The 288358-nt window shown below is 37.8% G+C and overlaps 1 protein-coding gene, 1 long non-coding RNA gene and 1 pseudogene across 3 annotated transcripts; 1 reads left to right on the top strand and 2 right to left on the bottom strand.

Moving 5' to 3' along the window:
* Window positions 1–107875: 107875 nt before the first annotated feature.
* On the bottom strand, window positions 107876–112393 carry LOC123479721 (uncharacterized). Its single transcript, XR_008425802.1, has 3 exons — window positions 112320–112393; window positions 108908–109010; window positions 107876–108259 (listed from the first exon to the last, which is right to left on the bottom strand). It is a non-coding gene; the product is annotated as an uncharacterized lncRNA (long non-coding RNA).
* A 65151-nt stretch (window positions 112394–177544) lies between these two features.
* Window positions 177545–186222, bottom strand: LOC139440558 (tigger transposable element-derived protein 1-like; annotated as a pseudogene).
* A 20301-nt stretch (window positions 186223–206523) lies between these two features.
* On the top strand, window positions 206524–259756 carry SMC2 (structural maintenance of chromosomes 2). Of its 2 annotated transcripts, none has more exons than XM_053922119.2 (25): window positions 206524–206695; window positions 207553–207778; window positions 208402–208551; window positions 210333–210455; window positions 212092–212130; window positions 214823–214933; window positions 215099–215143; window positions 216503–216736; window positions 216925–217074; window positions 222323–222556; window positions 223990–224149; window positions 224636–224753; window positions 225572–225710; window positions 226089–226208; window positions 226575–226779; window positions 228633–228768; window positions 231169–231293; window positions 236332–236525; window positions 237551–237694; window positions 239521–239715; window positions 241513–241713; window positions 243146–243262; window positions 246270–246430; window positions 248914–249061; window positions 259501–259756. In XM_053922119.2, exons 2-25 carry the CDS (start codon window positions 207611–207613, stop codon window positions 259510–259512), a joined length of 3429 nt encoding a protein of 1142 aa, XP_053778094.1. In that variant the 5' UTR covers window positions 206524–206695; window positions 207553–207610; the 3' UTR covers window positions 259513–259756. The 2 variants fall into 2 exon arrangements, with proteins under 2 accessions (XP_053778094.1, XP_045051153.2); XM_045195218.2 differs by lacking the exon at window positions 259501–259756 and adding an exon at window positions 250065–251905.
* The last annotated feature ends 28602 nt before the right edge of the window (window positions 259757–288358 follow it).

The following is a 288358-nucleotide window of genomic DNA, read 5'->3' as shown; positions in this document are numbered from 1 at the left end:
CTCCTAGAAGAAAACATAAGTAGGCCGTAAAACCTCTCTCTTAGCAATATTTCTCTTAGCAATATTTTAATGATATATTTCCTTGGTCAAAAGAAACAAAAGAAAAAATAAACAAATGGGACCCATGAAACTAAACTGTTTTGCACAGCAAAGGAAACCATCAGCAAAATGAAAAGACAACAGTGACACATGCTATAAGCAATAATATCCAAAATGTATAAGGAACTCATATAACTGAATACCAAAAACATAAACAATCCAACTAAAAAATGGGCAGAGAATCTGAATAGGCACTTTTTTAAGGACACATACAGATGGACAATAGACATTTGAAAAGATGCTTAACATCACTAATCACCGGAGAAATACAAAGTAAAACCACAGTAAATGAGATATCACCTCACACCTATCAGAATGGCCATCATTAATAAATGAACACACACAAGTGTTGTCGTGATTGTGAAGAAAAAGAAACCCTTATGCACGGTTGGTGAAAATACAGATTGATGCAGCTGCTATAGAAAACAGTAATGAGGGTCCTCCAAACACTAAAAATGGAACTGCCTATGACCTAGTAACTCCATTCCTGGGCATTTATCTAAAGAAATTCAAAACACTAATTCAAAAGAATGTATGTACCCCTATGTTAGTTGCAGCATTATTTACAACAGACAAAACATGGAAGCAACCCAAGTGCTCATCAGTAGAGGAGTGGATAAAAAAAAAAAAAAAAGGTTGTAGATATAAACAATAGAATATTATTCAGCAATAAAAAGAATGAAATCTTAGCAATTGTAACAGCATAGGGAGACCTAGAGGACTTCGTGCTAAGTGAAAGAAGTTAGTCATGGAAAGGTGAATACCCTATGATTTCACTTATATGTGGAATCTAAAGAACAAAATAAATAAACAAACAACATTGAGATAGACCCGTAGATGCAGAAAACAGTATGATGGTTCCCAGAGAAGAGAGGGACTGGGGGCCAGGGTGAAAGAAGGGACAGGATTAAGAAGTGCAGATTGGTTGTTAAAAAATAGCCATGAGGATGCAGTGAAGCATAGGGACTATAATCAGTAATATTGTGGTAACTGTATGTGGTGCCACGTGGGTCCTGGAAATGTCCGGGACTTTGTAAAGTAAAGGATCATTTAATCACTATGTTGCAAGAAGCCTGAAAACCAATACAAAACATTGAAAGTAAACTGTAATTGAAAAAAATATGTATAAAACACACAAAAAAATGTGAAAGTATGGAGGAGGAAACAAAGTTTGAGTTTTGCTGCTACATGAAAGAATACTAAATATTTGTGAAGATAATGAGGAATATGGGTTATTTTTTGAACAGGTCTTCCACACTGAGGAGACTGGTCTATTTATAGAATTCCGTATTAATTATGTATTCATTTGAAGGGGGCAATAGTTTTACGGCAGCAAAACTCAAGCTAACTATTTTTGGAGTCAATCCTTCAGTAGACTTCAAGAAAAAACTAATTCTGTGGAATCTTAAATATTTTTCTTTGGTAGGGAAGGGAAATAAATATTTAGCTTTTTAAGTTAATATTTTTAAGAATGAATGTCTGCTTCGTTGAAGACATAATTAAAATGTTTATCTATCGGAACATGATTTGAAAGAAAAATAGCATCACAAGTTTTGTTAAACCTGCACAATACTGTTATTCACTAATTATCGTCCTCTGCTTATCTTATGGTTGAGATCATATTTTCCTCAAGCAAAATTGTATTCCTTTAATTCATGGGTCAACATGCAGTCAAAGCCTTCAATAGCTATATGCTTAACTATATAGCAGATTTAATTGATAAATAATCCTCAGTTTATGTTGAAAAAATAGTTTTGATTTTACCAAAATGTAAATGATTTATGAATCAATTCATCAATCCACTTTTAATTAAACCTATTAGGAACTATGGACTGAAGCCACATTTAATGTTTAAGCTTTCTCTTCAGTGGCAATAGATTAAAACACTGAAACATCTACATAACTTTGGGGTTGTGATTTAATCAATTCAAGTCCCTTATCTACTAGACACTTGCTCTCTGGAATCATTAGAGAAATTCTTCAGAGCATGGCCGGCATCCTTGAGTGATGATGTGGCATAAAAGAAAGTTATGGGAATAAATATGAGGCTGACTTCAAAACACTTGAGCAATTCCTTATTCCAGGCTTCAAACTTTCCTGATGAAGCAATGGAAATCAATCATTTCCTCAACACAAAGTCTGACCTTCAGAAAAAGGTTGAATGATTTGCTGCAACTTTATAAAGAGGTACAAAGAGACCTTCATTAATAGTCCACTCAGCTTATAAGTCATCTTTTTTTTTTCACTAAAGTGATCTTGAAAGAACCTTCAAAGTAACAGATCAGAATCTGATTAAAATAGCAACTGATTAGCCATCCTTGACTCAGTCTTGCTAAAATGTCCACAAAAATATACCAGTGAAGACACAAAAAGAGATGAAATATCATCAAAACACTGAAAAATAATACTCAGAGGTATTACATTCTTGAAGGAAATTCCACTAAATACATGACCAATAGAGTTGAATATAGGATCATAACTCTTAGAAAATTCATGACTTAATATCTAAAGAGAGCAAAACTGCCCCTCAGAAAGAGTAACCTACTCTTCGAATGACTTGAGTCCTTATTCAAAAACTCAGGACAGCTTTTTCTCTATACATACACCCTGAATTATCGACTGAAGTACAGGTCATAACATACACTCCAGGGCACCTTCCAAGAAGTTTTAAGCAAAAAAATGTAGGGGTTTAGTTCTTAGAAATAAACATTTTTAATAAGTATCCTGGATGATTCTTTGGCACACTAAAGTTTGATATCCTCTGTATCATGAGAATTATGTTTTTAAAAATTAATTTTTTTACAAAATAGTAGTATATAAGTAATATAAACTCTGACCACAGGAATATGACAGTTACAACATTTCTGTTGAATTTTCCCCATGACCATTTAGTCCTCAGATTCTGTTTATATAAAGACTTCTTGAATATTTTCTCTATTAATGTTGACATAGAGATTCCACAAGGAATCTTTGTTTTCAATACTTCTAGGTAAATCCCCATCGATTTGTCATTCAAGTCCCCAAAATAAATTAACTTCACATTAGGTTACAGAGAACAACTAAAAATTAAAAGAAGAAATTGTATACCTTGACAGAAGGTATTTTTTGCAGAGCTCCAACTTAAGACCAGGAGTAGCAATTTCACATTATGCAATCTAGGAAGTGAGTTTATTGCTGGCCCTGCTGAGATGAACAAAATTAGAAGAGCTAGCAGCCCCTTAACTTTGTAAAAAGGGCATTTCCCTCCTGTTAGTCATGGGGAAAAAAATATATAAAAGTTTCTATACAATCAAGTGGTTTTTGCAACAACGATCTGTAGTCGCACAATGTGGAGACGCATCAAGAGAGTTAAAACTCAGGGGTCTTATCTGCAGACCATATCTGGACACTGTCAACTGTAGATGTCGTTTCACTGAAAGCATACATCTGAAATTCATCAAATGTAAAATTCTTAGTTTGACAAAACGTTCGCTGAACTGAAGATCGTGTCTGCATAGCTCACCTGCCTCTTGTCCATGCTGTCCTGGTAAAAGCATATCATCCCGTTCATAGAGGGAGGGCATCCGTGGGACCCTGGGTAAAAGTGTTTACCGAGACAGTCCTCAGGGAGGAATCGCCCCGGTAAGGATGATTATGATGAACTGTTGTATTAATGAGGACATTTCAGCTAGTCAATCATGTGGAGCAGCCAGAATGTCATTATAAAGGTTAGCTAGAGGGAACACCAGCTTGGACAAGAAATGCAGTCAGGATGATTCAGCGTCAGGCTGTGCTCTGCTGGGTGAGGGCTTCACCTTCCCAACCCCATTACTCCTCCAGTTGGCCCTGAAACAAAGTGGATCAGGAGATCTAGAAGATAAATGGATAAATAAATACAAATACCCCCCCAAACACACACAAAACCCCACAAAAACCAAAATCCCTATATCTGGTAACATTTTTGAAGAAGTAAATCAGTTTCATTTTACTTATCGGGATGTGGCTATATTCAGCAAGCATCTCCAAAAGTATCTTTGGGTCAATCCAACTAATCGTTTAGGAATCAGAAGTGGAAATTTTAAAACTGGTTCAGGTTCATGGATAAGAAGATTTGTATTCAGGAAAGACATGTAATTTAGATGAATTATATGTTTTCTCAGACTGGCTCAAGCATTGTCTGAATTTAAAACAGGCTCAAAATTGGTGCCTCTTAAATATAACTTGGGTTCTCTTTACTATAGAAAGACCTCATAAATCTATGTGTGTGTAAGATTAGTAACTGTGAGTGAAAAATAAGTACCTGAATGAATAAAAAGGATCTATCATGGGTAGTAAGCAGAAAGGGCAGGGAATACTTGTAAGGAATTAGGACAATGAATGTGTTTAAATCATCACAACCTTTTCACACCCCTTCAACTACAGTTGCAACCTACAATACCTTTTTAAAGTGGGGTTAAAGGGGGAGCTGTACTATAATTTAAAAGCAGGATTTATCACTATGCATGCTTTGAATGATCTGAAATATAATTTGATCAATGTCGAGCTCTAGAATCTGAGGGAAATACATTACTGTGGATATAAATAAAGACATATGTTCACATGATAGATATTAGCTTAAAGGTTAATTTACCCAATTGAGGAGATAAAGAAAACTTTCCTGGAAGAGGTACAAAATATTAAGAAATGGAAACAACACAAGCAAAGCCATAGATGAGGAAAGAATGGAGCCTAGAAAAGCAGTTCTGAATAGGCGAGAAATGTGAGGTAAGGTTTAAAATACATATTAAGGCCCTCCTGTAAGGTGACGTAACTCAGTGAGGCAAAACAATCAAAGGCTGGGGCCACTGAAGGTGTGCAAGTAACCTTTGCAGGTCACAGCCCGCGTCTCAAAAATCCTAGTGGCACACCAGTTGAAAGTCGTTACTCCGTATCAAAAACACGACAGCTGCCTTCGCCGTGGTTCCTACCTGGTAACTTGTCTTTTGCGTCTCCAGTCCTCATCGGTACAGTTTTGACCTAGAAGATGCCAATACAGGTTATTTCATCAGGAGTCTTGAATAGATGAGGAGTTAGGAAGCTGCTCACACATTAAAGGGTTTACACAAATTATTCCTGACACAATGTCATGAACGCTTGACTCTAACGGACCAGACACACTCACCTAGACTTCAGGGAATTAGTCTGCTGCTCCACTCATTCAGACGTGACACCCGCATGCTCCTATCTTCTCACTCGCTTTCGGAGGCCACTGTTCATTTCAGTACACAGTGTGGAGCAACAGTATGTTCATAGTTGTGAGTATGTGAAACACACGTTATTCTTGTATTGTTATCTATTAATTACTGTATTGCTTTTGCCCCACCCTGGATATTTAGGTAGGCATTGCTACACATAAGGACCTGAAAACACATCTATAGTTTTGGAAATTTACTTTTCTCCTAAAATCTTCCATAGAAACCTTTTATAGCACTAGCTGTTTTACATAATCTGGTACCACATCTGGAGGATAGTAGCAGCTCTGTACTTCACATGTTAAATAATACCAGACATTTGGAGTTTGGTTAAAATTTTGTGCATACTCCAGGGAATAGTCTCATCCTTTATTCTGTGTTCTTAAAGTTAGTATGTCATCCACAGGTATTAAATGTCTCAGAGTTCTATGAGTATTATATAGAAACCTGCTGTTTTTGCTAATTTATGGTCATTGCTTCTCTAGCTGCTGTTCTCTTACATAACTCATACTTACTAGCAACCACATGCACTTGTCATTTGAGTGTTTGATTTGTAGTTAAGTATTTTTTGTATGTTATTGTTACAATAAAAAAAAACCCCAGACCTTTAGAACCGGGTGCATCTGACCTGAGATAGAAGTTACTCATTCCTAGATTGAGCATAATTTTCAAAAGCATGGCAACAGAACGTTACAGGGAACTTTTGGTGAATGAAGGCAAGAGAATTTTAAATTTTTATTTAAATAAATGTCTCATGGCTTCTGCACCCTTATTAAATTAAATCAGATGCCTGTAATACATACTTGCATACTTAGCATTATCAATTTACTTTCTATTTGTCACACTATGAAAGATGTCATATTGAAAATTGGCACATTCCAATTGACATTGGCCCTTGTAAACTGTGGATTAGCAGTTTTGCTTCAGTGATTGCATTATGAGTGGAAAATGCCTAATTGTTACAATTTCATTTTAAAATAGGTTGTAGCTAAAGGAATCCAGCTAAAAACGGCAACCTGGCCTTCGGAATGAGCCCTTATTTGCTCAGCTATTTACGAATTGAGGCTAGGAAACAATGTGGAAAGAGGTAAAGATAACTGGATTCAGTTTCAGAATCAGAACCTATTACTGGATTTTTATGAATTTGCATGGCCTTCATGAGACATTTGAATGCCTCAATTTCCTCATCTTTAAAATAAGGGTTTGACTGAACTATCCTTAAAGTCCGTTATCGCCATAAAATGCCCTGACTTTCAACCATTACTAAGACTGCATTTTAGATTCAATGGAGAAATCGTGATATATTCAATTTCTTAAACGTGGTTTATTTCTGCTGGAAGCCGCACATTTGCTCAAAGATCTGTCATTTTGATCATATTTTTATGCAAATTTTTATGTGCATGTAGTGATTATTTTAATATAAATCGATACTCTGGAGTAAGATTCAAATGGTTTATCAAATAATACTTTTTTTTTTAATTTGACTGTTTGACTGTAATATTCCTAACGTTATTGCTGATCAAATGGCAGCCACTCAAGTGACAAATTTCTAACACCTGATCCAAACATCTGCCAAGGAACTTGTTTTCAGAAGCAGGTTTGATGGGGTTTTTTATTGCTTTTTTTATTTGTTTGTTTTGACAATTTTTGTTGGCATGGTGAAATACCTTTGTTTCAGGGTGGCAGTGACATGAATCTGCTTGTGTGAATTATCACTCCAAAAACACATGGACATTTGGTTGGAATAACAAGTTCATGTGTCAGTATGGACTGACCCAAATAATTTCACTCAAGCCCGTGAAAAATACCAGGTATATTGTCACGTACGCTTGCGACTGAAATGGACCAGTGGCGTGGGGCTGACCTCCGTCGTCCTGCCTCTGTTCTTCTGTCCATTTGTGTGCTGCATATCAACAGCATGGACCACACAGAGCAGAAATGTGGGGAAAGAGGAGGAACAGAAGCTGTGTTTCATTTATGAAGAGATGATTACTGGCACTTTTTCAAAAAGCTACTTTCAATGGAGATTTTACAGGATAAATACAAATCCTTTATTACCTAACCCACAAGACCATGTTCGGACCCTGTTATTTCTTCATTTCTCATTTTCTCTCCCCCCCCCGACCTATGTTATTTATATATTTTTTAGTTTGGCATTACTCTGGGCCAACTGCTGCCTCCTCTGCCTCACGTGTCCTCCCTTTCTCATTTACCCAGCAAAACCCTGCGATTCATCTCAACCTCAGCTACAATATGACTTTAGTCATCCACTGCTTTGCTTAAACAGTATTTACCAAGTATCTTCCGGGACAAAATCTGGTGTCGATTCTGGGAGTGGACCAGAAAGCTTACAGTTAAATGAAATAAGCCAGCAATTACAAACAGTGTAAAAGTTCTGTGAAGGCAAAACATAAGGTAGACAAAGAGGAAGGGAAGGTGCAGTGGGTGCTGTGGCATGTCACCCAGACGCACCCTTCAGGACTGAGACGCTTGTTCACCCATCTTCTGAGAGTGTTGGTAACCCACAGCTCCCAACCGAGACCATTTTGGGGACCTGACCTTTGCCAAAGGGTTCTTCCTTGCCCAAATTTACACCCCCTTTTCTGGGTCAATTTAGTGGGGTAGGGAGGTATAAAGATTTGGCCTCTTTGCATCAATCTCTGGCTGTTGCAACCTTCTGTGAGATGATCTGACCCTGGCATCGCGGTACAATTTGTGCTCATTGCAGCTTTCCCCGCACCCTTTCAGACACTGATCCTACAAGCGTTCGAGCATTCCCCAACAAACCTCCACCTGCAAATTGCCACGTCAGAGCGTGTTTACCCAGAACCGGACCTAAGACAGAGGACAGCGTTATGGGAGAAAATTAACATTTGTAATTAAAGGATGAGTTAACCAGCTGAAGGAAGTGGTGTGGGGGGGAATTCTATATAAAGAGAACAGCATGTGCAAATTCCCAGACAAGGAAGGGAAAGCATGTTTTATTTTAGTTTGCTTGGTTGATCATGAAGCTTTGATTACTTATAGAGTGTAAGGCGAGCAGCAAAGAGAAATGAGGCTGGACATTGTAGCATAGTGAAATCTGAACCATGAAAGACAACCACATAATTCATCTGTAACTTTGACTGACTCTATTTAAGGCTTAAACCCACTATTATGCAGGATTTGGTACATCTTAGCATTTCTCATATAGAATCTAGATACAAAATAATACATATTATGGAATGCATGTCTTGCTAAATACAGAGTTCAAGAAAAATGTAAAATTATTTTTAAATAATGATGTCTCAATGAAGGGCACACCAAAAAGAGACATAATGCACCCTAATTCTCCAGACCCACAAATGAAAGCATAACTCTCTCTAGAAAAGCTAAGTTGAAAGAAAATCTGAGACTATGAAATATATACCTCAGACTTTCAAGGAATTAAAAAAAGGAACTGGTTATATGGGAAATGAACAGGCAGATGTGCAAAATATGTCTAAATTTGAGTGCTTTATAGTTCTTGAGATTAAAAATTCTGGGATGGATTTAAATACCTTGGACATGGCCATCTGTGAACTGGAAAAAGAGGTCAGAGGGCAATACACAGATAAAGAGTGAAACAGAAATGTCCTGGAAGTGAGGTCTGTAAGTTCTGAGCTGGAAGTTACTCTGAGGTAACAACTTCTGTACAACAGGGAAGTTTTTTTCAGTTATAAATACCTGGTAGCTGATATAATTCAAAAGTTCCAAGGCAGTTGGTATAACCCTAACAACTCCCCTACTATAGGGCAGAGTACATCTCTCCAGCAGATGTGTGAAACAAATGAACATACAATGAATAGGCATGAATATTTTTAGGTTTTAGTAAAGAAAGGATTTAATAGCAGCCTCTTAAGTACAATAGTAGCTTGAGTTATAGAAACGCACTAAATGCATTTCTGTACGTAACTAAAATCTGATATTTGAACAATGGTTGCTACTCGCCGTGAAACAAATCCACCTTAATATATCAACCTTCCTCAGAAGAGGCTGTTTGGTACAGAGGAGGGAAGTGAATTAAAATAATCACCATGTTACACAAAAGAATATCACTATACAATGCAACATCAAGAAACATAAAAGTAAACAAAGGATAAGAACAAAAATAGTATCTTTTACTGCACTTACCATTTACCCTCAGATTTTCCTGAATCTTTCTGGGGCACAATAAGAAGTTATTACCACATTGGAAAGCTGTCACTCTAAACAAACATTTTATATATTTATGTAAAATATAAACATATATTAAATTATATGTACTTTATATTCATGATGTTTGTTACACATCCTAGTTATATTAATCAGCATAATTTGTTTTACTGTTACTATTTGCCTTGACTTTAAAATAAGTGCTTCTGCTCTTATTAAAGAAAATAACTAAATGAAGTAGACAAAAATGAAAATTACAAGTTTCTGTTTCTCAGAGAAGGGTGCCAGTTCATATCTTAAAAGAGATCATTAGGAAATAATTAGAATGGCTACATAAACTTTTCTATGAAATAGACTTCTTTGTGAAAATATTAAGAATGACAAGAAATGAAAATCATGGAGGACTTATCCACTAATAAGTTAATGAATATTTCATTTCTCATGGAGACAATCAATTATTCTATACTTATATGAGAAAATACTTTTGGGTCACTACTAATGAACTCATTCAATGTCAGTTAAAGCAAAATGAATGCACAGCATAAAGGATGGAAGAACTACGCTCAATGTCCAGCTCATCCCCGGCTGGGTCTGTGCTCTCCCTGATTCACTCCATGTGCCTGTCACTCTGAAGATGCCGTGTAAGACCTTACAGAATCAGCAAAATAGGTCTCAATAACATTTGTGTCCTCTCCTGGCCATTCCCTTTCCTTATGCAATGATCTATTTTGCTAGTTTTTAAATTTAAAAATAGATATGTTCTTTCTCAATATTTTAAAGTCACCAAAAGTGATATATAAAAATACCATCCGTTACTGCAAATCTGTAGCTATTCCATAAGAGTGATCCTCATATATGTTCATAATTTGGTTCTGGCTGTTTTGGAAGATTGCAAACTATTCCAGGTCCTGGATTTTGCAATTTCATTGCTACCTTGCACTTATAAACTTTATATGTATATATTAAATTATATTAAATATATTAATTCTAGCATTATATTAAATTATGTTCAATGTGTCATATATTAATATTCAACATTATATTAAAACATATATATGGCATATCATGTAAACAATTTTTGTGTATTCTCAATTGTGATACACCAGATTTTTTAAAAATCTATCTAAACTCCAGTATTATATTTACTAAATTTCCCTCTGTAGTCATTCTCCTTCCTTACTTAAGTGTTTGCAAAACTTTTAAGTATGAAATGATAAAGCATTTTGTTATATGGTTGGACTCCATTTGGCAAGTGAGGACATGGGCTTAGGTATTTATTGTAGGTGGAAGAATGGATGAAATATTTTTTAAAATAAAGCATAGATTTTAGGAGCATCTGGACTAGACCTGTGGGTGGTTTATCCAATATTACCCTCAAACTGCTCTCACCGTGAAACTTGTTTTCTATACTTTCTCTACAATTTCTTCCTCACATCCATGATAATTTGTTGAAGTTTTACATCTCCACTTGGTAATATGATTGAGTTTTTTTTCAACAGCTAAAATTTTAGTGTGTATTAGAGAAAATGCACTTTACCCAGTAATCTCAATATTTCTGATATTAAAATAGGACTGAGGATTAAACTCAGGTAGGCAGCACCAGGGAAAACTCACCTTACACAGACCAGGAGGGTGACCATGAGGGATACATATCACTGAATTTTTAGTTGCCCTATGCCACCATGACTATTACCCCAGCCCATCCTCTCCCTGCCCCCCCCCCACAGGATCCATGCTTACCCACCCGCACACATGGGGAGTTACCTAACTACCCTGCAGACTTCAACTGTGTCCTGTTTGCCTTCAGGGGTAAACCCCACACTCTATCCACCTAGACCAGGCCCAGATTTCTTGTTCCTGCTTCAAAGAGCACTAGAAATCCAACATGGAAACCAGTGGACATTAGTGATTGGATCTCTCTGCTGATGGGTAAGTCGTCTAACATCTGTGTACCTCATTTACCTCATATGTAAATGGAGAAAGCAGTGCCTTCTCCACAGGTTCGTTTTAAAAACTAAAAGTGTTCGTTAACATATGCAAAGCTGTGCCTGACACATAGTAAGGTCGAAATAAATACTAAATGTAATTCTCTGGTTTCATCATCAGTAGCTGCAGCAGCAGAAACTGCCATTTATTCCTGAAGGCAAGAAATTATCCATTGCATTTGTGTTGCCAAGTACCTTTGCACATGGACCTGGTTAACACTATTTAATACAATCATTCCTGGTGAGTTTTGCATCTAGGAAACAGGAAAAGTTAAATTGTTTTATAATTTATGCTATTTTTTGAAAAAGGCTCTATGAAAAATAAATCACTACAACAGATGGGTTGAACTTGTTTTCTCTGGAAATCTACAAGGGTGGTTCTTGGAGAGATGAAGATCAGTTTCTTCATCCAGAAACCTAAAACATGCATATGTAGAACTAATTTGTACAATGATCTGTCAAAAAAGTTTTTGTTTCCCTGCCTGGAGATTGAGATTTCTATGTGGCACTACATCATAATGATCTCAGTACAAGGAACCATATTTACATCTTTGATGAATGTCATTCAACCATTGTGTTAGGAAGCTGTAGTCACAGTATGGACAAGGATAAGACACAAAGAATTTTCTAGAATATTGGATATAGATAAGATAGTATAAAAGTATATTTTTCTAATGTTTTAACTTCTTTTTATTTCTTGGATAAACTGATGTTGCTATATAAATTATTTTGCTATAATTTTGTATATAACTTCCTATTGACTTTCTAGAATTTTCTTATTTACTATCATAATTGGCAATGGTCTATGGTGTAATATTGAGGGTTGTTTTCAGGCTTTTTCTTCCATATTTACATTATCATTATAAAACATTAGATAGTTTTCCATGTTTCTTCATGCTCTGGAAGAGAATTATAATATTGAAAATACTATCGGACTGGCCAAAAAGTCTGTTACGTTTTTTCCGTAAAATAAAGAACACATTTTTCATTTTTACCAATAACTTTATTGATTTAGATATTTTGAGTATGTCCGTTATCTCCCACTATTGGCTTCTAGTGGGTAGAGGCCAGGGGTGCTGCTAAACATCTTCTAATGCATAATACAGCCCCACAGCAAAGAATTACTTGGCAAAATGTCAATAATACCAAGAAACTTCACGAACCACTTTTGACAATTTTGATCAGTCATAGCACCTTTTCCATACACCATACAAGTCTTTTTTGTGTGTTTCAGTTGCATTTTTACTTTTCTTAAAATAATGAAGCATAGTACCCTGAAAATGTTGCTTATTTTCTTCCATCTTCAGTATTAAAATGGCTACACAAAAATTCATTAATTTTGATAATTTTTTTTAAATTTACACTGCTATCACAGCCATCACTATACAATCCAACAAAATTGTTTTGAATGAAGTTAAAGACAACTAAGCACTACTAGAGCCATCATACAGAAAAAACTAAATGAACATTTTGGCCAACACAATATATTGAACCTAAAAGTTTAAATTTATCTGTTATCTATGCCACTTGTTCAGAGTTTGAACTATGCCACTTGGTATAGTTTCCTATACTTAACATCTACGTTTCTTTAAGTCAATTTATAGTAGTGTTTTGAATACAGTCCACAATTTTAGGTACTTATTGTATTAGTCAGGGTTCTCAGTACCAGTAGGGGGTGTGTGTGTGTGTGTGTGTGTGTGAAGATTTATTTAAAGAAACTGGCTCATATAGCTGTGAGGGCAGGCTAGTTTAGAATCTGTGCGGTAGGTTGGCAGGGTAGAAACTCAGGCAGGATTTTTATGTTATAATGTTGAGTCACATGTCCTTCTCCAAGAAACCTCAATTTTTGCTTTTAACACTTTCAACTGATTGGTTAAGGCCCACCTACATCATCACAGGTAATTCCCTTTACTTAAAGATAACTGATCCTAGATATTCAACACATCTGCAAAATACAATATCTAGATTACTGGTTGACCAAACATGTGGGCACCAATAAGCTAGCCACGTTAACACATAAAATTTAACCGTCACACTTTACCCTGCTTTTTATAGTTAAATTGATACAACTCTTCTTGAGGAGTGTATTGTTGGGAACTACTTTGTGTGGTATTGGAAATTGTAGCCTCGCACAAACCAGGCCTTGAGTAAGGGCCTGTAAGTCTTGACCAGAACGCTGGGGAAGCTGGGAGGCAGGCATGACCTGATACTAGCACCGAGGGTTTCCGTGGGAAATCAGGCCTAAAGAATGCATTGTACCCCTTGAGGTTCGATTTGCTTTGCATAGCCCTGTTGCCATGAATCAGATCTCTAAATCCAACCGCAGAGGGAGTGAACTCCTAATCTCATGAACCACAGATGCCTCAACAACCATCTGGCATCAGCATGTCTAACAGACCCTGACCTGAGGCAGATCTCTGTGTTTCCTCAATTGTTATCTATAGATAATATGTTTTCTGTAACTATGGCCTTTACACATTGATTGGTGAGATTTGCATGCATGCTGTATACCCTTGCACAAATTATATCGTTCTCAATAAAAGCCTCAGGAGAAAGGACCTCGGGGCTCTCCTCTGAGAGATTAGCCAGCCTTTTCTCCCCAGGCAGATCTTGCATTGGTAGCCTCATCTCATCTGTGACTCTGGGGGTTACTGCGGGATGGGGTCCCCCACACTGTATCTGTTAGCTTAGCCATGGTTATGCTGTGGTATTAAGTGATCTGGAATCTCGAAAATTATGAAACATATTTATTCCTCACATACCCTACCCATCTTTATTGGGTTGACCATAGCTCTGCTTATGATTACCTGTCTTTTGTAGGACCCAGGCTGCTGAAGCAGCCTCTAGTTGGAACACTGCCAGTCTCATGGCAGAAGGAAAAAAGGAGATGATGAGCCCTATGCTGGCTCTTGTAGTTTCTATTTATGTCACTTGTTTTTGCAGTGCATTAGCCACAGCAAGTCACTTTGCCAAGCCTGATGTGGAAGGTTTGAAGAGAGGATGTACATTCCCACAGCCACGCAGACTGTGGCAGGGCACATGGTCAAACTCAACATCAGCAAGACAGTAGTCTTGCTGACTAGTAGTGATGTATCACTAGTCTAGCAGTGATGTATCTTCCTCTTATAGAAGGAGAAGCAAATAATAATGTCATCCATTCTAAGGGTAATTTTCAGTGTGTTATCAAAAAGTATTCTCAAATGTTTAGATAGTTTGAACTTTCTATAAAATTATCCTCAGTGAATATTCACTATTCAAACAAGGACTTACAGGAAACAATGTTAACTTCAATGCATTTATAATAAGATAGTATTTTTTGTTTCTCCCTTTTTTAATTTATTATTATTATTTTTAATTTAATTGTTGCTCAAGTACAGTTGTCTCCATTTTTTAATGTCCCTTTTTTAAGGTGATGTGGTTAGTTTTAAATTAATTCTTCTACTTAATTGTTTACATGCTCTGATTAATTCTATAATTAGCAGGTTTAGTAAATATGGTTTTATGGAATTTAAACTATTCAAGATAAAAAATATCAAATAATTATACATGTTGCATTCTTTCTAGTTCCCCCCCTTCCATCTCCTTCTTAGTAATCATGATGGACATGAGCCTGTTGATGTAAAAATAAAGTAAAATCTGCATTACTGCTGAAAGTTTAGGGAAGTTCCCACTCAAATCCTAAAAAATACACTACATCTAATATGAACATTGTAGGATATGACATGTGGGCAGTTTACTATTCAACTTCCATGTAAACAGTATGGTCTCTTTGGAGATAAGTAATGGGGACCCTGCACCCCAAAGATAATTCTGCAATTTTGGTGGTGTCAGAATTGTAGATAAGGATAAAATATTAGAAATGTAAAGAATATTCTACTTAAAGATCCTTTTGTTTTGTAGAGTATTAAATCTGAGTGTATCTGAGCTGATTGATATGAAGAATGGGCCCATGTCCTCCAACACAAAGCTTGTAATGATGGGTGCGTCAGCATCATCCTTAAGTGACAAGAAAATATGTAGTAATAGCGTGAGAAAAGAAGATAAATAATTTTAGAAATCGGTTACTGTTTTAGGAAGGCTAAAGTCTAAGGGACAGATGACATATTTACAGGGTAGACAAATTCTTCCTCAAGCAGCAAAAAGCAAAATTGAAAAGAAAGAAAATATAAACTTTATGACAGGTAATATATAGAATATAGGTTTCATATACTTCCTACTAAAGAATGTTTACAAGTTAATAGAGAGAAAATGAAGAAATATTATTTTTGCACACACATCATAGTAAACACCTTATGATAGCAATTTCCCTTATCATGGCCTTAAATGAAAATAGGACCATATTACTGAGTTGTCTCAGAGTTCAATCTTGCATCCGATGGTACAATTATGTTTTAAACTGAGTTTCTGTTCTCATAGAACTAAATCTACTTTCACTCTTACCAGAGTGGGTAGCTCATTTCTGGTGTCTGTTCCAGCAGAGGAGATCTTTGGGCCCCATTCAGTGTAATCTTGCTCTCTCCTCCAAGATGCGAGGGAGCCTACTTCTATCCTCAACTTGTATGTGGTCCTTGGCAGAAGACCCTGACCCACATGTGTTTCAGGACCTCTGGCCCAAAGGCCTACTCTTTGTGTTCCTAGCATCCCACATGCTCTGCATCTTTAATTTCCATTTACTACATTGGGTCCTCTTTCTTCGTTACATGGGGATTTCCCTTTCTTGATTTAAAAAATGGTTTCAGTTCTTTACCCAAAAGTATCCAGTACTCTTTAGATACATGGAGATGCCTTTACAGAGCAATGTTATGTTTCTCTCAAGTTTTATTCTCTTTAATAAGTAAACCAAAGGTTGGACACTATATTGTTTATTTCTTCACTGCAGATGAAGATCAATTAGTTCAAATGCCAGCCACTGCCAAACTCAAATTTTTACCCATCCAATTATTTCTAAAATAGTCCAGCAAGCTTATTTTTCCTTTGGAGTTCTCTGACCCAAAGACTCACGGCCATGCTGCAGAGTAAAATCGCCGAGACATGCAAGCCTCTCTGGATAGATCTCCCCGGGAAGTTCTCTCGCCCTCCTCCCCTCTGCATAGCCTGTGCTACGCTGTAGACTCTGGACAGACTCTCTTACATGGGACTTCTCCCTCCTGCAGCCCTATCCAAGGGTCTTCCAATCAAGCTTCCTGTGTATTAATGCCTCCCGTGGTCTTATTGTTTTCCTTGATCATCCCCAAATCATTCAAACCCTACAACTGTACATGAGGGCTCTAATTTTTTTTTGATCTCATGCTTTTACTTCCAAATCCAAGATTTTGTTTTCATTATTAATTCCAGGGTTTTTATGTTGACTCTGTTTGTAAGGCTCTTTCTCATGTTTTTCCAGTTATCCACTTTATATATTTTATGCATGTTCATATGGTTTCATCCAAAACCAAAATAAAATGAAAGTAAATACCTATTGAAAATACGTTATGAAGAAAAAGCATGAAGAAAGCAATCTAGTTTTATTAATAATAAAATATGATTTAAATAGCAATCTCTGATATTAGTTGCTTGCAAATCAAATCAATAAAACAAACTTTATACTGGTGCAATAACTCCACATAGAAACACAAAATTAAATTTCTTCTTTCCGGTATCCATGCAAAACACAAATTGTAATAAGTTACCTGGATAGTAATTTAATTATATGTGCAAACAAATGTATATATTTTTAAAAAAGGAATTCAGGCAGTACCAGATTTCTTTTCCTCCAAATAGCTATTTAATTTGGGGGAATACAAAGCTGCTTCTTTGTTTCCTTCTAGTAAATAAAAGATCTCAAAGAACAACTTTTAAATATTTTTGATCCCAAGATAATCACACCAAGTACAAAGCATGTTGTCAATGCTGTAGTTCCTGTCATAGGCTTTACAAATACTTGTTACCAAGAAACATAATTATTTTATGAAAATTGTATTAAACTGAGGTTTCTACATATTAAAGGAGTGATTACAGTTATTTCTCAGGGTTATTATGGAATTCAAATTTTATATATTATTATCTTTTTATCTTTAGTGTCCTTTTGTGGCAAACACAAAATAAAATTAAGCATTTACCATACATGGAACATTAAATAGCATGCAATCTGATAATAGAACTTCTGATTACATAGAAATAATTTGCATAAACTGTAAACTTACTATTTGGGAAGTATATCTTAGGTTCTATATCATATTGATAATTCAGTTTTAAAGCTTGCATCATGGGATGTTAATTCAAATGCTTTTAGCAGGCAAGCAGGTAATATAAATGCATAAGACATTAGCAATAAATGACAATTGAGTGGGGTGGTTACCAGAGTCAAAGAGAGAGTGCCTGCTCGACCTAAAGGCATTAAAACTCTCTATTTATTATTTAATAGTGTCTTAATCCCCCAGCCATCTATTATTGCTGGCATCAGTTTGCCCCTAAGATTTCCAAAATAAATTATTTCAATTGAATCTTCCAATTTTCCAATATTCAGTTTATCCCCATTATCAACTAACAGATGAGGAATTTTAGGTCTGGACATGTGGATAAAGTTTCTAAGAACTCCCTCTGAAATTACGCACTCAGACCATGTCGCAGACGGTGTAGAGACCGGTCTGAGAGGGGCTAGTCAGCCCTCCTTAGGGCTGTATAACCGCAACAACAGCTCTCAAAGAATCAGCTACCGTTGTCAAACCTCCGTCATTTTCTTCAGGTTGGAAGAGAAGCAGACCTACTCAGAGGAAGGAAGAAATGTAGGATGAATGGAAACTTGCTCTCGGAATTTCTGTTACTTAGGCATATAGTGAGGAAACACTCCTCTGGCAGACATAAATCCTGGATGTGCAGGAAAGAGTAGAGACATTAGTATACTGCTTACCTTGTGAATGAAGTTGGGATTCAGAGGGCCCGAGTTTGACCAAAGAACTCCTCTGATCTAAGCTCCACGGAATTCTATCGAATCCTGTTCAGGTAAATATCTTGCCGTGGAAACAGAGGTCACTACAAAGCTGATCTTACACTGACTCTGGAAAAACTAACCAAGTGCGTAGTTTCCAGCATCTTGGTCGGAAGCAATTCAAAGAGCCACATGGCTCCGCTCCAGTAACCACCTGGCACTTTACAGGAAATCAGTCCCATTACATTAGTTCTTATTTTTCCTCCTAGAGGGTAATGTGAAAAATCCGTAGGTTGTAATGAGAAGTTTTAATGAGAAAGGATTTATTAAAGTGTGCATTCCTCTTATTTCATGTCAGTATGCATATTGCAAAGGCATTCACTGAGTTTGGTGAACATAATTAAGCTAGATGAGAGAAAAAAAACAGTACCACAAACTCATTTATTCAGAAATAAATTATAAAAATAATGTTAATTACTCCTATGTCCACTGAAAGTTCCAAAACATAAGATTCAACCACAATATCTTATAAAATCAAAAACAAAATCAAACACAAGAGAATTCTAATCCCACTGTGTTTTTTATAGGCAATATGTTGATTTGGCTAATAAGCTTATAAACCCCCACAGAGCACAAATTAACACAAACATTAAGAGTTGATGCAATTGCCACAAACCTTTCTGAGCAGGCGTATTCTAAAAGGCAAATGAAGATCTCTCCAGAGTATGCCTTTTGCATTTACTGTGGTTAACTAGTTTGCTTTTTATTTTTATCTATCATAAATGTAGTCAAGAAGAAGTAAAATCAATAAATATAACAACTTCAAATGTTTGGTCAGCAAGTTGTATGCATAGAATGAATCAGGAGGACTTCATTTTCCATTTTAATTTTTTGCTAAATGATGTAGTTTGGTGGTTAATGAATAAAACATATATTTTGATGTTTGCAATAAAAGAATTATATTCAAGAATATAAATTTACTGAGCTGAGTTGGCTGGTGTGCCTCAGTACATTGAGTTCTGGCCTGCAAACTAAAGGGTTGCCAGTTCAATTCCCAGTCAGGGCACAGGCCTGGGTTGCAGGCCAGGCCCCCAGTAGGGGGAACGCAAGAGGTAACCACACATTAATGTTTCTCTCCCTCTCTTTCTCCCTCCCTTCCCCTCTTTCTAAGAATAAATAAATAAAATGTTTTTTAAAAAGAATATAAATTTAACAAATATTTTGCATATACTCCATATAAGTAATATATCAAAATATTCATATGCTCATATAAATATTTTTTTCATAAATTAGTGTGATCATTGAGGAAAAGGTAGAAGGTATTTCTATATGAAATTGTTTTACTAACATATAATTATTTTCAATAGGCAATTCCAAAAAATCTATTAACAATATATAAGTAAATATTCATTTTGAGAAATAAGCATGAGAAATATTTACTAAAAATCTTAATTTGATCCTCTTATTATTTTCAGCCAGAGGTAAAAAAAAAGTGAATATCTCTAAGCAATTTTAATTACATAAAGACAGTTTAACAAAAACAAAAATTTTCCACAAATTCATTATGCCCTATCAGTTCTAAATTTCATGTAAGTCAATGAAATATATGTCTCAAGAAAATTCAGCAAAAATTTTCAAATACTATGTACATATTTAATCATTTTTAAGTCCAGAAAATCTCAGGATTAAAATTATTCTTCTAAAGATTTACTTTTTATGAAAATAAAAAGTTAATATTTACAAAGTAATATTTTCCAAATTGTGCTCCATAAAACTAAGGCTCTAGTGAATACAGTATAACCACATACACACTAAAAAAGGTGAGTTGTGAGAAACATATATGCCAATCCATGTAATCCAGCGAATATTTAGGTTTTTATTATTTATGATGTTGACTGTTTCTTCATGCATTTGTATTTTTTCTTTTACATGTATTTATATCTGCATTCTCCTTCTGGTTTTTCATATTATTAATTCTCTCTGGTATGTCTTAAATGAACTAGCTCCCGGTTATCTTTTTCGGCCAAGGACAAGCTCATATTTAAATTTATGCATGAAATCTTCCTTTTGCACTTTTTTTGCTGTTTGTTATTTTATGCTTCTAGCCAGTTGATTTTTTCCTCTCTCTCTATCTTAGACTAGCATTGCATTTTAAATTGAGAGGCTTTTAAAATGTGTGTGCTGGTTTTTATCATTTTTATTTACATAAAGAATTGAATAATAATCATAAAACAAAAATCAGAGTACAAAAGTATAGAAGATAAAATAAAAATCCACAGCTCTACCCTAATCCCACACCACAAGTGTAAATGTGCTTTGTATCATGTGTATCCTTTCAAAATTTTCCTCCATGATGTTTTGGGGACAAATGTTTACATATTGTGCATGTGTGTAACAAAGAGCATTATAACATGCATATTTGCATATATAGCTTTTAAACTCAACAATATGCATTGGACAGACCTTCATGTTCAGTACACAGTAATCTACCTCATCATCATTTTCATAGCACCGCTGTATCTTTATGCAATTTTTGGGCCTGGAGTAGCATTCTGTGGAAGGTTTTCACAGTATGGAAATCCATTAGTATAAAAAGATTCCCTTGGAAAGGGTTGAAAAAGAATCAGTATGCTGAGCTCTGCAAGAATGTAAGAAGAAATGAAATACATAGTTCAACATAGAGGATGAAGAGCAGGAAATATGAAGGAAGGAATTGTGGGTGGATTTGCATACAGGTGCTTTTGTAGGTGCAATGGCAGGGCATTTTGTCAGTTTTCATCTAATGTCTTCTCTTTATTCTCCGCAATACAAGGTATGTTTTGCTACAAATAGTGATAGAAGAGTGGGTGTGATGGATTTGGATTTGTTATTGTGTTAGTTTAGCTAAACTGGAACTAATTTCCCAGAATTTCTTTCCTTTAAGGTTTTGATTTAAGGTAGGCGTTTTTTAGTTAAGTCATTTTTTTTTATTGTGATTCTATTACAGTTGTCCAATTTTTCTCCCCCTGCCCTCCTCCGTCCATCCCACCCCTTGTTCCCACAGTCACTTCCCACACTGTTGTCTATGTCCAGGGGTCATTCATACATGTTCTTTGTCTAGTCTTTTCCCCTTCTTTCTATCATTATTCCCCTCACCCCTCCCCTCTGGTCACTTTCAGTTTGTTCCATGTTTCCATGTCGGTGGTCCCATTTTGTTCATTAGTTTATTTTGTTCATTAGACTCCTCTTATAGATGAGATCATATGGTATTTGTTTTTCATTGACTGACTTATTTCACTTAGCATAATATTCTCCAGTTCATCCATGCTGTCACAAAAGGTAGGAGTTCCTTCTTTCTTTCTGCTGTGTAGTACTCCATTGTGTAAATGTCCTACAGTTTTTTGACCCACTCATTTACTGATGGGTACTTAAGCTGTCTCCAGCACTTGGCTATTGTAAATAGCCCTGCTGAACGTAGGGGTGCATAAGTTCTTTTAAATTGGTGATTGGGGGATCTTATGGTATATTCCCAGCAGTGGTATCACTGGATCAAAAGGCATTTCCATTTTTAGTTTTTTAAGGAAATTCCATACTGTTTTCCACAGTGGCTGCACCATCTGCATTCCCACTAAAGTGTACTTTTATTCGCATCTTCATCAGCACTTGTTGTTTGTTGATTTATTAATGATGGCCATTCTGACAGGTATGAGATGACAACTCAATGTGGTTTTAATTTACCTCTCTCTGATGGCTAGTGATGTTGAGCATCTTTTCATGTGTCTGTGGGCCATCCGTATGTCCTCTTTAGGAAGTATCTATTCAGATCCTTTTCCTATTTTTTGACTGGATTATTTGCCTTTCTGGTGTTGAGTCATATGAATTCTTTATATATTTTAGAGATCAAAGAGATGAACCCCTTGTCTGATGTATCATTGGCAAATATGTTCTCCCATTCACTTGGTTCTCTTTTCATTTTGTTGATGGTTTCTTTAGCCATGTAGTAGCTTTTTAATTTTGTAGTCCCACTTGTTTATTTTTTCCTTTATTTCCCTTGCCCTAGGAAATATAGCAGCAAAAATATTGCTACATGGGATATCTGAAATTTTCCTGCCTATGTTTTCCTCTAGGACTTTTATGATGTCATGACTTATATTTATGTATATAAAGTGGACTTTAAGAGATATTTGTTTGAGATTTAGAAAGTGCAAAGTAAGTAGCTGCCATTGTGCTCTGCAGGTTGGTGTCAAACATGAGGCTCGGTTGCAGCTTGTATACGTCGTATTTCATTTGCTTACTTTACCTTAGTTGGGCAGCAGCCAGCCTGCAACTCCTTCATCTCCTAGTGGATCTAGGTCTCTTCCTTCAGTTTCTCCGAGTTCTGGGAGAAGTGCAAGTGCAACTCCATGGTGAAGGTATCATTCATTATCATTTCCTGCCAGTCACCATGTGGTTGTTGTTTGTTGTTGGAGATGGTGAGAGACAGATGGGTCCCAGCTTGTGCTCAGGACTTATTCTTGTAACCTCCCACTTCTTCCTGTCCAACTTTACATGCAATTACTGACCTAGAGAAGTACAGTGATTTCAGGCCCTTACCAGATTCAGAAGCAAAACTTGCCATAGAATTTTACCACATAGACAGCAATTGCACATAGGTGCATTCACTATAATAAGTCCATTATTCTATATTACTTACTCACTGTGGCTCTGATTCTTGAATCGAATTCTGTTAATATAGTTGGTATGCTTTGATATTCCAGGAGTGTTTTTGTTTTAACTCTAGCAACTAGTGAGAGAAAACCAATTCAAAGTGGTTTAAAGAAGATACACACTGCTAACTTAACTGGGAGTTACAAAGTTGATATGACTTTAACCACATCTGGCTCAGTGGACACAAAAGATGTTATTAGAGCTCTGTCTCCATTTCTTGTTTCAGATTCCTTTTTGCATTGGCCACATTTCATGTTGCTTTTCTCTGTGAATGATGCTTGGAATCTCTGGTTTTGTTTTGTATTGTATCAGACTAGTAACTGTAGCAAAAAGCAGAAGTATTTCTTTTACATTAGTTTCAGCAAAATTATTAGGGTGACTTTTCACTGGGCCGGCTTGTGTTGTGGGTTCTTCCCTAAATCAATCAGACAATGATATGGAGTGTGTTGACTGGCCATCATGTACCCACCTCTGGAACTAAACTGCGTCAGACCAAAACCAATGATAGAGTATGAATGTGGAAAGAAAGTAGCTTTCTAATGGAAAATCAAAGAATGGCAAGTCCTTGACTAATGTTGTTTTGTTCAATGTCATTTCATTATAATGTTCATGAGATGCCACGGGGATGTAATTCTTTTTATATCAATTAGCTTATAGTAAAATTGGTTTCTTTATACATTATTTTGCTTCAAGTTGCAGAACCTATGGACAGTGTTAAGTGAGGACTTACTGTAATGTTCTCAGAAAACAGAAGAACAGATCCAAGTCAGAAAAAATCCACAGTATCCACTATGAGAAAACTGACAAAACTTGACACACTGGTGTTAAGAATAAACTTAGTCAGTACATGAAGAAGGATTTATAGACAACAATTATGGGCCTGCTACCACTGAAATCTTTAATGTACAGTGGTTTTGATTTTCACAACCTTTGAGATTTTGTTTTTGGGACCTTGGTCAGCAGCCATGCGTTGCCGTATATGAACAGAGAAGGGAGATGGGCTCTGGGGGACAATCAGTCATTGCTTCTGTCAGTTTCCAGGCCATTTGTATTCCTTGGCTCATGCCTCCCTTCCCCGTTTCCAAAGCCAACAATGTGCCATCTCTCTGATCATTCTTATGCAGTTACATCTCTCTGTCTGTCTACAACCCTGAAAAATTGTCCTTCAAGGATTTAATTAGACTGGGCCTACAAAGATGATCCAGGATAATCTTCCTATCTCAAGGTCTATACCCTTAACCATCTGGAAAATCCCCTTTGCCACAGACAGTAATAAATTCACAGTTTCTGGGAACTACAGTGTGGACATCTTTGGGAGGGGCATATTCAGCCTACCGCACCCATTATTTCTCATTTTGTTTCAAGTGGACCTCCGATAAATTACATATATATAATGGAGATTCTTTATTACCCTGTATGTGAGAGTCTTTTTATTTTAATGTATTTTTTTTTTTACATTTACAAGATTGGATCTTATACCTGTCATGTTGTTTTAGGTTTTCTTCTTTAGATAAGGTTATAGATAAGATGATATCTAATAAATAAAAGTAGAATATATCTTTAAATGTTGTGATCTTCAGTGTTGTGATTGATGTGTCCAACATTCTCTCTCTTTCTAAAATACTTAAGCAGGAAAATTGAATGACATACCAATAATTGTGCCCTAGTATATTGAAGAATATATTTCTGTTACCTTCATGTGTGTACTTATGTAACTGTTTGAGAATTCTTATGTCACAATTTTCTCCTCAAAACTTGATACAAATTACATTGTATTCTGACTTCTGATGTTGAAATATTGAAAAGGATACACCTAAAACCTATCCAAATTTATTACATTTGACATTTCTTTTATCCTGATGCTTATATGATTCTTTGTTTTTAAAATGCAATTATTTCCAAAATAAAACATCCACTTGATTGCTTTTCCTTATGTGTTTGCCATAGTGTCATATGTATATATTAGTATCCCTTCAGAAATTTTCTTTCAATTTTAATTTTTCAGATATATTTCTTTCTTTAATTATACTAATTTTTAATGAGTTATATATAACATACTTTTTCCTGATCACTTTCATCTCTTCTCTTTTTCTCTTTATCTGGAACATTTTTATTTAATTATGGGCCGCATCAATTATTATGTTTCTAGCAATTAGGTTCTATATTGATAGTCTCTGTTCTCTTGAATTTATTCCTTAGGCATGAGAGAAACTTTTTAATCTCAATTAATTTTATTATCAGCATATTTTTATTTCTTATTTTACAAAACACATGCTTTAATTTCCTGAAGAATACAAGTTGATGCTTTCTCAAATACAGCCACTTTTTACATTTTTTTAGGATAATAGATAGATTATTAATTCGTGGCATATCAGTAACATGAGTCAGCAAGTAAAATATTTGATACTCTTTTGTCAACCATTGCCCAACATACTAATGATGTCTTTAAATCTTGTAATTTTAATTATGATGTGTCTTGGTATAGGCCTCTTTGGGTCCAACTTGTTTGGGACTCTCTGAGATTCCTGGACTTGTTTGAGTGTTTCCTTCATCCAATTAGGGAAGCTTTTGGTCATTATTTCTTCAAATAGGGTTTCGACCCATTGCTCGCTCTCTTCTTCTGGTATTGCCATGATGCACGTGTTCTTACACTTCATGTTGTCTCAACGTTTTCTTAAGATCCCCTCATTTTTCTGAATCCTTTTTTCTTTTAGCTGCTCTGCCGATGTGTTTTTTCTTTGTCTTCCAAATCACTGATGCAATCTTCTGCTTCATCTAACCTACTGTTTATTCCCTCCAGTGTAGTATTTATTTCAGATATCGCATTCTTTATTTCTGACTGATCCTTTTTATGGTTTCTATGTCTTTTTTCTTGCTTTTGAGCATCCTTATAAACATTACTCTAATCCTTTAGCTGATAGACTGGTGCAGCTGCTGTGGAAAACAGTATGGAATTTCCTCAAAAAACTAAAGATGGAACTGCCTTTTGATCCAGTGATCCCATTGCTGGGACTATACCCTAAGAATTTGGAATCATCAATTCCAAAGAACCTATGCACCCCAATTTCATAGCAGAATTATTTACAATAGCCAAGTACTGGAAAGAGCCTAAGTGCCCATCAGTAAATGAGTGGATCAAAAAACTGTGGTACATTTACACAATGGAATGCTTCACAGCAGAAAGAAAGAAGGAACTCCTACCCTTTGCGACAGCATGGATGGAACTGGAGACCATTATGCTAAGTGAAATAAGCCAGGCAGTGAAAGAAAAATGCCATATGATCTGATCTATAAATGGAACCTAATCAACAAAACAAACAAGCAAGCAAAATAGAACCAGAGACCTGGAAATAAAAAACAAACTGACAGTGACCAGAGGGGAGGGGGGAAGGGGATAACTGGGGAAAGAAGAGGAAGGGTCAAGTCAAGGAACATGTATAAAGGACCCATGGACAAAGACAATGAGGGGGAGGGTTGAAAGTTGAAGTTGGGGGGTGGTAAGACAGGGGAAAGTAATGGGGGGAAATGGGGACAACTGTAATGGAACAACAATAAAGATTTCTTTTTAAAAAAGTAAAATAAACTATCTGATAAATTGCTTGCCTCCATTTTGTCTAGTTCTTCCTCTGGAGAATTCTTTCAGTTGAGTTCTGTTTCTTTGTCTTCCCATTTTGGCTGCTTCTTTGTATTTTCTGCCTTAGCTGTTAAGCTAATCACATTAAACTGATCAGTTGTTAAAATAATCAAGGTATAAGCTGCTCAATTTAAACCCTGCAGGGTGGAGCAGAGTAATTCCTGCAGGCAGGGCTCTTGTTTCCCCCTGGCTGATGCCATTCAGAGAGGAGTGCTCTAGCTATGAGAAATGGCTTGTGCAGTATGAGGAATGACTCACTCAGCACAAGGACCCTGGCAGCTGTTCCTTCAATCCTCTTCCCAGAGCCACCAACCCCAGACTCTCCTCAAGCTGCCTCCCATGAGAACACAACCAGCCCTCTTGTGTCTCCTCCACATTCCCTACCAGTCACATTGTGGTGAAGTGGTTTCTTCTGTCTGTCCATGATTATAAGGCTTCTTTCTGGTTAGTGTTCAGTTGGTTATTCAGGATGATTCTCTACAACTTAGTTGTAATTCCAGATTGGTCCTGGGAGGAGGTTAGTGTAGCTTCCACTTACTCCTCCACCATCTTGGATCTGTGTAACTCTGTTGTGACTATTTTGACTGGGGAGGTGGGAGGGGTGGCAGGAGGGATTGGTAAATTCTCTCTAGTGAATAAGGGTTCTGTTGTTTCTGGATTGTTCATTTGCATTAAAATTGAATGACAACATTGCTGAGGAATTAGGTTAGGAAAAAGTGAGTGCAGTGGCTTTGCATGTATGGTCACCTTACCCATTTCAGTGGCCTTTGATGATGCTGGGCTTTACAACAATGGTTCTTTGTAGGCTGTTTCCCATCTTTTCCATGGTCCAACCTTATTTCTAAATCCCTTCTGCCTATAGAGAAGGATCTCTCTCATATTAGAATAATCTCACATCACTATGAAAACTCTGGGTCAAAGAAAGGAATAACCACACATTTTGTCTCATAGTCGTACCTCATAGTAACATGAGAAATGTTCCTGTGGCCTTTATTTCTCCAAATTAATATATATTTTAGGGTTTCACTGAAAAGTCTTCCCATAATTCTTACAATACTGCACTACTATATAGAAAAGGGAGTGTACATTTTCTCCTGGTGCCTTCCACTGTTTTGGCTCAGTCTAAATTATCTGGTGCATGTGTTGGCACCATTCCATAATTCAGCTTTGGTGAAGGTTTTTTTTTACTTCTTTCTTTTGAGTTATTTAGATCAGTTTCTTCTGTGTTATCTACTTCACCATAATCTTTCTGAGAATTCCCTGATGCATGTTTTTCTATCATTTAAATATTTAAGTAACCTGTCAAGACAACTCTAGGAAAACAAATAGATCTAGAGGAAAGAGATTGGCAAGCTGCCTTAGCAGCAGCATCTGGGACTAGCAGCCAGCTGGGGCTTAGAGTGCTCTAGTAAAGAACACGTCAATACAAAATTCACAAAGCTGAGAGCCCAGTGGTTCCCTCAGCCTGGGCCTATAGCATTTTTGTCTGACTCCCCATGTAACTTTAGTGTCCTCATGACTATAAACTAGAATGCACTGTTTGACCTGGAACAGTTGTGCCTATCACATCACCACACAGAAAAACTGCACGGGCAAGAGTTACCTCTACTCTGGAGAAGAAGAATTTTGGAGAGGTGCATTCATCCTTGGGTGAAGTAATTGTAAAGCTACAGGGGCAATACAAAGCAATAAACTGAGTTCCCAGTCATTCACCATCGCGTTATAATCACTGGTACAGTGATCTATGATAATAAATCAGCAAAGCTGGCTATGGCAGCCACTCCTGGGGTAAGACAAGATTAATACCAGAGCTTCACAAGTGTCCTCTTGCACAGCATGGAGACAACCTATCTCCACACTTGAAAATAATGAGCATGTAAAGAAGAGAGTAATACAAGTTTTGGAGTAGAGCAAGTAGCTGATATTACTGAAAAAATATCTTTTTTTGAAAGAGAAAATCATGTTCAATCTTTATATTCACTTTTCTGAGGGAATATGGTATCTTTCTGGCCCTGGAAAGAGTGACAAAGGCTCCAAAGTAAAACTTCTAAACTAAAGGTTAAACAATTTATGCTTGTAAACTGAAAAAAAAAAAAGGCTTTTGCTAAAAGTCAAGTTTTATACAACTTTTTGTAAATTTATATGAATATATATAGGCCATTGAATGCTTATCATGAAATTAGCTATTGCAATAGACTTTACTATATAGGGAGATAGAGTATAAAATGATCATAGTTTTCTTACACTTTACTTACTGTAAAATTAAATTATGATTTTTGGAACTTCTTAGTCTATTCAGTTAAATCTAGGGTGTAATTTTCTTAATTTATTCATTGAAACTAAAAAAGTATCTGTTGAGTATTACTCTACACTAAGAATTCTCCTAGGAGTTTGGGATAGAGAGTTGAATAGGAAATTGTCACAGCAGACAGAAGTAACTGCCATAAACTAATAATTTCAAGAGAATGGGTTGGGCTTGCAGAGATAACATATGGGCTGGGTATAGAAGGATAATTTGTAGTTCCTGGGCAGAAGGTCATCTCAGTACTATAGCTACAAAGAATAAAATGAGCAAAGGCATGGATATATAAAAGGCTATGATGAGCTCAGAGAACAGTTAAATCTTTAATATTACTGAAGTATGGAGTTCATGACAAGTGCTATAAAATTAAAATGAAAAGGGGGTCTCATGCCTTATAATGAAGGACTTTGTGCATCATTCAGAGGAGTGTTCACTTTTTCTGGCAAGAGGCAAATGGCAAAAAAAAAAGTATTTTTAAGCTAAATACTGGCATGAGCAGATTTTCATTTTATAGTAATATGGACAATGGAGGAGGTCAAGATTGAATTTAGGGAGAAAATTAATCTAATTTAAATCTTTAAACACATATTAAAACATTTTTATCAAGGAAGTCATATTTACTTAAAAGCTTCTGTTTAGTTTTCCAAATTCAGAAAGTAATAACCCAGATTTCTATTCAATCAAGAAGTCTTCAAAATGAGTTAGTCATTCTACATCTAGAGAGAAGTGTGAAACACAGATGTCAATCGTGAGGATCTCATAACATTTCACCATTTTAGCTTAATATTCCTGATTATTGATTCCCATTAGTATTAGAATATTTTATAGTCCCCTTTTATGATTAAGTGTTATGTTAAGTATCTGGGAGAGAGCTCACTTGTTTTGTGGAACCGTTTTCATTTTCTCCTTCAGGTTGAAGCTTGAAGACCTACCAATGGTCCCAAAGACAAAGATAATCATTGCATCAGATGGACTCCCTGAAAACAAATCCCTTACAAATAGTGCATTTGTAGTTCTGCTCTCCTTCTCTGTTAAATAATTTTCTACTAAGTCCATTTGATTTTTGTGTTTTCCCAAAACAATGTTACAAATTGTAAGAAGTAATAATAGTTATCATAATATGGCAAACCAGTTACACAAAGCAAACAATTATAGTCTTGATTTACACTCTGTGAAGTCCACCTCATGTGATGATGTCAACAGTTGATATCTACCCAGTGTTTGATATATTTTCCAATTTTCTCATAACTAACAGCTAAAATGTCAAATTTGAACACAATAGATGGAAACTACTTCCTTTATTAAAAAAAAAGAAAGGGAAGAAAAAGACGACAAGAAAAATAAAAGCTGTGAAGTGGATCTAAGACTAATAATCTGGTCTCTTACCTCATGTAAACATAGCAAGTGCTTAAAGGAAAGTGTTGCTATGAGCAATGAGTTGCTTGTGTTGGAGAGTGCTATAGCATTTCCCCTCACTTCTCCTTGTGAGCAGCCACAGAGCTGCTTCCCTACCCTTCCAGCTAAGTAGAGAGGGCCTTGGAGACATTGAGGGTTTCTGCAAGAAAGGAGGTCGGTGTAAATCTCTGCCTCCTCCCCATTCCCCTTAAACTGAAGAAACATTTAGGCCCTCACTGGTGCACTAGATGGAGCTCAGGGAAAGCCCTGGGTGAACAAAACATGAATCTCCTGACTTCTGAAAGCATCAGTCCCTGAACGTCAAGAAGTGGCCTCTGTCCCTACTGGGCAATTCTTCAGGCCAAGCCTGGCTGGCAGAGTTACATAATGGCAGGACGGGGAAGAGGGCAATAGCGGAAGCAGCTTGACTCCCAACATTTGAAAGTTTACATGGGCCAAGTGGCCTCTGAGAAATGTAGCCAGGCTTGGGCTATCTTTATTGTGTTAAAGTAAAATAAAGTGAAGACCAGGTTTGAAAATCCTCCAAGCAGATAAAACCATTTAAGACACTTAAGCAAAATTAAATCAGCTTATTTCATGAACATAAAGTGAAAATTAACTTAGGTTATTTCTTGTAAATGCCTCTGATAATCACAAAAGAAACTTAAGTCATCTTCCTAAAATGGTGTAAGATGGTTTTAACCAACCCCCTGCTGTCTGGAAATCCCCCTTATAATAACCAGTCATCATATAGGTAAAACAATTTTCTCTTTTTTTACTTCGTAGAACATCCTGTACCGTCATGCCTCTGTGCTTCATATTGGTTTAGGATTTCAAGGTTCTCAGTTTGTGAATGGTTCTTCTGTGCACAATAAATTCATACTCAGTCCTATTTACTAACCTGATTTTAATTTTGACAAAAGCAGCATCCAGGAAGGAGTCTTGCTGATACAGGAGCACCAGAAATATGTAACCATGGATGGCACGATCAAGAACGGACACTGATGCAGAGGTTGTAGGGAGGCCACAAAAGATGAGGCAGTAATTGCCTCGCCCATGTCAGAGAACCGTGTTGTGCTAAGGCAGCCTCAGAACATCCAAAGAAGCTGCACATCTATCTGCTCTGGGCAAAATCACTGCCAAGCTCCATAATACAATGTGAATCAAAAAGCAAGACCCAGAAGATTATATTAATATAAATCCCTGTTATGGAATTCAAAATCAAACAAAATGAAACAACATATTTATTTACCATCATAACTCCTTTTTTAAAAAAAAAAGCAAAAAGATGTCAAACATAAAATTGAATATAGTCATCAGGTCCAGGAGAGAGGCAAGGAGACAAAGCAGAGCAGGAACACGTAGTAAAACTAAGCTAATATTATTGTTTATGTGTTGGCTTGGGCAGTGAGTTTGAGGGTTCTCATTTTATTACCAAAGATAAATAAATACATGTTTAAATGAATAAAAAGCCCTTGCACCGGACAATTATTCAATATACCATAAACCAAGCATTATGATTAATCTATTTCTGTTCCCCAGAGATATGTATTAACAGTTGCCAATTATTCCAGATGTATTATAGCAGATAATATTAATAAAATGTTATATCTATGCCGTTCTGTACATTGAGACCTTCAGATTATGTGCTTCCCACCGGCTGCCCCTGAGTTAGCCTTTACCCTCAGCCTGTGCTGCTGTGAACCCACGGTGGTAGCTGGAATCCACAACTTTCACTTATTTGCCTCATTAATTTTCCATCTGGTGAATCATATGGGTTAAATGACTCTTCCTTCAAATCAGTCTTGACTGCTGTAAGTTTTCCAGAGATTTATTAAAAACCCTTCACTGGTTTCAAGGCTGACATAAATGTCCTCATATTTCTTTGATTACTTATTCAGATTTTGGAAGGTGGAGCAGGTGGAAACCACAGGCTAAAATCACCACGTTTGTAGTAGAAGTCACCTCAATGCAAGTCGTATTCATTTTAAAGTTTTATTTTTAATAACTGCTTCATTGCATATATCCAAGAAGTAAGTTCTCTTCCTTCTTTGAGTTTTCTTTCTTCTTTGGGTAAATTCATTTCGAAGAGGTTTTTGAACTGAAGACACAAAACAGTCCTCTGCTCTCTCCGTTGTTGCCTGTCCCATGGCCCTGTAAGTTACAGGGTTAGCAGGCTTCCGCCAGGCTCTCGTCCAATCACTCGCGCTGCTTTGGGGTGGGGAAGGGAAGCAGTGTTGTCACTCTGTTCTTTTGTTTGCCCTCAATATGAGCCATGGTATTAATAAATGCGAAAACCTTCAAATCACACTCAGTAGGGGTTCATCTAGCTGTTCCCTCTGGCAGCTGTGTACTTGCCCCCAGTTGTGTGTGTGCCTAACTGCCCCTCCTCTTTTAAGTCTCCGCGCCATTTTCATCTTCTCAATGGAATCTACCCTGGCCTCGCTATTAACACCACAAATTGCCTTCTCATTCCCAAGATTCATAACACACCGCTTATCCTGATTTTTTTTTCTTTTGCCAAAAGACAATCACTCTCCAATATTTTTATGTTGACCATTATTTTTTGAATCCTCCAATTAAAGTGTAAACTATATAAAGGCATGTATCTTTGGATCTTTTATTTACTGATATATCGCAAGCATTTAGAGATCTACCTCGCCTCTAGTGAGCACCCAGTAAGTTAGAGCAGAATGAACACACAGTTTCTAACATGTTCATGGCAGATTTCCCACTTCCTAGCATTGCATGTTTTCCTTCTAATATTTTACAGTGACCACTCATTCCCATAGGACTCTGGAGTAGGACATTATATCTCCATAATAGAAGAGTTTTCATTGCCAAGTAGCCAAAATGATGTTCATTGCCATCTTACCAAAATGCCTTGTATTTCTTGCCATCTTACCAAAATGCCTCGAATCATTTTTAAGTAGACCTACATGCCTACATGACCTACCTACCTGATAAGTGCCTTCCCTTCCCACTGGAAAGGCACCAGTTAAGCAAATTTATCATCAAAATAAGATGTCATCTTGTTAACATGGAAACAGAGCAAGAGACGTAAGTTGGAAGACTTTAATTGCCTGTGGCATCAAATAACGTTAGCCAGATACAGCAAGCCTTCCTCAAGGAGAGAGACACAGATAAATATTTGTGCTGGTTCATTAGGGAAGCCTCTTCCAGGCAGAAGAGAGCAAATGTCCTGTGATTTTCTGCTCCTTTGACCCTTACTCTAAATTCCTGGCAGACCCCCTCACTGCATTATCACAGAGCCTTGCCTGGTGAAAATGCCATCGCGGTCACGCATCCCAGGCTGTGCAGACAGCAGATCTTGATTACACTTTCAGTATTTTCTAAAGTCTTTGATAACATGGTGCAGGCAGCCTCATGGATGGTGTCACTTCTACAGCAGGGTAATCTCACACGTTGTATCTGTATTCTCCCCAGTTTCACTTTTAAAGGGTAATTTTAACTTTCACTTTGGGAAAGGCATCATGCCATTACATTCACATTCTTATGACATTTACCTGCCTCGTAGGGCTGGTTTGAGGGTCACATCACCTGCTAGAAAGGGCTCTAAAAAATTGCCATCTAAATATAACGTGGCATTTTACTTTTTGGTTATTGATAGCACGCAACTTCTATGAGAGGGATTTTCTACCCACCATGTAAGCTGGCATATGTTTTGAAAGTATTAATCTATTTGGCCACACCAAATGTCATGTCATCTATTTGAATACCTTCAGTAAACAAAATTGAATAACAGTGTGTATCACTTTGAACAAACTATTAAATTTAAACCGTAAAATAGATAGATGCTCCTCAACTTACGAGGGGGATATGTCCTAATAAACCTATTGCAAGTTGAAAGTGTCATAATTAAAAAATGCATGTACTGCACCTACCCCACCGAACATCATAGCCTAACCTCCCTTAAACATGCTCGGAACACGCATTAATCAACCGTCAGGCAAAGCACCTCACTCCCGCTGCCCAGCATCGTGAGGGAGCATCTATCTCCAGGCCACGCATCTCTAGGCCAGGAAAAGATCAAATTCAACGTCTGAAGTATGGTTTCTAATGAAGGTGTAGGGCTTCCACACCTTTGTAAAGTCAAAAAATCTTAAGTGGAATGATTGCAAGTCAGGTACCATCTGTGCTTTACGTTGAACAAGATTTTTATCTTACGACAGTCCATGTATCTTATATTAAACTAGAATTTTTCTGAGCAGAAGAATTAACATTAACAGCCCTTAAGCTTTCCACCTTTGTAACCCAAGAGCTGTACAAATTATTTTAAATTTCTTGTTACTAATAAGTTCAAATAAATATTCCTATAGTTTTACACATTTTTTACAGCATTTACTGTTTCCCATTGTGCTTGTTGTGGCATTCAGATCTCAGCTAACTGAAATATAAGAATTAGGCATGGGGTAAAAGTATAACTAGGTACATGTATAAATTTATGGATCAACTTTTCATGGATAATAGTGGCTTAAAGTAATGGAAACTGCAATTGCAAAATGAAATATTTTATTCTTGGTTAGGGAACTGAAACCCCCAAGGCTTTCTGAAGTAAGAACATTAAAAGTTCTCCAAATAGTTAAAAAGTACCTTGAGAAATTACGAATCATTTATAAAATCGAGTGGTAAGATATTTATCTAAACTGGAAGAAATGTTGAAAGTATGATATTTCTCCAAAACTGGGAATATATAACAAAATGATCAAAATATTTAACAAATTATTTTTGCAACATGAACTTGGGACCTCAGTAACATAACCTGAGGTACGAAAAGTGCCAGGAGCAATGTTACCTGTAGCGCAGTCAATGTGCTCACAGCAGGGATGCCTCTAAGGGTTAGCCGCTGCGCCGTGCTGCCGCTTTAGGTCGGAAAGATTGAACTTTGCACTTTCAGATGCTCTAAAGTGTGGAGACACTAATAAAAATGTAGAAAGTTATTCTCATGGTGTTCCCTATCAAACCTCATGAGCACTATTATGCACGAATATGAACGCTTCCTGCTAATAAAGTGAAGTTGTGGATGCAACTTTCCCTATTATCGTAATGTGTTCCGGCTGGCTTCGCAGGGAAGATTATGCGCCCACGGGCACATCTGTGCGCAGGGTCGGGAGAGTCCCACTCGGGTTCTGAGAGCGGCATAAGGCCATTATTTCTAACCTGAGTGGAGTGCAAGGAGGCAAAGCATGCCCAAGGAAAAACCAATTTACACCTTTTGTTGTTTTTCAGATAAATACAAAATTTAGGTTGCCGAGACTGAACGTCTTATAAGTACCTTCTAAAAATTGTAAATAACATTCTGTACTTTTAACAAGACGTCCCCAGAAGATACAGTTGCCTTTATGAAATGTTTAACTTTAGACATTTATGAATAAATCATATGTGATTATGTGTGATGGGGAGTGGGGATTATTTAAACTCAAATTTCCTAGAAAAATACATCTTTTAAGTTATAACACTGAATAATTTGTCTTGGTCTGTTTGGCCTTGTATGCTTCCATATAATTCTAGCATTACATTTAAAGTGAAGAAGTAAGGTTCTCTGTTGACATAAAGAAAAATTAAGCCAAGGAATTAGAAATAAGAAATATCTGGTCCTGATAGAACATAAGGCTAAAAGTCTGGAGAAATGGACTTAATCCCACTTCTACAATAATTAGTTGTTTGAAAAATAGGTTACTGAAATGAACTTTGCCAATCCACACATATGCTAAAACAAGATAAAGTATGAAAGACTCTGAAACTCTAAATACAAGATTATTTTTTTAATTCTTCAAACTCTTTACACTTCAATACTGATACACTTTTCTCTTAACTTTTTCCTGATAGCCCACAAAGGCACATTGATATAGAATTCATTATTTTATATCATGAATCGTTTAGAAAGAAGGCTAGCAACCCAAAAAGTAAAATTAAAATGTGTTTCTCTTGAAGGGTAAGATGGTGACAGAAGGAAGTTTTTAGAAAATGAATCTCCTTTTGCTCACCCAGGCTTGACTCATTGCTTTTAAGTTGCTCCAGAACTTCTGAGCAAATGTGAGGAGTGAGGGGAAGAAGGAGGGACTCCAATGAGAAGGAGCTGGCAGGAACAAAGCGGGGCAGTCACTCTCTGCAGCGTCCTAACATGCTGGGGAGTGAAACCGAAGCTGTGAAAAGAGACCCATTTGCCAATGACCCTCCAGCCCTGCTGCCTAAAGATATGGCCAAGAGACATGCCAGGCATATTTCCTGTGACAGAATACAGGATGAGGCACGGGTTACAGATAACCTCCTGTCTTTGTTATCCGGAACACACTAACGTGCCAAAGCAGCACACTTCCATTTCCTACTTGCACTTCGGATGCTCGGCTTCAACAATCTTGCTGGGATAATTGATTTTATCCGGTACTCCTGAGTTCTATTATGCTACTACAGACAGCCCGCACTTCCACATTTCTTTCTTTTGCCATCAATTTTTTAAAAGCATTTATATAAGCCACTTCCATCATTCCTTTGTCAATTCAGCTACTTTTAAACTTAACATTCAGGACAGAAAATCTCTTTTCTACTTATGACAGGAAGCACTGAATTATTTTGTATTGATTGAAAGTGTGTTCTATTCTTCCATGGAGCCATTGTACTTGAAGCTACATTCTGTTTAACAATGTCTAGTCAACTTTTTAAGGAGTCATCATCGCACAGCAGAAGAAGTGCATGGAGGGGCAGAGCTGGAAGCCCTTGTGTTTGTGTCCCAGGTGTGTCTCTCAGTAGTTGTTACTTTTTATTCTGCTTCCATAACCTCATCATTAAACTGGAGATATCAATCCAAATGATTTCAAGCTTGTGAGTACCTCAAGTGAGGGCAGATGAAAAGGTTTTGTAAATAAATGGAAATATTGTTCGGAAATATAACTTATTTAATTATATCTAGTTCATCTTTAAGATAATTCTTATTGATTCACTGATACTGTATAATATTACATGTGAAATATATCATTCTTAACTTTCAAGACTTATCTACATGCAGCCAACTAAAATACATGCCCATAATTTCAAATTATGTGAAGAAGGTGTTTTCTGCATCTCACCCCTGCTGGAGACAGACCTTGTACCCAGGTCTTCCAAAGCCAAGGTGATTTTTGTTTTTGCTTTTGTTTTGTTGTTGCTGCTGTTGCTATTGTTATTGTATTTTTTTTTCCACTTAGCACATGGCTCTTGACCAGAGGTGCTGTTTTACTGGCTCTTTTATACAGATGTGGAACAGAAGCAAAGCCAATGTTGAGGGCAAAGACCTGCCAATCTCCAGGTCCAGAAGCAGGACAAAGAAATCAGAATGTCTAACTTTGTTTAATGATAAGGATGGACAATGCCCCGCATCTGGTGGGAAACTACAAAGTCTCTTTACGTTAAGCAGAGGAAAGAGGCAAAATTCTCTTGAGTGAGCCTACAGAAAACTAGGAAGAAGGAGGAATGGCCTTGCCTCTGTAACCGAGGCAGTAAAACCAGGTTTTGGTTTAGTGGTGTTAGGGGGTGATATCAAAACTCAAAAATCATTGGATAGTATAGTTCCACTTCCACTAAACAGTATAGAAAATTAAAAGTAGCGTTGGTCCCACCCTAACAACAAGAAAATCTCAATAATGTACAAAATAATATCTAGTCTTAAACTTCTGATATAGATGAAGTCTCAAGACAACCAAGTGGCCTGAGATCTAGAAAGAGACCAGTTCTTCCAAAGACACAGAAAGCAGTGGCTTCTCCTGCTGCAAACCATAAAGAGGAGAAGTCAAGTGCCATACATGCCGATAAGAATGTTCTGGCTAAAATATTTAACAAATTGCTAAGGTCTGATGCTTGACATAGACATTGAGAAATTAAAGTTAGTGCTGTCTTGAAGGTATTGATAGTAACAATACAAATTTAAAAAGCAGTTCAGCTTCTAACTAGATTGACTCTTTCTGAATTCAAAAGATGTATCAAAAGAAGTGTGCCCATATCCACACATAATACTATGCATTTCAAAATCTTCGGTTCTGCATTCAATGACATGTGTTCAATAAAAACCATGAGGAAAGAAACAAGAAAAACAGCTCACTGTCAAAAGACAAAGCAATTAATAAAACCAGACTCAAAAAATGACCCAGTTACAGGAACTATCAGAGAGGAAATTCAAATTAGCTCTGGTTAGTATGGTAAAAGTTTTTGTGGAAAAGGTGAATGTCATTGTCATTACATGCACATATGGGGAGTTTCAGCAGAGATAGGGGGCACATTGGAAAGAAACAAATGGATATCCTAAAGATACAGAGCGTAGTAATAGAGGTGAAAAATGTTGTTCAAGGACTCCTCAGGGGAGTAGACGTAAGGGGAAAAAATAGTGAATATAAAGAGAAGGTGTAGAAATAACCAATTCTGAAACACAAAGAGAGTTAAAAATAAATAGAGAATCCAAGAGCCATGGAACAACATCAGATAGTTTAACAAACATTTACTTGGAGTCCCAAAAAGAGAAGAGAGCAAGAACAAGTAAGTACACATTTGAATTAGGAAAAAAAAGAAATGAAAATACAGATCCAAAGAGCTCAGAGAATCACCAAACAATATAAATACTCCCCCCAAAAAACACAGCTAGGCATATCATATTCTTTATCTGTTGAAACCAAAAATAAAGAGAAAATCTTGAAGGCAGCCAAAAAAAGGCACATTACCTGCAGAAGGACAAGAACGAGAATTATTGTGCCAGAAATGATGTGTGCCAGAAGACAGCGCAATGACACATCTAAAGGTTTGTAAAAAGAAAATAACTTACCAACCCAGAAGAATCCTATGCAGAGCAAAATATCATTTAAAAATGAAGGTTAAATAAAGACATTTTTAGACCAAAAGAAGCAAAGAAAATTTATTACTAACACACTTCCAACACAAAATACATTAAAGGGAATTCCTTAACAGAAAATAAATATATTACACAGAAACTAAGATGTAAATAAAATGAGTAGCTCCAGAAATAATAAAATGAAGATACATTAAAGTATATTTATCTTTTATTGAAATAGTACAAAGCAAAAACAATACCAATATAGTTTAGTTTTATAGCATATGTTAAAGCAAAATGTGAATAACAAGAGAAGACAAGCTGGGAGAGAGGATTGGAAATATATTGTGTGAGCTTTTTATACTATTTATTAAGTAGTTTAATATTATTTGACAATAGATGGTGTTTAATTAGAGATAAACATTATAAACCCTAGTTTTTAAAGAGACCACACAATTCAGAATAACGAAGTTAATGTAATCCCATTGTTTTCAGCTCCACCCTTTGACTCTGCTTCTTGTCACGCATACGTTTCCTTAGGTGCAGCTCCTTCCATCAAAATCTCCCTAGGAAAGAAGCAGCAGCAACATAGGGGAGTTATTAAGGGAGCAGGGACAGACTGACTGGGTTGAATCATAGTGCATCACTATGTGGGCAACCCTGACCAAGTTCATCTTTCTGGGCCTCAGTTTCCCCGTTATCCACAAAGATAATTTTAACACTCTTAGGTTTGTGATAGTAATAAAAATATTTATTTTGTAAGGCACGAAGAGTAGGGCCTAGCAATAGTGAGTGCTGTATAAGTACCATAATCAGTGCTATATAACTCACTCTCCAGATAAACTTCCGAGTCGTCCCCCAATTTTCTGGCCCATGGTCACACTTCCCTCCCAAAGCCAGGGTGCTGTCATGAGCAGTACTTACTAGAAATGCTTATTTTCATTGTTTGTTTTTAATATTTTATTTATTTATTTTTAGAGAGGAGAAGGGAGGGAGAAAGGAAGGGAGAGAGATATCAATGTGGCTGCTTCTCACGCACCCCCTTCTGGGGACCTGGCATGCAACCCAGGCCTGTGCCCTAGACTGGAAATCGAACCAGCGACCCTTGAGTTCACAGGTCGCCATGCAAGCCACTGAGCCACACCCGCCATGGGTGTTTTTTCTTTAAGGCTGGTATTTGTTCACCCAATCCATGTTCAACATCAATTTACTGATCAGAGCCCATGCTGTACAGATTGTTGAATTTCGAATGTCATTCTCAGGTAAAACCCCTCTTCAGGCTCTTAAGTTACAGCTTTTATTCCTTTTTTTCTTAGATTTCTAAGGCTCAGCTACCACTTCTCTATCTGGTTTTTGTCTTTCAAAAATGTGCCGAAGTACTTTGTCTGCAGGTGTCTCTCCCATTCTAATTATCCATTATAAATCAACAAAATTTTTATTCATGGGCTTTCAATTTAGTAGTGATTTTTCAATTTAGTATTAGTAATTAAATATTTAATAAGGAATCATCATGTTTTATGTTTTCTTCCTTTTCAAAAGCTTCTCAATATCAACTAGGAGCAATGTGTTTTTTTGTGTGGTTTTTTTTTAATGCCTGTGGTATGTGTGTGCTCACAGTAGGTGTTTGTGGGTTTTATGTCTGCTGCAAAGTCTCAGGACTTTAGGGGACGGGAAACATATCAGGGATGCTGTGGCTATAGCAATGAGTTCACTAGGCTCCAAAACTCTTTCCTCTCCTCAAACATCAATGCTCCTCTTTTATTGGGTTTATATATTGCTTTTCCACTTAAGATTAAATGTAAGAGAAAGCTATTTGATGAAATCAATAGTTTTAACCTTCATGGTTACCAAAAGAGCAAAAATAATATAAAAATATGATTGTGAGTAAAGATAGTAATGGTACATTTCCTGAGGATATAGGAAATATATAGAGCGCTCAGTCATGTGGGAAATACACTGATGGTCCCCAGGAGTACAAACTACTTGCTTGATGTAGTGGGACACTTGAATGGGTACAAGATCAAATCTATTCATCCCTTACCGTAGATATTTCAGGTTAAATAAATAAAAAATAGGGAGTGATCGATCTGGAAAAGAGCCCAGATGTAAGGGGGGAGAAGGTTGGGTGTATTCTACCCTTCAAAAGAGAAAGGAAGACCAGAAGCCCATTTGAAAACATCCTGTTCCCATTAAGAAACCTAGAATAACGACAAGAAGAACTGGGAAACGTCCTTAAACTCTTGTCCTGGTGACACATTTGCATTTTTGATGCGTTACACCCAGCCAGTTTGGAGAATGTTGCGTGACGCAGTGGGTGATGGTGCACAATAAGGAAGAGAAGGAAACAGACTTAGGCACTGACGTTCGTAGCAGGAGGGAAAAGGAGAGAACTTCACACTGGTCTCAGTGCGCTCTGAGAAACGCATCAAGTTCAGGAACAGAGTTGTTCAATTCCTCAGCAGTAACATACTTTCCAAGGATAAGGTACTCCTGTCTCTACAATGTCAGCAAAAATAAAACATGTGCTAGGGCACATAGTAGATGTTATTAAAATACTTAAACACACAAATTTTTATTCCACTCTCTTCCTGAAAATATTGAGTCATCACGTGCACGAGTCAGCAGGTGCACCTTGATTTCAGTGGATTCACCTGAGAGAGGAAAGTGCACTCTGTCTGAAACTAGCTTAGACTATAACTTTCCTTCTACTGCGTTACTGCGACTTTCCTAGAGGAAAAGGAGAAATAAACCATACCTTGGACCTCCTAGTCCTGATTCAATCCAAATTTTCAAGACCCTTTCTCATGGTTTATCAAGTGGCTGCTTCTATCATTTTGTTTTATTTTATTTTTCTATTGTTGTTCAATTACAGTTGTCTGCATTTTCCCCTCATTACTCTCCCTCTGCCCTATCCAACCCCACCTTCCACATTCAATCCTCCCCACCAACTGTTGTCTTCATCCATGGGTCCTTTATACATGGTCCTTGATTCTCCTTCTTTCCCCCGTTACCCCCCTCCCCCCACCCCTCTGGTTACTGTCAGTTTGTTCTTTATTTCCATATCTCTGGTTCCATTTTGCTCACTTGTTTGTCTTGTTGGTTAGGTTCCAACTACAGTTGAGATCATATGGTATTTGTCTTTCACCACCTGGCTTATTTCACTTAGCATAATACTCTCCAGCTCCATCCATGCTGTTACAAAGGGTAGGAGTTCCTTCTTTATTTCTACTGTGTGGTATTCCATTGTGTAAATGTACCATAGTTTTTTGATATGCTCATTTACTGATAAGCATTTAGGCTGTTTCCAACACTTGGCTATTGTAAATTGTGCTGCTATGAACATTGAGGTGCATAGGTTCTTTTGGATTGGTGTTTCAGGGTTTTTAGGGCATAATCCCAGAGTGGAATTGCCAGGTCAAAAGGCAGTTCCATTTTTAGTTTTTTGAGGAAATTCCATACTGTCTTCCACAGTGACTGCACCAGTCTGCATTCCCAGCAACAGTGCACTAGGGTTCCCTTTTCTCCACAACCTCGCCAGCACTGTTGTTTGTTGATTTGGTTATGATGGCCATTCTGACCAGTGTGAAATGGTATCTCATTGTGGTTTTAATTTGCATCTTTCTGATGGCTAGTGATGCAGAGCATCCTTTTATATGTCTCTGGGCCCTCTGTGTCCTCCTTGGAGAAGTGTCTGTTCAGGTCCTTTGTCCATTTTTAAATTGCATTGTTTGTCTTCCTGGAGTGGAGTCATGTGAGTTCTTTATATATTTTGGAGATCAAGCCTTTGTCTGAGGTATCATTGGCAAATATATTTCCCCATGCAGTTGGTTTCCTTTTCATTTTTCTAGTGACTTCTTTAGCTGTGCAGAAGCTGTTTATTTTAATGAAGTCCCGTTTGTTTATTCTTTCCTTCATGTCCCTTGCTCTAGGGGACATATTGGTGAAAATATTGCTGCTTGGCATATCTGAAATTTTTCTGCCTATGATCTCCTCTAAGACTTTTATGGTGTCACAACTTATATTTAAGTCTTTTATCCATCTTGACATATTTCACAGATATAGAACAAACATTTCAAAAATTTATATAGAACCATAAATGACCCTGAATAGCCTCAGCAATTTTGAGAAAGAAGAACAAAGTAGGAGGGATCACAATACCTGATATGAAACTATATTACAAGGCCACTGTAATCAAAACAGTCTGGTACTGGCATAAGAACAGACACACAGATCAATGGAACAGAATAGAGAGCCTATAAATAAACCCATGACCTTATGGGTTTATTATTAATTTGTCAAATTGATATTTGACAAAGAGGGCAGGAGCACAAAATGGAGTAAAAACAGCCTCTCCAACAAATGGTGTTGGGAGATCTGGACAGCTACATGCAAAAAAAAGAAACTCGACCACCAACTTACACCATACACAAAGATAATATCACTCTTGTTTTAATTGTTGACGTTATTACAGATATCCCCCATTTTCTCCCTCTTTGCCCCCGCTCTACTGAGCCCCTATCCCCCCCCACCACAGCCTTCACCACGCTGATGTCTGTGTCCATTGACCGTGCATATATCACTCTTTTATTAATAGCAAAGACAAGACAGATCACAGATAATGTCACTGACTGGTTCCTGATATACTCTCCCACATTTTCACTCTAAAAAAAAAATCAAAACAAAGCAAATATGAAAATTTGTATGGCAGGAAGAGGTAAGATTATAATTAAAAATTCTTTTAGTGAAGTGTCTTTGAAACTGGCATTCACAACCCAACAGTGAATTATAAAATCAATTTAGTGGCTCAACTGGAATTTTTATTTTAATAAAATACAATTAAATTGAGTCAAGCCAAATAGTGTCTAGAATGGACTAGAATAATAATACATCTTATATGTATAGAGTTGTATCATTTGTAAAAACATGTGTTTCCTTGTGAGTGTGTTTTATAAATGTGTGTGTTGCATCGAAATGTAAAATGTGTTGTGAATCATAAAGTTGTTTGAAAAAACTCTCTAGAGTAATTACTACTAAATAAAGTGCAGCTGAGGTGGATTAGCAAAATATAGAGACTAATTCCTGTACAGATCTCTGAAATAACAATATGATCAGAAAGGAAAGGGATTAGCAAAAATTTCTGTTTTTTCCTTGAACAAGTAGAAAGTTTTCCACTATATTGTAATACCCACAGGAACAAACCTAATTGTTTCCAACATCTCTCTTTCTGAAGTTAAAAAATAATAATAAAATCAAATTTGTGGTTTTCCAGAAGCTCTCTGGGAAATCACAAAGATATTTTTGTAGGGAATAGATATCCTAAAAATCTTAATTTTATTTTTTTCTAAACTTAGAATTTTATTTTTGGAGTGCAAAATCAAAAGCACGGTCACAGATATGTTCACTTGGCTGAATGGTAGGTGACTGAGAAACTACTTGTTACCTATTTAATCCAACTGATAGAAAACATTTAAAAATAAACATAAAAGGCAATGCTATTGTAAAGTATCAACTCTTCCATAAGTGAAGAAACTTAGTTCTTTGTGTGTGTTTTTTGTCCTTCCTTGACTACAAGGACATAATAACAATGATATAAAGCACAGAAAATTATTCTTATAGGAAGCAGACTCTCTCTTATCTAAGCAGATTACACAGAAGGTAAAGAGCAACTATCCATAATACAGGCTAAGGCTTTGATTAGCATAGGAGGGAAGCCAGCCCACCAAAAGTTAAGCAAATGTTGCTAAAATTTTATTATGTTTTATGGCTTACTTGCATACTCAGGTATTTTGAATCAAAGCAAATAAAATTCACTTGCAAATTGTCCTTCACTTTGCTCTTTTGTCTGGAACACACTGGCATTTCATTTTAGAGCAGAGACTCCCTTTCAGTGGGTCTGCAAGATCAAAGTTATTTTCATGATAACACTGGGATGGTATTTGCCTTCTTTGTACTCTTCTTTTCTGCAGTGTATGGCAGAGGTTCCTAGAGGCTACATAACATGTGGTATCCCAGAAGACTCAGCACAGAAGCAGGTGTAAGAACCCAGCTGTCTTCCGTTAAGTAAGACATTTAAGAGATTTGTAAAAATGTCATATTTTTTTTGCTTTGGAAAAAGAGTCATTTCTTAATGAAAATGTTACTTTGTTAACACAAATGAGTTCATTATGTTTTTTTTTAAGTGAGTTGATAAATGTTTTTCAAAGTTTCTCTCAATTTTAATTTCTGGTGGTATAATTTTGATGGTTGTTATTTACGCTATACCCGACATAAAACAAAAATTTTAGGGATTCTTTTTCTCAATAATATTCAAGTATGTAAAGGAGCCCAGAGACCAAAAGGTTTGCAAGCTGCTGCTTTTGGGGGAAAAAAAACCTCTTTTCCTCCCGGGGGGAAAAGAAACTGCAGGCACAGTTGAATCTTTCTGTCATGAATGGTCATTGTCTCAACTGTTCGCATTCAGTGTAACCTTCACCCTGAGTCCCTGACTTCTATTTCGCAGTGAAAATTGGATGGTGGGTAATTGAGAATTGTCTATCAAACACAAGCATTTTAAGACTTGGGAAGCTCATGAAAACAACACACTTTCTGTACCTCCACATTTTTTTTATACCTTCTTCAGTGGAAAAAAATGAACATTGGGTCAAATTATATGATCCAAAAAGTAGCTTTCTTGCAGCATATAAAAATAAGAAGTAGAAGCATGTAATGTACAAACTAATAATCAATGTTTACTTATTCTGTTTTACTTAGAGAGTATCTGGGTATCCAATCTTATTTGTTGTTTTTAGAGAGATAAGTCAAAAAGAGAGGTTTCCACTGAAGAATCCAATTAATAAATTAAAGAAAGTGTGAATTAAATATTTTTATTTACCTGGGCTTTTATTCATCCTACAAAGGAAAAATCTTTACCTCAGATAATATTAATATCTCCTTTATAATATCATTTTCTTCTATGTCTTCCTAAATGATTTTGACTATAAAACAGGGCTTTGGGGGTTTTTTGTAATCTGTATCATATGCATAATCTTTCCTCCTGTATTCTTAATTCCAGTTGTCTGTTTAGGCAAACACAATCTTTTGATTTTCTTGAAACTCTAATTCACAGGTGGCAAACACAAGGCCTGTGGTCCGAATCCAGCCCTCCACATTGTTTTATCCAGCCCGGCACCTTGTTTCTACCCAGCGGCAGCGCCCAGCTCATTGCCCCTAGTTAAGGAGCAGTTACATTTATGCAGTCCTAAAATTCCATACAGCCCTTTGAAGGCAAGGAGGCTGATGTGGCTCCTGGTGCAAATGAGTTTGACACCCCTGCTCTAATTCGTATGCAGCACCTCTTACATTTATTTATTGATCACCTGCTCTGTGAAACACTCTTTTAGGCTTTGGAGATACAATGGGGAACAACACTAAACAAAGATCCTGCCCATCTGAAGCTCATAGTCTCATCAGAAGTCATAAAATTAACCAAATCATCCCACAAATAAATGCTGCGTTAGAACTCACACTTTCTATAGGTCAGAGGCACATCATGCTGTGTAAGGAGAGAGGTTGATTTTAGGTTAGAGGTTTAGGGAAATGACCAAAAAGTATTTGCTTGAGCTTTAGCTGGTGTGGCTCAGTATATTGAGTGCTGGCCTGCAAACCAAAGGGTCGCCAGTTCAATTCCCAGTCAAGGCACATGCTTAGGTTGCAGGCCAGGCCCCGAGAGGGGACATGTAAGAGGCAACCACACAGTGATATTTCTCTCCCTCTCTTTCTCTCATCCTTCTCCTCTCTTTGAAAATAAATAAATAATATCTTTTTAAAAATGTGCTTGATGCACCAGCAGTTGGATATATAGTTGAATGAAAATAAGAAAAAAATACATTCCCTTAAGTTAGAAAACAAAGGAAGTTTTAAAAAATATGTAATGAAATTCTAATACTATGTAACATGACTTTTTTGCTTATTTGATTGAAGGACATGAATTCATTAAACTGAGCATGGTAACCTGGTGGATCTTATATAGCCATTAATATGTAAAAGGAAGATCTTGCTTTTTAGTTCCGTTTAGTTCCTTCCAGATCAAATTTATATTGCTTCCTTATTTTATGAAAACTACTATCATATATCACCAGCCTTCGATAATAATTCCATCCCTTTACTGTGAATTTCTGATTGCAGCTAATTGATTCACAACCTTAATTTGTCAAGGTCAGTAAACAGCACAAGAAATTATAAACATCTGGATAGAAAGTCCAAGACATTTAAATTAAAGTGTTTGGTTTTCACTTGATATAAATCTTAACAAATAAAACACTAAGCTATTTGCATAAGTGACATGTCTCAGAACAAATTGATGGCATATGTATGATAAACCATTTGTATGCATAAAAGTCCCTGATATTTACTGGAATTAGGTACAGCAGATGTCACATTAACATTTGGCAAGAAAGAGCCCAAATGAGTGATTGGAGAAAGTAAATTGGCTACAGGTTTTCAATAGAATGTGTATATATACTAGACACTTTGGAAAACTATTAAATATTGAAATATATCAAGTGACATTGTATGTGGTAGATGTATTTGGAATGAATGGGCCAAAGTAAAAGTCAATGATTCATTGAGGTGGGGTTCCTCTCCTCCTTTATAAATTTTGGAAATATGTTCTTCATCAAAAAGGTATCGATCAACGTTTTTGGGGGGGATTTGTAGAAGATGTTAGAAAAACAGTAGGACTATCCTAATGGAGAAATGACTTCATTAAAAATCTGATTTAAAAGACCCCAAATACACACAAATGTTTCTTTCTCTTAATCATTAGAAAACTCAAAATTTACTGAGCATATCCACAACGTTCTCCATATGGCTAAAGTAAGTTCATGTCAATATTTGGATCACAAAGAAAGATTAGATTAGATGCATGGTCCTTATGCAGTAGTTGGAAGACGGTAAAATATGGAGTAGAGAAAATAAAGGGTTATATCCAAATATCAACTATTCAGTAGAGCATACTTGGGCAAACCCCTTAACTTTCTGATATTTGTTTAGTTTAAAATGACTGTCTTACAGGAGTTATTTTAATTTATTTTTAAATACTCAAATTACATATATGATGATTATTTGTAACAATTGTCATAAAATTTGGAGGGGTAATGATTAGAAATAAATGGAACTGAGAAGAGAAACTACAGGTAAACTGACAATAGAATATTACAGTAAAATTTTGTATTTTGTCTTGAATAGATATGAGGTGTGGGTCAAAGGTGTAATAAATATAGTACCTTTTTCAGCTCCTTGAAGTAACTACCATATGTATAAGCAATACTTTCCCCAATAGCTTGATTTATTTGCCAGAAATGAAACCTAGGAAAATCAATCTATTTGGTAAAATATAGCACCCTCTGGTGCGGTGGTAAGAATTAACCTGAACTAAGTGGATTTTCTTTTTAAATTTTTCATTGAATTTACTGGAGTGACATTGGTTTCAGGTGTACTTGGCTTTAGGAAATGTGGATTAAAGCCCAAAAGTTATTGTTGGCAGAGGAAACTGAAGCAAGCTGCAAAAACACTATGTAAATTCCATATTCCCAGCTTTATTAGATAACAAGCAAGGTACATAATCAAAGGGAATAAAAAAAGATAGAAAACAAAGAATTACTTTAGAAAAGAAGAAGAACATGTAGTCTATATGAGAGAAAAATCTCTTACATTGCTGGTGGGAAATGTAAAATGATAAAACCATTTTGAAAACTGGCAGTTTCTCTTTCAGCTGAATATGTTTGTCTTTCCCACAACTCGGCAATTTCACCACTGGTGAATAATGAATAAAAAAACACACAAAACATTCACAGAAGGTTGATGGATGCCCATCAAGAAGAGAATGGGTAAATCATGGTATATTCGTACACATAAATAAAGTTTTCTACTAGTATATACAAAAACATACATAAATATGATACTGTGTTCACTTAAAAATAAGCCAGACACATAAATGCACCTTCAGTTTGATTCATTTATATGAAGTTTAAAAACAGACATAATTAATTAATGAGAAAAGTCAGAATGGTCATCTCATAGGAGATATAATCTGGGGAACAGAACCTGAACATGTAATAGCATGCTAGAAATATTCCATATATTCTGTAATAACTGCACAGGCACAAATATGTATAAAAATCATAATAACATTCAAGATTATTATACATTACATAACTATTGAAAAGAGAGCATTCTGTTTCCTATAAAGGCAGACAGATAACTCAAACACTCTCTTTGATAATAACCAGAAAAACTGGGGAAAATATGAAAAGAACTCCCATTTGAAAGTGTGGGAGAGCTAACAAGCCTGTACACAATTCAGGAACCAAGGAGTAAGAGGAAAGGGAAACCAAGATGTGACCTCAGAAATTGGGACAGTTTTTTTTCCCCTAGATGTATCTACTGATTCAGGCAGAGGCTAATATATGCTGCATGAATTCTTATGGAAACAGCTGAAAGCGTGTGACACTACACAGGGTTTTGACAGACTGAGTCGACAAAAACTGGAGTTCAGAATTTAGGTGTCAAAGGGCTACATTTTAGAAAAAGACTACATGCACAGTACTGTGGAATTGGAGGCGCCCAAACAAAGAGAGAAAGAGAATCAAGATTTAGATATGTAATTACCAATTACTTTCCAAAATGGACGACATGAAGTTACAACTTCAGGGGACACTATAAAGTAAAAGAGAAAATGTTAAAAGGAGCTACGTGTAGTGACAATAAAACCCAGAACTCACTGGAATAACATTTTGAAAGTTCTAGGGCAAAAATAACTGCCAACTTAGAACATCTCCCCTTAAAGGAAAGGCAAGTAAGACATATTTAGGCAAAGAGAAATTGAGATTATCTGTCATAACCAGACTTGCACTAAAGAAAAGGTAAAAGTTACATTCTAGAGCCAGAAGATCAATGAACACAGATGGCTTAGAGATTCAAAAAAGAACATAGAGTAACAGTAAACATAAATATGTAGTTAAATATTTAATAATTGAAAGTGACAAAAATATTGTTTATATATGTTTATAACTAAACTATATGACACTATGTGACCAAATAAGACAATAGCATATAAGTCAGGAGAGCAAACAATAGAGCTAAAATGTTCTGAGGACCTTGCCTTGTTCAGGCGAGGTGAAGTGTTACTGTATATCAAACTTTGACAAATCAGACATGCATGTTGCAATCTATGGTCACCTCAAAAATAGATAATTAAAAAGTATATCAACTATGAGGCTAAGATGGGGCAAATATTGAAAGAAATACATATATTATAACCCATACATCAAACAAAAGATCACGATGGAAATTTAAAAATATTTTTTAAATATGTGCAAATGTTGCAAATAAATTTTCTGGAATGTAGTTAAATTTGTGTTTAAATGAAGAACTTATAGCCTTCAACTCACGCATTACAAAGAGCAAAGTCTGAAAATAAATTTTCTAAGTATCAATAAAAGAAAGGAAAGCAAACATAAAATTAAGGTCAAAGAATGAAAATCATAGATAAGAGCAGAAAATAGTAAAAGAAAAAATGGATCAAGAAAGTCATTTTATGCTTTTATATCCTTAACCATAGAAGTAATATAAAGTTTTCCTGTAGGTGGCAGCAATCTTGAATCCAGGGAAAATAAAGACTGAGCAAGCATTGCCCTGAGGCTGCTAAAAGAGACTTGCAGAACGCCCTTTTGGTTTAAGATGTTACAAGTTCATCAGAGTTCTAGTGCGAGAGAAAGGAAAAGGGAAAAGAAAGTAAGTAACTGACCCAAGCAAAAAAATTTAAAAAGGGGAAGAAAAGCACACAATACAACCCAAAACCAGTAAGGTAGGCCTAAATTTTAGCTGCATACAAGGTCTGTCCAGAAAAAGTCCAACCATTGTTAATATAACAAGAATGATTTGCACAACATCGATGTAACATGGAAGCCAAGGAGAGCGGACTGGAATGTGCATGCAGGGACAATGGTGACTTCAAAGTCCTACTCAGTGGGGCCAGTAGATGCCATTGAGTGAGCATGTGACTTTGTGACTATCGCATTAAAAATGACTGAGCGAGTAAAGCAATGAATCTGCATCAAATTTTGCATTAAGCTTGAACATTCCCCTGTGGAAACTATCTGGATGACTCAGAAGGCCACAGCTATGGGCAATAGGTAATTGGCAGCTACATCACGAAAGCACACCCACTCATGCATCACGTCTCATGCAGAGTTTTCTGGTGAAACATTAAAGCACCCAGGTGACTTAGCCTCTCTACACCCCAGATTTGGCACCCTGTGACTTCTGGCTTTTCCCAAAACTAAAATCACTCTTGAATGGGAAGAGATTTCAGACCATCGATGAGTTCAGGAAAATATGTTGGGGCAGCTGATGGTGACTGGGAGAACTGTGTGAGGTCCCAAGGGGCCTACTATGAAGGGGACTGAGGCGTCATTGTCCTATGTACAATGTTTCTTATATCTTGTATCTTCTTCAATAATTGTCTCTATTTTTTGTAGCATGTGGCTGGATACTTTATGGACAGACCTCCTTTGTGTATTTTATAAATAAATATTATTTCCATTAGCTCTTATTAAGAATATTCCTATGGATCTAAAGAAAACATCTGTCATAAATATACTCAAATGCTAGCTACATTGTAGAACTGCTATGGCTATATTAATTTTAAAATTGAGCCACTTGCAAGCATAATAAGCATGAAATAAAGCAAGGTGAATTTTTTTTATCTCATCATGTCCTGCAGCCTTAAAACTACCTAATCAGCCCTGGCCAGCGGGGCTCAGATGGCTGAAGCGCCACCCAGTGCACCAAAGGTCGGCGGTTTGATTTCCAGTCAGGGCACATACTGAGGTTGTAGTTTCAATCCCTGGTCGGGGTGTGTGTGGGAGGCAACCAATCAGTGTTTCTCTCTCACAGAGATGTTTCTCTATCTTTCTCTCTCCCCTCCTGTCTCTCTAAAATCAATAAACACATTAAAAAAAAAACCAAAGTAATACCTAACCAGAATTTCTTGAGAGGAAGATTTGAAGGATAAACTGGGGATTATGAAACCTAAATATCACATATGACATGTCACAAGAGAAAGACACAATAGAAAATTTTAGAGCTAACTAACTTTTCTGATAGATCATGGGGGATGTACCTGTTTTATTGTATTTAGACCTACAAGTTAAATTAGGTCCTGTTTTTTTATTTTCACCTTTTCTGTATTTCCATGAGGAATATCTGGCATTTCATTTCTTTTTTCTCATTAATAGTAATAAATCAATGAGAAAAAAAGTGAATTTTCTGTTGTTCATTACTATTATTAGTAACATCGAGGCAGGGCATTTTCCATGTTTAATGATGTGAGCTTACTTATATTTGCAAAGCATGATTTCCAGTGTTTATATGAAGAAAACTCGGAAGAATAATTTTGTCAGAATTAATCACTGTGTGCTCTATAGTATTTGGCCATAATTCTCTCAGGGCACTTTTTGCTCTAACTTTATAATATTTTTTCAAGAACATGAATACCTCGCTGATTAGAGTACAAACTACTACCACACTGCAGTACGTAGATGAAATAAATATTTTAAAAATGAATGGAAAATAAGCTTAATAAGAAATATGTATTATTTTACAAATACCTATGGGGAAAATGCAGTAATATATAGAGACTACTTGTCGAACCATCCTAACATATGCACATATTTAGCTGGAGCATAAAGGGATTCTGTACACTGTGGAATTAGGAGACAATATCAACCCTAAGAGACATGTTAAAAAATTAATGCACAACTGGAATATTAAATACTGGGTCATAAATATTGCTTTCCCTAAGCAGATATGAACCAGACCACAAAGGGAAGATAACAGAAACACTAAACCTTAATGATGTTCAGTAAGAAGACCATATGGAACCAAGTTATGACTAATTGCTTTAGACCAGGAGCTATGCAGTCTTTCTAAACTGATTATCAGCAAAGGAGTACCCAGGGGAGAAGACTTTGGAGACACAGGGCAGATAACTGCTGGGAGGGCTGGGCACCCATTGCCAAATCAGTCACCAAGATCTGAGCCACTGTGATCATAGTGCAGCAGAGAATGAATGAATCTAATCTCCCTAGGAAATGGGGCCAGGATATGGGGAGGGAGCAGAACACGGTGATACATATGGATGGGAAGACAGCCTCCATTGCCTCCTAGGGTCTCTAAATCACAAGGACTTTCCAAAACCATTTTAGTTCTCCCTTAATATATGGTATGAAAATTAAAGATCATGTGTTTGAGAATAATCCCAAAACTTCGAACTGAGGGTTCTAGTCTTTTTCCACAAGTGCACATACATGGAAGATCAAGGCCCGTTTGCTATCAAGATCACATGGAAGCCCCGTGTGTTGCACATGTGGGCATGATGTGGCTACACTGCAAACTTGGGTTGATATTACCCGATACTTTCCAAAAGAACAAATTAGCAACAATAACCTCATTAATTAGCCCAATTAAGGAATGATTCTTCAAGTTTGAAGTTTTATCTTCTGTCACTGGATAAAATTGGAAAACTGTTTTTTATGCAATTAATATTAGCTGGATGATTCTTGCAGTGCTTTTGTTATCAGGGAGTATTTGCAGTTGTAACTGATGAATAAGGTCTCTCCCCTCCCCTACTCCACCCTCCAGGAATGTGGAAGTGCAGTTTTCCCCTAAGAATAAAGTGAATTATCAAAGCAATCAGAGTACAACTATGCCACCTTGGAACCTGGCAGCCTATTGAATGATTCGTGTTGGAGGTAGAGGCAGTTACCACGGATGGCATAAATGAGGAAGGGTTATGGAGACAGACTTTGACGTTGCCCATCCATGTTTTTCCTCCAAGTTCCTGTGCTAACATCCTGAGCAACCCTCCAATCTGTTACAGTGGTGAGATGGACAATTTGGATAGCAAGTGTGATGTCATTAAACCAAACATCTCAGACAGAGAGATAGCCTTATTGGGCCTGAAAAATGTGTTGTATTTGGTTGATGCAGTTTTAAAAATTGAACTTTGGTTTACAAGATAGGATTTTCCCCTAAATCTAGATTTTGGGCTTCTCTTGAAAAAGCAGATCTGGCAACACTAGGACAGCTCTTGCCCGTGATATGACACCATTCTTCGGGGCATCTGCAGAGCAGCTAACTCCTTGAAATGGCGCGTACATTTCCAGTTTGCAAGCCCCCAGCATTCATGCACAAGGCCAAGTTTACTCATTTACATTATCTGCTTGGCAGTTAAACATTGAATTTCCATCCCTTGAACCAATCTGAACTCCCAGAGGCTTTTTTATAGTTCCCGTGAACAATAACAAATTAGCAGCATTATTTCCATTTAAGTTTTCATTTTAATTCAGGTGCGTAAAATGGATAATCATTGTCAGTAATCTTTTTGTGGGCCAATACATAATTTATGAGAAATCCAACTGACACATAATTGTGTGTTCAAACATAGTGTCCTTTAAATGAGAAATTTAATCTTTGTGATAATGATAATTTAAGGATGTTGAAAGTAGAAAATAGTTGATGAACAATAATCCTAAGTTATTAGTCTTCTAATAATTTCTTACTTTGGATAGCACAGTCTTTCACTGTAATAGATGTGTTTAAGAAAGTGGTATCTAAAGGAAATAAAGATTTTTTCATACTCTTTACAGTCATAATAGGTTTTCCATTGAGAATCATATTAAAAGTTAATTTTGACTCAAGTATGAAAGCATTCAACAGAAGTATTATTCTACTAATGAGTACAGAGAGACAAAGGACAGACATATTTTCCTTTTGTGGGGAGTGGAGTGGAGAGGGATATGAGGTTCGCGAGAGGCCATCTCTCATCTCTTCTCTCATCTCTTCCACCTTCATTTCCTGAAGACTTGGGGAGTTGCATTACACTTCTTTCTCTGACACTTTATGATTAGTAACATTTAATAATGTTATTTTCTCAGGCTTCTCAGAATTAACAAATTGTTCCAAATCTCTATGTACTCCCAAATTTAAACATCCACATATCAAAATAATAAATACAATAAGTTGTACATTCCAAGGGAACAGAGCCATACACTTGTAGAATTTTAGGAAAGGTGACCCGAGGAAATGTAGAAACACAGTTCACTGAACAAGTAATCACTCTCACAAAATTGAGACATTGCTCAGATGCTAAGGTCCAAAGATTTGCACTTACTTTGACCTGAAGCCCCCATTCCCCAAATGGTCAAACTGAACACAGACTTGTATCCCAAATATCACAGTTTGCCTCAGAACAAGAACTGCTGGAAATATAATAGAACAGAAATGTATGAGTATTTCTAAAAGAAACTCATGTTCACCGCAACTTAAATACAAAACTTCCAATTTATGCCTGAAATATTCCTGGTAAAATTATTATCGAATAAAATTTATTTGGGGAAAAGGTTAACTGGCTTGTTTTTTGTTTCTATGTTTAATGGTACTGCGGAGCACTTACCTATGATAACTTAAAGACCACTCCAGAGCTGGTATGTTCGGTTATTTGAAAACTCATCCTTATCTTTTGAGCGGAATAAGCCAGTCCTGCAGCCTATTGCGCACGTATCCCGTGGAACCGTACTGGCTGAAGCGAGCGGCCGTGTGCTCTGCACCAGCCTGCCTCCGTGTCACATGCAAGTCCCACCGAGGGACAACCCCTGTCTCTCACGTGGACGAGCCCCTTTAATCTGTAGTTTGACAAAATCCAAATGTGAGAGGGGTGAGCTAGCCCAGAGCAAAACTGTTCCCAAAATTTATAGTACTGCTAAAGCTGTCTGACCTGATGCTCTTTTTCTAGAGTGCAAAATACAAGTACAGATACAAAGAGAACCAGAGAAACTTTCGGTGGAGAAAAGATGGAAAAGGTTTCGAAGAAGCAGTGTGGAGGACTGCAAGGGCCCATGGGTTAGTTTTCACTAACCCCTTTGTGCTTGTTTCTTCATCTATGAAAAAAATTGATTTGATCACAGTATGCCCACTTGATGGATCTTTTTCGGTCATCGATGAGGTAATACTTGTAAAGCTCTTAGCAGAATCTGGCATAATTGCTCGCTAGAGTTAAATGCTGCTCACATCATATTATAGTATAATAATTGTTTTAACTTTCTGTCTCTGCCACTAGGCTCCAAGCTTTTCAAGAGCTGGGCCTCTCTTATTAATCTCGGTATCCTCGGTCACTAGCACAGCACCAAGCACACTGCAAGGACTACAGTAAATGTCCGTTAGACAAGTGAAAGAAAGATTTTTTTCTCCCTTCACCCATTTACCTCACTGTTCTCTTTATACCACCCTATTCACCTCATCATTTTTGTGGACTCTAGGCAAATCAATGTATTCACACAGCAAACTGAGGTTTAGTTGACTATTTAAAATTTTATTTATTTATATATTTTTTATCCTCGCCTGAGGGCATGTTTATTGATTTTAGAGAGAAGGGAAGGGAGGGAGAGAGAGAGAAATATCCATGTGGGAGAGAAACATCAATCAGTTGCCTCTTGTACATGCCCCCACCGGGGACCAAACTCATAACCCAGGCATGTGCCCTCACCAGGAATCGAACCCACAACTCTTTGGTTTACAGGACAATGCTCTAATCAACTAAGCCATACAAGCCAGGGCTTAGTTTACTTTCTGATGGTGTAAGAGTCAATCTGACTTTGCCTTATTTTCTATGCTAAAGTTATATATACTTCAGGTAGTCCCAGCCTGATCTCACAATTAATATAGTTGAGTCAGATACTCAAGGTATGAAGGACAGATGGGGTGTAGGCAAGGCTTAGTGTTAATAAGATGAGACAGCATAATCACTACTTTCCAGAACCCTTGAAAAGACTTAACAGAACACAAAGTTTTAGGACTTTGAGGACTTTTAGAGTTTATGTACTTCATAACTTTGGCTTTGTAGGTGAGAAAACTAAGATCCAGATAGGAGAAATGATTTGCAAGACATCAGAGGGTGTGGGACTTAAATATATGACTCCTCTGGCTATAACAGTCCTTCCTCAGTACCACGCTACATAGCGATATAATATGCATGTTCATAATACAAAGTAACATGAGCCATTTAGAGTATTAGAATAGTAGGACAAGGTATAAACTCATGGCCTTGGATTTAACTTTATTAGAGGTAAGCAGCTGCCTAGTATATCTTTTGGGAGAAAATAATCCCAGAAGTAATGATGCTCTCTTCATCATTGTCTATAAATATACTAAATTATTTATTAATGAGTATCACAGATGTCAACCAGAACAGGAAACTAATAGATTATGGTGCTTTAATTTATTTGATTTACTCATATTGTCAGAAACAACCTTTGTGGAGGAACAATAATAATTAAACACTTGTCAGAATGGCTACATGTTACTACAAAATAAACTAGCAATCCAAATCTCTTGGGGTAGTTTTGATGTGTCACCCGTTCTCCTGGGAAGGGAAACTTTTGAAGCACCATGTTTGCAAAATGTAGCCAATGTGGCAAGTTAACAGAATCAATGCATCTCACTTAGGAAGCTAAGATTAATGGCCTAGGCAAAAATCCAAGCTAGTTATGAGAAAGAACAGGTAGCTGAATTTTAGCAAGAATATAGATAAGAATGGGTTATTTTAGTGAAGGGTCAAAGTCGTAGTTAAAGAGATGACCTTTAAAAAAAAAGTTTTCTTCCCCTCCTCTGATTTTCCTCTCTCACCCCTTTTTCCCTTTTTTTTCCTTTATTTTTCACAAGAACTGCGAGGATTAGCTAACCCTTCGTGCTGCTTTATGCATTGTGTAGTGTCTCTTCACTTTCTGTGTCGCACAATCAACTCTATTAGAGAATCATTGAGTTTATAAAAGAAAAATGTTTCTTTGTAATATTTTCATCATTTTATCATTCGTATCATATTTTAGCCCACTTGAGAGCTTCGCTAAAGGAGATTCAGTGGTTAATTTTCTTTAGTTCCAGGGCTATTCATGAATTTTCAGAGAGATTGATCCTTAGATGGAACTTCTCAGAGACAAAAAGTCTGGAGCCTTCTTGTGGCTGTCTGTATTAAGCTATGACCGTGACGTAACGCTGCTGTATTTCACACTGAGATTAACTGTTTCTTTTTCAGTGTATGAGGTTTAATAATCTGCTTCATTCTCTCCTCCCTGCTGTTTGTTACATAACTGTATAAAATAAGTTAACAGAGGAGTTAAAGGGACTCTGCTTCTAACCATGATGGAGTTAACGGGCAGTTATAACCCCTCGTTCCCAAAACAACTGTAAAATTGGACAAAATATATGAGGCAATGAATGATTCTTAAACACTGGACAACAGATGTGGTAGGATAGCTATTCTGGAAAGAAAGGAAACTCAGGAAGTAAACCTCAGGTTTATCTTCTTTTTCTGTGTGAGGTAACTTTCCAAATTATGATCCAGGGAGTGAAGTCAGACTGAAACCCTGTATCTTACTGAAGACACAGACATTGAAATGGCTGGGATTTGCAGGTCATGAAGCCAGAAACAAGGGGCTTACCTGGATTTGCAAGGAGTACAAGAATCAGAATGGGTGGCTTCTAAACATTCATGGCCATGGCTGGGCTGCCCAGGTACTGAGTGAGGCTCCATGAGGCCTATTGCACAACTCCCTGGGGGGCTGTGAGGAAAATGGAGATACCAGAGATTGTGGGCTCTGAGGCATGTTGGAGCTGCAGTCCAGTCATAGTAAAGTAACCTCTCACCGAGGACCTCAGGCTTTCAGTTGCAACAGAAGAAAGTACTTTGGAAATGAGATGCAAGCTCATTTTCATGAAGAAGCTAAATATACAATGTAATCAATGAATGCCATTAGATGGATACAGATAGGCAACTAAAGGCAACAGGCCAAGCCAGGGCAGTCTTTTGTAACATATTTAAATAGTGCCGAGTAGAAAATGACACACGTAGTAAGGAAGCCTGTTTCAACAAAAGGACCAAGAAGAATGAGCCACTGCCCCTGACTTTTCCTACTAAGCTGTGGTATTTTTCTGCCTGAGTGGACAATGCCAGCCAGAAGTATAACCAGGGGCATACTTGTCGCTGGTGCCCCTGACAGCCTACCTCAAAAACGCCTTTGCGTTTCCTGACTGTAGATGTATTCTATGGCTTAGTCTTCATCACACAAGGTGGCGGTCAAAAGGTGGATTTTGGACCCTCTACCTATTCACACAGTAGCTGATGCTCTGGGCTATTAATCTCAAACATTCCCATTTATTCTTAATCATACCCAATTTCAAGAAAGAAATTGCCTTCCTGCAGAGGTAAAATAGGATATTTAAAATGAAAACATCCTGAGCAGCATTTCACAATGCAATTGCAACAGTCATTTGTAGTAATAAATCCTGTGGAAAGCGAGGCACTATAATAAATTCCAGATATTAGAGATATCGCTGTCACAATTAGAAAATTAAGAGGTAAAGGGTATGTTGTGTTACCTGAAGAAAAATTGTTCATGTGCAAATAACAGCACCTGTGCAAACTTCTGTGCTGCTAAAATCCTTAAGCCACAGCTCACCATTCTTTTTATGAATATGCCTTTTGTTTTAATGATTATTTTTTCTGCATGGCTGACAGTAGACTTCACTTACAAGATTAGGAACACAAACGACCAGAACTGATAAAGCTTATATTGCAGAGGAAGAAGCCAAGAAATACTTCATTAAACTTCAAAATAGAGCTCTGAAGAAGCAGGATAAACAGGCCTAAACTTTGGTCCTCATGCCGTCTGCAGAAAGAGCTGCAATAAACATGTTTTGCACAAATCCTATGGGCATGGCATGCTTACAAACCAAGTTACCTGTCTTTGTGCAAATAATATCGTTGTAGGCCCTGGGATTGTGCCAAATTTACTGTGTACTGACAATGTGCCATTTCATCTGAAAAGCAGTTATTTGGAGATTGGGTGGCCTTACTAATAATAGCACATCCTTTGGTTTGAAGCTAGTTAGCATTCTGGTGATAATTCTACTTCCTCTGGATGGAGAGCTCAGTCTTAGAGCCAAATAAATAATCATTGAAATAATGGAAGAATGGTTTGCTGTTGCCGTTCTAGCACCCTTGGTGCTCTCAACCTGCTGCATATTTATCAGAGAGGCTACCACCAGCTCCCGTCAGAGCTTGGCCAACTGCTCTTCAAGAAAAATGTTCATTCTACATATTTAGCTTGGAGAAGGAAAAGAAAAACATTTTTTTCTGTATCATCTTCCAATCCCGCCATAAAAACATTTGACTTTAATACACTTACTACTCTATAAAATTGCTATTGCCAGAGCTTTTAACTAGATAGACTGTGAAAGCCGTGAGAAGGAAAGAGAAGTTCTCACGGACCAGAGGACACTGGGAAAACTTGTAATGGGGAGCCGTGGACTGGATCCTGCACCATGAAGTGGACGTTAATGGAATAGCTGGTAAAACCTAAATCAAATCTGAAGTTTAATTAATATTCATGCACCAATTCTGGTCATTTCAGCTGGGGAAAGAAGGCTCAGTGGTTTCAGTCCATATATTTCAATAGATTATTTTCTAGTCCCAATGGCGCCTGAACAGAACAAGGGAAACAAGCCCCTTGATATTATCCTCTCCTCATTTCCTTGCTTTTCTGCACCATTTTCACCAGTTCTTTCATAGTGCTCTCTGTGACTCGTTCCTCTAGATGTGATGGAATGAGCAGTCAGGTCAGGGCTGGTCAGAGGGGGCAGTTCTGACTCTCTGAGTGAAAAATAACTGAAGGAGGAAAACATTTAACCTCATCCAATGTGAAAATTTGTTTCTTCATCATTAGCTCCTTCCTTGGGGCACCTACTCGTGGATAGATAGGCATTTATATACAGATAAAATCAGGCATGAGAAAGCTGGAAAATGTCCAAAGTGTACTTTTAAAAAAACAGGTCACACCTATAACTATTTCTGTAGGAATCACAGAGGTAAAAGAAATAATGTAATATATGTTAAAAAATAGATCAATAAAGAGCCCAAACCAGAAAGCCAAGGAGGAGTTTCTACTTTGGGGAAGTTAGTTCTTTTGTAAGAGAATTAGTGAAGTACATTCGGTTCATGTTATGCGTTGAAAGCAATCTCTGGCACCCCTAATCTGCTGTTAAAGATAAACCTAATGAAATTTTCATTTGAGGTTTAGCTGTATTGTGCTTGAAATATACTTTCCTCAACTTTAATAGGCCATCTATGAAAAAGTAGATTAAAACACCTCAGTCTGCAGATATATTTTATATAATCTTTTTCTTGCATTATTTTTCATGTCTTTAAAAGCGTAATTATAGCCAGCTTAATATAACCAAACTACATATAATACTTTGCTAATATTTTTGCTTACTTTAAATAACTTGGACTTGTTAGTGACTCTAAGTGTAACGCTGCCATAAACGTTTGCCTGAATGGAATTTGTACTTCCAACAAATCAGTCATACACACATATAGTCAATATGCTGCCATCTTTATGCATAAATGGTTTCTTAAAAGATATTTTTTTCTTCCTTTCCCTCAGAATTTTACTCTAAAATTTAGTCATGGTTGATAAGATGGCAGCAAATGTTTTTGTTTTTGTTTTTTCTCCTCTGAAAACAAATAATCAAGCTGCCTCAGAAAACGAGAGGTGAGTTGATGGATGTGAAAAACTGAGAAAAAAGAAGAAAAATAATAGAACAATCTCTGACACCTGACAACTGTTAGCTGGCCTGGCAGCCAGCAGTGTTTCATCCTGAGCATAAACAATTTCACAGAATATCACCCTCAGATGAGGTTATTTTGAGACTCTGATGGCACAGCACAGAAACGAGGACACCATGCCACCATATTCTCCTTTCAAAATTAACACAAGCAACCAATGTTTCTTTATCAGTGATAGCCCTACTTTATTCTTCCTACCTCCTAAATTAAAATTACTGATATACACAGTGACCAGATACTCTCTATCTTCTGAAAATCCAATCAGAAACAAGTCCAACCACATCATCAAGTGTAAAGCCAAACACTGTACAGTACCATCCTGATGCCATCTCACTGAGATGGCTCTCCCCGTAGGATGCAGCTTTCCTTACTGCAGCAAGCTAAAAAACTTTAATGTTTGACCACAAGTGTGTTCCTGGTGGTCTTTGGGCATCAGGCTATAATAAAACAAACAAACACTGAGGGAAACATTGTGGGTAGACAGGAGGTCTGGTTGCCGTTGTTTGGCGGGGTGGGGATTGGGTGGACGGTGACATGTATGTGTGTGGATAAAGGACAGGTGATGTGATACTGAGCTATAATTTACAAATAATAAAACACGAACGGTAAGTGTATAATTTGATGCCAATCTTCTTTCTATTGCTACGGTTTTGCCTATTCTAGAGTTTTGTACGTATTGAATTATGCATTATAAAGTCTTTCTCTCTGGCTTCTTTCACTTTGCATAATGCTTTTGAGATTCATCCATCTTCTTGCATGTCCCAGTATGTCTTCATTTCTTTTTATTATTAAATAGTATTTCATGGTATAGATGTACCAATCATTTTAACTTCATTAAAAAGGGAAAATGATAGATTTTCTCAGGCAATTGGGATAAAAGGACAAAATTACTAAATTCTTTGTAGCTGTTCTGACAGCTGAGGAGATCAATATCTTGTCATACCTGTAACCCTTTTGTGAAGATAACTATCTTGTGTATAACATCTACATTTCCGTCTGCATTAAAATGCGCCCTGATCCTGTACTGCATGCCCATCTTCTACCACTTACTCAGAAGGAGTCTGCATTGATTCCTCACAGAGCCAACTGCAGGCGCTCCAGACATACTTGTTTCTCCAGATGTAGTTTCCTTTGTCAGGAATTCCCTCCCTTCCATTGTCAATCTATCAGATTCCTTCCTGCTTATCCTTTGGAGCTCAGCTGAGATGGTACTTTCCCTGCCACATCTTTCCCGATCACTCCAAGCAGAATTAATTCTTTCTTGGTGTCCCCAAAGCACTGTGTCACTCATTTACCGATAATTTATAACCAAATTCAGGTATGTCTCTGTTTAGAAAAAAGGTGGTGGTGTTCAACTTTGTTTCCTCAACTGTACGTTCAGCGCCGGACACCAGATAGTCCATAAATGTTTGTTTAGTGAAAGGAAGAAAATTAATAAATGAATGCATGAAAGTGCCCTCCCATTGATAAACATCCATCACAGTTAATGCAAGTACTTGAACACAACTCACTGCTCCACTTGCCTGGAAGTCTTTGCACCCCGTTGGTTTGGGGTAGGACGGATATCTGTTAATGCTCTGATAAATCTTGCTAAATTTAAGGAAACAACTGCCTCCCACTGAAAAGTGCATTTAATTATTCAGAGTACATAGAGGTTCCTGTGACAGGACTAGCAACAAGCTCCTGGCCCTGCAGACTGGAAGAATGCATTCATAATTAACGTGTGACCCGTGCTGTCTCCTGCTGCCAGATTGTCTTGAGTAGTCATTGGAGATGAAATTATAATTATGACATTTGAAGAAAGAAAGTTCTCTAGGGAAAGCAGCCTCCAAAGACAGACTGTATGTCGACAGCTGTTGTGGAAATTACTTATTTTAACCTTTGCTGTAAAAATTGTAAAAGTGATCCCGTTCCTACTCTGTGGCAGACATGTTGGGAGATGAGTCTGTAGGTGTATTTGGGGGATTAGCCTAAAGCCAAGACAGCATCATTTTGCAACAGAAGTTCCATTAAAGCTTCTTACATTTCAGTGAATTTCTGTTCAGGAAGTCCTTTTAAATTCTGACGAGCTGACATTTGAATGTTTCTGTGGCAGATGGCTATCAGTTAAGAGAAGTACACACTATTTTATTTGCGCTAGCTGAAAGAAACCAAATTTGAAGGATATGATAGATATGAGGGATATGAGTTTAAAAATTAAACTCATGGGCCCTGACCAGTGTGGCTCAGTTGGTTGGGCACCATTCCACAAAATGAAAGGTCACCAGTTGGATTCCTGGTCGGGGCCCACGCCTGGGTTGCGGGTTCAGTCTCTGGTAGGGGTGGGTGCCTGATCCATGTTTCTTGCTTGCATTGATGTTTCTCCCCTTCTCTTCCTCCCTCCCTTCCCCTCTCTCTATAAATAAATAAATAAAATATTTAAAAAATTAAAACTCATGTATTTAAAAAATGGAAATTCAAACTGACTGGGACTTAAGTCTCCAGGTATATATATATTTTTTGGCTTAAAACATGTCAATAGAAGCAAGATTCTCCAAGATACCTATAGTATAGCCATTTAGAACATACTTAAAAACCATTATATTTAATCAAATAGTATATACTAAATGTGTTCATAATAATGACATAATAAACCCTCTCATTTTAATCAAATGGATTGATTTATCTTCTATAAATCTCCATTCAGGGATCTCTTTTTTAAATAGCTAGCTAGTCTGTGCTGAATACCCTACATTCTGAAGGAAATGTAGAAGAACTGGTCAGGGTACCTGACCCACAGGGATTTCACAACCCTGGTAGAAAGATAAAGTTGATGTACACAGAGAATTACATGTAGATAACAGAAAAGAAATATTAAAAAAGAAAACACACCTTGCCCAATCTCAGAGTTTACAGATGATGACTCAGGATGGACACTTTAAGTTCTTCACCCAAACCTGTTTAGTTTCATTACTAGATGTAAAGTTTAAGATGAGCTTCACCAATTCTTCCCATAGTGTTGTAATGATTTGTATATCCCGTTGGCTCTGTTTCTTGGAACCTGACTGATACAGAATCCAAGTTTTTATAATATCACAGCCTACGCTCCTTCTAAAAATGCCTTTTTCCTGTTTTATTGGTATTCTACCATATTACTAAAGGCTAGACTCGGATATACTAAACACCTTAAAAATCTTCCTTTCAAAATGACCTTCTCACCAAAATAGCTAGAGTCGAGATGCCTCATAAGCCTCTGCCTCACTCAACTGTATCATCATCAACTGCTAGTAAATAAGTCCAGACAAGTAAAGTGCTAGCTGCTGCAGGGCTTGACGAATAGCTTTATGGGCCCCTTCCAACACCTGTCATTGTTTGGACAGCGTGATGGAATACAGCTCTTGCCCCATGCCAAGGGAAGCTGCCCACTCAGGGCACTGCATGTTTCGGAGCGTGTCGGGTCACATGCTTCTAGGACAGCACTGTGGTAAAAAAAAACAAAATACAATAATGAAATAAAACAAACAAACAAACAAAACAGCCACCTGTTACTCTAAACCCAGACCTCCTACAACCTAATTCAAGTCTTCTGTAGAAGATTTACAGGTCAAAACTCATCTCATCAAATGGCATGCACCTGTATCCCTATAGAACTAGGCAGTGTTCATCCTCTAAAATCCAATCCCACAAAATGGTTGTTGAACAATGTTTTAATTCATTCCGGTAACGCAGTCAAAAATGTAGGAAGGAAAGTGAAGCCTGAAGCAACAGCCTCCTTTCAGTTCAAAAGGTGTTCTGTCAACCTTGTCTTGTTTTTCCCTGCACGTGTGTTAGGTCTCCGTAGCTCAGTCTGCTGGTGTTCCTACTTGCCTTTTGCAGTTTCTGAGCTAACACTGACGTATGCAAGCATATCAATGTCCTCTATCGCCCGCCATCCCCCTCCAGGCCTGGTCTTTTGTGGCTTAGATCTAACACACGATGAGAGTCAGAATCCTATGTGCCAGCAAGGTGGCTGGCTTACCACTTTGATCTTTGAGATATTTTCACTAACAACAAAATTCAGAATGAATGTTCCCACAGGCAGCCCTTCCAGATCAAAGCTCTCTTCTTTTCTTTTTGTTGCTTGAATTACAAGACTAAAGTTCTTCCCTATTCCTTCCTTCTAATTTCCAGCTAAATACTCTGAACTGAGTAACTTCCAGCCAAATACTGCCTAGTACTCTAGTACCCTCTCCAGAATTATATGCTCTGCCTTGTCCAGGCATATAATTTTCCAAGACCCTGTTCAATCCAATGGTCCAGCCTCCAGATTGGATCATGATGAGAATGTACACATAGGCATAAAATTCTAAACCTTAAGTCCTGATTCTACTCTTCCCCCATGCTATAGTGCTTCCCGCCATGACCACAGGTGCTGGATTTGTGCCTGCGGCTTTTATGGCACTTTAGACATCCTTGCTCAGCTAACCAATGCCCCGGTCACTCCTCCTGCAGACAGCTAGATAGCCCATAAACATACAAAGTCCATATTTTCCAGCCCATAGTGACCTATAAAGTATAAATACGGGCATCTTCCCAAAACTGTTCCTCTCTCTTCATCCCCATTTGCTGTATAGAAATCCAATCCACACTCACACACCTCCCCTGATTCAAGCAGTCCCCGGTAACCTTGTTTGCTGCAATAGCATGTACTGTTTTCCTCCTGCCCTGCCCGAGCTCACTACGGTGCGATGCCATGTCGATACCAAGACCAGCAGAAGTGTCAGGTGTTTGTCCTGATGTAGCCCGCGGCAGAGGTTAAGAGCGTGCGTGCTGAGGATGAAATGTCATGGCCTACGCTGTGCTTGCTCTAGTAGTTCTCCCGTTTGCCCAGGACCCTTTCTTTTTCTTTTGGAAACATCGTCTCTCTTATGCAGTGAAATGCTCCTTCTTTAGAATTAAACATGAGTTTTGAAAGGGTACATGTTGGTTTTTTTACATGTAATCTTTATTGTATATTTTTCCATTCCCATTTAGTTCCCCTATACTTTCCTCCCCTACAGTAATAATGGACTATTGTCCATGTCCATGAGTCCTTTTTCCTTATCGCTCAATCCATCCACCCCCTAACTGTCCTCCCCCCGACTAGCTGTCATCTGTTCTCCATCTGTGAGTCCATCTCTGTTTTGCTTGTTAGTTCAGTTTGTTCATTAGAATCCACACATGAGTGAAATCATATGGTACTTGTCTTTCTCTGACTGGCTAATTTCACTTAGCATAATGTTCCATCCATACTGTTGCAAAGGGTAAAATTTTCTTCTTTTTTATGGCCAAGTAGAATTTCATTGTGTAAATGTCCCATAGCTGTTTTATTCACTCATCTACTGATGGATACTTGGGCTGCTTCCATATCTTGGCAATCATAAATAATGCTGCAATGAACAGAGGGGTGCTTAAAGCACCCCTATTTCCCCATTTCCCTCTTCTGCCCCCAACTAGCTACATGATTAGCTTAGTCCTACGTAACTGACTCAGATTAACAGTGCTCAGATTTTATAACTTGACACTAGATTAAACAAGGGTCCGCTTTTCCCAAGGAATAGGTAGTAAGGCCCTGAAAATGTCAACAGCATGTCATCTGCCATGTGGAAGACTCTCATTTTGCTGCAGGAGAGAGTGCGGTCCAAATGGAGATGGGGGAGGGGAGCAGAGATCCACAGAAGTCTCTGGCCTCATTAACTTTCCTGGCAAGTGTTGTACCCAAGGTCGAACTTTACTTATGCCTTTCCTGAAATGACTTAATCCTTCACTGAAATACCTTGATTAACTTTCCTGATAATTCCAGCTGGGTTTCTGTCACTTTGATTAGGAAAGAGAGAGAAAAGAATGGTCACAGGCAAAGGGTTCCACGTTTCTGCTGATGTCAGGAGAAGGCATTCCCACCTCTCAGTGTCAACTCGGAGCCCCTCGTTGTTGAACGTAGAGCACACTAGCATCTGAATTATGGGTTTTATTTCCTGAATCTTTTTCTCATGATTGAAACCTTGTTATCAATAGCGTTAAACACTGGGCTTTCATTTCCCAAATACTTTTTCCCTCCTCAGTGTTCTCACTGAGGTATTTCAATTCTCCTCACCCTAGGGTTCCTTTACGACTCCATGAAATCTATGACGTATTCAGAATTGTGCGTTTTGTTATATACTATCCAAAACTGGTCCAATTACTCAAACTGAGTTTTTGTGCCTTCATTCTCTCTTACCTTGGGATACGTTTGTCTCTCAGGAGGCTTTTCAGATTCTAATAAAAATTTGTAATATCTCTGTCCTGTCAACAAAAGCTGGATTACCTGGTCAGCAATATAGGACTAGAAGGAAATAAGACAGAATCAGGTAGGGCTTCATAGAAGAGGTGATAATGCAGATGGGTCATGAAGAATGAATTTGATTTTCTCTGCAGAGAAAATCTGGGATTTGCTAGTTGAAAAAAATATTAAGAATGTGTGCATACCTTCAGTATATGTCAGAATCACTTCCTCGAAGAATAAAAAATATATTTTAAACCTGGCTAGCTAGATAAAATTCAATAAAACTTCTTGCATTGTTTCATTCATTTTTTGAGGTTTGTCCTAGTTTTACAATAAATAAGTTTTACCAGGAGAAAATAATAACAAAATAAAAACTCTCAATTGTCTGATTTCTACTAAACCTATAGGTTTTTATCAGCATTATAGATTTTCTGTAACGTTCTCCTCATCTGCTGTCTCCCTGCATCTTTATTTCATTTGCTAGAACAGAGAGCAAAATACAGATCACCTGAGTCTCCAGATATGGATGGACAAGTGAAAATAATCTGTCATTGTGTCTTTTGTGAACGAAACATTGATATGAAACAGGCAAAGCCCTGAAAAGAAATGTGCAAATTGGGTCAGATTACAAAATGCATTGCCAAAGATGCGTCCAATGCCTTTTCAGGAAAAAGAACCAAGAAATGGAAATAAAAGGAATCCATTTTTTCAGCTGACTACAGACAATTGTAATTAATCATTTCTCCAAAGTCTTTGTCTTCTTCGTGATGGCATGCCATACTCTAAGTGTTTAATTTGCTTTTCCCTAAGGAAAGTCTCAAAAGCGTGTTAGTGAAACAAAACAGACAAATCTTGAGGTATATGTCACTTCTGCGATTGACAAACTGAAACGGAATACCCTTGTTTACAGGATTAAATTCCTGCCTCCTCAGAAGGGCAAATAAAACCCTTTCAAGCTGGGCCCCATCTTCCTTTTCAGTCTCTTCTCTGCTTCCAGTTCCCTACTCTTTCATACTTCCATGATTTCGCACTCTGTGTCTTATCCCAGAATGCCTTCTGTCCTGAAAAATTCTCGATTATGCTCAGTACCCACCCATGTGTTACTTCCCCTGCACCGTCTCCCTGATCTCTCTCCCGAACAGATAGAGTGTAACAGCCATTCTGTGTTCTCACTGCATGTCGATCACTCACTATTGCTGAATTTATCCAACTGCCTCTGCATATCTCTCAGTCATTAGCCTTTAAGCTCCTTCAAAACAGAAACAATGGCCTCAGTTTAATTTATTCTAAACATTTCTAACCTCTATTTTAACACATGGAATAACCCCAAATCCTCCAGTGTGTTGGAATCAACTTGCCTTTGTTACTTTAAATAGAATTGGTTCAAACTGCACCCTACATGAAAAGGGAGAGCCAGCATTCCCTGGAAGGGCTTTAGGGGTGGAGGAGGAGCTTGTCTATCTTCTTAGTGCCTCCTGTTCTGATTTTCTTTCCACTGAGTTTTCCATCTCCTTTCTTTCCCCTCCTGTGCACGCTGCCCAGCTGCAGCTGTACCCCACTAGACGCTGCTCTTACAACTTCACTCCCCAAAATACACACAGACTGTTTCGAGTCCATGTGTAGCCACATCACTAAGTAATTAGGGAAAGGAATATTATGTGACTTATCACAAACATTAACACGTGAATATTTTATCAAGCTAATTCTCCAGAGTCCCTGGACCATTCCCACTACTTCCACAGAAATTCCACATGTCATCCTTTCCAGCTAGGTCCAGCCTCCTGCCTTAATATTGGGCGTCCTCTCTTCTTTGATTTCCTTATTTCTCCTCCCTAGTTTAAGCACCCTCCACCCTCTAGAATTTTTGCTTATATAGTTCTTTGGCTCTCTCCTCGCTATATCTTTAGAACGATCACGCTACTGTCACAATTTCCCAACAAAATATTTTACTAAACAAAAGTATTATTCAAAAGCCACCTTCGACATAACTGTCTTCCTCCAACAACACACATGAGGAGTGTCTGACTGTGAGACCCTGCGCTCGTCTCCTGGAATTCAATAGCGAATAAAACAAGGCGCTGCTCACAGCGATTTGATGACCTGGCAGAGTCCTGTTTGGTTTTGATAACTATAGTAACTGGTACATGGTAGAAGCATGATAAAAGGCAGCACAGGAAATAAGAAAAGAAATGTAGTCCTCTTTTCAGGTGGTTAAAATTAATATGAATTTTATCTGAAATCCCATGAAATAGGACTACAGGCAGAAGAGTAGAGTTAATGAACTTTACAAGTCCATTCCTGACCTCTAATTCACTGATTCTCTTATTTACACATCTCCAGACCAGAAGTGCAACCTCATGATGAGATGTTAGAATTAGAGATGTTTTTCTGTAATGGAATTAGAGATGTTTTTCCTGTAATGAACCACACATTGGAACTATGGAAAAGAATATTCTTGAGAAGTATTTTAAGCATCTTATTGAACAGTTAACTGAAATCATTTTAAAAGTTACTTTCTCTTATGGGATTAAGAAGCATAGACTAAACTATCTTGTTAAAGGGGTATAAAAGATGAGGTGGGTTTGGCTGGGGTGGGGTGGGGTGGGGTGGAGGGATGGGGAGAAAATGCAGACAACTGTAATTGAATAACAATAAAATTTTTTTTAAAAAGCTCAAGCTGATATTTATATTATTTAATAACAGTGTAAATCATTTCTTGAAATGCTTTATGTTTTTGAAAAGAGACTTTACTGAAAATGAATTAAGTAAACTAAATTGATTTAAGAGATTTTATGGTTTCTAGTATAGCTAGATGTTGGAGAAAAGATATGTAGCTTTCTATTCTGTGTATTTCATTGAGCATTTTCATTATCATTGCCGTCATACTAATTGGCTTTTTAGTATCTGGCATCCTTTATAATCATCTGGGACTCATTAGAAAATTTCAGGTATGCCTTTGTCCTTGCTGTATCCAAGGGATACAGCATCAGGCATTCCTATCTTCCTTTTATCTGAAATGTTACAGGACATGGGAGTCTATATACCAAAAAGCTAATGAAGTTTAAACCCAGATAGTCTCAATTATAAGGGACCTTGGAGGGGCCCCTGCGTTGGGTTCATATGGTCACATATTTTTCATAAAGTTTGCAAATCAGGATATTCTAACCTACTTATACCTACAGATAAGAATTCCAAACCAAGTGTCATTTCTTTTCATCCTAACATCCTTGCCTCTGGAATAACCAGTTTTAGAGTTTGGCTAAAAGAAAGTTGAATCAAAGGTATATTTAGTTTGGGTTTGTTGGTATATGTATGAAATTCAGAGTCACTTCTGTTTATAGTTAAGGAATTACTAGCTGTCTGGTGTGGAAATGGATTCCAGAAATATTCCTATTATCCACTGCCCCAGCTTGTACCAGGATTGTACCAGGAAGATCCAGGATCAGGATGATATTGCAATATGAATGTGACCTATGGTACCCAGCACCAGAAGTATATGGTAGTGGAGGAGGAAAAATGGATTGAAATGCATGGAATACCTGTGCAGCTGGGAGGTAAATTGGGGTGTGTGTGTGTGTGTTAGGCGATTCTGCAAAGGTGATGTACAATCTGCCTTTGGCAAGCAGAGTGTGTATGATGTGCAGTGCTCATTTCTAAGTTTGGTCCAGGCATGCCCCCAGTGGACAACATGGGTAACAACAAACTGATTGGTCTTTTCATTCCAATTACAGAGACTAGCCAGTAAATATATGTAATAGCAATAAACTTTGGATTGGAATGAGCTTCTCTCGGAGTCTCAAAAGTAGGTGTTCTCAGAAGAGACAGTTAAGGACTTCCTGGTATCTGAATAAATTCCAAGTTTTGACCACCAGTCTTGTTGTCTGACTTAGAGTGAGCAGTGGAGAGACAGGGAAATACATTTGAATTGTAACAGGGAATTTCAGAAGAAAATGCCCTGAATTACAGACTTAGGAGCGTGTAAAGGAGCACAATCTTTGAGGGCACACAGACCTGCTGGCTGCTCTCAAATCCCCTGTTGCACAATGGAGAGGCAAACACCTCCTCCCATTTAAGGCTGTCTCCAGAAAGGGCATGATTTTCCAAAACCTTCAAGTGAGTCATAACATGGGGCCTATGAATAAGGTATCAGATCGGATAAATATGTGTAAAACAAACCGCATTTTGCTCACAGCAGTGCTTTATGCCTTGACCGTTGACAGCGCGGTAGTTTGGGTGGTGCAAGCCCTTCCAGTAAAAGAAAAACTAGAGTTCGCCATTAGGCTATACATTTAAAATTAATAGAAAAATGAATTATTCATCCATATTTACAGGCTGTATATAAGTATCTGGCCTTTGTCATCATTGCTGGTTTTCTTACATGAATTAAAAAGGGATGGGATAAAAGCCTAGTTGCTTTCAAATTCCAGAACCTTTTAGCTTGTTTCTTTTAACCCTAAATTTAAAAATATATGTATTAATAAAACTGGTGTATCATACACCACTTCTGATGCCCTCCGGCTGTAGGACTGTAGAACTTCCATCCTTAATGCTGCTGCAGGCTGCAACACTGTTAACTTCCATAAGACAGATAATAATTAGCTTCAGTGGAGTGTCTTCATCCTGAGTGGAAATGGTCACAGAACATAAGATTTACAGGAACATACATTTATAGGGATATAAACACCCTAGAAGTTATGGGTAAAATGAAAATAAACAATTTTAGGATTATTGTCAGTACTTTATAATTGAGAGCTTTGTACAGGGCAATAGCCCATCGTTCATTAACACCTCATCCTCAGGAATTCAAGTCAGTTATTTTTAAACAATAAAATAGTTGCAAAATTCTCATCTGGTTAATTGCAACTGCCTCCTTATCTACCTAATGAACAAGGTGTAATGGTAAGAACTTGTACTTTGAATCCAGCTAGGCCCCTTTAATCTTGGCTCTTTCACTAATTAGACGTAGAGTTATGATCAAGTAATGTCATCTCTAATACAATATTTATCAACTGAGAAATGTGGATTATAACAGATGACTTGGAATGAATTTATACAGATTGTATATAATAGAGCAAATACGTGTATTAATAAAGCCTCAGCTCAGCTCCTTCTTTTTACAAGAGCCTACTTGTAAAGCTTCGGCTCTTCCCTTTTCCTCCTCTGCCAAACAAGGATGGATGTGCTCCCTCCTCCCAGTCCCCCCTGAAAGTGTACTTACTTTGTGACGTGAGTTTATATCAAAGGAATGTCATAAAAATAGCCTGTTACGGTTATCACAACACGTGCTGATTAGTTGGTACTGAGAATACTTTCTATCCCATATGCTCCCTATGAGGACCCATAAGAGGAATTCATTTACGGTTTCTCTTCCAGAAAGAGATTCACCCTAAACATCTGGATGGGTTTTTATCTTATGGACATTACGAGATATAGTATTAATAGTGACTCATTAGTTTAGAGCAAATTAATGTTAGCACTTTTAGCAAATGTGTGTAAGTTTATGGTATATATGCTGGGTACTAATTTCATACGCAAATCTACTTTATTTCCAAGCCTTTAGTCTCATCTGCTGCTTACATATTTTCAGCTTGCTATATTTATTTATTCTTAGCCATTTTGAATCCTTTTCATAAGAAAGAGTATAAAACAAACAAAATTAATAAATATGATCCTGCCTACTTCAGACTTGCTGTCAAGATTAAAAACAGTACAAACAAGATTAAGAAACAGTGGCCCTATGTTTTATTACTTGTCAGAAGTTAGCAAAAGTTCAGTAATATCTGCTTTAACAGTCCACGTTTTTATATGCATCTCCACTCATTCTTTAACTTTTTGCAAGTGCCTTTGCTTATTTACTTCACTAAGTTTTGCCTAATGTGGACACAGATCATTGATTCTAGAGACAGGGAAAGGGAGGGAGGAAGAAAGGGAGAGAAATTGATTGGTTGCCTCTCATATACACCCCAGCCGGGGACCAAACCCACAACCCCAGGCAGGTGTCCTGACCAGGAATTGAACCCACAACCTTTCAGTTTTCAGGATGACACCCAACCAAGTAAGCCACACCAGCCAGGGCTAGATGCAGTGACTTTTTGTCTTCTCTTGGAAATTAGTACACTTGCATGTTTAAAATAAATGAAATGGTACAATTCAAAATGACAAACAATTTAGACAATGTGACTGAGATGTAGGCAACCAACTAAGGGTCATGATTGTGTGGTCCTGATATAGTCTTTCCTACAAGTCAGCTGGGCAACTGCTTGGCTAGCTGCCTACTGAGCAGCCTGGCACCAGGGAATAGACAAGAGTCACACACAGTAACTATGCTATTCACTCAGCTTTTATTAAATGCAGGTTCACTCAAAGTAGAATGTCAACATATGTTAATATCCTACTCACACTCTAACAGTCTAAGAGAAATATAATATACACACAGAGCAATCAATGGGGAAAAACGCACCCAAGTCCCAGAATTTCAGTCTGTAGGTCCAGGGTAAAGCATAGTGAGCGGGAGAGTTGTCAGTGCTTGCAAGGAAGGATCTCTGGAGCCAGGTGGGTAGCAGGGCAGGTGAAGTCCTCAGTCCAGTAGGGCAGAGCCTCTGGCAGCCAGTGCTAAGGGAGGTCAGTGTGTCATGGAGAAGCACTCTGGTGTGAGGAGTTATACCTTGAAAGTGGTGGACTCCACCCTTCTGGGTCTTTTTGATAAATGTCTTGGCACCCCTGATGGCAAGTGTGGAATTTCCCCAGGAGCCTATCTATGGGGGGTCCCACTCTGTAGACCCAGCTATTCTGATCACATGGGCGGATATCTTAAGTGTGTCTCCTTGGCAGATCTGTCTGCTCTTTCCACATGGGCAAATCTGTCTCCTTGCCAGATGTGTTTACTCTGATTTAGGTAATTTTCCCCTGGAACCAAGAATGTCACGGGTGACTGACAGTCATTTTAGTTGATATAAGTGACTTCAACTTTGTTTTATGTGCTTTTTGTTATCTTAATTACACCAATGACATTTTATTGGTCCTGCTGTCCACACTGAGAACCAACCAGACTATTTGTTCATCTTCTTTGCTAAAAAAGACAATATATTAATAATAACAATAATAATAAAGCAAACTTTAAGCCTCCTAATGTAGAGAATGTATTCTCCAGACTGCAAGAGCTGCGATAATTTGGGGTCTTACTCTGCCTTGATTCACACATTTATGTTGCCTGTTGGCTCCAATGGACATTTTACATTGACAATCTATAATCTTATCACTAACCATGGAATAAAGCTAAATAGAAAGAAAATTGCTTTCAAGGAGGTCTTTTTTCTTTTAAATCTTCCTTTATGTGCAAACCTGTTCCCCTTCTGGCCTCCTCTCCACCATAACGGTCTCCAAGAACCACGCAGGGTACAAGCCATCTTGAGGTGGAAGATGTAGACATGTGATACAGAGAAGTAGGAAGGTTCTGCTATGTAGATGTGGGTAAGGGGAACAGCAAAGAGTAGGATAAAAACAAGTCGTACTTGGGGTTCCTTTCAGAGTGTACATGGAAATTTTGAGGGTAGGAAACAACAAATCTCTAAGAGAAGCTTCATATATGAAATGAGGGCGCAGCACATGAATGATGGAGGGAGGTGGCTAGAGAGATGAACCAGAGGCATCTTTCAAATAATTCATCAATGAAGCCGTCTGGCCCTGGAGCTCGTTCTCACTCTCTCCCTTTCTCTCTCTCTCTCCCCCTCTCTCCTTTCTTTAGTAAAAAATCATGATGCTAATAAATATAAAACCACTCTATTTTTCTATACCATCTTGGGTCAGTTATGGTGCTCTTGCCCGTTTTTTCTTAATTGTTAAATTTGTTAGCATACATATAACCTTTTTAATCTTTTAATGTCTACCAAATCTCAACTGATATCTACCATTTAATTTCTCATACTGGCAATTTCTACACTTTTTTATTTTTGCAATTAATCTATGTGGGGGGGCTCCACCCACAGGGTCCTACCCCCCACCCCCCCCCAACCCCCCGGCTGCCACACATGAGAATAAGTCTTCGAAGACAATGATCTGCTTGGGGAGGAAAGGTGGCCGATCTCTCAAAGGAAAAGGACTAAGAGCCTTTTCCTCAATGGGCTTTTACTGCGTTCAATTTGCACAGGAATACAGGTAAAGCTCATCAATCATTGTCAGGCAGTAAGGATCAAACAATAGATAACAAACAAAGAACTCTGAGGGCTTATTCTGAGTCAGGATCAGTTAGCTAAAGGGCTATAAGACTTTGGGAAACAAATTCATTTCAGGCTTGGACCCTTATCATTTAAACTGAGGGTATTAGCAAAGCAGGTTTCACAGGATTTTATGCATTCTTTCTTAGGCCTGATCACCCTGGGTAACCTGCCCTTTCCGGCACAGGGCTGCACCCACCTCTGGCATTGTTTCAGGCTTAAATTGAGCAGGGGAATTAAGGCAGCTAAGAGATTAGGAGACTTCTTGCAGACAGAATGAGGACTCAGGCTACATCAAAGCTGAGGGGTGAGGGTCCATCACCCCCTTTTTCTACAGCCCCCCAAGTCCTTCCCTGTGGGCCTCTTCGTGGCCATGCCTGTCTTAGGTCATCCCTCCCTTGAGGAATCTTACCTGTCATTGGCTAACTGGTCAGGATCAGGGCCAAGCAGGGTAAAATAAAGTGGGCAGGGGCAGCGCCCCTGCCAGGGAGATAAGCTTTGTCTCCTTAGTGGCTTATGGTCCCAAGGTCTCTGACTCAGCCTGGTTTACAGCTTCTGAAACCAGGCAGGGTGGTTCCCAACAAATCTAGGTAGAGATTTGTGAATTTTGTTGATCTTTTCAAAGAACCAAATTTTGCTTTGTTACACTTTCTATTGTTTTATATTTCACAGTTTCTGCTCTTGTCTTGATGTCTGTTCTTCTCCTTGGGTTCACTTAGATATTCTTTTCTAGCTTCTTTAAATTGAATACTAGGTCATGGTTGGTAAACTTTTTGTTATATGGCCAAATAGTATATATTTTAAACTTTGCAGAATGAGGATAGTCTACAGACATGTATATTGGGGATATTCTAATATATACACAAATGACTATTTAAAATATTGGGTTGGCCAAAGTGTCCATTTAGTTTTTCCCATAAAATAAAAGACCCATTTTTCACTTTCACCAATAACTTTATTATTTGGATATTTTGAGTATGTCGGCTACTCTCACATGGAATAACATTGATTGTTTTCAATGTCTCAATTTGACCGCTATCAGCTTCAGCTGCTCTACCCAACGGTGGAGCATCGTCTAGCCTGAGACCACAACCACTTTTGACACGGCCGATCTGTCACCTCACCTTGCCCATACACTGTACGAGTCTTTTGCGTTTCAGCTGCATTTTTACCTTTCTTGATAAAGCATAACATGCCAAAAATGTTGCATATTTTCTTCCATCCTCGATATTAAAATGGCTAAATTGGTGAAAATTCACAAATTTTGATAAGTATTTTTTGAAATACACCCTGATATGACATTTGTCACAATACAATCTAACAAAATTGTTTTGAATGAAGTTAAAGACAGCTATAGAGCCATTTTATAGAGCCCAGCATTATAGAGCCTTTTTATGAAAAAAACCCGATGAACTTTTCGGCCAGCCCAAGACAACCATTTAAATATAAAACCCATTTTCACTTGATGGGCTATGAAAAAATAATCCCTAGCAGGATTTGGCCCATAGGCCACTGTCAGCCAGCCCCTGCTTTCAGATCACTAATTTTATAACTTCCTTTTTTCCTAATATAAGTATTTAAAGATAAAAATTTCCTTCCAAGCACTGCTTCAGCTTAATCTCACAAATGGTAATATATTTTCATTACTATTTGAAAATTTTCAAATTAACTCTTTGATTTGTTCTTTCACCATGATTTTTCTAGAAGTTTTTTAGATGTACCCTTTCATATACCAGTCTTTTGTAACTTACTGAGATTGTTTTTATGGCTCAGCATATGTCCTATCTTTTTGAATGTACACTGTGCATTTGTAAAGAATGTGCATTTGATAGTTGTTAAATGCAGTTTTCTAGAAGAGTCAGTTTTGTCAAGATGGTTAAAGATGTTCTATGTCTTTACTAGTATTTGGTTTGATTGTTCTATCAATTATTGAAAGAGTGGTATTAATATCCCAAAATATGTTTGTGCATTTATTTACTTTTCTTTTCATACCTGTCAATTATTACTTTATGAACCTCTGTATTTTGAACCTCAGTTTTTAGGTGCATACACATTTTTTAATGTTTTTTCTGCTGAAGTAACCTATTTATCATTTGAAATATCTCTATGTCTGGTAATATATTTTATCTTTATCATCTTACATTATTCTTACTACTTACTTGATATTTCTGTTTGCATCTTCTAATTTCAACCTCTATATGTCTTTACATTAAAGTGAATCTCTTCTAAACGTCATGTATTGGGATGGCTGGGGTTTTTTTCCTTTTCACGTATACCTGCCAGTTAATTATAGTAATTGGTCAATTTATGCTTATGTAATTATAGATATAGATAGATTTATGTAATTATAGGTATGGTTGGATTTACTTTTTTCATTTTACTAATTGTTTTCTGTTTGTACTATCTGTCTGGTTTTTTGTGTTTGTTTTTGTTTTGCTTTGTTTTGTGTTTGCTTCTCTGTTACTTATTACTGACTTTCCTCATGTTAATTGAATTTTTTAAGAATTCCTATTTATTTTATCTTTTGGCTCCTTGCTATACTTCTTGGCATTAATTTTTGTTTTTTCTTCCCATAATGTTTCCCAAAATAACTAGAATTTATAGTCTATTTAATTCAAGGTAATTAGAATTAATATTCACATAAAACATAAGAACCTTGACATCACCCACTTTGTGCTATGATTTCTGTGTATATTACATCTATAAAGATACTAAATGCACAATATGTTATAATGTTGTTTTAAGTAACCATTTCTATATTTAAAAATAAATAGGAAAGGTAGTCTTTTACATTAACAGATATAGTTACTATTTCTGGTACCATTTCTGCTAAATTTTCTTCCTAAAGAGCAAATTTCTCTATGGAACCATTTCTCCACAGTCTGAAAAACTTTCTTCAACATGTCTTGTAATGTAAGTCTGGCTGTGACAAATTCTGTTAGTCTTAATTTATTTGAAAATGTCTTTATTTTGTCTTCATTCTTGAAATATATTTCACAGGATATAAAATTCTGTCTTCTGTCCTCTATTGTTTCCAATGAGAAATCAGAGGTCATATTTATTGTACTTCTTTTTATATTAAGATCTGCTGTCTAGATTTTTCTGTTTATCTTTGGTTTTCAGCAATTTACCTTTGATGTGCCTATGCATACATTTTTTATTTTTGTGTTTCTTACAGCTTAATGATTATATGAATCTATAAATTAATGTTTTTTACTGAGGAGGAAAAGTTTTACCAGTATTTTTCTATATATTTTCTGCATCCCCTCTCTACTTATAGGGCTTCTAGTTATATGTGTATTAGGCATTTGATAACCCACAGATCATTGTAAATTCACTCTTTTTTCTATCCTTTCACTCTTTTTGTTGTTGTTGTTTCAGCTCATTTTCAGGCTGTATGACTCTTACTGACCTTTTAATTTTACCAACTCTTCTATAATATCCAATCTCATGTTAAGACTTTCTTTTTTTTTTTCTTCAGGTATTATATTTTGTGTCTAGATTTCCATTTGGCTGTATTTGTGTTTTCTATTTTCCTGTTGAGATTTTCCACATTTTTACTTATCACAAGCATATTTTCCTTTGCAATTTTAAGCAAAGTTATAACAGCTGATTTAAAGTCTTTATATGCTAGTCCAAAATCTGTAACACATCAAAATCAGTTTCCACTGATTGCCTTTACCTTTGAATATAGGCCATGATAATTTCATTTTTGTTTAAATCAGTCACCAATTATCCCAGCATCATTTATTAACTTTCTCTAAAATATCCTTTCTCTACTGACTGGGTATGTTATTATATCATAAACTCAGAGCTATAACAGGGGTTATCCCAAGTATATATTTGTCAAAAATACTTAGTATTTTGATATTTCATATTTTATAAATAAGTGAAATAAAACTATATCAGTCAAGAAATGGCATTTAGGCCCGTTCCACCAGGCCTCTCTTTTTCCATCCGCAAACTGAGTGGTTGAATAGGTGAGTCCAATGCTGGCTACATAATCATCTGGGTGCTTTTAACATATGTGATACTGGGAATAGCCCCAGGCCAGCTGAATTTGAATCTCCCTGTATATGGCATATCTTTGTTTGCTGCTTTTTTTTTTTTTAATGTTTCTAGGAGAGGTTAATGTATAGCAAATTCCATGAACCACTGCTTTTTAGGTCTTTTCCTTTCTAACATTCTGAGTTTCTAATCATGCTTTAAGTTTGATAATATTTTAAATATTAGGTATTATCCCCATTTTCTGAGAATATCAAACTTTAAGGTATTTATATTTCAGCCCGTGTTGGTATATATTTCTTCTAGGCAAAGAAATATTCTGGACAATAGGCTTTCCATTACTCTCCGAACAACCAATACCCTTTACAAAACTGCTAAATAAAATTAATTGATCATATAATACCATATGCTATTTTCTGAATTCTTAGCATGTCTTATGTTAAAATACTCACATTAAAACCAATATGTTTCCCTTTACTATTACTTCTGGTGGTTTCCTATGGAATCTTACATTTTCTGTAATAAAAAAGGAATGCTAATATAAACAGTCAGCGATACCCTAAAATATAGGAAAAATAGAGCATTTAGCCACACTGAGAAAATTAAACCAGTTTATTTCTTATCCATTTGGCTGAGGCTTTAAGATAAAAATGACAACTACTTTGTGTCTAAAAAACAATTTTCATCTCCCAATCTGATAGCAGACATTAATAATTATTTTATTATGGTCCACTCTCCTATTAAGTCTAAACACATCTTCAAAATCTTTCTCAATATAGTGTTCCAGGAAACAATGACCAGTTTCTCATACTGGGAACTTTATGAGAATAATTTTGTCATTTGTGCCCTAAAACATGCCTTTCAGAGTTGCTTTCTATAAAGAAAACTAATGGATTCATAATGTGAATTTATTTATTATGTTTATGAATTAATACTTAAATTATATGTATTGGTTATTCATAAATTCATAATAAATGTGTTGACTTGTTTTTTACATTAATGAATGTTATTTATTTGGATTTGAAAAATAAGCCTGGTTACATGCTTCCCAATTTTTACATATTTGGGTGTGTATATGTATATATATATTTTCCAATTTTATATACAATTACTGTATTATTATATATAATTAGATATGTTTCCAAAAATTTATATTAGCACTACTTTAAATGTAATTAACATTTGTTATTTATATTTCATCTTTTGAAAACACAAGATCTATGAAAATTACTCAGAGTCCCTCAATTATCTTGCAACATAGATGACAATACAGCTTTTATCAGGGGTTGTCTGATTTGAAACCTGACTATTTTCTCTTCACTTCACTGACTCCTATGGAGAAAAGTGACAATCATTAATCTAAGGTCTGAAGAGAAGGTTGAACTCAGCCCCAGTGAAGAAAAGGTAGAATATGCTGACTTAGAGCGTCTCTATTTGAGATCTAGTTTATTTGCTTGGCCTCAAATGAAAACCGTTTCATCCTTTTGATCATTGGAGCAATTCTCCAACCATCTTAAAGATTTATTTTATCATCAGCTCTGACCTCAATCCTTTTTTCCATACTTGAATATTTTCTGTTCAACTCCAAAATGAGATCTTTCTTGTATGTACATTTAAAGTTCTAACACAGTGCAGGGTTTAGGAGAAGGAGGGGGATACACCATGAAATAAAACAAGTGTTACGCTTTTTGTGGAAGAAAATTTTATTATGTATAAGTCATTTTATACATGAGTAAAATTAAGTTATTTAGTATGACAATAGGTAACACTCATAGAAAGCTTACTATACTTCACATCTAAACATATCATTCATTAATTCATTGAAAATGTCAACAATGGTGTGACTTAGGTACTATTATTATCATCTGTACTGTTGGTGAAACTGAGGCTTAGAGGTATTAAATAACTTTAAAAAGAAATGAGGTACCCCAAATCACCACTATGCCATTACCTAATTACTGAGAAGCAGTGTGGGGAGAGGAAGAGGGGAAGGAGGAGATGATTATTCAAAATACAAACAGAACTGTAGCATCTTCCTTTGCACCATATATTTACGGTACCCAAGTGTTTCCCCAAGCTGCAAAGTCATCCACATGCCAGACTGCAGGGGGCTGATGACTAAAAGTTCTGCAATACCATGAACGTGGCTACGTGGTTCACATGAATCCCTGTATTAGAGACTGACCCTTAAATCATTAAAATCAATAACTCACTCTACCTGCTATGCATCCTCGTATAACAAGAAAATTCCTGAATGTAATTGTTTTATTTCTAGGATAATATTTAGGGAGAGTAAAAAGCATAACTTTCTAATCAAACACCCAATTTTTATATCATATAATAATGACCACACATATAAATATTTGAAAATTGTGTGTGTGTGTGAATGGGTTTGACAAAACAGTCTCTTCAGTGCTTCCATGGAAAACACGGAAGAGGTCCTACAGTAATTTGGGAAGAAAAATATAACAAGACTTTTTAATGCATGAATTAGTAAGTAGACAATGAACATTTTACACAGTTTTCTCTAATATTTTGACCAAATTAACATGTGATATCCAATTGTATAACCCAAAACTTAAAAGAGTAAAGAAAATTTATTCTGCAATCAGATATAACTTTTTTTGGCCTAATACATTTGTCTTCAAAGTACAATAGTTTCTGATTTGCAATACCATACAGTGTTGTGTTTATGAGATTTTGTGCATGGAATTGATATTTAAAAAATTGATTTATTTTTAAGTTAATAATTTATCTTTAATTTTAGACTTCGTATTGGTCAAGTATATGTTAATAAAATATGACTTGGGATAGAGTAGTTTATTTCCTGATGATTTATGTTAATACATTTTCTTAATCCATAAGAATTATTCTTGCAAAGAGCTGATTTCTCTGGGAAATATGTTAATCAATTCAACATATTTATTTTTCCCTATACAAGTATTTGATGTGTATGTGGGTAAACCTAAGAAATATAAAATAGTTGAATTATCATATATATGTATACCACAAGAAGGCCAATTTAACCTACCAATTTCATAGCAACATCTCTACAGAAATGTAATACTTCTTAGCTTAGAAAAAAATCTAAAACAACTTATAAATTTCTATCCCCTTAAGGCAGGCAACAACTTAATCTAGGAGAGTAAAAAGAAACCCCAATGTATTGTATTATGAAATCCATACATTTTTCATAAAGGTACAGGCCAGTCCAATTTTTATGAGTAATTATTTGGAGAATGCATTTAGAAATTGCCCAACTTGGTAGACATATATAACTTTAACCAACTGAGTTTTATCAATTCGATATTATCAAGCATAGTCAAAACGGACTGCAGATTCCTGTAATCTCCAAACCACTGTGAAAGGCAGTGCTATCCATGAAACCATCAAGAAATGGTGTGTGAAAGATGGGGAGGTATTCCATTCTCTTCTGATATTCTAAGTAATAGGATTTGCTATTTTAGTGCAGAAGGAAACCTTTGGGCCTTTTGGTATTTTCTGAACTTTAAATACTAAATCTATCCTAGTATTGCTGAGCCAGTCTGTTCAATATGAATCCTCAAAGCAATGTCTACACTGGAAGAGTGAAAAAAAAATAAAATACGTGATTAAGAAAATTTGAGTCTGCTACTGCCCTCATTTGACACACTTAGGAAAGTGATGTTTAATTCAAAGTACTGAATTTGTAGTTAACTTGATTAAACACAGATTGTCTTAAAGGTTGCAGTATTTATGAAAAGGTCTCTAAACATCAATTATTTTAACACTATTAGTTTAAATTACATATAAAAGCAATTTTCAAACTCTCAAAACCATATACTTTTGCAAGTAAAGTGCTAATAGCCAATTATTAATCAACTTGTTGCAAATATTTATTTTTTCTTTGCAAGAAATATGGTAAAACACATGAGTTCAGAATTACTACTGGGAAATATGACAATACTGGCATTCCTAATAAACATTATTATTGAAACCAAATGTTTAATGAAATGATTAAATCAGTTTAAAGCCTTGTATGATAAGTAGCAATTCTTTATTAAAGGTCATAGCATCCAGAAAAAAGTGTAGTTAAATTGATGCATTCGTATATGCTGTCATGTCAGTATGGATTAATACTTCTGAAAGGAATATGATAATATATAGCAAAAACAAGTATTTTATGACTTTTGATATAGTAATTTCATATTAGGACATTTATCCTGAGGGAATAATTCAAGTAAAGAAAAAAGACATGTATCCAAGATTACTCGGTGCAACATTACCTATAATAGAATAAATGTTCAACAACAGGGAAAGACTTACTACATTATGGTGTAGTAACATAATGGGATATTACACAGCCATGAAAAATAATTATGAAGACAAAGAGGAAACAACTATTTGTAATACAATAGCAGTGGCAAAAGGGACCATACGTTATAATTTATATTTGATATCAAGTGTGTAAAATAAGCTATTTGCAAATAACAAAAGGAAAGTAAAAAGCAGGAATGGAAAACACCTGCTATATTAGGCTAGAAAGAGTCACGGGTAATTGCTTTTCGTTTTGTTCCATTGCATTTTATTAGTAGTAACAACGATGAGAATAACAAAAATAAAACCAGCAATAATGCATCCAAGGCGAAAGCCACATCATAGTCAGAATGTTGAATACTTCATATGATTTTTTACATTGCACTTTATTTTAGAGTAGTTTTAGATTAGCAGCAAAATTGAGCATGAAATAGAGAGTTCTCATATACCCTCTGTCCACATACCTGCCTCCACAACTATCACCATCCCCCACCAATGGGGTACATTTGTTATATCCATGAACTTATATTAACACTACACTACTCTGCGCTACATTAACACATCATTATTACCCAAAGTCCATAGTTTACATTAGGGTTCATTCTTGGTGTTGTATTTTTTAGGAGTTTTGACAAATGTATAATGACATTGCTGGATTGTATTTGCTAATATTTTGTTGAGGTTTTTGCATCTATGTTCATGAGAGATATTGGTCTATAGATTTTTTATAATGTCTTTGTCTGGTTTTAATATAAGGGTAATGCTGGCCTTCTGCAATAAGTTTGGAAGTATTCGCTTTGCTTCTACCTTCTGAAAGAGATTTTGGAGAAGTGGTGTAATTGTATTCTTTGGGATTCACTAATGAACCCATTTGTGTCCCGTGCTTTCTATTTTATACTGTTTTTAATTATTTTTTATTTATTTCATAGATGTATAAGCCTATTCAGATTGCCTACTGTTCTTGTGTGGGTTTGGGTAGATTGTGTCTAAAGGAGGATTTGGTCCATTTTATCTAGGTTATCAAATATGTGGGTATAGAATAATTAATAGTTTGTCCTTCTTAAAGATGGATTGTTCATTTTGTTATTGTTGAGTTGAATTTAGGAGTTCCTTGTATATTTTGGGTAAAGGTTTTTTACTTGTAAATACTCTGAGCCAGCTGAAAGCACATGCCTTTGTAAAATCACACTCTGCAGAGTAACCTCTGAGAGAACATATTCACCACGATTATCTGATGAAGTAGATGCCTGAAGACAGGGGACAATCAGAACACATGGGTTACAGCTACTAACCTGTAAGTAACCTACTGTAGTTAATGAGTTTTAACATTTCAGTCAATGTCACACATATGTGAGTTCAATAATTGCTGATAACAAGCACTCCAGCTTAAAAAATTTGTTTCATTTCATTTCATTTCATTTCATTCTTTAGGAAATGATACGTGAGCATTGCTTTCCAAGTCGTGCTCAGTTTGCCACGTGACACAATGAGATGTTGGCAGTGGTTGTAGACCTACCAAGGACGAAATTCCGACAGACCCTAGATATCCCGCACGGGGGCTTGAAGCTTCTTATGCCCATCGCCACACATCCCTGAAATCTCAAAATAATAATTTCATGTAGTGGAAAGTCTGCGGTAGTTCACATCATCTTTCTACCAACAAGCTTTCAGGTACGATTTCTTAAGAAACCACTACTGCAATATCACTACACTTGTCCATTGGTTGCTCAATAATGAATAATGAGTGATAAATAATGACTTATCACATATTTATTACTGTTTGTTACCATTTAATGAGAACCAATCTGAAGGCAAGCCAATCACTAGTATCTTATTTTACAGGGCCTAAGAAGGATTGATAATAGCAGGCTGGACAGAACCTAATATATCACCTTTATTATTTATAAAAGCTTTATTATTTATAAATGTAAAAATATGAGTAAAGTAAGTATTTTGAATGGAAGAGTACTGTTTAGCATTCACATTAAATCAAGACTTAAAATTCATCTATTTAAGCTGATTCCCTGAGACGTACTGACTGTGAACCACTCTCCTAACAGGTAAGATAGTGTTAGCTCTTGTAGTGTGTGCGCCGTGTGAAAGAAAAGGTAGGCTCAGGACGTACCTCAGAAGACTGGAGATCTGTATGGCAGGCTATAGACAAAAAACTTTCAACTTAAAATTCTATACCAAATGAAAATATTATTCAAGAAAGCAAGGCATGCTAATTTTCCTGCAAGTTGACCTTACCAAATAAAAATCTCAGCTTACTACAAAGGGAGAACTTCAGGAGAAGAAAGATGAATCCATGAGAAATAATAATGAAGGTGCAGAGATAAATGAAGAGCCAGGTAAATGGAAATATATTGTATATTGGCACATTTAAATGAGCATTGATTATATAAGATAATAATATTTTTATGTGTAAAATATAATATTTAGCTATATTTAAAATATTTAATAACTATAAATGAGGAGTGAGGATCAATGGAATTAAAGTGTTTTAAGTTCTTTGTATTGGATACGCAGTTAGTGGAAGTAATAAATAACATTATATTTTGATAGGTTGAGGATGTAGGTTAGTGTATAATCCCTAAAAAAATAGAAAAACTGTCTTTCCTACAATAGGAACAAAGAGAAATGGTGAAAGATAACCAGCATCTAAGAAGACAATAAAGGAGAGACACAGAAACAGAGATGAGCAGGAGAAACAGAAAACTATGTAGTTAGATAGTGGATTTAAGACTAAATATATCAATAACCAAATTAGAATTAAGTGGAATCAATTTTTCACTTAAAGATAACATTTGGCATACTAAGTTAAAAAGTGATCAACCATATTACATTCACAAGAGACATATTCACCATGGAAGGAAACAGAAAGGTGGAAGGCAAAAGGATGTTAAAGTGAAGCATTCAAATAGTAACTGAAAGAAAGCAGATATGGCTTTATTAATACCCATCAAAATATATTTTAAAGTAAAAGATATTAACAGAGATCAAAAGGATCCCTAACAATCACAAAAGTTTCATTTACCAGTATTGAGTTACAACCTCTCAGAAACTTCAGGGTTTAATCTGAAACTGGTCCTCTATGTGGTAGTCAGGGAAAGACCAGATACCAAAGAAAAAGGCAGACCACTCCAGATTGGTAGGTGGCAGGTTTAATAAGCAAAGGAATTTGCACTTACTTATGAGGCTAGTCTAGGATAGCCACAAAATGAGTAGAGTTTCACCCCCAACTGCCAAGTCTTAAAAGTTGATATAGTTATATGTCTATTTTCTTTGCCAGATTAGGGAAGTTTTTAATCATTTCTTCAGATAGGTTCTCAATCCTTTGCTCTCTCTCTGTTGTCCTTCTGGTATCACTATGATGCAGATCTTATCGTGCTTGATGTTATCCCAGAGGTCCCTTAAACTACCCTCACCTTTAAAATAATTGTTTTGATACTCTGGGGCTTCTCTGTTACCTTGTCTTTCCATATATGGTTTTAGAGGTTCATATGTTTTTAACTGTGGCCAGGGAGCTCAGGTGGTCAGAGTGTCATCCCAATAAACCAGCATTGTGGGTTTGATCCTTAATCAGGGCACATTTAAGAACTGATCAAAGAATGCATAAGTGATGGAACAACAAATTGATGTTGTTTTCTCTCTCTCTCTCTTTCTCTCTCTCTCTCTCTCTCTCTCTCTCTTCCTTCTTTTCCCTCTCTAAAATCAACACATAAAAATATAAAAGCTTATGTTTTTAACTTCATATTCTCATGGATATAATAATGAGAACTCATATATAATAAATATGAGAACTATTTAAATTCACTAATAAAATTGTTTTTGAAGAAATTTAATCACTTTAGAAGCACCTCCTCATATGCAAGGTTGATGTGGTAATTCTAAAAAGTATGTATTCTCAGATTAAAGCAATTCTCTAAAAACCTATATTTTTCGAAGGAGTAAGTGTATTTTGAAAGACATGAAACTATACTTCCTTTGGAAATATAATGAATACCAAATTGTTTATTTATCCATGTACATCTACTCTTCTTTTAGTCCCAATTTTGTCTACTAAATACTTTGTGAGTATATTTTATGGTAAGGTCAAAAAAGTACTATGAGGACATTGTCACAGGATATGAGATTTGGGCTGTAATAAAATCTCCTTATTTAACAATCTGAAAATTGGGAGGGAAGCAGCAGGTATTCATCCTTCTGGGATAATCCTAAGGCAGGGCTATCTATGGAAAATGGGGATACACTGGAATTCTTTCAAGGAATTTTATTGTTGGCAACATAAACACAGTTATCTGTACCACTAGAATTTTGTAGTACATGCAGAAATTGAGAATCTTTTTTTATTTATTAAGAAAGGTTTTATATTTTTGCTTCATGGTTACATATGTGATGCCTGAGGCAGTCATCTTCCACAGTAATTAAGAGCATGGACTTTGCAATTAGACTTGTATTTAAATATGACTTTGTTCTCATTACTGGAAGGACTTTGGACTAGTTAACTTACCTGAATATCAGTTTCTGACTTTGGAAACTAATGCCGGGAAGAAGAGGAGTTAGTATACCATGAAGTGCAATATTGGTTTTTACTAACTGACAGATCTAACAAAAAACTTTAAAACTAGTCCATGCAATAACAACTAATTCTAATGATACATTTACAATGCATAAGACATTGTAATAGGCAATTTGCATCTATTACCTCACTAAATTCTGCATGATGCTTTATCAAAAAGCTTCATTTATTATTTCTATTTTACAGGGAAGCAAAAATAAGTCTTAGATAATACACTGTTAAATTGAAAAACTAATTAAAATTGTTTCATCCCTAAATTGAATCACTGATAGCACTTCAAAGTGATTTCTTAAAAACTTTTGCTTTATCAGTAAACATTATCATGTATTCATTTTAATATAAATTAAGATTCTTCTAAACATTATTTTAAAATTACTTAATTTTTAATGCTGAATATTTAACTTTCTGAACATCTTAGTCTCTAGAAATAATGTTGCAATGATTGTCTCTGATCATAAAACATTATTTTTTTACTCTATTTCAGATGATGTCATTAGGACAATTCATTAAGAATTACATTTTTCATTTCTTAAGATTCTTGATTTAAATGGGCCAATTGTTGTCCCAAAAGCTTGTACCAACACACAGTACTTAATATGTACATGAGAATATACATATAGATGAATATAGATGTAGATATACAATTTTAAATCAGTTCAATATATTTGGAATATTTATTTTTTGAATTGAGATTTAAAGACACAAGCTAATCTGGTGTACATAAATGAGAATTTCAGAAATCACTGCTAACATCACCCTACAGAAAACAAGCTTTCAACTCTCTGCTGGAATAAAAACCACCGAAGCAAATAAAATCCTCCACTCACAGATTAGGGAAGTAAAATGGTCCAAACAGACAAACAAAAAGCATCAGAGCAAATGGAAGAGGCAGGTGCTAGCTGAGAAGAGGAGAGGGTTGAATTCAAGACTAATACTGGTTAGGCTTTAAGAAACAGAAACTAGAAAATATGATTCCCTTTTTAGGGCTGTTGGGGTGAAACAACTTACGTGGGATCAGTTTTCTCTTTTGTAAAGTTAGAAACAAAGGATTACTTCAAATGACAGCCAAAAAGAGAGAAAGGTTTCTGAGAAGAAGGGGAACAGAGTGCTAATGGGGAATCATCCTCAAAAAAAATAGCAAATTTTTAAGGAAGATGCTGAAATTTCAAGAAAATTAAATAACAAAGGAACAGTTAATCTAGAGAATAAGTATTAAGAGCCAGAGAAGGTTATGGCAGCACCATTAATCAATACATCCTCCTCTTTATTCAATTCACTAAATATTTTCTACATCATAGATGCTGGACAATGAACAAGCCTGTAAGAAATAAAGAATATTTTAGACAGTGTCCTCATACACTGGAATTTCAGAGTCTATTTTGAGAGTAAATAAATAAAAGCAATCATAACCCCATATGACACTTCTTTAATAATTATAAAAATGAACATAGAAGCATACATCAGAGTTACTGTGGGTTCAATTCCAGACCACTGCAATAAAGCAAATATCACAGTAAAGCGAATCACGTGAATTTTTGGTTTACCAGTACATATAAAAGCTATGTTTACAATATACTGTAGTCTATTACATATGCAATAGCATTGTCTAAAAATACAATGTATATAACTTAATTTAAAATACTTTATTGCTAAAAAAAATACCATCATCTGAGCCTTCAACGAGTCAAAAACTGATGGATGATGGAGGGAGGGTCTAGGCAGCTGCTGACTGATGGAGGCGGTAGTCGCGGAAGGCTGGGGTAGCTGGGGCAATTTCTTAAAATAAGACGGCGATGAAGTCAGCCGGATCTACTGACTCTTCCTTTCACAAAGGATCTCTCTGTAGCATGCAGTGCTGACTCACAGCATTTTACACTCAGTAGAACTTTCAAAATTGGAGTCGATCCTCTCAACCCCTGCTGCTGCTTTATCAACTAAGTTTATGTGATATTCCAAATCCTTGGCTGTCATTTCAAGAATCTTTACGGTATCTTCACCAAGAGTGGCTTTCATCACATGAAACAAATTTCTTTGCTCACCCACAAGAAGCAACTCCTCTTCTATTCAAGTTTTCTCATAAGATTGCAGCTATTCAGTACATCTTCAGGCTCCACTTCTAATTCTAGTTTGGTTGTTTTTTTTTTTGCTATTTCCACTTCATCTGCAGTTTTTTCTTCCAGTTATGTCTTGAACCCCTCAAAGTTATCCATGAGGGTTTGAATCAACTTCTTCCAAACTCCCGTTAATGTTGACATTTTGACATTTCATTCTTCCCATGAATCACAAATGTTCTTAATGTCATCTAAAATGGTGAATACTTTCCAAAAGGTTTCCAATTTATTTTGCCCATATTCATCAGAAAAATCACTAGTCAGGGCAGTTCTAGTCTTACAAAATGCATTTCTTAAATATTAAGACTGGGACGTTTAAATTACTCCTTGATCCATGGTCTGAAGAATGACTATTGTGTTAGCAGGCAATGAATATGACACTAATCTCATTGTACATCTCTGTCAGAGCTCCTGGGTGACCAGGTGCATTGTCAATGAGCAGTAAAGTTTTGAAAGGACTTTTTTGCTGAGCAGTGGATCTCAACAGTGGGCTTAAAATATTCAGTAAACCGTGTTGTAAACAGATAGGCTGTCATCCAGGCTTTGCTGTTCCACTCGTAGAACACAGGCAGAGTAGATTTAGCATAATTCGTAAAGTGTCTAGGATTTTCAGAATGGTAAATAATTATTTGTTGCAATTTAAAGTCACCCAGCTGCATAGTTCCTAAAAAGAGTCATCCTGTACTCTGAAGCTCTGAAGCCCAGCATTGACTTCTCCCCTTTAACTACGAATGTCCTAATTGGCATCTTCTCCCAAGAGAACGTTGTTTCACCTGCATGTCTGCATTGAAAATGTTTAGTGTAGCCACCTGCACTAGTTATCTTGGCTGGGTCTTCTGGTTTGTTAACTTGCTAAAGCTTCTACATCAGCAGTTGCTGCTTCACCTTGCACTTTTCTGTCGTGGAGATGGGTTCTTTCCTGAAACCTCATGAACCAGCCTCTGCTAGCGTCTTCGCCTCTCTCAGCATTTTTAGAATTTAAGATGGTTAGGGTCTTGTTCTGATTAGGCTTTGGCTTAAAGTCAGCGTTGAAGGTGGTTTGACTGTCCACCCAAACCACTGAAACTTTCTCCGTGCCAGCAATACGGCTGTTTCACTTTCTTATCCTTCATGTGCTCGCTGGAGAACACTGTTCATTTTCTTCAAGAACTTTTCCTTGCATTCCGAACTTGGCTGTTTAGTGCAAACAGTCTTGCTCTCAGCCTCTCTCGGCTTTTGACATGCTTTCTTCACTAAGCTTAATCATTTCTAGCTTTTAAGTGAAGGACATGTAACTCTTCCTTTCTCTTAAACAAGAAGAGGCCCATTCTAGAGTTAATAATTGGCCTAAATTTGATATGATTGTATGGTACAGAACTGTGAGGCCCGAGGATGGGGAGAGAGACAGGGGGCTGGCCAGTCCGTAGAGCAGTCAGAACGCACACGATATTTTTCAATTGTTTTCTCTCTTTTATGGGTATGGTTCGTAACTCCCCCAAACAATTATAATAGTAAAATCAATGATCTTTGATCACAGATCACCACAGCAAATTCGTTATAATAGAAAAGTTTGAAATATTGTGAGAATTACCAAAGTGTGACACAGACAAGGAAAGAGCAAATGCTGTTAGAAAAACGGTGCTGCTGGACTTGCTCACTGCCAAGGTTGCTGCAAACCTTAGTAAAAGCACACTACCTGCAAAGTGAAGGGAAGAAAAACGGGGGTTGTGCCTCTATTGCCTCAAAGAAACCCCTTCTTTAAGCTGTCAATTAACAAATTTGAGAAAGCTGACTTTATTTTATGATAATAGCTGATATTATTAATAGTGAATATATAAACATACTATCCATGATTGGTGATGTTGTAAATTAAACTACCTCTGAAAAGAAATTTGACCCTGTTAAAGAACTGTAAAGGGTCTGATTCTTTGCAACCTCCAACGTTTTCATGGAGGTTGGGAGAAGATATGACTCTTATAGCCACAGTCTCATTATTTTCTTGTGCCAGTCCTCACAGCCCCAATTTCCACAGAGGAGAGTGAAGAGGGCCAGGTAACCCTAGTGTATGTGATGGATTGCCATACAAGAGCGGAGCCGGGACCTAATGACTTCACGCTGGAGAGTAAGTAGGCCCACTTACTGCTCTGGAGGGAGACATTACCATCCAAGATTGTTCGCTACACAGACATCTATGAAAAAGTTTTGGGAACAAAGGCAGTAAGTGATTCTACATATAAGATGTAGATAATTTTCCCCCAACATACCCTAAATATCAAAAGATCTCAAAAATATCTGATGTTACATGAAGGATGGGATCGTTAAATTAGACTCAAATGCATAAAAATATATAACTCAATACGACGATAATTAATCACAACTATATAAATAATTGCAAGGCACAGGGATGTCCTGGTGAGTTCTGAGACCACCAGTGCAATCCCCCAGGTCCTTTCCAGTCACACTGTGCCCCTCAGAATAGTGTGTAGTCAGCTCACATGCAAAAAAGAGCTGACTTAGTCATTTCATACTCATTTGCATAGTGTGTATGACATATCCCAGGATCTATTCTGTATACATATAGGTTTGTTTACCATAAACAATTCTAGGAATTGGTTATGCCCTGCCAAAAGCATTTCATAGTACAGACTCTTCTGCTAACAAATACATCAGCGGATGCCAGCAGGTATGTCATGAGTTTACGCGAGGGAGGCTAGGTAGGTGCTTCTATTAGTGTCAACTTATTAACTTCTTGGCCACTCAGTTCCCTTATCCATAAACTAAGAAAAATAATAGCACCTACGTCATATGTTTATGAGGATTAAATGTGTCAATTCATGTTAAGTAGTTAGAATAATGCCTCTTATATGATAAAAACCTCTGTTGCTTAACACTCTTATGAAATAATAAAGTCTCATTTAGGGAAATGTTTAAAAACTTTAATACACCCATATGATGAAATCTAATACACTTTTTTTTTTGTTTTTGAGAAACATTTAATGCAATAGAAAAAATGCTCACAGCCTATCGTGAAGTAAAACTAGCTTAACTCAAAACTGTATTTCTATCATATAACTTTTGCAAAATGTGCACACAGGTACACGCATAGCTACAAAGTACTAATCAAATATGAATATTCATTGAAACTGAGAGTTAATTATTTATACATTTTTAATATTTTTACATTTCCTATAAGTATTTATCTTTTAAGAATGATTGGACCTATATAACACTTTAATCATGGGAAAATTTTAAGACCAAGTGTTAAAAATCTTTCTGCAGATGCCATGTATAGTACCGTGTGCACTTGATAAATCCGAATTGATTCAACTTCTGTTCAAAATCCTTTTGTACCAGTTCCTTCAAAATACAGGAGGAACCTGTTTAAGATGAAAAATGTTCACATTAATGTATAGCAGTACTTCCACTTTTTAAATTTCTGTTTGTGCCTCAAAAGCAATGCCTGTTTACCCCTCCTTATAATTCGTTCAGCAAATCAGAATGAACGTTTCCTACATGCCAGAGAGACTTTCTTCCTTCACTCACTACGGTGAGATGTGCGGATTGTCTTTACCTCCAGCCGCCGGGGTTTTGTGTGCTACAATAGACAGAACTTTGAAACCAGCACTGTGAGAAAAGCCTGAGAATCCACATTCACTACTGCATTACGAGCATGAAAACCAGCTTGATTACAAAGCATCTGAAATTCACAAACTATGCCAATTGATTATTTGACTGACTGCATTTTCCTGACAAAAGTCTGTGAATTATTGACTTAATTGGAACTGAAGGGCACCTGAGGAACCATCTAATTAATGCAGAATTTAGGGCAATCTGCCTACCTGCCATGAAATTAAATTAAGCTGGTCTGGCCAGGCCGTGTTATGTTGCTCTTTCCTTGTAGGATGCATTTCCTCTGAGAACCTGGGTGCAGGAGGAAGGAGGCCAATCTTCTCACGTATGCGGACTGCTCTTTTGTTTTCGGTGGTGCATATCTGCATAGGTAAATCTCTCTGCCTCTTCCAAACAGGCTCTGAGACCACCTTCCTTATTTTACAGATATGGAAACTAGGATCCAGGGATAGCTAGGTAGCTGCTTAAAACAAAACCATTAATGATAGAATCGGATCAAAGACCACGGTTTTGACATCCAAGTTCTTATTGTTAGGAAACTAAACTGACTCTTTGTAAAAGCACCACCTGTCAAAAAAGCTATTTGAATCCACCACAATAGATATGCACAGGACTTTTTTTCTGGGGAAGTTACCTGGAATGAGATAGGCAGGTGTAAATATCATAAACAAATAGATTGGTTTTCATGTTAATGGGAAATCTAAAGTGAAAGCTCATCTGTGAAATGAGACAATGTGGTCTAAGGGACCAGGAATGGAAGATATTGCGACACCGACAGCTCAAATGGACTGGAGTTTAATCGATGGGACAAGATACACTGAGTCTGCAAGAAGCAGCGTAAATTCCAGGACTAGGGAAATGGGGAGTAGAAGAGGCTGACCTGATGAACTTGCCTTCAGTCTGTAATTGTGTTTGTAGATGCAGGGTAACCAGTAATGCACCCATCACAAGGAGAGAGATAAAAAGTAACTTGTTGACCAAACGTACACTTTCGCATTTCAGGATTTTCTTCATGGATTCCATTAATGAGTGTGGAATATTCAAACAATACACGTAATTTTTCTGTAGTTCATCAATAATACTGATTACTAGGACTTTTTCACATTTTGGTAGGCTATTCACTTAGCTTGAATAGCAGCAAAATGTAGGAAATGGCATTGCCTAAGGGCTTTATCTGCAGAAAAAATCGAAAACACAGCCAGCTGCCAGATGGAAAATGTGTATGCAGAGCTCAGAAAACTCTGCAGAGCAAACATTCCTGAACAATAGCAACTGGGGCCTGCCTGGGCACCTGTTATCTATTTGCATTGATTCATAAAATTTTAATGTTTGGACATTAAACAGAGCACAGAAGAGATATTGCTGTGGCCTGCTAAGTGTTAGTGCTGGATTCACACCTATAGTCGGAGTTATGAATAACACAGCAGCCCAAGCAACTATAATGATTTAAGAGAGTGTGACTGCTGCAGTCCTTTTGTCTAAGAGAATGGCGTTTACTGATAAGAAATACAAATTACTTCATATAACTGTGTGTGATCCACATGGAATCCCACGATAGCATCATGCTATCATGCTCTGCACTAATATATGCTGTCATTGGCCAGATTTATGGAAATAGTCTCAGAAATTCTCTTTCCTCGGGATATCAATATGTAAGAATATAGGACCCTTGTTTTAGCTGAATTTGCCTCATTAGCATGGGTTACTCTATGTTATCAAGGTTTATATCTAAAGTCGGTTTATGCAGGTGCTTTGTGTGATACCGGAGATGTAGAAAGAATGTCTCCAAAATAAGATATGTATCAGAGGCCAAGAACTTGGAGTCAGACAAAGGAAAGGTGTTCACTTCTTCATACCTCTTCATTGTTACATCTACAAAAACTGATAATACCTAGTTCACATAGTTGTTGGGATAATTTATGAACACCATAAATGAATGCTCTGATGCTGGTTTGGCTTATAACAAGGTAACAATCACAACAAAGATTGTTGCAACCAGGTTCCTCTTACAACCTAGAATTACAAACTAGGAGGAGGGAGTGATGGTCTCTCCAGCAGGACACCCTAAGAGAACCCTTTCCCACTCTTCACCCTCTACCCCCCACCCCACACATCTCAATATTAGTTATGACTTCTTTAACCCCATTCCAGCAATGAATGATCTATGCCCACCTACAGGCTAAACCTCAACCAGTATGGAAAGCAGCCAAAAACATATTAATAGTTTGCTTCCTAGCAACTGTTTGGAAATAGTTCACAGCTGCCGTCCATGCCTGATGAGTGGAGGGTGTTCAAAACTCCAGGTGCCTGTAAGAGCATCAGGCTGAAACTTCTTGACCTCAACTTATGCTGTGCAGTGTCTCTGCTGGCCTTGTTACGCACTCAGCTCCCTGCGGTAGACTTCAGCTGTGGTCATTACTCATACTCCTTACCAATGTCCCTTCCGTTGCTCTCAAATTCAAAGTGTCCCACAAAATGTCTGCCCCAATTAGAACACAATTTTTTTTTTAATAGACACTCTGCCTAGCTTGGATTTTAGTTTGGCCGATGTTCCTAGGTTTTATGATACTGAAAGTATTTACACCACCTTTCACTCCGTCCTTGCCTTGCCCTGTGCCCTTTCTCGTTGCATTTTCAAATCCACGTAAACTGGTTCCAGTTCACATCCAACGGTTTATCAGTGTTCCATTCTTGGAAGAGCTCCTACTATTAATAACGCAGCCCAGGCCTGCAATTTAAGACATTCTTGGTTATTTTATAAACACTCATTTAGCATAAAATTCATGCAATGGGGAGGTTGATTCATGGCTCCTACTTCTTATGAAATTGCTAAACCAAGTTTGCTTAGGTTAACAAAATGGTTTCCTACTGAGACTAGTTTCTTCGGTTATATGCAACACATTCAATACATAAAACATTTTAAATGAAAAGGGCCATAGCTTTCTCCGTGATAATTCACTCTTGATTCTTTAACAGGGAGTAAGCAGTGTACTCTACAGTGCGAAGATTGAGAAAGAATGGGAGAACGTATTCTGAGCCAGCGGAGAATGAATGTTTGACGGTCCTGTGTCCAGAAAAATTTTAAAAAACCAGAAGTGGAGTATTATGCTACGTTATAGAAAAGTCTAAACTGTTCTTTAGAAAAAAATTATTTTCAAAGTTTTTTATATATATTCATGCCATTCAGACTTCCTAACAAAACATTTTGGGCTACACACTTGTCACCTGCATAAATTTACTTGATAGAAGCATCCAAATTAGGCATGATTAGGCAAATTACAATTTAGAGCTGAAGACATTTAAAACTGTTATCTTGCTTTTTAATATATTTTATTGATTATGCTATTACAGTTGTCCCATTTTTCCCCCTTTATTCCCCTCCACACTGCACCCCCATCCCACCTACACTTCCCACTTAGTTCATGTCCATGGGTCGTACATATAAGTTCTTTGGCTTCTCCACTTCCCATACTATTCTTAACCTCCTCCTGTCTATTTTGTACCTACCATTTATGCTTCTTATTCCCTGTACCTTTTCCCCCATTCCTCCCTCCCCTTCCCTGCTGATAACCCTCCATGTGATCTACATTTTGTGATCTCCATTTTGTTCTAACAACTAGAACAACTTCTCTTCTTGTTCCAGTTGTTTGCTTAGTTTGTCTTTGTTTTAGGTTCAGTTGTTGATAATTGTGAGTTGGTTGTCATTTTACTTTTCATAGTTTTGATCTTCTTCTTTTTCTTACATAAACCCCTTTAACATTTCATATAATAAGGGCTTGCTTTTTAATATATTATATATGAGCTCCTTTAACTTGACCTCATCTGGGAAACACTTTATCTGCCCTTCCACTCTAAATGATAGCTTTGATGGATAGAGTAATCATAACTGGCAATAATTTTTAAGATATACTTATCATAGGAAAATGTATAGAAGAACTAGAAAGAGGTAAATATCTCAGTTTTCTAAAAAGATAGTAGGTAGATCTCAGTAATGTACACCTAAATATTTAATAATAATAAAACATAAAATCAGAAACCACAGAATAAAAACCACATAATAAAAAGGGAAAAAACACGTAAGTTGGCTAGAAAAATCATAAAGAATGAGCCTCAATTAATTGTAGAATAGATTAATGAATACCTATCATTTGCATACCATCAAAAACATACCATTTAGGGCTGTTGCACCAGCAGGTCAAGATCTTGAAACAAGTCTTGATAAGCTGTTGTTCTGATAAGCAAGCTGTGTCTCTCGGTGAATGAACCGTTGTCCAAATAATTCCTTACACAGTCTGTTCTGGAAAAATTTCTTCAAGCAAAACATAGAATCATTTACTGGTTTGCAGGTTTATCTTCCTGGTTAAGAGTTTCCTAAGCAAACAGTCAAATCATATTGACGCAGGTGATCTCAGTTCTAATTCCCAGTATTTAAATTACGTGGGGGTAGCAGTCTTAGCTCCTATACAGGGAATGGTCTTACTTAGTCTATCACAAGGAAACTAGATTTGAGAAAAGTGTTGGATACAAAAGTCTTCCATTATTTTACTCTGGAAAGAAGGTAAAGTTTAAGATAGAGAGTTCTCAATCAGGGAAGGTACTGTTCCCTGGGGATATTTAGAAATATGTGTAGGGAGTTCTATTGCACCTCGAGGGTAGTGGCAAGGGTTACTAAGTGAATTTCAATATACAAGGCAGTTCCACGCAACCAACTGCCATATCTGAAATACTGATAGAGCCTCCATTATAAAGCAGTGGCTGGATTATAGTAGTTTGAGGTAGATTCCCAGTTGTTTAAAAACCACACTAGAAATATACAATTTAGCAACTTTGCCTTTTATAGTCATCGCTGTTAACATGTCCAGAAGTTCTGTCCCTTTATTTTCAACATTAAAAAAGGGGGGGATGGGCATGACTGAAGAACTGGGAACTGGAAATAATGTCAAAAAGAATAGCTACTGTTATAGGTGACACATTTTAAGGTTCAATTTTTTCTCAAAAATAAAAAAGAAGGAAATAGGAATTTAGCAGGGGTAACACATAGAATTTAGCATGCACCCACCAAAATAAAATTAAGTGGGCTTCCAAAAGATCGTGCTTAGCAGTACTCAGAGCAAGGAAGATTTAAAGATTTTAGCAGATCACAAAGCTGATTGGAAGAATACTATAATGCCAATTTCAAAGCACAGAATGAGAATTGCATTGGATTATGTATATTACAATATTTTATGAGAGACATTAACAAAACAAGATGAAGCCAGGACAAAAAAAAACCCAAGATGATAAAGGTTATAGAAACCAGAGCATATTCATATGGTATGAGAAAATACTAAAGTAATCAAGGGCTTTTAGCTTGTAGATACAGAGAAATAGAAGCTAGGAACACTTTAAGAACTTTTAGCTTAAAAGAAACATTTGACATTACTCTAGAGTCTTCATACACAGCATGTGGTCCACAGACCAGCAGTTTGGGCATCACTTGGGAGCTCATTAGAAAAGGAGAACCTCAGATCTCATCACAGACTCATTAAATTAGAATCTGCGCTTTAACAAGGTCCCCAGGTGATTCTTGCATGCGCATTAGGGTCTGAGAAGTGGTCAGAAGTTTCCCAAACTTATCTGATGTGTGTTATAAGATACAGATCCTCAGGTCTAAACTGAGACTTTCTGGTTCAGAATTTCCCAGTGGAAAGGCCAGGTAATCTCTAGGTTTATCACGAGGAATAGCTAATATTATCAGGCAAATTTGGAAGACTCGGTTCCATTCACTGAACTAGATTTAGAAAGACATTAAAATCAGCTGGATTTTGACTAGTTTCTCAAACTTTGTCCCAACAGAAAAATAAGCTACTTTGGGAGGAACTGAGCCCCAAAGAGCCTTTAAAAGTAAAGGCCAACCATCTATCAGAAATGACAAAGAAAGGAAGTTTGTTCTCCATGGGAGGTCGTAGATGATTCAAAGTTTCCTTCCAAATATAAAATGGAGATTCCTCTAAATCCAGCTGTGATTTCTCAAACCAATTTGTAGACATACACTTAATAATAAAAGCCAGAGACAAATCTGAACATAAAAAGTACTGACCCCCATTGCTGTGGTCCATTCCCACTGCTGCCATTCATGGGCGTTTGCTGGTGATTCATCTAAAATGCGATCCCATGGCACCAGGAACTGAAAATAGATCCACGGGTTCCAGGAAGTAATTAAGGGTTTCTCCACTGAGCTCAGCTTGAATTAACTTCAAGGAGTCTTGCAGCTGCCTAGATTTTTCACACCGAGTCATGGTGCACAATTTGATGCTGTAATTTATTCACAGTTAATTCTTATTAAATGAAGCCCAGTGGCAGTTTTACTGTAATAAGGAAAGAAAGTACTGCTTGTTTTATTGCCAAAAAATGATCGCTGAAGTGAAAAATTGAGACTCACCTATGATCTGTTAATATGCAGGTAGTTGTTATGTGGAGTTCTCAAATTAAGCAGATACAGAAGTTCTGAAATTGAACCGCTATGAAATTCCACACTCATTTCTCATTTATTACTCTGGTTATTTGTAGATTAGACTCAATTAGAGTTTTGCCCTTCTGTTTTAAACTCTAGCACCAAGTTACACCACTTAGGATTTTGCAGCAGATAATGTAACAAAATCGGACAGCCGTCATTTCATTCAGCCATGCTCACTCTTTTCATGTGTTAAAGTTGTTATGGAGGAAAGAATAGTCGCTCTGAGTAAGGAGGGAGAGTGGAGCAAAAGTAAGAGGATCTGTCAGGTGTGAAAATTGGTTTTACCAGCCTAAGGCTGGGACCTTAATTGCAGAACCCATTACTCTATGCCAGAATGCATCACGAGTGAGTGTGAGTTTTGTGTTGGGAGTGTTGCTATGACTGCATAGAAATATAAGGAGGAAGGTTCTGAGATGTTCAAAGATTTGCTGGCAACTTTTTTTTTTTAAGAAACAGACTGTTTGTTTATTTTTTTATTTTGTTTCCCTCACCTGGGGAGATATATCTGATAAAATATTGCTACGAGCAATGTCTGAGATTTTGCTGCCTATGTGTTCTTCTAGGATTTTTATGGTTCCGGGTCTAACATTTAAGTCTTTAACCAATTTTGAATTTATTATTCTCTGTGGTATAAGAAGATGGTCTAGTTTCATTGTCCTGCACGTGTCTGTTCAATTTTCCCGACCCCATTTATTGAATAAACTATGTTTAGCCCATTGTATGTGTTTGCTTCCTTCATCAAATATTAATTGACTATAAAGGTGTAAAAAAGTTTTTGTACAGCAAAGGAAAACACCAACAAAATAAAAAGGCAGCCCACAGAATTGGAGAACATATTCACCGATGCATCTGATTAGGGGTTAATACCCAAAATTTATAGAGAACTTATAAAACTCAACGCCAAAAAAACAAATGACCCAATAAAAAATGGGCAAAAGACCTGAATAGACACTTCTCCAAAGAGGACATACAGATGGCCAATAGACATATGAAAGATGCTCAATGTCACTAATCATCAGAGAACTGCACATCAAAACCACAATGAGATATCACCTCACACCTGTCAGAATGGCTATCATCAATAAATCAACAAACAACTAGTGCTGGCGAGGATGTAGAGAAAGGGGAACACTTTTGCACTGTTGGTGGGAATGCAGATTGGTGCAGCCACTGTGCAAAACAGTGTAGAGATTACTCAAATAATTAAAAATGTATCTGCCTTTTGACCCTGTGGTCCCACTTCTGGGAATATATCCAAAGTATCCCAAAACACTAATTTGAAAGAACATAAGCACCCCTGTGTTCATTATTACAATTGCCAAGATATAGAAGCAGCCCAAGCGTCCATCAGTAGATGAGTGGATAAAACAACTATGGGATATTTACTCAATGGAATACTACTCAGCCATAAAAAGAAGAAGAGTTTACCCTTTGTGACAGTATGGGTGGGCCTGGAGAACATTATGCTAAGTGCAACAAGCCAGTCAGAGAAAGAAATTAGAATATCATTTCACTCATATGTGGAATCTAAAGAACAAGGTGAAGTAACAAGCAAAATAGAGACAGACTCATAGACAGAGAGCAGGATGACAGCTAATAATTCACCCACTCATTGAAAACATATTTATGAACAACAGTTTGTGTTGGGCACAGTCTCACAGTAAAGATTAAAAAGTGCACTAACCACGGTCATTGTAATCAGCTAGCCCCTCAGTTACAAAACAAGCCTCCATCTCCTCTCCCTCATCTAAATCTCTGTCCTTTCATCAGCCAATAAGGTTCTACCAAGATGATGCTGATGGTAGATCTGACTCTGATGAAGTCTAAATGACTCCCAACTGGCTGAAAAAAAGTGTTACTCATGTTTTCTGTGTTTTTCATTTATAAATGTTACTCATTTCATTAAAAAAAATGTGACTCATTTTTTCTGTGTTCTGTGTTTTTGTGACCCAGGTTCCCATAAAATAAATGACATAGATTTTTCATTTGTTAAATGCACTATAGGCTAGACTCTACTACTATCTCCTAGACTCAGCGTTCAACATTGAAAACCAGACAAACTCACCCCCTTAAAATGCTTACAGATTATTGGGGAAAAGAGTGATACAATATGGGGTAAGAAGTACTGTGAAAGCCACTGTGGAGTGTACATGTGTATCAGGGAACACTAATACTTTCTGTCCAATCAACCTCACATCAGAGTCCTATTGTGAAGAAGCTCTAATGAGATATAGACTGTTTGTTTCCACCTGGGGAGCAGGAGAGGCAGAGGCACACATTATAGAAAGGAATACACATTGTAAAAGTTAAAGCCTTGGGTAAGGTATGCTGCTCTTCTTACAATGTTGACTCTTGGTAGATTCTTGAGTGGTGGTTGCCTATTACAGTGGACATTCTTTAATTCAACTTGTGTTTTACTGAATCCCAGCTATGTGCAAGGCACTACGTTACAGGCTAAAAATAAAGCAGAAAAAAACAGGGAAAAGAAGAGGAAAGGTCATCAAGGAACATGTACAAAGGACACAGACAAAGACAACAACAGCAGGAGGCGGGTACTGAATGTGGGAGGGGGGGTGGGTAGAACGGAGGAGAGTAATGGGGGGAGGGAATGGGGACAACTGTAACTGAACAACAATAAAAAGAAGAAAATTTTTAAAATAGAGAGTTCATCTCTGCCTTTGGAAGATCACAGGAAGGACAGACTACCAAGAAATTAAAATAATGTGACAAGGAAAGTAGAGATTACACTTTCACATTTACATCTGAAGGAAACTGACCTAAACTTGGTAAGTTGGAGAAGTCTTTCCAGCCCTGAAAGATAAAGAGAAATTCACCAAGAAAGAAAGAAAGTTTGCAGCTCTGGAACAGCGATTTGATCAAAAAGGACAGCATAGGCACAGATACAAAGAAAAGGAATACGACAAGTTCAGGGAACTGAGAAAAGTTTAGAATGTATGTGAGCAAATAAATGGTAACTGCTGAGGCTGGACAGGTGCACACGAACCAATTTGTGATAGACCTTTGTAAGCTTTGTAAACTGGATTTCAGATGTCTGACTTACATCTGAAACCTCTTACATCAGAACCTCTTCAAAGTATTTTAAGCGAAGAGCGACATTCTAAGAGTTATAGTTGAGGAAAAAAGAGTCATTTTAATTGCAGTTTGAGAGATCGGTTTTGAGGAGGACCAAAGTGGGTTTCGAAGGTAAACCCAGCCTCTCAGCCGCATGTACTCATCGCCTGTGGCCTGTCAGGGGATAAGTGAAGGCACTAGATAGCAGGGAGCATTTTAAAAGAAGTGCATATTTCACCCAGAATTTGGAATAAATAAGTTTTGCATAATTTATTCCTAAGAGCTCTCACCACAACCCTGTGAATACAAAGCAAGCAGAACCTTGCTCTCCACAGGAAGCCGAGCTCATGTGTTCGTCATGAAAGCTCAAAAAGTAGAAACTTTTATTTGTAGGAACAGATTAGAACATTTGGCACTTTTGTCTAGTCCCTGAGGCTTCCCACAGAAACTCGAAATTAAAGATGATAGCACTTCTCCGCGTAATTAGTGACTCAGCGCTAAGTAGCAGTCATCACGATAAAAAACATAGGATGTACTTAGATGTTTATTTAAAGTATGGGCTTTATTATTGGGGAGATGCAAATGAGCCTAAATTTCAGTATCTGTTGTGTGAAAAAAGAAACTGCATGAAACTCTTTTTCAGCAATATTTAAAAGCCAATCATGCAAATTTTGAAGGAAAATTTTCAGAAGTTTCGGAGCTAAAAAGAGAAAGGTCTCGACTAGGAGCGAAACAATAAAAAGAACAATGGAGCAAGCAAAAGAAAAATGGTCTGATACTATCTTGAAGTTCAGTTTCAAAACCATCCAGGAAGGAAATCCCACATTTAGAAGCGCCTTGAGAAGAGTGTTGTGCTGCAGATTCGGCCAAATCTGCCTGAGGCAAAACGGGAAAACCGAGTAGTTGCCTTAGAGATCTCCCCAACCAAGACATTTTAATGTATTGCAGGCATAGAAGTAATTTGTTAAGAGAATGAAGTAAACCTACTTGAAAGCATATATCATAATGACTTGGCTATATTCTTGGTTGGAAAACTAAGTAATTTGAAAAGGACTTGTTAGTAATCATCATTATAAAGACATTTCCCATAATTTGAATTTTTTAGTAAAAAATGAGTTTTAAATTATGTGTAGAAACTTGCTGAGTAAATATAGGGTGGGGCAAAGGCAGGTATTATTAGAAAATAATACAATAATTAATAGAAAGTAATACAATAATAAACTATGTTTTGCATACTCACAACTGTAAACCTATTTTTGCCCCATCCTATACAAGGAATACAAGGGAGGACACACACACCAAAAAAGTGGAATTATCTTCTGGAGAAGGTAACTCTGGAGGGAGAGCCCCTTGTGGTACAGGCTTCCCCCACTAGGTGTGGGTTCCAGGAAGCCATCTGTATCACTGTGCCAGCTGGTGTTGTTGTGAGAAGCTGCACTTGGATTCTGTGAATCTTTTTTGAAGACTCAATGCATTTGCCCATCTCATGATGGGTGATTTACGAGCACACCTGCCCACACCATGCTGAGTGTTCACCAGTTTTTGACCAAAACCGGCATGACCTCGATGCCCCAACCTCCCTATTCACCCAGTCTCGCCCTGACTAAATTTCGTGTTTTCTTCCCTGGATGAAAAAAAATCCTCAAAGGGAAACGTTTTGCTGATGTGGAAGAGGTGAAACAAAAAAGGGCAGAAGCATAAAAGGCATAAAAATCGACGAATTCAAAACCTGTTTTGAGCAGTGGAAAAAATGTCTCCATAGGTATATTGCACCAAATGGAGAGCACTTTGAAGGTGACTGCAGTTTAAACATGTAATAATAAACACAATATTTTTATAAATAAATTTCAGGGTTTTTGGTTCCCCCCTTGTATATAAGAAATATATTTTGGTCATCTCATTGGCCAAATATGTATTTCTCATAAATCACAATATCACAGATACATAGAGGTGGTTCTGTTTCATTTTTGGATCGGTTTTGTGTTTTTTGTTTTTTAGTTTTTTGGTTGTTTTTTACTTGTATTACATGGATGTATGTAGGAATCTTAAGGTCAGAAAGTGGTGGAGCTCAGCACTGATGGCGCTTGGAGAACTTCCACATGTTGTGTAGTTGAACAAGCACCTATTTGGGGGCACTGGAGACGTGTTATTTCAATCCGTTTCTTTTGCTTTCAGTATAAGCCTATTTTCTTTTTATAGCTGGTGTGCCAAGGGACTCTTGAGCAATTGAACCTTGCAGGCCCTGCTGACTTTTTGGCTATTTGTCACTTCTCATTCCGTTCTTGACTATAAAGCCACACTACAAAATTGTAGCGGGAACATGGTACCCCAGGGTTCGGGCAATTGTATTTCAAGAAATAATTAATGTAATTAACAATAAGGCAAAGAAACAAAACTGTGAGATACTTTATAATTCTGTATAAAAAGGTTTTTTGGGTGCCTTGTACTTTGTAATATTTCTATGAGCCCAGTGGGACCTGACTCTCAGCACCCCGACTGAGAAAAGATGAGTTGCAAATTAGCTTGTCTAGAGAAAAACTTTTTAAAAAGAATTCTCTGATCCCTAAAGCAGAAAGAAGTCTTTACTGTTCAAGTGTTATATCTCATTATAATATGTTGAATGTAGTTTTTGACAAGTTTGTTTGACTAATGTCTGTTCTGAATCTTATCTCACTACTTTTTTTAATGACTCATTTAATTCATGTAGCACTTAGCAAAGGTAAAATCTTTGAGCCAAAAATTCTTTCCTGATTGTAGCCCCCCCAAAAAAAGTTAGCATGAAGTTTTGATGGTTGTTTTTTTTTTTATCTATGAGTAAGGATGCCAGGAACTGCAGTAACCATCTTGAAGTGACATTTTTAGTGAAATTGTCTGTTTATGCCAGTAGATTATAAGCTTACTTCAAATTGTATTTATTTATTTCCTAGCAAAGGTCTCACAGAGAGTAGCCGTGCCAATAAATTTTGATGAATAAATAAATGAAACAGGAGAAATTAATAAAGCAAATGTACCCAGTATTGCTGAGTTAATGACATATATGAGAAAGTTCTTTGACCTGCAAATTAATTATCTGAAGGCACTTTACAAGCAATAGCAAGGATACCAATTTGTCCTTGTGGTGAACAATTTTGTCTCTGATGGAATTACCCTGAAAAAATAAAGTGTGATGGTTATGACTAAGTGACTCAGATAATGGAAACCCCACAGATATTCCTGGTGAGAGGAAAGTGGTTTCAGAGAAATACAGTAAACAAATAAAGCCCAAAATTATGACTCAGGAAAAATATTTATGTTGGTAGTAGAAAGCCTAAAACAAACAAATTGTCAACTTTGTCCTGACTTCTAATGTTTTTTACTATATATTTCAAGATATATAGTAACTTATACATGCAAATCATTTTTTTGTCAAGCAGATTACGGAGTTCTTAAAGAATTTTCAAATGCAATCAATTTACTAGGGCCTGCTATTAAAAATACACGTTTATAAGAGTAAGAACTCATGCTCTCAAACTGCCCTGAGCTTCCATATCTCACACCATTCTGTTTCGGAAGTTTCTTCTTCCTTGTCAGTGTCTCCTCCGCCAGAACACAGACGGGCTCTTTGCGTCCAGAGACTGACCGATCTGGTCTTGCCTCAGCAGCAGCAGCCATCCCAATGACTATCTCATACGAGGCAAAGTTGGTAAGTACCTGTGAAATAAGTAAAGAATGAATGAGCAAAATCATGCCTCCATAGAATATCCGCAGAATACAATTTCAAGTTTATGTGCTTGAAATTGTGGAGATAAAGCAAGACTGGCAGAATTAAGCAGAAATGAAAACTGTGTTTTCCCATACCACCAGAATTTGAGAAAATCACTGTGATTCAAGCAGACCTGAGCTTTGCTGTCTCTCTCCCCTGCTATTTGGATTTCAACCTGGTGTCAGAAAATTGAACACTTACCGGATGCATCACAAAGAGTCCGCATCTGCGCAGTAAGAAAAACCACAAAATGAAGAGTGAAAATTTAGGCTACCTTATTTGAAATGACTGTGATACAAGTAACCATTATGACCAAATATGCAATGTTTTTTAATGAGACGAAATGTCCAAAATAAACTTTACATTATAATTTTATAGCACTTTTCAGTTAATAAATCATCTCTAAAAATTAAAATTTGCAAGCATATATTTGATGCATGTAGAGATCCCACAAATAAGTACCACATATCTACAATGTGTATATATATACACACATATATAGATATTGAACTTCATAAAACCTTTTGAGGCAGTTAAGTTAGAAATAGTATTATATTGACAGGTCAGTAAAATGAGTATTAAAGAAGTTAAATTACTTGCTCGCCCACACAGGACCGAGATTCAACCACGGATCCTGCCTTCAGTCGTGTGAAAAGAACTGGTCTCCATAGCCGTCGGTTTCCAGAGAGCCTCTACAAGCTATGTGGGAAGGAAACAGCGTTCAGTTACAACTCTCACCCAGACCTCTTTTCCACCTTCTCACTTGACCTGCCTGTGGCTCTGGCTTCGCGATCCTCTGGACTGTTAGGGTGCGGGTTCTCTCATTCTCAGCATATCCGTTTATCTGCCTTTGTCAGACCCTCCCCCAACCTTAACCCCAGCCCTCCACTGGTTGTATTAATTCTCTTGCTTCCAGCAGGGAAAAGTAATCAGACATTCTTCTGAGATGCTGGCGTCCCAGACTGTCATCCCAATGGGACCAGGGTAGCATAGTCAGGATCCGTCTGGAGTCTGGGCGGCCTGCTGCTCCAGGGTAGAACCCTGGCACTGAACTTAGCTGTCTGCCCTCTCACGCTAGGCACCAAAGAGGAAAGCAAGCATCCCCGTGGCACACGTGTGCTCAGACCTCCTGAGAGCCTCAGGAGGGGAAGTGACCTTTCTCAGCTTCCCTTTGCAGACACAGAAGCTTGGGCTTCAAGATACTGGTCTGATATCCATTAGGGAAACTAACTATAAGGTGCTCTTCTCCTACAACCTGGAAACCAGAGACTAGCCTGGCTTCTGGCTCCCCGAGGACAGTCTTGTCTGCTAAAATACTAAAACACACTGAGCCACACTGTTTGTCAAGGGGGTCGAATCACTGTGTGATACAACAACTAGATTAGCTACAGTCTCGCTCCCAGGGCCTTACGCCTCCACTCAGTCAGTGCCTTCAATTGCCTTCCTTGCCTCCCTCCCACACTCTGGACCTCAGGCCGGAAGGATCCCGTCTAGCCTTGTACTAAGGACCAGGGGTACCTGCCTCCAAAGCCAGACCATGGGAGTCTCAGGCAGCAGTGGGTTTATAAGTTATAAAACCTTTTTTTTTTTTTAATTGTCTCACTTCGTCCTTAAAGAACCTGTAGTGAATTTTCAATACAAAAGTTAGAATTCTCAAGATTTCACAGACGAGGAAAGTGAGCTTCGGAGAAATTAGAAGGAATGCCAATGCCAAAAAATTCCGTTTATGTCGGAGTCTGAAATGAAAGGGAGACAGTCTAGTTCCAGCTGCGGGGCAGGGAAGGGGGCAGGAGGCTGGGGGTACGGAGAATGGAGATTTCATCTCCACATGCCTACCGAGGCTAGGCAGTGGCTCACACTGACGAGGCTTTCTTGTCCCGGGGTCTGAAGTCCAGTCACGGTGAATTAGAGGTGACTCTCTGGCAACAGCAAAGGGCACCGAGGCAACAGCGTTTGGACAGTATTTAATCCCAGCTGCGTCAGTGCCGGTGGACCGTTAATGGAACCACGCAGGGAGCAACCAGAGATCAATGAACTTTGGGCTCATGGGCATATGGGAGAAATCTGGGTTTCCCCCGCAGTAGCCTCCTTTCTGAAGAAATACTCTCATACATTTTGTGACGGGATTTTTGCAGGAAACAGGGCATGTTCAGTGCCTCCCAATTACACCGCAGCCCTTAATCCGCAGCATGGCTTCCAGGGCCTTTGCACTCTGCTCTGCCCACCTCCCCTACCTCCCCTTCACCCCCACATTGCCAGGAGGAGCTGTCTGCAGTTCCTCAGCAAGACCATGTTCTATTTTCAGCTCCTTCCCCATACTTTCGTTTCTGTCTGGAACATCCTTACTCCGTTTTCTTTTTTCTTGTATCATCCTCCACAAATAAGCTTAGCCATTATTATATTAGGAAAACCTTTCTGACTTCCCCTGACTATGGGTTAGTAACCCCGTGTTTCCTTGTCTTTCTCATGTACTGTACTGTCCCCTCCATGTAATGACATCGCTCTCTAAAACGTAAACTCCTGAAAGGCAGAAATCATTTATAGCGTTAGAAATGTGTCTGGTACATAGCATAGACCCCAAACCTGTTTATTCATTTACTGTTCAATTCTTACTGTTAAAGGGAATTCAATTCCAGGGTTATCTACACTTCCAAGACTTAGAATAGTGGCAAATAGGAGTAGAAATAGAGTGACAGCCCTGGCTGGTGTGGCTCAGTGGATTGAGCGCCGGCCTGTGAACCAAAGGGTCACCGCTTCAATTCCCAGTCAGGGCACATGCCTGGGTTGCTGGCTAGGTCCCCAGTCAGGGGCACAGGAGAGACAATCACACATTGATATTTCTCTCTTTCTCTTTCTCCTTCCTCTTCCCCTCTCTGTAAAAATAAGTAAATAAACTCTTTCTTTAAAAAAAGAAAGAAATAGAGGGACAGAACTATAATAAATGACAAGTTGAGCTGGAGTAAATTTGGAGTGGCCTCTGCGCTGGATATGCTATTTGTGCCTTTTCGGATGCACTGTCCACCCTAATACCCCGCTCTGGGATCCGTGAGGCTGAACTTTGGGGACCACATTTACCAGGTTCCCTTACCTTCTGGCTTCCTATTGGGTTCTGCCAGTGGATGCACCAGATGGAGATTATGAGGTGGAAGGAGTGATTGGTAAATTAAGACATTTTTTTCTTCGGCTTCCTACTTTTATAAGCTGAATCCCAGCCATCGAACTGCCAAAGTGCTCATGTCCTGTGAGGTAACCCTCTCCTGTTGCTGCAACTCTCACCCAGTTCTGGGACAGAGGCCAAGGCTTTACCGTCACTTGTAAGGTTCCCTTCACACTTCCCCACACACATATTTGAAATATTTTGCGGGGTGGGGAGGGTACCACCTTCCTACAAGGACCGTAATCCATGTGGCCTTACATTTTGTGCAGTTTGGACTTCAGTTGTAGGAAACGAGAATCAAAAGCTTTCAGAATATAAGTACATTCACGCAAATAAAATATTAGCAGAAGAAAACAACGCCCTGCCCTACAGGTTCCTTAGCAGCAGAGCCCTTGCTTTAGTTGGTGCTGTACCTTGTGCCTAAAACAGTGTCTGATATAATAGCCCTCAACACGTCCTTATTAAACCAAATGAGTAGCCTTGAAGAAAATGAAATCTGCGTAAACTAAAGCTTCAATTTTAATCCAGTGCAGACAAAGAGAATGTATTTTTAAGAGGCCGTAGTTACAGGAAAGAAAGAGTAACAAAACAGGTAGATTCCAGAGAACTCTTATAAGCCCTGAGCAGGCAATCTAAATGAACAATTCCCTGAGGGAGCAGCACCAGAGGAGGGCCTCTTCCTGTGTAGGTGTTGTGCCAGGTCTCACCCAGCCATCTTCCTGTGATCACAGATAACTCCCTCTCCGTGACTGACCACCCCAGGGCAGCGCTGCGGTGAGCTATTACTGCTTTTCCATCCACAGGGACAGACCTGCAATCAAAGGCAGCCTCGTCAGCAAGGCGCCGCTTACCTCATCCTGCAGACATCACTCTGACAGCAAGAGGTGGCTGACTTTGATAAACTTTCCAAGTATAGAGCCCATGAGGGTATTTTTAGAATCAGGAAGACTACAAGACAAGTACAAGATACTAAACAGAACTGAGGGAGTGAAGGGGAGAAATTAAACAAAGAGAAACGCTGCTGGATTTCCCGAGCAAGTTCTTCTACTTCCCCCTTGTGGCCAAATTTTCCTAGAAATAGGATATTTTTCCTCCCTCAAAGTAACATTTATTATTATCTGAGTCAAATTAGCAAAATAAAACTTGGTCATTGCAAAAAAAAATGAAAAGTGCTTTAGGGTGGGTAGGTAGAGTGCCTTGTGGGGATGTGTACATTCTGCAGCCGAGTTTTACATACGGATTAATGTTTCCACAAAGGCTGAACGAGGAACACACAGATCCGCCACCAGGAGTGTGATTAGAACAGGGGGGTGACCTCCATCTGCATAGAAACTCATCGAATTCTCCTGAGAATCCTGATAGTAGATATCATCGCCCCAAAATTAGTAATCTAGGAGTAGACATGAACGCTATTATATATTAATGTGCAGTGTGTTCGAGCTCGTGCAGGCATTCTGCATGAACTCGCTGAACCCTGAAAACATCTGTGTAGGATGAAGTCAGAATACCAGCTCTTACTGAATTTCCCAAAGAAATTTAGCCTACATGTGACAGAGATGGGACTTTAACCTGATCTTAAAACTATAAATTCTTCATTATTTCTACTCTTCCGTGTCGTCTCATCATTTTCTTTTTGAATTCCCCTTTTTAACTTTCTGCCAGGTGTTTCTTAAAGTTGGTTTTGCACACCTCCAGGAGAGTCACCTATGGCCTGTAGATTTCCCCACGTCTATGTTGTTCCACAAATCCTCTACCTAGCAAACAGGGAAGAGACCCTCCTCTTGACCTTATGCGCTAGTTACATATTCATATTAATAATTACCGGGATAATCAGAATTAGAATATGCACTTTGTTGTTTTCAACTCACCCTGCTCCTAGAACAGGAGACACTGGAGATAGTGCAGCATTACTTACTCTAAATTATAGCAAGCATATTTAGATTCAGCGACAATAAACAGTGGGGGTTATCAAATTTTCTGAGTTGCAAATGGAATAATGGAGAGGTGCAGCACCTGTGAACAGCTGCCTTTAGGGGCATGTTTGAAAAAATCCTGCAAAATCACATGGAGCTATTCAAACACTATGTAATGGAGGGACTAAAGGAGTGTATTACCTGCTAGTTTATCTGTTTTATCCACACCACGGAATCTTAGTTCTCATTTTCTAGGACCACTGGGTGTATTTAATTCTGCCAAATTATCTCATAATAGTTAAGTGATAACTATAAAACATTAATTAGCATATTAAAATATGTTATACAGGGTGTTGGAGGAGTTGTTATAGGCTAGGTGGATGGTAATGGAACAGAAGACCTGGAAGAAGTGGTTATCAAATTCCAAATGTTTAATGTGTTATTTCTTCAGTGCAATAGATAACCCCGTAATGAGTAAGAGCCCAGTTGCTTCTTGAGTTTAAGTCCTGGCTTAATAACTCATAAGACTGTAGCTGTTATTCTATCTAAGCTTCTGATCCCTCATTTGTAGCAATGATAAGAGAAACCTGTTATGAGGCTCAACAGAGTAATGCCCTTAAAAGCTCTGTGTCAGGAAGCTCCCGTTGATGTTTGCTGTTTGTACGAGAGCCTGAACACCACTCCGCCCCAAACTCACCTTCTGGGGAGCATCTCCTAAGAACTGGCAGACAGTGGCCGTGCCGTGGCTCGGATCAAAGCCAGGAACACTCTGGGTAGCATCATTTCTTTGGTGATTTTCAACTAATAAGACTCTTTTTCATACCTTGAAACTGTATCTTGTATTTATACAACAAATACACGTTCTCCAATGCAATTCTGTATATTTTCTCACTTGGTTTGACAACCAACACTTAACCTTCGTGGCCAGTGGGCTGTTTCTGTGGCCAGCCCTGCCACTGCACTCTTGAGCTTGGATCAAGTCCTCTCAGGAAGACCCAGAGAAGAGCACCCGCATTCACCCGAGGCATGAGGTGGGAACCTAGGCTGGAATTAAAAAAACCATTGAAAGCACACATGGCAAATCTCTGCCCTTTGCCTCTAAGCACCCACATGAAATACTTGCTGGACTACTTGGCAACCCCCAAGAGGTTGCAAATTGTTTGACAATAATATTAGATTTGTATCATTACATAAGTTAAAAATAAGCTATTGTGCACAGCAACAGTCTGATCACAAATGCAAAGCAACTATGGAGAGACATAGAAAACATTTTTTTTGTTGGTGAGAGTAGAGGTAGACTTGGAACATTTTAATGCATTTCTTTCCACTATTTTTCTGTGAATATTTATGGCATTTCTTTGTTTTATAAAGAAGGATAAAACCACATATAGAATTTTTAATCAGTCAATAAGTAAAAGTATATATATCTTGTTCCAGAGTCTTCTCAGACAATGGACGGGATTATCTGAAGTTGCACTAGAGATACAGTGTTCTTACGAATGAGGACCCTCTTAACTACAACCACATCGGCACTCTGAGGACCAGAGCAAGTTATGTTAGTCTCCTCCTTTGTGTCCCCCCAGTATTTTTGTCACGTGTTCTGAACCACAACAGATCTGTCTTCCCACAACTACACTTTGAGCACTCTGAGGACAGGAGCTGCGGGCAGTCTCTCTCCAGGAGGGAATTCAATGCAGTAGTTAAGAAGAGAGAAAGAACTCTGGAGTAAAACTGCTCAGGGTGGTTTGTTAACCCAGCTATTTGACATTTAGAGAATTACTCAGCTTCCTTGCTGAAGAAAATAGGACACCAAGGCTTATTCCGAGAATAGAACAAGATCACCCACGTATGAACATGTTAGTACACAGCAAATGCTTACTAAACATTACTGTAGGTCCAGACGCTCGCACTGAATGTGCCACGTAGAAAGCACCGAAACATCATTGAACCAAATACCTCCCAGCATGAGCAGTGATGATGAAGTTGGGTCTAAAAGATCTGCTCCAGGCCTGTCACTGACTAGTTGTGCGGTTTTGTACGAGCGACCTCTCTGGGTTTTGGCTTTCTTATCTGTAATCTGTGAGCACTTACATCACCAAACTATATAATAAGGGTCACACAAACACTTGCTGCAACGTTGCGAGTAGATTTTCCTGAGGATGAATTCCCAGAAGTATAAATTAAAGACTGAATATTTTTGAAGTTTTGGAGATATGTTTTCTCTTTCTCCTTTCTAGAAGGGCTGTGTACCAGAATCCATGGTTTCCTATCTCACCAAAAAAAGGATTGTTATTTAAAAATGACAGGCTAGTTTGATGTTTTCTCTAGCTATTATAGTTTTTTTTTATAGTTGCTTAGGGGTTGTTACTATAGAGGTTCAATTTTTCAGTTTTTACACGCGTATTGACACTGTGTATTTTTGTGCACTTGCCCCTTGGTTCCTTTGCTCATTTGTTTGAGACCATTTAACATTTGCTTGTCAATGTGTCTCATTATATATTCAGTGTTAACATAATATTAGATTTAATAACTATTTCTTTGTTGGAGATACCATCATAGGCATGATAACAAAACAGAACAGAAGAAAACACTAAACCATAAAGCTCTTAACAAATATTAGTTTGGGGGTAACGTTTTAAAATAATCTCTAAATTCCTAATTACAAACCAAACTTAAGTTTATAAAATTCATTTCTGTTAGTTCTTATATCCTATAGATATAGCCTTATATTTGGAAACATTATCTTGTTAGGAAAATGTAAAACCTCTGGAGCACCCAAGAAAAACTGTGAATATGAGGTTAAAAACTTAAAGTTGTCACATTTCTTTAAAAGAGCCTGCTTTTGTGATTAGAAGCTTGAGTGAGTTCTCACTGATTAAAGTTTAGAACCTCTTAAAATATTTAATGAGCCAAAACAGTTGTTCTAATATTAAACACCCTCTCAGTAAATCCTAAAGAGCTTTAGTATTGAACCAGAATAACAGTTTTTTTTTTTCTAAATTCAGACAGTCATTTACCTTAATACATATTAAAAGGTTTTGAAACATTTGGCAAAATAGAATTAGTGTTATTTTTTCTCATTTCTAAAAACAAAAACAAAAATCTTACCTTATGAAGAGAACACTTGGCCTTTTTTTTTCCCCAAACACTTAGTAATTGAGTGTTTTAGAAAAAATCGCCACTCCTGGAAAGCTTCTTTCTGTTAATGGATTTTTTTTGTAGCCTGTAGTTCAAAGCCATTAGTGAGAGTTATACATGCCTTCTTTCTCCGTCGTCATTATGCGTTTATTATCCCATGGAGTCCTCTCAGGCTTGGAAGAAGTATAGTCTTTGAATTCCCAGAGCTAGCACCAGGCTTGGCGCTTTATAGATGTTAAGTAATATTTTATTGAACTGAGCAATGGTGAACACACATACAAAATCCAAGGTGTAAATTTACCCTCTTCTTACTGATTATGGGCAGAAAAGAATAATTTAAAAATGTTTAGCCAATATATTTTAAATTGAGATTCTATGGAATAGTATAGCAAGAGATTTTTATAAGTCTCCACATATTCAGGGGGAAAAAGTTGAATATTTTGGGGAACGTTGCCTAATCTTGGAGATGTGTAATGTACCGATGTACTTCTGATGCCTCTGAAGACACGTCGCAGCATAAAGACAGGGACTATTTCATACACACCTCTCTCAGCTTCTAAAAAGAGGTCAGTTGTTTGCTTGATTTATTTTACAAATTGCAAGAAGATGTTGCCTTATGAAGGAGGCATGAACAGAGAGCTACAAGGTGAGAGTCAATCGAGATATAAAACCCTAAGGCTACAAGGTGAGAAGGCATAGTGATAAATATAAGACAATATGAAAAACATTCTGAGCAGAATCACAGGTTCAACCTATCAATTAAATGTGTTCCTCTTAAAAATGAAATAAGATTAATAGCTAAGGCACAACCAAGTATAGGCTAGGAAGCACAGTGAACTCATTGAATTAATAAAAATTGACAATACAAAGCACTCCTGCCCTGGCTGGTGTGGCTCAGTGGATTGAGCACAGGCCTGAGAACCAAAGGGTCACTGGTTTGATTCCCAGTCAGGGCACATGCCTAGGTGGCAGGCCAGGTCCCCAGTAAGGGGCATGTGAGAGGCAACCACACATTGATGTTTCTTTCCCTCTGTTTCTCCCTCCCTTCTCCTCTCTCTAAAAATAAATAAAAGCTTTAAAAAAAAAACAGTAGAAGGCACTCCAAATTCAAGAACAGAGTTTCAATCTGCAACGGGTGCAAAATGTAGCAAAACAAGTAGTAAAATAAGTAGTAAAACAAGAAAATAAAATCAGTACTGTGAAGAAAGGAAATCTTTAGGAACTCTAAGACTACAAGGTAAGAAGACATAGTGATAAATATAAGACAATATGAAAAACATTCTGAGCAGAATCACACGTTCAACTTATCAATTAAATGTGTTCCTCTTAAAAATGAACTAAGATTAATAGCTAAGGAACAACCAAGACATAATTCAAATACTTCTGGGAAAAAAATGAATAAAAAACTGGAAACTACACATTCAATGACTTACCAAGTTATATGAAAAACACACCAAAAAATCACACCCAGATTTATACTGGGTTCTGTCACTTTTAGCTCTTTATTTTGGACATGCAAAAACATACACAAAAATAAAGAGAGCAGTATAATGAACCTTCATGTATCTATCACCCACTTCAGCTTGTGTTAGTTTTTCTCTCCTCATATTCCCTCTTTTTTCCTTTTGGAAGAAATTCCATACTTTGTGTTCCTTTGCCTATAAATACTCAGCATACAACTTTAATAAATAAGAACATTTTTCATAACCACCATCATATTAGCACACATAATAATGTTAATAGTAAACTTAATTTCCCTTCGACTAGGTAATAAAAATACAGAAAGATTTGACAACCAACCACCTGATTACAGTTAAAATATTTTACATTTGAAAACAAATAAATAAATAAATAAATAAATAAACAAACAAACCAAAGAAGTGGGAAATGCCTTGTACACACGTTCTTAAGGTCCATGTTAGAACATTGGAAAGGGCTGTGAAGGCGAGGGTCCCTGAAGCCCATGCTTCTTTAGCTTCGTGGTCAATTCACCTCTAGCTGGAACCTGCATGTCACTGTAGAGCTTCCCATTAAGAGGAGGCAAGATTCTACAGCCTGTATGATCGCCTGACACACCCAGAAGACTGGACTCTGGGCAGAAAATAGAAAATGTTTGCCTTGTTGCTACTTTGTCTTCAATATCTAGGATAGTACCTGATAGCAAAGGAATGAACAATGGCAGAAGAATCCCACTCACCCCCTGACTCAACAAAGATTTCCATGCTTCAAATAAATCAGAACTACTGGGTCATAAGCAAGAGTCTTGGGAGCAGCAGGAGGCTTCTCAGCAGTAACCAGTACGGATCAAGCCCCACCCTCCCCCCAAAAGGCGGGGCCTGCTCCAACACTCTTCACAGCATAGGACCCAGAGACCTTAGTAGAATACCAGAAAGGTCGAATCCAAATAATGAATCAGACTGAATATCTGACTGATAAGGCAAGCTGAAAGTTTAAATTCTAATTATCTTGATTGAAAGGAAATAAATATCATTTTTCTTGCAAAACTGGGGATTCATACTAAAATTCATAACCGCTACATTTATATTGAGTGCTGAAATTATGTTGGCATTATCCCAAACATAATTTGATTTAATGTTATAATGACTTTCTGTGTCTACAGTATACAGGGCTTAGAGGCTCAGGTTCTGGTCTCAGACAGACCTAATTTCAAATTTTGGCTCTTCTGTTTATTAATGCATGACCCAAAGAATTCATAACAGCTACAATTATCAGTTCCTAGTCTGAAAAATATGACTGCTGCTACTATCTTTATCATTGGCTTATTGCTGTGAAGATTCAGATAGCTCATAGTAAAGTTTGATATACATTAGCTAAGGTTATATATATGTATATGTGTATATGCAAATATACACACATATACATCTATATAGCTAGTTCTGTCTCCAAAGCCATTACGAAATCACTCCATCTTAACAGTTGCCATTTTGAGACATCTAAACACTGCCAGGATTTGATATGTCTAATTCACTGAATTTTTATGGTCCTATTATTTTTAATAATTTTTACAAATATAACCACTGAGGTCAATTTTATCACAGACCACATTTTCAAAGCCACACCTCTTTCTAACTTTCTTCATCCAAAAATGTTAAGTATTTTGTCTTGCTGGTTTCTCTTTCTAACTGCTTTAGGAGATAAGGTCAAACCATTGTGAACAGACTTTCTGGAAATCAAAACTGGAGAATGGAGCCGTTCAACAGGGGTCTTCGTGGTTGGTGTGCACTGCCGAGGTTCATCGTCCCATGGCACCGTCTCTGAATTGGCTCTGGCCCACCTTCCTCTTCTCAAATCAAATTTCAAAAAGGATTAAACTGAAATAACCTCTTCTGAACTTTTTTTTTTCCATCACATAAGTAGCTTGGCATTTCTTAATAGATTAGGCACGTTTTAATGTATCTTCATAAAAGAGATGCCTTCAAGTTAACTCCACCCCGTAGGCCTTTTAGCAATGCTTGTAGCTGATCTGGTGAAACAGCTGGCTGAGAGTAGCAAAGCTATTTGTTAAGAAAATAATCAGATCCACTCAAGTACTTAATAGCAAGTAGCTGGTTCCTGTGAACCATGTTCAAGTATTCATGAGAGTTCTCAAGAATTCAAAGTACCTTAAAATGTGCATATTTTCTAAACTAGCTCATTGCCCCTTACAAGCCTCTCGCAGCACAGAAAAGTGCACTTGGGACCCTATCAGGCAGCTCAGAATCGGAGATCCCACCCCAAACATAAAATAGCAGTATCCGATGAATAGAGCCCATGATCCTAGTGATATTTTTACATATAAATTACGTTCTACTCTACGCCACTGGGAATTTTTCAATATAATCATTCTGTGTCCTTTCGCTCACTTTTCTGCGTGCATCTTGGATTTACCTGATGTTTTTCTTGTTTATTTTCTGCTTCCCCCTCTACCAAAAATTAAGCTCCATGAAAAAAGCAAGAAATATGTTTGTTTTGTTGTTGCTTTTTGCTTCACACCTAAGATAGTACTTTATACGTAGAGGGTACATAATATACATCAAATGAGGGAGCAAATGCGAGTCCTCTGACTTCTCCTATATCCTGTGACTGAGGTTAGCTGTTGTAAGAAATCACTAATAGAGATTATAACTACTTTGGTAACCATAGCTGTTCAAAATAAGTTGTTGTGCTAAAAATAAACCTGTGGCTAAAAAATAAACTGAAGTGTATTAAGATTTTTAAGAATTCATTTGAGCATTTATCAACTTGAATCAGGCAGCGCCAAACCCGAGTTTCTTGAGGCTCTGTGTTTATCAATGCATTGAATTCAGGAATCCCATGTGTAGCCGAGTTATTTCAAACCAGAATTCGAACAGGTCTCTGCCTAGCTATAGGACTAACAAGTAGGGTTTAAATGTTGTTTACAATCACATTCAATTTTTTCCAGTTAATATGATACAATCGCATATAGAAAAATACCGAGGCAGCTTAAGGTTATCAGTTCCAGTAAAATGTGAAATGTTACATCTCAAGAAATACCGGGTTTCTGGGGCAGGTGGGGGAGAGAGTTTTGAAGACAGTATCTACTTGACCTTTTTGCTTACCTTGGTATATTCAGTGGCTTTACCTACATTGCTGGAATACACCTGAGTAAACCTCATAAATTTTACTTGGTGAAGGAGAGAGCCCTAGTTATAAGTCATGATTATATCACACGAAAAGAGGAGTCAAGCATGGTGTTTCTTGGATGACTAGCGATTGGAATTATTAATCATTTAATTGAAGAATTCACTTCAGGGAAACTTGTGAACAGAGCTCATGCTAATTTTGTCCTGAAGGTCTCAAGTCATTTTCTGTAATGGAAAAAAGAGCAAACTGTTATTTATCATATTTCAAAAAAAAAAAAAAACTTACCGTATTCCAAGATGTCAGCAACAGTGAGATAGATTTTTGGTATATAATGCTATGATATTTTCAACCTAGCAATTCACAACCACGCGTACTTCAAGTGCCCATGCACAAGTGATTTTCAAGTGGGGGCAAGAATGATTAAATATGTTCGAAGTATCTCTGTAACGTTCCTGAAATTTCTGCGGCCGTCCCAGCAGCCATGCTTCAGCCCATCCAAGTATACGAATTCAGCTCTCCCCGGAACTCTGACATGCGTCTGTTCTGAAAACACTCCATATTTGCATAGTACATGTATAAAGTGGGGGGGAAGCAAGGTTCTGCTTTAAAATTACATACAAAATATACAATATATCATTATAACATTTTATATATCTCATATCCATCTATATGTAATACATGTAAAATGCTAAATACCAAATTCTATTTGGCCTACATTATTACTGAAAGAACTCCCTAACTGGTTTCTAGTCACATTCCTCTCAACTTTATTAAGTGCATGGCTGCCAAAATTTGTTTTCCAAAATGCAAATATGACAACACCACAGTATCTACTCAAAACTCTTTCAACAGTTCCCTTTTGACTCCAGGATAAAATGTAAGTTTCCAACGTGGCATAAACACATCATTATGCATCCCACGCCTCGTGCCAGCTGCCGCTCTCATCACTCCCTGCCTTCCATTGTGTGCTCCAACAATAGCAAACTACTACCAGGTAGGGAACTGGAGGATGGTAAATGTAAAATAATTAGCCCTGGTCATAATGCTGAGCAACAGAACCAGGACAAAACCCCAGACCTTATGGATGTGAAACAATAGTATTTTCAACCTAGTAATTTGCAACAAGGCATGCTTCCAGTGCCCAGGACTGAAGGATTCACAACTGGGGTGACAGTAGCACTAAGCATGTTAGGCATAAGTCTAGAACGTTTTCAAAATTCACATGCCATCCCTGCCGCCAAGTTTGAGCCCTCCCAGGCACATGGTCCAGCTGTCTAAGGAAATGTTATGCCTCTATTTGGAAAACTTCTTATATGCATAGTACATATATATTTACAGAAGAAAAAGAATGTCAGTGAAAACAAATAGTCCCTTGAAACTCTTCATTTATGAATGCATTTAGGTCAAGAATTTCATATGCAGCTTAGTTATTTCAGTCAAATTCAGACAACTTCTTGCCTGGCTATAGGACTAAAAATTTTGAAAACTGTTGTTTACATGAGGGACTGAGGTTAACTGAGGAAAATCTCAGAAGAGGGAAATCTCAGTGTCTCCAGGGAATCTCATCCTCAGAAAAGAGAAAGTTCAAACGGTGTTGGAGTTCTAGGAGAAGACAGTTTGCCACTTTTGCTGAACTCAGGATTCAACCTCAGAAGAGAAGGAAAAAGTAGGATTTGGGGTTTCTTTCATGTTATTTATCCTAGCCCACTAAGGCACAAATAAAGCCAGAAACTCAGAGCAGAAGCTCTGTCCATAACTAACAGACATATTTGCAGTGAGAAACCTCCTTCACCAGCTGTGTTTCAGGGACATGGTGTAGAGAACATGATGTAGGATAATTAGGCTCTTCCATGGTTAAGAATCCCCGAGTCATCTTACAAAAAAAGTTTAAGAATTCAAGTGCAAACAGAAAGTCAGCAAAATGTTAAATGCTCTTTTGATATATTTCCTCCAAAAATGAGTAAAAGAGTTTTTAACTGTCACTTAAATGGGATCATTACATTTAATGGGAAATATGCTTGTGAAAAATCTAGTCTGTGATGTATCAGTTAAGCAGGTAAAAGAATAACGAGAAAAGATCTTGAATACTCTCCACCTTAGGTCTTTGATACTCAGATCTGCGTGGTCATCATTCTGACATAAAAAAATATGTTGAAGCTCTTAAGAAACATGTAGCCTATTAAAACAATTGTGAACTGACAATCTCCCAACCTAAATACAAGCCTGCATCCCTCTCGTAATATATTGCTGTCATCAAATACATGTATTTGTTTGCCAGGGTGTGGGTTTTGCTTTTTCTCAACTCACTGATAGAGATATTTGATAATTTATGCAAAAAATGTTTAAAATCATAAATTGATATAAAAAAATAGAAAACAGCAAATTAGAACTACAATACCCACTGCTGGGATTATACCTTAAGAACCCTGAAACACCAAAACAGAAAAACATATGCACCCCAATGTTCATAGCAGCACAATTTACAATAGCTGGATGCTGAAAGCAACCTAAGTGCCCATCAGTCAATGAATGGATCAAAAAACTATGGTACATTTACATGATGGAATACTATGCAGAAGAAAGAAAGAAGGAGCTCCTACCCTTTGCGACAGCATGGATGGAACTGGAGAGCATTATGCTAAGTGAAATACACCAGGCGGTGAAAGACAAATACCATATGATCTCACCTTTAACTGGAACCTAATCAACAAAACAAATAAGCAAGCAAAATATAACCAGAGACATTGAAATTAAGAACAACCTGAGGGGAGGTGGGAGGGGATAATGGGGGAAAAGGGTGAAGGGTTTTCAGGAACAATTATAAAGGACACATGGACAAAACCAAGGTGGGGTGGAACCAGAGGAGGGAGGTGGGGAAGGCTGGGGTAGGGGGGGAGTTGTGGGGGGAAAAGGCAGACAACTGTACTTGAATAACAATCAAATTTTAAAAATGAAAAAAATTACAATATCCATTATATATGCAAGTGAAGAATTAAGGACCATGGAAAAATTGACCTGTCAGGAGAAAAAAAAATACCAGTGAAGGAACATACAAAAACTGAGTCATGTGAACTAATGGGAGGGTGAGGGAGTTGATGGGAGTTAGGGAGGGTTATAAAGAAATGTTTACTTTAAAATTTAATGTTTCATTTTAAGGCTATCTTAACATTCCTAGGCCTCCAAAGTTTTTTGCTAAGAAGATGAGTAACAGGGTTACATCACATAGTGGGACTTTTTTTCCTTTTCATTTTTTCTCAATAGAACACTGGGTGCCATTTTCTCCCAGAGCACTCCAGAATGAAAATACAGTTTACCGGGCTGTTTTCCCCTCACAAAAACTGTGTAAGGTTAGGCCTGACAGACAGCAGAGGGGAGGAAAAGTGGTGTATTTCACAGGAGAAGAGAGATTCATCGAAAGAATGAGGGGAAGCAGGAGTGGGAAGATGGAAAAGAAATTTGTAGATAAAAAGTTTTTAAGCAGGGTTCCCTAGAAACATAGGATTCCACAAGATGTCACTAGGGACGTCTTGATCGGTTGAAACAAAAAAGAAATTACACCCAATTTTTGGAACTTTGTGCTCTGTACAAGGCCGGCGCTTAGAGTGGTGGCCAGTCACCAAGCTACTTTGCTTGTGATTTCATCAGATGCACTTAACCCTGAATGGCACTGTGCAGAAGGATCGTATTCACTTAGTGGAGCTCATTCTCAGGTTTGGACACAAGATAAAGGAGGCCAGTGAAAACTGGGGAGCATGGTAGTGCACAGGGCAGACCTCAGCTTCTTCCTCCCCAAATCAGCCTTCCTAGAAGCTCTATTGATTGGGTCCTTGAGGTGTGGACATCAAGATGGAGCTAGAAGTGCAAGAGGTTTATTGGAGAAAATGCCTATGAAAAAACAGAAGCAGGCAGGGAAAGTCTGCACACTGGATTCTGAGCCACCTGTGCTTGGAGAAGGAAGGAAAGGGAAACCCGGCAGATAGATTTTAAGGTGACAGTGTAGTTTGGTCAAACTGTCAAGCAGCTAAACAGGTTGCTCTAGCAAACAGATATTCCACGAAGACTGTCTCTCCTTGGACATAAATTACCAGACCTTGTAACCCAGCCATGCTCAGCCATTCAGCAGGGGCTGCCTGAGAAGTACACGGCCTTGGTTCAAGCACTGCAGGGCAGCATCCTCACAGCTGACCAGCAGATTCTTACTTGAAAGGAAATCTGACTAGCACACCTCTGTGGCTGCCACCTTCTACCTCTCGTGTTGCATGAATCTGCTTTTCCATACATAGTCGGGCGACAGATCCCCCAGGTTCTAACTGACCTCCCTTTCTCTGGGGAAGCTTAGAGGAGTGAGATTAAGGGGGCAAAGTACAGCAGTTGGTCTCCCTCCTTCCGTGTCCATTCTAAATGTCTGTTCTCTGATTGTCTCAGTGACTCAGCTGATACTGTGACTCAAATCCACATTCCCAAAATAACTATATCCTTCAAGGCCAGAGTTGCTGCATTTGTCCACCCACACTCACAATTAGACAAGGGACTACTAAAAATCACCCAAGGGGTTTATTTGGGTTCTACAGGTGTTCTTCCTGCCCCTGCTATTTAGATAATTTTCATACTTAATGCCCATTCCCATCTGTCTATTTATACATCTCTTCACTCAACCTCCTCGTTTTTTTAACTTTCTGTCCTTTTTCTTTTGGACTCCTGACCAGCTGGCCAGGCCATTTGCCACAGCTCACAGTTTCTCTTATATTCTCACCCTGGACCACTTCTCCTTCCAGAGGGGATGACCAGGTACACCACTTGACTCTGCTCTTTGGGAATAGTCTTCACAAATGTATGTCAAGGCCTCTCGTAAGTGTGGCTATACTGCAGCCACTGCCCATTTGGGGGCTTACACCCATAAATCATGCAGACCGATCTGTAAGCCAAACTTGAGTTTTTCCCTCCTTCCTCTGTATGGTCATAGATGTTCGCCAAGGATGGACAAACCATGTTGGGTGGCATGTAACTTATGGGTGTCCTCTCTCCCTACTTGGGCTTGAACACAGTGCCATCTTCATCTTACAGGGGACTGCTTTCGGACCCAAATGACTTCATTGACCTGGTAGGTTCAGTGGACTGCAACTCATAACACAGAGTTCTAGATGCATGGTCATTTGGTTCTATCTCTACAGGACAAGTTACATGCCAGGAATTGTTTTCCAAAAGCTATATAATTATCTGTCTAAGAAGGCTTGTCCTTATTCAAGACCCCTGGGGGCCTGTGTTGTGATTCTTGCATGGGGACTTGGCAAAATCTGCACTACCCACCATGGACACTTAGGTTTTTCTGGATCAAATGACCCAAGTGGCAGCGTTGCTTGCACTACAGCATAGACCTGGTGCAGAGCCCTTTCCTGCTGCAGAGTCCTTTCCAGCTCCAGCCCCTCTCAGAGCTAGAAGCCTTTCGTGACCACATATATGTTGACCAAAGCATTAGTCCTCAATGTGCAATGTGTTGCCTTCAGAATTCAGGGGGTCTACTGAGCATTGTGCTTCCTTTTTAGTGGTATGAAATGCAAGAGTCAGAGATGTGTCTTCTAACCCTGGAGGGGATATTCTGGTGCAAATCAGACCCTGGATCTTTAAAAATGTATCCAAGTGGCAAGGACCTGGAATATTTGTAAATTTTATCTCCTCTCCCTCCTTCTATAGAACATGTCTTGCCAAGGCCTCCAGCGTGCTAGCCACCTCTTGCTAACTTTGCCTGAACAACATGTTGGCACCAATATAGTGAATTCGTGTAATGTTTTGTAGTGTGTCCAGACAGTCCAGATCGCTTCTGACTATATTATGATAGAGGTTGGGAGAGTTAATGTAGTTGTGGAACAACACTGCAAATTTTGTTGTTCATTCTACGTAAATGCAAACTATTTGTGATAGAATAATGCATTTGCCAAATAAGGGACTGCATACCATGTGCCTTGGGCCTTCACAATCTGCTCCAGCAAAGATACCACCACATCTGCTACAGCAGCCACATCAGGCCTACTCCTTGGCAGTAGTATAAAGTCACTCTCCAGAATGTTATATTTTCTGCAGAGACAAGACTTCTGAATTTAATGGCAATATAATAATGACCTCAAGCCCTACGTCCTTACGATTTTTAAGGATAGAACTAATATCTACCCTTCCCCCCGGATTGCTGTGTTTCCGTTAGCTATAGTTTGTTGGCAGAGGGGAAGAGTTTTGGAGGTTTTCATTTGATCAGTCTAATTCCACAGGACAATGATCTATGGTGGGGCTTAATCACCTACTGAGTGTGTCAGTTCCAATTATATATTCAAGGACCTGGGAGATGACCATTTCCATCTCCCAATGAACTACATAATAATACGCAATTGGCCTACCCAACTTTATTGATCTGGCAGGCCCGTCAGAATCGGGTACATAATGTGGAGTTCCGGATGCGTGGCCACTCCATCTCCACAGGACCAGGAACACTGGCAGGACTCACAGAGCCAGTAGTCCTACTGCAAACGAATCTTTGGAAGGGCTCCATTTATTACTTGGTCCCTGTAGGCACCCAATCTGATAAGGTCCATGATACTTGAGACTCCAGGTATCAATGTCAACACAGGGCCTATGTCCAATAACTTTCAAAATATGATGGGATAGTACCTTATCCCTGAGACACAGTCACCTGAATAATTGACTATGAGTGTCTTTGAAGAAAACATCACAGTCCATACCTGTGTGGTGTTGTGTGCTCCTTCTTCCTGGGATTCTGACCACCTCTTCAGTCAGAGGTTCTATGTCTAAAAACTGACTCAGATTGAGAATATTGGCAAAAGATTATGACTTCCAATTAAAGTGTGATGTCTCTGGAATATGCATACTTGCCTTCTTTTATTTGTAAAAATTAAACCATACTCGTGTTGGCTGCTAATCTATATTACCACTAGGGATAATATATTCTATTAATTATCTCTAAGTATCCTTGGTTGCTCCTCTGCACTTGTCACTCATTACAGACATTGCAATCACCTTGCTGGAGCTTTAAGACTTCATCATCTGCATTATTAGCAGTAAGCCAAGCTTATGACCATCAACCAGGGATGATGGTGCCCATTTCTCCAGTGCATTCCCGAAGGCCTTGGTGAATGCTGTGTTTCTTGAAGTCACCCATTAAACATCCGATGAATCTCCTGGCCTCATGTAATAAATCTGTCCCAGCATGTCCAGTTCCCTGAGCCTTTTAATCCCTTCTTACACTGTTGGCCACTCATGCCTCCAATTGACTTCCTGGGAGACAACAGCTCTCTTGATATGATAGACAATCAGAAGGAATTTTTCATTATTAAAAGGGAAAATTTTATGTGCCATAACTTAACTGTCCTGTTGCTGTGCTATTGTTATAAACATTACAAAACATCAATTGTGTAAGAAGTGAATTGCATTAGGATTATAAAGTTTTTATTTTTGCAATATCTCATTTAGTTATTTATTATACCTTTTTGTTTTATATTTCATTAGTGTTTGCATTTTATAAGCAATACTCGTGGTCCATTGTGGCAATTTTTCAAGAGAAGATGTGAGATGAAAGAGGAAAATTCTATAATTAAGCCTATAAACAAGTTCTATATGGTTAGTGATAAAGAATTATAATTTTCTTGGATGTTTCACAGCGCTAGGACAACAAAGGAGAAAAAAAAAGTTCTTTCAGAACCAGGGAAGCTATTTATCCATGAATTTAAATGGGCTGGTAATCCCCATAATCTTGGTCCACTGTATGTTTTTCTGTGGCAGGCAAGATAAAATGCTGTAGGGCCTTCAGAAAACCATGGGAAGACATTTAACTACAAACCATAACCATTTGACGAGGAAAGGTACTGGTTATTTTAAACATCTATTGGAATTTTAAAACAGAGCGAAACTTTTGTCGAGAAAAGGTCACTAAAATTCAGTAAAACTCTCAAAATCAAGTTACTAAGCAACAAAGCATACTGCCTAGAAGAAAAGAAGTTACACAGTTGGTGAGAAACTAAAAATGCCAGCATATAGTGAGTAAAATAACATTCCATAGGCAAAATTGAAAAGGTTTCACTCTCGAAATATATGTCAATACAATGATGACATGTTTCATGATTTTGAATAGATCTTGTGTAATGAACTGAAAAACAAGATCTTTTCTATCCAGGTTGATGAGTAAATGGACTTTGCCAATAAATGTCATGCTATAGCATTTGTAAGATTTGTAAATGATAGAGACATTCAAGAAAGATATTGCTGCTGCAATAAGTCGCCCAAAGCAGGGCTCAAGATATGTTTCATATTTTGTTTTCTTATTTGGAAAAAAATAATGTTCTTGTGTTTTGGAGACATTATACTGGCTTCTTTCCTGGTGATGCCCCATCAATGATTAGCTGCATAAGAGCCTTTATCTCTCTCATTGTTAAAAAAGAAAATCCTAACATTCTCTCAACAGATTTATTTGGTTGGTTGGTTGGTTGGTTTTATAGAGAGGTGAAGATGAAATAAATTACATTCTGGTGATGCTACAGAGGTGAGTAGCTTTATTAAGCTACAGAGGTGAGTAGCTTTATTAAACATTTACTTGAAAATGTTTTAAAAACTGTAAAATCTTGGAAAAGAGCATATAAATTTCTTCTAAATGCAGAAATTTGGTGGCTTAGCAGAGACTTCTCAATATGGTGTTTGAACTAAAACATACATTGTAAGAGTACTAGTAACTTCAAAAACTAGTAGATGGATTTCGCTGAGTGCTTTGAAGAATAATCCTGCAGAAACTAGCCTACTTGAGAGATATTTTCTTTTTACTTGAACTAGTGGAATACAATTGAAATATTCTTGTACTTAAAAAATGGCATTTTTGAGGAAAAATCCATATTGCAAAAGAAAATCCTGTGATGCGTCCACTGCTGCTTGGGTTTGAAAATATAGGAAGTGAATCAAGTTCTATTGAAACCACCTAAGAGGTCAGAAGAGGAAAAAATAGAACAGTATTTTTTCTCCCTTTAACCCACATGTATGACTGGTTATGATTCTTGTTGTGAACCTTCTGCTCAGCCTAAGAAGGTGACTTTGAGAGAAGAAAAGACCTTCGTGAGCTACAGGCTGACCCAATACTTAAGGTATTTACACACTTGCCTTAGACAAGTCCTAGGTTATCTGTGAATAAATAGTACCCTACCATTCACTGAAAGCAATGGGCATTGTGCTGAAGTTTTGAAATTTTGGCATGTGTAAGCAAGCTTTTTCACTTAGCAGTCATCAAGAATGAGGATAGAAATTACCTTTTTTCTGTTAAAAATGAAATTTATGTGTGCTTATCTTGAGCTTCATCCAGAACTGAGAATTTGTGCAGTAAAAACAAAACACAGATTTCACATGAAAGGTAAATCATTATTTCTAGTTTCAAAAATAACTCCTTAATGTATGTATATAATGCTATATATAAATGTATGTATATAATCCATTCTTCTATGTATTATCCTTGGCTGCTTTTTCTTTACCTCAGCAGAATGGAATAGCTGAAGCAGAAACCATTTGCCTTGAAAATCATGAAATATTTACCATGCGGCCCTTTATAGTAGGAGGTTATTAGCCCTCATTTAAGAGGAGTTTGTTATGTTTACCTTATGAGTTTTTAAATAATTGAAAAGTAAAGAAGAAGGTAATCTACACTGAACGACCTGATTAGGTTTCCCCCCTACTCGGAGAAGTTAGGCTGTGAAGTCATTTTTGGTTTAAATAGAGAAAAGCCTAATTAGCACCTTGTTTAATATAAATTTGTGCAAAGACTTCTAGGTCTTCTTGGATAATATTTTTAAAAATCGAGTAAGCAATTTAAGAAACGGAAGACCTGAACTTTTCTTTATCAACACCCCTGACTTGCATAGAATTTATTTTCTGTATGGGGAAATGGAACTACAAAAATTAGGCTAATAATTTGTCCAAATTAAGAGAGCCATAGAAAATCTTTTCTACTCAAAAAAACCTGACAATCATTATAGGATTATTATAGGATTGTATTATTATATATTATTATAGGATTACTATATCTACTTACTGAGAATCCTAAAGTACTCCAAGCTATTGCTATAATAATTTTTATACAGGGGTTCCCTGAGCCCCTACAATTAGTTCAATGGTTTGTCTAGAATAAGAAGGTTGAGAAAGGCTGCTCTACAGGTTGTGGAAGTGGAGTGAAGGGAACCGAAGTGCAATCTATCCATGAGTGGGCTCCCCACCTCTGTGCCCTGAAAGCATCACTGATGGATAGCCTGCCTCTCAACAGTCCTGGAAATGTATAAACTTCTTTTTTGTACAAGAGCAGATTGTGGACACAGGAGAGAGATACATGAGGAGATGGAACTCACAACCCAACCACAATAAATTTGACAGAAACTGTAGAGAATATCTCTGAGTGGCACCTTATAAGAGGAATCTATCCAACCCATTACAGGATGGGGGTGGGAGGAAGGAACATTTTCCGGATCAGAAGAGGGAACAGCAGATTATGAAATATGAGGGGATAGAGGCTAAATGCTGATTCCTACCTCTTACCTCCCTGAGCACACATGTGATGTAAAACACAGGTAAAGAGATAGATCCGAGATGATGTAGAAAGTTAGAATGAAGCAACAGGGTTCCAGAACTTTCCCCTGCAATATTTTCTTATTGAGTACTGGCCACAGGGTGGGTCATTTATTATTAAAAACTGAACAGCCTCACATTTTATTATTATTTTCTTAGCAGGGGAAACCAAAGAGTCCAACTCTTCATTATGGCCAATACCAGCCAGGACATTGTCCACTGAATACGAGTTACAACTACATTTAAACATTCATTTGTGTCAAAACCACTCACTCACCGGAGACAGTTCATTTGTTTTCCTGACTAACTGTATCTTGAAGCATAGTTGCTTGCCCTGTTCTATTTGGGACTCTAAACAAGTTTCTTTGGGAAAAAAAGGAACAGAGAAGAGAGGGAGATGGTAAATTTAGAAACAGATTTTTATTGATGCCAAGAAAAAGGGAAGCATGTTCATTTGTAAAGTACTCACAGGGCCCTAAAACATGATTAGTCAAACACATTAAAAACATTTTCAAACCTTTTCTTAATTGTAGCAGATGGTTGAGCAATAAATTTCTATTTCCAGACACAGGATGTTCTGCAAATATATTTGTCTTGAGCTCAGGCTGGCCAAAACAGTATTTCATTGTTCAGAGAAGATTGTGTTGGAACTACTGAACTGTTTGTTAGAACTGCTCCCACTAGCTAACTAGGTGGAACTTTTCTTATTGAAATTAAAACCCTTAGTATAATAACACTTCAGACCTAAAGAGCAAGACTTCTATATTCTTCTCATATTACATTTAAGAAAACAAAAAACATTTAAAAAAAAACCAAGAAACTACTATCTAGACCAGTTAAGTGATATTCCCCAAACTACACAGCTATCCTATCTCTGACCTGAAACCCAGTCTTGAAACATCTGGTTTTCAGTCAAGTGTTATTATACTCACTCTTCCATGTGTGATGCCACCAGTAATAATGAATTTCAGACATTAAAAACTAATTTGTCCAAAGTCACACAGCTACTTCATACAAAATTTTATACACATCCAGATCTTCTTACTTCAGATTCTATAATTTCTGCACTGGACTCCCTCTGACAACTTATAAATTAATTCCCAGGGCTCATTAGTTACCATAGAGGAGAGCACGGAACAGAGAAAAGAACATTGACTTTGGAATTAAATAGACCTAAATTCTAATCTTAATACTGTCATTTGATAGTTGTGTTCCCCTTAGCAATATACAAATCTCAAGAGTATCAGAATATCAGTTAATCATCCATAAAATAAGACATTAACACCAACATCTTAAAGTTGATGGTTGTTTTAAATAAGAATACAATGGATCCTTGAACAATGCAGGAATGAGGAATGCTGACCCTCGTGCAGTCCATAATCTGAGTATAACTTGTGACTCCCTCAAAGTTCAGGCTGTCCCTGGGTACCCATGGGGGATTGGTTCCAGGTCCCCTGCAGATACCCACATTCACAGATGCTCAAGGTCCCTATATAAAATGGCCTAGAACCATGCATACAGTTGGCCTTCCTCATCTTCAGAATGAAAGCAGTCCAAGTATTTATTGAAGAAAAATCTGGTACAAGTGGGCCCACACAGTTCAAAACCATGCTGTTCAAGGGTCAGCTGTGTGTGTAAAACCTTGCAGAAGGTCTGTCACATAGCACATACTCAATAGATTCTAGTTGGGCACATTTTCCTCTCTGTCAACATCAAAACGTTCAGATTATTTAGACTATATGTTGCCAGTATCTAAGTAATTTGAAGTTGAGAGAAGAAATTCTTCTTCTCTGTGCAAGCCACATCACCTGTGTCTGTATATCTTCAAGTCAGTGGTGGAGACTTGACTAGGAGGAGGAAGTAGCATCAACAAGAAAGTGACACAGATATACCCAAAATATGTGCGCCCTCCCACAAGTGAATCAAAACATCAAAAAACACATAGGCTTTGAATTCAAACACCTTCTATTTCAGCCCCTATCGTTCTCTGTAGCTTATGATCTGACCTGCCCCTAGAGTCTTTCAGACACCCAGAGCCTTCTAACAGAAACTCATTTCCTCCATCACTCTCCTCCCAGTCATACATCTGGAAGAAGTATGTCTGTCACCTCCCAGTCAAGTGTGAAGCCCTGTGGGGAGAGAAATCAGCAATGAGGAGCCATGCAGATTTAGGGGAAGCTGGCTCTTACAGTGGGTTCCCTGAGGTTGGGTGCCTTTCATCAGTGACGTCTATTCATCAAGAAGTCAAACGGCAGTTTCAAAATCCTAACCTGGTACAGCTGACACGATTATTCCCATTTTATGAGTAACTAACCCTCTGACACTTAGAGAGATTTTTACAATGACCAAGTTCACAGAGCTTGAAAGTGACAGAATCAGTATCGGTAGTGTATACTTTCAAGGGACTCCAGAATGGGTCCTCAGAGCACGGGTTACAGAGAGAGGCACAGGAACTAGAGTCAAACGACCCAGAAACAGAGGTGGCAGCTATTGCCTGCAACAGGGCTGTAACTTCTGCTGGGCTGATGGAGCAAGTAAATAGACGTGATGAATGCCAGCAATCTGGGCAAAAGCAAGTAAAAGGCAGAGGCCCCTATGAGACATTCAGAATGTGGCTCTTGCATGGGCTGCTTACTATACCGGGAACACTCCCATATCTTCTTAAAGTGATCTGAGACACAAATAAAGATAATGATACTAAAATATTTTATCCCAGTCAACATGCACAGAGATCATCTAGATATATCAGATGATGGTACAAACACTTAGTGGCTTTAAAGAACACCAATGTATTATCTTCTATTTCTATAGGCCAGAAGCCCGACGTGGTTCCCATTGGGTTCAAATCAAAGTATCTGCAGAGCTGCATCCCTTCCGGGGGCTCTCAGGAATAATCTGTTAACTTAACTGTTTCTAGTTTCTAGGGGCTGCCTGTGTTCCCTGCCTGTTGTCCCTTGCCCTGTCTCCAAAGTACGGTACTGTAACCTCTACTTCTACTTCTTCCCTGTTATAAGGATGCTTTTTATTAACTGAACCTTTCTAAGTAATACAGGATGGCTCCCCATTTCAGTATCTTTAATTTGATCACATCTGCAAAGTCCCTTTTATCATGTAAGGTAATATCCATGGGTGCTAGAGATTAGGATGTGGACATCATTGAGGGGCCATTATTCTATCTACCAAACAGGTCTTAATTTGTTTTGTTTATTTGCAGTTTTAAAAACATAGTGAAACCTATTCCTCTGTATTTACCCATCATAGCATCTGTTCCCTAATATTCCATGCTGGAAACTCAAAAGCCTCAGTGACCCCTGCCTCTCATTACTTCCCACATCCAATCAGGGGTGTCCAGCCTGCGGCCCAGGTTAGCTATGAATGCGGATCAACACAAAATCATAAATTCACTTAAAACATTACAAGATTTTTGTGTGTCTGATTATGTGTCACAATGTATTTAATGTGCGGCCCAAGACAACTCTTCTTCTTCCAGTGTGGCCCAACGCGGCCAAAAGGTTGGACACCCCTGTGGCTAGAACATCCCCTAAGTTTCCCTTCTCTATCCTATTTTCATCCTTAAGTTGGGCTTTCTATCTATTGCCTGGGTTATTTCAGGGGCATCTAAATTGATCAAGCCCACAATTTCTCCCTGCTTCAGTCCATCCTGCGAAGTTCTTCCAGAGTTACGACTTAACCCACAATGTGTCACACCTTTCTTTGTTTAAAACCTCCAATAGCCCCTCATCAGCTGACGGGATGAAGTGCACACACCTCAGTTTTCAATAAAAATCTCCTCACAATCTTCCTGCATACACTTTCTCCTTCCCACACCCTTTTATATACCTTCTGTCCCAGCCCCACAGAAACCTCACTCTTTCCCAGAGAGGTCTGTGAGCACTTGAAGATGCTTTGACTTTACTCACTGTGATCCTGGTTGCCCTTCATCTTTTTCTCTACCAGGTGAGATTTAAGTCACCCTTTTCATACACCCACCAAGATATTACCTGTCGATGTCACCTGTTAATTTCACTGAGAATTGTTTTCTCAAGATGCTGTACCCTGCCAGATTTGTTACTACCATCTGTGTCTGCAACAGTCCCTAGTTCTTCTTATTAATGATTGCATCTATGACATTGTTTTATTATTACTTGTTTATTTATATCTTTATATGCCATTTCCCGAACTATGAGCTCATTGAAGGCAGGGGCTGAGTCTCATTTTTATTTCTGACTCAGTGCTTAAATATAGTCCTGGCTCATAGTAGGTGCTCACAAAAAATTTTTTTTTGGTTCCAAGCAAAACTGGGACTCATTCTGGTTATTTGCAGAATAATAGATTAGTGACACCTGGGAATCAATTTACTAATATTGATACACATTTTCATCTTAGGATAGACTGAGATAATCAGAAAGAAAGAGAAAAAAATTTCCCTTTATTTTTTTTCTTTTTCTTTTTCTGCTGATGTTTGGAGACTAAGCTGAAGAAATAGAAGACAATACAGGTCTGTTCTGATCCAGCCTAAGAACCAGATCTGACTTGATAGAAAGTAAAGCAACAGAAAGAAGCTAAAGAGATCATAAGAAGGAATCTTGTAAAACTTTGCAAGAAAAGTGCTAATTCAGAGGTTCCCTAAGCATAATTTCACAGAGGCGGGGACACAGCAATTGTCCACCCTACTACCCTGTCTGCTGGATAAGAAGTTTCAGAGTGATGCCCCACAGGAGAATCTGCCTTGCTCAAGTAATAGGGGAGATTGTAGCATGGAAAAATTTCCCTCTCACAGCATGTCTCAGTGGGCATGGCAGGTGCTACTTCACTCAAGTAGCTTTGGCATTAGATCTTTGGCAAACATACCAGAGCAGAAGAACATAAAAGAATTTATTCAGAGATGATCTGAACTTCCTTTAGGAGGTTCCCAGAAAAAAAATAGTACTCAGAGTATTAGCAGAGCTAAGAATCATGAGAAATAGAGTGTTCGAGTTCATGCAACATCATACTTACCCAAAACTGGGGAGGCCTGAGGTCATTCAGGTTAAATAAAAGATTTAATGAGTAAGTGAATAAGGCATTCAATAATGCATGACGGGACGGAAGTCAGTGTGTTTTCTCTCCTACCAAAATGCAAGTTTCATATTCAGTACAGCTCTAGTCTTAAGAAATTATGGATCATGTCATTGAATGTCTGTCTCAGATAGGACTTAACACTTTCAAAAACTTAATTCAGTGGCTGGTGCATATTCTTGGTTTAATTCCTGAGCCTATCGTCCTCACCAAAATTCAACTGCAAGCCTTTTATAATACTACATATCAGTTTTTCACCCATGGAGCAGTAGTAACAATGTAACAGAACCATTCCAGGTTCTATTCCTCTGGGTTCTATGACCCACTGCCAAAAAACTGTGATTCCCAATGCCAGTCTTATGAAAAAGAAAGGAACTATTCAGAAGTTATACAGGTTTAGAATAATGGCAAAATTCTGCCATTAAATCTCACTCCCTTTAGAAAGAAAAAAAACACACCCATAATCAGACAGACTTGCCTGTCTTTGCCAACCCAGGCCAGTCAGGAGTACTGTGTCTCAGAAAAAGAAACAGAAGTCTGGCTTGGCCGGGCAGACTCCATTCTGTATTCGGCTTCTTCCAGTGGTCCATGCTTGGCTAGGCTCCTGCTCTCGGTCTAAAACCACATCCTCATTGTGAGCCTGTGGGGGTCCTTCTGCATCCTTTCACACCACGGGGCCAGCACCCCCTTCTCTGCTCCCAAGCCACATGGGTAAGCCCTAATGGCTGCCCCACATTTGGGTTTTAAATCCTGGGGTGGATCTTCCTTGTAACCCCATTTCTGACTCCTCCCACAAAGGGAGTCAGAAAGTTACACCTGCCCTTCCCCATATTTCCTGCCCTTCTTGGCTGCTTAACTGTTCATCTGGGCAAGCCTGGCCTGGCGATGTAGGGGCCTCCTTTCAAGCCATTCACTATAGGTGCAGCAAGCCCCTCCCACTACATCACAAGTCAGAGTCCCACCCCTCTCCTGGGCTCTGAGCACAGCAGGACACAGCTACTTAACATTACTAAAACACTGGCCAAATTCTTTAGATATGCAAAGTTACTCTCACTTCCCCTTGCCCCAGCCAGGTTTGTTGGGGGAACTTCCCCATTTGGGGGGACCTTAATATCCCCTGTTACAACAAACTTTGAACATAGATTTATCCAGCACATAGCATTAAGGAAAGCTGGGTATGTAATGTGCTGTTTACGACGGGATGAAAGAGGCAGTATCAAATAAAGCACGTGATCTATTTAGCCTCGCTGCTCACTGAGGAGCAAAACCAAATAGTGTGCAGAGTTAAAAAAATAAGTGGAACACTAATATATTGTATCTCTTCTGTTGTGGAACTGTCTATGAGATGCTAAGTTGAAATATTGTCTAACATTTTGCCAGTAGGGGAAAAAAAATAACAGCAGATGGGCCAAGCAGAAGGTGCAGCCAAATCGTTTTGTATTCTTTTCAATGTAGTTTTTTCAGTTTCATTACAGATATGACTGTGATAGATAATCCTACATCAGAATACATGTATCAAATATTCTTAGAATTATATCACACAAGTGTTTCTTTTAGGGCTACTTTACAAGTAGGATGTTACAATTAAAATCTTTTCTGGGGGCAGATGGATGGAATTAGGAATCCAGGGGCAGTGCAAGAAGTAAAGAAGGAGCAGTGTCTCCCAGGAAGCTGCGTGCCGTGGTGCCGCCCTGCATTCGATGTTAGCTGATTGTACCCAGGAAGGTGGGTATTAGTTCTCATGCACTAACTCTGATCCTGTTAAATTTGTCATCAGGAGCTAAGTGGTATAACAGCAAAGGCAACAGATGTTGGGGATGACAAGCCAAATTATTGGAAACTCAGCCAATAATTTCTCCTCAAAAGTAAATGGCTTGACTTTTATAACCTCCTGCATTCATTTCTTTCATAAGCAGTCTATGGATTTTCATTGTTGAATCGCGATGCCATCTGTTTCCTGGATGCAGATAACCTTGGTTTCTGTCCCACATGATCAGTCCACCTGTCACAGTTCAGCGAGCATTCGCTTGTCATTGTAAACCACTTTTTCCAACGGCAGCATTATCGGTCAGGACCACGATTGGAAGTGTGGTAACATCCCCTAGGACATTTGCATATTTTAGCAGGCCCATCTCAAATCCAAAGCTTTGAATTTGCATTGTCCAGGATGGTTTTCAAATGGATTTGTAATAGTAGAAAAGTATGTTTATAAAGTGTCTTCCATAAACTTTTATATTGAAATACACTACCTTATTAGTAAAGCAAGCTAGTTTTATTTAAATAATAATACCTTATACTGGATTACTATTTGCAAAATTATATATTAACTCATTTGATTGTAACAGCCCTGCGATTATTATTCATAATTTACAGAGGAAGAAATCAAGACCTTGAGAATTTAAGGAATTTCTTTATCAATTCTCAGTGATACTTTTCTGAATGTCAGACAAGACAGGTACCAACAATATACCTATGAGTAAAATGGACAAAAATTCTGCCCTCAAGAGTCTTAAATCTAGTAGCAGAGACAGGGCCTAGATGGGTTATATCATTAACTATGCCATGTCCCATGAAGAAAATGAAAGGGTATGATCAGAGATCACAAGGAGGGTTTGATTTAGACTGGAAGGTCAGGAAAGCCTCTGAAGAAGGGATACTGAAGCTGACTGGGAGTTACTTGGGCAAAAAGTAAGGAATGGGCCAGGCCAGGTGTGTCAAACTCATTTTCACCGGGGGCCACATCAGCCTGCGGTTGCCTTCAAAGGGCCGAATGTAATTTTAGGACTGTGTAAATGTAACTACTCCTTAACTAGGGGCAAGGACCTCGGTGCTGCCACTGAATAGAAACAAGGAGCCTGGCCGGATAAAACAAGGTGGAGGGCTGGATTCAGCCTGTGGGCCTTGTGTTTGCCACTGGTGGGCTAGGCACACCTTTAGGAAGTCTTTGGGTGGGAAAGAGGTTAAACTTTTCCAAGAATAGATGGGAGAACAGTGAGCTGGTTTAAAAGCAAACCAAGGGAAAAGTGACCTGAGGCAAAACCAGGCAGGAAAACTGGGGACCTCTGGGGTTATATTAAAGATTTACCTGACTGCCCAATGTTATGCAAATAGAAAATGGCCTCACTGAGACTAGAAGTTGTCTCTTGATTTTTATTCTATTTCTGTCCACTTCTTTCTGGTGCTTTCTTCATGAGAGAGAATAATGAGGTGCTTGTTGGGGGATCATACATGTGTATAGGTGAATAGATATTGCGATGAAAACATCATAACACACAGCAAAGCCGCTCATTGCACTTTTCATGTTAATTACCTGAAAAAGTGTTTGTCGTTGTATTCTGTTGGTTTGGTCTGGTTTGGTGAAGGACTTAGATTGGCCAGGTGACGATGCATTGGTGAGTGAACTTGTTTCTTCAGGCAGATTAATCACGTAAGGGTAGAATGGTCACCGCACATCAACGGCTTTATGCCACGGTCACTCTGAAGAACAGTTGCCTCTGTGCTCTAACGGGGTGGCCACTGTAGTTGACAGCACTGTATCATATACTGGAAGGTTGCTAGGGGAGTCGATGGATCTTAAATGGTCTCACTACACACACATACACACAACGGCAATTATGTGAGGTGATGGAGGTGTTAACTATTATTGATTATTGTTACGTGATTATTGTTGCCAGACTTCTTCCCCCCCAGGGCTGGGTCTGCCCCAGTAAGGTCCAGGGCCTCAGGGGACCTCCAGGTTCTTGACTTGCCCGGGAAAAAATTCAAGGACAAGTCGGAGAGAACTAAGCCGGTTTCCTTCAGGTAGAGGTAAAGAAAGGACAGGGTGCAGGCACACCATGAAGGAAGAAAACCCACGCACCCGCATGGACGCAGGCCAGTTTACGAGTGAGTTGGGTATGTACTCAGTTCTTGGGACTTTATCTGTTTCCAAGGGGGAGTTGTCTCCAAACTTTGTGGCACCACAATCTGACTCCACCTTCTGATTGGAAGGGGGTCGTGCTCCTAATATGGTTCGTTCTGGAAGAGCCATGGCTTTTGTCCCCTCAGCACCCCCTTCTACTTGTGCTGTTAATTTTCCTTATAATGATGGTGCATTGAGCTTTGGAGTCATTCTCTGGTCAGTTTTTCCTCCATCTTGGATTAGTCTGGATCTAACTGGTTTTTATGATCTACCTCCCTGACTGTGGTGGTTTAAACCATCTGCTCTTCGGCACCATTACTTGGGAAGGATAGGGTTGTGTGATTCATTAGCTGGCTGTCAGTGGATCAGCATTCCAACTGTTTGTTCAGCCAGTTGTCTCAATTTCCTCACTCCACATGCCAGGGAATTTTCCTAATTTCTCGCTAACCTGCCTCAATAATCATTTTGCAATGTAAGGGCATCAAATCATCACATTATACACTTTAAACTTATACAGTGTTACATGTCAATTATATCTAAATAAAGGTGGGGGGAAAGTTTATTCTGACAACTGGTGTGAAATACTGAGTTGTGCTTAAAGCAAGAAATAATAGTAATTTTTAGGTCACCTCATATAAAGTTTTGCAAAATAAAATTCGTTCAGACAGACTCAATGCTATTGAAATTAGTTCAAATATTTTCTTCTTCTTTTTATGCACTTTAATATTTAACTTATTTTACACCAAATGTAGTAAAATACTATCATAAACAATCTTACATACCACAAATGTGATCAATTAAAACACTAGAACCATCGACTAAAATGTAATCTCCATAAGCATATGTTGTCTGTTTGATTTCACCACCCTACCCCCAAAACAAACTCTATACACACACATTTGAATTAATTAATGTGTCTCTGAGCCAGGAGTAAATGTCTTTGGGGACAAGTAACCTCCCCTGGAAGAAGAGAAGGCTGAGATGGGTTTCTAAGGGGACTTTGTTATTGCTCCTGGTAGTTACCTGCCAACCAGAGGGAAGTCAGCCTTACCATGGCAGTTGCCCTGGAGATGACAGAGCGGAAAGGTGAGCGAACATAAACTCTGATGAAATCATGGAGCCTTTGTGTCAGTCAGTCTCAAAGCTCGCTCTGCCTCTCTGCTTTCTGTAATGGGAAGTTAAAAATAACAATAAAGGCATTCTGATTAAGCTGATTGAGATAGATTTCTCTATTTGCAGTACAAAACATTCATATATGTATCTTTTCAATTTTAACATAGATTTGAAGCTGCATTGCATGCGTTATAGTACATTTTGAACATGCTAATAGAAATTTTAAAGACATGTTTTTGAGCACTTAAAGAGCACAAAATTTTATGCTAGGCAAAGATGAATGGGGTCAGGCCTCTTCCCTAGAGGAACATACAAACATGAAAGGGAACAAATTAAATAGACAAATATCAATAATCTAAAGCAGAGTACATGTGTACTAGGAACACATATAAGATATAATGCCTAATAATCCCATGTATGCCCTATGTTCTATTTCTCCTTTTCCATGTGCTTGTTGATGTTGTTTTATAATATTTAATAAATTAAATCCATATCTTAATTGAGCCTGGAGCTAATTTGGAGGGAAAAGTATTTTATTTGCATGATGCATCAATATGTATATTTGGACACTGAAAGCTGTGATACCTAGCTCCTTTTTTTTCTTTTCCATTTATGCATTGTAAGTATCTTTGTTAATACCAGTTCTGTAGTGGGTTGAATATGTTCTCCAAAAATTCACATGCACCCATAACCTCAGAATGTAACCTTATTTTGAAATAGTGTCTTTGCAGGTGTGATAAAGGTAAGGATTGAGATGAGGTCATACAGTATTAGGATAGGCCCTAGATCCAATGGGAGTGCCTTTTAACAGACAGACACAGATACAAAGAGGAAAATGCAGAGGAAGTCTCTGGGGGCAGAGATTGGAGTTACGTATCTATTAGCAAAGAACACCAGAAACTGGAAGGGGTAAGAAAGAATTCTCCTATTGAGCCTTCGGAGGGATGTGGCCCTGCTGGCACTCTGATTTCGGATGCCTGGTCTCCAGAACTGTCGCACCACACGAAAGAATAAATTTCTTCGGCTTAATACACCGAGTTTGTAGTAGTTTGCTAGCTAGGAGAGCCCTAGAAAAATAATGCAACAACCCTTCTGTTTTGTTGCATGTTACAATTTCATTTTAGCTCAGCTTTGGGACACGAGAGGCCTCTATGTTCACGTTAGACAAAGTGCTTCTAAAATGTTTGACCTCTCACTGCTTAAATAGAAACTACTAGTGAGAAATGATGGCCTGCAGAGAGTGTAACAGTTGCCACAAGCAAGGGTGTTGGCTGAAATGGCCAGCAAACAACAGGATGGACTGAGGGTATATATGAGCCTTTTCCAGGGCTGTCCCTCCCCCAGCCTCAACAGTGTTTGAAAACAGGAATCCAAAAAAAGATGTGAATTCCTGCTCATCAAATCAAATCAGATTCACACCATACTAGGCTGTTAAAAAAATTGCAGTCCCTGAAAACGAGAAAAGTTAAGGATATGTAAGTTACCTAAGAGCACAGAGAAATATAATATGATTAAGTTGATTTAGAAGTAGAGTCAATACTTAACCCTCTAAATCAGAATGTATCTTACTAGATACCTTATATCTTATTGCCAAATTTCCACACATAATTTAGAAAAATTGGCTATATATTAGACCTCTAGTAAAATTTGAATAAATAGTAAATATTTTATAAGCCACACTTTATGACCATAATTAAATTTTTAAAATAGTAACAGTTCTAAAAACCCAATGTCTTGAAAATAAAAATAAATAAATAATGAGAATGAAAAAGAATAGCAAAGAGGAAATTATATTCAGAGGAATCATAAAAATTAGACTACTACAAATCAAAAAATAAAGTATGATGAAAGCCCTGATTTTAGAGTTAAAAAAAGAATTAAAATAAAATAAATATCTAAATGTTAAAAGAGAACCAAATCAATGCTAAGAAAAATGGAATGCAGTTCTTTAAAAGGCACTAGTGTCCATTACAAATTTGAATGAAAAATAAACCATAGATCAAACACTCATGTTAGGACAAACTTAAGAATCACTTCTAGCTTACCTAATCAAAAATGACAACAGAAAATAAAACACAAGTACCTAAATTTAGAAAAGAGAACAATTTGGGACTTCAGATCTCTGATAAAGCTTCTATTCTGGGAGAGCCAGCTGAGCGCAGTTGGCTAACAGAATGGATACAATGCCAACAAGACAAACCTCTTTGTCAGAGTTCAAGCCTCCTCAAGCCTTGGAGCATTTGAGTACTCCTTCCTCTCTGGCCTCTCACTCCTGTGTAATTACTGCATGGCCTACTTCTCTCTGTCCTTTCTCTCTCAAAGTCATACCACCAGAAGTTGGGATGTGGGAAGAGAATGAAGTGGAAATAAGATTTAGGAGGGAGTTTTCATTGGCTTCTTTCCTCCTATGGTTTGTTCAGAAAAATTTAGGCCTAGTTAAGATAGGCTCAGTTATTTTATTTGCTTAAGAGTAGTAAATATAATGAAAATATAGCAGAAAAACACTTTTTTAATTAACTGATACTGTGAGGTATGAACCAATGTTTTTATTCACACACACTCCCTTCATCCCTGACTCTTCACAGGAATTTTTATTATATACTGGATATTTTGTCTATTATGTTAGGAGACTCTGAGTCCCGCTTCAGTTTTTTATTTTATTTATTTTTATTTTTTTAAATTATTTTATTGTTGTTCAATGACAGTTGTCTACATTCACCCCCCACCACCACCCTAGCCATCCCCTCCTCCCTCCCCTGCTTCCACCCCACTTTGGTTTTGTCCATGCGTCCTTTATACTTGTTCCTGAAAACCCTTCCCTTCTTCCCCCCATAATTCCCTCCCACCTCCCCTCTGGTTGCTATCAGATTGTTCTTAATTTCAATGTCTCTGCTGATATTTTGCTTGCTTGTTTGTTTTGTTGATTGGGTTCCAGTTAAAGGTGAGATCTTATGGTGTTTGTCCCTCACCGTCTGGCTTATTTCACTTAGCATAATGTTCTCCAGTATCCATGCTGTTGCAAAGGGTAGGAGTTTTTTATTTTATTTAACATGTAGTTGCCCTGTTTAAATTTAACATGCAAGTCCTGGCCTGCTTTTGTGGTCTGTGGTTCCAATGACAATACAGTTTTCAGAGCCTTTGCATATGATGTTGTTTGGCTTGGTCGATTTGGTGCCTCTGGGCTTCCACTGGTCCCTTCCATACTGTCTGAGGTGAAACAGTTTTCCCTGGTGCCCTAGGTTTGCAGAAGAGAGTCTGAGACCCACAGAGTACTCATAAGGCAGCCATTGATATGACAAGATCCCCATTGTCCGTGTCCCCTGGCTGCCAGCGGGAAATAGGAGTCTCAGTCCGAGGATGAAGAGGCTTACTTGTGCCAGCCACTTGTGGCAAAAGTCCCTGGCCAGTGCCACCAGGCTGCTAAGTGTCTTTGGGTAGAAGAAGGGAGTTTCAGGCCTGGGGGAGAAAGAGAGTGCTTCCCCTGGCCGCTTGTATTTAGCAGGGCTCCCAGTGGATCCGTCCTTGGCAGAGGCTGCCTGTTCTAATGCTCTCCATTCTGGCTGCAAGATTCCACAGCCTGGGTGGGGAAGCAACCTAGCTGGGCCGTCTTCTGTGGCTAGACCTGAGGATCGGAAATGCCCAGCACGGATTGCCTCCTTCAATTGGATGGAATCGTAAGGGGCCCTGCTTCTCCTTTGTTCCTGCAGTCTGAGGTTCCTAACCAATTCTCCTTCTGTCTGCCTTCCAGAGCTCTCTTCTGGTCATCTCTTGCATCATTTCCCAGTTTATAGTTGTACTTAGTGGGAAGAGCAGGGGGAAATTATCTGGTCATTTAAGCTTTTTTCCACTTTCCTCAGAGGAAAGAACCAAAAAAGGTATCAAATTCTTAGCCTTTAATTTAAATAACAAAAAGTACAAAATAAGTAATGGTTAGGTTATAAGACAGAGAGAAATATGGGAGAATGATTTTTGGCTATTATTTCTCACCTAAGAAGAAATTTTTAAAAATTCAAATCTCCATAGGCTGTGGGTGGAAGATGAGTTGAAGGGTAGCCGAAGAGATGGGGACTAAAGGAAATCTTTAAGACAGAGCCCTAAACTCGCCTCCAGTTAACACTAAGAGAGGGTGGCAGGAGAAGCACAAGATGTTTGGTGACCCAGTAACAGAGGAGAGCTATAAATCCCCTTCCAAAATAACAGTAATTTTAATACAGCTGGCACCATGGAAGGCCATAGCAGAAGTTCCCTGTGCCATTGTAGGGTACACAAAATAGAGCTGGTTGCCTGGGGTTTCAGGTACCTCAAGTGCCTGAAGCAGCCCCACTAAATCCCTGAGACCCTAGGGAAGCCCCACACCTCCTCTAGGCCCTTGAGAGAGACAAGGAAGTTAATTGGGGATAGAGAGCCGTAGGCCATCTGTCTTATGGTAGACATTTCCCAGGTGCAGAGTATTCAACCTCACTGCAGACACGGGCACCTCAGTAATACTAGGTGAAGGGATGATAATGGCCAGACCAGTCAGGACTCCGTGTTTCAGTCGATGTGAGTCTGTGGTCTGTGTGAGCTTCTCCTGATACCCAGATGGCATGTATCCACCTCCTCCCACACCCAACATCCCCTGCATTGAGGTGAAAGTACAGGAAGAAAGGAAAGGTCAGTTTGATAGAATAACACTGACATGACTAAAAACAAACCTGATTTACTGATTTTTACCTAGAATTTCACAAATTAAATTTCTCTGCCATCAGGTTAAATAGTAGCTTAAAATAGAGATTAAATTTAATTAGAGGCATGACACTAATCCTTCTCCTTTTGATATCCAAAGTCTGTGGATTCCCTAATTATGTTACTATACAACAAAATGTAGTCAGAGTAAAAATAAATTGGTTGTAATAAAACAAATATATATACATAGATAGATCATTTTAATCTTATTTTCCATAAAAAATCTATACATAAGAAACTCATGGGTCCAGTTTGCATTTATCTCATTGAAATATAATTTACATTTAGCTATAAGTTTCATAAGATAAATTAGTGAAACTAACTACTGATGAGAATTGGAGATGAATTTTGAAAACACAGGATCACTTGCATCATTTAGGATAAAAGTTAAAGATGAATATACTGAGTTTGCTGAAGTATTTTTTAAAATGTCTTTTTCCATTATTATTAACATAACTTCTGCTATATTGATTACTAAGGACATCATTCAAACAAAATATATATATATATTCTTATAGATATAGCTATATAATCTATAGATATAGATATATATAATATATATTAAATATATATTACCCTATGCAAATGTGACAAATCCAAATAAATTAAATCCACATGTAGAAATCCAGATTCTTTGTTACATTTTTAAAAAACTTTAAATATTGGTATACACATTGTTTATTCAAAATGTATATAGGAATTTAATATCAGGAATTGCTTTTAACTCAAACTTTTTAAAACAAATATATTTTTAGTTGTTATAGATAGCATTCCCCAGATATAAAATTGTGTACTCTATAGAAAGTAACTATAAGTCAACGTCTACCTTCTAACAACGCATATTCTGTATGATTTTCCCTCTATTCAGTGTGTGATGAGACAATACCCTATACGCTATTTCTTGCACAGACTAATACCTTTTTCTATTCTTCACTTTCCAAGGTGATAAAACAGCAAATAGGACTTTGAGAAAGCTGTACACAGCAGATTTTCTAAAATGAGAAATGGAAACAGCCTGCACATTTAAGTATGAATGAATAATTGTGTAAATTTGGGTATATCATGAATTATTATCAGTTACTGAAAGTCAGAATTTTAAGAAGTATTTAACAGTGGAACAAAAGCCATGCAGGCTGCATCGCCCTAGCAAGGTGATGGACTGTTCAACATGGAGTATGCTCTGTAAAGCCATGAGCTGCCAGCTTTCAGCTTGAGAGTATTACTTGCCTGGGTCAAGTATATTTGTTCTTCATCCATACATACAAGCCACCTCTTCACTGATTATCAGGCAAAGTGAAATCATCCTTCTTTGCGCTTCATCTATGCCCTGAACTCAGATTTCATTACGCTCGTGGCACTGTCTTCTTTCTAATCTTGCTGTGTCCTGCTTCTGTTTGTATCACCGGCCACTAGCATTGAGATGATCCCACATTAGCTGCCCAGTCCTTGCGTGTCAAATGCACAAAAAAGAGACAGAGCTCTGATTTTAGATGACGTACTCAAAACAAGTTTCTTGGCTAATTAAAGGGCTTACACCTTAAATAAGAAATCGCAAGATTGATAAACATAACAAATCAGAAAGAGCTAGAGGAAAATGAAAACCGACATTGATTTCAGAAGTTGCACATATATTTATCGAAAACCATAAAATGGGAGCTCTGCACATGTGTTTGAAAGAGGATCTCTTTCCTTCATGGCTTTTGTCAGGGCCGTTGATCATTTAAAGAGCTGTCACACCAGCAATTTATTTAAAAACTAGACTGCCCTTATCAGCAACTTGTTTGATGAGTGTTAAAGTCACAAGACTGCGTTTCACTTAAATGATTCTTCTTTTGTTAATTTCCTGGAGGGGAGGAAATTAGCCAAAATGAAGAAAAAATGGCATAAAGACACAAAGTATTGACTAATCATTAAACTACAAATGGCATTTTTTTCCTGTTATTTATCAGGAACTCAAACTGGACTTTCATTAGCATTTCACCCCAAAGCTCTAATTGTAAATCTATACCCTGACTAATATGATAAATATAATGAGGGACTTAGTTCTGCTTCTCAGTACGTAGTGCTTTTAGGTATTTTAGACTCTCTTTGTGGTAATCGCTACTTTAAATTTCTGCTAATGATGGAAATCCATCATGCTTACAACATCTTGGTTGGGTCTTTCAATATTTGTCATGAGTCTGACTAAAGAACTCTCTGAATTTCTGATATTAGGCAGAACTGAGGGATTCTGTAGACTGGGTTTATAAAACTGGCCAAGCAATAAGGGTTAACATCCCCCGCTTCCTCACCCCCAAGCTCCCATCATGCAAGTAAAATTTCCTGCTCAATTGTAACTAACCAGCAGTGCAAACTAGGGCATTCAGTAGAAATTTGAAGTAGAAGAACCAATAACCTGGGGCATTTAGATGTAGAATTTATTTCTGCCTTTCTACTTCTGCTAAGTAATATTTTAAAATTACCTCTGAAGAATGAGACACAATAGCACCTATATTTGAACACAAGTCTAGCCTCTGGAGAGATGTTCTATTGCAATCTCACTGAATATTTTGAGTTTTGAATTTATGAGCTCTGAATTGCATTGAATCGGGTCCCTGCTGCCTCCATGAAAGTAATAGAATCATAGAATCACTGGGACTTTGGCCAGCATCTAACCCAGTAGTTCCCAGCAGAAATAGTACCACCTTCTAGGAGCATTTTAGGAATTTGTGGGTCCATTTTTTAAAGAATTTATTTATTTATTTTTAGAGAGAGGAGAAGGGAAGGAGAAAGAGAGGGAGAGAAACATCAATGTGAGGAAGAATCAATGATGGGTTACCTCTCATATGTGCCCCAGCTGGGGACTGAACCTGCAACCCAGGCTTGCGCCCTGACTGGAATCAAACCAGAGGCTTTTTGCTTAGCAGACCGATGCCCAACCAACTGAGCTACACCAGTCAGGGCTGTGGGTGAGTTTCTGATTGTGGCACTTACTGGGGATTTCAGTGGTATTTAGTGAGTGGGAGTCAGAGATTCCAGATGTCCTATAATGTATAGTACAGCTGCCCTAAGTGAAAACTTATCTCACATCCTGGCTTGTGAGTATCCCTCAAATGTCAGTGGTTCTCAGACTTTAACCTACATCAGAATCACCTGGAGGACTTATAACAACATAAGAGTGCTAGACCCATCTCCATTTTCAATTCAGGGGGGTAGACTGGGGCCAGAGAGTTTGCATGTTTAATCAGTTCCCAGGTGACGCTGATGCTGCTGGCCCATGGACCACACTTTGAGAACTATAGCTCTAGATCATAGGTAGTTGTGCACATGGAAAATATGTTTATAGTTAACCAGAAAACTAGATCCATTTTAGATGTAAAAAGCTATTTTTACACTGAATATACACTGAATATTCTGGTACTGCAACTGCCATATAACTTAAGAGAAAAGACTTGAACTGTGTTGTGTTCAGATTTTAATAAGTGTTATGTAACATTTCAGAAAATCGTATCACCAAAAATTATTCATTACCAGAGCCAATGCCAGCACCAATACCAGACACCTCCATCTGCCCACATTTACAGCTTTTACAATGTAAATATGTAACAGAAGAGGTTTGAAACTCTTTTAACAACCAGAACCAAATATTATTAAATTAATAGAAATACAAAAATCAGAGATATCTCTGTATTTCATTACTGTAAGTTATTTCAAACTTACCATTGCCATACTATTAGAACACATATGTAAAACTTACATACAGATATCACTCATTTTACAGATACCATTTGGTTTTCAATCTTACTCTGATCTCGTTCTCAGATATCTGCCCCACAGCTTCTCTACGTGCTCTTCATTCCTGGTTACTTTTCTAATCCATTCTCTATTTATTCCCTATCACATGTCAAAGAAAGCAGTTCCTAAGGACCGTTTAAGTATTAGAAACCTGTAGAAGGATTTCAAGATAGGGTCTACTTTTTTCTATCACTACCCTCTCCCATTCATAAAATAAAGAATTATTTTGATACTACATTTAAATATAGGGCCCGCTTCATTTGCAGTTATGGTACTCCCTCATTGTATCTACTTAACCATCTCTGATTTCTTTTGATGTGTGAACCTGTCTTTAGTTAAGGTTAACCCATCTTTTTCCTGCTATATACAAATAAGTCTGACCTTTTTATATTGGCTCTAACACTATTTTCTTATTTTAATGTAAACCCTTATGTCTCTTCTTTTATTTCCTATACTGTTTCCTACGAATGGCTTCTGATCACTTGGTCCCTAATAAATCCTAGCATTCATTGTAAGAAAGTATAACTTTCTGACTTCTTCAGTATTTTCTTCTGTCAAGCCACACCCCGATGTCTGCCTATTTAAATATATACATATGGGTATTTTAGAAATTACTTTCTTCTTAATTAGAATACTATACCTATTTTGTTGGGAATTATATTTGTAGTAGGTTATATTACACATAAATTTCACGTCAGGACAATAGAATATTTGAAATATTTGTTATAAAGGGGATACTGGCCCTGATAAAGCTGAGAACCACTGATATAGTTCAATCTGTTCAGTTATTTTTTGTAGGAATAGAGACTCACTGCGAAAAACTTAATATATTTATCTGAGAACCCAGATTATTTAAAGAAACCAGCTCTTCTAAGATTGGAGTTTACCAATTTCAAATTCAATAATCATACAACTAGAATAAAAATAATGTAGTTGTTTTCCTCCTTTTCACAATGTAAAAGACATGGACCTGCGTACAGAGATCTATGTCATTTCTGGTCATGGATTATAACAGCAACTGAATTTTCTTCATGGCTTCAGACAACATTTTTCTGTAGAAAATTTCATTTATAAATTTTCAACAACTAAAATCTATGAATCCACAGATTCTTGTTTGAGTAAAATAAATTGTGTTAGAGATGATCCCTTTTTCATTATAGCAGAACTTTGCTCTGCCTGGAGATGCTAAGAACTTGGTTCAGGCAGCATTTTGAAAGGGATACATTTCCAGGGAAAAGGCACGGAAATGGCGGCAATCATCTTCAACTGACAGGAAAGAGTGGTGAACTCAGACTGGCTGAGGACTTAATCAATACTGAAGCCGGGTAAGCACCGGATTATTAGATAGCAGCCTTCAAAGGTGCAATACTTACAATCCAGGAAGAGTCCGGCTGCTCTGAAAGCTTGGCTCAGCATTTAGGAAGCACTCCCATTGCACACATCATAGATCGCTGAGTGTTGGTCAAAAGGTTACTACCACAGGATGCAATAATTGAATATGTCTGTGTATGTGACCTAAAGAAACGAATCGTTTTCAGCAGCGTATGTACTTTAAACGTATTACCTTAGCCTGCCACAGAATCAAAGCCACGGCATTGGTATCACTGCTGTTATTGTTGTTGTTATTTTATGGTTATAGTTTTTATGTTTGTTCTATATTGCTCTGGGAAGACTCAGCAGGTGTCAGTGGTTGCATTGTGTGGCATTGGGGTGGGGGCTATCATCCCCTTTTCTATGAAACTGGAGCTTCCCCTCAGGGGAGATTCACTACTCTACCCTCTTGGCTCTGAATGCCCCATCTGCCTGACTCCTAGTGGCTCCACCCTGCCATGGCAGGGGCAAAATCTGAGACAGACTGAGTTGTGTGGCTCTGGGGCAAGGACCACACCCCACTCCCCACTTTCCCCAAGCCTGACTGGCACCCCTCCTTCATTTGAGATCCACTGGCCCCATCCTCCTAGTCATGTGCCCTGACCTCCCACCTCCCAGCAGCCCCAACCTGCTGAACTCTGTCTCCTCCAGGAAGAATATGAGACAGATAGAGTTGTGTGACTCTAGAACAGGGGCCATTTTCCCCTCACACACTCAACAAGAGCAGAACCCTGCCTTCACAAGAACAAATCCTAGTCTGTTTGAGCCTGATGAACTCTGCTGGCCTCACCCTGATGACTTGCTGAGACCCCACCCCAACACAAACATGTGCAAGCACCCAGTGGGTGGCAGCTAGACTTAGTATAACTGGGGACATTTGCTGAGTGGCCTTAGACCCAGCACTGACACCAAGTTAGAACATGCATCAGCCTGGTGAACACCACTCACCTCTACCTGGTGACTCACTAAGAATGTACCTCGAGTAACTTGAGTACCACCAGAGACTCTTTCAATGACTGAGCCTAATGGCAGCCAGGAGGTGGAAGTAGGCAGAGGGAGTTCTCAGGGTGCCTTGGGACTTTTCCTGACCTTCCCTGAGGCTCAGTACTGGTAAAACCAGTCTTGATGCACAGCTTAGTCCTCCCCACGTACAATCAGGCCTAGCAAATGCAGCCACAAACTGTGGATAGTTGGTCCAAACAGGTTGCCCAGGGACAGTCACAGTCAGTGTCTGACATTGGACTGCACCAGAACCCCACCTAACAGGTCCATAACCAACATAACCAGTGGCCAGCTTCAGACATCAGAGTAGGATCCAATAAGATTCACAAGCAGCATATACAAAGGGAGATCTTGGCAGGCACTGAAACCTGCTGAGGTGAATACCACTTTGTGTGGTCAGCACCTGCACAACACCTTACACAAGGTGGTCATGGTTATGCCTCACAGTCACTCAGCCTGAGGGTCGATCCCATGCATGAATGGGGCAATAGCAATCAAGACTCAATTACAACAGGAGGGCCCACATATCCCACAAGAGGGACGTTTCTAAAGCACCCAGCTCAGGTGATCAAGGGAGACTGCATTACAGGACCCCACAGGATACCTACTATATAATGCCACCCCACCGAGACTGGGAGTCATAGCAGAGCTAATACATACAAACAAGCACAAAGAGGCAGCCAAAATGGGGAAACGAAGAAACATGCCCTAAGTGAAAAAACGGGAGAAATCTCCAGAAAAATAGCTAAATGAAATGGAGGCAAGCAATTTACGCTTATCAGATATAGAGTACAAAGCAATGATTATAAGGATACTCAATGGCATGAAAAATGACATAGAAACCATAAAAAAGAACTAGTCAGAAATTATAATATCTGAAATAAAGAATACACTGGAAGGGCTCTGTGACTCAGTTGGTTGGTGTATTATTGCATGGACTGAAAGGTCGCGGGTTTGATTCCCAGCCAGGGCACATACCCAGGTACTCATTTGATCCCCGGTCAAGACACATATAAGAGTCAACCAACTAATGTTTCTTTCTTACATCGATGTCCCTCCCTCTCTCTCTCTCTTTCTCTCTCTCTCCCCCAAAGAAAAAAGTGTCCTTGGGAGAAATCAAAAACCTTGGACTTCCAGTCAAGAGGGTGGCAAAGGCAGACATGACTCACCTCTTTGGACAACCACATCAAAATTACAACTAAAATATAGAACAATCATCATTCAGAACTGTCAGAAATCAAGTTGAATGGAAGTCTCATAACTACAGAATTAAAGAAAACACATCCATCCAGACTGATAGGAAAGGCATAGGTGTGGAACAGGCTGGTCCCTTACCCACATGTGGTAGATAAAAACTTGGGAGTAGTATCTTGGGAGCCAGAAGTCTCAGACCCACACTAGGCTCCTCAGCCCAGGGTTCTAGTGCCAGGAAGATAAGTCCCCACAACTTCTGGCTGCAAAAACCAGCAGGGGTTGAGTCAGTAGAAGAAACTGCTAGAGCCCCAAGCAGTTCCTCTTAAACAACCCACACTTGGACTCACCTACTCAGACTTACTCCCTCTGAGCTCCAGTGCCAAGGTGGCAGCTTGAAGGGCACTAGTGGCATATTGGGAAAGGCTGAAGTGGCTGGCATTGGGGTGAGCAGAGGGCATTGTCCGTTTCCTGAGCCCCCCCACCACACACAAAACCAGCAAGCTGGTGCCATATCTGAGACTCCATCAACCTGGCTAACACTGTTTGACCCACCTTGGAGATGCCCAGAGACTCCTTCCCACCCAATTTATTGGTCCACCCAAGATGCTTTTCCATATGAATGGCTGGTCTTAGCTCAGGCTTCACAACTTCCTAAATCCTATCAAATAAAAAATAGCTGTCCTCAGTGAGCCCCAGGCCTGGCACTAGCAGTAGCCAGCCTGGATTCACAGCTTGGCTTCACCTGGGAATCCCCAAGCCCAGCATAAGTAGCAGCCATCTCAGATTGCTTTATAGCTCAGACAAGGTGGCCCCAGAAAAAAACACACAAAGTGGCTGAACTTGGCCTGCATGACCCAGAAAATCCCATGTCCCACGTACCAGTGGATACCGACAGACCACCTCGGAGCACCACCAACCTGCCCCTGCATAGCTGATCCTCCATGGAGGGTGGAGTTTTGTGGTCAGTGGTTACAGCCAATCTTTGCAGCTAACTACTCTGGGTAAATTCATCCCATTTATCTGCCAACAGCAACCAAGGCTCAACTACAAGAGAAAATACACTCCGCCCACACGTAGAATGCACCTCGAGTAACCATCCAGCTTGGGTGATAGGGGAGGCTGTGCTGCTGGACCCTAAAGGACACCTACTACATTAGACCATACTACCATGACATAGAGTCATAGCAGCTCTAACTGCTCTGTTTCTACATAGAAACAAACACAGAGAGGCTGCCAAAATGAGGAGACAAGGAAACATGGCCCAAATGAAAGAACAGATCAAAATTCTAGGAAAAGACATAAACAAAATAGAGATAAGCAATCTATCAGATGCAGAGTTCAAAACATTGGTTGTAAGGATGCTCAAGGAACTTAGTGAGGTCCTCAGCAGCCTAAAAAGATCCAGTCAGAAATGAAGGATACACTAATTAAAATAAAGAACAATTTACAGGGTAACAACAGTAGAGTTGATGAAGCTGAGGATCAAATCGATGATATGGAACATAAGTAAGCAAAAAATAAGCAATTAGAACAAGAAGAAAAAAGAACCCCCCCAAATGAGGATTGAATAAACAGTCTCTGGAACAGCTTAAAGAAGTCCAACATTCACATCATAGGGGTGCCAGAAGGAGAAGAGAAAGAGTAATAAATTGGAAATCTATTTGAAAAAATAAGGAAAGAAAGCTTCCTTAATTTGGTGAAGGGACTAGACATGCAAGTCCAGGAAGCACAGAGCATCCCAAACAAGATGGACCCAAAGAGGACCACACCAAAACACATCATAATTAATAAAAATACCAAAGGTTAAAGATAAATAAATAATCTTAAAAGCAGCAAGAGAAAAGAAATTAGTTACCTACAAGGGAGTTCCCATAAGACTGTCAGCTGATTTCTCAAAAGTAACTTTGCAGGCTAGAAGGAATTGGCAAAAAAATATTTAAAGTCATGAAGAGCAGGTACCTACAGCCAAGATTGCTCTACCCAGCAAAGATATCATTTAGAATTGAAGCGCAGATTAAGAGCTTCCCAGACAAGGAAAAACTAATGGAGTTCATAATCACCAAACCACTATTATATGAAATGTTAAAGGGACCTATTTAAGAAAAAGAAGAAGATCAAAGCCATGAACAATAGAACAGCAAAACATACAAATCTATCAACAATTGAATCTAAGAAACACACTAGGTAAATAAGAAGAACAGAGACAGAATCATGGATATAGAGAGTGTTTTGATGGTTGCCAGAAGGGAGGAGGGTGGAGGAGTGTGTTAAGAGGTGAGGGAATTAAGAAGTAAAAATAGGTAGTTACAGAATAGCCATGGGATGTAAAGTACAGTATAAGAAATGGAGTAGCCAAATAACTTACATGCATGACCCATGGACATGTACAGTGGTGTGGAGATTGCCTGATGGAATAGGAATTGCTGGGTGGCGGAGGGGGAAAGGGCGAAAAATCAGGACAACTGTAATAGCATAATCACTAAAATACTATTAAAAAAGAAAAACATACCCTTGGGTAAGCATAAAAAAAATAAAAGAATACACTGGAAGGAAGAAACGGTAGGTGGGATAAAGGAGAGGATCAAAACAGCAAGGGATCAAGAACCTATTTGGAGAAATAATAACCAAAAACTTCCTTAACCTGGTGAAGGAAAAAGACACACAAGCCCAGGAAGCACATAGAATCCCAAACAAGATGAACCCAAAGAGGCTCATACCAGAAACATCATAATTAAAATGGCAAATGTTAAAAACAAAGAGAGAATCGTAAAAGCTGCAAGAGGAAGACAGTTAGTTACCTACCAGGAAGCTCCCATAAGACTGTCAGGTGATTTCTCAACAGAAACATTTCAGAGCAGAAAGGGTTAGCATGGAATATTCAAAGTGATGTAAAGCAAGGACCTACAGCCAAAACTACTTAAGGCCCCCTCAAAAAAAAAAAAACATGACTCTTTTACTCAGCAAAGCTATTATTCAAAATTGAAGGAGAAATAAAGAGCTTCTCAGATGAGAAAAAGGAGTGTGTTACCACCAAACCAGTATTACAAAAAATGTTAAAGGGCCTGCTTTAAGGAGGAGGAGAAGGAGGAGGAGGGGGAAAAATACAGAGGATCATAGTTAAAAGAATAAAGTGGCAATACCTACATACCTATCAATAATCACTTGAAATGTAAATGATTTAAATGCTCCAATAAAGAGATATGGGGTAGCTGAGTGGATAAGAAAACTAGACCCACAAATGTGCTGTCTACAAGAGACCCACCTCAGAACAAAAGATACACATAGACTAAAAGTAAAGGGGTGAAAAAAAGATACAAAGGAAATAAAAATAAAGCTGGGTAGCAATATTTATAATAGACTAAAAGACTTTGAAATGACTATAATAAGACTATAATAAGAGACAATGAAGGACATTATATAATAATAGAAGGATTAATCCAGAGGATAGAACCTTGTAAACATTTATGCACCCAGCATAGGAGCACCTATGTATGTAAAGAAAATCTTGATGGACATAAAGGGAGAGACAGGAAAGGTGGACAAAAAGAAATGGAAAAGAGACTGTTGCCGCACTCCAGGTGAGAGACGCCGATGGCTGGAGCTGAGGTGGTATCTGCATTTCGTAGACAGACTTGACATATCATAGGGACAGAATGGATACAGGATAAGAGAGTAGAATGTCTAAAAAGGATTCTCAGGTTTTTGGCATTAATATCTCGGTGGGCTTCATCATTTAACTTCATAGAAATATTGGGGGAGTTGTGGGAATAGAGTGGGAACAGTGAAATAGGTTTTATTTGGGGCATATTAATACTGACATGCCTATAAAGACATCTAAGAGGAGATGCCAGGTAATTCATTTGATAAATAAACCTGAGGTTTAGGTATAAAGAAAAGATATATATTCTGAAGTCAACAGCTTGTATTTTTTTAAAGCCATAGCAATGAATGCTGTCACCTAGGGATAGAATATAGAAAGAGAAGAAAATTGAGAACAGAGTCCAATACTTCTCTGTCTTCTCCTTCTACTTCTCTTTCAGGAGGAAGCCAAGGGGGGGAAATATAAAGTTGTGCCTCATCACATCCTGGGACTATGATTAAGTGGGTGATAATCCCTCATCACCCAGCTGTCAGTTTTGCAATTTATATTAATTGAGTCAATGGCAGATTTGCTTGGTAACTGTGTTGTGACCTTATAACAACCATCTTATATGGGGGATTTTAGTTAGTTTTAGTTTGTTTTGTTGTGTTTTCATTTTTGCTTTTTTGCACTCTATTTCCTACTTATTTGAGCAGGAAAATACCAAGAACCCATAATTCTAATTTTTTCTTTATTGCCACTCTTGTTTTTGAACAAAATGAGCAAAAACCATGGAGTCAGAAATGGCAGCAGGGGAAAGGAGTCACAATAATACAAAGGAAGTCCAAAGAAAATAGATTTATGTAATTTTTTCAATATTTACATAATGTGTTCTCCTATGCTTTTGGTACAGCAGATATTTGGAACAGAGGAATCTGACATGACCCAATATTCAAGATATCATGTAGACACTGGAGATAGGGGGAAATAAGGATAAACCTCCAATGAGCTTTCAACACACTTGATGATAAATCTTCAACACACTGTATTTTATAGTGTTGTACTTTACCTAACTTTCAGAACAGCATAAACTTTTTAATTTATTGATATTAGAGAGAGAGGAAGGGAGATTAAGACAGAAACATCCGTTTGTCATTCCACTTATTTATGCATTCATTGGTTGTTTCTTGTCTGTGCCCTGACCAGGGATCTAACCCACAGCCTTAGCATATGGGGATGATGCTCTAACCAACTGAGCTACCTGGCCAGGGCAGAACAGCATATACTTTAAAATTTTTTTATTTAACAGGTACAGAAATTAAGGCAATTTTGCCCTGCAACACACATAAAAAAGGGAAGAATTAGTAGAAAGCCTAAGTGCCCATCAGTAAACGAATGGATCAAAAAACTATGGTATATTTACATAATGGAATTCTATGCAGCAGAAGAAGGAGCTCCTACCCTTTGCGTGGCAGCACAGATGGAACTGGAGAGCATCATGCTAAGGGAAATAAGCCAGGCAGTAAAAGACAAATACCATATGATCTCACCTTTAACAGGAACCTAATCAACAAAATGAACAAACAAGCAAAATATAACCAAAGACACTGAAATTGAGAACAGGCTGACAGCAACCAGAGGAGAGAGAGGAGGGAATTTCAGGGAAAAAGGGCGAAGGGTTTGCAGGAACAATTATAAAGGACACATGGATAATAATGAGGGGGTTGGAAATGGGAGGGAGGTGGGGAGAGCTGGGGTGTTGGGCTGGGGTGGGGGGGAAAGGCAGAAAACTGTACTTGAACAACAATAAAAAATAAATAAGTAAATTAATTAAATAATTAAGTTTAAGACGAGTGATTCGGTGAAAAAAATATATAAAATTAGAATATATATACAAATATATAGATATAGGTATATGCAGAGCTATAGTCATTTGATAGAATGAAACCCTATTTTTGTACCACTGAACAAATTTTTCAGTTACAGTGAGAGTCATTACAAACTAAAATTCATAACATTTTAAAATAAGCCCAGAAGAATGCAGTACACAGTACTTTTCATCTTTTCTAATGATGTCAGAAAATTTTCATTCAAGTCTTCAAAAGTTATTAAATGAGACTTTACACCAAATTACTTATTGAGGAAAAAATAGGAAAGAACAAATTTTAGAAAACTGAGAGACAGCCTACAGTCCTGTTCTATAAAGAGGTCCCTGGACAATTAGGTCTGGTACATCACCTGACTGTGTGGTTAGTCTTTTCACGGAGACGCAAAATTGGAATCGGGGCTAGTTCAAGGATAATGTCTAAATGTTCAGTAGGGATGGATGTTAAGTACCCTGGTTTATTACATTCTGTTTATTGCATTTTGAATACCTTAAAATGACAATTTAATGTCGCTGAAATTATAAGGAGTACATTTTCTGCCAGCCACTTTTTAGCAAAAACCTGTGAGATGTGACCAGATACCAGAGGCGAAATCTATATCACATTATGGAAACAAGAAAGAATTTCTAAAAATGAAAGGGCAACTCCCAGCTGTGAAGAGTTTTATGTTTGTTTTTCACAGACTTTTCACTCCTAAGTCATGATTCACATTTAAGTTTCCCAATTCAGAACATACCCTTGAGCCAGATACTTTTAAGTTGAAACTTGAGAATTTTGATTTGTTGAAACTTTTTGAGGCATAAATAGAGACTTTGTGTGACCTTCACCAGGATGGGAAAACATGGGTCAGTTAGGACACACTGCCTCCCCGGAGGGTAGCAACCTTCAGTAGAATACCACGACCAAGGGAAAATTTCATACGATGAGGTGTTTCTGTGTTTGTTGTTAGAAAAAATAAATATAGAATATTATATTTCCTGATTTTGAAAAGGAAGAATAGGAAACATAAAACCTGTACCCTTTCATCCTCATTGCTATGGGATGATTCAACAATAACAATAACAAAAATACATGTATGACTATTATTGATATTTCAGACAAGGAGGGAAACAGGCAAAAGGACAAAGAGATGAGTTAAATCAGAGCAAAGGTGGAGAAAATCCAATTGAGTGAAGTAGAGGGGAGAGAGGAGAATGAACCACCTGTTTAAAAACACAAAAAAGAACATCTTTATCATTAGGATTAGGTTTTGATGAAAATAACAGAAAGAGCCAAAATAACGGTGGTTTAAACAAAGTAGATGTTTTTCTCTCACTGAAAAGCCTAAGCAGGCAGGACAGCTCTAGCATCGGGGCCCCACAATGATCGGCGACCCTGGCTCATGCAGTCACCCTAATATGGTGCCACATGCACCAACATGGCTGCTCCCATTCCTCCACCAAGCCCATGTTTTAACCATCCTTTGGGCATAAGGGATAAAGGAAACATGCCTTCTTCCATTAGCCAAGTTTCCCCAAAGTTGTATTCTTTACCTAGTAGCATAGCCAAGCCTAGGAGTCTGGGAAATGTAAACATTATCTCAAGTTTAAAGATGAAGTTTCTGTTAGTAAAAAGGAAAGAATGGATATTTCTATAGACAACGAATACACATTTTTACCAAAATCCATCATTTTTCTAAGATCACAAAAGTAAGGTATTTTTTAAGTTATAACTAATATTTCCCAATTCTTCTAAACATTCAGATCTTTCTATTTCTATGTTTAATAATAAAAATATTTTAGAAGTCAAAATGTATTTCCCCATGAAATTTTGAAAAATTTCTTCAGATGGAAAGGACTTACTTGAGAGTCTAAAATTTACTTTGAGGCTCTTACAGTACTCAGTCAATTCACTATGTCTGCTCACATCCTTGGTATTTTCTTCTCCCCACAATTCTAATTTATAGTTGGGACCTAGCAGTGTAATTATCTAAGGCATCCAATTTCATGTATTCTATCAATAAAAAGAAATTATGAAATATAATATTAAGTGTAATTAAGTTGTAATCCTTTGTAAGACACTACATTTAAACAAATAACAAGAAATGTCCTTTGTCCTTGTTTAGAATTATGGAAATAAAGCTATTCCTTCTATTAGGAATGACTGTAAAATAAAATGCATTGAAGAAAAAATATATTGAGAATTACACTTATGTAGTACTTACTAATATTGAGATGTATAATCAAATTCTGATGAATAGAATGCCACATGACTTCCAAGGCTAGGCCATGAAAGGTTCCTGGCTTTCTCTTTCTACCTAGATTTCTGTTTCTCCCAGGACACACACCTTAAAAACTCTGAGCTACCCAGTAAGAGTCCAGCTAACTGTGCCCCCATTATGAAGAGACTCATGAAGGGAGAATACATAGAGAAAGAGCAAGATGCCCAAGAAGCCCCAGTTGTGGGATATGGCAGTGACTTAGAGGCTTGATATAACCGTCTCTTCTTGCAGGACAGATATTATCTAAGGTGGGACAGGATTGCAAAAAGTTATTGAGTCCATTGTTTGCTACATATTCCTGCTGACTCACATGATTAAAATATATTCAGTAATGATCTGAGATCCATCTCTGGAAAACTTGAAGTGTGAGGTAACAAAAAAAATGTGAAGACTTAAAAGACTGGGCAGTGTATTTATTTTGCTTCAAAAATTTAAATTAACAAAGTATTTCATTCAATGAGCAAAGACTTTTTTGAGGCATGGTGACTTTTACTTACGCAAAGACCTACTCTCTTTAGGAAGAGAAGGAAACACAACATATACAGGAGGTATAAATCCAATGGAAATTATAATGTATCACTTCAAAGCCCTTTCATAGATATGATTTTATTAAAACTTCCCATGGAGAACTGCCTCCATAGGAGGAAAGGAAGGTTTTACTTCCAGTCTAGAGATGGAGGAACTGAGGTTTAAGAAAGCCAAGAGTATCTGTGTTCAAGCACCACTTTCCCTACAACCACCCTAAGTCAAGTCCTTCTTTTATGAGTGTTTATAGCACCATGTTCTTCTCCTTTACAGGGTTATAACATTTACAATTGCATTTATTTGTGTGATTAAATATTAAGATTTTCTTCCCCACAAGCTTGTACATTTCTTTGGACCATAGACTGTGTTTATATTTGCTCACCATTGTTATCTTCAGCACTTCCCTCAGTCTGGTTTATTATTAGTATTCAACAATATTTTATGACTCAATGGAGTCATAGTCTCCAATATTGATTAAATAATATCCATAAAGCACCAACTCATTGAAGTGAATCTGAACCTCCACATGTCCAGCTCTTCAAATGTTTTTTAAAAAATTTTATCTTAGGTCTATTTATGGTTAAAAATCATGCAATCTCATAATATATTTAAAATGCTCTTCTGCTGAGCTATACTTCAGATTTTTAAACTCAGTAATGAGAAAAGAAATAGATAATCACTTACAAATCATGAAAGTGCAAGTTTGTTTCCAAAGTCTTTTTATTTATTCATTTACTCAATTATTTATGATTTTTTTTTCAAGAAATAGTTTCTAGCACTTCTTATGCACTTAAAACCACATTAGGTGCTTTGAGGAATAGAAAATTAAATATAATATTTAGTCCCAGCCTTGGGATTCTTAAAATCAATTCTAAGAGACTAGAAAATCTCGTGTTAGTTTTTGAAATGGAAGGTGATAACAAAATTATTAAGTTCCAAAAGTATTGTACAGGGAATTAATCCTATTAGGCATTTATTGAAGACTGAAGTTGTTAGATGTACTTTCATGGAAAAGGCCACAGAGGAACAAGACAAATCATGATGGACTGCTTGTGGAAACTGCAAGTAAGGCCGGGGCAACTGAGTGCATGGCAGTGCCATTGGGGGAGTGAATGAGGTGGCATTGACGGGGAGGTAGGCAAAGGCCAGATCATGGAAGCCCTCATGTTCTCCTAATTCTGAAATCTATTGGAAACAATGACAAGTTATCTCTTAAGTCACCCTGGAAATAATGTAGATGATAGAATGGGATATGTTAGGGAGGCAATGTCTTCTAGAAATCAAGGAGATAAGCTATGAGTATTCGAGATAATATAGATATGAGGCAGCAGAATATAGAGGCTGTAATTCTTGGTTATTGAATGAATACTGTTTGGGGAGGGAGTTGAGTAAGACATTGAGATATAGGATAAATCCTCTGATTCTTGTTTCAGAGATTGAGAAGACGATGGGACCATTTTCTGAAAAAGGAAAACGAAACTGTAGAGCATGCAAATTTATAGGAGAGGATAAGTCACTGAGCTTGAGAGCATGGAGATCAAGGTAGCAGTAGAAGATGCAATGGTAGATATCAATGTGACCATTGAAATAAAATAGAGAAGCTATAAATAGACCACACAGGAGGGATTCCTGCAAAGTGGAACAATAGAAGCGAAGATACAATTTGAAAGGCATCAGCACATGCAAGTTACTTAATGGCAATTTTAGATTAAGTTACAGAAAAGCAGAAAGATGAGAACACAATCCTGGAGAATACCAAGAGTGATGGTTTGAAGAGAACTAGAGGAGATTGAGAAGGATTTGCCCAGAAGTGTGAAAATTAACTGGTGAGACTAGTGACCCCAAACCAACACAGGAAAGAGTATGCGAAAAAAGAAATAGTTAAGAGTGCCATGTGCTGCTGAAAGTTCACGTAAAGTAAGGACTAAAAACAAAACATTGGATTTGACAATTAGGACATTATTGGGAACCACTGTGAGAGCAGTTTCAGTTGGTGACCGGCAGAAAGTGGTTTTCAGGAGGTTGAAGTGGACCTGGCAGGTGAGGAAACCAGCTCTTCATTGAGAAAAAATTTTCAGAAAGTTTGGCTATAAAGAGAAGGTGAAATACAGGCTGTGCGGCAAAGGGAGAGTCTTTATACGTTAACACAGAAGAATGAAGAATGTATATTTGCTGGGAGGCACAAATTGGTAGAAAGAAAACTATTGATTTAACGAGGTTCTTAAAGAATGAGGAAGACATGAGATCCAAATTACAGATAGAGATATCTGTTTCAAATAAAATGCTGTGAAATGAGGAAAGTTGTTAAATGCAAAACTCAATGTCATACATTTGTAGGAGATGGCAGAAGAAATTGCTGCCTGACCCTCTCAATGTCAATAACATTGAAGGTCCAACAGAAAGGATTTGGCAGTAAATGACACAGAAAAGGAGAAATGAATTGGTGCAAAAGAAGCGCAGAGCTGCATGGGGTGGGAGTAATGAGGAGGTAGAGAAGATGAGGGTCTTTTATATTTGGACGTTAGCAGAATTGATATTAAAAGTACTTAACTGATAACAGTGTGGATCCTGTGAATCAGAGTGGACAGTGGGCAATCAAGACTGTTAGAATTGGCTGCCCTGGCTGGGGTGGCTCAGCGGACTGAGCACCGGCCTGCAAACCGAAAGTCCCCAATTCAGTCCCCAAAGTTCCCAGTCAGGGCACATGCCTGAGTTTCAGGCCAGGTCCTCAGTCGGGGGTGCATGAGAGGCAACCAACTGATGTTTCTCTCCCTCTTTTTATCCCTCCCTTCCTCTCTCTCTAAAAGTAAATAAATAATTTTTTTTTTAAAAAAAGAATGTTGGAATTGGGTCCTGGAAGCTCTTTCCAGGCTAGATTTTCACTCTTTCCTGTAGTATGGAGATGCGGGGTTCTGGAGAGTTCTTACAAGAATGGCTTAGTGAGCTAAGCCAGTGGGTATGGGGAAGCCTTACAGTAGCAATTGTTTTTCAACTTGTAGGCAATTATTTTATCACTTTGCCAATTGATATGGTCATACCTATGCATATGGACTTAATATCGGCCTTTGGGGTTGGCCAGGGATAACAGAGAGACTCAATCAGGCCTGCAGGCTTTATTTATAATGTGTTTCCCGTGCCAGTGGGCAAAGAGGTTTTGAACAGAATGGTAGACAGAATTGGTCTAGAAAAGAAGTGTTTGTCTGAAGTTCAGTGATTTATTTGAAATCTTTTCTGTGGATTCCAAATAGACAACGGATGAAAAAGGTGGTTTGTGGCTCAGTAAAGTTTATCTCTGAATGAAGAGGCTGGAGTAATAAAGCTGTGGTCATGATAGTAGACATTCATTGGCTACCCCACTTCAACCACCCGTTCCCACGGGCAGCTCTGAATTTGTTTTTAATTTCTAGCATTCCACTCGGAAAGGCACTCCTTGACTTGTTAGTATCTCTCTTCTTTTACTACCACTCCAAAATTATTTGTCCACATTAGAATTTTCAATACAGTCTACAGCCTTACCACCCCGAATGCACCCGATCTCATCTGATCTCGGAAGAATTTTCAATATATTGACCGTACTGTTTTTTCATTGTTCACCGCCCCAACCCATGTCCTCACTTCCTTCTTGCCCAGCTTAGAGCCCATGGCCAATATTAAAACCTCTCTCTCTCCCCATGAAGAACTAACATGGTAAAACCCCTACTCCTATTAATCACAACCCCTTACCTACTTTCCCCTCTGTACTTGAGCAGCTAAATGTATTGGGGGGGAAAGCACAATCATGCTAATTTGTTATACTTTAAACTTAAAACCACAGATTCATAGAAGATTCTTACCATTGCTGGATAAACCGACAACATTTCCCTAAATCATTTGCTCTCCCATTCTACCACACCACTTACCTTTTCATATGTTTCCCTCCCTTTCTGCTGCAACTTTCAAGCCCCTTTCCCTTCTCCCTTTAGCTGATGCCCTTACTTCCCATTTCACAGATGACTGACTCAGCATGGTAAGGCAAAAACTTCACAGAGTCCAATGAGTCTCGGAAATTTCTTGGAAGTTTCCACATTGGAAACTAACACATCCTCTCTTAAGAAGCCTGGTAGAACCAGTTTTTCCTCTAGCATTGACGCTTTCCTCCGTTTAGTGTCAGATAAATTACATAGCCTACATTCAAGTCCGTGTTGTACAAAAATATCTGTCTTTAGACATTATAATTATACTTTCCACCGCTCCATGCTCACCTATGACAGGAATACGGAAAGTGACTTCAGCTGAGGAGAGAGCATACTCACCTTTCCCTCCTCCTCTCGTTCTAGGGCATGAGCTCGTTGAATGATCTGGTATGACAAATGTTTACATAAATTTGTAATTCTATAGCTTTCTAGTCTCATTTTTGGGAGAGTGGAAGCTGTTGGGTGTGAAATGTTAATTCACATTACAAAGCAGATGTATGCTATGACCCCCACTAAAAAAATATGATGCATTTTATGCTTCTTGTTAAAGTTGATAATCTGTTTATGATGCTTAGCCAGTCAGTGCCTGGCATACAGTAAACAATAAGTGTTAGCTATTAGTAGTAGCAGTATTAATATTTTAGAGTTATGTCAGCCACATGGGGAGGACATGTGAATATGAATATAAATGGTGGCATACGATAAATACTAAGCAACAGTTATAGGTGCTTAGAGCAAAGAGAGATCACCATCAGATGCCTCCTCAATGATTCAATGTAAAAAAGACATAAATGCATAAAATGCATGCGACTGCAGTAAGAAAAAGCGACTATCTGTGGACCAACAATTTAGATAGGACATAGGACAACATTAGAGAGACTTTCCAGACCGTTTCCAGAAAAAAACAAGCCACAAAATCAAAGCTTACATGCATATATTTTACAGTTTTTAAGAAATGTTTACCTTCATCTTTCTTTTCTTAATCTCATGAAAGAAAGCAAACCATTACTCTCAATGATAGCTAGAGGAGTAGAAATAAAAGTTATCAGCAATGTATGTGGCCTGTAAAATAGAAGCAATTGTAGACAGAGAGAATGAGAATTAGTAACCCAAGGAAGGGATCATTCTCATGAGAAGTGAAGTGAGTCTTAAATCGGTTTGGGTTGAAAAGACACTAGTGATTGTTTTGGAGACTTCCAGCCAAGATGGAGGCATAGGTAGAAACCCTTCGCTTCCCCACACAACCAGGAGGAGGATAACAACCAATCTAAAATCAATAAACAACCAAAAGCACTAGAAAATCAAACTGCACGGAACTCTGACAACCAAGGACATAAAGAAAAAAACGTTGAAGGGACTTATCTAAGAAAAATTAAGATCAAAAATATGAACAATAAAATGACAGCAAATACAACTATCAAAAAATGAACCTAAAAGAAAAGAAAAACAACAAAAACAAAAACTAAGCAAACAACCCGAACAGGAACAGAATCAGAGAAATGGACATCACACAGAGGGAGTTCAGTGGGAAGGGGGAAGGGAGGAATAGCAGGGAGGGAAGAAGAAGCATAATTAGTAAGCACAAAATAGATGGGGAGAGAGAAAAAATGGTACAGGAAATAGAGGACTCAAAGAACCTAAATGTACAACCCATGGACATGAACTAAGGGGGTGGGGAATGCTGGAGAGTTGGGGGGTAGGGTGGAGAGGGGATAAAGGGGGAAAATTGGGAAAACTGTAATAGCATAATCAATAAAAAATACTTTAAAAAAAGAAATGAAATGTTTACCTTCATTATCTCATTTACTCCTCATGCAATTTAGTTGATGGAAGGGCAGGTATTCCTATTCTCGTTACTAATGAATACACAGTCCCTTGGAGAGTTTGGCTTGCCTACTCTCCTTCACTCAGCAGTTGAGCCCAGAGAAGAGCATGTACATAGGGGTGCTCTGACTCAAATTCAGTGATTTATCCATTACGTTCTTCCTGTCTCACCTGCAATGATAATTCAAAGAGAACATGTGCTGACATAGGAAGTGCCAGGCTTAATATATTGCTTGAAGTACTTTGTTCTGTTGACAAAGTCCATTTAAAAAGAATGAGAAAATACTTTAAAACTTGTACAACCATTAATACTTTATTCCATTAACTAGACATGCTGGGACTATCTTAATCGGGTATTTGTAAGCAGAAAAGAGATGATCAGGGTTTTTTTTCCCCCACAGTGCTTTTCCTAGCCCATCTGGCAGAAGCAATTTCCTTTTGTGTACCTTTAAACTGTTGTAAAAAAATTAATGTTACCCTGAGGACTTTCACCGTGAATCTCACAACTTTGATTCTGGTCATTTCTCATCATCAGTAATAAATTGTTCTTGTGGGGGGAATTGTGCTGGTCAATTTTCCCCGTTGAGCCCATCAGATTTTTAATTAGGCCTTGCCACTAATAAACACCTTTCTTTCCAAAGTTGTCAGCATCTATTACAATCATTTTATCACAGGAACACAGTTTACATTAGTGTATATTTATTAATTGGAAAGTTGCCTTTTTAAATTGGTTTATAATAAGAATGAGTATGTTTGCTGTCACTTAGAAAAGTAGTAAATAAAAAGAGTCAATTCAACTCAATGTATGCGATTAATAATTTAAAATAGAAATGTGTCTTATAATTGTTAAACCACACGTGTTGCAGAGTTTTCTCGATGATTTCAATAGGTGGTGGGCAAAATCTGCTGATGCTTAGCTTCAGCTTCCTAAAGGTCTTTGGAAGATGAAAGACAAAAGAATAGGAAAATACTACCACTTTTATTCTTTTTTGATTCACTAATCTAAGTTGGGCTCAGATTTATCATCAGGGGCATAAAAGTAAACAAGGCATAATTCCTGATCACTTTAAAAATGTCACAATATCAATAAGTACCATTTATTCAACATTTTCTACATAATGGGCAGAACTCCAGGTTTTTCCACAAGGTACATAAATATTTTCTCACTTAAGTCTCATATCATCCCTGAAAGAAAAATACATTGCAAGGAAGGTAAGATGCACAGAACGAAGTTACTAAAGTTACAGACCTAGGAAGTAGCAGGTGGGTTCAGAATGTGGACTTCAGTCTCTTTCGCTCTCTGTGTGTGTCTGGCAATGTAGCATCAGCAGCATCCCTGTCCACGAAGCACCAGGCGTGGCCCAGGCTTTGGCTCAGAGCTTCCAGATGTCACAGTGCTCTCTCTAAGCCTGGAGCCATGACCACTCAAACTCCCACTGCAATGCTATTTTCAATCTTTACTCAAACAAGCATTTTTTTTTAGCTCTAACTCTATGCCATGAACTAAACCAGAAGAGAGGGATAAATGGAAGATGAAGACATGATGTCTGCCCACAGAAATTCTACAGAGAAGACAATGTGAGCTCATTTCAAGGAAGATGACTGGCACAGTAGAAATTTATTTGGAGGTAAATGGCAATTTTTTTTGTTTTTTATTAGAAATGTCCAAGGTCTAAACATTCTCAGATGTGCAAGAATGGCCTGTTTTTGTTGGCGTGGCGGTGGGGCAGTGGGCGGGAAGCAGGTGAGGGACCTAAGAATGTTTAAACATTTAAAACAATTCCTAAAAATATGTATCGGTATTGAATTAGAGAGGCATCTCTTAAAAGGACAGACTGAGGAAGGCAGGTGAGATGTACACCCTAGTTTAATTTTCTCGGTTTCAAACTGCGGTGCCCAATTTACCTACTCCTGTTAGATTTATTTCCTTATCTGAAAAAATGTTAATAATCTACATTTTTCTTGTATGTTTGATGCTAGAATCACATACCATGTAAGTGCTTAGCAGCACAGTATGTAACACACATTGAGGCAGAATGTACATATATAGACATAGAATTGGTGTTTATAATTTCAGGACATGTGTGATTTACCTTCAGAGATTTTGACTCATGTAGGTTACAGGACATCAGACTGTTCTGACAATTACTTAAGAGAAACATACCCTATATTTATATGTAAGGAAGGGAGCAGAACATGAGAAACACTAGCTTGTATCTTCCTGTGACTGAAGGATCAGACAATGCCGCTTTTTTGTTTATTTATCATAGAGTTGTTGTGAATTCTTTAAGCTGGAGGATCTCACACACCCAGTATAAGCCTCTGTGTCCAGGCCGAGGCCAGCGTGCTCGTACACGCTGTGAGTGGTTTGTAGTTACTTTGTAAAGCCTGTGGCACTACCGGACTGTCAGTTTCTCAGGACAGCAGGACCAGGGCTTCTGCCTTTGACTCTTCAGTGCCTGACACATAGCAAGCACTCAGTAACTGACAGTTAAGAAAGACTGATACCTTTTACCCGTTTAAACATTACAGATCTCATTGTTATGATATGTACATACAGGACGTAATTTTAGTTCCAAATCACAACATAAATAATAAGAATGACTGAGAAAATTACACAGCAGGGGAAGTCAATGTAATTAATGTCACCTTAAATTCATGACCACTGTGATCACCAACCTCTAATAATTATTCACTTACATCCTGAAATCCTGTTACGTGTCTCCAAGAAGCTTGTTTTTCTATTCCTTTTTCAGCTACTTTATTGTTTATACCCATGACCACTTTATGCTGGTGGCCTTGCCCCGCAGTTCACAGATTAAACAGAAGTTATAATATGGGAAGCCCCTCCTCTTCTTAGCACTAAGTCAACCCACCCAGGGCAGGACCCCTGTCTTCTACCTTTCAGATGCAAAGGAGAAGGCATCTCCCTCCCCACCCCCAGGTGAGGTCATTCCTTCACATGTCCCTTTGCCACTCACCTGTTCCAGGGCTTTGCTTCCTGATTATTCTCCCTGTCGTCTGTACCATCCGTCTCTCCTTCCACACTGAATTATTCCCACCAGCATGCAGAGACTGTTCACACCACCACCTTTACACAGTATTTCTTTATTTCCTACTTTCTTATTCCCCATTTCCCTTCATAATTAAACTTCTGACAAGATTTGTCAATACACACTGTCTGTACCTCCCCCAACTGTTCACTCTTCAATTCACTGCTGTTGCCCTTCCACCCCAGCATTTCTCTAAAACTACTCCTGTCAAAGTCTCCAATGACCCCCAGGCTTTCTGCTCTCACTGGGCCTTCAACCATGTGCCACACCGTCATCAATTGCTCCTCTTTCTTGGAATCCACAGTCTCACCTTATCCTCACTGTTCTTCTCTCTCTGCGTACTCCTTCTCGGTCTCGTTGGTTTTCCTCCAGTCTACAACCTCATCTTCTCTCTACACTCTCACTGAGCAATCTCATCCATTTCTATGATTTTAAATATTATATGTGTCAACAGCTCCACGGTATATATGTAGCCCAAACCTTTCTTCTTATCTCCAACTCCATAAATCTAAGTCCATTTGACATATGAATAATGAAATGCATGTTTTTCCCTTTAAGATTTGTTCTTCTCTGTACCTTTCCTATTTCGGTAAATAGTATGACCACCCACCCAAGTGGTCAAGACAAAAATCTAAACATCATTTTAAATGCCTCTTTCTTGTTCATCTTTTATATTCAATTGATCAACAAATACTTTCTGTACATTGGAAACTTCTCTCTTCCTTTTTTTCTTCCTTGCCATCCTCCTGCCCCAGGTCACCATCTTCTCCCACCTAGACAGCTGCAATAATTCTTTTACTGGGGCCCTATATTTTCTTATTTTGCCCCTAGTTCCTGACACATTCTTCACATAGCCAGTAGTCTTCTGTAAACACTCAATCAGATATGAGACTCCTCTGCTTAAAACCCTTCTACATAATTCCACTTTATTTACAATAAATATAAATTGCCTATGATGGCCTACAAGGAACCCTGTGGTTGTGTTTACATCCCCCACCTCATCTCTAGCCATTCCCTGCCTTGGCCACTTTCAATTTATTAGACCACTAAGCTCATTCCTGCTATGGGGACTTTCTCCTCCCTGGAATGCTCTCCCTCTTGTTCTGTTTGTGATTAAGTGCTTCATATACTCAAATACTCTTTTCTCAGAGAGAAATTGTAAACATTAACTCACCAGCTTATGAAGCAGCATTACTCCCTACCCATGAATTATTATAAAATACCATTCATAGGACCTTTTTCATTTGTGACATTTATTGGTCAGACAGATAGCAGGTGGTTAACTTCCACTGCCCTCCCCATTCCCTAGGCTCCAGACACACTGGTCTCAGCACTGTTCCTGCAAATTCTTCTGACAAGGAGGAATTTCTTCTTGACAGAAGGAATCTTCTGACAAGAGCCCTTGAATCTGCTATCCTCTCAAAAATATAATATTTATTAACTAAATATCTGTAGGCTTTATTTCTTTCCATTCTTTATGCAAATGCCACTGTATCAGAAAAGACTTGCACGATAACCCCAACTATTTTTATGTTTATTTTATAGCCTTTATCAAAATATGCCATACTAATACATTTACGTGTTTATTGGGATTCCCTCAATGAGAATATAAGCTCCAAAAGGACAGAGAGGACTTAGTTTTGATTACTGCTGATTCCTCAACTCTTAGAATCATAATTACTTATTGAGCAAATGATGAATTAATTTTTTGTTTACTTGTTTAGTATTTTGGGGTTATAAATTCCAATTCCATCAAAGCCTACCAAAAAGATTATATACCTAATTAAATTATCACAGAAGCTGTTGATAAACCCCTAATGACCTGCTTCATACATCCACCCAGTTTTCCCAGCAGAACTACACTCAACATGGCAAAACTGACCTCAGCATTCTAGCCATTGAAACGCATCATTCCGACCTTACTGTTTCCATTACAGCAATCTGGTCCTCTCAGTCATGCAAGCTCACATGTTTAAAACCTCCTCTCACTTTTTATTTTTCTCCTTCATTGTTAGATCTTGCATCAATAGGTGCCAAATTTTAAATTATGACCTCTGCGAGGACTCCTGGCCTCTTTCTCTCCATCCCCTTTGTCACCACACCGGTTCAGACTTTCTTGTTCGAACTCTTTTAGACATCTTCTAACTCCTCTTTTGGTCTTTACCTCTGAGTGTTTTTTTTTTTTTATCACATTAATTAATTACTGTAAATCATAGCTCTTGCACTCAAATCTGTAGTGTCTAAAATTATCCATTTTAGCTGCAATGACCATATAAATTAATGTACAAGCTGGCAGAGTTTTGAGAGGGAAAAGGGCACTGTTATTAATTACATTGGGACAGCAAGTGTGGACCACAACTGTCCAGACAAACCAGGATATACGGTTACCTTGACTTTTACAAGGGACTGTGGGGTGCCTCCACAACAATCATTTCTCCCTTCTTTCTCAAAGGAAAGCTATTTTTTTCCTGGTAATCACTCCTCCTTGACATGAGATATAAATTGAATCATCTTAGCCCTCATGGACATTCCATACCTTTTGTCAGTAATTCATTTAGGAAGGAGCGTGTCATCTACTTTTATCCTGTGAAATGTGAGAGTTAGTCTGCTTCAGGGAAAAAGATTTCTGAAATATGTTTCCATACATATGTAAAGGCAGTTCTCACTCTTCTTTTGGTTGGTGTGTTGTCTGCATTTGATGCCTACAACTACAGTAGGCAACTTGGGATCATGAGGTGGCTGGCAGAGGATAAGGCAGACATCTGAGCTTTAGAAGAGACAAAAATAAAATGAACTTGGTTCTTTGATGATATCATTGAGATGCTGAATTAACTAAGCCTGGTTTATACTGCCACTAAAAGTAGAGCACTGTTCTGCTTGGGTTAGGTAACAAATTGTCTTTATTATTTGATAAGTTAAGGCAGAGTTTTCAGTTACTTTCTGCTGAAAGCATTCCCATTTGATGGAAACTAAAGACAAATCTCTCTCTCTGGCTTTTAAGATTCTTCATTGTATTGTGCCTCCCACACCCCCATCTGCAACCCGTGTCAATACAACTTGCTTCTGAGCCAAACTGGATCACTACAATCTGCTTTCGGGAATACCTATTTTTCTCACGACCATATCTTTGGGTAGGCTGACCCTCATTTCAGAACTACCCTCTGTAAATGTCTGCAGGCTAAAACCCTTAGGACACACTCATCTCAGATCTTATCTCCTCATGAAGGGTATTCTGACTCCTGAAATAGTTCTTAACTTTTTCCTTTTGAACCCATATTGCAATGTGTTTGTACCTCTCTCATGACACAGATTTGACCCCATCCTATAGTATTGTGTACAATTCCAAACCTTCTCCCTGCTCTTAGTCTGCTGTGTGCCTTAAGCACCCGATACAGGATTTTGCTGATGCAGGAAATATTTCTTAAGTTGAAATTCTGAAAATATTTTACTATCTGTAGTTATTAATGAGTCAAGTCATATTTTCTTATAATTTTCAAAGCACCACACTTAGTTGGGTTCCTGTCCTCAGATCTTTATTTTAAGATAAAGATTAGGGTAAAAATGGACATCTAATTAATGATTAACACATTTTTTTGCTGCAAACACATGCTAAAAAAAGTGCAATACATCTTTGCCCACCTCTGCCCTAGGTAACTAGTTGGCCAAAGTGATTATTTTATTGTTAGTGTATTTCTAATATATACATGTATACGTGATATATATGTGTATGTGTGTATATATATATACACACATATATAAAAAGATAAATACAAGCTTGCCAGATATCATGCCAAATTCTTTATTGAATTAAAAGGAATAGGAGGAAAATATAGAAACATGTATCAACTGCTGGCATATATTTTACTCAAACAAAATGCCATTGATTTAGCATGCTAATATTTCCAACAGACTTGAAATTCTATTATTCCTTTTCCAGTTCCTTTGTTTTAAAAGATTGAATTTAGCAAGAGAGAAAAAGGCAGGCACAGGTATGAAAAGGCTTATAGTGATTGAGTGCCTTATATGTGACAGATAATATGTTAAGGGCTTTGCATACATTTTTGCATTTTATCCTCAGAACAATCAACAAGGTAGGTATTTTCTCACCAGTTCTCTAATGAAAAATCTGAGGCAGAGAATTGTGCTACAAATACAATTTTTAAATGATGGAGCCAGAATTTGAATCCAAGTATCGGTTAACTAAACCCAGATTGCCCTCACCAAACATAACTTAATATTTTGTATTAAAGGGCGAAAGCTATGTTTAGGGATATAGAACTTGTAGGATACAAATTGGGGAATTCACAAGTTAGCAGAAATGGCAAATGCCCATAAATGATATAATATCATATCATACCCAGTAAGATCATAAGGGGTTCAGAATTGAACTGCTGAAGTGTTTGCACTTAGATTTCCATGAAGGACTTGTGTGTGGGTGGGTTGTTGACAAAGTGAGTACAGAAAGCACAGGAGAGTACAGAGAGAGAGATGGGGAGGGGCAGAACGGCAGTAAATGGTACGTGAAAAAAATGAATATGATGGGCAAGTGATGCTTAATCCCATTGGGACCCTCAGGAATTTTGTGGAATGCACTTCAAAATTACCTCACCAGGGGATGTGAAGCTGAGGTGGTCACCTTTGCGCTCCCATCTCTCCTTGTTTGAGGATGATCTCTCAGCGGGGGGGGGGGGGGGGGGGGGGGGGGGGCGGGGCAGGTGTTAAACTCCACCAGCGACTTCAGGGATTCCTGTACCTTAAGCAGACACTAAGAAAGCCCTAAGGGGAGAAGCAGAGCTGTTCAAGCCCTTCTGGTGGGAAACTGTCGGACTGCACATGCCCAGGACCTGTACGTAACTCAGAGGGGAGACGGGGTAAGCAACAGCGCAGTCAGCCACATGTGAATACAGAGAAGAGGATGTTGAAGGAATGTTGAATGAATCAGAGCAGGTATCCCAAGAGATCATATCTGAATGGGGCATTGAAGGATGGATAGAATTTAAGTCAGCTAGCTATGGCAAGAGGTGAAGAGAAGCAGGAAGCAGCATTGAGTTTTGTTCAGTTTCAGTCTACCTGACCACCTAATTTAAAATTGCGAGGCATTCATCCCACCGTTCCTTAGCACAATTCTGACCCCCTCCTTATTTTATCTACTGATTTCCATAGCAATTATTAACACACTATATAATTTACTTATTTGTTATATTTATTTATGCCTTTACTGCTCACCTTCACTAGAATATATAAGTTTCAAAAAGGCAGGACTATTTGTCTACTTTGTTTACAAATGCATCCTAAGTGCTGAGAACAATGCCCAGCACTTCAGAGGTGTTTTGATAACTGTTTTTGGAATGAAAGAATGAATCTGATTATTCAGCTCTCGAGTTACTGGATGGCTAGCTCTACATCTAATGCAGATGGAGAATCGGAAAAGAGAGGATGCATGAGAAAAGAATTAGTGAAATCCGTGTGGTGTCCACTTGAATCCGAGATCCCTAAGAGCCATCCCAGCCGTCTTTCAGAACAGTGACAAGGGAGGAGGGCAGGAGCTGATGCTCCGTTGACACCATGCCTTTGCTGTTTAGCTTGATATTCAGCACCATACATTTGGTACATTTTCAAGGATCTTTTTCCTTAGGAAATCATCTATATTTATAGTATTAATATACTCTGGCAGGCACAATAATCTCACATTTTTCTGGCATCATCTATCCTCAAGGGCCTCTAGGCTTTTGTGCTGAAAAGTTATTTCTCTTACAGTTTTGCATTTACTTCTTTAAACTAAGCGCATCTGTCACTGGAGTTGATGCTTGGCAGCTCCCAATCACTCAATCCTGCCTTTAACATCACTACAAAATTCAGGAAACTACTTTCCCTCGGACTCACTCTTCTGCCCTAATATGTCACAGGACTCTCCTTTGATGCTGGGTGGAACTATGAGATACAAAGACTTTAGAGGTGAACACTGTCCTTTGATTTTGTGTCATAGGCAGTTCTGAGCAAGACTATCTTCCAGCTAGAACTGACACTTATGCTAGATGTTGGATAATCAAACAGACAAAATAAGAGTTTGTGTGAGAGCCAATGTCTGTTTCTGACATTAAGATTGCACCTTCTTCACCGTGACAAAATGAAATTCAGTTAGAGGCATACTGTAGACACATCGAGGGTTCTGTTCCAGACCACCGCAATAAGGGAAATATCACAGTAAAGAAACACACACAAACCCTGGCTGGTGTAGCTCAGTGGATTGAGTGCTGGCCTGCAAACCAAAGGGTTACCAGTTGGATTCCCAATCAGGGCTCATGCCTGGGTTGTGGGCCAGGTCCCCAGTAGGGGGTGAGCGAGAGGCTACCACACATTGATGTGTCTCTTCTCTTTCTCCCTCCCTTCCCCTCTCTCTAAAAATAAATAAATAAAATCTTTTAAAAAAAGAAATTCACACAAAATTTTTGGTTTCCCAGTGCATATAAAAGTTATATTTATACTACACTGTATCCTATTAAGTGTAACATTATATTAAGTGTAACATTATTAAGCAATAACATTATATCTAAAGAAACAATGTACGTGCCTTAATTAACAATACATTTGCTAAAGAAAAGAGGCTAACCATCTTCTGAGCCCTCAGTGACTCAAACTTTTGCTGGTGGAGGGTCGTGCCTTGATGCTGGTGAATGCTGACTGATCAGGGTGGAGGTTACTGAAGGCTGAGGGGGTGGCTGTGGCAGTTTCTTAAAATAAGACAACAGTAAAGTTTGCTGCGTTGATTGATTCTTCCTTCCACAAAAGATGTCTCTGTGGCATGCAATGCTGTTTGATAGCATTTTATTCACAGTAGAACTTCTTTCAAAGTCGAAGGCATTCCTCTCAAACCCTGCCACTGCTTTATCAAAAAGTTTATGTAATGTGCTAAAATCCTTTGTTGTCATTTCAACATTTTCACTAGTAGTGGATTCCAACTCAGGAGACAAATTTCTTTGCTCATCCATAAGAAGCAACTCCTCATCTGTTAAAGTTTTATCATAAAATTGCAGCAATTCAGTCACATTTTCAGGCTCCATTTCAATTTCTAGCTGTCTTGCCATTTCCACCATACCTGCAATTATTTCCTCCACTAATCCCTTGAACTCCTCAAAGCCATCCATTAGGGTCTGAATCTTCCACACTCCTGTTAATGTTGATATTGTGACATTTCATTCTTCTCTTGAATCATGAATGTTCCTAATGGCATTTAATCCTTTCCAGAAGGTTTTCAATTTACTTTGCCCAGACCCATCAGAGGAGTGAGCATCCATGGTCACCTTGAGTGACCAGGTGCATTGTTAACGAGCAGTAATATTTTGAAATGAGGTTTTGTTTTCTTTTGTTGGTTTTGGGGGGATTTTTTTGTTTGCTTGGGTTTTTTTGTTTGTTTTTGTTTTTGCTAAGAAGTAGGTCTCAACAGTGGGCTTACAATACTCAGAAAGTCGTGTTGTAAACAGATATGATACCTTTCAGGCTTTGTCAATCCATTTATAGAGCATAAGCAATGTAGAATTACCATAATTATTAAGGGCCCTGGGATTTTCAGAACAGTAAATGAGCGTTGGCTTTAATTTAGTTATCACTTGCATTTGAGCTCCTAACAAGTGAGTCAGCCTGTCCTTCGAAGCTCTAGAGCCAAGCACTGACTTCTCTTTAGCTCTGAAAGGCCTAGATGGTATCTTCTTCTGAGATAAAGCTGTTTCGTCTGCATTGAAAACTGTTGTTCAGTGTAGCCGCCTGCTTTAGTTATCTTAGCTGGGTCTGCTGGATAACTTGCTGAAGCTTCTAAGTCTGCACTTGCTACTTCACCTTGCACATTTATGTTGTAGAGATGGATTCTTTCCTTAAACTTCATGAACCATCCTCTGCTAGCTTCAGACTTGTCTTCTGCATCCTCTTTACCTCTCTCAGCCTTCTGAGAATTTAAGAGTGTCAGGGCCTTGTTCTGGATTAGGCTTTGGCTTAAAGACAATGTTAAGGGTAGTTTTATCTTCTATTCAGACCACTAAAACTTTCTCCATATCAGCAATAAGGCTGTTTCACTTTATCACTCATGTGTTCACTAGAGAACGCTTTTAATATCCTTCAGGCATTTTTCCTTTGCATTCACAACTTGGCCAACTCTTTGGTCTAAGAGGCCTGGCTTTCAGCCTATGGTGGCCTTTGACATGCCTTTCTCACTAAGCTTAATCATTTCTAGTTTTTTATTTAAAGTAAAGGCATGTGACTCTTCCTGTTACTTGAGAGGCCATTGCAGTTTTATTAGTTGGCCTAATTTAAATATTGTTATGTCTCAGGGAATAGAGAAGCCCAAGAAGAGGGAGAGAGCTGGGCACAACCCCTCAGTGGAGCAGACAGAACACATACAACATTTATCAGTTATTTCCGTCTTACATGGGTTTGCAATATCCCTATACAATTATCACTGTAGTAACAAAGGTCACTAATCACAGATCACCATAATAAATATAATAATTATGAAAAAATGGAACTATTGCAAGAAAATATTAAATATGACACAGACCCAGGCAGTGAGAAAATGCTGTCGGAACAGTGGTGCTGAGAGACTTGCTCGATGCAGGGTTGCCTTCAACTTGTAACAAATAAAACATCTCCCACGTGCAAGAAGCTGAAGTGCCGTAAAGCAAAGGGTGCCTGTATGCAGATTACCATATTTTGAAAATTTCTTGTGTTGAAGTTTACTTTTGTTTTAATGAGGAAGAAGTGGTTTATTAGGCAAATTAGTAGAGGAAAACCACTGTGAACAGAATGCTGAAGGTTTATAACTAATTCAAAAAGAGATTACTTTCACGCAAGCTCGGGTACTTCAGCAGTATCATTTACATATAAATACCTGGGATGATAGGCTAATCACAATTGTTTTTATTTATGCATTGAAAACATTTTTCTAAAACACTCCCTTAAACTAGATTTTCATATTCTATCATCTAGTTTCCTGGAAAGTAAAACAAGTGATTTTTTTTTAATATTCAATAATTTAGACTTGTTACTAATTATGCTTCCACCCAGTGAATGAGGTTTACTGGAAGTGGATTCACCAGCCGTGAAAAACATCATCAGAATAAAATGTCAAAAGCTCAAAGGTAAGTCTCAACATCAAGAAATTCCAGGCTTTGTAGAGCTGTTTGAAAAGAAAGTATAAACACTGCGTGGATATTATTTAAGGCAGGACTGGATAGAGACCCCTCATGGACTGCAGAACAGCAAGGGAATAGCCATGTAAAGCAATTTTTGAGGGAACCCCATGCCTTTATTACATTGTTATTTTTCAATTACAGCTGATGTTCAATATTGTAACTTTCAGGTATACAGCATAGTGATTAGACATTTATATTATTTACAGAATGATCCCTTTGATAAGTCTAGTATCCACCTGGCACCGTACATAGACAGTCATTACAATATTATTGCCTCTATTCCCTATGCTTTGTGCATTGGTACTTCTTCACCTTTTGAAGAAATCAAATGTTCACCTTTTGCACCCGGCCCTTCAACACTCCTGCCATCTTACAAACATCAGTTTGTTCTCTGTATCTATAGATTGAGTCTGTCTCTGTTTTGTTTGTTTATTTTGTTTTCTAGCTTCCACATATAAGTGAAATCATGGCATTTGTCTTTCTCTATCTGACATTTCACTCAGCAGTAATACCCTGTAGGTCAATCCACATTGTCACAAATGGTAAGATTTGATTCTTTTTATGGCCAAGAAATATTCCATTGTGCATACGTACCACATCTTCTTTATTCAATTGTCTGTTGATGGACACTTAGTTTGCTTCCATGTCTTAGCTATCATACATAATGTTCAGTGAACATAGGGATACATATATCTTTTTAAATTAGTGATGGATTTCTTTGGATAAATACCCAAGTGTAATTGCTGGGTCATAAGGTAGTTCTATTTTTAATTTTTCAAGGGGCCTCCATACTGTTTTCCATGATGGCTGTCCTTATTTCCAATCCTACTTACAGCACATGAGGTTTCCTTTTTCTCCACATTCTCACCAACACTTGATTGTTGAATTATTGATGGTAGCCATTCTGACAGGTGTGAAATGATATCTCATTGTGGTTTTAATTTGCATTTTGCTGATGATTAGTAACATTTAGCATATTTTCATATTTCTGTTGGTCATCTGTATGTCCTCTTTGGAGAAATGTCTATGGAGGTCCACTGCTCATTTTGTAATCAGATTATTTGTTTTTTGAGGGGGTTAAGTTGTATGAGTTCTTTATACATTTTCTTTATACATTTTGTATATTAACCCCTTATCAGATATATTATTGGCAAATATCTTCTCCTATTTTGTAGGTTTGGTTTTGTTTGATTTCCTTTTCTGTGCAAAATCTTTTTAGTTTGATGTATTCCCACTTCTTTATTTTCTTTGATTACTCTATGCCTTTAGATGATGGAGGAACACACACATAAAAATGTACCACCCCTTGATTACTTTCTCCAAGTGTCTCATTGTCTGACCCCTGATGTTTCTGTTACTTATATCACACTGCAGATTCAAGTATCTTTTTATCCAAATAATTACAAGGGCTAGGAGGCACCTCTTATGAATATTGTGTGGCTCTGTTCCTCCCTCTAATTATGATTCTGCCTCCACTCAGCCAGAAATGCTCTGTATTTATCTACGTAACATGAGATCCTATGAAGAAACTTGAAAGCACACCTTCAGTGTTTCTCCTAGTAATCGGTACGATGCTTTTAGTTTTTGCACTTAACTCTGTGATGTAACTATATATAACACTACCTTTTTGGTATATAGATTCAAAGAATGAGTTTTTCCACTAAGCATACTTACTCATACCAATTTTTCTTTGCTAGTAATTTTTTCATTCTACAAAGAGAATTGTTGCAAGCCAAAGACAGATGGGAAATAGAAAGGCATACTGAAGACTATCATTGAATGGTAGAGTGGGGTGAAATTACAGGTGTGCAAATGGGTCAGGCTTACACAGAGCTGATCAGTCTGTGTCCCAATTAGCTCCAACATGTCCTGAAAGTGCACAGAAGAGACGTGGTAATATTATAGCTCCAACAGGGCTTCTAGCATCAGGTCCCCACAGAACACTTTGGAGGCAGGCAAGAGCCACGTTAGCCTCTCTCTTTGATCAGGGTGCAGATTTCCTTATAGGAACCCTACCCTTCAGGCATCTTATTGGCCAGAATGTGGGTGATATGCACACTCATTCCACTAACATAAGGAAATGTTTAGCTTAGACTACTCATGCATAAGTTTATGAACGTTGCATGCTACCTACCAAATAAAATCAGGTACCTTTAAACAAAGGGTGAAAACGAAGAGTGGGCAAGGACCATGGTTAGTAAAAAACAACATTTGCTGCATCCAGAAATCAAGAAATAGCAAAATGGTAGCTTTCCTGTAGCTTAAAAGCAAATAAATAAAAAGAAAGTGAAATAAATGCTGATATACAATGGTTAATCAGTGACATACATCTCTTTATTTTTAGGAATATTTTTCCAACACTCATTATGAAGGAGGTTTTTATATTGCTAAAAAGCATGTATTGAATTCCCAGTAATTATATTTGCATTAAAATATAGAAGAATGAATCAAGATAGAAATACACGTTTTACATTTAGACGTGGCATGCACATGCATATACGTGGATCTAAGCTCATCTAAATAGACACCACAGTTCACCTCATAGCACACATCCAAGGCCCAAGCATAATGCACACAAATAATTATTTGATTTCCATATGACTAGTCACTCATCCTGTATTCACTTTAAGCATTACCTACCACGTTCTGGTTTGTTCGCATATACTGCTACATCTGCCCATTTAATGGCAGCATAGCAATTGTAAAACTCTAGTCGACAGTATCCAGAGAAAGGCTAGATGGAACCAAATGAAAAGGGAAGAGAATATCACAGCCTTTTAAAAATGCAAGTTTCAAACTGCATGATCTTTGAATGGCAACAGCCTCTGTATTACGGTTTCTTTACTTGGCCCTAAGCTGAAACTAAATTTCTGTTTCTCAGAAATATATCTTGTTAATTATTTCACTTTCATGTAAAACATCAAACATATTAGACATTTGTACACATAGATGGTAAATAACAATAAACTACTATTACACCAAAAGTCTTAAGTTCCTTATAGCAAGGTAACATTACAATCCACCAAATGTGTATTACCCTCAATCACTTTTTTCATGCACATTCCCCCTGTGTCTGTCTGTCCTAGAATCTATGTTGATAATGAGCTTTTGAATACTGACTTTAGGTCACACAGGGTCATATGGGAAAGCTTTCTGTCAAAATAACTAGATATATAATCTTAAAATACACCTCATCTATATAGATGTCTTTAATCTCTGGAGATAAATAGAGACAAATGAGGCTTAGTTTTTGACTTGTTTAGCTGCTGCTGAAACAGAGCGGGGTTTTAATGGAGCTTTTAAGTGGATAATAGGCATGCAGTGAGCATTCAGAAGTATGATAATGAGCTCTATGTATAGATGGAGGACTATATTTTTCACTGTGTTTCTGCACAAGGAAGTATTTGCAATTTGTACAAGAATCAGAGGTCTATTTACATGGCCACTGGGATGTGTGCTAAATTTCCTTATGCATTTAAATATCCCTATTTTCACACCCACTACAACCATTATTTAGTTTGCAGATTCATTAAACTATATTATGTGTTCTTATTAAATGCCAAAGGAATCATGTCAAATTAGGTGTGGATTTTTATTACTTAAAAAATAGCACACAGTAATGCAACATGCTCAAAATGTTTGAATCACAAAATGAGTGTGAAAAGAAAAAAAAATTTGGATAAAAGTCTTTCATAGCCCTGGCTGGTGTAGCTCAATGGATTGAGTGCCGGACTGCGAACCAAAGGATTGCTGGTTCAATTCCCAGTCAGGACACATGCCTGGGTTGCGGCCTAGGTCCCCAGTGGGGAGCAAGCAAGAGGCAACCACACACTGATGTTTCTCTTCCTCTCTTTCCACCTCCCTTCCCTTCTGTCCAAAAATAAAATAAAATCTTAAAAAAAGAAGACAATGATTTTTTAAAAAAATCTTTCATACAAACCTTCAAGTTAATGTATTTAATGTATTCCAATTAAGAAAGCACTCGTTGTGAGTTCAGTACTCATTTGGTGAAAGTAAACCTAGACTCTCTAACTGCTGAAGTGTGGCAGACGACATACATGACTACACCCAGAATATCAGAGCCCTGGAGCCCTGACGGAGAAACAGAAACTCCGGCTCTGCAAATCTCACTGTGGTCAGTGTAAAAGAAAGATAGAATAAGCACAGGCAGACATTAAAACTAGCATGGGGCGCTCTGACAATAAAATAATCTGGTTTCTTAATAAAATCAACAATTAATTTCCTGCAAATAAGAGGATGTGAAAACACATATCCATGATGAGGAATTTAAAATGCCTTAATAATACTATATGAGTATTTCCCATTATACATACCTAACAGTGCATGGGAATATGGTATTCCATGCATGGACTTTTGTGCAGGTAACTCTGAATTCTTGTCCTATATGTGGCACTTCCTAGTTATACAACTGTGTGTAGATTATATATCATCTTTATTTTCAGTTTTTGCTTATTGAATGTTGCAGAGGGTGTACTTCTGACTCAACTGATGAGCTGACTTCTATTTATAACCCTATGAAGTCAAGATATTCCGAAGGGCCCCCTAAAATGCTGAACAGCTAGATATCATTTGTATGTATATGCCTTTTAAAGCAGTACTAGACTCACAAGAAATAAAAACATTCACTAGCCACCCCTAAAATATTTTTAATTGGAACTATATCCAAAAGATTTGATTGCCCTCTGAACACAAATTCTAGTATCCAAGCTGCTGTCAGAGGACTCAGCATTAGACCAGACACAAAACATTTGCAAATCAAATCTAACAATATGTAAAATATATACATGAAGTACATATAAAAATATATGATATCATGTGCAATTAGGTGACCATATTAATAGTCTACATAAGAAACCTATAAGATTGTCTCAGTAGATGTAGAAAAGCATTTGCCAAACTTCCACATTCAAAAAAATTAGGAATAGAAAGGAATTTCCTTAACAGGGTGAAGAACATCGAAAAATAAAGCTACCATTACCATCCTACTTAATGGTGAGAGGTTGAATGCTTTTTCTCTAAGATTGGAAAGGAGGCAAGAATGCCCTCTCTTCTGACCCCTAATCCACATGGAACTATAAGTACTGACTAGTGAAAACAAACAAACAAACAAGAAATAGTAATAAAAGGCTGATAGACTGGATTGAAATGATATTTACTGAAGACATGCTTATCTATTTAGGAAGAGTAAGTTTAACAAGGTCATAGGATACAAGGTCTATACATAGAAACCAATCATATTTCAAAATACTAGCAATGATGGGATGGGCATAGTGTAGACATTCCCATTACAAAAGGGAGACATGGGAAGGAAGAAAGAAGTGACAGGTCCCAAGTCAGACCAAAATCTAACAGGGCAAACTCCGTTAGAACTTAAGGCTCAAGATAACTCTTTTTGGTTTGAGGCTCTGCCCTCCACGCCCACTGGGGTGGCAACATCACCTCCATGGCTTTAGTTGGAAGCCATCTGGCCTGTTGAGCTGAGATCTCTAATGGCCTCTGGATCACCTGTGCAGTCCTTCTCTTTTCCTGAAGGGTAGCCCAAGTTCACAGCCAAATAGCTCTATAGTACAGCTGTGTATGGTCTAAGAAGTTCTACAACCTTCCTTTATTTTGTTCCACATCCTCAAATTCTCTTTAGTTTAAACTGGCCATCTTTTTGCTGGTACTCTATCTCTATTTCTGGCCTCTGTTGAGGTGGCTCATTAGACCCTTGGCTCACACTCACACTTCATCTCATTAGAAGGTCACACCCACCCTTGGTGCTCTCATTTTTTGTAATATGGACAGGCTGGAAATTTCTAAATCTCCAAGTTCTGATTGTTTTCACTACACAATTCCATCTTCAATTTAACTCTCTCTGTCATATTTTACTACAAGTATTCAAAAAGAATCAAGCTGCCTCTTTAACACTTTGCTTAGAAGTTTCCTTAGCTGAAAATCTTTCAGGAAGCACTAGAACTCACACACAGTTCAGCCAAGTTCCTTGCCGCTTTATAACAGGGACTTCCTTTCCTCCATTGTCCAGTAACACATTCCTCATCTCCATCGGAGACCTCATCGGAATGGGCTTTACCATTCATATTTATACTAACATCTGCACATGATTATTAATGTATACTTTAAGAAGATGGAAGCTTTCTCTTAAGCTTTCCTCTTACCATTTTGACTCCTCACCAGAATTGTCTTTAAAAAAACCACTTTACAACAATATTAGATTTTTCTAGAATGAACCTCAAAACTCTTACAGCTTCTACCCATTATCTAATTCCTAAGCCACTTCCACATTTTTAGGTAGCTGTTACAGCAGAACCCCACTTCTCAGTACCAATTTCCACCTTAGTTCGGGCTCCTATCATGGAGGCTCCACTCCCATAGCCCTGTTCAAACCTTATCACTTCCTAAAGGTCCCACCTCTCAACACCATCACATTAGGCATTAGGAATTCATCATATGAATTGGGGGAGCATGCGAACATTCAATCCATAGCACTGCCATAGTACTCTACCACAAAATTTATCACACTGCACTGTTATTGCCTCTTCATTTTTCTGTCTTTCCTGTTGGACTGTGGAACAAGTCATCTCTGCCAGTTTTGTGGTTGCGTTCCATGCATCCAGCACAGTGACCGTGGCCTCCAAGTAAATATTTATTGAATGACAGAAAGAATTAACATGTAATGAAACTGTGTATATATTTATACATTTTTCATTTTTATAATAGAATCTTTTTGATATTTATTAAGAACTCTCTAATGGATAGTGAATGCAATCTTATTGTTTTATACATTTCCAGTGAATTTATAGTTCTTTTCCTTCATTTAAACTTCATAATAACTTTTCCTGGAAAGCAGAGGACAGGGAAAAATTACCATCAGTTTACAGGTGAGATTATAGGAGCTCTAAGCAGGTGATATCTCTCTCAGAAATTAGCATTAGCCTTCAGATTGAAATCTCCTAAAATTCACCATTCAGCACATAAAAGTGATTACTTCAAAGGCTCAGTATTGTAATGGTTCCTTCTGTAATGTGTATAGAACAAGAAGCTTTATATTCTTATAAAGAATTGTATAACTTAATGTGGAAAGTGAATGATATAATTAGTTAAAATCTATACAGCTATTGTTATTGAAAAGTAAGTGTTCTCATTTTAAAAAATAACCCAAAAGACATTGAAAGCACCGTTTTCCAGAATTTATTTTTTCTTGTTCCCAATCCAATATGTATTGAAATGTTAAGGAACTGGTGAGTAATTGTTTTATAATTTATTCTAAACTCTCCCCAAGGCAGATGACATAAATGCAAGCCCATATTCCTCACAGTATTTATTTCAGGATGGTGTAAGTCTCCTGCTTCAAGAACATTTAATTGAATCTGTTGAACAAAGGCGATGAAGCATTTCTGGAAATAGGAAATTACACCGATATTAGTAAACTACAAAAATAACCTGTAGAATGCCTCCAAGTTCTGACAGCAGAGTAATTAGTTCCATTTTATTAATTTCTAATTCTGTTTCATACTGGTAGCACAAGAAGCATTATATCAATAATGAAAGAAAGAAACAGAAAAACCTCATAAATTCCACCGTACTAACAAATCTTTTGTTTTTTATGTTCTCTTGATCAAAACAAAATATTATGTGCTTGAAAGTATAATATGCATTTTAATGTCTTTTCACTTGACATTAGGTTATAAGCATTTTTACATGTTAATATTCTTCACAATAATACTTTTTAATGGGTGATTTATACTCTGCAAATTGATATTCTGTTATTTACTAAACTGTTTCTTAGTTTTCAGACATTAAGCTGTCTTGAATTTTTTGCTATGACAAATAAGTGAGCAATGAGTACTTTGCATATGGATTTACTTTTTCTTTTCAGAGTCTCAGCAATAGCAACAACAGGCTTGAAAACTATCAAAGTTTTTGCTATTTTGTTTTCAAACGATTGCCACAATTTATAGACTCAGTAGTGCACCTTAAGGCACTAGTTTCAACACAAACTCACTATATGCTAATTTAATAGTTGCAAAAAGATACATCACTTAACTTTACTTCTTTAATAGGTAGTCACATTAAATTGTATTCTATATGTGGTCACTGCTATGCAGACTCACTATCCCCTTCTTGGTTGTAGCTCCCTGGTATAAGGACTCTTGATACAAAGACAAGGTTACAAGGGAGGATGATAATCCTCAGGGGAGAATGATCCTTCCCCTCTTCTAGCCCCTTTCTAATCTGCTGGTTCATTCTTCAGCTGTGTTTGATAAGGATTTATTTTATGCTTTATTCTTACCACAAAATCACTAATTCAGTATTTTCTGGAGGGAGTGGAATTGTTGGAAGATGTCGTACGTCGTTCTGCATTTCATCCTGTAGATGAGTACCAGCTAAGGTGGGGAGGTGGTGGCTGCAAGCTCCGCAATTGCACAACAGTACAGGCGCTTGCATTGCACACGTGACCTACGAAATCACGTAAGTAAAACGTGGAGACTCCCTGCCCTTAAGGGCCCCACGGAACTTATTCATGGTCGTGTCACGTTAAAGTCACTGTGACACTTTGATTCTAAGTGAATTTTTTAAATATATTAAAGGTTTTAAATGTATTAAATGAATTTGTAAAAAGAGCTACGGTGTAACAATTGCCCACTACATGCCAGACGTTTCTACACACCTTATATTTAATTTCCTGTGGACTGGATATCCAATTCTTGATTCTATAAGTTAGGAAACTAGGACTCCAAGAAGTATCCTGTCTGCGTTCACGTAGTGAATGGCTTAGCTGAATTTCACACCCAATGTTGGCCCTGACTCCTAGGATCTTTCATTTATACTGTGTCATTTGAAAGGGTATATATATATATATATATTTGTTTCTCTAAACAGTTAATTTTCTATTATAAATATTCTTTAGCATCAGTATTTTTTCATTCGAGACCTGAATACATTACAATTCAATTAATCAAAACTCTCAGCCAATTACTATTTCTGCTGCTTTTAAATCAGTAAGTATTTCTTTCCATATAAATTTCATCTGAATGAAAGAAAAAATATATTTGTTTAAGGGCCTCATCTTCCAGTGCTCTGTTACATAAACTGTTCTTCCTGGGTAACAGACTCATTTGCCATTTTCCAAACATGATTTTCACCTTCTCATTTTTGCACCTTAGCTCATTTTCATCTGCAGACTTCCTTCTCCAGCTATTAAGGTCCCAACGAAAAGATATCTTCCTTATGATCCCTTTCTTCAGGACTTCAGTCAAAGTAACTTCTACCTGTTCGGACTAGCTACTTGGTTCTGTACACTTCTACTTCATTGTTTGTACTGCACTCAGTGTTTGGAAAAACATGGGCTTTGATATTGTACAAGTATGTTTCAATGCTCACTTCAATCTCAATTATGTCACTTTTCTAAAGATCAGCTTTAACTATGAATATGCACCAAATCACCCCAAAACTCAATGGCTTAAAACAATAAGGATTTTTTATTGCCCTTAATTCCATGCCCTTAAAACCTAAGAGTCTCCCTTGGTCTTTGCTGGGCTTACCTATGCATCTGCAGTGGGACTTGTGTGGGGGAGGCAGCTTTATTGATCTTGCCTGGGCTCTTTCATGTATTTGGTGATTGGCTGGCAATTGATGATCTAGGAAAGTCAGTTTGGACGACTAGACGCCTTCCACATAAGTTCTCATCCAGCAGTAAGCTACCGGAAGTTTTTTCCACATGGCAGTGAGAGTTGCAAGAGAAAACAAATGGAAGTTTTCTCAGAGCCTGAGCTCAGTAATTACAGTCACTTCTACCACATTCTGTTGTGGCCAAAATCTAAATATAGGGAAGCTCAGATTCAAGTGGTGGGAGGAAAAAGACTCCACCTCTTGAAAGGAGGAGCTTAATTGAATATCACATTTCAGACTTATTATGCAATAAGATATTTGATTAAAAATACTTAACAAATCCTTGAATATAATGCATATACATATTACATACATATTACTCAATACATATTAAATTATTTGCCCCTTATATATCTTGGCCTGCCAGGTCCTGCTTGTAGTAAGTCCACAAAAAATATCAAATGAGCAGATTATAGAAATATATAATTTAGAAGACTTTCTGAAAAAAATTAAATGTTTTTAACAAAAATAGGCAATAAATAGATGCATAATGTCTCAAACTTACATTTAGTTCAAGTTATGTAAAGTATATAGGAAAATAAAAACTGATGCTAAGTTGTAACAACTTAAACCATTTTTCTTCAAACTCCTGTTTCCCAATTTATATTTTTATGTCATATAAAAAGTGGGGATTTTTAAAGGAGGTATTTTGTCATCTTCAATATATAATTTGTTCAGGACCATTATTTTTGGCAATAGATTTTTTTATGGGAGCAAAATGGAGTATATAAATTCTGCATCACATGCTGGGGAGAAAATCAGTATGGCTACACACTTCTCACGCTTCAAGGATCTTTACTATAATAGAAATCTACCTTAGAACTTCCCTACCTCAGTGTGTCTGAGAAAGACACGGTGAGAATGCATTCCCACTAGTTTTACTCGCTGAAACAAAGCATACCTCGTGTTTAGTAGCCAAATAAATGTGCTGCGTTTACTTACAATTTTAGAAGCCACCTACTCTTATCAAAGAGCTTTGAAACAATCATCTGAAAATACCAATATGTCCAAGAAAAATTGAATATACCTGTGTTTATGTATGTAGTAAAGCTCAGAGCTGGGATTTGAGTCATATGAAAATGGGTAAAATTTCTCTCACTCAATAAGAGCTCATATTCCCCTATGATGATGAAACCTGTAACTTCCCTAATTAATCTCCTGTTACAGGTTCATATGTTTCTACAGGACCCTAGGAACATGTACTTAGGTATTTCTAAGGTTTGACTGGCATTTTACCTTTTATACTTGCCAAAGGCAATTTTTAATACAGAAAAAAAAAATAACCAAGCTTGAATGTGATATAACATTTAAGCTTTTTAAATTAGAGTTGCAAAATTGTTAAGGAGTTAAAAAAACTCAAAGAAAAATATGGAATAATATAATAAAGTCATAGCACCTGGTTTTATCATATTCTCACATTATTCCATATTTGCTTTAGTTATAATTGGGGTTCTCCCTAAAATCTTTCATATTTCCTGTACCTTCTCTCTCCTCGGAAGTTACTACTCTCATTAATTCAATGCATGTCATTTACAGTTAGGTTTTCTAATATTTCTACATTTGTATTTATATATAAACAATATACCTTTTGATTCTGCAGAATTTTTAACTTTATGTTCATGGTATATCATAGAAATTACTTTTCAAATTGCTGTTTTCTTTAACATTACATTTGTGAGCTTCATCCATACTATTCTATCTGCTGCTCTGTTGGTTTGTCTTGGCTGTGTTATTTTTGTAACATTCCATTTTATGACTATATCACACAAGTTATTTATTCTCCAGTTGATGGACACTTCAATTATTTCCATTTCTTCCCGTTCTCAAGCAGTGCTGTCAGAACGTCTTGGCCATATCTCCTTCCGTACACGTGGGAGAGTTTCTCTGCTGGGAAAGGAGCTGCTGAGTTTTAAGGAATGGACACCTTCATCTTTGCTAGATATCGCCAACTTACAATTCATTCACTGCATATGAGAGTTTCCTTTCGCCAGGTTTTCCTTTCTAAAATAAATTAGGTGCTTTCTTGTTGTTGTATAAGGACACCCACAATGTACTGTGATTCCTTTTTTCTCTGGGCTCAGACTGCCAGACTCCCCTCATCGCGACCAAGGATTATGGTTACACAGCAGGCGGGAACCTTATTAGTTTCACCGTCATGGTTTCCAGCGAGGAAGAGGTTTATTGTGTGGGAGGAAAAATCAGGAATGTTGAGAATGAGCAACTCTCTCTGCTCCCATGTGGATGGAATGTTTACTTAGTTCAAGACTAATTGTATCTATGTGAATCCTCTGCAAATGAGCAAACAGACCTCACAGGGCAAGGCTCTAGGTATTCTGCAGCATGAGAATCAGAAGTTCAGCATCCTTACCTCTCTACCCTCCAGTTCTCCCAGAAAGCCTATACACTGAGAAGCTCATTTTGTCTTTGAAATAAGACACCTTTGGCATGTGTTGTGTTACGGTCCAGGGCCCAGCGATGCATTCTCTCCCTCCATTCCTCAGAAGGTAATGAACCTGTTTTGCCTACTGCTCTGATTCTGATCTTCCATGTAGCATCAACTTTGCCTGATAAAACAATACGTTAACCCTTCAATTCCCAGTTGCCTTATTTACTACAGAGGATGCAATCGGGAATAGAGAGGGAAAGCATTTTGTCAACACAGCCCCTAAGTAGCAAAACGAGAATGTTAGTCCTTCTGCTTCTTAGAAAGAGGTTGTTTCTGCTATGCCATTTTTCCTAACTGATTATTCCCGCTAGTTTCACTGGTTTTTCCTCTGAGACTTTACTGGTATTTGCTAGACAACATTGGGTTTTATAACGTATTTCTAGAAATAATGTTATGTGAGCAAAAACTTTAGTCTCAGGATTACATAGGTGCTCTGCGTGCCATATTCTATCCCCTGACAATCTTACAATTACAGACTTTCAGAGCAGGAAGGGAGCCTCAAAGTGATGGCCAAACACTGTCAATTTCCAGGGAAGTCAAAGGTGAAAAGTGAAATGTAAAGAGGTTGTTTGCCCAGTGTAACACTGCTAGCAACTGGCAGAGCCACTATCATATTAATTTTTTCTAATTCTAATAGTAAAGAATAAAGTAAAACTCAGCTGCAAAATCCTACGAGGCAGAGATAACTGCTGTTAAAATGTTGTCTGTTTCTCCAATCTAATTATTCATTAATAGAATGGATAAATAGATTATGGTATGTATTTAATACCATACTAACTACTATAGTCCTCTTGGGTTTGATTTCAATTTGAGTATTTGTTAGAAGTGTGACCTTGGGCAGCTAATAATACCTAATTTCCCTGACCCTCAGTTTTCACTCAGTTTTCAGGGAAATAGTTTTGAGGATTAGATGTAATACATGAGAGAACTGTGAACAGTACTTGCCATTTATTAGTGCTTGATAAAGCACAGCTATTATTCATCTAAACAACTGAAAACAGGCTGTGCATCATTATAATGAGAAAGATATCTTTATATTTTTATATATTCTATTCTATACACATATATTGTTGTACATGTATAACTCTATATTTTAAACACCCATCTGTTTCTCCTTTGTTAAAAAAAGATCTGTCAGATCAACCTGAACTATGACAGAAACCTGAACTAGGTTGACCATGATTTTATCTTAGGAAATGGCATCCTGCTGGGCCACTGTCAGAAAGTAATTATGTCCTGAAACGGTCAGATGAATAGAAGCATTTAGATCACAGGCCCAACCACACCTTGGTCTTGAGCAATTAGATTCATATTTGCATTACAGATCAAAAAAAAGTAATGAGGTTTAAACAAGGTTTGAGAGTAACACTTTCGCTATATATTTTAAATTGTGTATTAATATGAGGAATATGCACATAACACACAAACATATGTTTAATCGGGAGAGAATATGCCAGAATGGTATATACTTTTCTATACTTTCTGAATTCCCACTACGAATTGGAATACATTTATAATTAGAAAACTTTAAAAGAAATAAATAAAAGAATGCCTTCTCTCCAATATGAACTGTTTAGCTATGAACCCATAATACATATTTTTATGGAAGACAAAGTCAAACCTTTGGGCGTACGCCTTAGACTGACTTAACACATTGTGTGATATGTCCGAGGTCGCCCCCTTCGTGGTTTTGCCTCTGCCTCTCCGACCGCCTCTATTCCTTTTTTCTTTTTGCCTCAAGAACTCCATCATCACCCCCCCCCAAAAGAACCTAATCATATCTCCAGACAAAACTTGTTTCTCCTCCTGAGTTAAGGGTTTATTAATCGCTCACAAATGACTTCTCCCATCTTTGTGACCCATTGTAACTTGCACATGGATTTGTCATAAACCTGAAACAACAATTTTTTGTACCTTTCCAAGTATATGTCTGTGCCTTGGGATTGCAGACTGTCTAATTCATCTTCGCTTCCTCAGTACTTAGCAGAATGTGTGCCCTGTGGATATTTGTTAATGGTGGGTAGGGAGGGAGAAATAGAGAAAGAAGGAAAGAAGACTGGACTCTGATAAACCGGAGCCAGACTATAGTAAGGGACAGTAAGGATTCTGCAAGAGGATTTTCTTAAAGAGTGGAGGAGTTAGTATGAAAAGAAACTGGCCCCTTTCAGTGTTTCACTGTTATTCATATCGTCCTGTCCCAACTACGATTGTGTGTAGGTGCGGGGAGAATAAAAGGGGCTGTGTGTCCATCGAAAGGTCTATTTTTCTAGACTCAGTAATGATTTGGGACCCAGAATAACTGCTTCGGAATACTTCTTTTTACAAATGAACACAACACACTTCACAAGTGCTGAGATATTTGCGTATTGGCAGCAGTTCTAGGCCACTGGACACGGTGCCGTTACAGTAAGGGCAAAACAGTTTTGGGGGCCGACAGCTAGGACGTCCCCATCAGACTAACAACCCCGGCTGTGACAGCAGCAAATCTTGAGAGTGGCTGGTTTAATAAATAGCAGTGGTAAAAAAAAATGGACTGATTCTAAGGACAGTGAGAGCTATCTCTGCCTAGAGCAGAGATGGGCCTTCTTGGAGAAACATCTCTTTAGAATTGTTGAAGCCAGTGGCTACGGAATCCTAAATTAGTTAAAAGACATTAACTTCTTCACTAATTCATTCCTCATATATGTTTAGTGCCCATTCTAAGTCATAGCCTTAAGTTTTTGTCAGTGCTAGATACACACTCAGGGAACAAAACAAATACATTTTATGTTCTCACAGAGCTAAAATTTTAGGAAGAGGAGACAGAAAATAAATAAGCAGATGAGTAAATAAGCCATGTAATTTCAGGTATTCACACCCAGCATGTGAAAGAAGGGAATCAAGGATGGATTCTAGGTTTTAGAGAATGGTTAACTGAAATGTAGAAGCATAGGGGTTTGGGTGGGCAAAATCAAGTGTTTGGTTTTGGAGAAGTAAATTCTGAGATGCTATCTATTAACAGAAATATTGATTAAGCAGTTGGATATGGGAGCGTGGGGCTTGATGGATAGGTTGGAATACAACAAGAAGTCTCCTCTGCAACAGGCATGGAATTAAGGACAAGGGCATCAGTTGTGCAGCCTGGAGCATAATTAAAGGCTGGACTGATTTGCAGTCCATCTAGGGGCATTCCCGCAAGTATTTAAGTATGGTTACTTTGAAAGGAAAGAAGCTAGAATTGTTTGGGCAGCATGTGGGAGCTTGAAATGAGCAAGATCTGAGTACTAATGTTGATGTGATCTCATTGATACCTACAAATTTGTAAGGCATGCCATGCTTTGGTAATAGATATATATATGCAAAAGTGCTATGTAATTGTTTAACAAATGGTCCCAATGTGATGATTAATTTTCACTGTATAATTTACAATGAACATTTATTAATGTCTGCAGAATAGTGATGTTATATTAGTGGAGACAGGGATGTATGATGGGAAGGTACTGGAACCAAAGCCAAAGTGAGATAATTCTTCTTTCACGAAGAATGTGTTGCCTCAAGCTGCCGGGAGTCCTTTTGGCAGTCTTCTGCTGTCACCACCTTTAGGGATTGCTTCTGCTGCAGAGAACCAAGTTTCCTAAGTTCTCACCCCTTGGGACTGGGGGTGGCACATCCAATGTGGAGGGACTATGTGGAAGACCACAGACAGAGCTATGCTTGAAGAGCCCCAACTCTTCTCACGCCAGATGTTTGAGCCTTCCCAGCCCAGGAGGCATCACACACACGAGTGGAGCCTTTGAGTGACCTCAGCCCCGGGCATCACTTGATTGCAACTGCATGACTAACGGCAAGCTGAGCCTGGTTAACCCTCAGGTGAGCAAAATAAATGAGTGCTATTATTTTAAGCCACTGTATTAGAGTGGTTTGTTCACAGTTATAAATAAAATAACCACATATAGTTAAATTATTTTACTTTTTTAAACCTCAATTTCTCTATGATATGGAAATAATTTTATTAATACTCCTGAACCTATCTTATGAGTATATTGTGGAAATAACTTTAGTAGCATATGTAAACTTGCTTTGTAAGCTTTAGGAGGCATTAGAGGTGCAATTTATTATAATTATCACCATAAATCATCATTAACTCGAAGGATGGTGTACAGAATACAAAAAAAGCATGGCTCCTGCCTTCAAGGTGCAATGATATAAGCTTTCAATTCACAACAATTTATTCTAACCACATAAAGACTTGTGGCACCGTCTATGGAAAACATTTTAAGTAGAAATATAAGGATCTGGAATGGGGAGGGGAAATGGAAATGAAGAAGTAGACTTACAAGTAACAGTGCACCGTTCACTTTTGCTTATCTAGCTCCTCTGCTCAGATCAGATCAGAAGGGTATTTTCAAGTATTCTTGTAGAAGCTCAATTTTGTTTGCTCCAGCTTCAAACATGGAAACTTGGCACTTGACAATCCCCTCTTACACTCACTAAAACATTATTCTGTCCTTTTGTTTCCCCCCTTATATACCTTGAATACATGGATTTCCAACTAGATAGGTGTCTTTAAAGAAAAAAAATCAAGATGTTTTCATAGTTGTGCCCCAAGAGTAACCACCACAGCACTTTGTAAATAGAAGGTAATGAATACATATTTATAAAAGGGAGAAATATAAAATTTTATATTATATAATTATAAATTATATTAAATATAAAATAGTACAAACATGATTTGAAAGGTAAAGGACTAATGATTACTTACTACTAAGCGTCTTTTTATTTAATTGAAAATTGAGGATTTAACTACATGTTTAACATGATTTTTCTTTTCTTTTTTTTTTTTTAATTTTCTGTATTCTGAGTTTCCCCCCAGTCTTTATCAATATCGCCTGCCAAGTGGTCTAATCCTCCCGCCACCACTGTGCATTCCCGGGCACACTTTGGATGGCACTTCCTGAGCCCTTGTAGTAAAAAGTGGTTGTGCATTGTAAGTGATGTGTGTCATTTTGGATGGAGTGTTTACTTTCTGGTTCTAGAGCCTATCAGAGCGCCTGTTCTCTATGGTAGGATCGACAAGGTTCTAGGTATTGGCTGCTCCATTAGACTGGTTTCCTTAGTGACTATGATGATGATGAGCCAAAATACCTCCTTGCCCTGCTGACCCCTAATGGATAAGTGGCATGAACAAGAAATAAACTGTTGTTGATTTTTAAACCCTTGATATTTATGTTTGTTTTTTATTCTCACAGCAGTACTTCCTGACAGAGCCTTCAATAGAGCTCCTAAAACTTAGTGATGAGTTTGGCAAAGCTTGAGAACAAAAGAAAGATTTTTCTCCTTTCCAGTTTTTAGTCATTGGAATATAAATTAGTTTAGTAATCAGCACTTGAGATGTTTACTTGGTACCCATAGAGACCACAAGTCAGTACTTCTAGTGACTGAATCATTTGTACTCTTTCAGCTCTCCACAGTTTATTTGTGTTAAAATGGCCTATTGTGCCTCAAATTATATCTGGAGTTATCTTGGGTTGGTTCCCCAGAGAATAGACTGAGATAAGACAGATTGGTATGCAGATTTATGTGGGAATGTTATGCAGAATACCAGTGACCTAGTGCACAAAACACAACTGGCCACAGGAGGAAGCCACCGTGTGATGCAGTAACAAGGCCTCAGCTGATGTTATGGCAACTGTTTTAAATGGCCCCTTATAGTTGTCCTGGTTAAAGAAAAGAGGCGTTTGTGTCCCTGCATCAACCAGTCAGTCACTGGATATGGGTGAACACAAGAGAGGTATAACTTTCAACTAGGCAGCTTCCTTCAGTGGAGGGCGATGCCTGGGATGTGAGCCACCAGCAGTTGGCAACTGGAGGACCTCGTGCATTGGTCCCAAGGCGGGATTCTGTGGGGTACAACTCATTTTCCACACAAGAGTAGTATACATTTCTAATGAAATCATTGGAAGTCTGTACTAGGTTGTCTGCTGCTGAAAGTATTACCTGTTAGTGCCTGTCTACAGTGATCTGTGCACTTGGACCGTTCCCCTATCTCCAATGTCAGAAGCATGTGTATCCGTAAGGATTACTAATCCTCCCAGAAAGTTTCTCTTGATGGTAATCCCAGCCATGATATTTTCTTCTTGTAGGCTTTCTTGGCACTTTTGCACCAGTCCTATTGTAAATTTGCCTTGTATGTGTAAAAGGTCTGCTGAGTAGATGACTATGGGGTTGCTCCTCAAACATGTGACACAGAGAAACTAAGAAGGAGGATGGTAGGTGTGGGAGGGATAAGAGGAGGGATTCGAATAGGACACCAGTGCCATTTTTGTCTCTGGAGTCCCACACAGATGACACGAAGCCTGTGAGTCTCAGCCTGTGAGTCCCAGCATATCTTGTTGCTACAATGTCTTGAAAGCCAAATTCTCCTTTTTACCATTTTCTGTGGATTGTTCTCCCATTATTGTTACTAAAGCTTTAGTAAAGGGTTGTTCAAATGTTTCATTCTTGACTTGGCCTTGTTTCAGAGCCTTAAAGGGAAAGATCATTTCAATTGCTTCTCAGGTTCTCATTCCCACCCCCGACTCCATCCCCACCCGCAGCTGAAACCCCCACTGCGGTCATGGTGTTACTTACTGAGGGATTTCACTGAGGGAGAGAGTAAGAGCCTGGGCTGTCAGGTCTGACTGTTCTTTTCCAAGTATAAGTCCTCCCTCAGAAGCAAGCTCTGATTATCTAATTACGTTAATTTTTATTTTATAGGGAAACACTCTTTTATACTTTGAATTAAAATTATTCAAACATATATTTTACTACCTTATTAGACCTTCCTTAATTTACTTGAGATAAGGAGTAAAGTTTGGGAAATCACTAGAAGCTTTAATTTCCCAATTGGAAAACGAGCAGCTGTAGTTCTCAGGGCTCTTTCAGTTGCAGAACTTGCTGATACTGTGTGTCAGCCCAGATGTCATAATTCTGGAAAGGGTGAGAATACCTTATCTCCAGTTTCCACATTAGTTTGCTGGCAGATATGCTGCTTACATCTTTCTGTTACTGTCAAGTGAAATAACTGCTCTGGAACAGAGGGCGAGAATAACACAAAGAAATGAAACAAAGAAATTCGACAACAGCCATCAGAAGGAGCTCAGGGGCAATTTGACTTAAAGGAGCTTCAGATTTTAAAAGAAAAATTGAAACTGCAATCTGTCTTTTCATTTGCTGTTTCTTTAAACAAGCAGGCTCTGTCTCCTCAAAGATGTTCCCCTAAAAAGAAATATATTGCACAGCTTGACCTGTAGTTTAAATCACAATTAAGCTTCCAGTTAGAATGTATCTTCATCATAAACCTGCTATAAATCCAGTAGTGTAAATTCCCTTATCCTCTTAAACAGCACGACCCCAGTTTTACTTGTCTCTAGACATAAAATGCTGAATTATAGTTTATTTATGAGTTTCATGAGTAAGACTAATTTGATTGCCATTTGCAGAGAAATTCTCACCAGGTTATTACACTCCTAGATCTCATTAGCTAATAAAAAATATACAAAATAAGAATTACTCCCAATTAGTTGCACAAGCAGAATTGCTGGCAACATTTCTTTGTATTAAAAAGATGCCACCAACCAGCGCTAATAACATTTCCTCCTGTTCCCTTGGCTCAGCAATTGTACCTAGGCTACATCCCATTTGCTTTTTATAAATATTTACAAATCTACATTTTAGTCTGGTATAGCATTTATTACTAGTGGGACATTGCTTCTCCACTAAGAATTCACTCTCTATGAGCGATGTTTAAAGTGGTTCAGATTTTAGTATGTTCATGTAAACCTGGGTACTTAATGTGAATCCAAGCTTGACTGAAAATGTCCAAGCATCTGGTAGAAATATAGGTCAGCTGGGGTTTCAGCGACATGGAGAGAACAATTTACTTAAGTGATTAAGACTGATAGCCACTCCTAAGGCAGTGTAAGATTACAGTAAAAAGTTATGCTTTATAATCAATAAAATAAGAATTGATATCCACTACAAGTTCCATAAAGCAGAATTTTTTTTGTACTGTTCACTGACATTGTAAGCACTCAAGCATTTGCTGAATAAATGGATGGACTGCAGTCCTAGGGCGGCTCTATGATCAAAGTCAAGTTCTATGATTCTGCTTCTTCATCTATCAAGTTGAGATAATAATAACAGAACTGTTGAATTACATGAAGTAATTTAGCGAAAGTGGAACTCAGCATAGTACAAGTATATATCAACATTTTAAGTAATAAAGTTACTTAATAAATAAAATGTCTCAAGCTAAAATAAAAGATTATTTTGAATCCTTGAAGAGCAGTGATGAGGAAAACTTGTTTAAAAGTTGCAAGCGTTCTTTTTTCTAAATTGTGAAGGATTGAGTAAACTTTAGGTACAAAAAACCTTTGTTTTTGTAAAGTTATCTGAACGGATACTCAGGTTTGTACACATGTAGACAGTACTCTGCTGGAATAGAAAGCTTTTAGACATGTAGCACCACGGGAATAAATAGCTTTGCTTAATATTGTAACATTAATATTAATGTAGGCAGAGTCTGTTTCTTTTTTTCACCTTTTTTTTATTGAAGTATAGTTGTCTCCATTTAAAAAAATGCTTCTTTACTATTTGTGGATCTAGATCATTCTATGCCTATACATTATTGCTTGTCCTTAAGAGAGGTATATGAGCATTAGTTTTGTTTTGTTTTTTTCCCCAGTGCTTACCTGTAGTGGATTGGGAATGAAGACCTGCAAATGACAGGAAAGACTTGGAGACATGGTCTCTATTACCCACTAACATAAAGAGAATCAAATTGAATTGCTGAAGCCCCCCCTGACCTCTACCGTGAATCTCACAAATGCTGATATATTGAAGGAAAACCCCCTCAAACTCTTAGAAATTTATCAATGATTATTACACTGTCCTGGGAACCAAAGGGCAAGACCCCACCCTTATGAGTGGGAGTGGGATTTGGGGAGAATGGAGTATGGGGAGAGTGAAGACTGAGAGGGAATTGAAGGCTATGGAAGTTAGTGTTTGGAGATAAGGCTGAATGGGGAAGGGAGGAGAGATAGTGATAGAGATAATTACTGAGTTTCCTTGCATGCTAATGCTTGATGGACTGTGCCAGTGAATTACCTAGGAATTTAAATAAGGATGAAAATAACCAATGTTTGTTTGAAAAGTCTAAGAAGCAGACTGAGTATTCTCTGGTTGAGGAAGAATGACCACTTTTATAATCTGTATCTGTTCATGTTGTTGTTCATCATTCAATAAGCATTTATGGAGCACGAATCTGTGCCATGAACTGGGCTGCGCTGCTAGGCTGCTAGGCTGCGAACACGAATAAGGAAAGACCATTGATGTCAAGGTGCTCACAGTGGGCAGAGACAAACGTAGATGAATAAATACACAAGAGTCTGTGTGAGTAAGAAAGGAGCACCAAAGACGGGGGGTAATTATACCTGGGGAGCAATTAAGAAGTGGTGATAGAATTATGTTCTTTCACCTGAAACTGCAGCTGTTCCATAACATAGTAGGTGCTTGTTTTTATTTTACAGGTCAGAAAATCAGGACAGAAGTAGTATATGGTACAGCGAGCCCTTAGCCAAAAGCTGGACAGTGTATTCCATGGCAGTGCTCAGCCTTATGAATGTGACAATGGTTGCTGATGGTATTACACAAACAGAACATGTTGCTAGATGACCGAAAGAAAAAATCAATGTTAGATCAATGAAAATAATCACTAACATTAACTTGCTGAACCTTATAATATTGAAGTTTGTGGAATATATCATGTATGTCAATATTCAACATTTTCAAGTCTTTTTTTAATCTATTCTTTGCCTTTACCTTAATCAGAAGGCAGCAAATGAACCCCCTAAACTTACTCATACTCACAAATATTTATTATATACTATGTGCTCGGTACTGAGGTATGTCACAAAGGAATAGAGGTCAGAAGACAAATCTGATGAAGGATTAAGGAATTATAGAAGAGGTTGCAAATAATTCTTCCAGACAAGGTCATATTTCTCATTTGAAATAGAAATACACATGGCGGGGAGATAGGGACCTGAGGGGAGGATCATTTCAAGTTCAGCACATACAGACACAGAGATAGATTAGGGAACATCAATATTTCAGCAATGACAAAAAGTTCTTTAAAATGGCACATAAAATGCTCCATAGTCTGGCTTCTGAGCATCTCCTACACTAAATCTTGCTACTTCTTACCTCATATATTGTGTTTATATTCTATGTCCTTGCCTGTGCAATCTTCTCTATTTATAATAGCTTTCACTCTTGCTCTGGCTATGTTTTTATATGTCATCTCTACTCAACTGTAGACTCCTTGGGGACAGGCCCATATCTTATTTATCTTTGTATTCCAGGACCTAACATAATCCTTAGTATACGGTAGACATTCTATAAATGCCTATTGAATTCCTTCATTCATTCATCTATGAATTAACAACGTTAGCAAACATTGGTAGTTGCTTGGTTCATTGGTAGTTACTTGGTTCACCGTGGCAAACAACTGAACAGTAGGAGACGAGTCTGGAAAAGTAGGTTGAGAATAAAGTGCGAAAGGCCAGGCATGCCACCTTAACGCAGTTAGAATTAATTCTGTAGGCAGTTTTCACAAAGGGTTTATACACAGTGAAGAGATATATTTCTGACACGAGAACAAATTATTTTGTACACTCGATATTTAGAAAGAGTAGAGATGGGTGGCTAATAAGTATTGTTGGAGTCGGAATTTAAGTCAGTATTTGAAGACTGTGACTGCAGAGGACTGCAGAATGATGTAACAAGAAAAGGAAACATTAATTACAGAAGAGGAAAAGCCTGTGAAAAACGATTTGAATGAAGCGTCTTTTGGGGTTTAGTAAAAACTGAGTTGGTATGGATTTGAAATAAAAGGTAGTAAGCGACCACAATGACAGGGAGAGCGATGAAATGAGAAAAACATTTGAGAGAAAAGCCAGTCATCAACCCCATAAAGGAAGGATGTGGCAAAGCAGAAGAGAGATGAGATGAATAGCTTTGGCTATAAACCAGCAAGGAACTGATAAGAGCCAAGCAGAGCTGGAAAAACTAAGAAAACAAATATGAGATAAGTAAGAAAAGACTGTTTTTTTTAAGTAGTGGGTAAAAATATATTCTTAGCAGCTGGTACCAGATTTCTTTTCAGAAGCCACCTTGAATGTGGACTGTCAGAATCTGAAAGAAAGTCTTGCCAGGAGTAAAACAAAGACAATGGGTGTTTTTCATAAAAAGAAACTGAGAAGACCTCCTCCAAAATGGTTGACTGAACCCCCTTTTAAAAACTCATACACATTCTGAGGAACATATAATTATTGTTATGTAAACTACATACCAAGCTCAATAATAAAAAACAATAAACAGGAAATTTTTAGGCTTGCGACTTATATGTTAACAATATCTGCATAATACAGGAATCACCAAAAGAAATAATTTACCAATGCTCCCAGATCTTTAAGAACCAAAGAACTCTGGCAGAAGCGAATGCGTAACTGCTCTGAAGGGACTCATTCACAACTTGGGGCATAAGAGACTCCCATAAACAAAACCACCCCATCCCAGAACAGCACCACAGGAGGAAATAAATCACTATGAGTAAGAGTCAGCAAATGCTGTTAGAAGTGGAACTCAAAACCTGCAAATAAAAGTACCTGAAAGAGAAGATAAAGATATTTACCTTGATTAAAGATGCAACATAACAGAAATAATGAAAGAACAGGTGGATTTCACAAAGAACCAAAGGAACTGTGGTGTTGAAAACAATATTGTCACTGAAATGAAAATACATGGGTCTAACCAGATCTGGGAGGTGAAAGAGAATCATCACCTCCTTTTCTAGCCCTCATTCTAGATTATGCTCAGCTGCACCTCTTCCCACGTCTGTCAGACAGGTTATACTGGGTGTATTCAAATGTGCTGCTTCTCAATACAGTCTTACAGTATGAACTTCGTCATTATCAGTGTATTCCCTTGAAGCCAAAATTAATCTCAGCAAATTGAATCAACTTATCCTTATTTCTACAGTGAAGTCCTTTCACTGTTTCTTCTAAGTTCCAGGAAAGAGAGGATTCACCCAGGTCCGTTAAGGGCTGCTTTGGGACTCCAACATTCGGAAAGTGCACCTGGGAAACGAGGTCCTTCCCAATGCCCTGGAAGAGCAGAAGACTGAATCCTTTTCCTGGGTCCCACTTTACGACTTTGACCGTGCCCTGCTGGTGCCGCTGCCGTGCACGAAGGACCGACTCCTCTGGCCTGCCAGAGTGGCAGCTTTCAACACCTTTGATCCATAGTGATAAAACGAGAACAGTGCTCTATTTACACATCTACCCTACAGTCTACCTTTACTTCCAGTCCTTGCCTCTCCAAATTTGGGGGGTATCAGTGCCTTTGTGCCTTGGCCTCCTCTACTTCCCTGTGATCTGAGGGGGCAGACTTTTAATTCAGCCATTAGTGATTCCACTAGCAGTTCCTTAGTGTTTCTGACATGCACTAAAATTGACTTAGAGCTCTCCCTTTATAAGCAATTTTCACTTTAATAAGTACTTTCAGTGGGAATAGTTAGATGTGTATATTCTTCTACTACCCAGAAGTCTGTATCTGGCAGAAGTGCATTTGCCTGTATGTTTCCATCCATTTATCTTAAATATATCAGTTAGTTATCAATCTATTAAATACGTGCAAAGGTTAATGTCTGTCTTAACACTTATATTTTCACCCCAAAGGATTATTTCACAATAAAATTCACATTAGCGTTTGTTGGTGAATTAAAATTCTTTATTCAGCGATGGAATGAAGGGACATTACTGAAAATAAATGTATTAAGATTAAATAGATTCAGTACAAGTGAACGGCTATGGAGTGCAAGGGATGCTGGAATCAAGGTCGACAAACAACTGCTTAGCCAAATTGATGTTAGGCCTGTAATGATTGACATTACGGAAGGGGCCTGGGATACGAGAGTAAATAAAGTCTTTCTTAAACAACCCTCCGCCCTCCACCCCCAAACCTTATTTTACACTCTTAGCTAGAGAATTTCAAAATATACGCCCGTCCTTGGTAGTGTAAGACTGGTGTCAAATACTGCAAAGCCATTCCGGGGCCAAGAAACGAACTCTAAACATACGGCCTAAAATACACTGGCAGCACCTTCTTTCTGAATCTTGCGATACAGCACTACAGTGCACTCTCAAACGAAGCTCTTCCTAACTTATGGTATCGACGTGCTCGGCTGAGGAAATGGGCCAGGTTTTTGTTTTTTAAGGAAAGAACAATACACACTAATAAATAACAGGATCTGTTACTAGTACTGGATTCTGTGGAATGAGAAGAGATCCTATAAAATATTTAAGAGTACGCACTCTGGTAGACTGGAACCAACCCCGGCTTCTCCACTTACCACTTGGAATAAGTTGCTTACCTTTCGTGACTATTGGTGTGTAAAATGAGAGCAGTATCACGGATTTCAAAGGGTAGCTACGAGGGTTTTTAAAAGCCCTTGGGACCCAGGCTGACTTTCAGCTGTCGTAAGGATGTTTCCCCCCAAAATTATCTCAAATCTTAATTCTGCTATTGCTTACGATCAAACAACTTTTCAACGTAAGGGGACAACATGCAACACCCGCGCACACGACTCCTCCGGGCGCCAGGTATCCAGTAGTCGTCGTCCGGACTGGACCGGAAACTCGAGGCGAAGAGGCCGCCAAGATTCGAAGTCGGCGAGGGGCGGAGCCAGGACGCGACCTAGCGCCTCCGGAAGGCCGGCGCCTCCTCAGCCCCAACAAGGTACTACTTCCATTTTTTTAGAAATCCGAGCCGACCCGGGGACATTGAGGTTTCTAGCCTCCCTGCCTCCGTCCCTCTGAAAGGACAGCGAACTGCATGACGGAGCCCGCCGAACCCGCGATAAGGCGGGATCTGCAATACGCGGCCCGCGGCCGGACGGCGCCGGGGCTGGGCGGAACCAATGCGGCGCTAAGCCCCGAGGCTGAGGTCAGGGCTGCCCGGGGTGTGCCGGACGCTGACCTCAACATATGCTAGCTGCTCCTCTAGTCCTCAGGCTTGAGCCTTCGCATCCCAGGAGCTGCCATTATTGCGACCCCCTTTTGTATCTCCTTGTTATTTTGATTGTTTGATGGGAGAGAAAAATGGAACCCCTTGAGTCAGGCATCTCGTAGACACCAGTCAGTGAACTAGGTAGTGGAGGCGAGGTCCTTTGCTCGCGCCGAAATTCAAAGGTATAAATATTTCCGGCAGTGATGCGGCCTTGGGAAGGAGTGTTGTAGTTACCGTGGTGGAAATGGCTGTGTAGCGCCCGGAGCCGGGCCAGTTTGGCCCGCTCTCTGCCTTTGTGACTCGGAAGAGCGTTTGGGGGCCTCAAGCCCGGGCGGCCAGGCGCAGCGGTGAGTCGGGGCGTGCGCGCGGTCGCGAGGTCCTAGCTTGGCGTTCCCTGCGGGGGGTGGACACTGTGGGACGGCGAGGAGGGATGGTAGCCAGGAGGGACTTTAGATTAAAACTAGCATTACAGGGCTCTTGGCCGATGGCTGTTTCCTGTCCAGTCTTGGATTAGGGCGAGGAAGTGTTGACCGGAGGGCCTGGTGAGGCCAGGGAACAGCCCGAGTGAAAGCAAGAGGCTGGAGATTATATGGGATTCATGTATTTGGTAAAGGTGTACTGACGCCATCCCATTCCCCCGCCCCGCACGTCCTCCAGTCCGGCACTGTTTGGGCACACAGTTGGGACGTAGGCGAAGATAGACGAATAAATACTGTGTAGTGCCACCTTTAAGTTCAATGAAGGAAGGAGAGAGCAGAGTAGGGGCATGGATAGAGGTGCTCTTTTTTATGGAGAAGTCAGGAGGGACTCCAGTAAGATGACATGGGAGCAAAGACGTGAGTGGTGAAGGAGAGTGAGCCGTGCCAATATCGGCGAGGACGTTGTGGGCAGAGACGATGGCTCCTGAAATAATCAGTAGTCTGTTAGCTGGCGTATTGGTAGAGGATAGGCCTGGAAAAGCAAGTAGTTGACTTCCAGGCTGAATTAATGATTTAATCAACTTCCAGGGAACGGCTGACTCTTGCATGTTTTTAAGTTGGGGAAAGATTCCTTTGCATCCAAGGAAGTAGCTTGGCTTGGCAAGTAGCGGTTTTGTTTCTCTCGGGCTGTCATTCTTAAGTTTTGTTAGTCTTTTACAGTCACTATGTATGTGTGATTCCAGATTTACCTTCCACTTACGTGTTGTTATTTCTGTTTTGTGCAGAACTGCTCTGTGGCCTGTTTGATTCCTAGCAAAGGTTTACCCGTCCAAATTAGTGAAAATGTATATAAAGTCAATCGTTCTTGAAGGATTCAAGTCCTATGCCCAGAGGACTGAGGTCAACGGTTTTGACCCCCTCTTTAATGCTATCACTGGCTTAAATGGCAGTGGGAAATCCAACATACTGGACTCCATCTGCTTTTTGCTGGGCATCTCCAACCTGTCTCAGGTAAAGTTTAAACTTTCTGACTTATGGGAAATTAACTTTGGGGGACCCAAAGTTAATCGCCATTGGATTCAGAACCTATTGCCACTATTTGCATTTTTTACTCTATGTGAATTATCTTACACCTCACTACAGTCCTTAAAAAATAGGGATTATAACTCCATTTTTAAGGTGAGAAAAAAAAGACACTTGAATGACTTGCATAAGGTTCATCCTCTTACCATACTTGGACCACCACTCAAAGTCAGGCGTTCTTACCGTAAGGAAGTCTCATTGCAGTCTATTCTGTGCTCTTTCCCCCCAACCCAAGTGCTATAATACCTTTTCAGGGTCTAATAGGATTGGATGAATAGTGAAATTCTTAGGCTCCGTATACCTGTAAATCTAAATGAACTTTTGTTAAGAAATGAGTAGAAAACAGTTCAATTCAGGGTTGGAAAAGTCTTGTGGGAAAAGGCATTCGTTTCAGGTTGTTGCCCCTTTAGTTGCCGTGTGCATGCATCTGCCTGTCCTTGGCCTTTTGATGAATACCACACACGGGGTTTTGCAGCGTCAAGAAACCCGTTTGCAGTGCCGTTTTGCGCAGTACGGGGTTTTGGAACTGATAACCTTTTTTTTTATTTTAGGTTCGGGCTTCTAATTTACAAGATTTAGTTTACAAAAATGGGCAGGCTGGTATTACTAAAGCTTCGGTCTCAATCACCTTTGACAATTCTGACAAAAAGCAAAGTCCTATGGGATTTGAAGTTCATGATGAAATTACAGTAACAAGGCAGGTGAGTGGCTCGTAAATATTTGGATACCGAAGAACTTGTAACTGTGCTGTGTTTTCTTGGTGATAAGACTTTGCTGGGGAAAGTTTATGAGGAATCCGTGCATCACATACCGACTAGATTCCTTAAGAATATCGTCCTTATGTTAAAATTTTGATCATGCAAATCTACCATTTACCATGAGGATTGAAAGGGATTTGAAAAGTCATCTGTCATTATAAGCGCTCAGCCAGGCTTCAGTGTTGAATCTTCTGTGTCTGTACAGGAATACGTAACAGTACTTGGGATCTTGCTCTTCTTGAGGAACCCATGCTGGTTGTGCACAGGTCTAATGAGAAAGGTTTTTCTATAATTCAGCCGAAGGGCAGTCTTCAAGTTTTACACATTAATTCTCCTTCTCTTGAGAGAACCAAGAGCAAATCTACTTTATTCCATATTTCAATATTTAAGCATTCTGTTAGTCTAAATGTTTTCTAAACTAACTATTAAGTCTTTCATTTGATACTTAGTTGTTTGTAGTTCACATTGAATACAAATTCGCTCCAGTTCTTTTTATTTATTTATTTTTTAATTCATGGCACCACAAATTGCATGTACCAGATTTATTCTAGTGAGGTCAGGGTTACAGAGAACTGTCACTTCTTTCATTTCAGGTATTCTTCTTCTATTTTTCTCAATATGACACTGGAGAGTTAACACCTTATGAATACATATCTCACTTAAAATTGCACTGATTTTTTTCATGTGTGCTATTAGCCATGATACTGTCATGTCTGTATGTAAGCAGGTTTTTAAAACTAACGCAGGATCTTACCTTTGTCCCTTAAAATCGTTTTTTCTTATTATAGTCAATGTTTTTAGTTTGTCAAAGATTCATTTTTAAAAATTCTAACTTCAGTTACTTTCTATCTTAGTATATATAACTTACAGCTAACCCTGTCTATTTTAATGAAAGCCTCTGGTGAAAACAGCATTGACTTTGTTGGGACAGAATCCTATTCTATGCCATTAGGCATCCATCAAAAATAAGTACTCTTTAGGAATCTTCAGTAAGTCTGCTGCTAATCTCCCTAAAATCTCTGTTCTCGTGTGCTCCATATGCCTGTATCTTCATCAACATTTTGTTACAAAGACTTTGTCAAATTACTTATGGGTATATTAAGTCTTCTGTTCAAATATGTTAATATATGTACTCTCAGCCTAATAAATCAACATTTATTCAGTACTTACTAAGTGCCTGATGAGTGAGAGTCATACCCAATAAATGACAGTGTAAGTGCTACAGTAGAATGTAAATAGGCTGGTGTCTGATACAGTCCATGCTGAAGCTATATATTACTCTTTTTCTTGCAAGTATTTACAAGTCATATCTTTACTAATTGCTATTAGAATCTTGTCAAGGATTGATACCACGCTGCTTATCTTTAATTTTTAGTATTTGACTTCCATTTCTTTGGGAATGAAAGGTGGAGGAAGAGGGTTAACCTCTGAGTGTGGAAAAATTGCAGAAAGATGGTGACCGGGGATAGAAAATACATTTTACACATACTTGGGAACAAAGCTAGAAGTGACCTTAGATCCTGGTCCAGTGACGGTAGGAGTCGTGTGTGGTTACATGACTAGTTAAAGTCCCTGGATTAGCAGCTGTTGCCCTGAATCAATCTCGGATTCTTCTTGACCATGTCACACTTCCACTCAAATGTAAGATAATATATTTGGGGATTTATTAACTTAGCTAAGATGTGTGTTTATTTATTAATCTTTAGAAATACTTTCCTTTTTAGGTGGTTATAGGTGGCAGAAATAAATATTTAATCAATGGAGTAAATGCAAACAATACCAGAGTACAGGATCTCTTTTGTTCTGTTGGTCTGAATGTTAACAACCCTCACTTCCTCATCATGCAGGTATGTTTTTTGTGATCCTTTTATCTCTTTCGTGATGGTTTTGACATCTTCGATTGTTTAAGTTATTACAATAGGAGAAGGACTTTTTTCCCCCCATTTTTTAATTTACTGTTATGCTGGTGTTTAAGGTACTTGTTAAGAAATGAGAATTAGTTATTTGTATACATTTGAATTTTGAAGAACATCTATAGTAATTTTCCTTGACTGTTACTTACTATAAAAACAATACATACTATAAAAAATTTTGTCAAAGTATATCCTTTTAAAATTTTGGATTTAATATATATTTCAAATATATGAGGTCTATCCAGAAAAAGTCCAACCATTGTTAATATAACAAGAACAGTTTGTGCAACTGTTCGTCACAATTCCAGAGTGGACTAGAATGCGGATGCATGAATGAATCACGACTTCCCTGTACTAGTCAGCGGGGGTGGTAGACACTTTTGCGTGAGCATGTATACTATGTGGCCATCACATTCAAAATGACTGAGTGAGTAGAGCAACGAATCTGCATCAGACTTAGCATTAAGCTTGAACATTACTCTGTGGAAAATACTCAGGTGATTCAGAAGGCCGCAGCTATGGGCAACTGATGGTTGGTAGCTTCATCACAACAAAGCTTGCCCACGCATGCATCATGTCTTGGGCAGAAATATCAAGTCACACAGGTGGCTCAGCCCCCCTACAGCCCAGATTTGGTGTCCTGTGACTTCTGGTTTTTCCCAAAACTAAAATCATCTTTGAAAGGGAAGAGATTTCAGACTATCGATGAGATTCAGGAAAATTCGACAGGGCAGCTGATCATGATTGGGAGAACTGTGTAAAGTCCCAAGGTGTCTGTTTTGAAGGAGGCTGAGGTGTCATTGTCTTTTGTACAGTTTCTTGTATCTTCAATAAATGCCTCTTATTTTTCATATTACATGGCTGGATGCTTTCTGGACTGAACTCATATATTAAGTTTTACATAATTTTCTTCTTTGAATGAAAAATAAGAACTAACGTTATCTTGCCCTACATTATCTGACTTGACCCATCCAGCTGTCCTTTGAGAAAGCTACAGCAAGGTTAGTGACAGGATCTTGATGGACCAAAATAAAATTATTTTCCCTAGTCACAGCCTCAAAACTATAAATTTACTTCAAATTAAACTGAATCTTAAGTAATATTCTCTCAGAGTTGGATAGCAGCTTTTGGTGGTGGGATTTTACTTGTCTTTTTGGGCACTGAATGATTTTGATGATTTTCTGGCATTGAAAGAAAACATTCTACTATTCATTTTAAGTCCTACAAGTAGGCTATCATTAAAAAAATCAAGAAATGTTCAATAATTATTCTAAAATTTATTGGTATCTATCTGTTTTAGAGTGGGGACTACTACATCATTAGTATTAACTATTAAGTTAATTTTGTATCATTTAATAACTTCTGTAATTTGTATCACTGTTATGTAAGAAAGTGAATAGCACAATTTTAAAATTATAAGATACCTTCAGTTTCAAATAAAAGGAATCTTTTCATGTGTATAGAAGAAAGAATTCCTAAAAGATCGACATATTAGGATATAGTAGCTTCAGTGCAGATATACATGTATGCCTTTGTTATCGTTATGGTAAATTTGCCATTTTATTTTCAGGGACGAATCACAAAAGTTTTGAATATGAAACCTCCAGAGGTAAGAGAACTACTTGTTGACAGTAAAAGTGGTAATAATAGATATTGTTTTAAGTCTCTAGATAATTTTAACATTCTTCCATTATTAAATTTTTAGAAACATTTAAGAATGATTAGTAAAGAAAGTAGTTTTTTTTTTTAAAAATTGCCCAATATTTTATTTTATAACATAACCATCTGAGCTTTAGTTTTGTTATCCACAAATTGGAGTCAATAATTGTAACCTCAGGTCTGTTTTAAGGATTAAATAAAAATGTATGAGAAACGTCATGAGATGTTGTTAAGCGGATTTTAAAAAAATATTTTATTAATTGAAATATAGACACATTAGTTTCAGATGTACAACAGAATGATTCAATATATGTATATAACAAAGTGATCGCCACAATTAGTTAACATCACCAGTTGTTTTTTTCTTGTTATGAAAACTTTAACAATTCTCTTATCAATTTTCAAATACAGTATTATTAACTATAGTCACCATACTATACGTTATATCCTCATGATTTATTTATATTACAACAGGAAATTTATACCTTTTAACCACATATTTTACCTACCTCTCGCAACTATCAATCTGTTCTCTTTATGAATTCAGTTTTCTTTTCTTTTTGAGAAAGAATATGAGATTATACAATATTTGTCTTTCTCTATCTGACTTTTTTTTTTTTTTTTTAAGCATTATGCCCTCCAGCTCAAAGTCCATCCATGTTGTCACAAACAGCAGGATTTCCTTTATTTTAATGACTGAATTACATTCCATCACACACATACATACAGGCATACCTCGGAGACATCGGGGGTTAGATCTTGACTACTGCAGTAAAGCAAATCGTAATCTCTTTGCCGGTGGAGGGTGTTGCCTCCATTTTGTAAAAAACACGTCTGTGAAGTGCAGTAAAGCAGAGCACAGAAAAGTGAGGTGTGCCTGCGTCCCTCGTTTTCTTTTATCTGTCAGTGTTGTTTCTGTGTCTTGGCTCTTATTAATAATGCTGCATTGAACATGGGGGTGCAGGTATCTTTTCAATTTAGTGTTTGTCCTTTGGATAAATACCCAAAAATGGAATTGTAGTTTTAGTTTTTTGAGGAACTTCCAAACTATGTTTTTCCACAGTGACAACCCCAATTTACAGTCCCACCTACAGAGCACAGGTTTTCTCCTTTCTTTACATCCTTGCCAGTACTTGTTGTTCTTGTCTTTTTGATAATAGCTATTCTAACAGGTGTGAGATTATATCTACTTGTGGTTATGATTTGCATTTTCCTGGTGACTAGTAATGTTGAGCACCTTACCATGTACCTGTTGGCCATCTGTATGTCTCCTGTGGGAAAAATGTGTAGTCACATTAAGCCCATTTTTTAATTAAATTTCATTTTCCTGTTGAGTTCTTTATATTAACCCCTTATCAGATACATGATTTACAAATATTTTCTCCCATCCTGTGGGTTGTCTTTTTATATACTTTGTTGATGGTTTCCTTTGTTGTGCAGAAGGTTTTTTTAGGTTTTTAGTTTGATGTAGTCCCACTTGTTAATTTTTGTGTTTGTTGTCAAATCCAAAAAGTCATTGCTGAGATGGATGTCAAGGAGCTTATTGCCTATGCCTTACTCTAGGATTTTTATGTGCCCAATGTTAAAAGAAATTTTGACTGTTTAAAATAGCCTTTCTCAACTGGTGTTTCATGTCAGAGTTCAACCCTATAGGAAAAAACTACAGAAAAAGATTTGGTTGGGTAAAATTAATTCATTACATACAGTAGATTACTTAGGGCATTAAGGCTTAACTTTCTCTTGGATTCCCCTTGAGAAGAGTTGATACGAAGGAATGTGAATGTTTTGAAGAGAACACAGGCTCTTCAGTTATTGAGAAGAGCTAAAAAGAAGACTGATAATTGATACTACCTATCCAGTTTGAATGTGGGGCATGCTTATTTTCTTTAGATAACATCTTAATGATAAAATTCTTATTTGAAAGCTGCCAAATACTTAGAAATCAAAGTGATGTCCAGAGAAATAATTCTTTTGAGATAGGGGTTGGTGTTGAGTAGAAGCTTCTGAAAATGGAGTGCTTGCAAAATTGCCCTTCTTATGTAATTGTAATATTACATAAGATATTTGCCTTTTTCAGAGTGCCTTTCACATGAATTATTTTGTTGAATTCTCAACAGTGCTGTGAGATATTATCAGTACTCTGTGGATGAAAGAACTGAGACATAGAGAAAATTGAGTTACTTGTGCAAAGTCTTGAAGCATGTGCCACACTTGGGATGCAGACCGTGTGCCATGCTTCATCCTTGTAGGCACAGAATGGCTGGTCTTACTTGGGACAAGTTTAAGTAGAAACTTCCAAAATGAAAGGTGAATGGTATTAGCCTTTACTTTTTTTAGGTTTATATTTGAAGGAAGAGAGAAGTGAGGAATTCCTGGGTTCAGTTTTAAAAGAAATGTACTCTGGAACTTTGGTATAACAAAGTTTAGTGTTATAATTGGAGTGAAGGCCAGAAATGCTTCTGGAAAGTGAAGGTTGTAGCTAATATGTACATTTTTATGTGCTTATCTTTTATGGTCCATTGGGCCATTATTTTGGTAAGATGTTTAGTGAGGCCATGGCTTTAAAATGATATACTTAATGTAAATTCAAATGAGATTGATTGTTTTAGATCCTTAAAACATTAATACACTTGTGTTTCTAGATTTTGTCCATGATAGAAGAAGCAGCTGGAACCAGAATGTATGAATACAAAAAGATAGCTGCCCAGAAAACTATAGAAAAAAAGGAGGCTAAGCTGAAAGAAATTAAGACGGTAATTAAATTTATATAATTTTGTGTTTAAGGTTTCTTTGCTCAACAGAGGGAAATTCCCACCCCAACCCCTATCCTTGGTTTAGTTTTCCCGTCTTCCATGCTACTTCTCCTTTTTTAATTCTTTAATGATAGTTTACATCATTGACTTTTCTTTATTTTTCAGATACTTGAAGAAGAAATTACTCCAACCATTCAAAAATTAAAAGAGGTATGTACTGTACATGTGAGGACTGCCAGCTAGAGTCTCTCACAGTTGGTGATGGATCCACAGTCATACACATAGGGATGAAATGTGTACCATGTCTTAGGAATTATTTTCTGGGATTTGATAAAAAGAGTTGGTACCCCATGCTCAGCCTCCTGCTCATACAGGACATGTACCTTATATCTAAGTCATAAAGATTTTGGGTAATATCAGCTAATGATATGCCAGATTTTAATACTTTGTTGAAGAGAAACACACTAGATTTTTTTTGGGCGGGGGGGTAATTAGAATTGAACAGAACAACATTTCTTAAAGATACAGCACTCCCAGTAAGCCTTACTGGTAGAGTGAATAACTTTTAGAATAGTATGGGTATCACTACAGTTACTACTTTCAAGTCATTTGGGTAAAGAAAGGTTTTGAAACATAATTAAGTTTTCTCTATAATCTTTGCATTTTATGATACAGTGTTTCAGGGAAAGAATACATTATATAGCACATTGTTTTTAAAGGTATACATTTAGGAATTTATTCAACTCTTTAAAATTTGATACTTCTCAGAGCTGTTTTCTGGCTCCATACTGTACTGTAAGTATTATTAGAAAAAAAATGAAAGATTGTGATCTTGAATGTACCTGCTTTGTATGCATGGTTTAGTAGAAAACACTAGATCACAGTTTAAACCTGAGTTTCACATCTGATTTTGCCAAATTCTTTCTAAACCTGATAACATGGAAAGATCATTTAACCACTCTGAACTTGTTTCTTTATCCACAAATTAGGAATTTTAACTGTGACTTTGTGTGCCCCAGCAGGTCCTTATGGGAGTTGGGTTTAGTATTGTTTGAGTGAATGTATGTAGATAGTTACACGAGTGAATGTTGGGTAGGCATTGCGTTGTACTATGCCATTTTATGTAAGGTACTTGGGCATCTGCAGACTTGGGTATCCGTGGGGGATCCTGGAACCAATCTCATGAATAAAGAGGGATGGCTGGACTATTACAAAAATTCTTTCAATAGTGTGTCATTGGTAGTTGTATCAGTTGTACTTATACACTTACTATGAACCCCAGGCTCTGAACCTTTGTCCACATTTATGTGTTAATCCCAACTGCCTGATTATGTGTTAGAAGCAATAGCCACATAGAATTCACTGGAGTTGCTATAATGCTGTCTAAAAAGCCAGAGTTCTGATGTTATTTCAAGTTTCCTAAAATGTATTATCCATGATCACTTAGTCTAAGAAAAAATCTATTATGTAATAGGAAATTTTATACATCTTGCTGTAGTTTGAGTCTTTTCCAGATTTCTTTAAAAGTACAAATTCTGAGTTATGGTTATGTGATGATTTCTCTTTCAGGAAAGATCTTCCTACTTGGAGTATCAAAAAGTAATGAGGGAAATTGAACATTTGAGTCGTGTATATATTGCTTATCAATTTTTGCTGGCTGAAGATACCAAAGAACGCTCAGCTGAGGAGTTAAAAGAAATGCAGGAAAAAGTTCTAAAGCTTCAAGAGGAATTGTCTGAGAATGATAAAAAAATAAAAGCACTTAATCATGAAATAGAAGAATTGGAAAAAAGAAAAGATAAGGTCAGACATACATGTAAGATAGATAATACACTCCGAACAAATACTAAATTATATACAATGACTATTTAGGATTCACTGGGCATTGTCAGTCTAATCTTTTAAAAAGTAAATAATTCATATAGAAATCAAGGGTGATAATATGAACAAATTTTAAATATGTTGATTTAATTGGGTACATTTGATTATAGGAAATTGGAGGTAAACTTCGATCTTTAGAAGATGCTCTTACAGAAGCTCAGCGAGTTAATACTAAATATCAAAGTGCCTTTGATCTCAAAAAGAAAAATCTGACAAGTGAAGAGAACAAACGCAAAGAACTAGAAAAAAATATGATTGAGGTAAGCAAATAAGCTTAATTTAATTTCACTAGTAAACATTTTATCCATTCTGTTAATATTTATTGAGTGTCTGCTGTGGACCAAGTGTACTTATTTGAGCTGGGTATATAGCAAAGGGCAAAATGGTAGAAATGGACAAAATGCCTTGTGGGTCTTCATTAGTGAGGGAAAAGGTGATCAAATAAGTAAAATATATATAGCATGTTGTGTAGTGATAACTGATGTAGACAGAAAATAAAGGAGAGGGGAGGATTAGGAGTATGTGAGAGAGGGATGAAGTTTGGGATTTTACTTTTGATAGCTACTGAAAATTTCATAGAGAGGGTGATGTTTCTTAAAGACCCAAATGAAGTCAGAGAACCATTTAGAAAAATTGGGCAAAGATGGTCCAGGCAGAAGTTCCCCAGGGCCTAAGGTATTGGAAAAGCAAGGACATCTCAGTGTGGTTGGTTGGCAGTAAGTAAAGGAATGCAGACAGGTAATGGGATGTAGGTTCACATGTAGTTTTATAAGGCAGCGTGAAGGACTTCGACCTGTATTTCCAGTGATGTAAGAAGCCACTAGAGTTGGTTCAGTGAAAATGTGACTTTTTTTGTTTGTTTTAATTGGATTATTTGTATTTTTTTTATTTTTGAATTACAATTGACATACAATATTATATTTATCTCAGGCACAAAATAGTGATTAGACATTTATATAACTTACAAGGTGTTAAAACTTAGTAAGTCTTATACCCATCTGACACAATACATAGTTATTACAATATTGTGGACATATTCCGTGTGCTCTACTTTACATTCCTGTGAATATTTTTATAGCTGCCAATTAGTACTTCTTAATTTCTTCACCTTTTTTACACATTCCCCAAACTGCTATCCCATCTGGCAAGTATGAATTTGTTTCTGTTGTGTTTGTTTATTTAGATTCCACATGTAAGTGAAATCATATGGTATTTGTCTTTCTCTGATTTATTTTACTTAGCATAATACCCTCTAGGTCCATCCATGTTGTAGCAAATGGCAAAATCTCTTGTTATGGCTGAGTAATACTCCATTATATATACTGTGTGTGTGTGTGTATATATATATATATATATATATATATATATATACACACACACATACACACACACACACACCTATATATATATATCACATCTTTATGCATTTGTCTACCATGGGAAACTTAGGTTGCTTCCATATCTTGGTTATTGCAAATAATGCTGCAATGAACATAGGGGTGCATATCTTTTCAAATTTGTGTTTTGGGTTTCTTTGGATAAATACACAGTAGCAGTGGGATTGCTGGGTCATCTGGTAGTTCTATTTTTAATTTTTTGAGGCCCCTTGTACTGGTTTTCATAGTGGCCGCACCAATTTACAGTGCCGCACACAGTACACAAGGGTTTCCTTTTCTCCACACCCTCGCCAACACTTGTGTGTTGGCGTGTTGATGATAACAGGTGTGAAGTGATAACTCACCGCAGTTTTAATTTTCATTCCTCTATTAGTGACATTGAGCATCTTTTTGTATGTCTGTTGGCAATATGTGTGTCCTCTTTGGAGAAGTGTCTGTTCAGGTCCCCGTCCATTTCTTAATTGGATTGTTCTTTTTTTTGGTGTTGAATTGTATGGGTTCTTTATAAATTTTGAATATTAACTCCTTATCATGTGATCCAATGTATCATTGGTGAGTAGTTCTTTCATTGAGTAGGTTGTCTTTTCATTTTTGTTGATGGTTTCTTTTGCTGTGAAAAAAATTTTAGTTTCATGTAGTCCCATTTGTTTAATTTGTTTCCCTTGCCCAAGGAGAAATACCCCAAAAAATATTGCTAAGAGTGATGTCACAGAGTTTACTGCCTTTGTTTTCTTATAGGATTCTTATGGTTTGAGGTCTTACATATAAGACTTCAATTGATTTCGAGTTTTTTCTTATAGGTGGTATAAGAAAGTGGTGGTTTTTTTGATGTTTGTTTTTTGGGGGTTTTTTTTCATGCATGTATCTGTCCAATTTTCCCGACACCATATATTGAAGACTGTCTTTATCCAATTGTATATTATTGCCTCCTTTGCCATAGATTAATTGACCATATATGTCTGATTTTATTTCTGGGGTCTCTGTTCTATTTATCTGTGTGGCTCTCTTTATACCAGTACCGTGCTGTTTTGATTAATATAGCCTTGTAGTATAGTTTCATATCAGATAGCTTGATACCTCCAACTTTGTTCTTTCTCAAGATTGCTTTGGCTATTTGGTGTCTTTTATGGTTCCACATGAGTTTTAAGATGATTTGTTCTAGTTCTGTTTAAAATGCTATTGATATTTTGATAGAGATTGTACTGAATCAGTAGATTGCTTTGGGTGTAGTAAGGTCATTTTAATGATGTTAATTCTTTCTAGCCGTGAGCACAATATATCCTTCCATTTTTGTATTTTCATTTTCTTTGATATCTTTCTTTAGTGTCATAGTTTTTTGACTGCAGGTCATTTATCTCCTTAGTTAAATTTATTCCTAGTTATTTTTTTATACAATTGTAAATGGGATTGTGTCCTTAATTTCTCTTTCTCACAGTCTGTCATTGGTGTATGAAAATGCAATCAATTTCTGAATATTTGTATCTTGCTATTGTACTTAATTCATTTATTATTTGAATAGTTTTTTTGGTGGAATCTTTAGCATTCTCTATAGTATCAAGTCATCTTCAAGAAATAACATTTAACTTCTTTCTTCCAATTTGGCTGCTTTTTATTTCTTGTTCTTGCCTAATTGATCTAGCTAGGACTTCCAATACTGTGTTGAGTAAAAGTGGTGAGAGGGTACCCTTGACTGGTTCCTTCTGAAGTGGGAAAACTTTCAGCTTTCACCACTGAGTGTGACGTTAGCTTTGTTTTTCCTGTGTGGCCTTTATAATATTGAGGTATGGTCTTTTTCTGTCCCCACTTGGCTGAGAGTTTTGATCATAAATAGATGTTGGATTATGTCAAATATACATTGTTTGATCATATGATTTTTATCCTTTATTTTGTGTATGTGGTATATCACTCTAATTGATTTGTGGATATTGTACCAACCTTGTATCCAGGAATAAATCCCACTTGATCATGTTCTCTTATCTTTTTAAAGTATTGCTGAATTTGGTTTGCTAATATAATATTATTTGGGGGGTTGTCACAGCTAAATTTATCAGAAAAATTGGCCTATAATTTTGTGGGGGGTTTTGTAGTGTTTTTCTCTGGTTTTGGTATTGGTAATAATAGTTGCCTTAAAAAGTGAATTTGGAAAGCTTTCCATCAAATTCAATTTTTGGAGTAGTTTGAGGAGGATAGGTATTAATTCTTTGAATGTTTTCAAGAATCCATCTGCAGAGCCGTCTAGTCCAGCACTTGGTTTCTGGGAGTTTTTTGATTATTGATTCGAATTTATTAGTAGTTATATGTCTGTACAGAGCTTGTTTTCTCCAGATTCGTTCTTTTTTTAATAAAGGTTTTATTTATTTTTAGAGAGATGGGAAGGGAGGGAGAAAGAGAGGGAAACATCAATGTGTGGTTGCCTCCCGCGCGCCCCCTACTGGGGACCTCACTGACAACCCAGGCATGTGCCCTGACTGGGAGTCGAACCTGTGACCATTTGGTTCACAGGCTGGCACTCAGTCCATTGAGCCACACCAGCCAGGGCTCCAGATTCAATCTTGAAAGATTGTATGTTCCTAGGAATTTATCCATTTTTTCCAGATTGTCCAGTTTGTTGGCATATAATTGTCTGTAATATTTTCTTTTAATCCTATGTATTTCTGTTGTGTCAGTTATCACTTCTCTTTTATTTCTGATTTTCTTTATTTGGGTCCTCTTTTTTTCTTAAGGGGTCTGACTAAAAGTTTATCAATTTTGTTTATCTTTTTACAGAACCAGCTCTTGGTTTCATTGATTTTCTTTTTTACTATATTTTGTTTATTTCTACTCTGATATTTATTATTTCCTTCCTTCTCACTTTGGGCTTTGTTTAATTATTTTTCTAGTTCCTTTAGGTGTAAGATTATATTGTTAATATTTGAGATTTTTCTTGTTTCTTGAGGTTAGGCTTGTATTCATGTGAGTTTCCCTCTTATAACTGCTTTAGCTACATCCTATAGATTTTGGTTTGTTGTGTTTTCATTTTCATTTGACTTTGGGGTGTCCAACCACGTGCGGCCCAGGATGGCTATGAATGCAGCCCAACACAAAACCATAAATTTACTTAAAACCTTTTTTTGCTCATCAGTTTTTGTTAGTGTTTGTGTATTTAATGTGTAGCCCAAGACAACTCTTCTTCCAGTGTGGCCCAGAGATGCCAAAAGGTGGGGCATCCCAAAGGTATCTTTTGAATTCTTCCTTGATCTTGTTGTTAACCTGTGTGTTGTTTGTAGCATATTATTTAGCCTTCATGTGTTTGTGTGTTTTCAGTTTTTTTCTTATAATTGATTTCTGGTTTCATACCATGTGGTCATAGAAGATGGTTGATACGATTTCAGTCTTCTTATATTTATTGAAACTTGTTCTGTGTCCTAACATGTGGTCCATCCTAGAAGGTGTTTCATGTTCATTTGAAAAGAATGTATATTCTACTGCTCTTTTGTGAAATGCTCTAAAAATATCAATTAAATCTATCTGATCTAGTGTGTCATTTAAGGCCACTTTTCCATATTGATTTGCTGTCTGGATGATCTATTCATTGATGTCATTGAGGTGTTCAGGTTTCCAATTATTTATTACTGTTCATCTATCCCTAAATCAATATTTGCTTTATATATTTAGGTGTTCTTATATTAGATGCATAGATGTTTACAAGAGTTATATGCTCTTGTTGTGTTCATTACTCTATCATTATGAAATGCCCTTCTTTGTCTCTTGAAATACTAACCCTAACGCTAGCCTTTGTTTTAAAGTCTATTTTGTCTGATAAAAGTATTGCTACTCCATTCTTATTTTTTGTTTCCATTTGCATGAAATATCTTTCCATTTATTTTCATATTTTTCTGTAACATATGAAAGTGTTTCTAGAAGGATAAGAAGTACATTCATCCTAAAAACAGAGGGCAAATTTCAAAATGGGAATAAAGTATTTAAAGTGATGGTTAAATTGTTTTTCTTCTTACCATGCCCACTTCAAATTTCTGTGAAATTTGATGACATAAGTGTACATGTTTATAAGGAAATGGATGTTTTTCCTAAAACATAATTTACAATCTGAAACCTTTACTTTTTCCTAAAGGACTCTAAAACTTTAGCAGCAAAGGAAAAAGAGGTTAAAAAGATAACAGATGGGCTGAGCACCCTTCAAGAAGCAAGTGCTAAAGATGCTGAAGCTTTGGCTGCAGCACAGCAGCATTTCAATGCTGTCTCTGCTGGTCTGTCCAGTAATGAAGATGGAACAGAAGCAACTCTCGCTGGTCAGATGATGGCCTGTAAAAATGATATAAGTAAAGCTCAGACCGAAGCCAAACAGGTAAATGTAGACATTAAGCACTGTGTGTTTTTGAGAAGATGCTTTACATTTGTGCTTCAACAATTGTTATAAAATACTAAAGAATAATCAGATCAATGTCAAGGAACTTATTTACTTTATTCTGCTATTCTATAACATCTAATACAATGAAATTCAAATATGTTGATTGCTAAATATTGATGACAGTTTAAAATGCTTTAAAACCTAAAATCCCTTTTTATAGGTTAATTGAAATTGTTAGTGCAATAAATGCTTTATTCTATTTCCAGCAGTGTATGGAATATTTGAGGTTAGTCGATCTATTTTTATTTTTATTTTTTGCTGTATTGATTGACATCATAAACTTGAAGTGCTAAGTTTTAACAGGAAAAGGAAAGCATACTCTCCATTTCTGTGCCCACCACATCTAGTTCTTAAACTTGGTTCTGAAACTTTACAACATACTCTTTGAAAGTATCTCTACCTCCCATTTACCCCCATTCTATTCTTTGGTTTTCCTATTCTGATTTCATAATATTCAAAGGCTTGTCAGTCTTTTAGAATGGTTTTCATATTTGTTGAGGTAGTTATACAACTTAAAGTCCTGTGAATACAAGAATTTTGATGGCAGGAAAAAAACATGTATATTCACACATTATTTTAGTACTTTTTTAATGGAGGACTGGGTTCTAAGAATATATACAGGTGTGAGTTGTGTGTATTAATCCTATTTAAGGTTTTCTATTACATATTTACCACTTTTTCATTCAACTATCATGGTCACAAAAATTTTGTAAAAAAAGAAATCAGCAGAAAAACTTTAAAGTCCTCTCAGTTTTTCTGAAAACTTATTTTGTATTTGGAAAAGTCCATTATTACTCAGTTTATAAAAGTAAGACATAGCCAGCCATACAGACTTAGCATACTAGTTCATGGTTTTAAGGAATAGTGCTCAATTATATAAACTAGCATTTAAATAGCAGACTCCTTGCATTTAAATTATGGTCAGTTTAACTTCCCTTTTTAATGTAATGTTTCTGATAGCTCAATATAGCTTCTCCTCTGTTAAGACAACACAAATATACACAAACACTATCTAAGTGGAAAGGAAGAGAACCAAAGTTAGGATTTCTGGCTTCCTGTTGTGTTTTTAATTTAACCAGCTAATGACAGGTATTCTTTGAAATAATTTCGAACTCATTAATGTCATACTTTATAAATATTAAAAATATGGACTTAAATTGCAAGTTACTTAATGATTTATATTAAGAATATATTAGTTTCTACTTGGGGTAGGTTTTTGAGAAAATTTTGGGAAACGATTGATCTGTTGAGAAATTAATCCAATTGACCAGTTACATTTTTAAGGCTGATTCTCTTAAACCAGTCTGAATCTGTGAGCATTTAATCATTAGCAGCATCTGCCTCAGATAGTCTTACATTTTTCTTTGCAGGCTCAGATGAAGTTGAAACATGCCCAACAAGAATTAAAGACTAAACAAGCTGAAGTTAAGAAAATGGATAGTGGCTACAGGAAGGATCAAGAAGCTTTAGAAGCAGTGAAAAAACTTAAAGAAAAACTTGAAGCTGAAATGAAAAAACTAAATTATGAAGGTTCGCCTTTAAAGCATGCTATTAGATAAGTAGGAGGTTGTGACTGTTGATAGAAATAAATATAAATAAACAAAATAGCAAGTAGGAAAATTGGGTACTAGTATAAGAAACTTTGTAAATATAATCACAAATATATCTAACTATAAAACACTGCTTTGAATTTTTGAAAACTCACTATTTAGAATTTCCTGCTTCATTCAGTCTGAAGTATCACTTGAAAACTCAAAAATGTCATTTGTATATTTTTATATAAGTAGGCATTCAGTTCATGTGTTGTTTTTGGAATTGAAATTGTATTGTTGGAAATGTCTCCTTGACAGTTGATAGAAATTTGAATGTTAAGCATGCTTTTTACTTAATACCAGAAATTTGTATTTTGCTTCTAGAAATGCTTTGGAAATAGAGGTTACTAACATTTTCCTTTATACAGTAGACTATTTTAATTTTTAAAACTTGGTTTTAATTTACTTACGACTTACTATTTAGAAAACAAGGAGGAAAGCCTTCTGGAAAAGCAGAGGCAGCTATCCCGTGATATCAGTAGACTGAAAGAAACATACGAAGCTCTCTTGGCCAGATTTCCCAATCTTCAATTCGCCTACAGGTAAGAGATTTAAATCCTGAATTTTAACATGGTAATAACCAAGGTACATTTTTATTTTGGCTGGAAGACAGTCTGAACATTGAAATTTCGTTGACATTAACATTTTTGTATGAAAATTATCATAAGCTGCTTTACCTTAATTGGAATTTTTTTCCTTAAATGTTTATTGAAATGTTTCAAATGTGGACAGAGGAAATTCTTTCTTATGAAATTTAATGGCCGTTAATGCCACCAATCTTAAAACCAAAATGAGGGGAATTTAATCTCAGCCCAAAGTTTCTGTAAAGTTTTTCTGTCATTAATGTTAAATACCTAACATTTTACAGTTTGATTTCCTACATGGGAATTTATTAATGGAATGCTACCGTAACATATGTATAGGATCTGGCAGAAGTAAGGCCTGCTTGAGTGTGGTTGGTAGGGTAATATGGGTGTAATAATTTATAGTTTTAATTCAAACATTTAACCTAAAATGTTATATGGTGTGCTTGAGCGTGATGTTATGTTACAGAATTACATGCTTATGGTTTTGTAATAAAAGATTTTGTAATAACAAAGGGGTATTATTTGTGCCAGACCCTGTATTACAAAGATTAGAGAGTCTGAGTTCTTTTTGATACTAAAAAGAATTGTTGATTGATTTAGAAGCAATTGCTGGGTAGTCATTGGGGACATTTAAAATTTTTTGTTTTGTTAAAACTGTATGAGTCTTCTGCTTTTAATTTAATATGTTGTCAGAAAGAGCTCTTGAGTGTTAATTTACACACGACTTTTTCTATTTTTCTATCCTAGATTAATTTTTGTAACTTCTGTTTTAGGGATCCAGAGAAGAACTGGAACAGAAATTGTGTGAAAGGACTTGTAGCTTCTTTGATTAATGTGAAAGATAGCTCTGCAACCACAGCTTTAGAATTGGTGGCTGGAGAACGACTTTACAATGTTGTAGTAGACACAGAGGTAAATTGATTTTAATAAAGTAAATTTGTAATTGCTGGTCAGCTTGAAAATCATGTGCTGCTAGATTTGGGTACTTGATGTTTGAAGCTTCTCCCAAGGTTGCTTGTCTTTACAAGGTAAAACTACTCAGTTAGTGACATTTTTACTATATTATTGGTTATTATTATATTTGATTATCTGTATTTCAGAGAAAGTTTCAAGCTTACTCGGGAATCCAGAAAGCATATTATCAATCTTAGACTTTGAATTGTTTAGTATAGTAGGTACTAAACGTTTAATTGATTATGGATTCCTAAATGTTTACTTTTCCATTTGAATGTTTTCTGTCATCATTAATAATACGTATGTTTTTTTTATTTCACACACACAATGTTTCAGGTTACTGGAAAAAAGCTTCTAGAAAAGGGGGAATTGAAGCGTCGATACACCATAATTCCACTCAATAAAATTTCAGCCTCACGCATTGCTCCAGAAACACTGAGGATTGCTCAGAATCTGGTACGTTTTATTTATGTTTTATCTCTTTTTTTGCAGAACCACAAAATTTTATTGTTGTCATGCTTTAAAAAATAAAGATGCAAAACAGAATTGGTGTTTGTGAAATTAGATGGAAAGAGAATAAAAATGTTGTAAGATTAAAACTCCCTTTGATGTTTCCAAGTTGTGCTATTAGAATGTCTTTAATCCTTAAGTCACATGACTTCAAGTGGTAGCACATACAGTCACATATAGAAAGTTCAAAGGAATTGTAGTGCTAGGTAAGAATTACCTACATTTCTATTATAGCAGTTCTTACTATTTTATGAAATAATTTTCAAAAGGAAAGGAATAGTATGTTCTCTGACATAATCTGTTTTCACACAGGTTGGCCCTAACAATGTTCATGTGGCTCTTTCCCTGGTTGAATACAAACCAGAACTTCAGAAAGCAATGGAATTTGTCTTTGGAACAACATTTGTTTGTGACAGTATGGATAATGCAAAAAAAGTAGCCTTCGATAAAAGGATAATGACTAGAACTGTAACTCTAGGAGGTGAGGTATTTGATCCTCACGGGACATTGAGTGGAGGTAGGTTTTATATCATTTTGTCTTCATAATTCTGTGTGGTAAATAGGATGGGGTTGGAATAACTTCATCCAGAGTTTTATTCCTCATCCAGGGACTGGGTTTTCTTTTGAATACCTACCATGTGACAGGTAGGTATTCAAAAGAGATTATGTGATGTCATAGTCCTCAAGGAGCTCTAGTCTAGGAATGAATCCTATAGGATTTTTATTCATCAAGTAAATATATTACTCTTTGTTTATTTTCTTTTGCTTTTTGCCCTATCAGGGTATTCTAGTCACTGGGAAATGAAGTCTTTTTATTCAGTACCCTTTTAGCTTAACTACCCATTTCTCCTTTAGGAAACATGTTAACTTCTAGTTTGTCTATATGCCACTGCTCCTGTCAAAAGTAAAACAAAAATAAATCTGTCCTCCAGACCATATTTTTTTAATGCTTTAAGAAAGGAATCCTTAGATAATGATCATATTCTTCTTGTTCTAATATTTGCCACATTGAGATTGCAGGTCTGTGTCAAGTGATCATATAATGATAAACACTGAATAATACTTGCTGTGTACCAGGCAGTGTTGTAAGTCTGTGCTGCCCCAAACAGTATCTGTTAACCACTTATGGCTCTTTACATTCAATTAAATAATCCAAATTAATTAAAGTGGAAAACAATTTCCTCAGTTGTACAAGTCACATTTTAAGGGCTCAATAACCACAAACGGTTAATTGGTAACTCGAAAATGCAGACATAGAATATTTTTATCATTCTGTAAAACTTTATTCTAAGGGCTTTAGATAATTAACTCATTTAATCCTTACAGCAGCTATGAGGTAGGCATATCACTATCATCTCCAATATACAGGTATAGAGAGTAAGGCACAGAGTGGGTAAATAACTTGCTTGCAAGTGGAAAAACTCAGAATTTGAATTTAGGTAGTCTAATTACAGAGTTTGTGCTTTTAACCAAACCAAGAGGTTGTATAACACCTCTTAGAATATCCAGTTACTTAATTTCTTTCTAGGTCAAGAAAATAGGAGTCAACAAAATGAATCCCATGATCAAGTAATTATAATTGGAAGATAGACCAAATACTTGTAAATATCTAAAACAGAAGAAACTAGATTTCATTGAAGTTCCTCAGGGATGGCAAATATGTAACCCAGTATCATATTAACAGAGTACCAATGCTCATGCAATGAGTACACATTGCTAACTGACCTTTTATTCTCCTGTCAAACCTACAGTTTTCTTGCCAATATAACACCTCAGCCTGTTACTGCCAGACAAATACAGTAACTTCTACAGTGCCCAATTTTCTCTGCATTATCAGAGCTCAGACAAGGCTATGATGTGGTAACAAACAGCCCCCAAATCTCAGTGGCTGACACGTTTTTTTCGTAATTGTGGTACGTTAACTGTAGTTTAGTTTCTGTTCCATGTTAATCTCATTCTGGCACCCAGGCTAAAGGAGAAAGGGGCAAGGTGGGAAAAAGGTTGAATTAGGTTCTGTCTCTTAAGGCTTATTTTCAGAAGAGGCACATTTCTCAGCTTGTTAACCAGAGCAAATTACATGGCTGAACCTGATGTTAGTGGGGAAGAAAATGGGTCTGGGAGGAATAGGCCCTATAGGCAGGGGGAGTGGTTATTTTGAATAAATAATCCACCACATCTGCTTGGATATGTGTACAAAGTATGTATAGTCCAAGAGTTGAACGATGAAGTGAATTTTGTAGCTTTATAAGCTCACTGTAAAAGATTGGCTATGGAATCATTTTAAGTATAATTCTCTTAGAAAACTTTTTATCGTTTACCAAATATGTGATAACTTACTGTCCAAGGCTTCTTTCAATTTGCTTCTGTCAGGTGCCCGATCCCAGGCAGCTTCTATTTTAACGAAGTTTCAAGAGCTCAAAGATGTTCAAGATAAGCTGAGAATCAAGGAGAATGAGCTACAGGCTCTACAAGAGGAGTTAGCAGGTCTTAAAAACATTGCTGAAAAGTAAGACTTCTGTTAAGTTATATGCATATATGTACATATATATTTTTTGATCAAAAATTTGCATGGCAGAAAGGGAAACAAATTTACTTTTATTTAGAAAAATACAGCTTCTGACTTTTTCATAATATCCCTGGTTTTAGTTGTATAAAATTGTAAGTTGATAACTTGTTTATCAGTTACTCATTTTTTCTAATGAAAACAATGTCTTTGTTATAAGAAATTAGGGAAAGCTAATTAAACAAAAGGAAGAAAAAAATAGTCAAATATTCCCCTTTCCCTTTGAGATGCACTCTGCTGGGATGGGTGGGGAAACACACAGGTACTCTGGAGGTTGCTAGAGATACTTAAATGCTTGATTTGAACTGATGTGACACAGTGTAGCATTGATCAGGTATCTGCACTAACTTTCAGCAGCATTATGGCTGTCCTGTAGCTATTGAGGATCACTAGTTTCCCTGTGGAGGAGGTAAACAAGTTTATGTCTGATAGTTACTGCTAAAATTAAAGTGTGAAGCATGTCCTTGTAGTGTTTCTTTTGTGGATGTGGATGTAGGTATGTATGTGTAATTTTCAGTATTCTGTTTGTGTATGATACAAGGTATATGCATGTTGTTATGTCTTCAAAACTGGGATCATGCTGTTGAATGTAACCTTTTTGTCACAACATTATTCACTATGGAGTGCCTCCTCTTATGTGCCAAATTCTCTTGGACGAGCTGGAATACAGTGACGAATCAAACATAAATCTCTTCCTTCATATTGTCTTTATATATATATAGTTGGGGAAATGTATAAAAATTGAATTGGTAAAACACATGTTAGGAAAAAGTAACAGGAAAGGAGATATCAGCTATGCAGGGCAAACAGGTGCTGACATTTCCAATTGGGTGTCCAGGGAAGGCCTTGCTGAGAAGATGGCTCTTAAATAAATACTGAATGATGTGAGTGAACCTCACATGTGGTCATCCTGGAGAAGAGTAGTTGCTTTACTAAAACCTTCAGGAGTGTAAATGCTACAGACTTGCAGGGTACATCGTTTGAGAGTTGAATTGTAATTATTTCCAGTCCCTCTGTAGCTGGCAAACAGCAACTGAGATAAAATTAAAATCAAACATTTTATGCAGGATTCACAATATTGAAATTAGGATTTAAAAAAGTCTAAATAAACCTTGAACTGAAATGTTTTGGTAAATTTTTAGCATTCTTCTTTAACATTATCAAAGCTCAGAATGGTAACAGGAATTCTAGGACACTGTATATTGAAATTGTGGTAATCAGTCATTGTGGTTATTCAAAGATACAATTTGTATCAAAATGCACACTTTCAAACATCATATACATGTAAAGCATGCATTTTTACCTTCAGTAACATAAATTAACCATAAACTGACAACTTTTTCTGTGAGAAAAATGCAGCAAAATTTTCCTGAGATCTGTGGAAGCTCTGGCAAGGCAAGGAGTTTGATCACATTTGGCTCAGAACTGAACTGTGTTCAGCAGTTACAGGATCATGTATTTTACAGAATTGTCTTGTAGACTAATTGTGGCACCGAGGTCAAGGAAAAGAAATGGATTTTGAAAAACTGAGAGTGGAAGGGCCAACTAAAAGCCATTCTTTCATGGACCATATATATCAGGAACATAACTTAATTCCCCAAATTTCTACAACTATATTTTGTAAGGATTGAAAAATGACTAACTTATGGTTTTAATTGGTTTCAAGCAGTCTCAGGGGAGATACTCAAGGGAGTATTTGTTTTACACTTTTTCCTCAAATTTCATTATTTTCTAGTGACAAGATAATTTGTGGATTTATTATGACTTGAAATTTTACTATAGCTGAATTAACTAAATATCTTCTAAAGAACTAGAGTAGAATTACAGGGTTTGCAAGAAAACTGCATTGCAATTGTTTGTTCAGTTCTGTGCACTTTTAAACTATGAGTCTCGTTAGAAAATGTAGGGAATATTTTTTTAACATTTGAAAATGGAGATTAATAGATAAACAGGTTCTTGAAATTTTGTGAAATTGTTATATAAGAATAGTCTGGTTTTAGGTGGGTAGCTGTTGTAGCATTTTTTCCTTTCAGTAGGGATTAGTAGAAGGGATTATTTTTAAGGAAACCTATTTTATTCAAAGATGATTTTTAGTGTTTTCTAAAATTAAGAGTATTTCTGTAAATACTTATTATCAGTCTTGTCTTGGTCATTTAGAGTTGTTAACCTTCAGTGACTAAATCAGACTTGAATTTAATTGATGACTCAAAACTATTCTTGTAACCAGTGGCATGTTATATTGTTTATATGTAGTATGTGAGTTTATTTTAGGTAAGAAGCATATAGATTGAATCCTATCGCAAATCAGAAAAATTGCATTGCATTCAAACTTATTTTTCTAAGGTATCGCAAACTAAAACAGCAGTGGGAGGTGAAAACTGAAGAGGCAGATTTATTACAAACCAAGCTCCAGCAAAGCTCATATCACAAGCAACAAGAAGAATTAGATGCTCTTAAAAAAACCATTGGTAAGATAAAGAATGTCTGTGCTTAATCTATTTCTGGTAACCTGACTTTAGGTATTTAGATCTTATCTTTTGTATATATTTATTTGAGTTGTCTTTAATTTTTTAAAAGATTTAATTTATTTTTAGAGAGGGAAAGGGAAAAAGAGGTAGAGAAACACCTGTGTGTGGTTGCCTCTCAAGTGCCCCCTACTGGGGACCTGGCCCACAACCCAGGCATATGCCCTGACTGGAAATCGAACCGGCGATCCTTTGGTTCCAATCTGGCACTCGATCCACTAAGCCACACCAGCCAGAGCTGAATTATCTTTAATACTTATTTAATTATTACCTATTGTGATTATTATATTGCCAAATTCTGCCCGTTTGTAGCAGTACACATTGGCACCAGTGGCATATGAAAGTTCTCAATTTTCGAAATCTATTCCTTTCCAGACTTTTAAAATTCTTCAATCTGTTGTGAAAATATAGTTAATTAGCATTTTAATTTGCATTTCCCTGATTGCTGGTGAAGTTTGGGGCATTTATTGTATGTTCCTTGGTTTCTGCTTTTCTGAATTTTCTTTTTTGCCCATTTTTCTCTTGAGTTGCTTATAGTTTGTTGTCATATCCTGATTTCTTGTAAGTTACCTGATTATTAATACTCTTGGCTAATGTGCTTGTCTTTTAAATTTCTAGTATTTTTATTATACAGAAGTTTTTTTATGTTTGTGATTCATTTATAGCTATCTCTTTCCCTAATTTTAAGAACCTATCTTACAGTTTTAATCAGAACTTAATTGTATATGGTAGTTCTAATTTTTCTTGTTTCTTAGGACAATATCCACACACCTATTTCCCCACAAATATTTTTACTTTTTTTCTTTTATAAAATAAAAAATTCACCCTTTTTGTTCACCCTACACCCCCACTCCCTGCCTTTGCAGTCTGTTCTTTGAGTCTGTGAGCTCAGATGTTTTGTAGTCATTGTTAAGATTCCACACATAGGGGGGATAAAATGGGTTTTTTTGTTGTTTTTTTAATTTCACCTAGCTTAATGCCCTCAAGGTCCATCCATATTGTCACAAACATCAAAATTTCCTTCCTTTTTATGGCTGGATAATATTCGCATGCTTGTGTGTGACATTTTCTTTATCCATTCATCCTCGGTGGACAGTTAGGTTCTTCCCCACATCTTGTCTCTTGTGCATAATGCTGCAATAACATGGTGAGGGGTTGCATGTATCTTTTTGACTTAGTGTTTTATCTTCTGCTAAATACCCAGAAGAGGATTTTTTGAATCATTATAGTAATGCTTATCTTTCTGAGGAACCTCCATACTGTTGTCCATATTGACTGCACCAGTGTACATGGCCAGCATAGTGCCCACGTCCTTGACAGCACTTAGTATTTCTTGCCTTTTGGATAATAGTCATTCTTAAAACTGGGCATGATGTCTCATTGTGGTTTTGATTTGAAGTTCCCTGATTAGTGATGATGTCCATCTTTACATGTAATGCTTGGCCATCATGCCTTCTGTGGAAAATGTTCAGAAGCTTTGCCCATTTTGTTGATTGGATTGGTTTGTTTATTTTAAATTATATGATTTTTTGTAGATTTTAGTTATGAATCCCTTATCGGATATGGTTTGCAAATATTTTCTCCCATTTAGTAGGTTGTCTTTTATTTTGTTGACGGTTTCCTTTGCTGTGCAAAGGTATTTTAGTTTCACGTAGTCCTGCTTGATTTTTGCTTTTGTTGCATTTGCTTTTAGTGTCAAATCCAAAAAATCATAGCCAAGATCCCCCTGTTTTCTCCTGGGAGTTTTATGGTTTTAGATCTTATGTTTAAGTCTTGAATCAATTTTTGTGTATGGTATAAGATAACAGTCCCGTTTCATTCTTTTGCATGTGGCAGTCCAGTTTTTTTCCCAGCACCTTATTTTGAAGAAATTGTCCTTTCTCCATATGTATTCTTGGCTCCTTTCTTGTAAATTAATTGACCATTTTTGTGTGGGTTAATTTTTGGGTTCCTGCTCCTGTTTCTTTGAGCTGTGTGTGTGTTTTGTGCCGATACCATACTGTTTTGATCACTATATGTCTGTGGCATAGTTGGAGTTCAGGGAGCATGATACCTTTGTCTTTGTTTTTCACTTTTAAGATTGCTTTGACTATTCATGGTTTTCTGTGGTTCCATACTAATATTAGAATTATTCTAGTTCTGTGAAAAATGCCATCGGAATTTTGATAGAGATGGTATTGAATCTATAGGTTACTTTGAGTAGGTAGTATGGGCATTTTAATAACATTCTTCTAGTCCATGAGCATGGAATATTTTTCCACTTACTGGTATCTTTAATTTCTTTTTTGTAACATTTTTCTTTTATTGTTGTTCAAGTACAGTTTTCTGCCTTTTCCCACCACCCCTCCCCACCTCCTTCCCCTGTCTCCACTCCCCCCCCCGTTATTGTCCATGTGTCCTTTATAAATTGTTCCTACAAACCCTTCATCCTATTCCCTTATAATCCCCTCCCCTGTCCCCTCTGGTCACTGTCAGCCTATTCTTAATTTCAGTGTCTTTGGTTATATTTTGCTTGCTCATTCATTTTGTTGACTAGGTTCCTGTTAAAGGTGAGATCATATGGTATTTGTCTCTCACCGCCTGGCTTATTTCACTTAGCATAATGCTCTCCAGTTCCATCTATTCTGTCCCAAAGGGTAGGAGCTCCTTTCTTTCTGCTGCATAGAATTCCATGATTTCTTTTATCAGTGTCTTACAGTTTTCATTGTGCAAGTCTTTTAGCTCCCTAGTTAAATTTATTCCTATGTATTTTATTCTTTCGATTCAGTTGTAAATGGAATTGTTTATAAATTTCTCTTTCTGCTAGTTTGTTACTAGTTTATGGGAAAGTTAACAGACTTTAGTATATTGATTTTGTATTCTGCAACTTTACTGAATTCATTTATTCTAAGTTGTTTGATAGAGTCTTTAGGATTCTCTCTATATAGTATGTCATCTGCAATTAGTGACAGTTTTACTTCTTCCTTTCCAATGTAGATACCTTTATTTCTTATTCTTGTCTAACTGCTCTGGTCAAGATTTCCAATACTATGTTGAACAATAGTAGTGAGAGCAGGTACTCTATTCTTGTTCCTGATCTTAGAGGAAAACTTTCAGGTTTTTCACTATTAAGAAAGATGTTAACTATGGGCTTGTCATATATGGCCTTGGTTATGTTGTAGTACATTCCCTTTACGCACATTTAATATATTGAGAGTTTTGTCATAAATGAATGTTGAATTTTGTCTGATACCTTTTCTGTACCATGAGATCATATCATTTTTATCCTTCATTTTGTTGATGTGGTCATATCACATTGATTTGCAGATGTTGAACCATCCGTGCATCCCAGGGGAATGATCCTTGTATTGTTGAATTTGGTTTGCTTATCTTTTGTTGAGGACTTTGGCATTTATGTTCATCAGAGATATCGGCCTATAATTTTCTTGTGGCATTCTTGTCTGGTTTTGGTATCAGGGTAATAACATTAGCTTCATAAAATGAACTTGGAAGAGTTTAGGAAGCACTAGCATTAATCCTGCTTTGAGTGTTTGGTAGAATTCATCAGTGAAGCCCTCTGGTACTGGACTTTTCATTCTTTTATTGAGAGGTTTTGATTATTGATTCAGCCTCCTTACTAGTAATTTATCATTTTAGATTTTATATTTCTTTATGATTTCCTTTCCATAGGTTATCCAATTTGTTGGCATAAAATTGTTCATAGTAATCTCTATGAAATTTTTATTTTTATGGTATTGGTTGGAACTTTTCTGATTTTATTTATTTTGAATCTTCCCTCTATCCTTTATATGTGCGTAAGTCTAGCTAATAGTTTGTCAGTTTTTGTTTACCTTTTCAAAGAAGCAATTCTTAGTGTTATATTTCTATTGTATTTTTAGCCTGTATTTAATTTATTTCCACTCTGATATTTCTTATACAAACTTTGGTCTTTGTTCTTTCTCAAGTTCCTTGAGGTATAAAGTGAGGTCTCTTATTTGAGATTTTTATTTGTTTCTTGATGTTGGCATTTATCACTACGAACTTCCCTCTTAGGACTGCTTTTGCAAAATCTATACATGTTGGTAGGTTGTATTTCCATTTTTCATTTGTTTCAAGGTTTTGGGGGGGTTTTTTGGTTCATCTTTTGATTCCTAGCAATGGTATTCTGTAGTCAGTAGTATAAGAAATTGTGCATTCGTGGTATCCAAGGTTATATTTGTACCTATGTTCTATCACAGTGTATCACTCGTGACAGTAACATACTCATTCTATCTTATCTTTTTTTCTTTATAAATTTAGAGACAATATTTTTACTATGCTTCATCCTAGACATATTCTTACAATATTTCTCTTTAACAAGAGGTTCCTTGAATCAAAGTAAATGAATGAAGAACACAAAGTAAGCTTGTTTATGAAATACAAACTTTTTGGCAACTTAAAAGAAAGGAAAAATATAATTCTCTTAGTTCTGGTTTTAGGAACTATACTGGTATATAAAAAAAGATGATCTGTAAGCTTTTTAATAAACTATTTCAAAACCTTGTTAAAGTAGGTAAGCTTTATGTAAAGTTTATATTACTTAATTTCATATGACTGGAAATAATTTCATCATTGATCTTCAGATAATTCAAATATGGCTCTTATGCAGGATCTGTGTTTCAATACACCATTTCTAGAATAAGGTTGGAACAGTTCTCTTTAACTCTAGTCTTTCCAGACCATTTCTTCTATTAGCCACAGAGGAGTGCGGAGGGGATAGTGCGGAGAGGGGTTTACAGGAGCTACTATAAAGGTCACAAGGACAAAATCAAGGGGGAGGGTAGCGGGGGAGGGAGGTGGGACTGGCTGGGGTGGGGTGGAGGGAAGGGGAGAAAATGCAGACAATTGTAACTGAATAAAAATAAATTAATTAAAAAAACAAAGTTGAATTTGTAAGCCATTATCTGCACCTGTTAATCTTTGGAGCACTTCATTTAGCCATGTTTGTCTACTTTATGGACAGAGGAATGTGAGGAGATCTTAAAAAGCACCGAAGAAATTCAAAAAAAAGCAGAAGAAAAATATGAAGTACTGGAAAATAAAATGAAAAATGCAGAAGCTGAAAGAGAGAAAGAGCTGCAGGATGCTCAGAAAAAACTTGATTGTGCCAAAACAAAAGCAGATGCTTCCAGCAAGAAAATGAAAGAAAAGCAACAGGTAATAACCTTTCTTGAAATGGAACTGATCTTTTAAGATCAGTGTAGAGCTGAAGGTGGCATAGCACCGTTGGTTGGCTTTATTTATCAGTATTCATCACGACTGAGTCTAAAACCTAGATGTGCTTTTTTAGGAAATTAAATTATACATCTTATAAGTCAAATTGAAATATAGTCTTCTCTGAAAACCCTGTAATTGAGTGTCATGTAAGTGTGGATTGCATTGGCTTGCTAATTTTACAGAAAGAGCAAAGTTGCCTTTTCGTAAATGCTTCATTCTAAAGTGGACCAAAACTTACCATGTGGTGGCGCTATGTCATATCAGAGATTCAATGTTGGTATTTCTTTTGTTGATCATTTTTGTGAATGTATACTGTGAGAGAATGATGTAGGGCAAAGCACGTTGTATTTACAAAGTGCCATTTAATTGTAGACCTGTGATATTTGATTATATCTTTTTGATAGTACCAAAGCTGGAAATTTAACCTAGATTTTCCCATCTCCAGTGGCTATGCTGTGAATCACTGTTACAGCCAATTTCACCTCTCTTCATAATTTGTTTTTTTTTAACCCATCTTAATGGTTTTGTAATTAAGTAGCTGCACAAATTATGTTCTAATTAACTAAAAACTACAATAGGGAAGAAGAAAATTGAGAAACTAATTTTTGACATTGAATGATTGTTTAGAAAAGGCTTTTAACCTCTACTTAATTTATCTGTTATGTAGAATTCTATATTGTTTTTCCCTATCGGAATAAAAGGATAAAGGTAATAGTTAATGCCAAGTGTTTGAACCCATAAACATTGCACATAGATTTGTCGTTTTTTTTAGGTATAGGAAAGTAAATGATACCCTTTCCTTCCCTTATTCTGTGCAAATAGCTTAGCACATGTATATCTGGTAGTTGAGTAAGCTGTGGGTATCACTTGCATGAGATTCTTGCTAATATTGTTGATACACATTTATTTTTTAGTAGTTATTAACTGCCCAGCTATTGAATGCCCAGATACTGTGTTTCTTATAGGAGGTTGAAGCTATCACTCTGGAGCTGGGAGAACTCAAGAGAGAACATGCATCCTGTGAACAACAGCTTGAAGCTGTGAATGAAGCTATCAAATCCTATGAAGGTCAAATTGAAGTAATGGCAGCTGAGGTGGCCAAAAGCAAGGTAAGATTTACTTACCATACTGAAGAAATTGCTGTAGGTTAATGTATTTACCTTCAACATTGAAACGCTGGCTTAAAGATGTTTGACTTGAGAGGACTCATTCTCCTCACTCATTTCATGAAGAAAGACAAAAATAATGCCTACCCATTCAGAAAGAGTCCTGAAATAATACTACTAATTATTTTAGTCCAGGTCTATTGAGATGACAAAAACTACACCTTATTTTTTTTTTAAATGGATACTTGAGGATTTTCTTAATTGATTTTAGAGAGAGAGAAAGAGAGGGAGGGGGAGAAAGAGAGACAGGCATCGATTGGTTGCCTCCCATACATGCTTCAACTGGGAATTGATCCTGCAGCCTAGGTGTGTACCCTGACCAGGAATCAAACCCTCAACTTTTTGGTGTACAGGAAGATGCTCCAATCAACTGAGGCACTGGCCAGGGCTACGCAGTAGTTTGGGCAAATTTTAAATGCAAAATTATTAACTATAATAGGAATTTGAAATGAGATGGGATTGATCACTAACAGGTAAAGAGAACCTGAAAATAGGAACAGTAGATACAAGGAACAGCCATTACCTGTAGGGCTGAGGCAGTGTACCCATGGAAGAAACATCTGGAAAAGAGCCCCATTCTACCTGCAGGGCTGAGGTAGTGAGGGTTGCTGTGCCAGGGGAAGCAGTCTGTAAAGAAGTGCTGCACGGGTGGCACTTGCTGGGATGTAGCTTTCTTGGATGCCAGGGGAGACCGGCCATGGGGAGGTGCCCAGCCTGTGAGCATGCAGAGAAGGCCCCTCCCTAGGGATGTCAGGGTGAGCCTGGCAGGCTGCTAGCCCTTGTACATGACAAGTGTGTCCTTGAGAAGCATCCTTGATTCACAATGAATGGCTATTTTGTGTTAGCTGTAGTCCTGTACGGGAAGAGATGTCAGTGCCCCTGACTAAATAGTCAGACATGGCTTGTTTTAAAAATTCTTGTGGCACACTGGTTGAAAATCACTTTTGGGTAAATGCTATGTTATATTCTTCTACAAAAGCCCTCTAATGGCACAAATTAAATAGTTTTAGGAAAATAATGTTGTCCTCCTTCTTTGTTTTCTATCACCTAATACAGTTGAGCTAGTTTTTTTGTTTGTTTTTAGGCATTTGTGTGAGTTCTTTTAAGATCTAGGATGAAGCATTGTGTTTGGTGCAGGGGTGGGGGGTAGCAAGCATTGGTGGTAGACTAAATTCCAGTTGTAGTGACCACTTTGGAGATTGAATAACTTCACCTTGGGAGGTAGGGGGACAGAGTCAGACCAGGAAGTTTTTCTTTGTGCCACAGATCTATTTCTTCAAAAAGTTCCTCTTCCATTTCTGTTTTGACCCCGGGGCTAGAAGCAAACACGGCACCCTTCTGTTGCCACTGGTGTGTATGGCTTACATCTACAGAAGGGCAAAGGAGCCAGTCCCAGCCAACTTTCTACCCCTGTTCTTGGCCCCTCCTGATAATGTCCTTTGGGAGTCTATCAGATTATCTTATTAACTACCCAGAAGTGCCACTTTTCCGGGAGACCTCAGCAGGTCAGATTGCAGTTGTCTCTCCTGCCCCCATTAATCCCAACTACAGTAATGCAGCAAAACGAGGTTGCCTCCAGCATGATCACTGCATCCCATGTCTTGTTTTTCTTTCTACTGAAAATCCCAGTTTTCTCCGATGTATAAAATTCATTAGTCACTTTAATGGGGATATAAAATATAGAGGGTTAGGTGACCATTTGCTGTAAACTAAAAATATCTCCATATTACCTTGCTATATATATATCGTCTTCTAATTGTTTGTTTCAGGAATCATTAAATAAAGCTCAAGAAGAGATGACCAAGCAAAAAGAAGTGATAACAGCCCAAGACAATGTAATTAAAGCTAAATATACAGAAGTAGCGAAGCACAAGGAGCAAAACAATGACTCTCAGCTTAAACTCAAGGAACTTGACCACAATATCAGCAAACATAAAAGGGAAGCAGAAGATGCTGCTGCAAAGGCATGTTTGTGTTCATTTTTACCCTTAGGAAAATTTTGGCTTCTGGGTTATTGAAATATTCCAGTAAACTAGATGAAGAATTGAGTATAAATGGCAGAAGTACTGTATAACATAATTTTGAACCTTTACAGCTATGTTAACTGCTTCTCAGCAATGCTCATTTTCACCAAATGTCACAAATGTTTTGTTTTTAAATTTATTTCCATCTGTAAGATGTTGTTACCACATACTTAGTGGTCTCTCATGGAAGTGACTTTTTCGCCCCCAATGTTCATAGAACTATTACTAGTGTATTAGTAGTAATAATATATATATATTTTTTACTTTATTTTATTTCAACTTGAACTTAAAGACTCACAGAAATATATATATAGCCAACTTCTAAACTTACTATGCTTCTGGATGTGGATGTCCTTCTAAGGATCAGTACAATAATTTTTGTACCCTCATCTGAAATCTTTTACCAAGCAGTTATCTTTTTGAGATTAATTCAAATTTCTTTTGGTCACTCTTAATGCTCCTTCCTTTAGTGTATCACACTGTCTTTAGTACTTTAAGGAAAATACATGCTTCTGGAGAAATTCATTGCTTGGCTAAGAGACTGCACCCATGCAGTCTCAGTAATTTATCCATCGTGTTTTCTTATGGGTATGTAACAGTTTGGTGCCTTTTAAATCTTTTTTAGCATGATAAAAGCACAATAGATTTAACTTCAAAAAGGTCACAGCATACAAAATAGTCTCCACACCCCCTGAAAGAGCCATGTTTATGTTCATTACTTGTCCATAAAAATGTTTTTTAAACCATTTTACTTTTCTAATATTTTATTAGTATTTATTTATCATTAGCCTGTTTGGTAATTAATGATAATATTGGTGATTGCTAGGGGATTTTATTTACAGTTAAGGAGGTAAAGGGATGTGGAAGTAGAACTGTTAAAAAGTCAAGGATTCTGTGAAATAAGTGGTTATCGAATATTTATTACATACAAACTAGTTTCAGGTACTATGCCAGCCACTAGAGATACACAGATGAGCTACATGTAAACAGAATGCCTTCAGCGAGTTTAAGTATCAGCAGGGAAGACAGACTAGAAATAATCGTCTTTACTTTGGAACCTAGGGGTGAGAACATAACCAGGAAATTGAGAAGGATAAATAAGTAAGTTTCTACCAGTCAGAACCAACATTACACAATTCTAGTAGAAGAAAGCCTTCCTTAAGCACTGTAATTCAAAGTTTTCAATTGGTTACATGAAGAAGTATTTTACTGTATCTGGTCAAAAGTCAGCAACGATAATGGAATGAACATTTAGGGCAGTTTTTCACTTAGATTATAATTCTGAGAAAAATTATTAGCTATCAGTCAGGAATAGGCTTCCACAATTTTACCAAATCTGTGACTTTAGTGTTCCTGTAAGAATTTTAATTTTCACAACTTGTTTTTTTGTTTGTTTGTTTGTTTGAAGCAATGGTGGAATTTAGTAAAATTTGAAGAAGCCTCATATGACTTATATTTCATTGTAAAAATTTATGAGTTGGCTTTCTTCTAATGCTTAAGTAATAGGAAGATATTTTTCTGTATAATTTCTTATTTCTTGAGCCCATGCCCCAGGTAAAAGTATTCATACTTTCTATATATGCTCACTGTCTACAGTGAACCTCATTATTTTTCCAAATCAGCCATTATGGGGTTTTTCTCTAAAGTGTTTTATTTAAAATTTGTAAATACTTAAGAAACTTGTTGTTAAATGTAACTTTATAAGCAATGAGAGATCCTCTGTTATCATGTGGCCAGGTATCCAAAATGTTGAAAGATTACGACTGGATTAATGCAGAGAAACACCTCTTTGGGCTACCCAATAGTGCCTATGATTTCAAAACTAACAACCCAAAAGAAGCTGGTCAGAGACTTCAGAAGTTGCAAGAAATGAAGGAGAAGCTAGGAAGAAATGTCAACATGAGAGCTATGAACGTACTCACAGAGGCGGAAGAGCGGGTAAGCCGGCTTCCCAGAGCTCTGGGCAGGTGGAGGGGGTCAGTAGTGTTGAAGGCTGTGTAACCTCCCAGACGGTAATTAGGGTCAGCCGTTTGCTAGATGTCCTTGGTACTTGCTTTCTTCCTGTTTTCCTTTTCTCCCTTTGTTTTCTGATTTCATTTTTTTTGTATCATCAGTTTGTAAGTTCTGTTGTGCCTTGAAAGACTTTTCTGCTGGCTTTGCCCTTTATCATAAATGTGTTCTACTCTTATCTTATTCTTGGTATAAATAAAAACAATACTCTGATCATCTTAACACCTCACATTGCTACCATTTGTTTCACTTACCTTGAAAGGCTATGATAAATAAGGTGCATTGCCTCCTCACCAGTCACTCCCCAGCTACCATCTTCCTTTTAACTCTAGTGTAAAATGCAGCGCTTTTAAGCAGTCCTTAAAATTGTTATATACATAACCACTGTTTTACCAGCAGCAGCTTCTGTTTTAATGCCCAAAGTTACTTGATAAGGTTATCCATCTCCCCTACCCTGACAAAATTTTTATAGTCTGCCATGTCACTAGAAAAATCCAGAGGGGAAAGCGATTCCTATCCTTGACAGCCCCATAAAGATTAGCCATCTGAATAATTTTATATTATGTCCTATATCTTTCATTCTGCAAAATTCTGTTTGAATTTGCATAATAGAATTAATGAGAGCTCTATAAAAGTGATACTTTATGATAAGCTCAATTTTAAGAAATTTTGCTGTGATTTTTTTTAACTGTTACTGACATTAGTATCCACAAAGAATCTATATTATGTTAGATACCAAATGGGCTAACAATGTATGTGTTGTGATCTCTCTATTAAATGTTCTTGCTGGTTTTCATTTCTCCATCAAAGCTTTGCAATATATAGGATATTTGGGGAAGTAAATCTTTGGCCCAGATCTGAGCTGCAGAACATCAGGAGACTTGCTGTTTTACTTGTTTGCTTTAATAGATAATGATAACTGTTAAAAAGTTTTTTTAGAGAATTCACCGACTTCCATCTCCTTACCAAAGAGAAAAGCTCTGTTACTGATCAATAGATGGCCTTTTGTTTTTCTGTTGTATTTTGTGTCTGCACCTAAGAAACTACTACATGGAATAATGCGAGGAATAAGATAAAAATGCGGAGAGCAGGTTTTAGGAAGACAAGGGAATATTAGTGGAGTCAAAATATTATAGGAGCTTGTCCTGTAATTTCTCAGTTATAACTGAATTTTACATACTAATATATTACCTTTCCTCATGATTCGTGTACATTATAGCTGTCAGTACAGTATATCTTTTTGGTAAGTAAGAGTGTACATAATGTAAATAAAATAATGAAGGCCCTTTATTCCTGACTGAATTCTAGAATATAAAAACAACTTAATTTTTCCAATTAAGTATGCTTTTTATCTTGCCAGTATAATGACTTGATGAAGAAGAAGAGAATTGTAGAAAATGACAAATCCAAAATACTTGCAACTATAGAAGACCTTGACCAGAAGAAAAACCAAGCCCTAAATATTGCTTGGCAAAAGGTATTTGGACCAAAACTAATACCATTTATTCTGTGTGAGGCAGAGATGAAGAATATTGGCAATAGGTTTATATAAGATGAATTGGAAACGACTGGTTTATGTTTGAAAGGGTCTCATGCGTTTTTCTCTCAGTCTCTTCTCTGGTTCCTAAGTTATGTTAAATTCCTAACTTTTTAGGTTTCTCCATTTTTTTTACTCTTACCCTGTTTGCCAGTTCTTTATTACCTTTAAAGGGGACACTCTTTGTCCTCTTTTCTTTCCATGAGGTCATAGGCTTTTTATATGTGAAAGAAACCTTAAGATCCTCTCTACTCACCCTCTGCTTGAACCTGGAAGCAGTATTGTTTTCACATTGGGAAATCTCTGGTTGTTGGAAAAGTTTTCCCAGGATCCCTTCAGTTCTAACCTCCATGGTTTCTCTTGTCCAAACTCACAGAGGTCAAGTACTAGTTTTAAGGATGTTTCTGTGGCAAGCTTGGCATTTTTTACCACTTAACAAATTATTAATTTCATTTCATAATTCATAAACGTGCATCCTGTAGGTTTTTAACAAAGCGTTTTTGTACACATTGGACTAATAAATATATTAGTTAACACATTAGACAGTTTCTCTGTTAATTAATTTTCATGAATTATCTTAAAACAATTCCATTACTTTGATAGTTATTACTCCTATTTTATATATGAAGAAACCAAAGCTTACAAAAATGAAATAGCCGGAGATTGAAAACTGAGATTCTTTTTTCCTAAACTAGTACCAAAGTTAAAACTGCCTTTTGTTCTAACTGCTATCACCCTTTTGTTTAAGAATTGGGCAATAAACAAGGAAGGTCAGTATTGTTTTTTACTGGACTCTTTTATTTATTTTTTTAAATCTCAGTTACCATTTTTGTTTTGTTTTATGACAACTTTGGAAGATTTCAAGGTTCTTTACCATTAGTTCTAATTTCCTGGCTGTACATATGTGTCCTTTAGGATAATTCCTTAACCTGATTTTCTATATCTACCATAGCAAAAAACACTTTTTCACTAAATTCTGAACATAGTTACCATGCTCTTTGGTACTTGAACAGTCCTTGCCCCTAGAATTTAACTGGGCGCCATTCCTCTTTTTCTCTTAATTCTATAGGAACTTTATTTTCAATTATGGCAGCACAGTTAATCCCTTTCGGTCACACTGTTTTCAGGGCTCCCCATGTCACATCTGTCTGTCTTTTTAAAAATGCATGCAACAAGTTGGTCCCATTGTTGTTCATCATGTGGGTTTAGCACTGCGCCTACGAGGTTTTGTCTCTTGTTTCTTGTTTTCCCTGTGGTCCCTGGGTTAATGGCTAGAATAAATTTATCCTTTATACTGATTTTGCCCTATCTCTAAGGTTCTCACAAAGCAAGTAAATTTACTGAGTGCTTACATCATTCACTATTCTCATTAATTTTTTTCATTTAATCCTCACAGTAACCTAATGAGGCAGGTATTATTGTCAGCATTATGTACTTCCTTCTGGCCATAAGCATACTTCATTCACAAAGCCAGCATATGTTAGGCACTGGTTGTGTTTTACCTTTTTTGCCTCATTGGATTTTTTAAATTGATTGCATTGTATCTCTATACCTACCTTTGAGTATAATTTATTTTCTATCTAGGACAAGGCTATATTCTTCTCTGTTCGTTAACTGATAAGTTAGTTTCACTTTCCTCCTTGGAAGACTTTATATATGGGGTCCTTGGCCATGTTTAGGGTTTAGTGGCATGCTACTGTCTTAGTTCTGAACTGCCTCTCTCTTGCCTGGCCAAAATATTAAAAAGAAAATAAAAATAATCTAGATGTTTATAAGTGCTATCCTGCACCTCCCAGCTCTCCCAAAAGAGACAGTTGTCTCCCCATTCAGCCGAACCTTGCTTACCTCTGAAATTTTATCCCAGATAAAACTAGAGCCTGCTTCCCCTGTGGGATATCACTTAGCATGTGTACAGTGCTCTGAAAATACGTATTCCTTAGTAAATCTCTCTTCTGGAACACTGATGATGTTTAAGAGATTTCTTGTTTACTAAACATTCTCATAAAAAGTATATTTGCCTTGAATTTTGTACTTGAATTTGGAGATTTTTCCTAGAGACCAGGGCTGTCCAAGCCCCGTGGGGGTGTGGTATGTGTAGGTATGCTCCCAAATTTACCTGCTGAACTCTGAGGTTATAGGTCATGTCTCTGAGAACAGATGGCCAAATTCTCACATCAGTAAGTGTACATGCACAGAACTTCCAATTACAAGCTATACTGTTGGCCCTAAATCTCTAATTTCCTACTGTGGCTTGGTGAAGATAGGCCGAACAGCTTCTTTAGCCTCTCTCTCTTGGGGTCCAATTCTATTCCTGTTCCTTGACACCTCAACTTCTTTGGCAATGAGAAGAAGCATAAAAGGAATCATTCAACACCTTGAACAGACCTGGTGGTTCAATTTCATGCCTCTTTTTCTCCAGAGCCACCTGATCATCTTAGGCTTTTTGAGGTTAGTTGATAATCACAGGACCATCTTAGCCATACCCGTCAACAGAAAACAAGTTTTGTAAGGGAACATTTTGTGGCAAAAAGAGTTTTTTTGTTTTTGCTTCTCTAACCACAAGTTCAGTCTTCTCTATTGTACAGTTGTGTGTCTTTGAGTATTCCTGCATTGTGGCCTGCCAAACTTCAAGCCAGAGTTGAGGTATACCCTCTAGTTCCCTTTGGAAGTTGGAGCAGGGCTCAGTAAACTTTCTGTAAAGGGACAAATAATTTTGTTGTTGTTGTTTTGCCAGTCAAATAGTCTTTGTTACAACTACTAGACTGTTGTTTTAGTGCTTGCACCCATTGAAAATACATAAATAAATGGGTATTGCCAGATTTGTTACATGGGCCATAATTTGACAAACCCTGTGTTAGAGTAACAAAAAAAGTGTACTGTTGGGTTGCATGTACACATGTCAAAATTTGATACTTTACAAAACCTTTAACATCATTTTTTTACCCAGGTGAACAAGGACTTTGGGTCTATATTTTCTACTCTTTTGCCTGGTGCTAATGCTATGCTTGCACCACCAGAGAAGCAAACTGTATTGGATGGTCTGGAGTTCAAGGTTGCTTTGGGAAATACTTGGAAAGAAAACCTAACTGAACTTAGTGGCGGTCAGAGGTGAGTAATCCCTTAGCTATATTATAATTCCGAATTCCTCTTACTTTATTATAATCCATCATCTCATTGCCTATCAATTTTATGCCAGTTTTGCATTGCTTAGCTTTCTCTGCATATAGAATTTAAGGCGCCTAATATTTAAGACTACACATTTCAGTTAGAACATTTCATTAAAATAATAGGCAACAAAGGAAATGTAAGGATAAGTAACTAGAAAACTAGAGAAAATATATGAAAAACAATTATTTTCAGACATTGGAAAATGAGTGGCCCAGGAGTATAGACCTGCGAGAAAGGAAACACGAGTGTTCCGAGCCCCGTGTTTACCCTGCTTTCCTCCTGGGAGTGGTGTCTGGGACGCAGATGGAGGAGGGAAACCCACACAGCACCCAGTAGTCTCATTAAATGCAGGAAACAGACTCCAGGGAACTGCATCGTAGAATTAGGTCGGTATTATTCCTGGAGTGAAGGCTGCTATAGATGGACCTTGGCAAAGTTAACTGCAGGCCTTGAACATAGCTAATCTGCATGTAACTTAATTGTTTCTTGGAACAAAGCCCAACACTCTTTAAAGAAAGATAACAAAGCCCAGTCTCTGAACAACATAGTAATGTGTCCGCTATCTAATAAAAATTACTAGAGAGAAATCAGGAAAATATGACTCATACCCTACAGAAAAATCAGTCAATGCAAACAGACCTACAAATGACAGGTGATAAAATTAGCATATGAGGAAGGCAAAAGAGTTACATAACCATTTCCAAGAATTACAAGAAAAAAAATGTGATGTGAGAAATGGAAACTTTTAAAGAAGTATCAAGTGGTACTTCTAGAGAGAAAAATATGTAGCTGAAAGGAAAAGTTCATTTCATGAAATTAACAACAGATTAGACAGTGTAAAAGAAACATTGAGTGAATTTGAATACAGATTCTGTTCAAGCTGAACTGAGAAGCAGAGAACATGAAAAACAAATAGAGCTTCGGTGACCTATGAGATGATATTAAACCATCCAACATACGTGTAGTTAGGGTTCCACAAGGAGAGAAAGAGGCAAAACAGAAAGTACTTGAAGAAATAATGGTCCCGAATTTTCCAGGTTTCGTGAGCGCTACAAACCTACAGACTTGATTTCTGTTACTTCAGGTAGAATAAACACTCACATGCATATGATAATATAGCAAGGCGTGTCATAGATTGTACAGTCGCTACAGTTACATATGCCAGTGATTAGAAGGAAACTCTCTCAAGCAGCCAGAGGTGAGAAGGCATATTACAGTGCCAAGGAACAACAGTGAGAATGACTGCGCGCAGGCGTTACAGAGTGAGTGTTACAGATGTTCGTGATTTTTATCCTAATGTTGAATAATTATAAGTATTTTGTACTAAAATAAACAAGGCTTCCTTATAAAATACACTTAAGAAATAATGTTTCAAAAATTACTGTGATTCTTCATACCAGAACCAATTAAGGGGGGATGCTTAGCTAGAAGAGAACTTTAAGTGAGCTGCAGATCTAAGAGTGGGCATAACAGCAAATTTTAAATAAGGCATATGAGGGTTCTCCAGAGAAAAAGAACCTATAGGGGTTTTTTGTAATACACATGAAGAGATTTATTACAAGGAGTTGGCTCATTTTATTGTGGAGGCTGAGAAGTCCCACAATTTGCTGTCTGCAAACTAGAGACCCAGGAAAGCAGGTGGTGTGATTCAGTCTGATGGTGAAGACCTGAGAACCAGGAGCACTGAGAGCAGAATATTCATGTCCCAACTCAAGCAATCAGGCAGGAAGGGAAGAATTCTTTCCTCTACCTATTTTACTGCTGGGGCCCTCAGCAGATTGAATCTGTCCACCCACACTGGGGTGGGCATGCTGCTTTACTGAGCTGCAGTTGAAACACTATTCATCCAAACACACCCTCACAGACACACCCAGTAATAATGTTTGGCCAGACGTCTGGGCACCCTGTGATTCAGTCAAGTTGACACGGAATTAACCATCACAAAAGGATGGCTTAAACTTCCAGCAGTGAGAAATATTTAGAGTAACGGGCCATAATCTATTCAACTTGGTGCCAATAAAGAAAAAGGATAGAGTGTGTGTGTGCAAGAGGATACACATGAGAGTTCGAAAGAGGGCACCTGAAGACATAGCATCTAACACAATTGTGGAAGGAAAGAAACCATTAACACGTTTTCTTAGAGACAGGTGCCAATTATAACATCCTGATTATTTGGAGGGAAGGATATAAACCCATTCTATTCAAAATAGAACTCATTTAAGAGGAAAAATGAAAGGCAAAGATAAAAGACATTTAAGTACAAGTGTTGAAGTTTGAAACTTAAGGTTCCAGTTTCTGTGGCTCTTTCTCACCTGAATCTGTGCTTTCCGTCATAACGATAACAAGGGAGCAGGTTTGCTTCAGTGTCGTGATGCATGGTAAAATCAAGGTTTGACGGCTTTTTTCTGACCTTCTTTCCTTAGGTCTTTAGTAGCTTTGTCATTAATACTGTCCATGCTCCTCTTCAAGCCTGCTCCGATTTATATTCTGGATGAGGTAGACGCAGCCTTGGACCTCTCTCACACCCAGAATATTGGGCAGATGCTGCGCACTCACTTCACGCACTCTCAGGTGAGGGCCAGGAAGAGCCTCTTCGTTTCTTTTAAAGTTTTAAAAATGTCTTAGTAACATTATTTGTTTTCCTAAAACTGTTCTTTATACTGGCCATTATTAATAAGGTATTTAAGATTGAGGAATACTAAAACATTGTGTATTTCTTTAAATATATATTAATATTCAGATGGGTTTAGAACAACAAAGGATTTGGTCTCCTATTATAGAAAAAGCCCAGCATTGCAATTGTTTGTAGTGTGAAGAGAGTCTAGTATTTCATAATTTGGGATTAATTTAGGGCTAAATGTAATTTCTAGCTAGCTGCCAGAGACACACAGTCAAAACAAGAGTGGTTCAGGATACACCTGTGTCAGAACATCATGTGGCACCTGATGTGGTACTTGTCATTTCTCCTGGCTAGAAAGCAGAGAAAGCCCCGTTAGGCTAAGAACAGTTTGTTTTATTGAACTGGGACCACCAAATACAGTTTATAGATAATACATTGCACAACTCTTGAGGGGCTTCACTTATCGTAGTTATCACAGACTGTGTATTTATTACGGCAGTTTTATTTTAGCCTACAACAGTGAAGCGGTACCTGTTCTTAATTACACAAATACAAATGTTCCGTTGGAACTAGTGGTGATGCCATAAGAACTTAAAGCCCTGATATTAGAATATCACAGAGAAAAATACTTCCCTGGGGCATTGAGAGGTAGCAAAAAAACAGTTGCCAGCTACAAAAGATAGCAACAAGCAGTCAACCAACAGGAAATAGTAAACTTGGGTAATGAAGCACTCAAGATAAAATTAAGAGACTCCTAAAACTGAATATGGAAAGCTAGAATTAACTTAGGTGTCTCATATAAAGTTGTTACCCACTAGTGTGTGTTTGCTTGGAACCAGGCATTTAAAGAAATAACAAAATCTAAATATCTCCAAACAGTTCTTTAACCAAAAGTGAACTTCTTCAAGCATTACAGAAATTATTTTTTTACTTTTTTACCCTTTCTCCCTTAAGTTCATTGTGGTATCCCTAAAGGAAGGTATGTTCAACAATGCAAACGTCCTTTTCAAAACCAAGTTTGTGGATGGTGTTTCTACAGTAACCAGATCTACTCAATGTCAAAATGGAAAGGTTCCAAGGGAAGCCAAATCCAAGGCAAAAGAGCCCAAATGATCACGTGTGGAAGTTAAAAGTATGGATTTACTCCTTCACCTTGACCTGTTTTTTAAACATAAATTTTTTTAAGAACTTGGGATTTATTTAATTTGTTTACATAAAGATTTAATGTTATTTTGTTACTTAATCCATATTTCTCTATATCACTTTTAAATGAACATGGTTCCTCTTTTTAAAGTAAGTGTAACTGTGGCCCAATTACCGTGATTGTGATTTTATGCGTATCATCAATTATTTCTCTTACACAACTCTTTTATACAATATATTAGGGAGCCTGAGATGCCTGGTGGGTGGGAAGTTCTTTTTGTAAAAGCAAAAATACAAAGAAACAGGTGAAATTAGATTATAGGATAAAGATAGCTGATAATCAGCTCTTAGTTTAATTCCTAAAATAATGTCAATGTGTGTTCAATTGCTAATGAAGTCATTCAGGTAAGGAAGATTTATAAAGCAAGTAGCTGAACCAACAAAGGGAACACAGAGAAAGGTATGAAGCATGTTCTGAGCTAGTTGTGGGTAGTTTTCTGTGGATGTTAGATCCCTGCTTTAGCCTCAAATGACAGAATCTTTCAAGATTTATTTCCCATTTTATGATTGAATATCATGTTTCTATATGCTTAGTAATTGATCTGTGCATTTGCATATTTTAAAAAAATCATTATGAATATTTCAGTAAATGCTTAAGAAAAGGTGTGTTGCATGCTGCTCTCTGGTGCAAGTTTCCCTGATGTCTGCCAGTATTTTCAGAGATTTTTGTCAGCCTTTTCATAATCCAGTCAACAATAATTTCTGGTGAATGAGAATGTAGGAGACAACAGATCTTTTTTCTTTAATCTGATATGTATGTAAGTAAATTAAATCCATCTCTTCTACCAATAGGACTCAAAACTTGATGATTATTTTGTGTCTTAGTGTCTTCGGCTTTCTGGTTCAAAAGGATGATGTTTCTTTAGGATCTCAGAAGATTGTGTAAACAAACACTTAAGAATAGTTGTTAGTGTCTATAGGTATATCACCAGTGTCTCCAAACTCAGAATCTTGAAAGCTCTGACATGTGCCAGTCTCGTGTTGGGTATGTTTCTGTATGCTTTATATGCATCCCTTCTTCAAACTTCAGTTTTAGCTCCTTTATGTTATCCTTTCCCTGATACATGCTCATACGTCTTGGCCCTGGGTTTAACATTTCTTATTTTCTGTCCTCATACATATGTGAGGCTGTCGGAGAACACCCAGGTAACTGATGTTATTGGATACGTTGGAAAGGACTGTGCCTGGAATCAGTTTTGACTACTGTGGGAGGCTGGGGGGCAAAGCTATAAATGCTGAGTTACAGGAAGCCCAATATCAATAGAACAGACATACGAAGGTTTTTCTTTTCTTCCAAATGTATTATAAATTGTTTGCAAAAAACAGCTTTGTCAATTTACACTGTCACCAATATAGTCTACCTGTTGACCACATCTTAGCACAGGTGTTAATACTTGTAATGCACTAGTTACAAAATGCTACTTCATTGCTGTTAATTACCACTGTATAACTTGTGGGGTGATTATTTTGCCATAGGTGTGAATTTTCTTTCCCCTGCTAACACATTTTCTATGTGTCTGCTTTCATAATTTTTGTCTTATATAAATTTGCTCTTTGATGAAAATTCTCAAACATTAAAGTTTTGTGAGTAATGTTGTTGTTATTCTTTGATTAGAGGAAAACAGTTATTTTTCATTTTGCATCTGCAGTAATATAAGTAACATCTATTGAGCTCTTTCTGTACATCAGACACTATTCTCACATGCACATGTTTTCACATTTAGTCCATTAATGACCCACTGAGGTGAGTAATGTTGTTGTCAGCATCGTATAATTGAGGAAACTGAACAGAGCAGGGAAATTAAGGAACTTGCCCACAGTGATAAGACAGTTTAGTGGCAGAGCCAAGGTCCAGATGTTGGCAGTTGGTCTCCAGAACCTGTGATAGGCCACCTCTCTGACAGCGAACACTTGTATTTATTGTACATAATAAATTTGAGATGCTTAGATGAGCAGATGCACACGTGAAAAGAACCTCAAACATCTGACAGGAGGATTCCTCGTGGTTGGTTTTCTCCCCCCAGCATTTCAAGTACGCTAACAAAGGCAAAAGCACAGACTTGAGAATCCCTCTTCCAGTGTGAGAGAGTAATCTAACAGGCCAGCATTCCCACAGTCATGTCTTCCTCAATCGGGGCAGTTTATTTATTTTTTATCTATATGCCTGTGTTTCCCTTTTCTTACCTAGTATAGGTAATGAGAACTGGTGTATTTTCCTTTTTTTCCAAAAATTAAGAAAGCATTCAGTCTGTCACCAGGAAGCATAATGCTAGTACAGGCTTTCGGTAGATGTGCTTTATCAAGTTAGAGAAGTTCGCTTCTGTTGTGCCTGGTTTGATCATGGCTCTGTCATGGGTGAGTGTTGAATTTTGTTAGATGCTTTTTCTACATTGATTTATATGATCATGTAATTGTTAGCATTATGCTTAATTTTTGAATATTAAACCAGCCTTGTTTCCCTTGAATAAACCCCACTTGCATATGATATATAATTCTTTTTATGTATTGGTGGATTCTGTTTGCTAATATTTTTATATGTGTTTTCTCGAGGGTCATTGCCCTGTAGGTTCTTTCTTTCTGGGTTTTTTTTCCCCCTACAGCTTTTATTTTGTTTCAGGGTAACACTAGCTTTATAGAAGGAATTGGGACGTGTTTTCTTTTCTTTCTTTTTTTTTTTTTTTTTTTTTTTTTTGAGTGTATTAATTTCCAGTTACAATGGGGATTTTCCAGATAGCCTTTTCTTAACTGATTTCTAGTTTAATTTTGTTATGGTCAGGAATCATACTTTGTATCATTTTAATTTTTTAAAAAATTGTTGGAAAATGATAGATTTAAGTGCTTCTAGTAGAAAACAGAGGTACAGTCAGATTCAGTGGTCTAAGGTTCTACTACTATAAGCCAAATGCTAGATAAATAAGAACAAAGTAAATCCAAATTAAATAGATGGAAATAATAAAGGATAGAAATCAACCAGATGTAACACAGAAAAACAATGGAGAAAAATCAATGAAACCAATATCTAGTTTGCAGAAAAGCAACAAAATTGAAATATTTCGAATTAAACCAATCAAGTAAACCAGAGAAATTATAAATCACTAGTATTAGGAGCAAAAGACTTACCACTATGGATCCTTAGCTAAATTAAAAGGATACAAAATTAATGACTTTATGCCAATAAATTCAACAACTTAGACAACATGGAAAAACTATTAGAAAAATAAAACTCACCAAAACTGACACGAGGATATATAAAAACTAAATAGCTTCATATCTATTAATGCAGTTGAAATTACTAAATATCTTCCCACAAAGAAAACCCCAGTTTTATACGGTTTCATTTGTAAATTTTACCAGTCAAGGAAAAAATAACATCAGTCTTAACACAAAGTCTTTCAGAAGACAAATTAGCAGGGAATACTTCCAACTTGTTTTATGAGACCAGTGTTGCTCTAATACTAAAACTTAACGAAGACATTATAAAATTAGAAAATGAAAAGACTGTAGTCCTGAAACAAAAATCATGAGAATAGTAGCAAATTGACTCTAACAACATCTACGAAATACAAGCCATTTTCAAGTAGTATCAGCAGATGGTACTGACAGCGAGGTGTTCACACAGAAAGGCGAACGCTGGCCCCTCCTGTGCAGAGCCGAGGCAGCGCGCCACAGTGCGCCACAGCAGCGCTGCCCGCAGTTGTCCCTGCCGAGCGTCTGAAACGTTTTCAATGGCACTTCCACTCGCGTCTCTAATGAAACTGTCAAAGTCATTTTTTACATCAACCTGCTGAGTATATATCTTTAATAATTGGAATGATAAAATGGGAATTATATATAAAGCACTTCTGCATACCAAAACATGATGGGTATTTTGCAGAGACACAGTTATTTCCGTTGGGGTCTAAAGTAACTACTTTTTTTTCATGGAATATCATTTTTACTTGAGCATACGACTAAGACAAATATGGTTATTAAGTCTGTGGTATTTGGTAGACATTTCTCAGAAATGAATAAGGTGAGCCTGTCATAGGAACCTGACATATTTGTTGCATATAATAAAATTGTACCTTTAAAATGAAAATTAGAATTTTGGAAAACTTGTTTTCATTGTGAACTTGACATCTCAATACTTTTCTAATAAAACAGGTGGTAATATTAACTAATGGGATTTTTAAATATTGTATTATAAAATATGTTAACATTTTAAAGATCTGTGTGGCTCAGTGAGTGGTATTATCCATTGCCCAATGTGAAATGTTACAAAATCCTGCATGGGTAAAATAGCCATTGTAAGTACAGTCAAGACCAGTGGATTTTAATCTTAATAGGGTTTGAGAACTCCATTGATGAGTTTGAAATTGCACACTGCAACTCACTTTTAAGAAACTGTTGTCTCATTTTGTAGTGTTAAGGAAGAATAGTACATTATCTAATTTGGTTCGACCTCGGTTCTTGGATGTCTTGGTTCTCGAACAGTTTGTCTCGGGTGTCTGACCGAACTTTGGGTCTCAAGTCTCTACCTGACAACTCTTTCATGCCCATCCCTGTATGATCAGTCATGTGTCTCTCAGGCGACACAGGACATTTGGTTTTCGAACAAATCCCTTCTCAAAGTTTTCTGGAACAAAGTAAGTTCGAGAACTGAGGTTCCACTGTACTACGCATTTATTCTTAACTCTAGATGGGAAACTGGAATAATTTGCCCATTTATACAGCGAGGGCGTAGCCATGGAGAATTGGGGTTGGGCATGATTTAAACTCTGGGGCTGGCTGAAGAGCCCATTCTCTTAGCCATTACAATATTAACCAAGTTAGGTACACTCCTGGGTTTGTGCCTGGAGCTGAGATAACATTCACAGTCTGCCTTCCTTAGACCTTAATCATGCGTGGGTGGGAGCAAGGAGAGCGATTTTTAATGCATTATAGAGAACAAGGATGCAGTTTATAGTTATACCAACCTAGTGAGATAGTATAGTGAATAACCCCTAAATGTATGACAGAATGGTAGGCATAAGCTGTCCCTTTTCTTGCCTCCAGTTAAGGACTAGAGGTATCTTCAATGGATTAAGGCTTCACATGTCCTTTATGTGTTTTATAAGATGAGCTTTGTTACTTGAAGGTCACTAAGCATTTTCTGAAGTTCTCTTAAACTAAGCTCATTCTTGCTCCATTCTGTGTGTTGGTCCTGTGCATATTACTACCTGTTTAAACAGTTTGGCTCTCTACGCCCTCTCTCTGCCCACTTTGTGGAGTTCCATCCTATCTTAAACTAACTGCCTTTATGAAACCTAAATTCCACCCAGTCTGCAACAGTGGCCTCTCCTGAGCACGGCTTTCTTCTTTGTCTCCACACTCGATGTGAAACAGTCACTCTGCCGTTCCCATCAGCAGTGTACCCATCCTTCAGGGTTCCACTCAAAAGTTACCATTTCTGTGGCTCCTCCTCTGTTCCCACCCCTTTTGTAAGGCACCAAGTGTTCCACAATGGGAGTAATGAACACACGTCTTAGTTCTGACAGGCCGTAAACTGCTGAGTGCAGCTCTTCAGAGCCCATAGCCTAGTAACTGCCTCGATCTCAAAGATTATTTGCTTAATAAGCAGAATCATAAAAGTTAAAGTGGAATAGACCGTGGTATTAGCTCATGTACCACACTGTGGATTAGCAGACTGACCAGAAGGAGACTGTTTGACCCAGTTCACTCTGAAAAGTTACTGGTACGATATTGTCCTGTAGCCATGCTTGTAATAAAGTCTCGGTAAAAGTTTAAGACCAAAGATTTCATGCTGGAGAGTTTCCCCCCCAAAAATTAAAAATTAAGTTGAGTGTCCTTTTATGTATTCTAATGCTTCATACCTATTCTCGTAGGCATGAAAATTAAATGAATTGTCTAAGCTTGTGTTGCAAACATGAAAGGTTTTTATTTCACATCTTTCGACTTTAATCAAGGATAAGATTTTACCCCCTTGTATGTTCTTGCCTCCATTGTCAAATATTAATTGACGTAGATGTGGGTTTATTTGGGGGGCTCTCTGTTCTGTTCCATTGATCTTTATGTCTTTTAATGCCAGTACCATGCTGTTTTCATTACTGTAGCCTTGTCTAGTTTAATATCAGATAGCATGATTTCTTCAACTTTGTTCTATCTCAGGATTGATGGGTCTTATTTTGTGGTTCCATAAAATTTTTGGATTATTTGTTCTAGTTCTGTGAAACCTGCCATTGGTATTTTGATAGGAAGTGTGTTCAATCTACAAATTGCCTTTGGGGTAGTATGGACATTTCAATGATGTTAATTCCTCCTATTCATGAACACAGTAGGCTTCCACTTATATCATCAATTTCTTTCTTCAGTATCGTGTAACTTTCTGAGTACAGGTCTCTTACCACCTTGGTTAAACTTATTTCTAGGTATGTTTTTTATGCTGTATGCCACTAATTGTCAAAGAAATGCAAATTAAAACCACAATGAGACATCACTTCACACCTGTCAAAATGGCTATCATCAATAAATCAATAAACAAGGGTTGCAAGAATGTGGAGAAAAAAGGGAATCTTGCACTGTTGATGGGAATGCAGACTGGTACAGCTACTATGGGAATCAGTGTGGAGTTTCCTTAAAAAATAAAAAATGGAACTGCCTCATGACCCAGTGATCCCACTTCTGGGCATTTACCTGAAGAAACCCAAAACACTAATGTGAAAAAAATATATGCACCCCTATGTTCATTGCAGCACTTTTTACAATAGCCAAGATAACAGAGGCAACCCAAGTGCCCGTCCATACGTGAGTGGGTAGAAAAGAAGTGGTTCATATATTAAAGGGAATACTACTTGGCCGTAACAAAGAAAGAGATCTTACCATTTAAGACAACGTGCATGGGCCTAGAGAGTCATGCTCAGTGAACTAAAAGAAAGACAAATACCATGTAATTTCACCTGTGTGTGGAATCTGAAGAACAAAAGAACAAAGTTGAAACTGGCTCAGACACAGAGACCGGACTGGTGGTGGTTGCCCGAGGGGAGAAGCGTTGGGGGACTGGGTGACAGAGGTGGAGGGACTGAAGTACCGATTGGCGGTTAAAGAATAGTCACAGGGAGGTCAGGACAGCACAGGGAATACAGTCGATGACACTAGGACAACTATGTATGGTGCCAGGTGGGGACCGGAAATACCAGTGGGAAACTAAATTATATGATTGTCTAACCACTCTGCTCTACACCTAAAACTAGTACAAAGTAATATTAAAGTAAGCTATAATTCAAAACAATAAATATTTAAATCCCTAAGTAATTGAGGTATAGAAGTTTGCTTCATTGCTAATTCCTTAGGACTAAAAATTCAAAGCAGATGTTAATTTGAAAAAGCAAATCTGAAAAATATTCCTAAAATTTCCTCCAGCTTAGTATAAGGAAGCAGGTGTTAAACACATCCTGATTACCTCTGCTTTGGGGGACCAGAAAGAACATGAGTAATTTGCTTTTATAAATAATTCCAACACTGTAAATCTTCCACATCCTCTCACATAATTTCCATCAGGGCTAAATGAACCAGGAGTGCACTGTGCTGCTAATCTGTGTCCCTTGCTACTGGAAGGTTCTGTTGAAAAATCCAGATGGCAAAATGCGGATTGAAGATAGAGAAAAGAAAGGAAGAGAACAAAGCATGCACTGACAGCAGTTTTATCCATTTCCTGATTTTAACAACGAAGTTGCCATTATTCTCATCGATGAGAAAACATAGGCTCAGAGAATCTAATCTACTTCCTCAGTTAAGGCGCAACAGAATTTGAATATGTCTAATTTCCAGGTCCCCAATCTTTCAACCTCAGTTGTTTCCAAAACATTGTTTAATAATATATAAACTAGTTAAAGGACACATGCTCTCCACACAATATACTTTCCACACAATTTAATATGTATGAACATAAACTTCGAAATGGACTTCTTTTGCCTTACATTCTCATAAAACTATAAAACAGAAAATACAAACTAAGTACAACCAACCACGGAACAATACTTACCTGATTAACATCTATCTAATTATGCCGGTAGCGGGTGAAATGCAATTGTGTGAACTGAGACTGTGACGTGTGATGCAAGGCAGGTTCGCGTGAAGCACGCAGTGACTCACTGCCCTCCTTCCTCACCACACCACTCACTCCCCGACTGCACAGTGCGGCGCAATACCATTTGGCCTTCATCTACTAGGAACACAGCGGGTGCGTACTAAGAACAGCCCTTTAATTTCATGGCACATTGCATTAAAATAGGTGCACTTCATGCAAAAGAGATCGTTACATGCTAGCATAAAGGCTAGCAGTGAAATGACCATGCAGGGCTTAAGAAGCAACTTGTTGAAATGAGCCCCAGATAAAATAAAAGCATGGAATTTAAAATACGGAGGCCCCGTCCAGGTGCTCAGTTGGTTGTGGAGTGTCATCCGCCAAGGTTGCCGGTTAGATCCCTGGCGCGGGCCCGTACAAGCAGCGCCCGATGAATGCATAAATGCAACAACAGATTGGTATGTTTCTCTGCCACTCCCTCTCCCTCCCTGCCTTCCTCTCTCTCTAAAAATCAATAAAAATAAAAACAATTTCAATAAAGGAAAACATTGGGAAGACATGACAGACTCCTGAGAATATCCTGATTCCTCCCCAGAGTTCCGCCAACCGCGATTTGAAAAAGACTGTACTGTGGCATATTGGAGCTACCCTTGCGTCAGAGGATTGCTGTTCTCCGACAGGGGCAATGTTCCTCCCACAGCATTCCTACTAATGTTTCTCATTGATGTTCCGCTGTGTGAAGTTTCTCCACCTCCCTGAATGGTGACAGCTTCAGAACACTTATTTTAGATCTAAGGAAAACTAGCTGGATTAGCTCTCCCATTTTGGGTCTAATTTTGATTTTTTTTTAAATTGATTTAGAGAGAAACATTGATGTGTTGTGCCACGTATTTATGCATTCCTTGGCTGATTCTTATATGTGCCCTGACCAGGGATCGAGCTGGCAACCTTGGCATATCAGGACAATATTCTAACCAACTGAGCTGCCTGGCCAGGGCTAATTTTTAATTTCTAAAGTCCTGAAAGAATGTCAAATATAATGTAACCTATTTATTGCAGATGTTTTTGCGGGAGATTCATTATGCTTTCTGTAACCAAACCACAAGTGGTTTATTTGTAAAACAGGTAAACGCATGAAGGCTCTGACTACTATGTAAGAGCAGAAGGGAACAAACCCTTGCTGGAAGCAAAAGGCAACGCCAGTCCAGAGGAGGAGGAAGAGTGTGCATAAAGCATGAAAACATGAAAGAACACTGCATGTCGGAGCACAGAAAATTTCTCTATATTTTCACACCAGCCAGGGATGCACAAATATTTTTTTTGCACTTCAGTGCATTTTTACTTTTCTTGAGATAATAAAGGATAACATGCCAAAATGTTGCATATCTTCTTGTATCTTCAACATTAAAATGGCTGCACAAAATTTCACCAGTTATGATAAGTATTTTTAATGCACAATGATAGGACAGCTGTCACAATACAGTCTAACAAAATTGTTTTGAATGAAGTTAAAGACAACTAAGCACTACTAGAGCCATCATACATATGGAAAAAACTAAATGAACTTTTTTGGCCAACCTGATACTATGTTTCCTAGTGGGTTTTTTTTTTTAAGTTTCTTAAATGCCATGACTAATTTACCTAATACTTAACATTCTTTTATGAGATTCACAATAATTTCTTACACTCCAATTTTTGGGGTTTGAATTCCAAGTAAGATGGAATAAACACATTCTACCCTATCTCTCTCACTTATTATAACTAAAAACCTTGGGCAAAATACATACAGGTGCTAGCTGAGAACTCTGGAAAGTAATACAATAGCAGATGTGGGAGGGAAATAAAAACCTGAATAATAACCAGTACAGACTTGCATCTTCTGTTTTGTTTTTCTTCTGTGATTCCCACCATAGGGTTTTTTCCCTCCCCTTTTTTAGAGAGGGGAAGAGAGGGAGAAAGAGGAAGAAAAACATCAATGCATGGTTGCCTTTTATGCGCCCCCACCGGGGGATCTGGCCCACAACCCAGGCATGTGCCCTGACTGGGAATCGAACTGGCGACCCCTTGGTTCACAGGTCAGCACTCAATCCACTGAATCACACCAGCCACGGCGCACCAAAGGTTTTAGGGCATCCTCAATCTGTAGTTAGGGACAGAAAAATCGCAAGACCCTTTTCTGCCCAGAGGATGGGGGAAAGGGGCCCTGTAGAACAGTAGTAGAGGGAGTTCCTGGTTTGATGAAAGTCAGCAGTCCAGTCCTGTGCAAGCGCGAGGCATGCAGAGCTGCACTGCCTGGCAAGGACAGCAGTAGCGGCTGCTCAGGAACCTAACACTATGAGAGAAAGTCCTTTCCGACTAGAAGGACTCAGAAAAGAAGCCCTGTGGTCCAAAGACAGTGTGGGGACAATTCAGGTTATTTTTCTCTCTTTTTGCTCTCATCACTTGGCTGCTTAGGTAGACCTAGTTATAGGAAGTGTATGACAGCACCGGACATGAAGACCAGTGTAATGGCCAGGGATCAGCAAAAGAGGATGTTCTAAAGACAGAGAGTGTGGGGGAAATCACAGAGGGGAGGGATCTATAGTAAGAGATCCCTAAACCTGTGTCCAAGGTCCCAGGCTTACCCTCTGAATTGCACAAGCATGGAACTGACCCGAAGGGTGCTGTCACACATGAGTTTTAAGTCACTGGTGAGTCCCCGACTAGCACAAATAGCACTGCATACATAACCTTGGAAAACTAAACTGACATCGAAGCTATAAGCCCACCAAAGGTTAAGACTTGCTTCTGAACTTAATGAGGTAGGTTGCTGCTCAAACAAAGTGTCAGCATTCTCTGAAGAATGTAACAGTCTAACAACATAATATTCAAAAAGTCCTGGATACAGTTGAAAAGTACTTGATACATAAAGTACCAGTACAATCTCAGTAAAACAGGCGCTAGAAAATTCACAGATGCTAACCCCGATATGACCCAGAGGCTAGAACTATCAAAAGGTTTAAAACAGAAATTATAACTATACTCCATGAAGGACAAATATTCTTGAAATGAATGGGAAAAATCTGTTCTCAGCAAAGTAGAAGCCATTAAAAAGAAAAAAACAGAAATTTTAGAACTGAAAAATATAACAATGGAATTTTTGAAAAATCACTTAAATAGCTCACTTGCAAAATGGATATGACATAAAAATCAGTTAACTTAAAGATTGGCCGGAAAGTAGGTAAATATTAGTTTCCATAGCAATTACTAATAACACCTAATTATTTATTATTATTAGGCCACAAAATCCAAAAGCCACACAGATTGATGAAAATTGAATTCTAGAACATATTCAAATAATCCATAATAAATTTGGCAAGAAGAAACAGAAAAGTGAAGAACAGAAAGATGAAGAGAAAACAAAAAAAATGGTAGGCCAAATTTAAATGTATTAATAATTACATGAAATGAAAATGGTGTAAACCACCAACGAAAAGACAGAAATTTTCAGAATGGATGAACAGAGGAGGCCCAACCACATGCCCTATTTGTGCCCTAGGAAAAGGTTAATAGCCAAATGTTTTATGGAATGATGGGTAAAGAGTGTGAGTTACATTGGTACCTAGAGGTATCATGGGTCATGATCTGTTAAAGTGGGGAAGTAGGGAGGCTAGGGCATAACGAAAAGTGGTTCACAAAGGTACACTGGGTACACGAACCCACCTAGTGGTCATTTTTAGGGTCCCAAATGTAGTAGATCCCCTAGCAATGGTACAATACCTCCATGGGAACCTTGGATTGTAGGGTAAAAACTTGTAGTGCGAAATTCTAAGTGGAAGCTTCAGATGCTGCAAAACTCCCTTCCAATAGGACAAATCAAAAATAATACCGTATCCCATATCCCACTCGCAACAATCTACAGAAGGCGGGGTTGGCGGCTCCAGTCATTTCTCCACTTAGGTCACCAGCCTGCTCCTTGCAAAAAACAGATGAAGCCTACAAAATGGCACTAGAGTAGGGCAAACTCACAACCAGGGAGTGGTCCTCATTTACAGCTACAATCCCAGGCAGAAATTCTTTGCTTGAGCAAATTAAAACAGCTCTGTGTACATGGCATATAGCCATTGATTTATCAAATGTGGTCTTCCCATCACTGAGAAATCATTTGAATTCAGATAATGGGCAACAGTATAATATATATTTAGAGCTGCAACTCTCAACCTGTTTCGTCTTATGCACACATGGACTAATTAGTAAAGTTCTGTGGCACACCAAAAATATATTTGTTTGCCAATATGACAAAAAAAATAGGTATAATTTTGATTCATTCACACTGGTTGGCTATTGTTGTGTTGGCTGTTGTCATTTTTTTATTTGACAATTTAAGGAGAAAGAGGTCAGTACCCCTGACTAAATAGGTATCGCATGTTTTAAAATTTCTTGTGGCACGCTGGCTGAAAATCGCCGATTTAGCATGTAGCTCCAGGACCGTGCTAGTCATCTCCGTGATGTGATATGAAGAGGCCTGGACAATCTAAACATCTTGCAAATTACCGACCACGTCAGTCCACTGTATCTGTGACATCATGGTAACTGGGCTAGACGAGCAGGAAGTGGCCAGCACGTTAGGGACCTTTTCAGATCCATGTGCTCTGGAAGATGGGAGACAAGCCCGGTGACAACTCAAGGATGTGCCACCCAAGTAAGATTTTAGTGGCTTAGTGGTCACGGGCATTCCAGGACACCCCGTACCAAGTGAAAGATGAATTATTGCATCTTGCACCTCCCAATACAAAGAAGCACAATGACTGATAGACATCAGATTCTGACAGCAGCATATCCAACAACTGGGAATACTGTCGCCCCATACACCGACTGACATGGGAGCTCTGAGTGGGACCCCAACACAGGAAAAGCTCTGTAGCGAGGTCCGGTTGCACTGGATCAGCTTTGTCACTTGGAACACATGGCCAGGCAGAGACCCTGTGGTATGACCAGCTGTGGGAAAAGATGCCATGTGGAGCTTATGACAAGCCCCCCACACCAAGGGATATTTACAACACAGACCCAAGGGCAAGGCTATGACGCCTGCATCAGAGACTTCCATATCCTCTGAAAAACAACTCCAGGTGTACCACTGAGGCCTTGTAGCGACAGAACACCTAACCATGGGGTGTAAAGGGACCACACAGACCAGGTGGGCCCAGCAGCAAGCCATTTTCAGATAAAAACATTTCCTCAAGAATCAAGCACAAGTCCCTTATCAGCTAGCCCAAGGTCCCCACGTAACCACCACTGTTACACGGAGCCTCTCCCTCCTGCCCATGGCCACATCTGGTCAATCTCAGGAGACCATGTCAAAGCGAATTCCCCACAACAAGCTTTCCCTGACCCAGCAGTGGCCCCGGGGCCCAGGGGCCCAGCCAGGAGTGCGGGACCTGGCACTGAACATCTGCCATCTGGTCCGGGGAGAGCACTGCCCGTGAAAGTACCAGGAATCACTCACCTTGCAGGACGCCCAGGGCTCCAGGATACCCACGCAGGCTCATGACGCCAGACTTACCGCAGGTGAGGTCAAAGGCCGCAGCAGCACAGAGACAGGGTGCAGCTTTTCCTCTCCGCAGATGCGAGGTGTCTGAATGTGTCCCAGGAGACCACCTGCTCCTCGAGCCTCTCCTGAACAACTGAACAACGGCCTGGGTGCTTTGCTGTGTCTTTGACCCAGCCCACCCTGTGGTGGGGGAGCTGGCTCCTGCACTCAAGCCCCTCCATCAGGAAGTGTCCTCCTCTTTTGCGTACCATGAGTGGCAGCCAAGGGCCAGGGCCTGGTGGGGGGTGGAGCGGAGTGTGGGTCTTTCCAGGAAGGCAAACAGTAGTCCACCAGGCATGCTATGTGCCTGAGGGGGTGGGGTGGGGGGCAGTAAGCACTTGTCCCGATGATGGGGCAGAGAGAGGATGGGCTCAGAGGAGGCTCAGAAAAGGGCCCAATCCAGCCCAAGTTGCTGCTGCTGGGAAGCCGGACCTTGCAGGATTTCTGGAGATACAGGGCGAGATGGGGCGGGCTGCACAGGGAATCCCAGAATGAGATACACCTGGTACCAAGACCCCTCCATCCCAGACTTCTCCTTAAAGATTCTGGCTCACCCCCCTCCCCAACACAACAGGCACATAGTTCAAAGGGGTCTATACTTGCGCCAAATAGTGTGGATTTTCACTCAGCATTGTCCACCGAGCTAATATTGCTACTAATATTGCTACATCTAGAATGAGAGAGTGCTGTCTGCTAATGGAGCAAGACAGGGAGTATCAGCTGTGGCTCTGAGCCCAGCTGCAGTGAGTCAGCTTCCTGCTCTGTGAGGCTCATTCAAGAAGTCCACTCGGATTCTGGAGAAGTGGCTCACACATTGTAAGTGAACAAGCAGCTTTCATTTGTACAATGGGGTGGACTTCATGGACACGCTGTCACCCAGATCTCCCTGCAGTGGCGGACTTTCAGCCCCAGTTGTTGGGAGTGCTGCTGACTGAACCCCTGCCCCCTGCCAGCTGTTTCAGGGTCTACCTCAGCTGCAGGGAGTCACATTGCCCAAGGTTGCATCTCATCCTGGGTAGTTCGCATCTAATGAATGACTAATGAAAGTAAATGAAGGCCTGGCCATCTTGACCCCATCAACTCTGGACGACTCTTAAAGGGATATTCTAGCTCCAGAATAACTTTTGTAGTAGGCTGGAGCCGTGGCCAGTCCTGCCTGCAGGCTTGACTTCTCACTATTGACTTCACGCTATTTCCTTTTCCTGCCTGCCACAGAGATTGTCCCTCAGGGGGCTCCCTCATGAGCATTCAGCAAACTGAACTTGGACTTGGGGTCCGCTTCTGGAGGAACCCAACCTGTAGCAGCGCTTCACAGTCACTTTGAATTTTTCTGTTTTGTACTTGTTAATTTCTGTCGTTTTCTCTTAAAATTATTCTTGGGTAATTTCTTGTCTGTGTCTTCTGATTCTCTAGAACAGCGTTTAGGACTAAAAGAAACATTACTGGCCGTCTACCTGCTTTTCTCCCTGTGCACCACACGTTTCCCCTGCGCTATTCAGAACCTCAGCCTATGCTTGTGCATCGTCAGTGGTGCCCGGTTAGACATGCACAGCTCAAACCTTTACAAAGTCTCTTCCTTTGCTGAGAGAAATATCTCTTCACGTCTTCTACCATTTCCCTTTGTGTTGTTTATCAGTCCACATCCGTTTGACAGTTTCAAATAAATGAAAGCGTCCAGCATGTCCTCCGCTGAATTTTGTTGAGGCTAAATAAATCCAGTTTCCTCAACCATTGCGCATGTGTTTCAAGATCCCTCACCATCATAGTTCCACCTATCTTACCCACTTTGTAAATGACTCATCCTTTAGCATAAAGACAACTCAATTTTTTAATCTGCCCTGGCATCCCCTTATTAAACTCATCTTGTCCAGTATGAGTATTAAAACAAAACACTGTAGATTGACTGGAAAGATAGTACTTCAAGTTACTTCATAGCTTTCAAGGACTATATACACTTGAATATCCAAATCTTTTAATTTAATCTTCCTCTTCCTCAAATATAATGACATGCCCATCAGTGTTATGGTGGGAATTCTGGTCACTTTGCATGGCTAATATGATTAATGAATGGTATCATTATTCTGTGAAATGATTTGACAAATCAGAGGTAATTCACTTTTTCACTCTTTCAGTTAAAAACGAGTGACTGATTCCTTTTCTGACTGACATCACTAATGACAGTGTGGAATTCAGCAATCCACGCCCTGCCTCAAGGACAGCAAGAGGGTGAACTAGCTGCCAATTTGACTGACATTTTTTGTAAATCACACGAACCCAATGTACCTCTTGTCCATGGCTCATTGAAAATTATGACATATAATTTAAAAACATATACAAGCTGTATTTTATATCGGCCCACATCATGTGTTTTGTGAAGCAGACAACACAACAAGAAACGAACATCCTTTAAATTACGAAGGAAATGAAGCCGCTGGCTACGTTAACACACAGAATTTTTTTTTTTGAGAATAAAAGTGCCCACTTCAATGAGAAATCCTAATTATTAAATTTTTAACTCTGTGCTCCATAGAGGGCTGCAGCCACCCCATGTGATAACTTAAGTGGCAATTTGCTTTGGGATCTACAATGATATGGGGCTTATGTCATTAGGAAGAAAAACTCATTAAATTAATTCCCAGTTTTTAATTTACTTTAGGAAAGTATTAATGTTGAAAAGATTAGCCGGGAAGAAGATTGATGAGTTTAGTTTTCTCACGGTACACTGAGGTTGTAAAAAAAGTCAACTGATTTATCATTTTTATATTGTGTGCGTTTCCTATTTTAATGAACAAGTTGGCATTTGGTTCACTCGGTTTTTATAACTTTATAGTTCACTAAGAACATAAGCTTTCTTAGAGTTCCCGTGTTTGATGAGGAGACGAACGGCAGAGTGAATAGGAGCACAAGCGTCAGAGTCACGGAAGCTTAAATCCCAGCTCTGCTGCCTGGTAGCTTCCTGACCTTGGTCCAGTTTTATCTTTATCAGCCAAATTTTTCTCACCTGTAAAATGAGAACGACAGTGAGAATCACTTAATAACATTGGAAGCATTACATGAGACAGTACACCTATACACTATAAATATTCCCAAAGTGGATCTACTCTCATTGTAGTTTGGGTGGGGTAAGATTTAGGAGCTTCAGTGCAATTAATATTCTCTTAACGAGAGAAAATGACTCTAACACAGATGCTTATTAATAGCAGGAGAATAGTGAAAGGGGAAAAATTCAGGTATTCTGACTCCAAAGGCCATTATTTTCCCACCTCTTAGCACAAAACACAATAAGAGTATTTTTCAGAGAGATTTCTTTTTTGTAATTCTTGAGAGAAAAACACAGTACTTTTCCTTGGGGCTTCAGGGATGAAAGCTATAGGTAGACTACACGTTAATATTTGACATGAAATAACTTCAAAATGAGAAGAGAAGGAAAATACTGATTTCTTACTATGTGCCAAACTCTTTGATAAGTATTTGCTTAAAATCAGTATCACCATTCTCGCCATCAGCCTACTGGTAGTGACAGCTGTCATTTATTGAGGACCTATTATATAGGAAGTACTTTACAAATGCCCTTGAACCGAATCCCTACACTGACCTTATAGACACACATTGTCTAATTTATTGACAAGGAAAGCAAGGCCTAGAATGTTGAACATTGGTGCTGGAATGGAAACTCACTTCTATCCGACAAGGACGAACACACACATACACACACACAAACAAAAAACTCAATAATTATCCTGTTTCAAGTTGCTCTACTTTGGTTTGCATTAACACAAGATCCTCTCCTGCGTTTTGCATTGTCTCCTAAAGACGTGACCTTTGCCTAGCAGTGCAGAGGCTACAGTGGGCCTCAGGCTGAACCCCAGCAACGGTCAGGTCCACCCGCACGACTGTACAGTCTCGGTGATCTGTGTCCACTGTCTGTTGGACATCACTTACCACCCACATAGTACGTCTTCCATCCACGTGGGCCATGATGAAGAGCCCTATTGCTACAGTCCAAGGCACCAGGGTTGTCCTAATCAGTGCTCCCCGCTCAGCTACTTCAAGGGAGCCCCAGTCTCGCTGAGCACTCAGGCATTTGTAAAAAGCTTCCTTAGCTACCAACAGTGTTGCCTCCAAGGAGCGGCTGAAAAAACTCTGTAGCAGAAACTATGACTCATTATAGTCTTAGGTGCCTGTTCCTCAAGTGGTAGTTCTACTGCTGTCTTGGATATTTTTTCTCTTAAAATACACATCATGCATTCAAGGCTTCTCAGAAATGAGAAATTTAACACTGGTACGTGGTTCACATAGGTTCCCCTATGGGGTCTTTCTAGAACCCACAGAACCAGGATCCAACCTATAATTCAAAAGCCTTAGAGATTACTGTCTCCTTACTAAGTTGTCTCTTAACTGAATTAGAGAGATTCCTCTGTGAAATAATTACTGAAAGTAAAATATTGGCCTCATAATTAAAGGACAGCATTTTATACATTTTGGGTGTCAGTTGAAGGTGCAAGCGTGTTCTCCAGAGCAGTCTGGACTGGTGCGCAGACTACCAGTGTGTACCTATTGTATTAAATCTAGGACGCTGCCGTAAACAGAGGCACCAAGACATGCATGCGATCAGGTAATTCTGTTGAAAGACAACAATATATTTTGGCAATAATATCTTTTCAAGGTACAGAAAAATGGCCTAAGGCACCTTAACTGGTTTCTTATCTGAGACTCTGAGATCTTTTTTTTTTCCCCAGTTTTTTTATTGGATTATTTATCTTTAAAAAAAAAAATTTTTATTTTTATTTAGCTACAATTGTCTGCATTTTCTCCCCATCCCTCCACCCCACCCCAGCCAATCCCACCTCTCTCCCCCACCTTTACCCTCCCCCTTGATTTTGTCCTTGTGTCCTTTATAGTAGCTCCTGTAGACCCCTCTCCCCACTATCCCCGCCCCCCTCTCAGATCTTGATTGTGAAAGATATTTTATTGCGGAGGATAAAAAGAAAATATCCCAGAAGCTCTAGTGAGTTAAAGGAAAAGGTCACTGACTGAGGCAATCAAGGTAAATGATGTTTGTAAGATACCCAAGTTCCAGGCTGAGAACGAGAGGGACCCCAAGGCTTACTGACTTGAAGGCAAACCTAACAGCCTAGCTGGTGAGCTGGAAAGTCATCTGAGGCATGTAGTAAATTAAATCCAATCAGTTCCCAGTGCCTGATTGTAATATTGAGGAAGAGAAAGATCAATTTGCCGATGGAAGCAATTTAGGATGAAGTTTGCATTACAACATTCCCAGAGATCTCTCTGAACTTTTACTAAATTCTCATGGCTGAGCTGTGACTGGAAAATGTAATGCTCCTTGAAAGGGATGCTGTTTTGTGGGGACAGGGAGAACTAGAGAGGTTCAAGCTTGATTCATGATGGAAGTTTGTATGGAAAAAGTTGAAAAAATAACTTGAAGCTACCTTAAATTAAATAGCCATTCTGCCTTGTGTAGTTAAGGTCATTTCAACCCAGAAAATGTTATTCCACATTACAGGCTCAGAGCTTGGATTGAAAGCTAAGTCTTTTCTTTCCTACTGCAATATTCTTTTCCAGTATATAACCTTACCGGTCAAGGAAATGCCAGAGGAAATAGATTAAAAAAAAAAAGCATTATAAAGAAAAATGGCCAAGAGGTCACTGAACATGCTGGAAAAACTCTCCTGTGGTCTATTACTATTCTTGCTAGCATATTCGTATTCTAACAAATATTTACTGTGAGCCCGGCCGGCATGCTCTCATTTCATCCTCACAATTTTTTGTGAGGTAGGAATTATTCCATCTTTCAATGATGACGCTGAAGCTCCAAGAGACTAAATGCTTTTGTTCTGGAGGATAAGGTAATTACTGAGCCGATGCCAGCCTTGGTTGTCTTTTGATAACCCAGTCCAGTGTGCTTTCCCTGAATATTTAAAAATTGGGTTTTGTGAGGAGGTATGACCTGACTCACGCATAGTGCTGCCCTAGTCAGTTTCACAGGAAGCTCTGGAGTTGAAATATCAATTCAGAGATTTTTGTAGATTGAAGTAAGGTGTTCAGACATTGTACCTTGGCCTCAACCGGATTGTAGCTGACTGGATGCCAGCTCCCAGGAACATTAACACACGGAAGGAATATTTCCATATTTGCACTGCTATTGAGGCACTTTTCAATAATTCCAACTAAATTTGGGGCTGATGATTTATAACTGTACAAAAAGCAAATATGGATTACTAAACTGAGTGGCTGAAGGAAGACTTGATGAGAAATTACTTCCAGATAGTTCAAATAAGAGGTGACATTTAAAAAAATGGCCCATTGTGGCATTGTGGGTAAATGGCCCTCCCTTTGCTCTGATGAACACTTTTTAATTGAATGTTGGTTTTGTTAACACCCTTCTCTTTTGATTCTGGAGGAGAAGGTCTTCCATGAAAGGGGAGTTATTCTCATCAGTCATCTGGCCCTGCTGATTGCCTGTGCATAGGGCCTACTCTCAGATCAGAAACTGAAATTCTTACATCTGATTCTATTCCCATAATGGGAAAATGTAAATACATAAAAAACTATCAAGAAATAAATAAAAGGCATGATCATATTACCTTGAAATGAAATAAAAGCTGTTCATATTTTCTCCTGGTAACATTGTACATAACTTTATAATAAACATTCCTTTAAGCAAACTTTGCACATACCCATTATTATTTCCTTGGGATAAATTATTAGAAGTGAAATATTTGGGCCAAGTTCATGCAGAATTTTACACTTTGGATATATTGTAAAACTGCCCTCTGGAAGGTGGTGCCAACTAAATACTGCTATTAGTTCTATCAAAGTATTAATGAATGATGTGTTCTGCGTTTCCTTTCATTGGCTCCCAGGAATAATGGAAACAAAAGAGCCTGAACTTTGGGAGTATTGAGACATTATTTTGGATCAGAGACAATTATTTCTGAAAACTATACTTAAGGAGAACCTGAGACTGGAGATTTAAGATGAAAAAAAGGATTGTTTTTGGTAAGCCGCTCAGCCCAACCTGGAGGGCTGTGTATGTGTTTGTTACATGCAGAAGTTTATCTACTCAAAACATGGGAGGTCTGATGGTCTGAACAGGGGAGGTATTTCTTTCACCTTCCTAATTTTTCTTTCCTATGTTTTAGATAAAGTAAGAGATTATTACACTATGGTATAATTTATTGATAGATTGATATTATAATAGTTTTTTAAACACCAAGTGAAAAAGATTGGTGCTCTGTATTTTAAATCAACTAATACAAAAAAAATGAACTCATTTTTTCCTCCTTTCCACCTTTTTATTGTATAAGAAGTGTGGACCCTGAGAAAGAGGATGCCTATCAAGAAGGGCTCGTGGTAACTGGCTGGGCTCAAATTTAAAAACAGAAACAGAGTCTAGCAGCCCCTTCTGCCCAGGGACCTCTCTCACAAAGTGCACTTCAGGGGGAAGCCTGCCCTGGACTACCTGCCTCTGCACTGAGGTGGCTGCCCGCACTGTGTTCTTGCCATCTGAGCCAGCCCTTACAAAGTAGTTCCTGGAATCCTAGTTCAACCAATAGGACTGAGGCTTTCCCCATCCAATCGAGCTGCGCAGCTATAGCACCCCCATCAGCTTCTTCACCAGCCAATCAGAGTAGCTCCATTTCTGACCAATCAAAACAGTGTATTTGGACCCATCAAACTGCAAGGATTTTAAGTCCTCATGAGGATGAGCTGGCCAGGGGCCAGGGGCCAGGTTTTCTGTCTATAAATCACTCTCCTCTGGCTTCGAGAGCACACTTTCCTTTTCCACTGAGGACTGCGTTTTCCCAGCTAGAGCTGAAACATGGAAGATGCCTCACAGAGTAAGACGCAGGGTTGGCGTAGAGTGGAGCAGGTGGAGCAGAACAGACCGTGCAAAGCAGAGCTGTCTAGCCGGAGAGAGGCCTGGCCCCAGGTTATTTATAACAAGAGTTTAGGTCCTCAGACAAGCTTTAAATTATAAAGATAGTAAAGGGGTTGTAAGTGGTAAATGTGATATAGTCCCTTTCCTTAAAAAATCTTCAGATGGCGGTCACGTTTACAATTAGCTCATGGCTTGAAAGAGAAAGCGGGGATGGGTAGACAGTACTGAGAACGGGCTGGGTGAAAATGATGAAGTGTTTGTATTCATATATATGTTTAAATGCACTTCTCTCATACAAATAATGTAGTTTGTTATATATTTTGGAAAAAAACAAAGTGGAAAGAAGTTAAAAAAAATGATCCATAATCTTATAAGCCATTTGATGCAAATGCTCATACACGTATATTGTATATGCATGAATATTTTATCTCTGTATCTTAATTTGGAAGCATGTAATTGTGAAGATAACAACTCAGATAATTACTGTCTTAGTTTCACCAAAATTTTGGAGAATAAAATTATTAATATGTTTTTATCAGTCTCCATGCATTGTGATTCTCACTAAATTACTGGAGGTGTTATTCTCACCTCTGAGCTAAGAATTTAGATGCAACGTCATACAAAAATCCTTTATCGTGGATTTGTTAATATGCAGTTGAGTATTATCTAAAATAATATTTCTAAAAAGAGCTTATTAAAGGTTCATGCCCAAAGCGGTTTACCTCAACACTGGCCTTCTCTTGCTGAGAATCATTTGCTGATTGGACATTTGAGGTTAGTACCTCTGGAGATAGGGCAGTCGAAGTCATTGGACTGATTTAGACCAGGCTCAGCGCAGCTGAAAGGTCTCTCTGACCCACCCCCTGAAGACTCTTTCATCTTTCCAGAGCTAATGGTGCTACTTTCTATTTTTGTGATACACAGTGTACACAAACAATAACATAAGAAGTTTATTCCTTCAATAGAGATCAAGAATTTAAAGTGAGTATTTATTGTAAGTTCGTTTTCATCCACGTTGAACTTTGCAAAAGATGGTGTTTCCTTTCTTTTTTCCTTCCCCACAGGGAAGCTCAAGTCAAGTGTGTATCAGACCTCTAGTACATAGAAGACAAATGGCTTGCACTTTGAGTTTGTTATTATCCTGTCTTTGTTTCTCTATCTTTATGTACCTTTACCTTGTTTCCTTGTCCTTTTTATTTGGTTATATGTACAGTGCATCAGAAGTTCAAGCTGAAATCCCAGGGGCCTGACACGATGGCTGGTCCAGGGCTCTGGCCCTGAGTCACTCAGTAACTCATGCTAACATTTTACCCTCTGCAGCTGGGCTGCCTGGAACATGCAGTCTCTTGCGTCATTGTAGCAAGAGAAGAGATACTGGAAAAATGCATGTACTGTTTTCACTCTTTCAGCCAGCAAGTGACCTACTTTGGTTCACCTTTCTACCACTTCCTTGGCCAGCCATGGCTGCCAGGCCCCATGGGATAGCCGGGGGATCAGAAGTGTGAGGGTTCCGGAGGAACACCTGGTGAGTGAGCAGACTGTCTCTGCCTCAGTGTGTTCCTGCCAGGACTTTGAGACATATTTTTAGAATGAGATAAAGTATAAATAATGTATTGTCATTTTTTGTAGGTCAAAAATGGTTAAATATCAGCAGTTTTATATAGTTCAGCCTAATAAATAAATGCATAATGTCATAAGCATTTTACTGAGTTAACACCTGCCCTTGCTCTCAAAAAACAAAATTGTAAAAAAGAGTCTGCCTGTTAGCAGGAGCGAGCCTGTAGACAAAATAACCACCATTCAGCCAGAGACGGGCGATGACAGAGACCGGGGCAAAGCGAGGAGAAAGTGTGACCAGTGTGTAAGAGCTTGTTAAGGAAGGTGTCAGTTGGTCATTCCTAATGGGCATCACAAAGAGAAAGTAACCACATTCTAGCAGAAGGAACAACATGCAAAGGGACAAAGAGTAAAAAAAAAAAAAAAAAAAAAGGGCTTGTTTAGTAAAGGGTAGTAACATTTTTAAAAAAATGTAAGAGAAAGGCTAGTTTGAAACGAGGTCATAAATATAGGTGGTATCAGGCTAGCGATGACTTTGTATGTCGTCCTGTGGAAGTTCAACTTTTTGCTCATTGCACTTTGAAGCTACTGAAGGCCTGATGAGATGGGGTCACATATGCCCTTAGGGGATGCGGAAGGAATTACCCTGTAGGAAGTACTGGATGCCTCAAAGAAGACAGTTTCCTGGGTACTCTTGTGTTCCTTTCCAATGTAGATGTATTCTCTTAACATCATGCAATAAAACCCTCTCATCCTATGCTACTCAAGTATCACAAAAATCCAGGCAAGAAAGGAGATGGGTGCCTATGGTATAGAACAGGTCTCTGGCTGACATTGAGGAGAAAAATGTCTGGTGAAAATATTTCCCGTGGTTGTAGCTTCTTACTTCAACCTGGTACACTGATGTTTTCCTAGGCTCTTGCTATCCTGGAAAAGAAACACTGTTTTTGGAAACGTATGAGTTAGGTGGGAACTTAGGTTTCCAAGGTCTAGACTTGTTTGTTTTCTGTGTGAGAATTTTCTTTATATTTAATAAGCTTCGAAGTGGCCGTCAAGTCTTATGTTTGAATAGGCCCCTGAGAAACTAATTTATTCTCAAGACAGATCATTCCATTGAAGAAAAGTGAAAGTGTTTTGCTGTTGTTTGCCATTACAAAGAACAATACTTGAAAAATGGGAAGGAAAAAAAAATAAAACAGTCTGGCTAGTAGCCCCAAATAGGGCCTTTCCTATTTTAAACTGAAAAATCTGTAATGATACATGACTCACCATAAAGAAAAAAAATGTTACTTAAAGCTATAATGAACAATAACCACACCACCCTCTTAATATCTTTTTGTATTTGGGAGACAATTCATATCAGCATGAAAATAAATCTCTAGACTGACCTGTTCTATGGAAAAGTTTAATAGGAAGTGTCAGAATGGGAGAATAATATTTCAAAGTCTTCGCCAGTTGAGAATAATGCCGCTAATGAATCTTCGGCTATGAATGGCCAACTGGCCCGCGTAATAAAGTGCGGGGATTACACTGAGTGCGAAAGCCTGAGGATGAGCGGCTTTAATTCTTCATTACAGTCTACTGCACATTCAGATGCCTGTGTGATGATGATTTAGAGCTTGTCAATGAAGTTCCATTAGTCTTGTAAAAATGTGGAAATTCTAAGTATGCGGCAGTAGTTTTATTATTCAGGATGTGACTTAGATGTCAACTGAGATAACCTGATATCTGCGATTGGAATGAAAATGGCTCCGAATCCAAGCCACCTGTGCTAGGATCACTAAATCATTGTCTAATATTTTGGGTGATTCAAGGCGAGCCCGGTTTCTCCATGCCAGGAGAACAATCCACAATTATGGTCTGTATTAAAGTTATTCACTGTAACACCAATGGGTACTCCTTTTCCATCACTCCCAAGAGGGTGAAAATTTGTTCCTATTGGTGGGGGTCAAGTAATAGGAGGAAAAAAATTTACCTTTTCACGTAGGACACACAGATATGCTTACAGCACATAAACAGATACGTAGTATATCTACGACTTTAAAATTTCATGAAAAAGCATGAAATAAAGAAAAAAAAGCCTCCTGAAGCTTCTCAGTATGTCACATTTTCATAGACTATAATATATATGGTGTCTCATGTGGTGAGGCCTGTGGCCTTGGATGGGAGGGGAAGAGATTTATGGCTTTTCTGTGGTCATGTGGGGCTCTGAGCTTCAGCTTCCCTTGAATTAAATAATTTTATAGATTATCCCTCTATGGCATCCGTGCTGTCCCTCTTTCTTCCACTGTCACCCTAAACTGGAGTGCCATTCCTTTTCCTGCCCCTTGTCTCACGTTGTCAGCCAACACCAAGCCCTGTTGGGCAACAACAGGCCTGACGGAAAGATCTCAGAACAATCAGATGCAAAGCTGGAAGAGATTGTAACGCACGTCTTGGCTGGATTTGAAGCTTAAACTCCTATGGATTCACATCAAATACCAGTTGGTTTTTGTTGTTGTTTCTTCTAGTAATCAGTTCCATTTGGAAAGGGGTAGCTCTCATACACCGGATATACAGAAATCATCTTAAAAATAAAGGTTCCGTATTGCTTGGTGGAAGAAAAAGATAAGAAAAATCCTTCATTATTTTCATTGTTTTCCTGTTTGATCCTTGATTCGTGGACATAAGGTCTATGGTGCCTTGAAAAATGAATAAAAATAAAACATAATTTTTCATGAAGCCCTTCCTACATTCCTTATTAAAAGTGAGTTCTTTCATTGCTTTATTCCCTAGCAATCACTGGTGCACCTCAAAAATTCTACTCTTCAGAGTAATTACTGTGTATCTGGCTTACCTTTCCTGCTATAGCCTAAACTTCCCAGTGTCAGAAACCATAGCTTACCCACCTTCACAGCCTCTCCCATACCTGGCATGATGCCTCAGTTAACACCATAGCAACCAACTCCATAGAAATCTGGAGTGGAGAGGGGCAGATGGAATTGGGAGCAAGAGCAGCTTTTAATACTGGATTTTAAGACAAGTCAAATTTGAGATGAACAATGACTCATGGGAAAAGCTTCGATTAAAATGTAATCATTCTATTAGGGAAGAAATAATAGATGTTTATTTGTGATAGAGCTGATCCAAGTCAATTTTAGCTGTAAATTGTAAAAGCGAGGTTAAAACATGAAAGGGAGTAAGGTGAAGACACTCCCATGCATAATTCCTGAAAGAGAAGGAAAGAGACAAACAGGGAGACTTCGGGCGGACTGAGCCGATGTCCACAGGGTGCAAGTGCCGGGGAAGGGAGCCCAGCTCTGTGCTGTGCAGGAAATACATTTTGTTGATGGCTCGTATTGATAGTCTCTATATCTTTGATCTACTTCTAATACCTACCCCACTGCAGCCCTGTGTCCCTCTACATTGCTTTCCCAGATGCCTGCAGTCTTCAGACCCCAATCGCATTTCTCCTCAGTTTCATTCATTTAGCACATTCACAGAGTGCCGTAAATATTTAAGGCTTGAGGAGTAAGTACATAGAAGTACCAGACACCTCGCCTGCCTGCAGGGGGACTTCATAGAGGAAATGGCTCTGAATGTGACTTTTAAAACGAGCTGGATAATTAGGTCAGTGAAAGAAAGGCAGGGAAGGTATTTCAGGCCCGGGGAACGGCAATGGGAAGAGCACGAAGTCAGAGGCAAGAATTACATGCTCAGAGCGCTAGATTGACGGTTTGGCCGAACCACGTGGGAGGTACGAGGAGGAGAAACTGAGGTCTATGGAACGGACACAGGCGCTCTTGGCTGCCCGAGAAAAACCTCTCTTTTAGCGTTCTTCCTTTCCAGTGAAGTACCTCTTCCTCTGCCTGTCAGCTCTAATCCTGAATGTTCCTGCAGTGGTCTCCTAATCCTCATTAAGTGACACTCGGTATCTCAGTGAGAAAAGTCATCTCTCTTTTACTGACCAATAATGAGAGTAGTTAATTAGCTTACATTTATAAACACAATGCATGCAGAATTACATCAAATATAGCCTCCCCCATTCAATTAATTATGGAAGCCAATATTTTGGGCATATACTTTGCATCTAGAATAGTTTAATCATTAAGCCCTGCAATTTAGGAATTGAACAATTTGTTTACCATCTCTAAATCTCACTCTTTTCACTTTAAAAATGAGAGTAACTGTATCTATCTCACAAGGTAGTTTTGAAAATTAAAAGGTAATTCTCCTAATGCATTTGCGTTGGTGGCTGTCTCCCGTCCCCGCTCCATCCCATCCATCCTCTGCCGCCCTCCACACTTCCCTGCGCCTTACCCTTGAATTTCTGGACCTCGTAGTTTATACACAGGGAGAACTGTAAAATGACTGAATATAGGAATTGTGGATTTATTGACTAAATATCTAATCTGCTAATGAGGTGTAATAGTGGGGTAGTGATATTATCAATATTACTAAGGTGTTCACTCTTCAATCTACTCTAATTGAGCTTCCATTCTTTCTATTCCATTGAAACTCCTTTTCTCTTACCTTTAAAACTGCTTTATGACCAACATTTCTTTAAAAAAATGCTAATCTTATATCAGTGATAACAATAAACAAGTGTCTTCCATTTTGAGAGTAAAATTGCATAAAAAGGCATTCTAACCTGTACCTCAAGTCAATAAGGTAAAAGTCACCTCTGTATCTTTGGATTGTGATAAAGTGAAAAAAACTAAACTGCTGGTGTAATAATGGATGTATCTATGCCTCAAACTTCTATTTCTAGTCAGTATTTAAAGGGTTCTCTAAATATAATGGTATTTTTGTCACAGAAATGCCAGCAATTGGCACAGCATGGAAAATCAATACCAAAGGCTCTAATTACTGCACTAAGAAACTGTAATGAATTTTCTACTGTTATCGAAAAACTAGTGAATTTAATAAGAGTCTCTATTCATAGTCAGTTATTGACCCTAAACTGCCGAGTCATTTAGGACAAGAATATAGGGCAAACAAAGATAACTTGTTAAAGAAGTTAGGAGTATAAATAGCCACCCTCTACTTCATTTAGATGTATAAAAGGGCTTTTTAATATAGTGAATATGGAAAGACATTATAAAATGAATGAAAACCCTCTTTCAGGGAGAAGGATTTGAAAAGGTACGTGACTTAATCAAGCCCCAGCCTCATTCCTTACAGAGTAAAACACTGGGGAGGTATAAAATTTTAAATCATCTTTTGGCAGATACAATATTGAACAACTACATTAAAAAAATTCCCTGAACTGAATGATATATTCCTGAGAGTTCTGAGCTATCTAAAAATTAATATCTTCAAGGATAGGGACCATCCTTTAATTTCTTTCAAATCATAGTTTCTATATAGGGAGACTATAAAATGACTGAATATAGGAATTGTGGATCTATTGACTAAATATCTGACCCACTAACTAGATATGATAGTGGGGTAAGGATACCGCCAATATTATTGAAGTATTTGCTCTTCACTCTGCTCTAACTGGGCTCCCATTCTTTCTATTGCCGTGAGCACCAATAATCTCCAGTTCGCCACATCAGTGGTATTTACTTCACTCTACCATTTAAGAGTTTTGTGTAGATTGCTCTGCCTTTTCTAAAATTATTTTCTTTGCTTCACAACACTATCCTGGTTTTGCTTTTGGTCTCCTTTTTTGGCTTATCCTCTTCCAATTAATCTATAAATATAAATGGGCCTTGGCAACCAACATTGGCCCTTTTCTTATTTTTGTCCTTTTTTTCCCTCTTCTCACATCCCCTTGAACTTCCTTATGCTTTCTTACAGCCCTGACCACTTCCCTGTATACCACACTCAGTTATTCAACAGCTGTCTATTTGACACCTCCAGCTAGATTTCTTATAAACATTTGACACTTAACACTTCCCAAAGAAAGAAATTTTGATTTCTAACTCTGCCTGCAACCAAAATTGACCTTATTCCCAAAAACTGATAACCACCTCTCACCCACCTTCTTGAGCCAAAAATATAGAAGTCATCTTTGATTCCTTTCTTTTCCTCATTGTCTCACAACCAATCCACCCTCAACTTATGTTAGAACACAAAATGTGTTCTAAGTCCTCTCTTGTCTCTCTGCCTCCAAACTGTCATGGTAGCTCAAGCCACCATCTTCCTCCTCACCTAAAATAACAGGCTACTCCATGGTGCCCTCGTTTCTACCCTTTCCACCTCCCTTCATTCCCAGCCCACTTTCCACGAAGGAAGAATGGTATTTTTGAAATGGGAGTTAGATATTGTTGTTCTGCTTTAAACTTCCCATGACCTTCCACTTTACTTGCCACAAAGTGAAAGATTCCTACCAAAGCTCACAGGGTCCTACAGGATCTTATTTCTGCCTACCTTCCCTGCCTCATCTTCTATAATTATCTCCTTACTATGGTCTGTAGACCTGCTCAACACTTCCCTGTTCATCATATTTGGCAAATCTGATTCCACCACCCAATCTTTGCGTTTGCCACCATCTCTGTATATACCGTACTCCCTTCCCCCACTCTCCCTTTTCAGGACAGGCCTCTGTCTAATAACTAGAGAGTCAACTCCGATGTCACATTGCCCAAAATGTTCAATGACTAGAATGAAAGCTCCTTGAGAGTGAGAATTCTAACAAGTTCATCATCCATTTCCATTAAACTGCTGAGCTTTATAATATTTATAAGAAAACTTCATGTAAAGGAGAAAAGAAAAAATCTTTCAGTATTCATTCATTCATTCTCTCATTCAATATTTCTTTATTTCCAGTCACTGTGCTAGGCATTGAGTCTATGGTGGTGAACAAAACAGACTTGGTGATCACAGATCTCACAATGCTTAGATACAGACACACACATATATATAAGAGGATATAGACATAAAACAAATACACACACATATAATCACCAATTGTGATTATTATTATTATGAGGGAGCATAACAGAGTCTATGAGAGTGAATAACTTTGGAGGATTTGGGGATAATTTAAATTGGAAGGGTCAGAAGTCTCCTATGACTAAATAACATTTCAGTGTAGATCTTAGAAATACGTAGGAGTCAGAGGAATAAGTAGACATGTAGTTGGGATTCCAGTAAAGCAAGTATTGAGACTTTACAAAATCTTACAATAAAATGTAGTATTAAAAGCTGTGACTCATACAATTTAGTGGTGATGATTCATCCTAATTAATTAACTTTCTTAATCTTAGTTTAAGTGGACTTGCTACCAAGGTGCCTTCATTGTGATTTTTCCACTGGAATTCCCATAAACTTCACACAGCATCTTTGTGGTCCTCCAAGCCACCCTATTTGTTCTGCCATAGGGTCTGCCAGATTGCATTGCCCTGATGGCAGGAATTCTTGAACTGTAACCTCGTCCTTGTAGACATTTTAGGTGGGGCCCACTCAAAAATGGTAGTGTTTTTGTTTTGTTTTGTTTTGACATTTATGGTATGTGGGCCTGAGTAGTATTCAGAGGTGTAAAGCATGCTACCTCCAGGACCAAAAGTTTGCCAAGCACTGGGCTTCCTCTCGCAGAAGATGCATGTGCCATAATTTGTTTTTACTGTTGGAAGGGATGTCCCACTGTGTCCCTTGACAACGGCCCTAAAATTTTCTCAGATGTGGCAAAGCCATTGAATATTTGTAGGATTTATCTCCTGTTCTCCAGAGAGGTATAAAATAGGAAGAAATAAAGATATTAAGAAGAAAGTAGTAACTTTTAAAATTATTGTTATGGAAACATTGCAAAGAAATTGAGTTGTCAGTATAAAATGGAAGTTATACTGATTATAACTCTAAAATAGGATGCATGACAACCATCAGTAGACAGTAAAATACGATAATTTAGATAGAGTAATTGTGGCTTACCCCTAATGTTTAATTTCTTCTAAAACCAAAGAAAAGTACCTTCTTGTGTACCTTTTGCAAAAAAGCATCAAAGACCTCATACGCTAAGTATAATGAATTATATTTTTGCTAAACTAGTTCATATTTCTTCTCTCTCTCTCTCATTCTTTCTCTTTTTCCAATTTAAATACTTGTGTGTTCTCAATTAATTGCAGTATTAAAATAGCACTTTGCTTCTTTTATGGCTTTTGTGATTAGCTGCTGTTTTGGTTTGTGAAAATAGCTACATGTCCTTTTTGGGAGTTGGTTAAGATATGGAGGTCGTAGGGAGACAAAGACTTCTACATTTTCTCTCTCTTAATTTCTTTTTATATCTCCCTTAAATCTTTATAAAATGCCTGCATCTAACTGTCAAAGTCACTTCATCATCTCTGACTTGCTAGAGTTTTCTTTTTGCACCTGACACAAATAATCTAGTGAATCAGGTACACTTTGTATCTCCAGGTGCTAAAGATACGGGTTTTGTGAACTGGCACTGTAGCATTTGCCCAGGAAGAATCCTCCCAGAGAGTCTGGGGTCATATTGTCTGGCTGGGGTGCAGTTTGGAGGAGTTAATTCTTACAGATAACCCTTAAATGTCCTCAGTGGTGTTCATCCATGAAATGAGCCCAGGTTGTTAGAAACCTAGCTCACCACCTTTGATCTTATGGTGCTGATGTTGTAAGAATTACATGGTTGCATAGTTAGTGATGAATAATGACCTGGAGCCTCCTGGCTTGAGACATAAGGAATTTATCTCAATGCTTCCAAGCAAGCTCAAAACTTGATGTGATGAATTTCCTAAATGATAAGAAATGTTAAATTCCCTTAATATCCCAGCATCCGGTCTTCTCCTTGACTGAACTGAGAAAGAAGCTACAGATCTTAGGAAAATGAAAAGGGGAGGCCGGAGCAGATCAATTTCATGTTGGCCGATCTGAGTTGAGACTGCTTGTTGTTGAGTCTGCTCTGACCTATGGACCTTAGTTTCTCACCTCTCACTTCCCTACAAATAAAGAGAAAACGAAAAGTTAAAAAATGTTGAACATCCATGATGTTATAATGACTACTAAGTACATATTTTAGATGCTGTTATTTCATCTTCATCACGTTTCTGTCTCTCTGGCTTCATAACATCCATGCCAATGGTGAAAATGTTAAGACTTACAGAGATTAAAGAGTTTTCTCGGTAATGCAGAGCTGGAATTAGGACCTCGAAAGCAAAACCAAGGTTTAACGAAGAAGTTCTGTCTCAAGACTGCCGTGTCTTTCCTGATGGCTGAGCAGTGTTCTGTTGTCCATATGTACCACTTCTTCTTTGCCCAGGCATCCGGTGGAAGGCGCTTCGGTTGTTTCTGTGTCATGGCCACCGTGAGCGATGCTGCAGCGAACATCAGGGTACACGTATCTTTGTGAATAAGCATTTTTAAATTTCCGAGTAGATACCCAGAAGAAGGATTGCAGGGTCCTACGGTAATTTTATTCTTAATTTTTTCAGGAGCCTCCACACTGTTTTCCACAGTAGGATAAAAGGGGTCAAATATATGGTGACGGAACAATATATTTGACTTTGGGTGGTAACACGCAATGCAATATACGCATGATGTATTGTAGAAATGTACTCTTGAAACCTATATAATCTCATAAGCCAATGTCATAAGCCTATTAAATTTAATTAAACAAAAAAAAGACTGTATTGTCAACTTCTGCCAAGTTTCCAGCCTGCTGGCCACCCTACAGATTTCAAACTCAGGACTGCAATCCACTCCTGCCTCAATTTCTGTCTGCCCTGTTTGGTTTGCACTTGCCAGTCCCCACGGTCTCATGAGCCCATTTCTTAAAATCTGGTTCTCTATCTATCTCTATCTATCTATCTATCTATCTATCTATCTATCTATCTATCTATATCTATCTATATACATATATCTATCTATCTATCTATCTATCAATCATCTATCGGGTCCGTCAGAAGTAACACCTGCCTGAGTGTGCTTGGTAGGATAATAATATGGGTGTAATAATTTATAGTTTTAATTTGAACATTTCACCTAAAATGTCATATGGTGTACTTGAGTGTGACATTATGTTACAGAATCACATGCTTATGATTTTGTAATAGAAAGAGACATTATTTCTGCTGGACCCAGTACCTATCTCTAATTGGTCTGTTTCTCTGGAGAACGCTGGCTAATACAGTGTGGACATTGTTAGTATTATAACATCATTCCCCAGTGTCTGATTTAGACGACATTGATTTTGATCCCATATTCAGACTCCCTGTCTTGACCCAATCAAGACATTCTCTTCAGACCACCAGCCCTCTTTGTTCTAACACCATGAAGACAAGTAATAAACCTACCTGCAGAAATTAATGCCATAGCCCCGACCAGTGTGGCTCAGCTGGTTGGAGCGTCGTCCTGTACACCCAAGGGCTGTGGGTTTGATTCTTGGTCAGGGCACCAACCTTGGTTGCCGGTTTGATCCCCTGTTGGGGGCATGTATGGGAGGCAACCAATCGATGTTTCTCACATCAGTGTTTCTCTCCCTCTCTTTCTCCCTTCCTTCCTGTCTCTCTAAAAATAAATAAATACAATCTTTAAAAAAAGATACAGAACATTTTTATTCCGCATGTATTATTTTGATGAACTGACCCTATGATCCTGATTAAATATCCTCTTTATTTCACGTAATACTCCCTGTCTTAAAGTTTGGTTTGACAAGCTCGGTTTAAGTTATAACTTCTGTAGGCTGGCTAGGGTAGTCTCTGTCTTAGGATTCATCTATGTCTAAGAATTTAACTTAGGTCAACTGACCTGAGCACGGAAGACCTTATGCTCCGAGAATTGCTTACTTTTAACTTTCAATGTAGGAGAAGTTATGGATCTTCATGTGCTTCCTTCAATTCCTCCTTCAATATCACTTCCTGCCCTGTGCATGTATGGCTCCAGGCTGCTTAATTCCCTTCTTATACTCAGCCCCATCTTTAATCTTGGATTTGCTAGCTGAAATGGTTCTCTTTCTTTGTCCTTAAACATGATCATTTTTACCCTTCAGGCTCAATTGGCTTCTGGTTTCTCCAGGTAATTGCTCTGCCAGGGTCACCGTTGGTGGGGTACAGAAGCTAGCGCTGGTCTAAGCAGACAGCGCAGTGTTTGGGAGCAGGGGCTGCTGCTGGGCACACTCAGCCTCCGGTCCTGGCAGAGAAGCACGACAATCTTTTCCCCAGGCTCTATTCAGTGACAGTCCAAATCTAAGCAAACGGCCTGGTTGCCGTGACTGGCTTTGAGTGGTTGCCTAGTTTCCTTTAGAAACACACCTGAGAAGCTACATGAGGCTTAGCCAAACCTGCTCCTGCCCACACTTACCCAGCTTGGTGTGGATGCTTAGTAAACCCTTGCAGACTGTGATTTTTTGTCTAAGTTCTAAGAGTAATTTACTTTATTTCACAATTAAACATGTATTTGGGGGTTTCTACTTTGCCAGACAGCCAGCTAAACAAAACGTTTAACAGTTATGAGAAAAGATATCATGCAAACAAATCACAAGAGTGCACTTAAAAAGTCCTATATGAATAAACACCAAAATACACTTATCTTGAAAAGCATCAAAACTTTTCAATGATGAGACTCGCAGCTTCCCATTTTGTTTTTAGACTTACACCAGATTACATAAAATCTCCATATCACATGTCAAAAATTTCTGTAAAAGCACGGTATGGTGGAAAGAATACAGAATGAGGAATCAAGAGATGCGGGTTACTGTTGCAGCTCTATCACTAACCAGCTTTTTAATCTTGACATCTCTCTATTTCTGTTTCTTTCCCCTGACATCTAAAATTGTAGGGCGTGATAGTAAACTAAATGTCTACCGACCCCTGTGCAGCTCTCTGCTTCGGTGGCTTTAGCACTGCCGAATATCCCGGGAAACGTTGGGGAGAGTCATGTGTCTTCACAGTGACCTTGCAGCATAGAAAGTTGTCGCACGCCACTATTTTTTATTCTGCCACACTGACAGACTATGTTTCTCAGCCCCTGGCAGTTAATGAGGCTTTGCAGCTGAATTCTGGCTAAGGAAATGTAAGGGAACAAATGTGAGGTACCAGCTTCCAGTCCTGGTGGCTTCTAAACTTTGAACTCTCTCTCTCTCTCTCTCCCCCTTCTCACACACACACACACATACACACTCTCTCTCCTCATCCCATCCCTTGACCACATGTCAGGGACCCAAAGAAGGACATCAAGGCCTTAGAAGATAGAAATTAGACGGAGAGGGAGAGCACAGCCTGGGTACCTGTGCGACCACGAAGAACAGGATTCCCCGTCTGCCATGCACTGGACAGTAATGTAAGTGAGAAATAAATCTCTATTTACCCTCTGAACTGCTGGGGTTGTTCATTACAGCAGTTAGTCTGGCCTGAATCTAAAAACATTATATAAGGAGAACTAAAAAAGCCCTACTTTTTTCTTATCCTGAAGAGGAATATAGAATTAAGTAATTTATATGCCACTTACTCATTTTCAGAGATTCCCTCAATTATAGTTAGGAAGTTGTCACAATCCCTCTTGGGGAAAGATGTACTTTCCTTCTCATTTTAGGCTACAGAATTGGGGCACCGAGAAATGCATTGCAGCGTTCCCCAAAGAATTAAGTATTCCACTAGGGTACAGAATTCATCTTTAAAAATCAAAACTTAGAGCTACCATGTCTTTTTGTATAATGCCCAAATTCATTAGAAATGCACAAATGAGAGTTTTCTCTTCTTAACATTTTTAAAAATTTTTCTAAGATGCCCTTCTTGATTAATGTCATTTCTCTTTCTGACCACAGTGCCACATTTCTAGATGAAGCAAATGTCTATGGAAATAGCACAGGCATATTAAAAACATCAAATCACAGAATGTTTTTCTTAATTTTAAAGTCCTTACACATTTTCATTTCCAAAACAAAATTGCAATGATAATCTTACGTCTATGAAATGCAATGTCTTCCAATTAAGGTTTTCTGTCTCTAATATATATTGGAGATGAAAAACTAAAAACTTCCTACTGATTGATTATAAGCTCATGAAAAGAGTGCCAATGAGAAAAGAAAAAAATTATTAAAGTCCCCAGTGCCTTCCTAGAAAAGTGGATTCTGGAAACGGGAGGCCCTTTTATTTGCTGAGTAAAGGGATGTCTGAGGATATATAGGTTTGCTTATTGGAGCAACCAGGCTAAATTTCTCTGAGTAAGAACAGGAAATTACGCAGCGATGGGGGGAATGGAAGCCAGGAAAGGAAGGGCTGGGAAGATTAAATACTGCGCGGTGAGAAGGTGAGGATGAAAAGCTCCCTGGCTATTAGCAAAGCTGGAGGACCTTAGAAAGACTTGTGCCTAGCGTGCTATTGAATGTGTGGCAGAAAATGCTTTTTTTCCTTCCTGGTGGAAGCTTCAGTAATATTATTTGTGTTGCTGACTGTGGATTCTGTTGGTAATGGAAGAAGTTCTAGGTCCTGACTTTAGGAGTGTGTGAAGCTAAGAAATCAGAGATCTGAACAGCAGTCGGGTAAGGTTGACAAAGGTCAAATCTTGGTTGACAATGAACCTCTTACTCGTATTCAGGACAGTTATGAAACACCACCATTGGTCTGTCTAACAATAATCTCTCATCTCCCTCTACCTACCACAGGATTTTCTTCTCAAGGTTCTGACCCCTCTCGTCCCTCTGGGACAACAGTAAGTTCAGGAAGGTTGGTCAGTAGTGAGCGCCGCGCGTGTTTGCTGGAGGTGACCTTGGCCAGTACGCGGACTCAGGCTTGCGCCCTCTGCTGGACCGGCACCTTGCCCAGCCGTCCTTCAACCCCTAGACTCCTATTTCTTAACTTTTAACTTACTAAACAGTTTCTAACATAAGAAAATTAGAAAAGAAAACAATCCCACCATCTTAAAATGTTTCATTATTTCTGGTCCTGTTTACTCCTTATTCTCATAAGCCAACACTTTACATAGTTGGAATTAAATTAAAATTAAATAATAGCCAGGAATTATTATGGTCAAGAGGACAAGAAAATGTACCTTCTCACAGACTTCTAGAAACAGCTGCAATTTTTCTGGAGGTTAATGTTTTATGATTTCTTCCCATGTGATACTATTGTTATTAATTTATGGAAATGAAGTTTATAAATGATTTATACAAATATTATAGAATACATGAAGATTTCTAAAACTGAAACATTACAAATAAACTATGTTTAACACTACAGTAATGATTAAAAGATCATTATGTAGTTATATAATTAAATACTTTCTAACAATTAAAACATGTTTTAGAATAACATTAGAATTTGCTTATGACATACAGTTAGGGAAAACAAAACAGATTCTAAGGTATGTAGCATGACCTAAACTTAGGCTTAAAATCATATACAATATTTTCACAAAAAACTGCAAGAAGGAAATATTTTTTGTTTTCCGTTCGTACTTTTTAAATTTTATTTTTCTAAAAAAAACCAATTTTTATTTTTAAAATCAGAATAAAAATATAGAACTCAAAATTAATGGGGATAAGCATATCCATATTTCATTTAATAAGCATGCATTTTGTGGTCTTTAATTTTAGTTTTCTCATCAGTAAAATGGGGATAATAATACTACCAGTCTCCTAAGTTGATGAAATGAGCTAAGGCACTAGCACTGTCCTAGCACCTAGTAAGGTCTCCAAACAATTTTAGCTACTATTATTATTTATGGTGGGCTTCTCATATTTAGATGATAAAACTATTTGGTATGCTGAATATTCGGTCTTCATTTCTCAGTTCCCTGGTTGCAATTTTTAGTTAACTTTAATGCAGTGTTTAGAAAATGTGTCAGTTCTATGACAATAAATCCTGTGATAGTATTTATCACAAGCATAAACAACGGCTTCAGCCTCCTCTGTGGGTGCAGTACAGGAATCATGGCATCAACCGCAACATGCTGTTTGATTAGATCAATTAATTCAGGCAGACAAGATATTTTGCATTTTTCAATTTTTATGCTCCCTGGTGACTTCCTGTTGTTAAATGTTTGCCATTACTCTTACACTTTTTTTTTCATATGGA

The sequence above is a fragment of the Desmodus rotundus genome, chromosome 1 (assembly GCF_022682495.2).
Source record: "Desmodus rotundus isolate HL8 chromosome 1, HLdesRot8A.1, whole genome shotgun sequence".
In the NCBI taxonomy this organism is placed as follows: domain Eukaryota; kingdom Metazoa; phylum Chordata; class Mammalia; order Chiroptera; family Phyllostomidae; genus Desmodus; species Desmodus rotundus.
The sequence above is the reverse complement of the archived record's forward strand: the minus strand, read 5'-3'. Positions and strand labels throughout refer to the sequence as shown.

Bases quoted from the DNA above. Each gene is read 5' to 3' on its own strand.
- SMC2 (XM_045195218.2), top strand. From the start codon at position 207,611: ATGTATATAAAGTCAATCGTTCTTGAAGGATTCAAGTCCTATGCCCAG. The intron at 207,779-208,401 runs GTAAAGTTTAAA...TTTTTATTTTAG, and splicing joins GCATCTCCAACCTGTCTCAG to GTTCGGGCTTCTAATTTACA. The intron at 217,075-222,322 runs GTAAGCAAATAA...TTTTTCCTAAAG, and splicing joins TAGAAAAAAATATGATTGAG to GACTCTAAAACTTTAGCAGC.